This window comes from Scophthalmus maximus, chromosome 3 (assembly GCF_022379125.1).
Source record: "Scophthalmus maximus strain ysfricsl-2021 chromosome 3, ASM2237912v1, whole genome shotgun sequence".
NCBI lineage: Eukaryota > Metazoa > Chordata > Actinopteri > Pleuronectiformes > Scophthalmidae > Scophthalmus > Scophthalmus maximus.
The window spans coordinates 18,059,740-18,348,097 of NC_061517.1; the positions used below are offsets into that span (position 1 = coordinate 18,059,740).

The 288,358-nt window shown below is 44.2% G+C and overlaps 10 protein-coding genes across 21 annotated transcripts in view; 5 read left to right on the forward strand and 5 right to left on the reverse strand.

Moving 5' to 3' along the window:
- Window positions 1-29,349: 29,349 nt before the first annotated feature.
- Window positions 29,350-171,511, reverse strand: nphp4 (nephronophthisis 4). Of its 3 annotated transcripts, none has more exons than XM_047330937.1 (29): window positions 171,495-171,511; window positions 168,710-168,853; window positions 149,515-149,684; window positions 148,817-148,881; window positions 138,870-139,019; window positions 136,064-136,200; window positions 121,293-121,471; window positions 116,768-116,903; window positions 97,654-97,872; window positions 96,979-97,108; window positions 93,033-93,085; window positions 84,846-84,983; window positions 76,970-77,127; window positions 73,896-74,087; window positions 70,714-70,901; window positions 63,874-64,034; window positions 63,054-63,237; window positions 54,159-54,293; window positions 52,119-52,318; window positions 50,731-50,954; window positions 44,398-44,587; window positions 43,613-43,696; window positions 39,666-39,822; window positions 38,999-39,075; window positions 38,606-38,691; window positions 36,567-36,738; window positions 34,313-34,492; window positions 32,742-32,885; window positions 29,350-29,961 (listed from the first exon to the last, which is right to left on the reverse strand). In XM_047330937.1, exons 2-29 carry the CDS (start codon window positions 168,842-168,844, stop codon window positions 29,821-29,823), a joined length of 4,185 nt encoding a protein of 1,394 aa, XP_047186893.1. In that variant the 5' UTR covers window positions 168,845-168,853; window positions 171,495-171,511; the 3' UTR covers window positions 29,350-29,820. The 3 variants fall into 3 exon arrangements, with proteins under 3 accessions (XP_047186893.1, XP_047186891.1, XP_047186892.1); XM_047330935.1 differs by lacking the exon at window positions 171,495-171,511 and adding an exon at window positions 169,619-169,911; XM_047330936.1 differs by lacking the exons at window positions 84,846-84,983; window positions 171,495-171,511 and adding an exon at window positions 169,619-169,911.
- Window positions 169,780-175,336, forward strand: dffb (DNA fragmentation factor, beta polypeptide (caspase-activated DNase)). Of its 2 annotated transcripts, none has more exons than XM_035644990.2 (8): window positions 169,780-169,988; window positions 171,170-171,456; window positions 172,509-172,635; window positions 172,780-172,965; window positions 173,323-173,402; window positions 173,498-173,671; window positions 173,783-173,883; window positions 174,373-175,336. In XM_035644990.2, the coding sequence occupies exons 2-8, from the start codon at window positions 171,334-171,336 to the stop codon at window positions 174,620-174,622; spliced, it is 1,041 nt and encodes a 346-aa protein (XP_035500883.2). In that variant the 5' UTR covers window positions 169,780-169,988; window positions 171,170-171,333; the 3' UTR covers window positions 174,623-175,336. The 2 variants fall into 2 exon arrangements, with proteins under 2 accessions (XP_035500883.2, XP_035500884.2); XM_035644991.2 differs by having other exon boundaries at window positions 169,780-169,975.
- c3h1orf174 (chromosome 3 C1orf174 homolog) lies at window positions 174,794-180,780 on the reverse strand. 3 transcript variants are annotated; one of them, XM_035644993.2, is made up of 4 exons: window positions 180,453-180,780; window positions 177,636-177,707; window positions 177,012-177,386; window positions 174,794-176,074 (listed from the first exon to the last, which is right to left on the reverse strand). In XM_035644993.2, exons 2-4 carry the CDS (start codon window positions 177,705-177,707, stop codon window positions 175,928-175,930), a joined length of 594 nt encoding a protein of 197 aa, XP_035500886.1. In that variant the 5' UTR covers window positions 180,453-180,780; the 3' UTR covers window positions 174,794-175,927. The 3 variants fall into 3 exon arrangements, with proteins under 3 accessions (XP_035500886.1, XP_035500885.1, XP_035500887.1); XM_035644992.2 differs by lacking the exon at window positions 180,453-180,780 and adding an exon at window positions 180,186-180,436; XM_035644994.2 differs by lacking the exon at window positions 180,453-180,780 and adding an exon at window positions 180,056-180,103.
- Window positions 180,781-181,791: 1,011 nt separating this feature from the next.
- b3gnt7l (UDP-GlcNAc:betaGal beta-1,3-N-acetylglucosaminyltransferase 7, like) lies at window positions 181,792-184,075 on the forward strand. Its single transcript, XM_035644989.2, has one exon. The coding sequence runs from the start codon at window positions 182,097-182,099 to the stop codon at window positions 183,375-183,377; it is 1,281 nt and encodes a 426-aa protein (XP_035500882.1). The 5' UTR covers window positions 181,792-182,096; the 3' UTR covers window positions 183,378-184,075.
- A 184-nt stretch (window positions 184,076-184,259) lies between these two features.
- cep104 (centrosomal protein 104) lies at window positions 184,260-215,124 on the reverse strand. Of its 5 annotated transcripts, none has more exons than XM_035644981.2 (22): window positions 214,809-215,119; window positions 213,564-213,690; window positions 213,278-213,451; window positions 212,906-213,044; window positions 211,704-211,766; window positions 208,825-208,901; window positions 207,822-207,990; window positions 204,877-205,032; window positions 204,532-204,759; window positions 203,309-203,518; window positions 202,691-202,858; window positions 201,525-201,698; window positions 199,440-199,616; window positions 195,502-195,702; window positions 194,456-194,551; window positions 194,154-194,241; window positions 193,253-193,325; window positions 192,924-193,032; window positions 192,662-192,800; window positions 190,036-190,103; window positions 188,326-188,413; window positions 184,260-186,327 (listed from the first exon to the last, which is right to left on the reverse strand). In XM_035644981.2, the coding sequence occupies exons 2-22, from the start codon at window positions 213,674-213,676 to the stop codon at window positions 186,194-186,196; spliced, it is 2,844 nt and encodes a 947-aa protein (XP_035500874.2). In that variant the 5' UTR covers window positions 213,677-213,690; window positions 214,809-215,119; the 3' UTR covers window positions 184,260-186,193. The 5 variants fall into 5 exon arrangements, 3 of the variants coding, with proteins under 3 accessions (XP_035500874.2, XP_035500875.2, XP_035500876.2); XM_035644982.2 differs by having other exon boundaries at window positions 195,514-195,702; window positions 214,809-215,118; XR_004795262.2 differs by having other exon boundaries at window positions 186,190-186,327; window positions 189,942-190,103; window positions 214,809-215,123.
- Window positions 215,125-215,532: 408 nt separating this feature from the next.
- lrrc47 (leucine rich repeat containing 47) lies at window positions 215,533-219,982 on the forward strand. The gene is made up of 7 exons (XM_035644986.2): window positions 215,533-216,132; window positions 216,763-217,224; window positions 217,333-217,449; window positions 217,630-217,745; window positions 218,395-218,497; window positions 218,653-218,742; window positions 219,302-219,982. The coding sequence occupies exons 1-7, from the start codon at window positions 215,563-215,565 to the stop codon at window positions 219,524-219,526; spliced, it is 1,683 nt and encodes a 560-aa protein (XP_035500879.2). The 5' UTR covers window positions 215,533-215,562; the 3' UTR covers window positions 219,527-219,982.
- A 513-nt stretch (window positions 219,983-220,495) lies between these two features.
- On the reverse strand, window positions 220,496-223,746 carry LOC118316496 (L-rhamnose-binding lectin SML). The gene is made up of 9 exons (XM_047330938.1): window positions 223,618-223,746; window positions 223,232-223,264; window positions 223,073-223,132; window positions 222,483-222,618; window positions 221,510-221,619; window positions 221,368-221,412; window positions 221,113-221,245; window positions 220,689-220,792; window positions 220,496-220,569 (listed from the first exon to the last, which is right to left on the reverse strand). The coding sequence occupies exons 1-9, from the start codon at window positions 223,646-223,648 to the stop codon at window positions 220,538-220,540; spliced, it is 684 nt and encodes a 227-aa protein (XP_047186894.1). The 5' UTR covers window positions 223,649-223,746; the 3' UTR covers window positions 220,496-220,537.
- A 2,553-nt stretch (window positions 223,747-226,299) lies between these two features.
- Window positions 226,300-229,122, reverse strand: casp9 (caspase 9, apoptosis-related cysteine peptidase). The gene is made up of 10 exons (XM_035644988.2): window positions 228,806-229,122; window positions 228,513-228,723; window positions 228,287-228,370; window positions 228,141-228,202; window positions 227,865-228,041; window positions 227,686-227,775; window positions 227,421-227,568; window positions 227,103-227,291; window positions 226,865-226,974; window positions 226,300-226,781 (listed from the first exon to the last, which is right to left on the reverse strand). The coding sequence occupies exons 1-10, from the start codon at window positions 228,935-228,937 to the stop codon at window positions 226,677-226,679; spliced, it is 1,308 nt and encodes a 435-aa protein (XP_035500881.2). The 5' UTR covers window positions 228,938-229,122; the 3' UTR covers window positions 226,300-226,676.
- A 98-nt stretch (window positions 229,123-229,220) lies between these two features.
- dnajc16 (DnaJ (Hsp40) homolog, subfamily C, member 16) lies at window positions 229,221-236,986 on the forward strand. Of its 2 annotated transcripts, none has more exons than XM_035644985.2 (15): window positions 229,221-229,517; window positions 229,891-230,087; window positions 230,303-230,369; window positions 231,332-231,656; window positions 231,781-231,965; window positions 232,075-232,179; window positions 232,275-232,433; window positions 232,581-232,711; window positions 232,865-233,048; window positions 233,989-234,168; window positions 234,278-234,354; window positions 234,926-235,006; window positions 235,152-235,238; window positions 235,325-235,495; window positions 235,583-236,986. In XM_035644985.2, the coding sequence occupies exons 2-15, from the start codon at window positions 229,900-229,902 to the stop codon at window positions 236,028-236,030; spliced, it is 2,388 nt and encodes a 795-aa protein (XP_035500878.2). In that variant the 5' UTR covers window positions 229,221-229,517; window positions 229,891-229,899; the 3' UTR covers window positions 236,031-236,986. The 2 variants fall into 2 exon arrangements, with proteins under 2 accessions (XP_035500878.2, XP_035500877.2); XM_035644984.2 differs by lacking the exon at window positions 229,221-229,517 and adding an exon at window positions 229,535-229,810.
- Window positions 236,987-246,372: 9,386 nt separating this feature from the next.
- The window catches only part of soga1 (suppressor of glucose, autophagy associated 1), an 80,587-nt gene continuing 38,601 nt past the window's right edge, over window positions 246,373-288,358 (forward strand). For both annotated transcript variants that reach the window (XM_035644548.2, XM_047330912.1), the window contains exons 1-4: window positions 246,373-247,744; window positions 252,388-252,489; window positions 252,828-252,950; window positions 265,510-265,659. In XM_035644548.2, coding sequence (XP_035500441.2) covers window positions 246,779-247,744; window positions 252,388-252,489; window positions 252,828-252,950; window positions 265,510-265,659 — 1,341 coding nt within the window. In that variant the 5' untranslated portion in view covers window positions 246,373-246,778. The remainder of the gene's footprint in view (window positions 247,745-252,387; window positions 252,490-252,827; window positions 252,951-265,509; window positions 265,660-288,358) is intronic.

Here is a 288,358-nt window from a genome sequence, read left to right on the forward strand (position 1 = left end):
AAAAAGCAATTGTTTCCATGCTAACAATAATATCAATATTATGCTAAGATATTATGACATGCAAACTTGCACAATAACACAAAGTACATCTGAGGGCAATGGGAATTCAAAAAAATGATGGGCATGAAAAAGTATTTAACAAATTTTAACATGACAGACTAGATGGAGACTCATGACTAAAATCCATGATGTGGGAAACATGTACTTCTGCAACAGATTTCATTGCCAATCAAGACAGTTATTGTTGATCGGAAGCAAACATTACAGAAACAACTTGCAGTAAATCATAAGTAAGTCAACACTGGGAATGTTATTCTAGTGCATGTGCAAGTACTTTGATGATTAATTACAATCAGTTTTCATGATAATGTTATATTAAAATTGAATTCTGCCATATGGACAACACGGTATGATATTTCCCTGAAAGAAAAGTTGAGAACATTGGTCTAACCTAAGTATGGAGTTATCAGAGGGAAAGTAAAATTGCTTTGTGCCTGTCATTTTGGCAAGACAACGATAATACCTGAGGCTGCCCACAGGCCAGGTCTGCTCCACTGGAGTTTCCCCAAGGCTCCTTCCCACCACCTGCTCTCCCAGCTGTGATAGAGCAACTCCAAAAGGAAGGAAACAGGGAACTTTTGTCTAGCTCCATTTGTTTCTGTGACTCAATAAGTGACATGATTGAAAAGGCACAGAAGACAAAAAGGATTGTCTAGGGAGCCTGGGGGAAATTGGGGCTTATCAGTAGATTATAAAACCTCCTGTATTTTGACAGACGGAGGATTGAGAGCAGATTCCATATCGCCACATCTGGGAGTGGGTTTTTTTTGCTGTTGATGATTTTTGAGGTCTCACTTCATTCCCTGCTACCTGTGGTTATTGCGTCTCTCCAGCCACAGACTCTTCCTCCCATGAGTGTCAGAATAAGCCGTCCGTGGAACTCGTACATAACAAACACGCCTTTTCTCATTTGTTTGTGTCTTCCCATTTGGATGCTTACTGTAGGTGGGACTGTGCCTCCACAGAGAAACACTGACATTTGACTCGACTTGCTCATTACAAGAAGGTACGTAAATATTAAAAAACAGTCACAGCTCAGTGCCGGGTGACTGGCAGTTCCATTTGAAATTTCCTATTCTGTCATGAAGTCGGACAGAGAAGGGGAGCGTGACGAAGATCAATACCCTCTCTCTGTGTGCTGGTTTATTCTCACAAAGAGCCTCTGTGATACATAAAATCAAAAATGCTATTTTCTGTTGGTTGTACTTTAACAGAACATTGATACATGTCTTTGCTCCCTAGTCTGATAAAACTGCAACAGCAAATTGTTGGAACATTTTCAGCACATCTGTCTAGAGCCAATTCAGGTCTCTTCACCTTCCATTGTGTCTTTGTAATTGACAGAAATCTTGCCAACTGTAATATTTGCTGAAGGAGAGAACACCAGGAGAGAACGCACACGTGTCTGTGGCCAATGTAGAAAAACCTTTTGCTATTAGCCTTTGTTGTAGTGAAGTACTGGCTGTTTGCGTGTGTGTGTGTTTACAGAATAATAACTATTCATTGCATGATGTACTTTTACACAACACATTATTAAAGAGAGTTCAAACAAACATCTTCTTCAGTGAGATGATTAGGTAAGGACTTATGTGTCATGTCAGTGAAAGGACAGAATAGACTTGACTGGGCGCTGCTTTACACTGCCATAAAGACTTCCTGGTTATGAGCAACATCTCCAATATTTACAACGTATCATAAAGCTGGTATTCCAACAGCAGGTTGAGGTATAACCAACTTCCCTGCTGACTGTAACCGCTGCAGTATGTTTAACTCATAATGCGAAAAGGCGCAGGGACATCTCCAATGTCTCATTCTCCATCATGATAATGGGAGAGAAATTTCAAAAGCGCTTGTTGGCAGCCAACTCCCAATGGCTGGGGCCATGTCCACCCATGCAAAGGGGAGCGATGAAGTCAGTGTAGTCGGCATGTCGAGCTCTTCTCTCTCTTCCCTTCACGCTTGCTGGTACAAGGTTGGACGGGGCCCAAATGGCAGAGGAGGGACTGAGTGCAAACAAGCAGGGGCGCCATCCCTGTGTTGTCGCACAGAACTCGCTTCTTTCCGCCTTGCACAACGGATCTCAGTGGAGGAAATGGGGGCAAATATTTTGTATGTGTGCTTTAAATGTGTGTTTACCAGGGAAGAAATTGAGCTGTTTTTTGGCCCCTGGTCCAAAGCCAGAAGATGGGTGACACATTAATAAACACACCTGCTGGGTAAATGAGAGTTAAATCACTGGCTGCAAAAAAATAAAAAATGATATGGTGAATCTGTGCAGTTGTTGCAAGTGTTGCAGATGAGGCCCCAATGTACATCGTTCCTCTTGCCTCGGGACACTGAGGAGTCGCTGTGATCGTATACAGCTCAGCTACAAGTTAGACCTCATTAGCATGCAGACATGCACTCATATATCCAAAAACATGTGGAGACTGTGCCTTGTGAAGCTGGAATACTGTCTGCAGGGCAACTCGCACAAAGAGTTTCCAAGAAATACGAGCACAGTAGGTGGCCACCTCCCGTTCCTATCATTATTCTGCACAATGCATAAGTACTGGAAATAATGTACATTTGCAGCAATTCATTGGTATTCCCAACCGCTACACTTTTAGTAGGTGGTAGTCCTCAAATTACAGATCGGATTGATGGACTGATTTCCGGCAGCACAGTGTCAGGAAATAAATCGTTCTTAAGGTATTTTGATCTGTGTATTATGTTACATTAGACCATGCTTCTGTCCACAGGTCACACTTGAATGTAATTTACTAGAAAGAATATTCACTCTCCATTTCTAGGATAGCCATCACCTTGTCACTTAAATACATAGTGATAAAAAAAAAACAGCCAGCGTGTCTGTGTCTCGTGATCAGATCACGCTCTTAGTGGGACAGAGATAATTTGGATCTACAAAGTGCCACGTGAGGACGTTTGGTTCAACACGACCTGCAAAAGGACAGACTCCAGAATTTTTTATGGCATTACACAGTGTTAAGTTGTATTGCTTATCAATCTTCTCCTTGATGCCTCCAGCATCAATAAAACTGCGTCTGCTTAAGACTTGGGTCTCCAAAAGCTTCCAGCGGCTCACTAGATCTTTTTTTCCATCGCACACAGGAATCGGCAGAATGTCAATTCACACACAATTGATGTTCTAGGACACTTGGAGATGGTGCAGCAAGTCAGGTTTGCAGACACTATGACCCACTGTGCAACAGCTGTACTAAGTTGATTCCAGTTTATTATCTCACCTTGTCTTTACATGGGAGACTTCAGCTAATCCAAATTAACGTATCAACTGGCTCTTTACAATATTGTATATATGGTTGTTATTTCTACAACTACAAACAAGGTTGACTGAAAACAAGGTCATAGCTCTTTAATGGGAAGTTTTTATGTTACAAAAAAATATAAATGGTTGACAGAAATTTAAAGGTTATTGTAACAGGGCCTGAATTTACGATTTGCCCACCTGGCCTTGAACTTAAATCCTTTCCCTCATAGGAGATAAACAGATTATAGTGAGTGGGGACTTAACAGAAGATAACACTGTTTACTTTTGAGGAACTTCAGAAAAATATTAACAAATTTCCAGATGTATCCCGGCTGATAGTCCCTATTTTTACCTGCGATTATTTCAACATGTGGTAAAATGTAAAACAAACGAAACACATTATGAGTGTGGCTAATTGACAGTGAGAAATCAATTTGAATTCTAACATTCATATTTTATATAATTAGTTGTACAAATATGTATTTATTTATGAAGAAACTGCTAAACAAAGTGTTAGAGCATATTTTTCCTATTACTCAAGTTAAACGATTAAAATGAACCATGTCTCAAATGTGAACTTGAAACTTCATGAATATGAGTTTTTTCATAATTGAAATTTCATTGTACTGTTCGTGCATGACCACAGATGTTTTTTTATGTCACCCCCTTCTCTTAGCATTTTAATTCTTAAATAAAAATAATGGTAGATTTGTCATAACTGTAAATGGACTGCAGTTACACACTACATTAACAATGCTTCACACACACACACACACACACACACACACACACACACACACACACACACACACACACACACACACACACACACACACACACACACACACACACACACACACACACACACACACACACACACACACACACACACACACACACACACACACACACACACACACACACACAGCAATTGCCCCGATACCACCATGCAACGTGTTGACATGGCTATCAAAAGCAATTAAGGGTTCAACATTTTACTGCATGACATTTCAAAATGTGGCCAGGTGGAAATGGGGATCAAACCAGGCCGGACAAACAAAAAAAACCAGCTCAGAGACTGCTTCGACAATCTGACCGCCAGTCTGTGTTTTGTCTTTGCCTTTATTCAAGATGATAGACAGACAAACATTTAGGAAGTCTTCTCCCCATTCCCCTCACCTCTTTTTCACTGATTGTTTAAGATTGGGATTGAAAGGCTGCAGCAGATGTTGCTGCACACTGGCCTCAATGATAGTCTAAATTCAACCTTTCAAAATAAATGGAGCAATGATTTATTCATGTTAAACTACTCTATGTATAGGATTTGAATTGCTGTACCCAGTTACATCCTTCAGAAAAAGGATAGACATCTAAAAAACTCTCAAAGACAGAAGCAACACTGTGAGCCTGCAGTTAAGTGGCGAAACTGTGCAATGGTAAGATGCACAATGCATCACCCAACATGGCAGAAAGTCTTTACCGTCCAAAGAGTCTCTTACTGCTCTTTAGAACATTGATTCACGCTTATTACAGTCACTGTAGGATTTGATATCCTTTAATTTTAGCCTATAAAAACAATCCAAAACATATTTTCCACCACAAACTAAGAGCTGGTGTAAGGAAGGAAATATTTGATGAACTCTTAACTGAAAACAGCCGACTGCTCAGTTACACCAACACATTGTCATATGTGGGGAAACTGGCTGCTTGGCACTACAGCCCTCTATATATGGATACATTAAATCATTATTCATGTTAGGGACCACAGAGTGAGCTATAGCTGCCTCAAAAAATGCACTCAATGGATTGAATATGCTGCTTTTCTTGAATGTGTCTGCAATTTCAATAGCCCCATTCATAGCAAAAAACGTGTTTAATTTATGCTTACAATCTGAGACGGAAAAATCAATATCTGTGAAAATTAACGCTCATCTCCCAAACACAGAAATAAAATAACATTTAAATTTCTAAAATACTATATTTATATGAAGTTTTTATAACAAAACTCCTTTTTTTCCAATTACCTGTTTTCCAATGAAGCAGCTGAAAACTAATTTCTAAATAATTTCAAAAGAGGTAAAAGTTGGTACAGATGCAGTTATATGGTTGCAAGAAAAGAAAAAAAAACGTGAACCCTGTGGAATTACATGGTTTTCTGAATTAATTGAAAAATGTGAACTGTTATTAAACTAATATCACACAAACAATCGTAATCATTTCCCGTCTTCACTGAATACGTTCCTTAAAACTTTCACACTGCTTGGATTTAATAACTGGTCAAACTCTTTTGGAAACAATATCCTCAAACAACCATTTTTCTTTCTGTGACTGCTGATCAGAAATAAACAATGGACCGTTCCTCCTACACAATTACTTCAGCTCAGCTACATTCTTAGAATGTCTCTAGACGTCATTCCTTGGCATCTCTCCTGGGTTGAGGTCTGGGCTCATTGTTTGCAGTCATTCTATACTAGATTTACTTCTGGGTCATTTAGCAGCCATTACATCATCCTGTATGATACTTGGATAAACTTCGGAATATATTTTACCATTGTTGACGTTGAGCTGTCCAGAGCCAAAGTCAGACCCAAATCATGATGCTCCCTCCCTCACACTTCACCTCGCGATTGACGTTTTCATGTTGGTATGCATTGGCCCCTTTTACTTTCTTCTTAATTTAATTCAACCAGAGTTTCCTCAGTCCACAAAACAATTTCCCCAGTAATGTTGTGTCAAGATGCTCTTTGGCAAACTTCGGTGAGGTTTGTTTTGAAGACCCAACATGAACCACGAGTCGCTTATGATAATAGACTAATGGACGGAGATGTTTCCCAGGCGTCAATGCTCCTGAAGCCTTTAGCTGTTACTCAGGAGTTGTTCGCTCTTCAGAGTCTTACTTTATCTAATCTGGGCGCCCATCTCTAGTGAGAGTAGCCACTGAACTAATACAGCTTTGTTTGGTGTATATTACTGTATATTTGTATACATGTGGACTGGGCCGCTGTGCCTCAGCAGGTAGAGCGGGTCGTAGGTCGATTCCTGACTCCACTTAACATACCAAAGTATCCTTTCGGTGATGACTGATAGACAAAGTGCTTGATGTAGAATCGCTGTGTGTGTGTGTGTGTGTGTGTGTGTGTGTGTGTGTGTGTGTGTGTGTGTACTTTACTGTACTGTAGCGCACTTTGAGTGGGTGATAAGAAGGGGAAGAGTGCTATATAAACGTACAGTATCTACTTGGGGTGTAACGATCTACAGTTTCAGACCATTTGGACCAGTCTTCCTACAGAACTACTTCAGCTCAGTAGACGCACGTCAACAACATCCGCCGTCGCATCATTACATAGTATAGTGTAAGTGGGATTGTCAGTCTCACACATGGTACACGTGCTAATAAACTCTAGAAGAGGACTCAAACATTTGTCATAGGGATGAATTGAGGCATGTTTCCATTCGAGAAGAATGGCTCCTCTAGCCAGAAGAGGAGTCGACGCAAAGACACGCTGTACTGTGAAGGACATATTTGAAGTTGAGGGGAGAACGAATAGCACTGCTTGCAGGGTGAGGCTGAAGGCCTCAGTGTTACACATAAATTAGACCAAAGTAAAGCTACTTTTAGCCAATTTAGCTACTTTTTAGCCAATTTTCACCTGCACTGTCCCTCTATGATTGCTAATACACAATGCCGAAAGTCGTATCGGGAGTCAGTTGAAGCATATGGCGATAGTTAGAGGTTTATAAAAGACAACACAGGATGAAACAAACCTTCCCTTTAGCAGGGCCTCATGCTTAATGTCAATTGCTTAATGTCTATTACAAAATAAGATTAAAGCAGTTTTTCCTAAATCTGTTCGAGCACAGCGCAGCTAATGCATCAGCAAGATCAGCAAAGTAATTTATTTTCCATGGTAGTGAAGATGACATCTTAGGTGGGTATTATCAGTAGTAAGTACCAGTAGTTAAAGCATGAGTCAGGAAAGGTCAACTGACCCCATCATATTAAATGCAGTGGTAACCATTGTTATGATCTCCATTTATGAACACAGGAAGATGAAAAGTAAACAGGATGCCAATACCTCGGAGTGCAGGCGGCAGCATGACAGTGAATGACATCCCTATAATCCAAAAGTGAAAGGAGAACTGCTTCAACACTCCTCCTGCGACGACTCACAGGGCAGCTAATAGAGTTTCTGTACAAAAAGACAAAGCTTTTGTAGCCGTTCACCGATGGCTTTCTACACAATTTTATATTCGGCCATTTTTGTAAATGTGTTTGGTTGACAGCTTTAAGCCTGATGTCCATGACAAGCTTCTTTGGATGACATGAAAATACAAGCAGGACAATAAAGCGAGGTGACAGTCACTTGTTTAAAGCTGCCAGTCGGGATCCTATCTGACATAATTGTAAATGGACAATTTCCAAGTCAGGTCACATTCCACAGGATTTTGAGAAAATATCAGCAATGGGAAGGGAAAAGAAAAAGTGATGCAGAAATCAAGGCAAACAGACAGTAGTTCAGTTCACATTTCAGTTGGTTGTTTGTTGGCACAAGCAAATGCCAAAACCACAAAACAAGAGTGTGCGTGGGGGTGCATGAATTTCACAGCAACAAGTCAACGCGGCAGCGCGAGCAAAACCAAGCCCGAGAATATAGTGTGCGTGTGACAAGTGTGGGCACATGAATGACACTTCAACAGTGCAGTCCAGTCAGTCGAAGTCTTCCACTCAGTCCTCCGCGTGTGTTCCCACACTCCCTTTCAGTGCAATGCAGTTCCGCACAAACTAAAAAGTTCACTGCAGGGTTTTTTCGGTGCAACGAACCGACCGAAAAACAAAAACCAGCCAGGCACAACGAGTGACATAATCTGTTATCACACTTCAGACATACATCAATGAACCATGAGTCAGCAGGCCCGTCATGTCAGGTTATGAAGGACTGGCTACATTTCATCATGTAATAGAGGCAATCATCCCTCGAGTCCATGCCTCTGATGCAGGCTTCTGGTAGACCGGGGTTTGTTGAAGTTTTTTCCGCAAGCTTTTTATGATCAGATTTGTGTAAGTGATGCCTTTTTCCAGTGCTGTGCATGTCCTCACCCAAACGTCCAAACTCATCTTCAGTCGGCCAGCGTTCGCAGTCTCCGATGACCAACGAGTAGCATCCGAAATCTGGCAGCTGTGTAAAAGTTGTTTGAGAAAAGTGGTTCAATTCACAGTGACTTCCAAGTTTTTTCTCTGATCTTTTGATAAAGTTTTCCTGCTGTTCTTTCCAGAGCTGAAAAATAGAAGGCTCCTTTGACATAGCAGATGTGAGCATAGTCCAAATGGGTGATGAGTGCTGGTGTCGTTATGGGACTTGTGAGAGGGTGTTTGGTTTCGTGTGTCGCTGTTTGTGTTCGGGTCCATCTGATTAGCGGAGCGCTGGGTTTATCAGTTTCAGATAACCCACCGGGGAGAAGCATGTCATGTCACCGCAGGGAAGCGGCAGCCTTCCAGGTAGGTCTCCGGTTTCTCCACCACCCAGACCGCAGCGATTGCATTGTAACTTTACGGCAGAATGATTTCCTTCAGCAGGATGTAGTGTGGAGCTGGCTAAAACGTAGACTTTGTTCGTCACAAAACTCTCTTGTTTTCTGGCACCGGGTAACAGGCAACTACAAGGCAACATGCATCCCGAAATCCCAGAGACTAATTCCATCATAGTCACAAAGGGCCTAGTGTCTAAACATTGGCCAAAGAAAGCCTAGACATTGTAGAAATGTTGCTCCCAGGATCGCGTTGTCCATAGGCCCAAAACAGATGACCTGGTTCACTTCTCCGAGGGTTCTTTCCATTTGCCTCAGCGGAGTGTCACGGGAGCATTGCTTAGTCAAAAGGCTGGACAAGACCCAGGTCAGACGACAGCTGTTCTCGTTCTTTTTCAGATGTCGGCGTCTGATGACACCGCCCGGCGCCCACTGTTCGGGCCCGTGGAGGAGAAAACTGCAGCCGAGGACCGTTCAGCGTCTCCTGTGACGCTTTACACACGTCCACGGAATCTAGGTCAGTCCGGACTCCTGGGAGTCATTAGCAGTGGAGAGGCACAAGCACAACAGAAGGGGTTCAATATCATCCTCTTTCAGCATGTCGCCGCGTTGGATCTGTCATCACCCCTGGCTTAGGTGGACCCGCTGAGGTTTCGGTCCCGTGGGTGCTGGGTTTGGCAAGAAAAGAAACTGATGTCTCAGTGTGAGGCCTGCGTGACCCACTTTTGTGAGGGTTTAACGGTCAACTGTCATGGAGGGGCTCTGCCAGGGTGCACTCCGGGGGGCGCAGGATCTCTTTGGACCCTGTAGAAAGGAATGGAGCCCATGAGGCTGGTCACTCCTTTGAGCGAATGTGTTCATCGGCGGTTGGGGATGGTCACTCGCGGAACTGACGTGGACACTTGGCTTTCTTGTCAGGGATAAGATGTTAAGACCACTCGCAATTTTTAGGAACACGGGGCGAGTATGCGTTTTAAAACGAGACACAGTGACATCCCCGCCGTCTTACGTCGCTCCACGTGTTATAATACATCCTGCTGTCATTAATTCCATCTCGTCCCTTTACCGCAGCGTTCATGGTTGATTGGAGGGTGCTGTGCCTGGGTCAACCCTGGCTGGTGAAGGGTCGGGAGCGTCTTGGTCAGGAGAGCCAGCGTGGACAGGTACTGCACGCTGTGGAGGATAGATGTTCTGCGACATGTCAACATTTTATCCTCGTTCCCATACATCCTTATGTAGATGTGAGGTAGTTTATTTGGAATACAACCAATTTTTTTTCCAGTCTTTTACTTAATTGAAAGCAATCACAATATTGCGCCCTTTAATAAAGGATTTTTTTTGGAGCTCCTCCATGTGGTTTATTTGCGTGTGCACAAGTACTTGACGTCTCTCCTCCAAGGACAGACTGACACCGAAAGAGTTCTTGGTAAAAATCCAGCCGCTCGCCCAGAGGACAACAGCTCCGCCCTGTGGTGAGGTGCGCAGGCGAATGAACGGCCGGCCAATCACAAGTTCCAGGATCACTGACCAATTCATGTCCAGTGAGACACAACTTGGCGTCTCTCTCACCATCATTGACTTTAACAGCATTATGTTCACGTGAGAAGACATGCGTACGCTCTCAAACCGACGTCCCACAGTCTTCCTCTGCGGCGAGGGCCGTAACCACATGGTGGTCCAGTTGTTTTGGATGGTGACGAAGATGATTGAGCTCGTGTGCAAGCAAGACGTCCAGTGGAATCCAGCTCGTCACAGGCACATTTGACAAAATAAAATTCGATGGAGCTAAAGTTACAGTTGTCCAAGTCAAGTGGAAAGCAAATTTTTAAAAAAGAACAATGACGGCTAATATATCATCAATGGGACATGCAGCAACACAGCAACCCAGCAATGAAAGCGTAAAACAAACTTTCAAATTCATCTTTCAGCTGGTTGTTATATGCACACAGAGATGTGGTGTGCGAACACATCAATGAGTCCGTTCAACTGTCAAAGGTTCAATGCATCTGGTCAGAAAGTCAGTTCACAATTTATTTTTTTTTCCCTTCAAACATTTCCAGCTCAGTTCAGATCCCATGCTGCAAAAAAAGACAACAACAACGTTCTCTCTCGAAAATCAAACCAAACCAGCGAGACGAGGTCACAGCGAGTACTGGAAGAAACCTTCCAGGAGGACTCACGGTTCTGCGGGCCGTCTGTCAGCCAGGTGGACTCCGCCATCAGCTCCGCCTCGGCCCGGGAACTCGGTGAGTCCAACTGAGGGGGTCGCCGGTCCGTTCCCTCTCCAGACTCCTCACCTGAAGCCGCCTCCGCTGATGACGGGCGTCAATCTGGCTCCGCAAAGACGCGCTGATGACGCGCTGATGACGCGCGCAGGTGATCCTGACGCCCCGCCCCCTCCAGCGCTGGACAGCCGGGCGAGACGAAACGTTCGTTTAAACGGAAACGGCGGTGGTGCGTTCAACGCCCTGTTGATGTGTGGATGTTTTTTTTAAATTCGGCTGATTAGGAAACGGACCACTAAACTCACTTGTCGCCGTTTCAAAGAAACACGTTGCTCGACCCGTTTTCCAGATTAATATGTCTTGATTGGACAGCTGGGTGATTGTGGGGGGGGGGGCGACACACACTAACGTCCGATGATGGACGCATGAAATGAATGAAATAAAAAACGGCAAAGAAGCAGGACAGACATATTTCAGAACGAATGTTTTAATCATCTGTCAAACCAAAAGCAAAAAAAATCATTATTGTATGTCTTATTGTATTTATATATATATATATATATGTATTTATATATATATATATATATATATTTCCCTGTATATTTTAAATGTTTGAAAAGGAGTTAAAACCAACCCACTGGTCTGATTCCCTTAAAAACGAGAGAGAGAAAAAGAACCGACAGTGTGAAAACCCTGATGGGATTTTCAACAACTCGTGACTAGTGGAATCAATCTGTGAGAATCTTCGTGTGAAACGCAGGTCTCTGCCTCAGTACAGTTGAACTTTTTCACAAGTGAGATTTGAAACGACTGAATGTGGTGAGAGTGACACATCGAGCATTTCATTTTAGCAGAGTTCCAGCCTCACTATCTCATGTGTTTGTGTCTTTCACGAGTTCTTCTGTCCTGGATCCAGGCTACTGGCGCTTGTTTCTTGTACACTAATAGAACGAACAACAAGCCTTTACATTTCTCTCTACCATGTCCTGGTTGTTTGCTTTTTTTTACTTCAGTATTGAATGGATTGATTCCCCCTGTGATCCATAAGGTTTACTCTGGGAGCTAATATTGTAACATGAGAAGATTGTATTGGATTCAAAAACTTGATAACACTGCAGCCTCGGGGACTCTAAAGGCTCTTTACCTATTTTGTGAACATTTCCATTTTGACCCTGAGAGAGTGTTAGATGTAAATATATATATATATATATATATATAACAGAGAGGTGCAGCCCAAAATAATCAGCTGATCTTGATAAAGAAAAAAAAAAAAAATATATATATATATATATATATTTCTTTATCAAGATCAGCTGATTATTTTGGGCTGCACCTCTCTGTTGGTCTGAGCTTAGTGTGTAGGTCTGGCCTGGAATGACAGAACTATTCGGAAGCTCGACAAAATTGCTGCAGAACTTCGGCGAGAGAGTTGAAAAAAGTGCAAGGATTTTCACATTACAAGTAACACCACTCATGAGATCAGTCTTGTCGGCAATTTCCCTTTTTACCGCCTCTTCATAACAGCGTCTCTGTTGTAGATTGAGTTTATGGGGCCTCATTGCGCAGGCTTTACATAAACGCTCGAAAATAAATAACTTTACTGGCCACAATAATGTAGTCCCATCAGAAAGGTAGGCAGAAGTAGTGCCATCTCCTATCCCTTATATTTTGTCAGCTACTCGACAATGACCACATTAAACTATTAGGGGAGCTGCGGGAATAATTTGCTGCAGGGCCCCGACTGAAAGGTCCCGTAAATAACTACAACAACAACGCTCTTAAGACAGGGCCACACTATGAAACAGGGACTTTAAAGGGGGCAATAAGCGATTCGGGGGTGGGGGAGGCCGACGCACTAACCACTAGGCCAAAACCCCCGAGTCGTAGCGTCGTTAATGTTAATGCTTAAAAAGTTAATGCTGTTACCGGGATGTTGTGACTGCTGTGCCTGAAAGATATATCTGTTATGAGGCAAAATAAAAATAATAATTATTATTATTATTATTAATGTAATAATAGTTTGGACAGTTACCAGGACCTGAAGACAGAGACGCAGACGCCGTGTATCAATCCTACAGTCGTTCGGTGCTCATACACGACCGCGAGCTGGCACACGCTCCTCCTGATGTTCTGCCACCATCCACCAGCCCGGCTCCCTCCATTATCGGGCCTTACACATTAGTATTAATTATGTCCGCGTGGAGTAAGTAGGCTCATGTACCAAAGTTGTCTTTATAATTGCCGCTCTGACCGTTCCGGGATCAGAGCCACTCACTTTATCATGATGAGAGTGGCCTGAGTGGAAGGATCAAAATTGGCATTGCACCCATTTGGTACTTTGTTTTTGATCATGACCTCCAGTAAACCTGCTTTGCATTCCGGATCGATAAAGATCCCTTCCTGCTGCATCACCCGCAGCTTTGGCTGCGTGAGTCGGACGTTCACACACTTTGTCAAGACGCATCTAACTCCGAAAAGCTGCCGGCGTCTGAGAATCGATGGGGTTTCGGACTCGTTAATTAAAGCTCTGTGTAATTGCACACATGGTACAGGCATACCTCTCACACCGATGAATAAAGCAAGTGTATTCTTGCACATTTAGGCTTAAAAAAAAAAGGAATTTGATGTAATTTGCTTTGAGAACTTCGTGGGCACTAATTGGCTAATTAAAGCGGTAGATGCCAAAACTAACATGAGATAAACATTGTCGTTTTAATTTAGCTGAACTTGACAAAGCTGGTTGATTTTCCCCTTTGTCTTAATCAAAGAGTCGGCGCTGAAAACTGTATAGGAGGGCCTGTAACATTACCACGTCTCTGAGGCAGGTGTCTCACCATATGCTGCATTAATTACAGAAAGAAAAGAAAAAAATCTTTAATGACTTATGACGCTCCTCGTTACTGAGCTGGATGGCAGCACGCCCTCCGTCCCTCTCCCTGTGTCCCCGGCGTTATTTATAGCGCAACATTACAGCCTCAAAAGCAACGGGAGAGACACACGCGAGTGCCTGGTGTAAAGCAGAGAAGTGAAATTCCATGTTCAGGCAGGGCCCCATGGGGGAGCGTATGAGATGTGAGTCAGTCAGATGGGATCATTGTCTCCAGGTAGCAGGCAACCACAGAAGGACACCACGCATTGACCTCACACCAAGGTCCGACCGCTGACCACGCAGCTGTCGGTCGAAGCGTGTAGCCGTCGGCGTGTGCCTGCAGGTCCGCTGCATGAGCAAGTGGGTGCGAGGGACGAGCGCACGCTGCGTTCACAGAGACGCTCCCCTGCCCGCCGCCAGTTGGGGCTCTCAGCACCACGGACAGCGCCACTGCAGGAGGGCGGCCGCCGAGCGAGTCCCGGCAACAACACAGCGGCTCACAACATGTCATCTCGTCTCACCCGTTGTAAAAGCCTGGACGCTCACTTCTGGGGGGGGGGGGGGGGGGTACCACATCCACTCACTTCTGCTGATGAAAGTGGACGATTGGAAGGCCCGGCGTTTGGGTTTTGTCCATAATTTTGGCCATAATTGTAATTTTACATTTGAACATTGGTGTGGAGCTGATTCGGGACCGTGATGACATGAAAGACGTAGCCTGTAGCAGCTTTAGTTCCCTACGTTAGTGCCCTGAAAAGAATTCTAGGAGAAAAAAAAAGAAGTTAGTTGCTTCCAACATACTGCGTATGATATTACTTTGCATGAATATTCGGGCAAGCGCACTTCTATTCAATCAGTTATTTAAAAAAAAACACAATTCAATTCGTCAATTTCTCTATTAAATTCCGACTATTGCCAAATTACCCCTCAGATTTAAAGGGGGCGCGGCCATTGACACACATCTGACAGTAAAGAAGGCACAGCTCGGACACAATACTAGCTTCCCTTGTTAGAAAGACATCGAACGCCATTTTCAGTACAATTTAAATAGCGAAATGTGTCAGATAAACAATTCTCATAAACAATCCCAGGAAATACAAAATAAAAAATAGCCCACAGCCAACGGTGGTCAGAAGGGTCAATACTGTGATAATCAACTCACACTGTCGCTCAAAATATGTACGTCCGTCCGCAAACTTACTACCGTCAGCCGAGTGACCATCGTCTTAGAGAGCAAGGTCCAAGCAGGACGAGCGAATAATAACGGAGTCTTGTTGTCTCCTCAATACAACAGCGTTAGCAGCAGTCGAGCCCGGGGACCACCAGTCTTTGCCAGTTTTTTTCTGAAGACCGAGGTGGGGAGTTTGATAGATGTGTGAATTTAACCGACAGGGAGGATGTGACTGAAAGATGCTGTCGGTTGCACCACGGGCAAACGTGGGCCGCGCTGACCTATCCCGAGATTTTAAATGTCAGGACATCTCAGCTTTTTGCTGCTTCGATTGTGACCCTTCAGTCTTAATCTGTCTCTTGTGAGTCCCCCAACTTAAGTGGCCATGTAAAACTGTGATTTTTTTCCCAAAAAAACACCAGATTCAGCATTTAGCTCATGCAGCATTAAAACTCATGGACATGTTTATGTAATCCTGCGGAATCTGATCAAAATACCTCAGAGACTACAATGTTTCTATACCAAATATGTAACCGATCAATGTGAATACTGAATGTGATTATTATTTTATCTTGAAGTAAAAGTGCAGATCAGCCCATAAAACCACAGCGGCCCCGTCCGAGGGCCAGTGATTCTTTTATTTTACTGCGGGGACGCCCGCTGTTTTTTATGAACTGTGAGCTTGTCCACACACATTGGATCCTTTTTCTGCCCGAAGCGTAGATGAACCCCGACTGACCCCGAGCTCCGGAGGCCGACAGAGGGGCCGTGGATGGTGATGCTTGGCCCTCTGCCCTGAGCCGGGACGCGGAGTCTCTGCGGCGCTGAGGGCAAGGAGACTTGGGCTGACCTCAAGGAACGCGGTGCACTACCAAAGCGGGCGGTGCCGAAGGATCGAACCCTGACTTCCATCTTAATTTAGGACAGCAGAGTGCAAGATCAATGTGCTGTAAGTGTAAGAGGTGCCGGACAGCGAGGGGATGCAGGAAGGAAGAGTGTGAGGTCACGGAAGGGTCCGCGGCTGGCTCGGAGGAAACGGCAGCTTGTCGCCGGGCGGCAGAGAAGAGCCGAACACAAATGGACGAGGACGGCTGACGGCGACGCAGTCAGCAAGGCTAAACTAATTCACATTAGACTATTGCCTGTAAGATCCACAAGGCCTGCTTTTCTTTGTGCTGTAGCATGCCATCTTCATCACTGGTTCAATGGTAGGATTTCCCCCCCCAGTTCTCAGTCCTGGAAGGTGTCACGCAATGCTCCGAATTTGGATGAAATGAAAAACTGAATAAGAAGAAAGTGTTTAGTAATTTTCATGATTGACTTAAAAAACCTGAAAACTAAATGCCACTTGTAACTCGTTCCAAAATCATAAAATTGCAGACAAAGTTGTCCCTTTTCCACTGCCGTGAAGCAAAACTCCAGAGTGGCTTGATGCCTTGAATGCATTTTCGGGCGTCAACCGACTTGTGCCGGCCCGTGGAGGCCCCTGGATTTTCAGCTTGGCATAAAAAACTGGTATTAAACGTCACATTGACATGAACATTAAAAGGAGATCGATAACACTACCCACACCCCTTCTGTCAGTTTGGTCGCCCCCACAACGTCTAACTTCATTTGTCTACTTAACAGCAAATACTAATTCCGCAGCAGGTCCTGCTTTTGTCTTTGTTTTTTAATGGCACGAATCCAAAAAGGAACCACTTTGTAAAATAACGTCAGACAGGCAGGCAGAAGCTGCTGCCAAGGTTCTCGGAAGTTCAGTTTCTGGGAAGTCCAGTCTAAATCGAGAGTCTTGACGGAGCAGTGGGCGGGAGTCCCCAACATGAGCATGTGGCGGTGGCAGAGGCTGTGGCAAAAGAGGCAGGTAGGTGATCCTATGCACAGACAACAGTCAACAGAGGGTTAGTCTCAGGCTGACAGGCCCGAGGAGTAACAAAACTTTTAAAAAGAAACAAAAAAGGCAGAGGCCAAACGTGCTACTATACTGCAAGGGTGGAGGACAATCACTGGAGGCGTCTCGGGGGTGGAACAGGTCCTCACATGCAGCAGGGACCATGTGGTCTTGGTCAGGAGACGGAGTCCAGGCGGGATGGAGAATTGGGCGAGGGATGAGTGAATTGGAAGCCACGCCCCCCCCCCCCCCCCCCCCCCCCCCCCCCGCTGGCAGCACGCACAGTCAGGGGAACGGGGGGTTGGATTCGGAAAGTCCCTCCCATCACCTTTTCCTAACCACTTTTCCTCAATGGGAAACGTCATGAGGTCAAGGAGAGGTGTTAAGGAGGATTCATAAGACTTAAGAAACAGCCAACAGCGGTGCTAGGAGAAGCCGACTCCACTTACATGTGCGACGGCTGATGTCATTGACGTGCGTCTGCCGCGGTGAAACTACACATTCCCCGAAGATGGCCCTGCAGAAAGCGCATCTTATAGGCGACTTCGCCCCGTGCGTTCTCAGAGGATTGATTCAGAAGTCTATATTCATTACCAAGGTGGGAATTGAAATGAAAAGAATAGGCAATGAAACTGAAAGGAAAAGGTTCACAGAAGTTTGTGTTCAGTGGTGCGTCACGTTAAACTGTGGGCGTCTATTTCACCTTTCCTTTCACATACGAAGGTCCAATGTACCCTGTGCTGAAGGCGATTTAAAGAATTCAAACAGCTCTTATCACGGGCAGCCGATAAAATACTTTCACTCAGTCAGGAACCATGCTAAGCAAAATTGACCATTCGACCACGGGGAGGGACAGAACGGGGACAAGAACACGCGGCAGGGGAAACCAGGAATCCCTCACTCCCTGATCATCACTGTACAAAAATGTTATTATAATAATAATAATAAATTTCATTTATAGAGCACTTTTCATTGCTATAAGCAATCTCAGTGCTAATTATACTATTGCTATATAGATATATATTATATAGATATGTATATCTATATATATATATGCTATTATAGATGCCATTAAAAACCTCTATTGTGAAAATAGTTCTCCTGATTCAAACAGTTTTCTTTGTTGCTCAAGAATCATAATCGCAATCCTTGACTAAAGTAGCACAAATGTATAAGTTTGCCATTGTATGGCCTCAACAAGTAAATATGTCTAATTTCTAAGCAAGCAGTTTGTCTATTTACCGTACAGGACACATATTGTAACATTTATTTGGACGTGTGTCTCTGGCACTTTCTCTCCTCTCAGCTGTTTCGTTCGTCACTAACTCCTGAGAATTAGATTTGTGTGTTTTGCTGCAAAAACACTGCTCCTCTATGTTCACCAGGTGGTTGCTCGCTTTGTCTGCCTGCTGTCCAACACTGGGCGGGGAGCATACTGTCCACGTTTTTTTTTATTATCATCGTAACCATGACAGAGCTCCTCAAACCTTAACAAAGGTCTTATTTTGACCTAAAACCCGGATCTGTCCCTGAACCCACTATGTCGTTTTTTGTGTGCCTAAATCCAACTGAACCATAACTGTAGCATAAGCGTATGGTCATTATATTGAGCATCGCAGAGGACGGACCAAAACCTACAGTATATGCGCAAGGACTTTATTCATAATTGTAATCATGGTTGTTTTTAGGACTTGTAACTACCTGCTGATTCTCCACTACCAGTTCATCTTTGTCGACAGACGCAAACAAGATACGATACGTGCATTCATGCGAGTTCACCAGGGGGCCCGAACTGTTTTGAGTTAATGGTTCATCCTTGCTGACTGGAGGAAATATCAGGAACGCCGTTTGATGAGAGTTTTCCACTCTGCGTTGGATTTTTTCTGGAAAGGTTTCTGAACCGCCTGCACTCTGCCGTAGGAAAATTCCCCGAGCCCTGACCCCCTCGCTCGATGAGGCGGGCACGGGGGAGTCATCTCCCACACACCGGCGGCTCACTCATGAATATTTACACGACGTCTGCAGCGGTGCACTCGGGTCAATAGGACTGCACTTGTAATCAATGTCGATGCGGCGGGTTAATAACGGCAGTTTAGTTTCTCTGTCTCTCGGCCCTAATCTGATTAGATTTAAAGGCATTCTCTGGTCACAGTCAATCACAGGGAATGTGCACAGTGTGCCGACAGATGAGATAGTCCGTGTCTCTGATACGGGCCGCTTTGACTTTAAATGCGCTGGGTAAATGTAAAAGGACAAGACAGAGTAGGGAGGCAGCTTCGTAGTGTCTCCGATGCGACTGATAATGTTTCTGTACATCCCCGGCCACTCACTGAGTGGCTGCTCTCTGTGATGTGCAGCAGTAACAAAACAAAAAAAGAAGCCAGGCAGATCTCCAGTCAGTCTCCAAAAGGTCTGGACGTGTGAAGGCAAAAAGGAAGCAAGAAAAAAAAAGCCAAGAGTAGAGCTCTTGGCTTCGAACACAGTGCTCCCTGCTCCCGTTGTGCTGCTTTTCCTAATTATGGCAAAGACATTCTGCTGACAGACAGAAAGTGCTCTGTGACGCCCAATCAGTACTCCATGTTTCATTCCCTCCCCTCCCTCATTCTCTCTCTCTCTCTCTGTCCGTCCTGACGTTGGTCTATTAAACCAGAACTCCGTGCGGCTGATTTTCAAAGAGACTTGATTAAACCCAGGAAATGGGACATGATTTCCCATTTAAAATTCATAACAGGCAAACACTTAAGTCATTTAAATTCCCTTCCACCATCGAGGCCGTTGGTCTCCGCATCAGATTGAATAATTTCCCCGCGCCGCATCAATCCATTTTGGTCTTAGCGCAACGGCGAGCGAAGCTCCGTCCGAAGCGCCCCGGCGAAGGTTTCCTCCAGGGCTTGGCAATCAGCACACAGGCCCCCAGAATGTACCGCTGCTTGTAATTCAATTTGCTTGACCTTCCAGTCGGCTCTAATTGAAATCGGGCTCTGTACGGGAAATGAAGAGGCCTTTGTGCGTATAAATTCTCCACTCACTTACCCTTTCAAATATGTTTCACATTCTTTTTCATCTACCTGGTGCCGAGGAAAACAATAGGGGACCGTGGCCCTGTATCTGGCGGACGTGTTCCCCGGTGAACGTGTTGTTAACGGTGCAGTGGTTACGAAACGGTCCCTCATTTCACTTCTGCGTAGCACTGAGCGTCTCCGGCTTTGGTCACTCAGCTGTTTGACGTTATGAATAAGCCATCGGTGTACTCACCGTGCGCTTGCCTATTGCCATCGTGTTCGGTGTGGAAGCACCGACCTATATTTCCTCACTTTACGACCAGTAGTCGGGCAAGAGCCAGGGCTCCGATAACAGCGGAGGGCATGGTGGAGGCAAACGGATAAAAGGCCCCGAATACAGAAACGGGGTTGACTCCTGGTGCCTGTCAAATCTTTTTTTTTTTGCATGCTATAATGTGCATTTGCACCTCTCTAAATGTATGTATGTATTTGCAACACTTTATTATTCTGGATTACAAAGTATCATCTAAGTGGTCCATGACGCCCGTCCGTCCGTTGTCGCATGAGGTATGCCTGCAAATGTTTCACATCAAAAATCCCCCGTTAAGAAATCGAAGGTTCCTGTTCAAAAGACACGCTGGAGTGCTTTTAATTTGAAATGGTGAATGGTGGAAAACTTGTATTAATAGCATAATGAATTAACTGAACAGGGCAAACGAGAGGGGCTCGAGTTAGGCTTGTGCACAGCATGATCCAAGTTTGGAAGTTACAGAGGACCGTAACTAAGACTTATGACTGTACGTGTGTGTGCCTTTATATGAGCATTCGCCTCCGAAGGGAGGACTCTGTTGTTTCATGAAGTACATTACGAGCGACGAAATACACTTGCAATGCTGCAATGACAGGCAGCGTCAGGTGAAACTGACATTCACAGCTCCCCGACTTTATGGCTCTCCTCTAATTGTGCAATTAAAAAATGCCAAAGACAAATACTTTGGCTTTATTTCGAAAGTGAAGTGACGAGACGAGGCGGAGGGATGGCGAGGGGGGGGACGATGTCGATTGAGAAGAAGTGCTGAAAAATCTATTAAGCTAAGCTAATGGCACGGCTGCCGGGGATTCTGGCTTCTGCGCCGCACTCGCCTTGGCAAGGAGTTTTGCGAAAGCCCCTCCCACATCAAAGTCCACGCAGCCGTCAGCAGTACTGCAGATTTGTGGCAGTCGTTACTGCATTTGGCTGCCGCGGCAGAATTTCCATTACAACTTGCCTCCGCGACAAATCATCGGGGGCTCAGTCTCCTTCGTCACCTTCTCGCTTGGACGCAGCATCCCTGGAACGTTCTTTTAGGATCAGACGCACTGACCGAGACACACACCGGCGTTCATCGGGCCCCTTCAATTGTCAGAGTAGTGTCGATCGGCATCCCCAGTGTGTCACTTCTTACTGTCTTTGATTCAAACACACACACACACACATTAACAATATTAATAAGTATTAAAGGGATTCTTACGGTATCTTCTTTAAATGCTGTTTAATGCCGTTGTGTCACATTGTACAGTCTGATTCATGAAGCAAGATGCAACCCTGTGCGTCTGTGTTTACGCCTGTTGATATTAATCAAGGTAAATGTAATAACTTTTCTTTAGTATGTTCTGAAGAACGGGCCTCTCACGTTCTCTCACACACACACACACACACACTCTGCTCCTCCCTCTGCCTTCTTGTTTGCAGGACGACGCACAGGTTCCGTCCTCTAGTGCCGAAACAAATTCACTCCAATCCACTCGTTCTTATAATTTATAAATGAAGTATAAATGCCATTGTTAGCCTTTGAGTGGAGCCACATTACAGGGCAGTTCCTCTATTGTGAACTAAAGGGCACACAGTTCAAACCATCATTTTTTTTGAAAAAAAAGCCCGAGACGAGAAGTAGACAAATGTATGTGGACAGGGAAGTATCATTTCGTGGTATATTACTTTTTGGACGCAGGACGGCCCGAGCTGGGATTTATTTCCCCCCAACAGTGAGCACGATTGTTTCGGGTGTAGGGGAAGGGCAGCTTTTATCAGATCATCCAGGCGATATTTCATTTTTGACCATCTCTGTTGTCAGAGCAAATTGTGTCAACGATCACCTAAATCAGCCGCACGCACCCTCGCAAGAAGTATCGAGAGAGAAAAATGGGACCCAGACCTCCACCTTTGCGTTGTCTTTGTCCTCCATCTTCTCCCCTTTGTTCTCTCAGAGCCGGCGCCCGCTGCTGGCTCGCCTCCCGCGCGTCCCACCTGGTCTTCCCCCGTCCTCCACCCCTCTTCATCTCATTGTCTTCTTTGGAGTGAGCCATGGTGTGAGCCTGCCCTCATTTCCGTGACTCTTTTTTTTTTTTTTTTTTTTTTTGAGGAGTCTGAGCTCTCCTGGGAACTGGCTCTGCATAAGGAGCAGCTCCATTTGTTCGCCCCCTGCGAATTGGGTCTGGAATCTGTTTGGGACGACCCGCTGATGCGGGCAGTTGCTTTCCAAAAAAACGGACTCCAGCGAAAGACTCGACCGACCCGTACCAGGAGAACACGCCACGAGTGACACCATCACCAGGCGCCTCGCCGAGAAGCCGCTCCAGCCATCAGGTCAGAGAGGTTAGCGTGATACATATGTTCAATAATTCCATACGGCCCCCGAAGGATGTCATAAAAATTGGAATGACCCTTGATAAGAGTTCCACACCCCTGTCTAATATAAAAGATTTTTTTGTTTCAATAAATGACTTGACCTCTTGTGCCGAGAATAACAAGGTACACAACACGGGGTGGGTCTAGAACACTGCTTTTGGAGACTCTGTCTGCGTCAATACAATGCTCAGGGTCAAGAGCTTGTTTGGTTTTAACACGCGAATACTTTGCACATTCCTTTTGTTTTAACTGTATCCAGTCAATACAAGCTTTCACATCAGCGACGGGAATCCGCTGAGCAATATTGCTTCATTCATTTTTCGGGGGGCCGATGTCAATTTTTTCCAAGGTTTCCCAGACTGAATGTTGTTGAATCATAGCCGCAAGAAAAATGTCCGCAGCCCGGGCCAGATGTGGAATTCGCTCTCTTGAACACACGACGTGAATCACTCTCTCCGTAAGTCTGAACAAACCGTTCACAAACAACGGCGGCGCACTGGTACACGTTTGATCAGCTCTCTGAGGACGCGTGTCCCTCGTCTGTTCCGGCACACTAGTTGCCATCATTGTGTTGCTCCAAATCAAACGGCGGCTCCATAACAAAGCAATTTTTCAGAAGCGGAGGAAACGTAGGTCTCTGCGCATTCATGTGGAGACGGAGGACAGAAAGAATGCAGCCGGAAAGTAATCGGGTTAAATCGTTTTGCACTTTTTCTTTTGATCAATACCTGAAAAGGCTTCACTGAAATTTCAATCAGTTTGTGCCTTTCGTTATTCTGACTGAGGTGTTTATACGGGTCAGTTTTATTCTGTTTGGTCTTCTAAACAGATTATACTCAGAACATAGGCTTTTATGTAAACACGTCTACTGCGGTGGTCCCAATCCAAGATGCATAAAAGTACACATACACGTTTAAACCTTTTGCAGGCAGAATATGCAAGAAAACTAGAAAAGTATGATCACACAGTCCTAGATTTGGCATCATCATTCACTTTGTGTAACTGCTTCTATCGTTAAATCTTTAAGGGGTCACCAGCCCTCAATATATCTTTGGTTTACTGTCCGATAAACCCACATGAACTCTCCATTTAATGCCTACAGGAATTACTGCTGCCAACTGCCCCCCCCCCCCAGAAAAAAAAAACAGATGGGGAAAAGTTTTCACAGGAATTTTAGGGCCAAAGTAAAAAACAAGAGAAATGTATTTATTCGGCACAGCTCTCAATCTGCCTCACGACCCACCGCACCAGCGGTTTCCTCTCCCTCCTTTCCTTTCCTGACTTGAGCTTATTTACAGTTAAGGGAGCATGAAGGGTTGACAAACTGTTCAAGGACACTCAGAACGGGTCACTTGCAGGACACCCAACGGCGCAGTGTAGTTTGCTGTAGAGGGTTTGACTTGACGCATGGGTGTACTGGGAAAGAAATGAGGAATTCGGTGTGGGACCTGGCTTCATGCAGCACGCCCTCATGTGCACCCTGAACGGCACTTCCACAGAGAGGGACGGTGAAGAGTCAAAGATGGTAAACCTATTGTTTCTGACATTTAACCAGCCGAACCAATACAGTGGCCCGATGGCCAGTACAAGACCGGGTTCACCTTTTTTCACACAGAACAATACCTCATAACCGCCACCACGCTCACTAACACATACAAATCCATGCAGCCGTGTGTGGTATGGGAGGCCACCTGGCTCCCATACCATTCAAGAGTGTAATTTATGAATGGAAGTGAATGGAGCGCTGCAATACTCAATTTAAGAACGTTGTCAGAAATTAAAATGGAAATTACATTGGTCTGCATCCATATTTTAAGTACGCATATGGGTGTTAAAGGTGACATATTATGGTCATTTACTCTCCATAAACCCCCAGTCTTCTCTGATTGGCCAGTTGGCCCAGTCTGTTGTGATTGGTCCGGACGATTTCAAATTGTGAAGGAAATGTCACGCGCCTTCACCAGAAAGGTGGAGATTCCCAGATTGCAGGCGGGGTTACCCCCAAAAGGGACCAACTGTGACATCACAGAGGGAGAGAAATCTGAACCAGTAGTTCAGAGCAAGGCTGTCGGGTTCAACCAGTTCACAACAAAAAAAAAAAGACAACAGGGTGATCTTTCTTCACAGTTTGTGGACCGGCAAGCTCCACAGATACATTTATGTGCACAAACACCGAAAAAGTGATTTTTGCATATGTCACCTTTAAGTATTTACCTGCACACCATGCAGACTAGACCACTGTGGCCATTTTGTAAGTAGCTGTCACCAATGTGAACCACTGACCTAGTTAACCCAGTTGCACCGACGCCAAAACTTCTTCATTCTTTCCCCCGTGGGACCAGAAGCTGCTGCAGCTGAGAGCTCAGCGGAAAGTAGCACGGCAAAATGCAGAAAGCAAAATGCAAAATGCATGCAGGACTTGCAGGACGTTGATCTACTTTCAACGTCGTTGAAAGTAGATCCAGCCAGGGCCAGAAACAGCGATTTTAAGGTTAAACATAACAAGCCACATTCTCCTTGCATTCTCCAGACCAATAATGACTGGTCGTAGAGGCTGGGTTGGCATCTGTGCCTTGTGATAATGTCAGCTTGCTGGACAAAGTGCACTGGCTCTTTTCACCGACCTCTGTCTTGAGATGAGCAGTGTGAGCTGTGCGTGTGTGTGTGTGTGTGTGTGTGTGTGTGTGAGGCTGCCATCTACTGAGAACTGACTTCGAAAATGGACGTGCGCTTGCCGTGAGAGGAACGGTGAGGTTCGCCCGGTAAAATGCTCTTTGTGCTCGGCAATCGCGGCTGAGGGAAAAGTCCTGCTGAACGAGGTAATTGAATTCCAGTTTGTCAAGGGGCTCCTCCACACACTTCACATCTAGTCTGATCGGATTCAAGCCCCCACCCCCTGCACACACACACACACACACACACACACACACCCTCCTGTACTTCTAACCTTGTTGTTAAAGATACTTGTTTATGTCCCTCCTACTGTTTACATGGATCCCCACAGCACCTCTCAGTTTGAAGGAGTAAGTCGAACCTGCACACGCCTGTTGCTGCTCCAGCCACACCTTTCTCTTTCACTTAATAATACGCGTGTTCCCTGTTTGACGGTGTAAAGCTCGAAGCAGATCGCAATTACACTCTCGGGTTCTCTTCCCTGATCCAGGCCAGCGGTGAACACGACGACGAGGGCTGGTTGCTAGGTTGCATGCTCCTGCAGTTTGAAGAGCTCTTCGATACCCGTGCGCTCTCCCAGACGCACGCCCACTCACATGGCTGAGGCCAGGCACCTCCACACACACACACACACACACACACACACACACACACACACACACACACACACACAGACAAAAAAAGACCTACCACACAGACACGCCAACAAACAGACATGCACCCGCAAGGTAGAAGTGGGTTTCACCAAATCAGGGCAACAACAGGCACCCGTCCACCCGGCAAAAATACCAAGGCGGCGTCTGTCTGCCGGCCAGTTAGACAGGAGCCGTCCCGGCGCACCAACAAGGTGAGCAGACAGTGCGAGCCTTTTGTGGCGGGTGTCTGTGCTCCTTCAGGAGGAACAGACAACAACTGGCCTGGCAGCGCTAATAAGGTGTCAGCGCCGCTCCGCCCCCCTCGCCGAGAGAGAACAACCGCGCAGCTCACAGCGCCGCGCCGACGGGGATTTACAACGGCTACAGGAAAAGATTTTATTGTACACGGAACACAACTGCCCCGTCGGCCTGCGTTGAATCACAAAGTAGAGGGACGACAGAAAGGACAGGCCTCCCGTACATGCCAAAGATGCTGTGGATTATTTTGCCCAAATTGGGGAAGGATTGGGGAAATCGCACAGGTAGTGATGCATGGAAACATGACGTAAAAGCCAGCGTGTGAGAAATTCTCATTCTTCACTCTGTGCAAAAAGCATAGACTGTATACACAAAAAGGACATAGTCACTGGTGCCTAAAGCCTGTATTCTCTCGAATGACCAGCAGAGGGCGACTCCGCTGGCTGTGTAAATAAGTCCGCTTCTATGAAAGTCTTTGGGTAAAATGTCCCTACCTCACACATTGATTTAATAAGTCAGCAAACGTTCTACCGAGGAGTTTATGGTCCCTAGTTTCAAGTCGTCTTGGACGCAGCGTGACGTTCACGCCGTGCCTGAGAGAGAGCGGCTGACATGAGGACGGTGTCAGGCAATTCTGTCCGAGAAAGCCAAATCTAGTGTCTGTCCTATGTGTGGGTGTTTTTTGCCAATAGGTTCATTTATCCTGCGACTTAAAGAGGAAATGTTTGTACTTAAAAAGCTTTAACTTTGGAAGACACCTACTTATTATGGAAAACTGCCAAAGCGTCATTTTTAGCTCCAGAATATGTATTTTGTACAGAATGACGACTGAGGGACAGTATTTTTCTGACACTGTGGCCATCACACCGGGGTCCAGTATGAGCAGGATGAATGATGACAGCAACCAATAACCTTATCGACATTCATGGGTATCATATGTCGACACATGTTGTCGGTGCCCTGCAGGCATCGCTTTCACCATGTTACGCTCTTGAAATTATGACTTACGACGTCACCAAATGGCAGATGGTGGAACAGCCTAAACTAACAGCACAAACTCAATCTCACGAGAGGAAAGAAAAATCCCCCTGACGGAGAAACAAAAGCGGAAGAGGGGGAGAGAGGTGAGCCTCGGACGAGCTTTCGGTCTGTGGCGAGAGCTGTGGGTTTCTCGAGAGCCGTTCCGAGCGAGAGCAGACTGCAGCGTCTTTTACGAAAGCGACCGAACAATACGCGGGGCGCCAAAGTTGTCTCCTGTCCCTTTATCTCTTTAAAAAGATGCCAAACTACCCCAGCGGTCCAAGTAAACCAGAGCATCTTTGATCGCGCAGGACCCAGAATGCCACAGGCTGCGCGCAGCTAATTATTAAATGAACAGACCTTTGATGTGTGTTTGCGCGAGCTGTTAACACATTAACAGGAAAAAGAAGAGAAAGCACCGAGGCTCCTGCTTGTTCCAGGAGGTAGAGCTGCGAGAGCAGCCGCCTCGGTTGCCGTCTTCTTTTTATGAGCCTTTGCTGCTTCGCTTATTTTGCCGCCTTCATTCTAATGAGAGAGAAAGTGCGGAGGGAGGGAGGGAGGGAGGGAGGGGGTTGGGTAGGTGGTGGGGGAGGGGGGGGTATTGTGTAACTCTGTGTTACATAACACAATCTGCATGGCCTCTCTCTCTCTCTGTCTCTGTCTCTCTCTCTCTCTCTCTCTCTGTCTCTCTCTCTCTCTCTCTCTCTCTGTCTGTCTCTCTCTCTCTCTCTCTGTCTCTCTCTCTCTCTCTCTCTGTCTCTCTGTCTCTCTCTCTCTCTCTGTCTCTCTCTCTCTCTGTCTCTCTCTCTCTGTCTCTCTCTCTCTCTCTCTCTCTCTCTCTGTCTCTCTGTCTCTCTCTCTCTCTCTCTCTCTCTCTCTGTCTCTCTGTCTATCTGTCTCTCTCTCTCTCTCTCTCTGTCTCTCTCTCTGTCTCTCTCTCTCTGTGCCTCAGACAGAGCGAGCGCGGAGGAGAGGACGGCGGGTTTTTAAAGGCTGCTGGTGTTAATGAGGGCAACCGGAAGAGAAGTGTGCCTCGCTGGAAAATCACACCTCATTATGGCACCGTTTCTAATAATGCCAGTGATGAGGATTAGTTGTTTAAGGAGGTGAGGGGACAGGGAGAGAGGGGGCCGGTGGGGGGGGGGGGGGCTCAGATTAAAACTCAACCATCAAGTGGCATTCGAGTGGGTTTGCCGGATAATTAAAGTCGATAAAATGTTATTGCTTCCACCCTCGGCACCGCCTTGCTCGGGTCGGGGATGAGCTGTCTGACGTTCGCCGGACATTTTGGAAGAGGGCGATCCCACTGCTGGGATCCAGCCCCGTCGCTGATATTGCTGTTTTTGTGTTCTGCTACGAGTTTGCTTCTACCAGTCATCTTTTCATTGGTTTCTTGCACCAAAATCTGTTCCTTCAATGCATAAAACAGCTTCGAGGTTTCGTTTCTACTTTGCTATAGTCTTGCTAGAATTAAGTCAACCAAATGTGGTATTTGGGGGTGCGGTCGAAGCCTTTCGATTGTTTTGTATTTCACTTACATAATTGACACTTTACTTCAGTGAATCATTGATCCAGCAGAAACAAATTCTCATCCATTCACATTTTTTTTAAAAATCATACAGACTTGAAGAGAGAAAGTATGTGACAAAAATGGTTTATTTCTTAATCTGTACAAATATAAAATTTCACTCACTAAGTAAAAAACAATTACAGCTCATTTGTGTTTATTTCACAATGACAAAGTATAGTATATATAGTATTCAGGGTGTCAGGGTGCGATTTGTGAAAAAAAGTAGAGGGGGGAATGACTCGGCCGTGTGTCACGGAGTGGCTTTGGCCACCCCCAACCACCGGCATGGGAGAGGCACGCGTCACCAAGTGAGCTCAAACGCCAGAGCGCTAACATCACCCACAAGCATGTCTCTTAACGTGTCCGCCAGTGATTTTCTGAAGAAGCCGTGCATTGATCAAGGCTAATGGAACCAGGATTAGGGCCGCAGCTAACGATTATTTTCATAGTTGTTTTGTCCATAAAACGTCATAAAAAGGTGAGGAGCAAAGAAACCATTATATATTCATATTTGAAATCAGAGAATCTTTTTTTTTTTCATAAAAACTACTTGAACCGATTTATCCATTATCAAAATAGTTGCAGATTCATTTACTAATCGATTACTAAGCCATTAATCGATTAACTGTTGCAGCTCTAACCAGGTCCATTAGGTAAATTAGCCGCAATGTCATCCATTGTATCACGAACGCCAGGGGTGGGTGGTCCATTTTGGACATGATCGTTCTATCTCACTATAGACTGTTCATGTTTAGTTTTTTATTAATTTAGGTATTTATGGTCTATTGGTAAAATAGCACTGATCACTTTGAGGGGGAGGGGGGGGAACTTATGTCCCCACCTGGGATAAAAATAATTCAGCTGAGGTGGGGATACGTAGACCAGAAAGGTCCCCCCCTTATTGCCTGAGTATAGTATTAAAGCGAAGCAGTCAACATTTCTAGGGAGCTGTATATAGGCGAACACGAGTCGCGGCGGAGTGGCTCACGAGTAGTTGACCTTCACACAGAACGTCTCCTCCGTCTTCTCCTCCAGGTTGTTCACGTAGACCATGATCTCCACCGAGCCGGGACTCTGGCTGGGGGCAAATCGTAGTCCGATGGTGTAGCTCTCTCCCCCGCTGATCTGAGCACAGTGAACAGTCTTCAGGTTAATCTGCTCTGCCGGCGTGAGGTCACGATTCATTCATTCGTGATCATTGCTTTCTTTTCGGCGAGCAACGCTGAACAGACGTGACCATGTCCACAAACACAGAGTCCCCACGACCTTGATGATAGCCTTCCTCGTTTGAAATGGAATCAGTAAGGATGATGACAAGTTCTTACATGTTATTAGTTCATGTATTTTATGTTGATCTAAGGTTAAATGTTACTTTTGGTTCGGAGATGCATTGTTCCCTCTCAGTCGAGGCTTTCACAAACAAACAAGAGGTAAAAAGGAAAAGAAAAAATATTGAAATCAATAACTAAAAAGAAAAGAAGGGACTTATTGTCATTCATATACTAACAAATAGTCACAGTTATACACCCAAGAAATGTTTAGCTCATAAAATGCACCAAGTTGTAATGTTATCCACGAAGGTGTAGTCAAGTTCCACTTACTCCTGATTGGACATGTGGGAAATACAACTCAGTTCTTCCTCCCTGTTTTCATTAATCTGTGATCAGATGTTCATGCCTCTTGGACAGTATTTCTTTCAGGGAGTGTTTCAGAAACACTCTATAAAGCAACCGATTTAGTGTCCAAAAAAAATTAAAGAAGACATGTTCAAACTTTTCTAAAGTGACATTTTTGGTCCAGTCCCCACTGCTGATGGATATAACAATGTTGAATGACTTGACAACGATGTTAAAATACTGACGTGCACATCGATACTTTGTGTTCTCACTGTCCCCCAATTTCATTAGAGTTATCTGAGAACCAGAAACGTATTACATGAGGAAATCTCAAATGGCTCACATCCTTAATTGCTCCTAACTCCGGACATCACACTCGATGTTTTGGTCTGAAGTGCAGTTCTTTTTTTCTGTGCAGAGTGCAACATTAACTACTCTGTTTACTAGATAACGACACACAACATTAGATTTTTTATTGTTGTTCCTTTCAGGGGTGATAGTGTGCAAAATATTAAAGTTTTGTTGTTGCTGTCACAGTATTATAATCAGTCAGTTTTGGGGATTTATGCTGTAATCTTCCCCCCAAAAAGCAGTATGGATCTCTGCTTCGCTTCCCCTCCTGACAGCTGGTTCTATCATGTAGGTAGTTATGTCAAAAAAAGACAAGTCTCTCCACATTTGCTTAATGCTTCGGGCACAGTAAATTCTTTATAAGACACCAGGAGCCGCGCTGACAAAACGGGAAGAAAAAGCGAAAGAATGGGCTGTTTTTCACTCTTCCCACCTCCTCCTGTCTAATTGATGCAGTGTCTTCTGGACAGCAGCGGCGAGACTCGTTAATAGTTTATGTGGAAATAGACTCCCACTGCATCTCATTCATTTATTTCTTAATTTAAAATGCTGACTTCCCATTTGTTTCGCCGTTTTATCACACCTCAGCAAATGAAAGGCGGCGGCGGCGGCGGCTCCAGCGCTTCGTGTCTGTGTGTGCCAGGGCATCAGCTACTAGAGACGCGGCAGGCTGACAACACGATGACAAAACAACAGCTGTAGTGACTCTGTAATATTCCTCCTGTTTTGTTCTCGGGGCAAACAAGGAAACCATTCACTTGTCTCAGCTGTGGAATGAGCAGTCGTGATGTGAGGGCAGGAATCCCTGATGGGTTTCACTCTGTTCTCCTGATGGGAGTCGGAGATGGCTGCTCTTCTCGTTCCGTCGAGCTCTCCGCAATCAGCAAGGCGTCAAAAAACCTCTTCCTCCAAAAGTTAACCGACGCCATGTCTGCGGTGCGTGAGTATGACGCATAACCGGCGGTGCTGCAGCTTGACTTTAGCCCGGGAGTGCACCAAAACCGATTTTAATGCTGACACCAGGCTAAAATATAATCCAATGTTAAAATATGGAACCCATCAGGTCCGCTGGACGCGGCGTGGTGTCTGTGCTACAGCTTGTCCAAGGCTTGTCCACACAGACCCCGTGCTTCACACGTTTTGCCAGGACAGATATATGCATTATACGAAAAACAGATATACCAATAATGCTGTCCAATTAAAAGCTCCTTTCACTCGCTCCTCATTTGCAACATTAAAAATGACACGAGCATTGCTTTACACCGGAAGTCCCTCTTATGTGAAAAATTGCAAGTTATTGTGTGGAGGGCTCCGAAAGCTGCTGAAACCCAGTGACCTACACTCATTACTGTGCCCCAGTGCATCCTGCGGAGACGCCAACGGAGCACTGACGTACACCTGAACAACCTGCTGTGTGGCAGCTACATTTCCAATCAGGTTTACAGTTGTGTTGCCAAAAGTCTGTACAACAGAAAACACACAGAAAAATGTAGAATTTAATATTGGGGGAAAAAAAATCATCTTTCTTTCCAAATGCATTATATCCCATCAAAAAGAATTGTTTTAAAGGGTGCAATCTTTTTGAAGTTTCAAAGGCTACCACCAATATTTAGCTGTATTTTATGTATCTTTAAAATTCACCGTCATGTTTGGCAAAAGCAATGTGGAGAATTCTTTGTTGTTTCCACTATTTCATTCTTGACTGAATTAAAATAACTATTGGTCAATAGAGCTCCCCATTAATGTCGATTAAATTATTTACAGGGGGGGTAAGGAGACAGATACCTTCAATCCAATGAAACTGGGTGCACCGATCCAAGAGGCAAGCTTTCGACACTGGAGAAAGGTTTGTCTTTTTTTTGTCTCTGTGTTCGTCAGGGTATTGATTTAGCTCCTAATGAGAGTATGGGAGCTGCACAGCTTCCTTCCTTATCTCACCTGGAATTTATCCTGCCTGAACTGGAGCAGGTCTGGATGGTCGGAGCGGAGCAGGAACGTGCGGCCGCTGGTGTAGGGGTTGGTGTAGGTGATTTTACGGGAACTGCCGCGCCCACCACCAACTGGGACCGACACTTCAAATGCCTGCACACACATGAACACACACACACACACACACACACACATACACACACACACACACACACACACACACACACACACACACACACACACACACACACACACACACACACACACACACACACACACACACACACACACACACACACACACACACACATTAAGGCCACATTACTGTGTCACATAACCCATGTCTAAGTGACTGAGATCACAAAAACAACAGGGCTTATTTCTCTGGTTTGGACTGATGGCAACACCATAAAGAAGGGGAATTTAGACTCTTAACTGTAATGTGAACCCATTTAATAATTTGTCAGACGGTCAGATAGACGACTGCTGTGAGCAGTTATCAAAGAGAAAGCCTTGAGTGCTCACATGGGATCAGCTGTACTTAGCCTTTTTCATGACACGTGCCATAAACAGGTCGGGAACGTACGGCTGGGAAAAAACCACCAGGACGGATTTAATAAGGATCGATTGTGACTCAGAGTCACCAGTGGCTTTGCAATTACACACTTCATCATATCGCCGTTCTTGAAGGTGCTAGAAATGCCAGCCGCAGTACGAACTGAATCGAAAATCACGTTTGGCAATTACAGTGTAAACGTACTCATGCCGATTTAGCCCTGCACTCATTAAACATTGATGGACTCACAATGACATTTTCAAAAAAATGAATTTCAGCAGATCCAGAGATATCATCTTGTTTACTTCATACATTCTTCTACCTTGCCAAAACCTGGCGACTACCTTACCCAGAATGTTGCCTGGGTATTTGTCAAACAAGCTAATCGACAACGGCGATGAGCAGGTAGGTGACCATAGTGCTCCACCCTTGGCTCCTGGAGCAGAGGCCTGTTACCAGGTTCACACCATGCATGTAAAAATGGACGTCGTCACTGGGTCCGAAAAATGGAAAAACAATGCGTCATGTGGCTGGAAATTGTATTCTCTTGAATGACCAGCAGATGGCGATGCTAGCGGTGTCGAAAAGAAGTCAGTTTCTAGTCTTAGTCTATGAGAAAAATTATTTATTATTAACTTCTCTCTTGATTTATATGGTGGGGCTCTCAATCTCTAGTTCCATGTCTTCTTCAAAACAGCATGATGCTCATATTTTAAATAATGGTCTCATTCTGTCGAATACATGATATAATAGGTGCAGGTCAAAGGTGAAGGTGAACAAGGCCCTACCCCCCCGCTCCTTCAAGTATGATTACTTCTGGCTTTAAAAAAAAAGACATGGCGCTGGCCAACATGCTAATGTGAGGCTTCGAAACGGCAGCTCACAAACCAATGGGTGACGTCCCTGCGGGTTGCCACTTGGTTTACACATTCATCCTGCGGCTGAACCAGTGATACAGCTGTCAAAGCCTCAACAACTGGTGAACAATGGACCAATGTTGGATCAGGGAGAAGGGGTTGGGTACCTTAGACAACACAGGCTGATGGACGTTGAGACAGAGCAGCCAGGCTGTGATCAGCCGCTGGTTCTCCACGTCCACCGCGTTCACGTACAGGAAGCGGCTGCCGGCCCGCCACGGCTGCACCTTCACCTGGAGCTCCTGCACCGCGGAGGGGGGCAAAACGAACACGCCCTCTGGATCCACCTGCAGAGAAGGTGTGGGAGCGTGGCGGTGAAGGTTGATTTGGTTTGGCAGAAGGGGGTGAAGGGGGATGTCGGGTGATACATTTCTATGTAATAAAGGGGAAGAGAGGCGTTGACCAAGTTACACAAAGTGGTCAGAGATACATTATATAAGAAAAGGTAGCAAAAAAGGGTGAAGAGAAGAACAGACTTAATGGGAAAAGCTGTTTAACAGAGTCAGAGGAAAGTGAAGGAGATGGACAAATTACAGGAGAAAGTGGGTGAGAGAAAAGGGCAAATGAGGTTTGCCGGAAGAGGCAAAGAGAGGCGATAGACGATGAAACGAGCGCAAGCAGAGGCAGGAGAGTGACAGAGAGACAGAAGGATGTGAGAATGACAATCACTGCTGAGCTCCTTCTTAATCTGTTGAGAAAAGCAAAGCAATTCGTCGGCGGTGAGCTTTATCCTGTTTTATAAGACTCCTCCAATGCATTCCGCAGCGAGCGGAAAACCTGCAGAGAGTCAGATCAAAGAGGCTGCCGATGCATACGGTAAAATCTATTAAAAATACATCTGTTTCTTTTTCAGCCAGAACCCCCTTTCTTCAAGACAGACACGTTTGGGTCGTACTAGATGGGACATGATGGATGTGACAGTCCATCACTTACTTCTTTTCTTTTTATGAATATGAGTGAGTACAAGGCAAGGCACTGTCCTTTTACTGCAGCACTGAGTGAGAGGAATTGTCAACCCCCCCCTCCTCTCTTCAATGTAGTTATGAATAAGAAATTATCTATTAAAAATAGAGAGCTATCTGACACTCCTGGAACATATGCTCAAATGGTCAGGGAGCATGCAGACCAGGCAAATTTTACCGATCATGCCAAATTGTATCCCAACACGATGTGACATGATTGCAGGGAGTAATGGGGGAACCGAATAAAACGGAATGGAATGACATGAAAAGACCCATTATGCTGCCAATCCGCGTTTGAACGTTCTCGATAATGACTTGAATCTTAACCTGGAGTTTTTACAAAGGAGGCTGTCGGCGCACCATTGTTTCCTGCTGCTGCTGTAATAGAACAATTTGCAAGAAATCATTTTGCAGTTTGAAAATTGCTAATATTAAAATATATATATATATATATATATATATATATATATATATATATATATCCCAAGAACAAAACTCTCAAACTTTTCAACCAGTACGTTAAGATTCAAGGTTTGAGTCGAGCTATTTGGACTCCACTTTCTCTCGTCTGCCATTTGTGTCAGCGTCGTTTTGTCCAAAGTGAAAAGAAATAAAAAAGTGAAGACGTAGTGGTGAATCGCTCCAACGCTTAGTGTCAAATCAATTCACAGTTTGATCTCTTTTCACATTACAACTCCAAACAAGACGTAGGCAAGCCATCACAGTGTTGGGAATCCTGGGTGTCACACCTGTGTCTCTGGCAGTTACACAGATTCAAATAGAGAATCAATAGCAGAGCTCTTCGTGGGTCTAAAATCCAAAACAGAGCCGTGGACAAATCACATGAGCACTAGTGCAGAGTTTACCGAGCTGGACACCAGGCTGGGTCTCAGCTACCAGACACCGAGTGGACCTGTGAAGAATCCTACTCTTTGTCGGCCACACTGGAGCAAATGGCAAGTCAGAAGCAGTAACAATGTCAAAGTTAAAGGTGACATATTACGCAAAAATCACTTTGTCAGTGTCTGTGCACATGAATGTGTGTATCTGTGGAGCCCGCCAGCCCACAAACTGTGGAAGAAGACGTCTCTGAACAACTGGTTCCGATTTCTCTCCCACTGTGATGTCACAGTTGGACTCTTTTGAGGGTAAGAGGAAGAATGAAAATCGCCACTTTTCTGGTGAAGGAGCGTGGAATTTCCCACAAGTTTTGAAATGGGTTGACCAATCACAACAGACAGGGGCAGCTGGCCAATCAGAGCAGACTGGGGGTTTATCGGGAGGGCGGGGCTAAAAGAAATCCAGGCGTTTTAGACAGAGGGTGAAAAGAGGAGCAGCAGGAAGGAGCAGTAAGAGCAACAAAAGGATTTAGAGATAAGTCGATATCAATGGTATGTACCTGAATCTCCTTGGGGTGTGATGAGAAGCATTTGACCTTCCGAACAGTCTGCTTTCCCCTCAGCACCAGTGATTGACAGGTCCTCTGGCCGGTCACACAGCCGACATCCACCCGCTCCAAGAAGTGCACGTAAACCTGCCAGATCTGCGAAGGCGCTGCCATCCACTTATCACTACGGAGAGAGAGAGAGCAAAAGAAAAAAGACATCATCAGGATCAGTTAAGCTAAAGCCCCCCTGAGACGCCGCAGGAGCAGGTCGGAAGACGAGGTGAGCTGATCTACGCCCTAATGAGCAGAAACATAATCACCATCATCGTCATCTCACTGCGGAGATGAAGGGAATTCAGTCTCTACCTGACTCTGAGAACTGCGAGTGGGAAGCCATGTAGTCACGTACTGAGCCTAGCTCTGTGACAACGGCACTCAAGGAGCATTTGGGGGGGATAGACTTTCAAGTGATGTGGGGGGTTCTTGAGCGCAGACGCAATATCGTTATTGTTGTGCTGAAGCTGCCGCTGTGGGATCTTTTCAGATGATAGTCACCGTTTCTTACACGTTGCAACAAATGTAGAAACTGAATTGAATTAGGTATTCTGGTAATACTTTATTCAACAGGTCCCTGTAGTTTCCCAATTATTTTCTACAAAGCTTTCTTGACACCAGGCTGGATTATCATGTAGGTCAAGCGAGGCTTTGCCCCGGGCCTTCCGCTAATTTGTTTGTGAATATGAGCCATGAAAATAAAATAGAAAACAAGAAGGGCGCTGCATCATAGGCCAGTTTAGTGGCATGTATCATAAACTACATTCAATTAATCTTATACTGTATCTTCTTCAATTCAACAACTCTTATTGCTATTAATAATATTGTAAGATGTTGACATTACTGTGCAAAGCGCCTTGAGATTTGGTGCAACACAAATAAAACTGCTTTGAAATCAAACTGGCTCAACCTTGTTTTGTTTTGATATTCATCATCAACCAAGCTGTTGTTGATTTCTTAATGTACACCACACTCCTACAATATTACCATCATATCTTGTAAGATTACATTGCTGTGTATTATTTAATTGACATATGTATCTCTTATCCTAGACTTGAATCTTATTTTGATTTCAAGAGACCAGTCATCTGAACTTATAATATGGTATATTCCTAATAACATTTTCTAAAAGCACCACAAATTAATTTATCATATTCTTCAGCATACGAGGGAAATTAATGATCTCAGTGTCAAGGTATATAATAACTATATCTTGAGTATGAAGCACCTCCAACACGAGAAAACTGGCGTTGTAGATGCTTCATGAGGGAAACATAGGATACATGTAAAGTGTTTTGCTTAGGAACACTAAATATAGTACAGTAACTGTATAGAGAATACTGTAATTATGCTACTTTATAGGCAAGCCCCATACAGTGCCTTTAAATGTGCTGTATGCATGTTTTCTCTTGCGCTGAACATTGCTTCTTGCCAGGAGCAGTATCAGACACTCGAGAAGATGGGCCTGCTGGGCTGGGGCAAGCTGGTCAGCATGCTAACCCCAGTAGAAATAGCAGCAAAACAAGAGTAAGCCCTGATGATGCTTTCCACCGCAGCTCTCAGTGAGTAAAGGAATGAATTTTGATGCTGAACTCACGGCGTTTCTGCGAGACAAGTGAACAGCTGTTCGTGCAAACGTTGGTTGGCTGTGTTGCGATGGCTAATTGTACTGTAGGCCTTCCAGTAGACAAAACCACACTAACCAATCTGATGCAGATCAACTCTGTGCAGTAAATATGTAACTTAATCCACACTGCATCCTACCCGCAGACGTTGGCCCCTACAAACCCAAAATCAATCCTGACGGCGGAGGGTTCGGTAACTTCAGGCAGTCAGAGCAGAGGATCTGATTAGTTAACGAATTCAAGTCTGCGTGAAAAAACTGAATTAGTCCAAAATGCAATGCTTCTTTAGGCTTAGCTGTGTGTGTGTGTGTGTGTGTGTGTGTGTGTGTGTGTGTGTGTGTACAGTATGCCGGTTCAGTAAATAATACGCACGTGAAAACCATCACAAAGAACTTTTTTACGGTTGGACTGGGACTCCCTGGCACTTTCAAGTACACATCCTGAGGCTCCCCCGGCACCTAGACAGAAACAGAGTAAAATACATAAACATGTTTATGTGGAAGGGTTAAAGAAAAAAAAAGAAAGAAGCCGAAATAAAAGGAACCCTACATTAGCACTTCAAAAGGCGTGTGTGGCATGATGTAAGGGGCGAGCTTTTTGTGTATCGCGGAAGGCTTGCAATTCATGACAGGAGAGGAAGAATAAAGTGCTTTCCCTGCCGAACGGGAGACTGTGTTCACGCTAACAGGTTCGGCCATTAGGCCCCGCTAATATTAGTGTGGATGATTTGGAACAGGAGCTGTGTCACAGTGTTTATTCTCTCACCAGCATCCTCGTCTGGCAGATGATGTTGGGGTCACTGCAGCGCACGGAAATGTGGGTTCTACCATCTGGGGCTTCGACTGGTTAACACATAAACCAGAGAAAGAGAGAGGAGAAAAGAAATATATAGTGACATTAAATATTTCATCTTGATGGTGTATGTGAGCAGTTGTTTTTTCCGACAATGGAATCATTCATGTTCAAACACATACTGTAGCTGAGATGTATTATACATATATTTACAGTATATATATTTATGCATGTGTTCTATACATGTTGTGTCTTTTCAGTATTTCTTGCTTTTCATTTCCTGCTCTATTTCCAGATGCCTCTCTGTTGTTATTAGCCCCTTTTCTGTGGTGATAGAAAATGTATTATATTGTAAGATTGTTTATGCTGATATTTTAGTAAAAAAACCAAACAATAAAAGTGAAAGTAGAATACAGTATTCATTCCCATCTGCCCGCCCATGTCGCCTTTATGTTATTGTATTCCTGTATGTGCACATTTGTTTTTATGGCCCGGTCGGCGAGTAAGTCAGTGAAAGCAATACTGAAAATGCAATTATATGCAAATCAATAAAATGAAATGAAACATAGGAATCTATCCGATCTAGACACAGCCAGGGGTAATGGCTGATGGAGGATAACCGGGGGATAAATTCCAGCACCTGCGGGGTCGTGCCAGGGTGGCAGGCGGAGGGCCTTCTTGAGAAAGCAGAGTTCAGGGTGGTAAAGTCGGAATGTCTGGTCGACGACGTGGGGTGTCGGCTCGACGTTCACCTGGCAGATGGCCATCGGCTTGCCGTCTTCTGCTTTGAAGGCAACCTGTGGAGAGACAGTCAACACTATCAGCGGCATGCCACTTCCCCCGCTTGATATCAGATCTCCGGCGCGAATGAAAGAGAATTTTCATCATCAGCGAGGCAGTAAAACTCTGCAAGGAAAGTCGTAACCCATAAAGCATTCACAGCTGGGGGCTGCGGAGAAGCTCTCCTTGAAGGAGAACAGTTCATAACGACGGGCTCTCGTCACCGCCGTTCATCGCGGAGCCGGTATGAGAGCAGTGCATTGAACCAGTCGTCGAAAACACAAGGTCACTCACGTGAGGAGAGGGTGTACACGGGCCAACAAAGGAGAGGGAAATTAATATTCACGTGTTAATTTAGAGAAAAGTCAGGAAAACCAGAATTACACACACACACACACACACACACTCTCTCTCTCACACACACACACACGTATATACTGTATATATATGGATCCCTTGTGGGGCCCCAATCCACCGAGTGGGAAACATTGTTCCAAACCGCTTTAAACCGCTTTCATTTGGAGGTAAATCTGAAAGTGAGCACACCTCTGAAAGCCAAAGCTACGGGGATTCGTTTGAAACCGCAAGAGTGTCTCCAGTGAGTGCTTGTGCACCGTCCTACTTTCTTATCAGTGATGTTGCAACATTCCCGGCAATGAAAGTGTGGAGTACAATTTGATTTATTCTTACCCACAGGAATAATATGGAAAAGAAGACCCCAAGGTTGCAATCATTGGTAATTTCACATGAGTTAATGTGTTCTTTGTTTTCTGCTTTCTGTGTGTGAGCGAGAGAGAGAGAGAGAGAGAGAGAGAGAGAGAGAGACGCTGATTCTGGTCCGGTGTCATCAGACATTTAGAGAAAACCTACACTCGAATTCTTCGATTCTCTGAAATGTTTTCTTCCCGAGGCGGTTCAAGCTCTAAATAACATATGAAGCTTCTTTTTTTTTCTTCTCCCCCTTTTTTAAACAGTCATTGAAAGGGTTCCTTTAAAAAAAAAAAAAAACCCCACCGGGGTGTAATGATGATGGAGCTGTGCACTGTACACTAGATTATAGAAACTGGCTTCAATCTGACTACTGAACCCCTGCGGACACGCCGAGTGTGCTTTGAAGTGTGTGCTGCATTGAAATTGCCCGTAGGATCCGAGCAAATCCACACAAATGTGTTCCTACACATGTACTGATCACATATGATAACTGGTGTACACACATACACACATACACACACCCCCCCCAACATATGCAAACACATTGGAATTGCTAACCTTCTCAAGTACCATCATACTCTACAGCATCTCCAATCAGTGTTTGCTGGCCTGATTCAACAACAACAAGAATAATAACAAGAATAACAATAATTACAATAAGTCTTCGCCTTTCAGTGGCTCGGGCCCTAATAATAACAAGAATAATAAGAATGTTTACTTAGGTAGCGTAGCATCTTTCACAGAGCGAAGTCACAAAGTGCTTCTCAGAAGCACAATTGTCGAAAATTAAAAAAAAGAATAAAAGAACCAGACAATGAAAAATGATCCTACATCTGGAAAACAAGAGGGTGTCAACAAAAGGCGTCAACAGAGACGCTCATCCCATGTCTATAGGAAGGGAGCGCTACAGTGTCGGAGCCGTGGATTCATGTTTTGTCAGTGTACTGGACAACCAGTAAGCCCTGGTCAGAAGGCCTGCTTGGTATACTGCTATACATTGCTATTAAAGTGGAGTATAGGAATTATAGGTTAAAATACATCTGAATTTGCAGGATATGAAACATTTCAATAATGTTACTTCAGAGATGACAAGATAAGAAAAGAAAACGGCTGGGTTATATATTAAAGTAAATAATTGAAAGCATTCTTTGACGATTTCATATGTCTGGGTCACATGGTTGACTTGGAACGGATGTCAACAACAAGTGGACAGATTGTCATGGTCCCCAGAGAGCGACTGCCACTGAGGCAAGGTTATCGATCAGAGATTAGAGAGAAGGTTAGAGATTTCATGGGCTGATTGACGGGATGAACCGTTTAGAGATTTAACATTCCACCAGCTTTCCTCATCCGTCAATCTTAGGCCAAAAACGTCTAATGTCTCTTAATTTCAATGTCAGATTTCCTTCAAATCCCTATGTGTGTTCTTCTGGTGTCGTAAAATCCGAAGTGCGTGTGCAGTGTCATGATTTTGAATCTGTACAACACCTTTGGAATGAACACTGACAGCTTCTTTGATCCAGGCCTTATGACCCAATGGCCCTATGACGCTCATGCGTCTCAAATAGTTTAGGTATAGTTTATACACTATTGTTTCTTACATTCATTCTTAAAAACAGACAGATTGCAAGTAATTCTATCCAGGGCTACAACACAGGAACGTCCCCAATGATGAGGTGGATCCTCATTACTCCTGCGTAACACAATCAAAGTGCACTTTGTCAACTGTACACACTGTTGGTCATTGATTCAACACACACTCACGCACGCACAGAAGCTGATCCCTGCCAAACGGCAGCTGTCCAAGTCATTGATGTGTCAGATTTGTGGGCCTGGGCTGACCCGCAGCAGAGGCCCATATCTGGCTCGGGTGATGTGTGCTGACTGACAGCGGTGCCAGGGCTGGCATCCTGACAGCTCTGCTGTTGGGGCTTGTCAGTTTTAGCGGGACACAGATTTGATCCAGACCTGACCTCTCTGACCTCTCGACAGGATTTTTGCTCGGAGCAGCAGTGATGACACTGACACACACTAACACTAACACACACACACACACACACACACACTTGGTAGACTGGCAAACATTTCAAATATCACCCCGTGCTACGGGAGAGCTTCAGGGCACTGTAATCTACATGAACAATAATATTATTGTGCGCCACTGGCGAGCAATGTTGGATATCTTGTTTTTAAAAAGTATAAAGCCATGTGCCAATAATAAGCTCACATTTGTAGAAGGCAGAGTGGAAATTTCAATTTGAATAGAGTTGTGAGGAACAGAAGTTAATTTTCGGTGACAGCTGTAGAATAGAGGAGCTGCAGAGCACATTACAGCAAATGTATATATAGAGCACATTGTTTTTAGCTGCAGTAACATTGTTTCTCCTTCCTCTAAACGTCTAACATAACATAAACGGTTGAATAAGCGCTCATAATGGAAAAAAGGACTCCCGAGTAATGCTGCATATGCACAGCTAATTTAAAGGCGATTATGAGACGTGTCAGGCCGTCCTCCAATCGGAGTTAGTTTAAGTCTCCGGCCTGACATCTGCCCGTTGGGGTAGATAAACACTATTCAGAAAGATAAAAGTGATTTGGGGCACATCATTTAGCCTGACAACCTTGTCTGGCGATTGTAACTTTAAGAAAAAGTTGAGACTTCAAAGTGTTCTTTGTGGCTGAGCTGTGACTGCGAGAGAGAGGAGAGGAGAGGAGGGAGGAGGCGGCGCACTGCCACTCCGCAGAGAGTTGTCCGGGAGATGTTTCTACACCTCGGGATGCAGCAGAATAAACTGACTCAACTCCAAATCAAAGCTTTCATACTATACAGTATACACTTTCGTTTTGGCTTTACCTTCTTCTGGTCTCCGGAATCTAACAGTCAATACGCCCCAAGACGCTAAAGACGGTGGACTACATTAAGGCCCTTATCACGGCAGAAAATATTCTGTACATACTGAACGCACCTCAAGTCTAAAGCTTGCTATAATTCCAGCCTGGGGACAAACCAATCAAGGGATTAAGAAGCAGAAGATTTGAGATGGAGATAAGAATGGTCCCGTTCACAGAAGATATTGCATGCAGCACACACTGTACCTTGATAGTTTTGGCAGCAACAATATTGGACAGATTCTTCTTGGCCATCTGAGAACCTTTGCCTGTAGGTAAGTAGCCCGGTCCCTGTGAGGAATACGATAAGAAAACCGGATGTTTATCAAAACTGAGCATCTGCCGCAAAAAGACAACAACAAATGACTGCAAAGAAAAATATAACATCTGTACATTGGACACCAAAAAAACTGTAAATGATCACAAAGAGCAGATTTGAAGCAGAGGGTATAAAACTTCCACAGGCAATAAGGGCGCAGCCTGTGTAAATGACATTTCGTTTGAAATGTCCTCCCGGCCTCCGATTAACTGTCAAGCCGGAGTTGCCGTTACATGTGTACAACTGCCCCTCGGAATAGATCAACTATGCCTAATAATGCTTGAGGTATCGTGACATTTATATCAATGAAACTCAAGCTTTTATCAGCGCCCCAGCTCTTATTCCTATGCTCATGCTGTTCTCGCACCAAAAAAAAAAAAAACCCCGCAACCTTCAGACCACCCGGCCAATCAATTTCAAAAGATTTTCTTGAAACTTCAATCAATGGGTGGACCTTCGAAAGTGCGATATCGTAAAAAAATTAGGAAGATGGGGTTACTTTGATCTCTCCTCCGTGGTCGATGGAACGACGCACTTCTCAAAACCAAACAAACTTTTCTCATCTAACTGCCGAAACTGCTGCATTCTGCAATAATTACCATTCCGAGGACACGGTTTGCTGAAGAAAAATAAATTGAATCCATCAGCATCATCCTTCTGATTTCCGCTGTACCTGAAGGGCCATGGTGTGGTCACAGAGGAAGCTCTGGTACTTCAGGGGAATATGGATGCTCTCCTTGGGCCGGAGGTAAACCCTCGGGCCTGGGGCGCCCTCCTCCCACTGGAACATGTTCTCCTCCAGCGGCGTAGGAGTTTGGGTTAGTGCTTTGAAGTATTGCCACTCCTCGGTGTTGGCGATGACACTGAATGGAAAGATTAAAAGGACACGAGTGAGATCAAAAAGCAGCCCCTTATATCTGTTAGGGAACAGACTTGGACTGGTCCGGACTGTCCGCCCTCACTGTGCAACATGCAGTGTTCATGACATCCTGTGATAAGATGGTGTTCAAAGTCTTTACAGATATTTGGCGAAAGAAAATACGGAGATTAATGCAAACATCGATCAAATCAAATTGGTTTCGTCTCAGGGTGTGTACTGTGAAAAGGGAAGTTCAAATTTGATGGTGGAGTCAGTGAGTACAGAACATTGAGAGTCTTTAAAAGAGGAAGTAGCTTTGCGGAAATGTAGCCGGTAGTTGTTGATATCATTTTTTACTATTTTTACTCCAAATTAACTTCAACACCTCTGATCTAAGTTTGATGAGTGTGACAGGATCATGAGCAACTCTGAAGAAAATAAATTGACAACACGATAAGATAAGAAAGTTTTCCAATCATAAGTAAGTCAACTTTATCAAAACACTTTAATGACAAATGTTACATTACTGCTGCACATCACACCCTGACTCTGTGTTCAGACATAAAATGAGATGAAACTGATACTGATCCATTCATCCCACTGTAGGAAAGGAAGCAAACAAACTCATTTCTCCAAACGATTAACTATTCTTTTGTTGAGCAACACTTATTGTAGGATTGTGTATTGTGAAGGTTCTCAGTCATCCAGGTCGTGGTATCATCAGGAGTTGTACATGTGTACAACTTGGAACTTCCCACTAGTCAGGATGAACTGAGGGAGCCTCTCAGACGAGAGGTGACTCCCGACGATACTGAAGTTAGAGTAAAAAAAATTAATTGAGCTCAACTCCAAGGCCGATCGTTCAAAACCTCCAAACATAATGATTTCTCCTTAATCAAAGACGGCGGTTTTCATAACGATGTTGGTGAAAGTGAAATCCACCCACATACCCCCAAACAAATGGATTTCCAGGGAGAAAGCAACAGGAACCGATAACGCATTTCAACACCGGGGAGGTCTCGTCTCCGCTCCCTCTTCTTCCTTTGAATGTAACAAATTTCACGCGCAAATGCATAAAGGGCAGTGCTGCTTTAAACTTCAAAGGTTCCAACCCGTGGGCATGGACGACAGGGGGAGGGGGCAGAGTTTATGAATTTTTCAGGGCCCCAACTCGCTGACATTAGTGCGAGATGCAACAGTCAGTTCCATTAAATTCATTTGGAGATTCCCACCTGTGCTTTTTGAATAGGACACTTTGCCCGGGGCTTCTCGTGACAACAAAGGCTGACTGCGTACGGTTTCACCTGAGCCTCCGTGAAACACCGCGGGTGGAGGAAGTAGAACAAGGCAGGAGGTGCAGGAGAGAAACAGAATGGGACAAATAAAGGGAAAAAGAGAGCGAGAGAGAGAGAGAGCATACGGGACAATCTGAAGACAAAAGAATACAAGGAGAGAGAAATGGATGAATTTAGAGTCGCAAAGCAGAGAGAGAGAGAGACAGATAATAGGAAGGAGAAATGATAAGAGAGCAAGCGGCAGAATTGGGAAAGCAGCACAGGAGCTGTGCAGTCCCCTATCTCTGGACCTGCCAGCAGCCGCGGCTCACACTGGGCTCTGCGAGGCCAAGTGTAAAAGGTAGCCATGCAAAATGGATGGCAACAGGTGGCAAACGTCTCGTCCACGTCAGGAGCAGCCTCCGGGCTCCAAACCGGAGCACACATCAAAGCTGCAGCTGGCCCATAGGCTCTCTCTCCGAGTACTTCCCCTTCAAAAGTCGGGCGCTGCGATTCCGGGGGGGTTGAGGGTCAGACTCTGTCTCTGTTTGCTCCGGCACCACAAAGAGCTAACCAGAGGCCTGGTTTATGTCTCGGGGATCTCCGAGTTCCTCGTCAAATATTGGTTTTAAATGTTGACGAGGAAGTCCCAGTCGAGTAGGCTCGGTGCACTCGCCCATGTAGTCCAGTACAACGGGGGGTTGTTTGTGTTTGTCTGCCTCTGAAACTGTACAAGTACGGCTGATACATCCTCTACATCAACCCAACAACAGACCAATGGGGGGGTTGATGATCATCGTCCTTTCCACAGAAAGGATTCTTACTGGCAGCGCTGAGAGTTTTAATACCTACGTGCACCTGTGTGTTGGCGCACTGGAGACTAGTACCTGAAGTATGTCAATATCACCGCCATAACTGTCATAGCTGAATGCTGAAGATCGACGTTGAAATGCCTAGTTATTACATCATCCACTATTATGTTTCTGCCCCTGTCCGTTTGCTCGTTTCTCTGCAGGATAACTATAAAAAATGGATTTCCATGAAGCTAGGGACAGGACAGGACATGGGCCAGGAAAGCACCTATTATTTTTTTTGGCAAGGATCCAGACAAGGGGACAGACCCAGGAACTTTTTTATCATTTTCTTTAACATCAAGAGACAGATTTTCCCGAGTAATAATTCTATGGTTCTTAATAAAGGAAAAAAAGAAAGAAAAAAGGACTGATATCTATTTGTGTGTGTGGGGGCTTGTTTGAATTAAAGGGGACTGTTGGGCCTCGGTGGAGGTATGCGCTCTACTGAGTGCCATTCTAGTTGCAGTAATAGAACTATCGATCTTTAGGCTGCAGCCATTTCTAACAACTACTTGTCATCCTAAAATTGGTTTCTTACAGTTCGGCTAAGCGGCAAAACGTTCCTTCAGAAAAAGTGGTGACAAAACAGAGTACAAAATCTGTAAGGGAGTAAAGCAGGTGGACGGATTAATCACACATAACCCAAATCAGAGCAAGAGGCCAGAGGTAGTGAGTAACCTTTTAAATCACAGGAATATTAAAAATATATATTTTTTCTTTTTTCTTCGTCTCCTCTGTGGAGCCCACAATGACATAAGAGCGCTGCAGATCTCAGATAAAATACCACGGTGTCATGAAATCTTAAAGTATTCCAGGCGGTGCCGTGTGCACTCGAGATGCAGACTCCTCCTTGTCCATTTACACAAATCTGGCTCTCGGCAGAGGTGGCAGACGGTTCGGTGTAAAGTGTCACGCTTGCCTCACCGGGAAATAAATAAACAAACTAACGGGGCACTAAGCCGGCGAGAGGACAGATGCAGGGATTGATGACTCTCAATTAGACCTGGTAGGCCCGGTGGCTGGGCTAATGCCGTAATGACTCATCCGCAGCGCGCTCCAGCCTTTGTTGATCAACGTGATATATGTTAATCCGGAGCTCAGGCATGAGCGGAATCCATAACAAAAGACTTAATGCGGAGGAATTAACAACAAACTCAAGCAAACATGGCTCGGGATAACCAGGAAGGGTTGATCCAGGGAGCATCAGCCTTATAGTGGCTGCCATGTGCGGATTAGAGGGGGTCATGAGGCATCCCACTGACATTATGTCTGCATCCGTGTCAAGGACGACTGTTCGTTCTGCTCAAGGAGCCTCATCGTGTGTGCATGTCTTTGTTTGTGTGAAAAAATTGAGTTATGAACTGGTAAGTGAAATGAACGTTTTTTGGAAAAATTCAGAATTGATCTTGTTTTATCATGCAGTCACACATTCTGTCTTCTGAAAATGAGGCTGCTATTTGTGCAGAATCGCAGAAATTATTCATAGCGAAAATATAAATACACACACACAAACACGTGTCAAAAGTCTGAGCAAAATGAAAGCCTGTGAAGCCCGCACATGCACATACAAAATGGATAAATTAATAGAGTAAATCATTCCTCTATCACATACAAGCAAGATGTGTCAAAACAGCAAATAAAATAAAAAAACATTTTCAAAACCTGCAAAAGGTGCACACATTAGTACACACACCTAAACACACACACACACACACAAACACACACACACACACATCATATCAAAGCAGTGAGCAAGCTGTGAATCACGACGCCCACGACCTTCACAGCAAACACAGTCGCACACAGGGCCAACATCTTCTTCATGGAATCTCTTCATCTTGACTTTCTGGTGTGAGGGTGCGGTTGTTGTTTTTTTTGGGGGGTGGGACGCTGGGATTTCTCAATCATATTCGCAGAGCGGTTTGGCTTTCGTCTCTATAAGAGACGTGCTCCGTTGTTGTGACTTCAGCTTTCGACGCGCCGCGTCCTGCAAATTCTTCCAGCGTGAGCCTTTTAGAACCCGTTTGTGTTCTGGTGTCGTTTACCGTTTCAGTTTCCACTGTGGTGCAAGGACTATAAAGAACAGAACACGCCGAATAACACAAGCTTTTTTCGAAATTCATGTCTGTGATTATTTTCCTGACGCTGCTAAAGGTATATTACTATAATCCTATTATAATAATATTTTAGTGTAGCTGAGCTGCTCCCTGGTCTCCATGAAGAAGCTTTTGTTTTGGTAGTAAACTGCTAAGAAAAAATAAAAATCCATCAGAGTTTGAATCCGACCGTATAGGGCTCCCGAAAGGTCGGGGTGGAATTTTATTGGCATTTCCTCGCAAATACAATTCGTGTGTTTCCTCGCAATCTGTTTCCCTTTGGTCCATAGAGAGAGAGGCTGAGTTATGACACACGGTTAGCATTACGTTTCACGGTATAGACTCCAAACAAGTATGTACTAGGTGTCACAGTAACTTCCTGCAACGGTTGTACAGTATGTGTGCAGTGCATTGACATGGTAGAGCTGGCTGAGCGTTCTAGTGTTGGTTACATATCAGAAAGAAGTGCTTCCTGATCAAAATCCAGAGTCATCGCAGCACAGCTACCATGGCCATAGCCACATACATTCATCCACAATTGCAGATGTAGTCCCAATAAATATATATACATATATATATATATATATATATATATATATATATATATATATATATATATATATATATATATGTACACATACACAGCCACTGCAACCACAGCCAGCCAGGCGGAGCAGCGGCAGCTCTGCTCATAGCCAGTGGCTGTGTACTGTCACAGCTTGACCTTTTGAAAGGGGTAATGAGCAATAAACACACAATATAAGGCGTTGCGTCATTTCTCTTCTCTGTTAGTATTTGCACAGGGTGTCCTCAAACTGACTGTACCAACAGACCGCAAGGAAACAAGAAAGAGACAATTCCTCTGTGAACCTTCAGGGAACAGTACAACTGAGATAACTGAGCAGACGCCACCCACAAGAAAAAAACTGTTGTCCACGAACAACATCTTTTAACATGCAAATTTATCGCCGGACAATTTTAATTGTCCGTGGTCTGCCGTCCTTTGACGCCACGTGACATTGTATACATATCGCAGCAGGGAAAATACTGGTTCAAACAATAGAATTAAGGGTAGTGTAGTTTAAATGTAATGTGATAACCCACTGATAGTAATATGAAGGAATAAATTGTACAGACTGACTCCACAGCGAACAACCTCGGAGATTCACGGACCTCAGTGGACCTTGGAGCTGGGAGTCGGTTAGAAGTTGAACTTGGCACAGAATAAGACACGAGTAGATTGATGAGAAGACTGAGGAGGACCATCTTTTTTTTCTTTCTTTCTTTCTCCTTGTGTTAACAATGGGTCATATCCAGTATAATGTTGTTTTACAGCCCTCTGCTTTTCACTGTTGTATTCACAATACGTTATAGGCAACCCTTGACGCGAAGGCTGGGGGTGAAAAACTTGGTGCAAAGGGGTGTTTGTGTGTGTGTGTGTGTGTGTGTGTGTGTGTGTGTGTGTGTGTGTGTGTGTGTGCGTGTGTGTGTGCGTGTGTGTGTGCGTGTGCGTGTGCGTGTCTATGAACTTTGCTCTTCAGGATTGGATTATGTCTCACGTTTGGGAAGCTCAAGTGTGAGGGTGCAGCATCATTTCCTAAAGCATTTCCTGTTCTTAAACCATCTCCAGAGCTACACCATCACCTTTGGAAAACACATTCAGAACGTGCGAAGACAGTTTCACAGTGGGCCACAGCTTGTTAAGGTCTGATAATGGAAAAGAAAACACGCACAGCACAAGAAACGCACGCACAGTTTGCGCGTTAGGCTGGGGGACGCAATTTATGAGCATGTAAGATGCGCCCAATTCTGGAGATGAGAAACATGACTAACAACACATAAAGGCTTTTGTAGAAACAGTTCAAGGTGGGGGTGCCGGACTGACGCCACCTCGCCATCAACTCGCCGTCTGCAGAGTCTTACCTGAGCTCGGGGTCGTCACTGAGGATGGTGACGGTCTGAGGTACGTTGAAGGGGTTCTTGAGGACAAACTCCATGTACTCGGCGGAGCCCAGGCTGGCGAAGAGGAGGTGCTGGGTGGTGATCGCCTGGCTAAGCATGTTGGCGATGCCCTCCACCTTGCTGCGCTCTTCGCGGGGCTCGATCGGGAGACGTTCCCTGGCCAGCTGGGCTTCCCTGGTCTGACCCTAACACCCAGAAACAGTGGCAGAGACTGAAAAACAATGCTCCAGAGTAACACAAAAACTCATACCACCTTGTATGTGTACAGGGTCTATTTTTAATATCTATCACAGCTGATCAAATTAGGATTAGATACTCTGTCTGTTGCTGCAGTCTTCTCAGATGTCAGGTATTTCAAAACCAGGAAAATAAGATCTGGGTTTATAATAAACCACAGATTCCTCCATGACATTTCAGGTACCATTTCAAGGCCAATAACACTTTCTTCGTTACCATTTCATCCATGGCTACATTCTGATCACATGTTGTCATTGGAACATTGCTGGAATCAATGCTTTGCAGGCAGTCAAGCTTAACATTACACACTTTTGCCTCCACAGCGACCATTTCAAAACCTTGTGTGTGGGCGAGGCTAATCCAATGAAATGTGGATCTATGAACATGGTGGAGTGTCGTCCTCTGGACCCATGTCCTCTTAATATTATAGAGTACAATAATCTGCATATTGCCAGGGATTCGGGCCAGTGGGTACACACCCAAATATACCAAAGGAAGGAGGACGGTAAAGGGAAGCGTGTGAGAAAATAAAATATTGAGGTTTTTTCACAGGTCTAGTGCACTGAAATTATGCCGGGGATAAACCTGGTCCAAATTAAGTCATGGCTATCAGCCCAGAAAAAGTCAAATCCAAATTGAATTTCAAAGCGAATCTGAAAAAGTGTGCAAGGCAAACACCGTTATATTCCGCACAGTATTAACATTAGTGTGAGGCAGGGCTTACCTGAGAAAAGTAACGTGTAAAATCTCTGAGACAGACATGCACCGCAGCCAAAATCATATTTAGCATGTGCACCCATGGGTGAAAGTACAAGATGTGCCTTCAGGTAGGAGAACAATTAACACCTTCTTGTACAGTCACTAAAACACAGAGGTGCTGAAGGGCACATCGCTTCATGAATTGTAACAGCGACAGGCTGTCGGGGAGACGCTCCACGCCTCCATGAAGCCTCCCCCGTGACAACAGTGAAAGCTGTTGGTCTTCCTCTCTGTTCCATTTGAGATTGCAGTGTGTGAGACACAAAGCGACAGGCAATTGTGGGTCAGCTTCGGAGAGATAAGGATTTATATTTGTTACCCCCCCTAGGCTCGAGTGCAAAGATTGACCTCACCGTGGCCTTAACTGCCTTAACACCTTCCTTCGCCTCCCGCTGAAGCACGGCGGCCATGCAGTCCAGCTTGCGGCGCCCGCCGTCGGCCTCGTGCCGGTGGTGCTCTCCGGGCAAGATGTCGTCAGGTCTGAGCCCGCGTCGGTGCAGCGGCACGCGGCCCCCGTCTATCTCCGGTCTGTGTGGCTGTGCAGCGATCCTCGCTGTGAAGACAGAGAGAGAGAGAGAGAGAGAGAGGGGGAGATAGGCCGCAATCATGAATATATTAACTGAGCAGAGTGGAATGTCATCTTTTATCCATTTATACCGTATGTTCTAAAATCCCCTCCAAATGTCCCAGGGAGAGAGGGGCTGACGGATTAAAGTACTGTTGGAACACAAGGAACAACAGATTGTAGATAGACAACAGTCCAGTCGAACAACTGGCAGCACTAAAACTGGACCACAGCCGTACTGCTGGGAAAACACAGACTTACGCTCTCCTCCCAAATTATCTTTCAACTCCATGTCTATCCTCTGCAAGCACCAAAACGCCTAATTAAAATACCTTATTCATCTACTCGTCACCAAATAATCCAATCTCATCTGGGCTGGTTATTCATCCATGTACTTTGTGACTGGAGAATTGACCTAATTCATTTACTAACCTGAGCTTACTCTTGTCTGCTGTGTGGCACGGAACCTAAAGACTTTTAGAACTGACCACAGACTGTATATAAAGATGTGAGGACACGGCGGCTCCGCAACAGTGAGGCCAAATCATCTCAACCCCCCCTGGTGGCCAGCTGCAGTACAGGTCGTAAAACCCGCCTCCTGAATGTAAGTGGATGGGATATTACATTTGTTGTCATTGAGGTAATTTACTGTATCTTGATTCTAGACACAGCGAGGGAGTACTATTCTAAATTCTGCCCTCACACACTCCTGGATGTTCACCTCTCTCTCCGTTCCCCCCTCTCCCAGCACCACTCTGAATCCCCGGGTAGTTTCCACCCACGTATCCTTATCAAAGAGGCACTGGGTCGACTGCCAGTCACCTGAGCAGATAGTGTCCAGCTCCACCGCTTGCTTCAGAGTCACGGGCAGAAAGGAGTGGGCCGGGAGTGTGACTGACACACAAACACACAAGCACACGCACGCGCACACACACACACACACACACACACGCGCACACACACACACACACACACACACACCACTGAGATAGGTAAGCAAACAGTGAACTGGCCGTGTTTGCTCAGCAGCATAAGCTGTGAATAAATGATGGTTTGTGGAATTACATATGAACCTATACATTAATGAATTTGCAAACACGTTTGCTACAGTGCATGTCGATTAGGATGTGGTTTTCTGCAAACAAAATGTTAGTGAAACATAAGTACACAGCATTTCTATATGATCTCCTCGGAGACTGATCTGTAATTGCAGACCTGTCGGACCTACTTTATGTCATTATGAGCAATTATCCGCTTGTTTTTTCAACCCCTTTATCTTATCTAATACATCTTGCTGTGTGTGTGTGTGTATGTGTGTACGTGTGTGTGAGTGCGCGGGCGTGCGTGTGTTTCAGTCCACATTTGCGGACAAATTTAGGAACACACACCAGTTGACTGGTGACAGCTTGTCTAATTGAGGAAAAAATTGGTTTCCCAGTGTTTAGGTGCCTCACACGCACACGCGCATGCATGCACATGCGCACACACACACAAACACACAGGCACGCACGCGCACACACACACATGCACGCACTCACGGGGCTGTGGCTTACCACCGGAGATGCCTCTGCAAGCTCAATTAGGCAGAAAATTGAGCAGTGCAGTGGTGCAGCCAAGAGACAGAAAGTGAAATGGATCTGGTTGAGTTGATCATGGAAGAAGCACGGTCAACGCCCAAATGGAGGACGCTAATTACTCCACGGCATGGAATACACACAAGTGCTTAGAAATACAGTGAAAGGAAAGCCTGAAGTGCACGGTGAAGTCGACTTGGTATGTGGCACCATAAACAGACAGGATTCAGTGGGCTGTGGGATAAAGTGCTTGCCATTGAGATGAAGTATGTTTCTGGGGGACAGGCTCCCTCCTCTGAAGCCGCTGGTTACTTTGCGAGGCGTGATGATGTGAGAAGGAGACGGCGTTGCGTCTGCTACCCTCCTCCTGCCAGCATCCACTAGACATCCTGCAGAAGAGAGATACAGTATTCAGTTTGCGTCTCATAACATCTTTATGCCAAGCACTTCACATAAGCTGCTCCTAAGTCATTCATGAACTCAAACTCACGCGGCCGCTCATTCACTTCTGACGAGCTGCGGATTCTCCACAGGATTGAGCTGTTTTGATCCTTGTCAGACCAGTTTTTTTGTACACGCTGACCTAAAACACCTGCAGGCCAGGAGAGCGATAGCGGCTGTAACACCCGCGCCGCCTAGTGCCAGCGACAAAAGTGGCGATTGTTTTATAGTCCCTGTTGTTTTTTGTCCAGGTCTATAATTTGCACCACCTCTTAGTGAGACTAGAACCAACACTAAATTTGAAATCCTTGTATCACACACATCTCCCAGTGGATAACTGCTGCGCAAGGAGAAATATTGCTGTGAGCTTTTAAAAGTTTAATCGTTCATTTCCTGTAAGAGGAATCCTAGAAACCAAGAACCAGACCATTAAACTTTACCAAGGAATGACCCATCGCATTGGAGAAAAATGTTTGGGTTATAAACCGATCTGAAAATGATTTAACGTAACAGCCAAGTTTATCCTTCAATTATTTAGCGCCAAAGATAAAACTTAATCAACCTATGTTGTTGCTGTATTTTTTTAATCCGGGCCTCTGTATTTCATCCGCCTTTTTCTTTTATCTTTTTGGACAAGTTTGTTTTCTTCCCCTATCGAAATCATCTAAGTGAGTAGACCTGCATGACAGAGGAGGACACACACACACATACAGCAGCAGTAAAACAGAATCAAACGCCCGACGCCTGCAGGTGAAGCGCTCTAAGTTATTGCTTCTCTTGCTTCTAACTGTTCCACACTAGTCTGTGAAAGTCCAGGACTGCGGGTCTTCTAATGTGGGGGTTGAGCCACCGCCAGGTAAATGCTGCATGGGGTTGGATTTCAGGTGCTTTTGGTGTGACAACACAGCGTTTTCCAACGAAGAACTTGTTTAACTTTTAGAGGCTCCCCCAGAAGACTGCAACTCAAACTTCTTTTGTTCCCAACAGTCAAAGGGGCTTAAGCCCGTGAACTAGCTCCACAGCAAGAGCTCCAACGGGGGAACATTGGCCTTGCTTGTTGTTCAATCAGCCATTTTGTGCGTGCTCATCTCCGTAACATGTCTTTTCTTCAAACAGTAAATCTGTGCAACCCCAGCAGTGGCCCACGACTTGGACGCTAACCATTTCAAGGAGGACAATAAAAAATCATTTTCGCATGTGAAACTGTACATTTTCATCGGACTCGGTCCAGCCCTGTCCGGCCCCTTAAACCCCTGGCTGAGAACACTTGAAGTAGGATCAATACACGGAGACAAGCCTACAGCAGTTAATTAGCGGCCTTAAATTGCCAAAGAGGTCCGGACACGGAAGGCTGGCAGCGTGATGAGTGTCATGCTGATGGATGGTTAGTGCTGGCCTCTGTCGGGTTCGGCTGACCCGTGGGCGTCAGAGAAGCAGATAAGGCTATTCACCTGCGACCAGCTACCCCTGTTTACGGTGGTTGGGGCGGATCATGTAATCACAGATCGTACTTTTAAAGAATACTTTCTGAAAATGCGTTATCAATTGCCCTTCGCAGTATTAGGCCTGTCATTACAGAGGCTTTGTGTCATCAATTGAATGGCACACTTGGGTTTACGCTGCGAAAAAACCTGCCTCTTAACAACCAGGCTTACATTAAGCCTTAAAACCTTATTTGTTTTCTCTTCCAAAATGGAAGAATCGTCAGTTTTTACGCCTTTTTAAAGGCAAGCGGGTAAGTACAGTCAGCACTCTGGGGTGCACTCGTACTGAGACAGTCGATGATGGTGGACACGTCGATATTAGGCCTCTAACGTGTATTCACCCGGGGCAGAGCCCGTAGAGCAGCTGCGGCCTGCTCACAGTGGAACAGCGTTTTGCACACAAAGCGGCTGCTAATGGACGTGCGACAGATAATTGATCACAAAGTCACGACCACAACAGCAGCCCGCGTCTTCACGAGAGCCTTTTTCAAATACCACGGGTCAAAAGTGCTCTCGTGCGATTTACAGGTACGCTCGGGTCCCCACTTGAAATCCGTTAGATGCGATTTACAACAGTTGACTGAAGAAGCAATTAAAACAAAAGTCTACGGCTCCTCGAATGACAGTGCACTCTGACACAACGCCCCCATTACTCCCGTCGCTTCCCAGCCTGTGGAGCATCACAACAAAACCCGACTGAGGTGTTTAATTGTAGCGTGAGAAGTTTGAGCACTTTTCCGAGAGGCTCCTCATTCAGGATGCTTTCATGTGAAATATGGTGAGTGCAGCAATTAAGTGGCTTTACTCACACCTCGCTGAGCTCGTAGGAGTTTCGGAAGCGGAGCCAAAAGTACACTCCAAGTCTTTTTTCTCGAGGCAAACTCCTTCATCAACAAACTGATAATGGGCGTCAGCTAAATGAGTAATGGGGAGCCGGTGTTGCCATGAAAACAGACACAGACAGCGCACGTCCTGCAGATTAATGGGCGAGGTGTCCGCCGTCCCAGTGCGTTCCCCTCGTCATCCATCACCCTTCCCTGGTCACACATCTCAGCCGAATGCATTTGTTTGAGTTATATTTTCCCAAATATTACCGCGAAGACATTACTCGTGCTGTCACATAAACATCTCTAATCAATAACACGGCCGCGGAGATCTCATTCCCAGCGCCTCATTATGGGCCTTTCAGCCTGCGCTTCTTTTGTGTTTGAGAAATGCTTTGATGGTGGATAGAATTATACAACTAGTCTGCAAGGACGCGATAAGGCGAACACTGCGCTTCGTTCCCACAATAAAACAAGTGGACCGCTGATGATCCCAATCATGACCCTTTGATTTAATCACTCACTCATTCTAATTAATCACCTATCACTGGAACAATCATTAGGCTCATCAGATTTGATCTACTTTGGCGCTAATCCTGGTTGACGGGGACGCCCCGCTCTCGATCACATTATCCGTCACTAAATGCTGAATCACACTGGTGGATCATTAAGACGGAGCCGGTGATACTCATCGCTGAAATGTGAGCTAATACTCCAGGTTTGCGGGGGGGGGGGGGGGGAGAAGCCCGGCACAGCGCCTGCTGCTCCGCGGAGAGTGATCGTGAACAAAGGGCCAGTGGGGCCGAACTCCATCCAATTTATTGACTAACCCCTCCTGTTGTTGCATGACAATAGCGCTGATCGGTCGTCGTCCCCCCCCCCCCCCCACCTGCCCGCCCTCTCTGCTCTGCCGGCAGCTCCCGAGGTTAAGGCCACGGCACGGCAGACCCACTGATTTACTGGCCCCCAGAACAAATGGGAGCGAGCGCCAAGGGGGATTTCAAAGTAGTCCGCAATCTTCGATTTTCCTCTGCCTCCCCGTTCCAGGCCGCTGACCTTTCAGAATAAGCAGATTCTCTCTCTCACCTCGGGGGCTAAAGGCAAGGGTTGATAAAGTCGTGCCTTAATGTGCCCACGGCAAGAGCTTTTAATTAGTGAAACATACTAGGTAAATTTCACTGATATTTTGTTCCACCTGTGGCAGCTTCCAGCGGGGTTCTCTACACCCTCTCTTGCCGCGACAGTGACTCTCTCCAGGGCTTATCAGCCTGCTGCAGATGAAGAGCTCTGTGAGGTCTGGAGATGGTTCTAATCTGTCTTCTCTACGGCGCTGAAGCAGATACATGCTTCTCTGTTTGTTTGTGTCTGTGTGTGTGTGTGTGTGCGTGCACAGAGAAGAAAGGGCGTGCGAGAGAAAGTAACAGTTAGAAAGAACGGACACAGACACAAAATAGTCGGCAAAACGATTCCATGACAATAGGCTTTCCCTCCTGTCACACACAAGCCTTTCTCCAAATTGGCAAATATTACCAGAATGTTTCCAAATTGGAAATCAAAATGCGTTCGCATCAACCTTGTTTCCAGTTGTTGCAAGAAAGTGTTTTTTCGGTGACAAAGGTATGATAGAGCCAATGTAGGCTAACTGTCCAACACCAAACAGCAGACAGACGAGAACAGTGTCTAGCTGGTGGAGCATCTTAGCGCCTCAGAATATGGTGGAGACCAAAATGAAGCTAAAAGAAGAAATTAATAGCTGCAAACTAGAACACTACCTTATATAACTTGATAACGTGTCAATATGTATGACATTTTCTCTGCAGTGCTGCCGCCCCCAAGTAGCCAAAACATAATTTTCATCAGTTTCATAACTAGTCTGAGAACACCAGACCAGCTGAACATGCACATCTCACCTGGTCTGACCTAATGGTGGAACTAGGTGAGTAGGTGAAGAATGTCATTAAGAATCTTTTAGAGTTATCCTGCAGGACCTTGAATATCTGATCAATATGTGTATCATGGACATTTTACCCCAAAAAATGTAAATATGCAGAAACCCAGAGACAGACCAACTAACACAAAAATGGTTAAGTAGACATGTAGACACAAATAAATATGCATAGTATATCGTATGAGTTCAGAATGAGAAAACAGAATCCCACTGAGGGTACCATTAATTTTATGTTCAGTATAAATTCCTTCTTTGCTTCTTCTGTTTTTTAATTTTTAATGAATCTACCCTTTCCTTCCTTTCCATCTGTGATCTATCTATACTTTATTTGCTCGTCTGTTTGTTTCAGAGACACAGTGTACATTAATCATAATCATTCAGTCAACAGTATGAGACCTTGGAGAAAGCTTTGGGCTTTACATCATGGTGACACCACGGATTACAAAGAATATTCTTTGTTTAGCGATTTCTATTTTGGGAGGGGAAAAAACATTAAGCGTCTCTCTTTAATGTATCTCTCTCTCTCTCCCCACCTCAATCTTCATTTTCACCTCAGAGCTCATGCGGATTTTACAGATGAAATCAATGAAGCATCACAGCTTCCCCTCTCCATTCACCAGGTTCAGTTACAAAGGACGAGCGGCAGGTCTTCATGGTTTATACTGTACACCCTTCATCTGCTCCACTCCTCTGTGTGGGAGCGCTGTGTTGCCTCCTCAACACCTGCCACCACCTACCAAACCCCCGAATGTTCCATCAACCATTTCACAGCTCCCTATTTTTTTCCGATTAAGCCACTTCCCTTTTGTCCTTTGCATTGACATTAGTAAGAGCTGCTTTATAGAAGCCTGACAGTGTATATCATTACCATTTAATTAATAACTTGTCAACCCCACCTTGTGATAATTAAAAAAGGATATCATTTGGTGTTTCACTCTCTTTTCATTTGGAAATGACGCTGACATATTCCAACAAAGCCTAATTCTGATGAAATCCCAACGGAGCGACGTAAAGACGTGATTAACAGCACGCATGAGTGGAACACATCGGATTTGAAAATGGAGACAATAGCATGTACTGTAGTCACGACTGTGTTGCTTTTGAATTAAAATGGCGGGGAAATTATGTAGCTGATTCATTTTTGAAATCATATTTTCTTTTAGGGTGACTATTTAAAACCACGGCTCACCTGGTGAATGATATAGAATATTGGACATTTCCAAAGCCCCTTGTTCAATCAGAAGAAAAGAGTCACATCATCGAGTCACATAGAACTGAGCATCACTTTACATTAGACATCGCTGTAAGTGTGCTGTGAAGCTCCTGTCAATGAAACTCGATATTTTCTGTGTGAGTCCATTCGATTCCAAAGCACAGCGGGGATGGGAGGGATTATACCCCGAGTGAGTCACAGGGAACCAAAGAGGGATTTAGGATCAAAGTGACTGTAAATATTTTGTGAATGGAAACAGCATTTCTTTTGGGGGAAGAGAAACTCTTGAATGTTGTATGATTCTGTACTGACACTTAATAGTGGTGTAAAAATATATCATATGCAGAATGTGTCAAAACGGCAGGTAAACATGGAGGAGGAGATTTGAATTTGCACGAACAACATCAAGAACAAATTCAGGAGCGGAGGCGCTTTTCACTGAAGTAGATAAGATATAATTACAAATCAGGTGAACGCAGTCTGCCACCGATCTAATTATAGGCTGCCATTGACGAATCCGTGGCACACATTCAACTAGCCAGCATTATCACATAATAATGCGCGACTAATAATGAATCAGCACTGTGATCTAAATCAACAAAAATCCCCTAGAACAAATAAGGGATAACAAATGTTATCCCCAGTGAAAACAAGCTTCAGCTCCTCTTCCCGTCTTTTTCTCTCACACTCTGCGTCATCGACCTTTGTCAGAGAGCCCTCCTTCACCTCTCGAGCTGAAATCCAGGATCTGCACAGTGTCAACGCAGAAATACACCCTGTGCTTCAACTTGGCCAGTGAGACATTTCTCTGTCCACAGAGAAGCCATGTGATCATTCTTTTTCTTTTTTTTTCATTGGTAAATGGCGACGACGCTCGCTGTGTCACTGTCAGGTGTCAATTTAAAAACGTAGGAACATGGAACGTTCTCCCATTTTTTGAATGGTTTGCCATCAGAAGGCACGTTGAATAAGTGAACAAAGGGAACAATGTTGAAGCAAAGTCTGGACTTCCTTTATCCAGGGAGGCCTCCCCAGGTAGACATTCTGTGATATCCTGTGGTCCCAAAGCTGAGCAAAGTTCGCACTCGGTAATAAGCGCCTTTCGCACATGAAGAACGCAGCAGGAAACTACATCATCACTTCTTCCTCTGTGCGTGATAGACAGTGGATAATTCATCGATCCAGTCTAACTTGCAACCATGAAAGTATGCACGTAGCTTCAAAGAGCATCTTCGATGACGATGTTCCATAAAAACGAACGTCATCTTTTTTTTTGCATTCCTAATCCTACTGACATCAAACTGCACGAGACATATTTATAAGAAAAATATGGTTCTCGTGCGATATCAGTGATATACTCAAACTGTCCGCCTCTCGTTTCTGCTTTTCTTCCTCATCTCAAAACCTGTCCAGGCTCTGCTACACCTGCCTGTCTACAGGTCTGTGTGTGTGTGTGTGTGTGTGTGTGTGTGTGTGTGCGTATGCTTTCTTGGCATGTGTGAGTGATTTGATATGCACATACAATTCTGTGTGTGTGTGTGTGTGTGTGTGTGTGTGTGTGTATCTTTCTTCCCCATCCATCCCATCAGATCTCTGTGAAAAGTCTTCATACAGCATTCCCCCACCGCACAGTTACCATTAATGTGCACGCGTCACATCCTGCACGACCCACCGAATGAGAGTGCTAATCAATTATGCCTTAATGACAGACGCAGAGAAACACAGTGGGCGTAGCGGAGGTGAGGGCGGAAAACCCAAAAAAGTCAGAGGGTGGAAGAGAGCGTGCGGTAAAGAGAGGAGAGCGGGTAAACGGATGAATGAGAGAAAGCGGGAGGACAGGGACGAAGAGAGAAGTATGAGCGGGAGGCAGGCAGCGACAGATGGAAGCCAAAATAAAGAAACGTGGTTGCGAAAACCCTCCCTCCCGAAATTGATTCCGACCGTAGGCCAGGGCGCCTGATGGATATCTGAGCCTTGATTGGAATTTACATGCCAGACAAAACCCTGCCCCTTTTCCCTTCCCACACACGCCCAACAACCGACTGCGCTCTCAACCTGCTCCGAGTGATAAGCGCGTTGAGAAAGTGGCGGCATATTTAGCCCCGACAATGGCACTCTGCAGAGTTTCTGAGGACGGGGACTGATGCATTGTTTATGGGAGGGAGGAACATTTCAAGCGCTGATTAATGGCGAAGACGCTGTCGTCAGCTGCCATCGCGCCACGGGGGCACACCGGGCCCAAATTGGATGAGTGGAAGGGGGAGAGGAGAGGAGACGGGAAGTTGCTAGATGGAGTGGAACCGTCACATTGAGATGTGTTGCTTTGGCTCTGTGTTTTCTAAAGCCTGCACACCTCCAGAAAATCAGGGGCCTTTCTACAGCAGCAGCAGCAGCAGCAGCCCTGGGGATTCAATGTCATTTCCCAACTCGACACTTCAATAAGAGTAAACAGACCACATTACTTCGCAATCCGAGACTCCAAACGGAATATGACCTGAATTTAAAGCGCCCCTGTAAATATTTCAGGGGAGATTTAGCTGATATTGAAACTGGAGCTCCTTTTGAAAGCCATAACAAACACAACTTCTTCTTTCCCCGGCTTTTCTTTGCATTCACCTTCATGTTTTGGGAACAAAACTGCGCGGCTGTAGACAACAGCCCCCGTCTCGTGCATGTGTCCCAACGGTGCAGTGCTAGATTCATCATATCTGATTTGTAAGCAGCAAAAATAAGAAAACTATCTCACTAGTCAGAGGAGTTCTCGACAAATATTTATTTTAATACTCATGCAAGTGCATTAACCTTACAGCATTTTATGCTCATTCATTGGTCCCTCGTATGGTGTTGAGGTTTAAAATATCAAAAATATTCTATATATGTCATCTATATCTATTGACAATCAAGGCATTTTCTTTGCCGTGAGATTAGAATAACTGATGACATGTCATGACACCTGAGCAAGTTTCATCTGCTGGTGAAGACCATGAGATGTGACTGAAAGCGCTGAAAAAAGCTAGCAAGACCAAATGTTTTTGTCAAAACTAAGGATGTTAGTTTGGTCTAGTTACTGTATCTGTCTGGAAAAATTATAATGATGATTCAAAGTAAATCTGCTGTAGATATCCATGGCCCCCTGAGGGTCGCTCTTGGGATTTTCCTCTGATTCCATAGCAGTATTCATAAGAACTGATGCTCTATACCGATGTAATATTGTCAAGATATTCTCTCTGTGTACTCACCGATGTTGCCTGTGCGTACGTGCAGCCGGCCCCTGACGATGGTGTGGACGGTCATGGGGCCGGAGGCCGAGCGCTGGCCCAAACCTGCGCTCGTCAGCAGGGCGTCCTCTCCCACGTAATCGGTGGTAAGCACCTCCACCTCATGGAGAGCCTGCACTGCTGTTTTACCCTGGCGCAACATATACTGGGGATGCGAAATAGGGTGCGTTAGAAAAGGGACAAGAGATGCATTCACTCACCGGGATGCATGAAAATACAAATTACGAAATTTTACAAAAAGAAATCAATTCCATATCCAGATCGGCAACAGAGTTTCTGTCCAATTAACAAATAAAAAGCTGAGCCGAAAAGGCCGAAGATTCAAAAGAGCCTTTAATCTGTGGTATTTTTCTTTAGAAGTTTAAAAAAGGAGGAAGTGTTCCGCGTTCTCTTTGGTCAAATGCACAGGCTACGCGTGGAGCAACGATAAATGGTTTTGTTCGTCCGCCGTGTTTGCATCTCCTCAAAACATGAGACGACATCTGTTCCTAGTACACAGAGAGAAAAAATTGTATTACAACTTCATGAAATATCTGGGTTTTTTTCTGTTATCAAGATACTTGAAGAATAAGAACCCAACTAAAGAATCCGCAAGTGCTGCATTAATCCATGGCAGATGCACTGCGTCGTGACGAAGGTGTTTAAGAGTTACTCTCACTCTTACTCTTATAAAAAAAAGGACTTTTCCGCATGTCGTAGGCTAAACACTATTGTGCACGCATCACTTTCGCCTCCATACACCCGACGCCTAAATTGACCGGAGTCTTTTTTTTTTTTTTACCTTGAGCTCGATGGCAGTCGATCCTATGAGGAGCAGCGATTCGCTGTCCCAGATGTCGATGTGCATGGTGTGAAGCGCCAGGTAGCGAAGGAACCAGCGCTTCTCTCCCGGCCTCAGGAAAGCATCATCTACTCTGAACTGCACCTGCAGACCCGGAGAGCCTGGGCAAGGGGAGAGGCAACGTCCGATTACTCAAAAAATAGACATAGCTATTCAAATTTTAAAGCAATTATGTATCCTACTGTTTAAACGCCCCTCCAAAAATGACTGTCCAAATAATCTACTACAATCCATAAAAAAGGTTGACAATAGAGAAGGGGTTTCCTCCAGGTTTTCTTGAAAAGGAGCATCATTTTAACATAGTGTTTCCCATCAAAACACAAATGAACCTTTAAAAAACATTACTTTCCTGTATAAGCTGATTTTTTAAAAAATATTTAAAACTTTCTATAGTTTTCTATATCCTTGTTTTATAGCTGCCTGTTTTTGCAGGGATCAGACTGCTCACCCATTTGCTTAATGAACTGCATTGATACAAAAACTAAACTAGTGTATATACTGTATGTCTCCGCTCACCAGAGAAGACTTCACAGGACTGATCATTACTTGAATATTTCCTTTCATCCAGATCTAGGTTTAAATTCGGAAGAGTCATAATTTCCGTCAACCATGTGGACAGATCTGAATTCGTACAGAAGCCATCTGCCTCGAGTCGTTGGGTCTAATGACAGTGCCGCTGTCAGTACAATAACCGGGGAGAACGGGGCCCTTTTACAGAATCGGGAGCACATAATTCAGGATGATGATGGCTCCTAACGCACCGCCAGAAGAACCTCAAGAGTGATTTCAACAGCAAGACAAAGTCGTGACTTTAATCAACAGATCTACGAGTAACACTTTAAAGAGCAGCGCATTTCTCTCCTCGTCACTCGGAATAAAAGGGTTCTCAGAGAAGATGATGAACACAAGTTAGTCTGAGGACGAGTGGCTTTTATATAGTCCTCGACGCCAAGGCCATATGCAAAGACACAAAAAAAAAATCAGCCGTTTCATTTTAATTAAATCAGTTTAAAGTAAAAAAAAAAAAAGGCCAGATTCAATTTGAGAACGCAATGCCCTGTGATCGTGCGATGACGGCTCAGCAATGTGCCCTCCTGACTTGAAATTTGACTCCTCCTCTAACTTGAAGCAGTTCAAATGAAGCGGACCCCTCCGGGGATCTGACCCCGCTGGTGGGTGAGCGGGTGCGTGAGGAAAAATGAATTTACAAGCTTCGAATTGATCAGATCTTATGAAGTGGCGATGTTCTGTTGTCTTCTCATTAAGGCAGAAGAGCCTCTGAAACAGCACCGGGGCCACCAGGCGGCCGTAAAACTTTAAACAGGACTAAAGCGAAAATGAAATGTATCCGCGTGGGCTTGCAGTTCCTTGAGAAAAAGGTTACGGTGGAGTCAGGTTACAGTGAAGCTCTCACAGACTGCTAGATAAAATCCAACCACAATGGAAGGTTTTCCCCTCTGATCAGAGGAGGGTTTGTAACAAAAGGACCTTTACTGAGACCAGACTAGATATTTCTGTGCCGCATCATAACTTTCCCTCCTTTCACCTAAGTCAGGCAGACTCCTCAACCGCCCGCCCACTCTGATCCCCCACTTGGACCATTAGTTCTCCCAGCATGCTCTGGGCTCCTGTGCGGTGGATGGGTGGCAAGGAGAGCGCGGAGGGAGAGCGGGAGAGAGAGAGACTGTGCCCGTGTGCTCACTAGTGGCGAGGAGCCGAGGGACCAGGCTCGACCTGGACGGCCTGCCACATGTGCACACAGCAGGCGAGGCAGCCAGAGAACCCTGCTGGGCATCAACAACAACCCTGCGACGCCTGCAGGCAAAGGAAATAATGAGGATGCACAGTGCTCAGATAGATTTAGAGACTGACACAAAACAGAGTATCACAGCGCACTAAAGATACACTTACCAGTACATCTTATGAGGATCTGTCTGTTCTGTTTAAAAAAGAACAACACAAATTGGCCACGTGAGGCGTCTCACTGCAATATCAGGGATACGATGCGCTTTGTCAGATTTGATGCAACACGCTGGTGTTGATTGTTTTCAACAGGAACATTGAGTCATAATTCACTACAGTCTTATATGAATGCATTTCCATTTCTCCCTTATCTAAAGCAAACAGCCCACGTATTTTGATTGACAGTATCTTATCAGGCTTAGATACAAATGTGTGAGTGTGGGAGAGGAACACGATGATAACAACACGATGACAACAACAGCAAGACGGAGAGGGATGTTGCCGTGGAAGCACAGGGAGGAAGCTACAGACTTTTAACCATTCCCTAAACGGAACAAAGTTATTAGTGGAACCATGAACAGAAAGGTCCCCCCCTAACCCCAAAGACTGTACATGAAAATGGAACGGAAAGTGAAGCCGATGCTGGAGTGCCTGAAGCCTGTATTCTCTGGAATGACCTGCAGAGGGCGACTAGAAGTCCGTGTCTATAGACGTCTATAAGAAAATGACCCTGTTTCTGACTTGATTTATAAGGTCAGTAAACATTTTCCCGAGGAGTTTATGGTCTCAATCGCTCGTTTCAATTCGTCTTCAATAAAGCACGATGTTCATTTTGAAGACTTTGTTCCCATTTTGATTAAGTTGACCGAATGCATTTGAGCATGGATTTAGCTAATAAACCATCCAATCGGTGCACGGTTGGAGGTGAAAGTGGGCGCGCAGTGGACCCACCCCCCGCTTTCTACGTCTGGTTAAAAAATAAAAAATTAGATGGCGCCGGTCAAAACCTGTTTATATACCGTCTATGGTCAAAACTTAAGGCTTCAAAACGCCACTTGCCTATCCCTCATAAAATCATAATTTGAATCCACACTGTGTGTGTGTGTGCGCGCGCGCGTGCGTGTTAACCATAACTCTCTTGCGTTGTCAGATCAGAATGATGTGTGGTGGCGATTTGTTGAATAAAAGAGTAAAGTCAACTCTCCGTAAGTTTAATTCTCAACTTTTGGCAGATGGACTCACAACACAGTCCAACACGTGCGATGCGAGAAAGAGCGCAGGGAAGAGAAAGCTTCTGTTTTTTATTTTTAACCTACTGGTGTCGTCAACAACAATGCCGAGTTACTCGCGTCTTCACCTTCAGATATGTTCAGGTGGCGCTGGGGAATGTCAGCTTTCGTACTTTATTCACAGGAAGAAGTGAAAGATTTGTTTGTTCACACAGTCAGTAATTTAGCACATTACGAAGAATCTGGACATTTTCTACCACAATTGTTTGTGTGTTTTTCAAACTGCATTGGAGAGCACCCAGGCAAATGGTGCCGTCTCACAAGTATGGACATCATTTTCAGATGAGATGCTATGGAGTGACTGTAGTAACAATGAATTTCGTCGTTTAACCCGGAGGATTTCTTGCTGTTAGGAAAACATGTCCGGAAATGTACAAATGTGTAAAGCAAACACAGAATGTATGAATCACATTTATGGGTCTCCGGAATTCAGAGAGCAAAAAACCATGAATGAAGAATTTGCTACAAAATTGTGTTTTCTCTTAAATATTGGACAAATGTATTCACTGACCTATTGGCAGATCGATGAGTTTTGTGGAGAAGGACATTTCTGTAGAAAAAAACAGCTTGACAAAATTCCTTGAGGATGAAAGGGCATCTATTTATGCCAAAGGTGCATTGCTGCGAGTTAAATAATTTTCCTTAATTTGATTTGAGAGGCCTTCTGGCACCAAGACAGACATGTCAATCAAGCACAGTGTGTACACGCCCACTCAGTCCTGAGAAGAGTTCGAAACAGGACGCGAGTGTAAACGTTTGCGTGGGCGGACACAGTTCACATACTGATCTGTTCAGCTGCTTGGAACTTTTAGTTTGACCCACTGCTGGTTTTGAGATTGAATTCATCTCTTCAAAAATACACATTATTATCAAACAGGGAGCAAATTCCTTTTGTCACTGATGAATTTTTGTAATCGTTATAAGTCGCGGTTTAACGAGTCACACAAATTGCGTAAGAAAAAACAATCGTTGGGAAGGGACACTTGAATCGCTGCGTGAGCTAACTTGCATGAGGTCATCAGCAGGATGCCAAACTGTCTCATTCCTTTCTCTCTGCTGTTGAGTGTCTGTCCTCTGCCCTGTGCATCAGGAGATCAATGAGAGGAACATACTGTCTCTGGTGGATAAACATACAGAAAGAAAAGCATGCAAATTGACATGTTTGGGACCCCAACTTGCACATTTCTGAAAATGCAGCTTTCACCAGGCCAGAGCACGAAAAGAGTTTTCATATAACGCTTCCTGTGCAGAGAGATGGTTTCCCTGCCAGTGAGACAGACGCGGCATCAGAAATGAAAGAATGAATAAATGACGATGGTTCAGATCTCGGATGTTCCTCTTTCGCCGCCACATTGTGACATCAAATCTGATCAAATGTTGCTGCAAAACTGACTTGATCGCGCGGCTGAAACGAATCCTAATGAGCGCGCGAGGAGACATGAAAGGGTCGTCCGCCCACGGGCCTGGAGCGGGTTTAGGAATTCAACGGGCTTCTCGGGAAACTTCCACCCAGCAGGGCGGAGAATCACAACGCTGAACAACTGCAGCAGCTTTGAAGCTCAAACTCAGATTCCTTATCCTCTCTCAACCTCTATGTCCACGTCTCTCTCTCTCTCTCTCTCTCACACACACACTGATCTTGGACAATACGTCAATCATTCCTGTCTCTATAGATCACTTAAACCCCAGCCCGGTTTTCAATGTTTTACATTGACATTAATTTGTCCAATTAAGGGGAATGTGAGATAAACTATGAAAGTGTTATCGGAATAGGGAAATTAAATGAACTCCCTTAGTCACTGTCTGTAACATGTAGTGGGAGTTTGTCACCGCTGCAATTCCTAATTCCTTCACAGCGGTGCTGTACGTCAGGTAAACGAAGCTATGGATTTGATTTAAAAAGCCGGTTCGAATACCAGGGGTCCTACTACGGTACTAATCTTAAACCATAGACACATAGTGAAGGGAAGTTTAACTGTCAGCTTTCAAGTTGCAAACAACTAAAATGTTTAATGAGCTAAAACTCTATAGCCCTAAGTTTCAAATGTGAACGCACCCAAGACCCTTTTAAGATCCGATCACTCATTTCGAAGGTGGATCGGAGTACTGTTTTTCGTACAGTATACGATTTATTTGTCGTGGCCCATCACAACATCAACATTGACCACCACATATTGATTTTGTATTTCTTTTTATATTTCAATTGGTTAAAAATCGTATTTCATCGAATAGCTGTGGGCAGTGCATTGATTCAGCCAGGCACACACACACACACACACACACACACACACACACACACACGTGAGTCATTTCAGTCGGGGCATTTCAGAGTGGCTTCATGGACATCGTCATGAGGTGACCTGACTAGTTGTTCAAACAAAGCGTTGCCTGTGTTTTGACTGTCATCTTGTCTTTTTGACAGGTAATTGCATAGAAAAAAAATGAGATCAAATCCTTTTCAGTTTTCTTTCATTATATCCCTTGTGTTTGCTTTTCGTCTTATATTGCTCTGATTATATTACTGCTGTCTAAACAATGGTAACATTTAAACAAAATCACCATCCCTTCAATAAAATCAGACAAAGACTGTCTCCAATTGTTTGTTCAGCCTTTGTTTGCAATCTGATTTATTTGACTGATGGAACGTGTAATTTCGGGTGCTGATGAAGATCATTTCTTCAATGCTCATGAGCCTCCCTCATATCTTCTTGTAATGGTTTTACAATAAATAAAAGCTGATTTGATGCCACAGGACACTTGCCACTGAATCAACCCAGTTTAATCAATTTGAGAAGCAATTATGCGACAAACTACAAGAAAAAAAAACACATTTACAAACTTATTTGTGAGTAAACTGTAATTTCTTTCTGGTTCACCAAATAATTTTACTGGACACAGACGAGTCAGGTTTGGAAAGCAGCAGAAACGATAACCTGGGGAAACAATAAGAGAAGCAGTTTATTTACTAAATAAGCTTTTTTAATCCTTCAAAATGAGACGTTCAGCAGTTGTCAGTGAGACAGCGGTCCAGGTCTTAGCCTCAGAGTATATGGAAGGATCCGTCTGAATGTAGGAGGGCTTTGTGGAAGTGCACCCTGGGTGATATAGACGGAGAGAGCCGCGGAGACAGACGGAGAAACATGGACGGAGGTGGACCGGAGTGTGCGCCGAGGGAACGGAGAATATGGGTAGGCGTAGGATCGGGGAGGGGGGGTTGTTTGTGTGTTCAATATCACGCTCTGTCAGAAGCTGTAATATCTCTTCCATTTCATTAGTCGCTACATGAATAGACTTGACATCACTCAGCGCCCGCTCAGCTGATTGAAAGAGAAGTGCCTCGGCGTCACAGAACGTCACGGAGTTTCGCGGGCGCTGATTGTGCGGACGTGAACCTGGGGAGGACCGCTATATAAATCACAGCCCGACTCACATCGGGAATCGGACAACGGACACGCGGCTCTAACACTCAGTTTTGTGGTGTGTGTAAATGCATTTTCCCACCTTCCGAGAGGGTTGTTAATTCTACCGGACAGCATTTGGTTGTCAGTTAATGTTCTCAGCTGTACAGCAAGGCACAGATAACGTACTGCAGCGCGACGTGTGGCTCACTATCTCAAGCAGCTTGCACGTTCACGCCATGCTAATATGACTGGAAGCCAGTGGCCGATGGAGGCGTAGAGGGACGGAGGGCATGCCTCTCCAATCCAAAGAGGTACTGTATAACCGCTTCGCAGCAGTGGGTCCTTACCTGGGTTGACGGTGCCATCTTTGCCGGCGGGGGCGAGGACACAGGGAAGCGGATCGCTGGTCTTGTGTTGAACCCTGTTACTGGTCAGCAGTTTGAGCTGCTGCGATGTGACTGGCGGGAAGCGATAGAACTGGAAGGTGAAGTAGACGTCGCGGGGCCAATCGGGCCCGGCACCCGCTATAGGTATTCTGCCAAAAGATGGAAGCAAAATGATTATTCAGGAAATAAGGATATACTGAAGGGGAACGATAATTCCAAACATAACACAGCAGTCCCGCCTTTAAACGAACGCACAGGCGACTGATTCACGATTTTACTACCCTGGATATCATCAATTAAAGGATAACAGATTTTTTTTTTTGTACAAAATCTATGGGAAGAGTGAAGCAGGGGGCATATTAAAAATTGAATGTTTGACAATGTCATTAAAACCTGGGAGGGTAACTCACAATTCAGTTAATGATTTCTCAGACAATTCCAGGAGAATGAACTTTTTTTTTTTTTTTTGAAATGCATTTCTTTCACGTCCTATCAGAGCTGGTAATTCAACTTTATTGCGACTTGAAAGTGAAAACCTATAAACCTATAATCCAAATGTGCATTAGAAGTTAAAGGGGTAAATCACACCGTGGAAGTGGCTGTAATTTGTGCTGCTTATTGAGAAGGCATAAACTAAGTGGGACAAACACTTGGCTTTTTCGCCAAAACTAAACCAGCATGAAAAGTTGTTATTAGATCTGTTGAAGACAGAAAAACGTGTTTGTTTATGTAAAAAAAGTGTGTGAATATGTTTTTTTTTTCTGGTATCACATTTTTTAGTTTACTCTGACTCCTATGAAGAATAAAAAGTGTCTGGGACAGTGAGATCCTGCTGGTGTTGTGCATTCCTTTTTTGCGCAAACACCATCTGTACTAAGTGTGATATCCCCCACACACACACACGCACACGAGTGAAACTGCGGATGAACCCTCAAAAAAGTCCCAGTGAGCCTGTGAGCACTCAACATCAGCTCTGAACACGTTGGGTGTAGCGAGACTTTTCGGGATTGAGCTCCGTTCTGTTTCCGTCTGACGAATACATAAGCAAATCAGCGAGCAGCGAGTGCCGGGGGGCTCCGCGCGACCACGGGCAGTGGCCCTTCAGAGCTGGAGATTTCAAAGTGCAGTCCACGAAGTGCGGCGTGCGACCTCCCAGTCAATCACACGCTCGGATATTCACTGCTGTTAAAGACGCCGCCGCGCGCCGTCTTCACAGAGGAGCCGGCATTAATATTCATTCTGTAAACAGACAAGATTGATAATTGTGGCACCCGGGTGAGAGGTAGAAATTACGCCGCCTATCCACGGGCTCCCCCGCTTGCTGAGGTGCCACTGCCGCCTGAACCCCTGCCTGCCATATCTGTTTGTCATGATTATGAGGTTTCCTACCGTCGCCACAAGTTAAAAGGTGGAAAAAACCTGTAAACGTTGCGGTATTAAAATATCTGTTTTGTTTCATTGCCTCCAAATGGTAATACGACATTGTTGCGCCTCGACCCAGAGGTTTTTCAATATTTGTTGTCGTAATCTTACAATGCGACTTGTTTTTTACGTATCAAAACTCTTTCAAAACTCGCCCGGAGAAAGGAAGTGATGTAATTGCCGGCCTGTTTGGATGAAGCAGGGGGGGGGGGGGGGGGGGGGGGGAGGTTGTGTGCATTTACGACTGCAGGTTCAAGCTGAATCAGATTTCAGCTCTTCAGATTTACAAGATAAATACAGGTGCAATATTTCATTGAAAACTTTCATAACCTCCCAAATTTAAATGCGTACACACAGGTCAGACAGGGAGCTGTCTGTGCTGGAGGAAATGCAGGAAACAGTTGGCAGACCATACTGGCAGGAGGTAATAGTAATACTGAATGTTTTTGGAGATGGTCTCGACTGCTCTTTCTCTACAGTTTATTTGGGCAATATCGCAGCTCATAGAGACAACTATCTATTCAAAATATTCTTAGCAGCCAGCAAGAAAGCTGTAACATGAAAATGGATTCAGACCAAACCTCCAACAAAGACTGACTGGATAGATATTGTAGCTGATGTTCAAAATATGGAGAGAACGACTTTTTCGCCGAATGTGTATATGTATAGGTGACCAACAGTTTTGTTCCAACATGTTTAACTGTATCTTGAACGAGGAATAATGAGGAATATTAATTACTGTCCTGTTACAGGAAAGTGTAATCGACAAGGAGATTTTCGAGCAGCCTGAGAGTGAATCTATCACCCCACAGGAGGAGGCCCCTCCCCATTTGGATTGACTCATCCTAATTCTAAGTGAAAGCAGATCCATCTATTCACATGTGGCACCGAGAGGTGCACTGTCATCACATGTCCCTGACAGCGAAGCAAATCAGGAGAGTTGAGGTCGGTGCACAGCAAACAGCAGCAGGGCGGCGGGGTCTACGGTGAACAAGACGTATGTGAATTGGGTTTATCAAACTGCTGACAGTGCCGATGACAAGATAGAAGCACACAAAGACTGGTGTGTTGTGTGCCCATCCATCAGGAGCACCGGGACCCTCCCTCCACTGTCAGCCCCTGACAAAGGGGCTGCTGGCTCTGGGGTTTTTTGTGATGGGCCACTGACGGGAAATGTGTGTGAGTAGAGGATGAGTTTACGTCTGGTTTAAATGCATTGGTGCAGTTCAAAGCCACGCACTGCATGGGCGGAGTAGGCGTTGTTACGATTATAGACTTTTGTGTCTTTACGTCATACAAACTTTAAACATTCCCACTGCTGGTGGCAAAGAAAGTAAATGAAGCATGGGATTCAGTAAACTTAATTATTAAAGCTTGTTAAACCATAACCTCAAACGAGTGCTCCCAGCAGCTGCCGATCAGAGCCGCACAACCTTCCGGATGTATTTGGGACAATTTGGAGCTACTACAGTTCAGACATATTCCTAGGATGTCTGGTGTGTGAGCATCTCTCGTAGGGGCAATATACAGTATCTTTTTCTGGAAATACAAATAAATTATATTCACAGAAACACAAATAATCACCTGTAATCAGTCATAGCGCACAGGCCAAATGTATACAGATCAGCACCATGCACTGTGCACCAAATCACAACATGAGCTGCTGCTGCTGCTGCCAGTCAATAATCACAGCGGAGGGCCTCACGTGACGCAGGTCTCACCTGGTGAACGCCAGGAACTGGAACACCGGCAGGTTGCCCTGTAGAAGGTCCGTCTCCTCGCGCTGGGGGTCAAAGTGCACGGGCTCTGTGGGGTCCAGCACGTCCGCCACCTGCCCGCCACAGTCGACGATCTGGGGGAAGCCGGCCGAGTAGAGGTGGGCGAGCGAGCTCCGGGAGCTGACTGAGGAGGAACTGCAGGGGAAGGGTTCAGGTTAGAAAGGAAACGCTTTTTCAGATTTCGTGGGCGAACGTCAATCATCCGCCGAGCTGAAGAGTCCTCGGTGAGACGTGTTCCCGAGGCGAGCAGCGGGGGGTGATGTGTTTAGTCCCCGCTGCACCGGCCTCACGTGGGGGATTTGTGGTTGTAAATGAGGCAGAAAATAAATGTTTGGGATCTAAGCGGAACACCATGCTGTTTTATCATTTGAGACGCAGCGCTTCTTCATCTTGGATCGGCTCCATTCTGACTGGAGATGTTTATCTTTTAGAGGGCGGGGGGAAACTTCACTCCCACTCTCTTCATCCTGCTAAACTGAACCTGAGTTCCAATATCTGGCTGGACTCCACGGAAATATGCGGCGAGACGAGGATAATGCGGCGCGAGGATGAGGATGTCAAGCAGCACTTGCCAGGGAAGAGAGAACCGGCGCCAAACTGTTCCCTCGGGATTTCCGGGTATAATTGGCATTTACCTCTAATCATGGCGGCCACCTGTTTTTCTCCGCATCTGCGGTAACATTCATAACTTAAATTTTTCAACGCTGACACCAAGCACTGCGGTATGATAAACACAGTGCACAGATGGCTGGCCACAGCGCATGCACAGAAAAACAGATATTTCGGCTTATCATAGCCTTTGTCCAGTTGGTAAACAATTGAACCCACAGCACCAGATTCGTGAAAGAGCGGAGCCTAGATCAAGATAATTAAGGCAACAACAGTAAAGAAGGGAGTCGCTTGAGTTTTCCTCTGCGGCTGTTTCAATTTCATGCTTCCCCACTCTTCCCGAATGCTCAGAGTTACAGCTTAATTTAGCCCCAGTAGATTAATATTCAAGCCATCGGTTTTTTTTTTTATTTCAAAAGGGGGCTCAATCAGATATGCACAACAACTTCAATTAAACTTCTTGAGTCTCCATTGTTCTTCTCAAAGGAAGTGGGTCGTTCCACGCCGGAGAAAACTGTCAAAAAGTAGTTTTTTGGCTGCGAGTGGAGAGGCAGAGAGGTTTCAGCCCACTGAACTGAACAGGGCCACGTCCGCATCCAAACTCTCTGGGACTGGCGGGGAAACTGTCCCGGCGCCAGCCGCTTATTGACAGACTCTGTGCTGACGCGATTGCCTTGTTTCCGAGTTACCGTGCCCATAATTTGCGGGGGGTGAACTTTCTCGCCCGCCGATCGCACCTCAGCAGACCTGGCCGCATTGCCGCAGCCATCACGATGGCCCTTCTCCGGTCATTATCATTAGCCGCATGGAAATTGTGAGCCCATTTCATTGCACTCTGCTTCCCTGTGTCAAATCCAAAAACCTGTTCGTGGGGGGGGGGGTCTTACTGCCTGGATTTAATAATGAATTTTCACATGGACAAACAATGCTGAGACCATTACCTAAAGTGGGATGTGAAGGCTGACAAAAGGATTCCTTTAAATTGCTGGCGAGCTGAATTCTCCTACTTACTGACAACACGGCTGTGCTGCCCCGGTGCACACGCGCTGCCAATTAGCGAGCCGATCGATATCCCTCTGTAGATGTAGCAGCGCAGTGCTTCATTACGGCACTATAGTGGTGATGAAGCACCGTACTGCAGCGCGCACGTCAAGATAGCGGACCAGATGTGAGACCATCAAGTCAAAAGGATGTTTGACGTGGCTCCATTCAATAATGGCTCCTGTCAGAAAAGCTCAGGTCAGGCTGAGATGTTAATCAGAACCGACAATTGCACCGAGGTACTGATCACAGAAAATGCAGCTCAAGAGGAAAAGTTGAAAAATGTTTTGGAAAAACTCAAGCACCACACGTATAAATCTGTGGAGGCCAGGTGGCCAAAATTGCAGTGCTTTCACGTGTCGGAGGGGCAAACTAGAACGCCCCCTTTTTACACTTAATGGCGGACCAATAATTCAATTCCACTCAAGTCAGTATTCAAGCTGATGGATTTTCAAGGTTAACCACCGCGAGCATCTATCATCATATCGCCCCGGTGCTTAAGGCCTCACAGCAGCTGGCCTCTTTATTGCAGCTCAAATTACACAGCTGATGCCAACGCCGACATACATGGGTCGGCGTTCCCCTTCCTCCTCGTACGCGATCAGTTTATTTTTGTGTCATTCAGTCGAATGGTCCCAGATACTAGATTTAGTTAACTAACCTCAACATGAGTAATAATCATTCAGAGGCAAAGAGGAGAGCGCAAAAAAAAAGGATGTCACAATATTTCCAACCTAGTTTTTAAAATGTCCAGCATGTTTTAGTGTCCTGAGTGAAAGCGAAGGATGAACGAGCTGTTTGAATCGGTGACCTGCAAGACAACTCCAAAATGGGCCAGTGATATTCGCACACTGTCTTGCACACTTAGTTTCAGGTCCACATATTGCATCAGTACAGGCCCACAGAGTATATAGGGTGAGACAAATACATGATCATGCATTTTGAGTCAACTCTTCCACGCATCCTTTTATCAAGTAGTCTACGGGCCAGTAGTTTACTACATGAAATGCCACTTGGAATTTATTTATTATCTAGTTATTTATTTCCCTGCGTTAGATCATTATTCAATCGCAAGAGGTCGGCCGTTTTTTTTCTTCCCCGCCAAGAAGGCAAACGACTTGCTCCTACTCTGCCTCTGATTGTCCTCATCTATCCGACCAAACGTCAAAGGCAACGAGCACTAGCCAATCAGAGACAGAGTAAGCCGGGTCGTTCTTCCACTATCTTAGGAAAAAATAAGTGGATATACACTATATGCCGATTGAAAAATAAGTGGGCATACCTGCGTAAACTACAATACTGCCGGGGACTACGTCCAATTGTATATACATGCCCATATATGAGGCAGACAATAGGAAAGGACTCACCTGGGCACATTCATCCCCAGAGTGATGACAGGGGCGTGGACAGGGGTGAAGGGCAGCTCCTCAAGTTGGGCTCCTTCATTCTGAGCTGAGGGTGACACATCTCCGTCCCGCTGGAGGTCCATTTCCAGGTGGGCAATGTTGCTGACTGCTGAGAAGGCCTGAAACAGGATGATAGCAGACGAAAGACAACAACAAAAGTTTTGCTTAGAGATAGCAGTCATTTTTTTTTTTATCACATTCTGTTGTTTGTGTCCACCATGAGACTGCCTCACATCCAATGAGCCCACAATCATCAGCATCATACAGAATTAAATATAGCCAATGCCTCTATTACGTTGAAAGCGGACTGCACAGGGCAGCGAGGAATGCAAAACAGGGACTTGGCGAAAGCCGGACGCATGGAAATTACACGGAAAGCAAAACTGCATTACGAAGGCTCGGCTCTAAGCAGTGTGGCAGTAAGGGAGAAAGCTCGCGGTGGCTTTGTCAGAACCGATTCTGGGAACGGCTTAATACTCTGGCTGCTCCAACCCTGTGCTTATCGTACAAAAAAAAAAAATGGTCTTGGAAACAACAGGAGCCATATCCCACAGGAGACATGAAGAGCTTAGCCTGTGTTAGGTTTACTTTTGCCTTAAACCACCAATACTCTCCTCATATTGGTATTGGGACATTATAACAGCAATTTTTTGGGATATGAGTCCGTGTTCCAAGCTGCATGAAGCAACTCCCCTGCATTATACATTTATTTGGAACTAATCACTGTCAACACTACAAAACTAAAATAAACAGGACTCGTGAATGTCAGAAATTGTGCTTTGCTATTCTTATTTAATACGATGAGCGGAACACCAGGAGACGTCTGAGGCAGACGGCGCGGCTTGGTCTTATCAATCACTCGCCGCAAGCTGTCTTGCCAATCATAAAATCTTTAATTACAGCGTGTTTGGTTTGAATTCCACAGATTTGACATCTGTACTCCCGGACGCAAAACTAACTCTCTGCGTGTTCCACTGTGTTATCGCTCGTGATTTACCACACCGGTTTTCTTTCGCTGCTGTTTGTGTCGCTTGTCTTCCGCAGAGACCTCGAACCGTGCGACACGACCATGAGCAGAAAATAAATCCTTTAATAAACTTGACACGGAGACAATACATCAGCAAGAGAGAGTGATGAGGTGTTCCGATGCAATTTCTCCAGCAGAATATCTGGGATGGATTGTAAGGAGATGAATCTGCTCAGATAGGGCAAACTCTGGAACATACGAGTGTGAAACACACGGGTCTCTGTTTGTTTAACTTCTATAAAAGGCTCAGTCATTTCCCAAAAATTGCAGGACACAGTGTTTTTTGGGGAAATTTCACATGAATATCAGGAAATGATTTGTTTGGGAGCATTTTCAACCTGTAAATAACACATATTTCGTCCACGGGTAATTACCCCATCGGAAAGAAGGAACATCAGTTCGTCCAGATCAATGTTGCGGGAACATTGAGGAGACAGTATTAAACAAAAATGGCACTTTATAGCATATATGAATACACTACATCCGTTTTTTGGATACACAGATAGGGCAGGAACAATTGATTTAGTTTTTTTCATGGGTTTTGTTAACAACAACAACAAGAACAAAAATCTATAGCCATTTTAAGTTGGGTTTTTTTGGTGGCGCTTGACTTTACAGATTTAGAAGTTTCCAAGAAGGAACCATGTACTAATTACAGAAAAATCGGAGAAAGTGTTTAACTGGCATCAATAATGATATCATCAATGAAAAGGAGTGTCAATTAACACATGAATATGCTGAATATATATATTTGCTTTTGTTTGAGTTTACCAGAACGTCCAGGGACCCATGAAGTGAAGCGGTGACTTGTTTTCTTGTGCATCTGAAGATGATTCATTTTCTGTCCCTCCAATAATAATAATAATGATGACAGGAGAAAGAACTGTGCTAACTTTTAATTTAAATTTAAATTTTCTACTTTGCATTCAGATAAAAGCAAACACGACTGCATTAACTGCTCCAATCCCAAGTGATGAGTCCCAGCAATTTATTGATTATGTTTTTATATCGAGGCGGCCTTGCAGTTAGTCTGGAATTCAGCTGCTGATATTCTCATGCTTAACAATACAATCTCTTGTTTTTTGCTTTCTACTCCACAATATCAGCTATTCAGAAAAACAAAGCCAAACACTTAATGCCCATGGATCCGTTTGACATTTCTAAACTTTCTGTGGCAAACATTTATCCCCTCTTCATTTCCACAGAAACATAGCTGGAGGGGCATTAGCACAGATGAATAGCTGAGAAGTGCTAATTGTGTCATTTTCCTTTTTTTTCTTTCTCCCTCCTGGCCTTTGACACACGTGAACGGGTCAGCCGGCCTATCAGAGGACACGCATGGCTGTGTATTATTGAGCATTACATCAAGCGCGCTGGTAATAACCTCGACCAGAGTCCCACCGCTACATGGACACAACGTACACATGCATGTTCCTCCTCTGATCACACCGCCTGTGATTTATCTAATAGCCTAAGTGGATGCCAACGCATGGAGTCGAAGCCTCGGCGAGTTTAAAAGCCTCACAGTAATGGCTTCATACAGTAACTGAACCTGCTGCCATCGAGCCTGCGCTGCGTAACGACATATGAATAACTGCCTTTTATAGGTCGGAGTGTTCAGGTCACGGACAAGGACAAATTAAGGTTCCAACAATAAATTCTCTAAACTGATTTAATGGCACGGTGCATGCAAAAGGGAACGTCATCGTCAACTTGTCCACGTCTTTAATGTTGACAGTGTGTGTTTTTTTCAATTAAACAATACGAAGAAGTGCATTCAATTGTATCTTCTGCAGAACAGGAAAATGTCCAAGTCTGTTTGAAAAAAGTCACTATGTGATGTTATATGCAAATGAGCCTGTACACGTACATGACATCGCCGTGGCGTATTTGCATTCTGCCTCGTGTCAGTGGGTGTCAGCCCTTTACCTGTTTGCTCCTCGTCTGCTCTCTGCAGCTACGGCTGAATTCCCAACAAAGCTGCTCTCATCTCCTTCTTTTTCTTTCTATTGTCAGACAGAAAAAGTATGAAATAGTGACCAAAACACAGCATATTTAAGACGACATGTCAACCAGCAGTCACTCTGAAGCCGTTTTTCCCCGGCAGCTGCTCTGCTGCACTGCACAAATCCTGTTTCTACAACCGCAACGTCATCTAACAACATCTGCACACTAAACAGCTGTGCTGTGATTTCAGCTATATTAACATTGCAAACTGAGCATTCAGAGAGAGAGAGAGAGAGAGCTTCAAGCTAATCCATCCTCACTAAAAGACAATTAAATTCTTGTTATGGTTAACAATTCATAATTTTCTCCTCTTGCCCAATAAGTGGGATGAAAAGATAAAGACCTGAATGGCACTTAAAGCTGTGTAGGCAGTAGAGCGCATACCTCCGCCAAGTCAGAATGATTGTCCAGTTCTTATAGTAAAAATACAAAAAGGAAAAAAGAAGTGGTCTGATAACTAAATGATTTATTTTTTCGTAAAAATACATAATCTGCAGCCGCACCTAAATGGGTTCTCCCCCAGACCCAGGCCCCATCCCTCCACCAAGTTTAGTTGAAATCAGTTTGGAAGTTTTTATATAATTCTGTATTCAGTAGTAACCCAGTATTAACTGTAGTATTAACTGTATAAACAGTTAATCTTAAAATCTCTTGAAAGAGTTTGGTTTAATTTACTAGTAATTCAAGGATTGACTGTGAAAGATTAACGAATCTAATGATTAAAAATTGTTTTCAGAGCGAAATAAGGACATTTGCTCATTCAGATTACAATTTCTCTAAATCAGTGGAAAAAAATAATCTCCACTTGAAACCCAAATGACAGACTAGAAATGATATTATGCGTGGAAACAAAACATGAACAATTTAGACATCTATGAAGCAATGCACAAAATATATGTATTGAGTTTAAATAAAACCTTTTCATTTATCTAAAGCTCATATTTCAGGTTTAAGAAAGCATATTAAGTATTACGAAGGATGTTCTTAACTTTGGACTAACAGTGTAGTAATAGATGTATATGCAATAGAAAAGTTGTTCTGACAGTTATTCCATAAAAATTCAGTCAGTCCTTCAAGACCAAATTGAATTGTGTCTTTTTCTTTTAACCATGTTGCATTTCTGACAATTGCTACTGTATCTCCAGTAAGCCTGATCCACAGTTCCTGGATTAATTTTGCAATATGATTCGCAGCCTGAACTATATGGATTATGGGAGAAACCCATTAAAGCTACTGCTGTCTAGTTAGAATACGAACAAAGTCCTGCCTGAGCTGTGCTGAAAGCATAAAGGCAGGTGGACCAGCCAAGGGGAACTCTGAAACCGCACCCACAATCCCCAGGGATAACAAATGGGAATGAATAAAACTTAGAGAGAAGGCCACAATACATATCAATTTAAAAAATAAGCTGACGGCGTGAACGAATGAGAAAGTGGTATTAACGGTATTCACAGATTTTCCCACAACATCCATTTAACTACTGGACAAACTACTTGGACTTAATTACAGTTGCTGCAAGTGAAACTAAATTCAAATAGTCCTAAAGTCCAAGTCCAAACATCCCTGAAGTGCAGACTGTAGGTGACCAGACCAAAGAGAAGCTCTCCATTTACTAGAAGATACGCGTTGCAATCCTTACCTATGGCCATAAGTTTTGGCAAATTACTCAAACAATTTTATTTTGCGGTTACAAGCAACCATAATCACTTGTCATCGCAGCGTGGCCGTGTTCACTCTTAAAAACACGGACAGACATCTGCGCTTTGGAGTAGAACCACTGCTCCTTTGCAGTGAATGGTGAGGTAGTTTGGATTCCATGAATGTCCAACTGGGGTTACAGTGTATACGATTATTGGACCGGGAAGACTCCCAGAAATTAGCCAGAGGGAGTTGATGGAAGGGAGAAAGACATCTTTGGCCCAATCCCATTGCACCCCTTGCCCCTTACCCCGTAGCCCTACCCCTTTGGTATTGGTAGGGGTGGGTAGGGGTGTCTCAATTCCCTCTGGCATGGAGGGGGAGCGCAAAGGCGGAGGGCTACATGGCCCACCAAAAGGACGTTTTCCAGACCCACACTCACACCCACACTGATATATGCCTTACTAATCACCAGCAAGTCGACTGGAAAAAATGTCCAAGGCGTCCAAAGAAACTCACAAATTTGTGTGACAAACTTTGTTCGTCGTTTCAATGTATAACTGCGCTTTTCTTCCTAACAGCCACAAAAAAAAATATCGCTCGTCGCAAAGCAGCGTTGTGCGTTACATTATTACCACATATGTCACGTTATCAACTAACGTGATGGGCTGTTCCGTCGTTATAAGACTACGGGGTATTTTCAGTGTGATTCAACTGTCCTGCCATGCCCAACATACTGTAATTAGCATGTTTGTTATTTGAATATTCAGGGTATGTCACCATAGTAACTGCGACAGCGTCTTTACAATGATATCGCTGTCATTCCAGGGAAGTTGAATCTCCGGTAAAAACGCGCTCGAAGGGGTGTCCCATTTGGTAGGGGTAGATTTTCAATCTTGAATTAAAAATGAGAAAATGGGATTGGGCCTTTGTCTTTGCTAAAATGGAGGAATGGCTGCATAGTTGGACACGTAATAAATACATAAAGCAAGGTAAACACAATACGCAGGCAGGGAGGTAGCTAGACAGAATTCAGAGACACTGCATGGCACCTTAAACGCACCATATTTACAGGAGTTTTCTTGCAAACAAACCGAACCTATGATTATATTGAATGTTCCTCACCAGCAACTCATTGTGCATGTCATTTAACAACAAGCGTGTGAAGTCCATTTGCTTTTAAACAATTGGCTGGACCGTACATCATTTTGTATTCAACATTTTGATTCGTTTGTTAATCAATTTACATTTTGTATTAGATCGACACCTCCAACTGCCTTCCTCATTTCGAGTTTTAAATTCTGATGCCAAAAAACGGCGACCCATTCATAAAAACTTCTCGCGCCATTGTACTGATGTTGCACACACATTGCCATTGTGGAGACCTTCTAAAAATACACTCAGAGATGGATTACACGGCCAGGACCTCTGCATTAGTTATATCCATGGAAACGATTAATGTATTACGTCCATCCTGTCTCCTACTGTATTTTCTCGCCGTGCAGCCAAGTGGCCGCAGAGACCCTGAAGTGATGAGTGATCATTAGATTTAGACAAACAGGCCGAAGATAATTTCAGAAAAAATTACTTTGCGTGAGATGCTGGCATTGAAAACGGCAGCAGACATGTCCTGTACTGTTTTAGCATGTGACCATTTAGAGGCAAGCACACAAATGCATATACTGCTCAAAAACACCAGCGACATGTTTCTGCGCTGATGGTTTTTCTACATCAAAGAGACAGTGCATATCATCTGGGAAGGTGCAAACTGACTTTGATAAGCAGAAAGCGATTCAGGGTTAATCCAGGGATTACGGCATTATGGTTTCCTCTCCATTCTGTGTGATTTTTTTTTTGAACCACTCGTTCTACTGTGCAGCACGCCGGTTCCCAAATATATGCATCTTTGTGGGGGAACATCGTCCAAATTAGAAAAGACAAGGCTGTTTTCACAAAGGCAAAATGACTCTGTCTACTGATTCCCAGCAGCAAACACCTACAGCTGTGTGCGTGTGCGTGTGCGTGTGCGTGTATGTGTGTGTGGTGGGGGCAGTTACCCTCACATCATTTCAGGAAATTATTCAGCAGAGTTATTAAAATCAGAGCAGTATCGCTGACTTTCTCATTCCTGCTATCCCCTGGCAGCAATGAGAGAACTTTGTTCAGATGCATTAGGCTTGTTAGCAAGTGGAGCCAGCCAGATATAATTTCTCACATTTTATTCCCATTACCAATTTCCATGCTAGTTCATTGGGATCTTTTAGATTAAAGAGGCATTTGCGGAATATTGTGTACATTTATTTCGACCTCCTTGGAGTCCTGTGTCGTGGCCCGGTGTCGTAGGTGTCCAAAGAAAACTCCACTATATATTTTTTTATATATTGTTTAAACAATTTCTCCAAAGTCTGGAATTGAAAACATCTAACTGTGACCCCTTCAAAGCCCATGGATTTGATTTCAAAAGGAACATTGATACAGAAATATATGGGAGAAAAAATGAAAATCATTAATAATACTCCTGGACAAGGCAGATTAAACACATTTTCCAAGAGGGGAAAACACAGGTCTTACGCAGGATACTGGGTACCGTGAAAAAAAAATTGAAGTCCCCTTTCTCGCGGAGAGATTTGAAAAAAGTGGAGTCAAAGAATTATGTTTTGTTTGATTATAAAATGAAAAAGAGCAATTCTAGCACCAACAGCAGCCTCAGTAGCTCCAAACACAAAAAAAGTGTGCAGGGGCCAGAGATCGGTTTTGAGCTTTGTCTTTGTGTGTGTGTGTGTGTGTGTGTGTGTGTGTGTGTGTGTGTGTGGGTTTGTGTGGGTGTGTGTGCGTGTTGCTGTATTTGAAGTTGACTGTTGGATGTTCTACCCGTGTCTGCGTGTTTTTTTTTTCTGTGGTAACCCCGGCTTCCTCCCACAGTCCAGAGACATGTAGGTAAGGTCAGTTGGACTCTAAACGCTAAACTGCCCATGGGTGTGAATACTTGGCCCTGTGTCTGACTGACCCCCCCCCCCATGCATCCCTAAGAGGATAAACAGGATAGATAATGGGTAGATGGATGTATTTTAATGTGCACGTTGTGAGAAAAGGCACATATGACTGTGTGAGTGTGTGAGTGTGTGTGTGTGTGTGTTTGTGAGCATGCGTGGGTGGAAGTCTTACAACATGTGACAGCTGGTGGGCTGATGCCAACAGGGAAGGATGGAGCGGAGAGGGAAACGACTGTTGCCACGGCAACGCCGAGCTGGAGTGGCTGATGGTCGGGTAGCGGCATGGCGCTGCCAGCTGAGACAGCGAGAGCTGCGGAGAAACAATACAAATGACTCGCCGTTATTATTATGATTATAAACAACGGGGGCTCAGGAATATACTGCACACCAGAGAGACAAGTGCGCCGTCTCGAATGACGGCAGCAGACCATTACACTGCCGTGGCACTCATAAGCCCTTCTCACCCTCCACCCGCTTCTCCACCCACGAGCTTTCACAACACCCCCCGCCCCCCCTGTTTGACTGCAAACTAAAGAGAATGTTGCAACGATTTTGAGAGTTGCTGTTGCTCTTGTCTTAGGGAGAATGCCAGGGTGGCAACAGGTATATCAATCACAACTGATAGTGAACTTTTAAAAACAGTGATATATAATGTATATACAGCTGAGCAGCATGGCTATCCTCCACTTGGACACTATAGAAAAACCAGGTTGGTTCAGTTCGAAGGGAGAGATGTACCAAAATGCTCACAGGGGAAGTTGCCGAGTTTAACGCAACTGCAGAGAGAGAGAGAGCGACCAGATGTTTGAGAATCTCTTCCGGGAAAAAAAATTACGGCATCAATCATTTGAGCAAGTGCCTTTACTCTGTGTCACTGACTTGACAGTTAGTGTCATTAGTCGTAGCTGACATAGTACAGAAACGTTTCCGCGCAATAGCCGCAATTTTCTAATGTGTCTGCACCTGATGACCGGTATTTTAAAAAACGACACTTTAAAAGAGAAGTTTTCCACGAATCCTTCTCACCTTCCACGTTTTTCTGTCATTTATGGTTTTTTTTCGATTGTTGCAGAGGCAGCAAAGTAAGTGGAGGGGCTTAGATTCCCTTTCCCTGGCACTTCAGCTTTGCCGAGATATATTATTCCTCTGACACGAGCAGTGTGCCGCAAGGTTTCCTCCCAGATGGATGTCCACAGGGCTGCATCCAGGAGGCGTCATGATCGAATGCCAAAACCGCATCTACTGCCATAAAAGAGCTGAGCTTCCTCATGAGGTCTGAGTCTTGCGTCCTATCCCAAAAGTTGAGCCCAGAGAAGACACGTGTTTTTGATCATGAGGAAATCTCATCAGAGTGAACATGGCAAAACCAGATGGCCCCCTGGACTTCCCCTGCTTCGCAGACTATTTTACCTAATTTGAATTGTAGAAACGGTGATACTTTTGGCTCAAGCACTACGGTGACTAAGAGATGGTTCTGGATAAAAATTCTTCCACATCACTTCCCTTTGAGAAAAGTTCCACCAGTAAAACCAGAGGTTTGTTGTTGCAGGGCAGGTAATAATTCAGGCCAATACCGTTAACTACAAGACATAAAACACTCGTCTTCCTCTGCAGGTTTTTAATGCCCAATACAGTGTTAGATGTTGGATCGATCAGCAACAGAATATTAGTTTGATTATTCTAAATCTGCCCTAAACAGAGGTTGGTGTTTTTTGGGGGGGTTACATTATAGAGAAACAAAGCTAGACTGTTAAATAAAAACAATATTATTGGACTAGTGGTGACCAATATTGCTCTATAATCAGATTGTATCTTTCAGTTGGTCTCATCTAATAGTCTGTTTGTTACCATTATTGAATCTGCTTCAGTCGAAAACAAATGGCTCTCTGGGAGACAACAACGATTTTGCATTGAAACATCTTGAGCAGTAAAAGAGGAGATGTTCGCTCACCCATCGATCTACTGGACACACATACCCTCACTGATTCTGCTACGCATGGGAGCACATTACATTGGTTCACATCCATTCCAATCGAGCCGAAAATAAATCAGACAGTGACATCCACTCACCCAAAACTCCCTCTTCCATATAAAGCGATAAAATAGAGATTATGTCAACCTTACCCTTTGTATTAGGATCGGCCCCTTCTTAAAAAAGTGTGAGCATTTGGGGTTTGTCGAGTTCCAACAGGAGCCACTGATTTTGATATACTGCTCACAGGACATATAACGTCATCCTCAACAAGATGTATCTCACAACCAGGACGGCATCTGCGTCTACAAAGGCAGAACGGTTCATCACACAGGGAAAGTTGTGGCAAGAACACACAGCTAACAATGCTGATGAGTGCCATCAACTCTTCCTTCCTCCCTCTGACAATTTCTGTAAGTGGCCTAGTTAGAGCTTTACACTTATTAGCTGCTTGTGACTTGATGAAACTACAGCGGCCTCACAGGAAGGAGGCCCCGGTTCCAGACGCCAATAGGTTTGACAACAGTGTGTGGAGTCTGTGTCCTCTGTGTTCTTTGCGTGGTTTCCTCTGGGGGCGACAGTTTTGTCTCTAACAATATTGTCAGAGCTCGAGAACACTGCGGCTACTGGGCACAAAATTCTGTATTTACTGTATGCTCCACACCATATTAAAGCTGTATTGGGTTACTGCAAACGCAAACAGAGCATCCTTCTGCCGCCGCTCCATATGAAAAGGGTTCAGCTGGTGAAGCACGGGCGTCACCACCGAAACGCTGCCCCGGGGGCTTCCTCCTTCAAACGTTGTCGACAAAACAAGACAACAGCCATTTTCAGCAATTTCTCCCACTGGCTCAGTTTGACATATTGCATGGCGTAATGGAATAAGAAGGAGCGGCGACAGTGAGGTGTTAGATGAAGTTAACTAACTTTACTGGGTCCTGTTGTCGAAGTTGGAAATTACTCAGGCAGAGTGCTGCAGGAAATCAAAAAGTCGAGGTTGCTCGCGACTTAAAAGAACAAGGCAAAATTATTTATCTCTGAAAAAGTAGCGGCTCAACAGGTGTTTGCTGTGGTTTTAAACCAGACAACAGAATCGGAATATCAGGATATATTCTCTTAACTATCGAAGGTCCATCAACTGTAATGGAAGTGAAGTGACAGATTTTAAACTAAAGTGATTGGACTCACTCAGGCACAGTCAGATGGATTGCTTCATTCCACAGTTTGTCCACTCACAAATACTGTTTTAGTCGTACGTGTCACCCTTGAATCAGGTGTTTTGGCAGTTAGGGTGGCTCAGAATGTCCTCAGAAATATTGCTAAGCCCCAACACACATGAACACACAAACACACACACACACACACACACACACACACACATGAGCTCACGTTGAGTCACTACATCCTGCACCCGGAGGGGTGTGAAAGACACCAGAGTCTCTCTGCATGTGAGGACAACACACACACACACACACACACACACACACACACACGCACGCACAATCACACACACACACACACACACACACGAGAGTCACACACACACACACGAGAGACACACGCACACACACACACGAGAGAGACACACACACACACACACACACGAGGGACACAGGCGCACACACGAGGGACACACACACACGCACACACACACGAGGGACACACACACACACACACGGTACGAAAATTCACAGAGCGAGGCAATTAGTAGTGGCATTGCTTTGGCTGCCAATGTTCTAAACTCAGCCTGTTTGCCCTGACAGCCAAGCAGATCATCTGTTCATATTTTCTGGCTTCATGGGACCTTCATGCGACCGTGTGTGTGTGTGTGTGAGAGAGTGAGTGAACAGTATATGCTCACACAACTCACTTCTTTCGTTCCTGTGTTTGAGGTTGCTTTTAATGTCCGTGTGAGACCGTGGCTTGGCGCCAAGCTCACCATGTCTCTCAAATCCAGGTATCTGCATGTTTTAGCAAGTCGAAAGTTGGTGCTACTTGCACCTGATATTGAGTTTAACGAGGAATTAAAAACTCGTTAACGTGCCCGAAGCACACTTGGCGACAGACGAATAGACAAAAATAAAATCAGTTTGAGTAATATATCTGCACCTCAGTTATTTGTTGCAGCTACTGCCTAGTAATTTGATGAAAATATCTCATTTCAATGTTTCCAATAAATATATCAAGATTGCTTGATAAATGACGTCCATCTTCTGTAAATGCATTTGTGGTCACAAACAGCACTGAACAGATGTGTTATGTGGTAAGCATGACATATCTGTTGATCTGTATTTTGAAATGCACTCTGGCCGAGCCTACACAGTACCGACATACAGTACTTACAGTACATGCAGACAGCGTATTGACCAGATGAAACCAGACATTTTCACTTCTTGCCATCTCACAAATGTAACGTTGTGTGATTCCATGTGACTTTGCCTCGGAAAGCCGTCACTGAAATCAACTGCTACCTGCTATAAAAAGTTGTGTAAACTTTTGTGACTTATGATCAAAATCACAGCTCAATGCAAAAATGATTTTGGTTCAAACAACGAATACACATTTTTCAGTATCCCCGTTCTAATAGACTGGTCCTGTCTGTGGAGCCACTATGTGTCGTGAGAAAATAGTCTTTAGAAAACAATAATTTAATATCGGCAGATATAAGATGTATGACTGCTGATGGGTAATAATGTTTCAAGTTGACTGGATAGACTGGTTATCATAAGGAATTGGATATAAGCAGCTGCTAAAGTTACACCACTGACTATGGTACACAAGGTCGGGGTTCGATTCCAGGTAATCCCAGTGTGGGCCCTTAGGCAAGGCCCCTTAATGCTACCTGCTTCGATGATTTTAAGTCGCTTTGGACAAAAAATGCGTCAGCAAAATATGAATGTAATTATATTTTTGCTCTATCAAAAATTGGTGCAATTACACTACATCTTGTGAAAATCCCCCTACTGTTGTGGCAGCCTTTAAATGCAAAAGTGTAGTTTCCATTCACATTTCAGATGTAACTAAGTACCCTTCCCAATTAATCCCTGAGGTAGTAGTAGTAAGTGGTGGAGCTTTAACTTCCAAGGGGAGATTATCATACAACACCAGCATAAGGCCACAGTCATTTCAAAGAAATCAATTTGTGCTATGTAAATAAATCTATTTTTTCACTGCTCCCGTCAATACTTTACGCGGTGGCATGAAAATGAGTTTCAGCTACATAGTGATAATCACATTTACCTCTTCTAGTGTTAATTCAAACACAGCAATTAAGGCTGTAGTGCTAAAACAGCCGAACAACAAACTCAGAGCTCAGAGACCCTGAAATCATATTCTTTTGAAAAGACAAATGATACAAGATTACAAACCACTCTGTGTGAAAGACGGCTGCAAAACATTAGGTCTGACTGAGCCAGGGCCGGCCGCCAAACTCTGCCGGCAACGAAATAAAACATGGCCTAACATCCGGCCCCCGGACAACAAGACCACCCGGGGTCAACGGGACACGGGCACGACCCCGAAACACGAGCACAGCTTCAACGAGAGATGTCATCATCAGCAAACTCAGCTGCTCTCCAAAATCGTTGGCTATGAATAGCACAGGATCCTTTGCATTCCGCGCCGCGGCAAACCCGGGTGTCAAGGATCAATAATTTATGCGAGCGCGAGAAAGAGAGTTGTCGGATCCAACAATGCCTACAGACAGAGCCGGAGCGTGTACAGCTTGTTTACAGAGCCACGTCGGGGAAGGAAGGATGCCGCCGATTAATCAGCTCTTGACAGCCACGTTTAAGACGAGCCAGACGTTCCGTCGAACAGGGGGGGAAATCATCTTTAGGACCGAAACAGGAGTGTTTTGGTAACAATATACCGTTGAAAGAGTGGGAGGACAACACAGAGGCTACGTTTGTGAATTTTGCAGCGACACTGGAGTTGTGATGAATTGAAGGGGGGGGGGGTAGCAGTGGCATGGCTTCACAGTGTTTTCTGTTCCACTTCTTTATGCACAGTCCTGGACGGCCATCAGTTAAATATCGATGTTGTGCTCACCAAGCAGCCAAGGCACTAATAATGACTGCTGCTTTACACACTTATTCATGGCGCGTGTATGCCGCGTTTACTGGAACTATACCCGAAGAAGGCTGATGGTGGCTTGTGTCTCCAAACGTCAGTTCCGTTCCACTCGCTCCAATTCAAGTCTCCGAATGATGATATCCAATTCAAAGTGCTGCTATTCTGTAACTGCCACCGTTTATACAGACTTTAGCTTCAAATAACAGCCGATTAAACTGGCAGTGTTTTATATAATGCAGTTGAACTTTGACCCTTGGTAAGATGATATAAGCATCTACTACATTGCAGAGGAAATACTTGTATGAATATCATGGAAATGTTTGTTTTTTTATTAATGTAGCCTGTTTGCTAGAGCAGATGTTTAGGAAATTGGGAGGTGATGAAATCCTCGTGGTACAGTTATATCCAGTTCAGCACCACACGTCCCATGATCTCGTCCCCTAAGGGCGGCCCACTATGACCAGAGTCGTCTCTTGTTGGCCAATGGGAGCTGCCCGGTTGACCGATTGCCCACCGCCGCCGCCGCTTAATCAAAATGAGGGTCGAATTTGTAGAGTTCACGGGTGCAGCGCTCCCACGGCTCCCGGCCCGTTGGTTCAATTTTAAAAAATGAGTCGGCGGCGCAGACCGACCACGGCTTATTTTGGCCCAGAGAGCTCACACTGCAACGGAGATGATCCGTCTCCTCCTCCGCTCTGTGACTCCATGTTACTCTATGTTACTCAGTGCGTGCGTGTGTGTGTGTGTGTGTGTGTGTGTGTGTGTCCTGAAGCAGCATCCATCACAACACACTGTCTCAGCTGCAGCACTTCCTCTGCCTCATCAGGCAGAGGGATGATGGTTGCACCCCGTAGCTTAGCTCAGCCAGGACGGAGACGCACGCAGCAGCACACACTGTTGGCGTTGTACGTGGTGGATGATGGTGTTTTTTACTAAGAATAGGATACGAGTTAGTCATCCTCTCCCACTGCAAATGTGATAGATGGATGATTTTGGAATTCACGAGATAGCTGAAGAACTCAAAGGTACTATATCGGTTCCCTGTGGGGAAGCCTCGGTCGCATTCGCAATGACTGATGCTAATGTGACATTTCATCTGATTCGATGCAAACAGGAGCGATTATCATCCTCGGGATCTCTGACGAGCGCAGACGTTCTGTTGTCTTTTACCAGGAATAACATTTTCAACACACACACACACACACACACACACACACACCCACACACGTCCATTTTGCCTCTGCCGAGCCAGCAGCAAACATTTTCAGCTGCAAAATATTTTCGTAAGCCCAATTCTTTCAGAAAGCTTCTAAGGGTTTAAAGATTTAAAAAGTGTTTTTGAGAGATCTGGGACAGATAATACATTTTTCCTTGACCTTTTAAAAAGAGTTACAAGTTTCCCTGAGATCTTTGTTGTCAAACCAGACACAGCATGGCCGTGGATGAGTCAAGATTTATGATTTTTTTTTGTTTTTGGTCTGAATGGTTATAGGAGGAGGGGAGGAGAGGGAACTGCTGGAGACGCTTCCTGACCCTGTCATCCCCCCTGGAATCAGTCCAGATTAGCCGTTAACTGGACCGTCCACCGTATTGTTTTCCTTTGACAAGCAGGGACAAGAAGCAGATAACCGTTTGCTTGTTTGTTTTCTTCGCTCAGCTCAGCGCAATTTGTTTTCAATACCTGGTAATGACCGAAGATCCTTTACTCTGTGTGTGCAGACCTCACAGCATGTGTGTTTTCCTCTTTCCGTTATGGATCTGGAAACTGTAAAGTATTTAAATGTTTTGATTTAACCTCAAACGAAAAGGTAGAGACATTTGCAGCTTGACCTTTTAACACATGAGGCCAATCTGATTCTACTCCAAATGCATTTTTAGAGGCCCTTGTACGGAAAGAAAGTAAACGCGGGTGTAATGTTGAAGTGCAACTCTGCGACCACCAGCCTTGTTCACAGATGTAGCGGGGGAAAAAAGTATTTTTCTCAGGAAATGGTGCAGACAGGGGGAATGTATGTATTTACCGAGTTGACAGAAGCACACGATGTGTAAGTGGACAGCTGTTCGTCGGCCGAAGCACCTTCATAGGACGATAAGCCTGAAGTTGTGTTTTCTGCTTTTGTTCTGCTGCTCCCAAGTGTCCAGAATAAGAAGGATAAAATCCATCAGGGCCGCTTTGAATGACAGGTGACTAGAACGGGTGATTGACTATGGATCATTTCATTGACTGACGTAAAAGGGAGCTGAGCCACGAGCCTGTGTGAACGTTCTTATCGCAGGCTTAAAATACGAGTTGTCGGTGACAAAGTGTCTTACCCCGGGGCCTTGTGGAGATTCTGGAGGAGAGGCTGCTGGAAGACGTTTTTGAACTGAAAAAAAAAGAAACGAAGACAAAAGAAGATGAAGACAAAAAATATTAACAGTACATCCACCCTGTTATGTATAAACTTGTAATTCTCTTGCGGAGGTCTTCATCTGCATGCCACTTGGCTTGCGTACAAAGGACTCCAGTTCAACGTTTAACAACCTCTGTTGACAACACTGTAATATCTCCCCCGTGCTCCGCACGCGGCGTCTGCCGGCACTGCTCATTTTATTGTGTTTACTTCGCTTAGACATTTGATGGGATATTAGTCGTGTTGGACGAATGGAAGTTGATGGTACAAATGCCAGCTGGGTGTGGAGTCAATTGGCATCCTGAAATATGAAGAAATAGAGATGCCGCTACTGCAAGCGCTGAATAACTTGCGCGAAGCAAATAACTCCTGACTGAACACTGGGACGCCGAAGGTTGTTTAGAATCAGTGAGAGATCTATCCAATTTCGCACAGATCACGAGGTTGCGTTGGATTCAGACGTCACACTGAGTTTTAAGTCGAACACTGCTTCCCGAGCTCTTGGGCGGTAGCCATGGTGATGCTGAAATGAAAGACTTTCCAGCATCTTTGTCCCCATCTCCCACTCATTCTCGCTCTCGCTCTCTGCGCCGGGCTCGACTGGCCTTTTGGAGATCGCTCCAGTTGCCCGGGGTGTCTTTCTGTAGCCGACCATCTGTTCAGACTACATGCACACGCAGCGGACACAGTGCCGGGCTGTCTGGCTCCGTGCCCACCCCCCCCCCTCGACAGCCATTTTAATTTTTAGGCTCTCCAATCTCACAGCTTTATGTCTTGAGCTGATGGAAAGTGTGTTTCACATCATTAGCCGGACTGTCGTTCAAATTGGCCGTTTATTGGTGATCAATGAGGGAGGACTTGTTGACAGCCCAGCAAACAGATGTACGGGAGGTGGGAAACAGGCACCTACACATGCACAAGATGCCCCGCGGATTGAGAAAGAATATATTTAGTTTTTAAAACTTTAAGATGATGCATCATTATAACTCTTTAATGAGCATCTGTGTCCAAAAATAAAGAGAGAGATGGTTTCTGTTTTCCCTCCTCTCGGCTTCTCCTTATAAACAGAGAGTGATCTGTGATGGTCACGTAAAACAACAGGGGATTCTAGACTGTAGCTTATTAATGATGGATAATAAACGCCTGACCAGGGGAGGCTTTCCACCAGCGTAACTTGAAGTCGTGTCGATGTGCATCATGAGTGACTCTAAGGTTCATTCTGCGAAATGCTCGGAGTGTCCTGATTCTTTCAGAAGTTACCGATTCAGAGGCCTGTGAAATGCGGAGAGCTCTTCCCACGTCGATTAACATGCATGCATCAAAAACATGCGTTACTTAATTCAGACTGGCCTATTTCATCGGTATGCTATCTGCGATGGAAAATAGCACATTTGGAGGCATGTCTACGCACCCAACCACACACGGAATGTCGGAAAAACAAAGTGAAGGATTTGATGCAGAAATCAGAGGATGACATAGATTTACGACATCACTTTCCTCTGAACATTAGCCCAAATTGTTCATTAGCTTCATAGGCGATCCTCAGAGGACACTGGAGCGCTGATTAAAATGTCATTAATAGACTTTGCCAAAAGCCTCCTCTACACATCCACGAAGTAGGCCCCGATCAACACATCCCTCCTCTCTCCCCTCACAGCGTCATTAGGAGGGAAATCACAGGGAGTGTACGACCGGGGGCCCACTCCAGTTCTTTTCGCCGCGACCTCGGATTGAGGGACCTAAGCACGTCACGTCTACTGCACTTTGAATCAATCCGCTCAAAGACGGGGCATATGAGCAGTGTAGGCTTCAGAAAGGAGATGCAGACAGTGGCGCGTCATTGATCTTTGGCTGTGTGTGGGATGTGGAACATCTAATCAGAACTTTGTCTCAGAGGGAAGCCTCCTTTAAAGCTCCGGGGTTCAGGGCTTATTTTTGTTAGGATTTTCCGTGGAACGGTCACGCTTAATTGGGAAGGGATGAATTAAAAAAGCTGTTGAAAGAAATTTGTAAGAATCCGCCGATATGAAAGGAAGAAGGGGCGGACAGGTTCATATCTATTTTTCACAATCCTGATCACCGCACATACAGAGAGCAAAGAAAAGCCAATATATATAATAACCGCTGTTAAACAAAGGAGCCCTCAAGGTTCAAGGTTGAAGGTATCTTTATTATCCCAGAGGGACAATCTGTCGTGAAGCCAGCAGTAAACACATAAGGTCAAACCAAATAATGACAACAAATACATCAACAAATACAATCACAGGGAGTCATTTAAAAAGGCCGATGGCTGCAGGGATGAACGACTTTTTAAATCTGTTGGTTCTGCATCCTGGCAGATTGCATCTGCTGCCAGACAGAAGCAACAATAACTCACTACGCAGGAGTGATTGCGCCGTCTTCAACATCCTGACCTTGTACAAGTGATGAAGGTCAATACAGGCCGCGCCTGCAATTTTTTTATTTTACAATGCCCTGCAGCCGATTCTTATTCTGGAGGGTAAGTGACACAAAAACAAGCGGATATTCTGGCGCATCGACTTGAGAATTGAAGCTCAGCTTGTCACCCATGACAGAGCCAAGAAATTTGTACGTCTGCACCAGCTCACCAACCTGATCATCTGTCGGTACAAGAGGGAGGACCGGAAGATTCTCATCTCTTTAAGTTTCGCCGTACTGATGATGTTGAAGAAGGACGGCTTGCGCCAGTCTTTGAACTCGATCAGGGTCAGCGCTGCTGAGGAGAGACGCATGCTCGCCCGAATCCTCAGCAAACTTAATGATATGATTGATGCCCTACACGTTGGCTTTGGCACTCATTACTGTGTATGTCAAATTTTTCTCTCTTTTTTTTTGCTAATGAAATTTGGTCAAGACTTCTGCAAGGTAATAACACTGACTGAAAATAGAAATACCAAAGTATCGGTTACAGTATTTACCTCTAAAAGCAAATTTTTGTGTCAAAATCAACACACTGTAAATATTGGACGTGTGTTTGTTCTGGGCCAAAGTTCCTTCTGTCTTATGGTGCGTTCACACCGGACGCTACGCAAATTATTCGCGCGAGTACATTACATACAGAGTCAATGCAAAGACGCAACTAGACGCGAATATCGCATCATTGAGTCGCGGCCGAGTTGAACTCTATATGACCTTGAGCGAAATATTCCCATGACGCATTGACGCGATAGCGTTGAGATCCTCCCTCCAACCACTTTGTGTGGCTTTGCCATCGGCACTCCTGTCTGCCTTTTTCTTCCCTTCAACAGTTCATCTTTACGTGTGTGCGTGCGGCTTTCCAATTCATTCCTGTCTGCCCTTTTTGGTACAACAGTTCATGTTTAACTGTGTGTGTGTGTGTGTGTGTGTGTGTGTGTCTGTGTGTGTGTCTTTGTCTGCGTGCGTTTGTTCAGATGATGTTTGTCGGAGAAAGTGGAAGCTTTGTGTGAACGCACCATTAGAGTAGACGTGAGAATGGGGGGCAGCGAGTAAGGTTGTTCAAGATCAAGATGTCCTGATGGACAGCCAAAGTCTTCTCCCTCGCACTTCGAGTTTATCCCTTCGTTCCCCTTAGACCACAATCATAGAGCGAGCTAATCATGCAGGGAGCAGGTGGTGCCATTGAGATAACACTGCAGAGGTGGAGGTGGGGGCTGCATTATATGCAAGAGGACAGGCCGGTTTGATGCATGTTGCTTAGAACTCTGGCTGATGCGCCTCGAGTGCCACACACTCGAGGCGCACCCACAAAACAGTTGCCTGAAACAGACCCACCGCCCCTTCTGGTCCAATAAGCAAACCTTTGTTGGTCGAGCCTCTCATCTAAAAACGAAGGGAAACCTCTTCACATCAGCTTCATGATTTACCTCGTAGGGGCGATGACGGTAATCTCCTCTCATGTTGCACATCTTCCTGCCTCGTCCTCAGGGATGCCTTTGGGCTGGACGCCTTCCTCTCCAGACCGGACGACAGCCGGAAGGTTATCACGTCGTTCACCTTTCGAGGGCCGGTTTCAAACGTTTCAGAAACACAAAAAGAAAAAATGGTACGAGAGCGAAAGGGTTAATGTTCCGCAGAAGAAGGACACGATTGGATTTGAGAAGACAGCAGACACACGGAGACGTGGCGGTGACATGCCGTTGTTTCCAACTATCTGAGCGGCGTGAAAATTCACAGCTGAGGTGCGAAAGGTGAAGTCATCGCAGGATGACGACGTTTGCACCCTTTAAGATATTTTTTAAAAATGACTTGCTAACAATTAATTTGTCTGCAAGTGTGACGCACACTGCACAGAAGATTAACATGGGAGAGCTATAAAGGATGATTTGTCCCTGGTGGGAGGAGCTTGAAAATAAAGACAACTTCAGATATGTTAAGGTACCTAATGAAAACTATTCACATAATGTGAAAGTTTTTGAATTCAGGGAAGTGCGTGTGTAAGTGAATAAATCCTGAAAGGAGCTGAAAAAAACCCAACCCAAACTCCTTTCAGTGTAGTTTTTTTTTTTTCCACATTTAGCTCCTCCGTGCTATTGTGTTACCTGAGTTGTGCCTGGAGCGGAGAGTGGCACGGAGCTCTGAGCCTTGGCAGGCATCTCTGTGCCGTAGACCATGACTCCGTAAGGGTTTGGCTTTGCACCTCCTCGCAGAACAAGCTGTATCTCTTCCCCCTTCCAGTCAGCCGGCTGCTGGAAGGGGCAGAAAATCCCCCAACGCAGGCACTGCAAGAAGGCCGCTCGGGAGGAGGAGGTGGCAGACAGCTGTGCGACGGAAAAAAGACACAAGAAGAGGACATTCAGACACTGACATGATTATTATTGTTGTTAGATTTAAACCAATGACATTCAGCTTGCAATTCTGCTCTGATATTACAAGGATCCTGGTTCAAACACAGTATTAACCAAATGTTTCTTTTGACGCGCAGTCAAAAATATAAAATAAAAAAATGAACCACAATACAACAATGCAACAAATATTTTATGGTCAGAGTGCGGCTCCTGGAGTGTGCCAGGAGAATAATTACACAGATGTGCACCGTGTTTGATTATAAACAATTAATAAGATGAAAATATAATTCCGTTGAAAGAAAATAGTCATGATTCCTTTTCCTTAATCACAAAATGTACTTTGAGAAGCTTTCAGATTTGTCCTCGAACTTGTTCTCTGCAGTATGCAGCAGTGTATGTATATACATGTTGATACAGATGCTGTAATTGTTCAGGGACATTTTCATTCGACGACGGCTTTGTCAGTTTGTCACGTCTGAACGACTGAACGACAGAACAACAGAAAGGGGCCCGACTCTCCACGTAGACTTCGCAGGTGTCATGTGTGGGGGTCAGTGGCACACTCCCAATTCTCATACCGGAAAACCAAATCGTGAATCTTGTTGGATCACGAGGAAAAAGATGGATCGCCGGTGGAAAACTTTGATTATGTCATAGGGTAGGTTGAAAACTTCCTGTGGACGTTTGAGAGTCCGGGTCTTCAGAAGGGAGAGAGTATTTTATATGCAAAAGATAAAAAGTAAATTTAGATTTTCCATGAAGCAATAATTTTTTCCCATATCGTGCCCTTCAGCTGGAAACACTGTAGGTGGCACGCACCAACAGGGATGCTGCTCGCAGCACGACACACCAACAGCCTAGTTTGCAGCCTAATGATAAACCACCATTAGACAGAGGAAAAGTAGCTACTGCATGTCCAGGATTTAGTCACACGTTGCACGGTTAAGAAATAAAGCAGATAGAAATGATATACTATGGGCGTGCAGACAGTGATCAATTACAGGATTTTCCATATTAACTAAACCATTGAGGCGCTCAATAAATCATTTGAATAATTTTAATACCAACAGGAAAATAACTCATGTTTTCAACCACGCTCTGAAGATACTGTACTGCAGTGCCTATTACTGCAGCTGACGATGCCGTACCGTCAAAACATCAGAGGACTATAAATACTTTTTCACACACACACACACACACACACACACACACACACACACACACACACACACACACACACACACACACACACACACACACACACACACACACACACACACACACACACACATACACAGTTTAGAAGCCGTTTTCCTGTGTTTGAACTTCATTTACACTCCGTTTCATCTCAGCCATCGCAGGAACACTGAGAAAGCCTTTTACTTTAAATCATCCACAAGGGACCAGCAGGTTGTTTTTTTTTTCCGCCGAATCGATTAATAAGCTGGTCAGCCTTTTCGACGATGGTAATCAATCACAGGTAGGACACTGCAGAATACACAAGGAGCCTCCCAGTCCATTGTTTGGAGATAAAGTGGAGCACATAATGGTTTTCTCAATGCTTACAACTCCCCTGAGCACACTTCCTTTTCTTTTTTTTTTACACGATACCATAATACAATGCGCCAGGTCGTTATTCACATAGGTATCCTCTTCATTCTAAATGTCACACAGTGACATTCCGTTGCGCGGTACTATGGGAAAGGTATAGCAGAAGCATCCAAGCAGAATAAGCCAGCGAAGATTTTAAATCTTTATGTGCTGCTCAAGCATGACGTCTTCATGATTTGAAATGGCAGCATTTGATCATCCAACCATTCTTAACTGCTCCTAAAGGGGATAGTCACAACTGTAATAATGATAATAATAATAATATATCAGTATCCAGCATTTGTTTCCCCATATTCTGAGTCTGACTAATGTTTGTATACTTGCTTCATATAATCTTGAGATGTGGAAATGTACTTTTTTTTAAACAGTAACAGCAATACTGCTACCATAGACTCTGTACAAAAATGGAACGTAGTCACCGGGTCCAGAAAGTGAAGCCAATGCAGTAGTCCCTAAAGGCATGTATTCTCTCGAATGACCAGCAGAGGGCGACTCCACTGGTTGCAAAAAGAAGTCACTTTCCATAGAAGTCTTTAAAGAAAATGACTCTACTTCTCACTTGATTTGTAACGTCAGTAAACATTTCCCTGAGGAGTTTTATTGGTCTCAAAGTGTTCTTCAACACAACGTGAAGTTCATTTTGTAAATTATGGTCCCATTTAGGGTCAAACAGACGATAAAGCGCGGTATGCGTTGTGGGGGTGGATAACGTGTGATTGACAGCTAGTACCGTCCAATGGGTGCAGGTGGCCGGTAGGTGGACGTGCAGAGGTCGAGCTGTCAGTCAGACCCACCCCCTGCTCCTCCAGATATGGTAACTTCTGGTTTTCAGAAAACCAAGATGGCACTGGTTGAAATACTGAACTCAAAGCTTCAGAATGACAGTCAAGAGGGGTGCAAAGCCTGTTTCCGTCACATTCGCACCAGACTTAAAGCTCTTACAGACGCCAGTGTTCTCAGAACCAGTTGTACTGCAGCTGAAAGGACAGAGGCTAGAAAAAAAACATACAGAATAAGATCAAACATTGTGTGGACAGAAAACCTAGTTCCAGTAAGCTCCACGAGGACTGCACATAATGACAATTATATTGCTTTTTCTTTATCGATTCATTTACTCTCTTCCCCGCGGCCACCGCGGCTCTATTTGTCCACAGACGGACAGCTTATAGTGATGTACAGTAGTTCCCTGGCAGCCCCCCCCCCGGGAGAATGAAAGCAGGAGTCGTCTTTGACATCGCATGAAATAACTGAGAGGAGGGACTGGAGGACAACTGGAGAAACAGCAAGAATCCTGGGCAGGACACTGAATGAGGACCGGAAACCACTGGAGATTTCTCCTCATTGGGCACACACACACACACACACGCAAAAATAAAGTAGACTCACGATGGGAATGGCTTGATAGATTTCTCTCTAAATCAGTGTGTGGATTTATACATTTGCAGACATGAAAGTGTTTCTGTTCTATCTATGAGATGAGAAGAGGGATCAAACGTGTCCTTGCCTTTTAAAATGACCAGATCCAAAGGCCGGCGTTCATCGGACTGTGTTCTGATCTGCCGCAACAGCTGTATCTAGACACGACCTCTGCAAAATTACCCGCAAAATTACGTCGGGACAGTTTGGTGAGTTTTCCTTTACATATGACGCACGAACGCTGTAGGAGATTGTCCCGAGTCCGACGCGTTCACAACAGCAGGAACATATACAGCCCCTCCGGAGAAGCTCAGGAAATGTCCGGACTTCAGTGCACGTCTGAAAGAGGCTTGAGTTGAGTCTCGCACTGGCTAAGAGTGAGGGAATGATCATGTTACGTTTTTGGTTAAGGTGAGGGAAAGTTAGCGGCCGTTGTTAAAAGAAATCCACATTGACAGTTGAAACATGCTGCCGCCTCCGGTGCATCCGTCTGTTGCCTCAAACCATCACTCTACCTCCACCATCGCCCCCGTCGACCAGAGTCATTATCCACAAGAGGTCCTTGTCAGGTAAACAACAACAACAACAAGCTTTTGAAAGAACAACCAAATGCTGTCTTTGTTCTTCTGTTGAAGGAGGGCAGTTTTCAAAATGCCAAATCGTTACGCATTATGCAAAATGACTCCCGACCATCCAGTTCCTTCACTAACAATGCCCAACGTCAAGGGTCCAGATACGTTCATGGGGGGCGACATTCTGAAACACTACAATTAGTAGTGAACCGCGGCGCCGACTAAGAGTGCTGGACGTGTAAAAGGTTGAGGACCACTAATATATTCTAAACTTGCCATGGCTCCCGTTTCCTCTGCCATTATTTGGACATGTCTGTCGTCTCTCGAGTGGCGGTGGCCCTGTCGGGACACAAAAACACTCTGCACATGCAAACTGGTGTGTAATATACAGACACCTACTGTTATTTAACACATGGGCAGAGGGAACCTTGCAGCAGAGTACACAGTCCGAGCATTAAATAACTATTATGTAGATGTGAGAAGACCTTTTCCAAAGCGTCGCACATTTCAAGCGGCCCCAGATGCAGATCAATTTTCCATTCCTCTCGAGAGGGAGTTTGTTTCACACTATAATTCCATCCCCAAGTAGCACAGACATTAACAGCTATTTCTTTCAGTTGTAACTCCAGAAAATATACGGCAGCCATAAAACGGATAGCCGAACATTCCCCCTTGATCCATTGCCTGTTTTCCCATCTCACAGGGCTGGATTAATAAGATGCTTTATATGAAACATTAAATCAAACAAGTCTGTTTTCAAAGTGATCATTTTGTAAAAATGATCCAACGAGAGAAAGATGATTTTATGGCACGGGGAGTAGCCAGCCAAAATTGTGAGGCAATTAATCTGATGTGTCTGTGGGAAGGGAAAGGGCGAAACGAGGATCTAGCTCACGACCCGTCACTCGCTTTTTATATCATTCGGTGAATATGTTCAGTTGCAGCGGGAACGATTCGGTTGCAGGAACGCGGGACGAGCTGTGGGACAGACATGGGGAGAGTCAGGGGCCTTTTTCCACAGGGACACCAACGGCCTCGGAAAAAACGCTTTTATCGGTCCAACGCTCAACGCTTATCACACACTCTCAGTCTTCCGCTCATAAGGAAAACCGAGAACGTTCAAAATTGAGTAACGGCAAGCGAGGATGAAACGGGAAAGAAATTAAAGCTGCGAGGCAAACATCCACGGAGACGCAGCATGTTTCACCACAGCTACGTGTTCTTGACAGACACGTGACATGAAATGTGCGCGACTGAGGTCGAACGACTGTTCACTAGTGTTCACGGACAAAATGGAGGCAAATTCTGCGATCACAACAAATGGCGCTGAGAAAAAAGAGAAAAGAAAAAGAAAAAGCACAACAAAATAAGTATTCCCTTTGAGACGCAAAGCCGTTAAGAACATGAACCGCTGTCACGAATGCGGTGCAGTGGGTTCTTTTTTTTCTGCTTTTCTTTTTTAAGTACTTTGAAACGGTGCGATCTACATATGAACTGCATAAAGAGCTGACAGCTTGGGCTGGCAAACAATGGGATTGAGGGGATACGAAGGAATCTCAAAGAGAGTCTTTCTACTTGTGGCGTGAGTAAACAAACAGGGATGATATTTTCCATTCAAAGCCGGTCGGGAAGAATTCACATTATGCATGTAATCCTTGTACGTAAACAGTCCACGGCGTTTGGAGGCGCGCACGCACACGCACACGCACACACACACACACACACGCACACACAAACACACACACGAGCTTGAGGAGCATAATATGCAGTTCCTTGATTATATGACGGCGGAGATCAGTGTTACATCACCGCGGGGGTGTAGGTGGTTTTGGCGTCGTCGTGCTCGGGGAGGAGCGCTGTACAGCAGGTAGGCAGGTGATGTGTGCACGCGTGAAAAGAAAAAAAAAAGGCCTCCTGTGAGAAGGAGGCTGCCCGGAGGGTCAGACGCATCGACTCACTCCGGTCACCACGGTAACTCAGTGAGTCTTAATCAATCGGAAGGCCTGCAGCTGACGGCGAGAAGACATCACAATCAATGGCATTGTATTACAGTGGAAATAGAGCATGACTGTTCTTGGGCGGGAACTATTTGAATTAAAAGAAGTGGCTTTCAGAAGTGTCTGCTGGCACTGGTGATGGTGTCAGACAAGGCAGAAGGATCAATAGCCAGTTTTTGGGGTGATTATACTGTTGATTCGAGAGTTAAAGGCTATATTTAAAATAAGAGCCACCGAATTTGTCTCAGAGAGCAACCAAGCACTTGTTTCAATAATGCACCAGGGGAGAGAAAAGAACCAGTGGCCTACGGCGAACACAAGGAAGCGGACAACTTTTTCACCGAGTTGTACAGAAAACAATAACGGGAGATGTCAGTGGCAAAGTGTTTTCTTATTGGAGGAATCTGTCAGCCCTATAACGCTGCAGCATTTCAGACAAATAGTTAAGAAGAAAAAAAATGTCTTCTAACATACTACGGCGTGGGGAAAAAAATATCTCATGTCTGTGACCTAGAGCTAGAAAAGAAATCATCAAACATTTGAGGGACACTGAGGAGAGGATGGGGGGAAATTGGGGGAAATTATTAAAAAAGTGCATGACACACGGCGAGAGTTGCACACCAAAGAGAGCTGAAACCGCATTTCCCAGCAGACAAGAGGAACTGGAAGCGAAGAGACAACCAGTCCAATTCACCACCACTAACTAGGCAGATGAAAAAGTATGAAAGGCCTCTTCTTATACATAAAAATAAAAAAAATATTAAAAAAATAACAGTAATTTCAGAAAAAGCTCCCAATGTTTCTGAAAGGTCCAACTTAAGAAGTTTGTGAAAAGCTGAAATAAATCAGTTTGCAGGAACATATCGTTTTTGGGGAAGTTTAAAGGGAATGTCAAGACATTGGGCGACTCAGGGCTTTCTGGAGTACAGCAGGAGTTAATCCTAAATTAGGAGGATGTGAGCATTGATGGGAGACGGAGTCTGGCAGTTATTACTATTACTGCAGTCTGTTGGGCCACTCGTGTCATTATTTCAGCTAAGACCCTGTGACAGGCACCGGCCCACGGCTCCCGCTACTTATGCCCCACGATGAGAAGCCCTGGAGGAAGTGAGGGAAGATGCGCGGAGATCATTAACTTAAGAGCAGTAAACCACTCGTGTTCTCGTCCATCTGCACAAGTGGTGCAAATGAACCCAGCAGGCGACTGTGCTCGATCCAGCTCGCCCGGGCCAGACAGGGCTTTGGAAGAACTGTGCCCGGTCTCAGATCTAACTTTCAATGACGGCACAACTTAAAATGAGATGCTCATGAAAGGCATGTCTGCTGCTCGGGGGCAATTAATGCAAATGTGCTCATATTTTAATCAGTAATTGTTGCTCTTCCAAAAAAAAAACAGATCATTAATACAGACAGTGATGGTTAAACTGCATATGTAATTCCCAAATGACTTTAGTTCAGGACTTATATACTTTTCCTATGGAACATTGTTGAAACAAATTGTACTGGAATATATTAAACCCACAGGTAAATGTGTGATTTGCCTTTTAAAGACATAACCTTTTATTCAAGTAAGGTTTTTTTTGTATCCATTCTCGTAGGTTTTAAAGATGCCTCTCGGTCCGAGCACCGCTTTGGTCCAGGTTGGGAATATCTCAACAAATATTGGAAGTGATTGCAGTGATTTTTTTTGTTTTTTTCAACAAAGGATTCCCAGATGACCCCAGATGATCCTAATTTCTTCGGAGACCCCCCTGACTTTTCCTCTTGTGCCATCAGCCGGTTGACATTTTAGCTACGGAGTAAAAGGGCCATGAAATTTCATGCAGATATCTGTTCCGCGCGGGGTGAATCGTAATGACTTTGGGGACCACTTGACTTTTCCTCTCTAGGGCAATTATCAGGTCAAAATGGAATTCTGCCCAATATTTTTAAGTTATTACCAAATACCCGCGAAAACTATAATGACACCCCCGCATCACAATGAGCCATAGTTTAGATTTAGATGTTGAATATGTTATTTTTTTTATGACAGCGCCATCTTGTTTTTTTGAAACAAGAAGTAACCATATTTGCAGAAGCAGGGGGGTGGGGCCTGTCTGAGAGCTCGTCCACTGCTCGTCCAACTACACCTGTGACCTGCACCCATTGGACGGTACTAGCTGTCAATCACGCTGTATCCACGCCCCATTACATACAGTGCTTTATTGTCCATTTGACTCTCAGTGGGACCACAATTTACGACTTGAAACAAGTGATTGAGACCATAAACTCCACAAGAAAATATTTACTGAGGTTATAAATCAAGTGAGACGTAGGGTCATTTTCTCATAGACTACTTTCAACAACCAGTGGAGTCGCCCTCTGCTGGTCATTCAAGAGAATACAGGCTTTAGGCACTTCCATGTTGACTTTAAGCTGACAACCATGACCACTTTTACGTTCACTTCACCACAACTGATGAGGATCAAAAACAAACTTTGGACCTCAATTATCCACCTAATGAGCTGTTTTCCTTTTACTCAGTGTTACAGTCTCTTTTCTTCACTGATATGGGCCTGTGTCTGAAATAAAGATTAAATCATAAATTACAAATTACAGCCGCTGCCTGGTCGATTGATGTCTCGTTGAAGCAAACTCAATGAAGACAGATTTGACGATAGTGGGAGTGTCAGTAATTTTTTCTCATTTGAAACAATGGAGGCATTTAACCGAGAGCAGCTACATAAAAGTACCTGAGATGATTATCAATCCCTCATCGGAGCGACAATTCAGAAACACCTCTTCAGGCAAAAATGTAAATCACCCGAAGATGGAGACGAAGTTGAAGGTAATGACGATGATGCAAAAGATGAAAAATGGCCGAACATTTCACTGGCAGTGCCCATGCAGCAACTTTTTTCCGTAAAAAAAAAACATGTCAACAAAACCAGTCAACATCATATCTCATCCTCCTGACATTGTCAAATCAATCTTGCGGTGTGCATCTTCGATGCGAGAGATGATTTTACATCAGAGCTCTGTCAAATGTGGAGCGTGCAGGTATCTATCTAGTATGCACATGCAATCGGATCTGCCAATACAGGGAGCGGCGTCTACGAACCGCAACATGTTTGGCAAAACCAATTGAACATGGTAGATGTATTTTGTTGAAGAAGAATAAGACTGTTAAACATATTTGTCAAAATAAATATGCAAAGAATAATAATTCAAAAAAACTATGGTACAGGCCTAAATGCAATGTTTATGTATATCCTTCTGGCAAATCGTTTAAATGCAATAAAGCCGAGGCTGGGGGGCAGAAGGGGCTGCAGCTTTACCAACAGGCGGATGAACAAATACACAAATGTCAAATTCCTTTGCATAAAAAACGCATTATCACTTGGCCTACACAGGGTGCTGACTGAAATTCATCATCATATTACTACTACCAACATTAAAGCAGATTGTGTATCCGTGGTAGTTGCATGTGGAACTCATGAAGGTGTGGAGCTGCTCGGGCCTAAAACAGCCACTGAGGGAAAGCCATTCAAGTCTGAGCTGAGGCTACTTTATATTGAGGCAGGGCCTCGGTCTGAGGTGGCCATCCACATGGCAACCATTAGATGTGCAAACATCATCGCCATCGGCTCCCTGTAGCTGCCGGGGCAATGCATTCGTCTGGAGAAGGATGGCACCGCTGGCAGACTCTGACAGGGTAAGACTCACTCTGGGCTCATCGTAGGGGGAGATGGATGCACATCTCAGCGGGGGGAGAGCTGACATTCATTTTAATTAGGCAAGCGAAATATTGTCTCTGCGGCACGGCAACCTCCCGTGCCTTTTCCCTCAACTTCTCTTCTTGTTGCGAGGAAGGAAAAAGGGGGGCCTCTAGGGAGCGATGACCTCCAGAGTAGGCCACGAATCAGCTAAATATATCACTTCCGAATCCCGGTGACATTACTGCGCTTAGGATGTTTGATTAACATTTAATTAACATTTGTGTGACATTTCAAATCAGAACCAAACAAAAATATAGAAAATATAGAAAGGATTTCTTTGAGCACGAGGTCCACGCCAGCGTGGGGGGGGTCATGTCGTGTAATGTAAGCAGTTCAAGGAAACAAAAGTCAAGGGAGGGGTTCGTACGTTTCGGGAATGGTGTCACTGTAATGAAGGCATTTTAATGAGACGGTGAAGAGCTTTCGCAAGATGCTTTTCATTCAGCAAACATCATTAAAGCCAGCAGAGGCACAACAAGCGCGCGCGCACACACGCACACACACGCACACGCACACACACACACACACACACACACACACACACACACACACACACACACACACACACACACACACACGCGCAATCTCCACACAACCACATTGAAGCAGCCACTTAAGGGAAGTCACAGGAAAAACACACAACAATCCATACGGCATGTACCTGTCAGCGGGCCAATTAAAATCCAAACAAGAGTCTCTTTGGCGCAGAGGAGACGGTGTACACCGGCACCTTTAATAAACCCAGCCTGCTGCACCCATGTCACATGCTTTTTGCGCCACACATTGTTTATCCTCCAGCCCCTGGTGGTGGGGTATGAGACAAAGAAGGTAATAAACACATAATTCAGAGAGCGATATTTGTTATATATCTCTGCGACTAATGGAGAGCTTGTCTAGATGACTGCGTGAGATTCTGAGCCACTGTACCAAACCATTGGTCAAGAGTCGACAAGAGTACATTAGTGTTGATTTGGAAATTTGAATCGAGGAAACACATTGGTTTAGTAGCTTTTATTGCAAACCATTGAAACCGAATACTCTTAAAAGTGATTAAGGGAACAATAAAGATTAAATGTAAAACTCTGTCTCGCATCCATGTAGAAAAATGTTATGTTAGACTGAAAGTCTGATCTTAAATTTATATGTTTCGCTTATTATATTGATAATATGGGGGCGAACAAGCTCCATAGTACAACCCAATAGCACGCAGTTGCTTTCTTTAAAGGTCGTCTGGTGAGGATGCTGACTTTAGTTGCCTCAGACACGGAGCGTTAGTATTTTCAGTATATCAGAACAATATCATGTACGTCACCATCTAGTGCATCAGTTCTAGTTTTAAAAACAACAAACAAATTGGTCCACAAAACATTAAGAAGGGTTGGAATTAGTATGGTGCAGATGATAAACTCAAATTACTCACTGTTGTGGTTTTTTTTTTAGTTCTGGCTCTGTTCTGTTCTGAAGGTGACAAACGCCATCTCTGACCTTTGTTTGCCTCGTACAGTATGACCATGATCTTTGAGCTTTTTTTTACAGCATATGATAAACACGGCTCGCTGCCAAACTCCATACGCCTGCATATATCCGAGTGAGAGCTTAGTAAAAGGGCAAAACATTAAGTATGTTTAAAGGTCGCACATTAACGCACCGCACCTCCTCAGACGCTCGCTAATCGACTGTGCCACTCACCGAGCCCAGTCGGGGTCAAAGGTGACAACAGCACGAAAGCACGATGCAGGGTGGAACATTCATCACCGGTCGTGCGCCGGCTCAGCTACTCACACTACGAGCCCAGTTTCACTACGGGACGTGACACGTATCGAAAATATGTCGACGTCCTTTTTTTCCGCAACACAACTTTGCTGTCGTGTCGCCAATCACTGTTCCGGGGCTGTGATGCGTGTCTGACGGTCTCTCAGAGGCATGGCAGTGGTCGGCACGAGGATGCAACCTAGTTTCATGTGTCTGCTCCGCTATCCCATCCTTCTGAGGCCGAGACCTACGGGAAGTCATTCGTTCCCCCGCGTCAGTGTTTTTGCGGTGACTGCAGCCATCACGCCTCCTGACAAATTGTTTGCCGGCAAAAGGACACTGCATGTGAGCCAGCAGTGCCCTCCCGCCTCCATAAGCGATGGGCGAGTGCTCATCGGCAGTAGTACGGAGACATTAAGACTCATCTTCTTGCATTAACCCGCACGCGACTGTGTCACATGGCTCGATTGATGAGCAGCGCCGAGCGCCCGTTTGAGGAGAGGCAGGGATCGGCAGGCACGAACGGGGCGGCCATGTCTCCGATCGGATTACGGCGGGGCTAAATTGGCGCTGACAGATCACAATTAGGAGCGTCATCGTCGCCTCACATCGGCTGTCAGTGGCCCCCGAGTAGGCTCAGGCGAGTAAATCATGCACTGTGGAAGGTGTCCTCAGTGGATGAGTGAATGGACGATGGTCCATGATGGACACCACTTTTTCCACTCCCTCAAGTCGATGAGTATATATGTCAAGGCGCAGAGAGAGCAGTGATTAAAAAGGTCAAAAATATTTTACAGGCATTTGTGTCGATGCGCCCCCGTGACAGGGCCCATGTCAGCACAGTCGGTAAATGGAAAGGAAGAAAAAAAACATGCTGCCGCAGTTACATTCCATGGTATCGAGCCATGACGGCTGTTGACCTTGACATGATAACGTGGTTGAGTGTGGGCGGGATCGAAACCCCAGTCTCTGATGAAAGACGGTCTCCGGCATTGGATGCGAATGGCCTCTTCTTCTCTGACTCCAGGGACCATGTGCATCATTTTCTATGCAGGTTCAAGGCTTAGGACATTTCTGGCTTCACACAAAGACAGAAATATGCATACAAAACCCGCCAGCCGTAAAAAGTCATGCTCAATGTTTGTTTTATAAATCTCAGTGGCGGAACTAAGTGGACATACACACAAGCCTGTTTTCCACCTTCACAGCAAAGCCCTGAGCGGTTGTAGACGTGCTCTTAGTGACCCGTCTATAGACCAGTAATACTCCCTTTGTTCAATGAAGACAAAGGCCAAAAGAGTGGCACAGCTGCGTCGCCTTGGCAAGGTTCTCCAACTCCAGCAGCTGCAATTATGTACGACCATGACATGCGACTGTGGAGTTTGCGTTGTCATGAAATGGTCACGTGAAAACCATCATTAGCAGCTCGTACATTGTGTTAAGGAGGAGATGCCACTAAAAGGTAAGTCAGGTATATTTTGTGTTTGGTTTTTTGCCTTTTAGTATATGGGAAAAAATCAAAGTTGCATTTAAGTGACACTTTTTTTTATCATATCCAATGTCATACCACAAATCAATACAGTACATAAAGGATTGAACGGTGCAGGTAATCAAAGCCGCCATCATGTTAATATTTTGGGTCGTCATAATTACTGAGCATAGAAAGAGAAACTAATCGCAGCTCTCGGACATGCTTTCACCCTGCCTGTCTTGTCCTTCCGCAGCTTCTTCGGGTTCATTATCTTTTCTACTCTCACCATTCTTCTTCGATAGGCAGCAGAGCCATGCGGAAACGGGGCTGGAGCGGACACGGAAGGACAGAGTTCCCCCCGCGTGCGGCCCATCGAGGCATGAGCACCGAGAGGGGACGACGGGTAATGCGACGGAGCCCTTGATGAGGGAGGGAAAAGAGACTATAGAGAATAAAGGAGCATGAAACAGGAAAAAAAAAATCTATCCTATCAGACAAATTCCCAGTTCCTGTCCTCTCCCCCATCCTCCTTCATTTAAACTGTTATCTCCATCCGTCTGACTTCTGCTAAGGAGTATGAAAAAAGTCAGCTCAAAGGCTCCGAGAGAGAGACCCAATCATAACAAAAAAATCTAATAACACCAACGAGGACAGATGACGACACCGCGTGGTTTTCTTTCTCCATAACCCAGGGCAATCAGGGCATTGGAATTTCACGAAAAAGGAGGCCACGCTCGTTCTTTGTCTTACAAACGAGGAGCAGCCCCAGCTCTCCAGCGCGGCAAGGATGGAGGCGTAGGCCGTCTCCCGGGCGCCGAGGGATTCGCCTCCGTGTTGCAGAGTGGAAATGTTTGGAGAGAGGGAGAAGGGATCTCAACAAAAATTGTTTTACCCTTTTCGTCCACCTCAGCCCCCTCAGATTTCATCAAGAGACGCGGTTCTATTTAATCAGAGTGGAAGAACAACAGTGAGGCAGCCCACGCCCCGTCCAAGACACGGCTCCGTCAAGAGGCACTACACAGCACCATCTAGTGGCGAAGGGCGCACAGTCAGCGCCAGTGCAACGTGGGAAATGACAGAAACAAGCGTTAATGCTCCATTATACAGGAGTCTCAGTGGCCCACTCACGGTTGAATCCACACACACACAATAAGATCACACAATAAGTGCAATAGGCATTTGTTTGTGCCCACTGCTACTATGCTACACAACAAAGCATTTGTGTTATTATTATTCAACCCTGCAAGATTATTCTGCAGAACAATACAGTATATTCTATGTAAACAACAACAACCATAAAGTCATCCTATTGTCATTTATTTTATAATTCATATACGACTCTGTACTTTCTATAATCCCATAGTTCTATAATGTCTTTTGTAATCTATTTTATTCAATATTTTTCCACGTTTCATTTATGTGTATATCCTTAATATACACAACATTACAGCTGAACCTTCTTCGATATCTTCAGGGTCAACTTTGAAGGCCACACACATTCAAAAACTTTAAAATCTCAACACTAAAACAGTTACACAAGCAAACAATTACACAGCATGTAACCTTATTAACCTTTCAAATTTCTGTCCAATTAAAATATCATATATTTCAGTGTATTATATACTATTCAACTACGCACACACACACACACAATCAAATGTACACGACACTCGTGTCACTTTGCGTGCCACTGAATCCCCCCCGAACCGGAGCTGTGACGCGTTGCATTTATCCACATCTATGTGCAGTGGCCTAGGACAATATATAACTCTCTAATTTAAATGTATAGGGTTGTTGTTTTTTCTCCAGTGTATTGTTTATCTCTACTTCTTTTATCTTTGTAATTGTGATTTATGGCACAGTTGTACTTATTTTGCTTTACTCTGCATTAACTTCTCGTGTATCTTTATCTTTTTTCTTTTGTTGCGTTAACACAATTTCTCCCACATGGGGTCGATGACGTGTTATCTTAATACTCACGGCAGCGAATTGCCATATTTTAAGTGTTCACATGTTTTGTTTTGGACTGAATGGCATTAGAAAACAGACCGAGGTCGTAGGCCAAAGGCTCTGGTGCATTTCCAAGAATATAAGTGAGTTTTGAGTTATATAAGCAGCATTTCTTTCCTCCTTCCACGAGATCCACGAGGGCCTGGAAAGTTTTTTTTACAGGGATCAGACATGAACCCTTCACATTTATGGTTCACAGGTGGTGTCAAGCGGTGTGAAGTGCTGCCGACAGTGTACCGCTGCCTGCCCCCGAGGGCACGCACCTCGGCTCATCGCAGCTGTAACACCTCAAAAGCGTCACGTCTGACTGCTGTGACATCATACTCGGATGGTAATCCAGGAGCCTGGCAGCGTGTGAGGCGCAGGGTGTCACGGCTGCTGCACGTCTTCGGCTCGCGTGAAACCCTTATCAGTCAACACCCGCGACGGATCGGGCTCTGGGTTAGAACTCACAGATAACGCGCGCACACACACACACACACACACACACACACGCGATCTCCACTCCCGCAGATGGAAAGACATTACCCTCCATCTGCTGAACATCTCTCACCTCATCAAACTTCCATGGCAGAGAAGGCGAAGGTTGAAAAGTATAGAGTGTGGAAGGAGGTTCTTTTTTTGTCAGTTGTCACCCACACAACAGTTTTTGCCTTTCTATTCTGGGATGATTACAGACATCAGTGTGAAGGCTCTAACAGGTTTATTAGAATTTCTTTTTTTTCAATAAAGGCAAGAATCCCATTGGGAGCACACAGCAATCTGTCTGTCTAACAGGTTTAGAGATGATCTTGCGTGCAACATTTTGGACTGGTGGGTGTAGTAGAAAGAGCTCATGAAGAGTCCAAAATGGAAAGCATTCTTCCTCTGCGGAGAATTTTTAAATGCACATAACTTTATGTAGCATGTTTATTTATCTCTAGTGCCGGCTTCTACTTCAGTTTTATAACTTCCTTCCCCACTATGATAACCAGCCTCTATTTTTTCCCCGACTACAGAAAAAACAACTTTAAAAACTGTACGTCCAACTTTGGACTGAGATGTGTTAGACAGTGTTGATGTATGACCTTGTTCCTTTTGATTATACAGTATATAATCAGCCTATAGAGTGTAAAAAAAACCCAGCCTGTATTGTAGTTTAACTAACAACTGAAGTAAAAACTCTCGATGTGAACGCGCAGTCCTGTGTCACGTGGCCACACTATTGGCACAACTCCGGCGAAGGCAATGCCAGTTGGTCGGTCGGTACAACTTTGGCGACCCCCCTGGCATTTCCTCTTTGCCTCCGTGTCGACATGAGTGAAACGTTTCGACAACGATTCGCTAGATTGCCGTTATTTTGAGGCAGACATTCACATTCCCCTCGGTATCGACTGTAAATCACTTTAGTGGGTCAATTTGTCCGATACTTTAGACGTCAAATAACAGCAAAAAATTAAAGGTGTTCCCATCAGCCTCGGGTGCTCCTAAAGTTATTTTTTATTAATAATTCTTTTTTCTCAAAGTCACAAACTTTCATTATCAACCCTGACCCGTGAATTTTAAGTGCTTAAGCAAAAGAACCCCGAACAAACAAGAGAAGTTAGATCAAGAATCTGAGTGTGTAGGATATTGCTGACATTAGAAAATCCTTGTTAATAATTCTCAATCACAATCTTTGGTGATTATTATTATCTTAAGAAAGAGCTCGCATCAGGACGAAGGAAGGACAGTAAAGCAGAGATACAGAAACAAACCCGGTGATGATGGCGAGCTATCCGTCTCTTTTTTTTTTTCGAGCTCTTGAACGTGCTCTTTTTTCTATATCTGTTGTTTTTCACCAGAAACAATCCATTACGCGGAAGGGAGGGGTGCGACTCTCCATTTTCACCCGACTGAGATAAGAATGAATTCATACATTAGTGAAAATGACCGAGCGGCTGGTTGTTTTCCGCCGCTTTTAATTGGCGATCTTCTGACCCCTGCTTGTAAAAATAAAGGACAACATGCAGTAACACAATGGGAGCCCAGCCTTGGCATGCATTAAGTGTTGAAGGCTCACCCACGCACGTAATTACCAACAGTCATTCTGTGGTGTACCGTGCCATGAGCGGTTGATAAGTGCTGCGCCTTGAATTTGGAAATGACTCCCCTGGGGGATGTGTCGGCCTGCAACAGGTGCTCGCCGCCGGTCGATGTAATTCATCTGGACAGAGGTAAGAGAAGGTGGGGCCTTCAAACTGGGGTTGAGCTAAATGCCCGTGTCTTCGGGAACGTATCAAGCTGATGGAGATTTGCTGCGTTGAAAGCTACCGGCTAGCGTCTCTGAAAAAGACGTCGTCACACGAAACTGAGGCTTCAGAGAAAACGTTGGTACGTTATTTTACGCGTTCATATTGTCAAAACTGGAACACTGCAACTCCCCTCTCTCTGGCATGAATCACATATCACTCTCTCGCCAGAACGCAGCAGCTCGGCTTCTTACTGGTTTGAATAGATGACATCACATCACTGCAACCAAATACACACACACACATATATATATATATGTATACATATATATATATATATATATATATATATATATATATATATATATATATATATATATGTATACATAGTCCAACATTTGGTTTCTGTCACAAATTATGTATGTGATGGTTCAACGAACAAAACACATGGTAACTGTGAGAACTTCTAATTTTATAATCCTAAAAAAAGGAAGTCCTATTCAACTCACAAGAAGCGGCAATAAAAATAATAGCAACGTCATACAGTTTGTGGAGCGTTAACAGTGAGGACAATTGCCAGCCACCTCAGGCTACATATTTAAATTACGACATTTCCCAGACAACCTCTAAACAGTTTGGGAAAAAAACGGCAAAAAGCAGCAATTGCAGAAGTTATGGCACGGTGGACGGGAGACCAATGCAACAGAGTTTTCTAAGGAATTCAGCAGTCATACCCATAAGCTGCAGAGTCAACGATAAGCAGCCATCAGCCAACACCAGGTGACATTTGGAGACCCGTCACCAAGCCAGGTCAAGTTTTGTTATATAATCCAAAATCACAAATTTGCCTCAGGGGAATTTGCACAGCGCTGGGGCACCGTCTTTCCTAAAGGCCTTCACACACCAGGGGCATGAGCAACGCAAATATATATTTGCCTGTGAATATTTCACACTAAGATTTGAATAGATTCGCACAAGCTCATTCTTCAGAGGGAAGGATCGATTCACCTTCATCCAGTGATGAGAATCTGAAGTGAGTTTAGTTAAGCACCTTGACCAGTGCGGAGTCACAGACAGAGTGCTTCAAATTAATGAAAAATCACACAATGAAAGTAGTAATGATACAAAAGCACCAGTTTGAATAAATGGGTATCTGGCTGTCTTTTTCTTTTCTTTTCTTTGTCTTTCTCCTTTCTCGTCCCCTTCGCTCAACGAAAGAAGAGGAGATTTAGGTTACATCCTATTTTGCAATTTAGAGAAACGAGACCCATCTCCGGATACTTTTCAAGGATGTCAGTGGGACAGCTGAGGCCTCGCTTGGGGATGCGAGAGCTGTATCTGAGGAGGCAGTGGACCGTATCGGGATCCTGTTGACCCACAGCAGCGTCTAGCCGTCTGTCTGAGGTAGGATGTGGAGTCTAAACCACTAGGGTGGACAGTTTGGTTGGTGCCTTTAACTTCCGTATGAAAGCTCAGAAAAATCAACATCCTTCTGAAAAAAGGGGCAAAAACAAGACTATAGACATAGACACATATTCCCAAAAAAAGCGCCCCTAGTGTCTAAGGACCTTTAGACCCTGGAGTTTAAGCTTATGCTACTTTGTTACTCAGCAGAGCCATCGAATCTTAACTTACACAACAAGGTGGAGTGAGACAAGCAGTAAAATTAACAGTGACTGCTGTCAGTTAAGACATTATACTGCAGTACAAACCTCTCTGCGTGACGTGGAATATGATGAAAGTGTATTTTCTCAAAAGAACTGAAATTAGTCATTAAAACTACCGATTCCTGTGAAATCTCAACAGGTTGGAGGTCTCAGTGAAAGACCCAAACATTAGAGGAACCTCCACGTGACAAAAAATGGGAAGATAAGAAGAAGACGATGGGTTAGGGCTAAATCTTCACGGTGAGATTCATTCTCGTCTGCTTCCTTTCTTCAGTCTCACACTAAACCAAGGACAAGAGGTGGTGAGAGAAGAAATGCAGGACGACGAGTGTGTGTGTGTGTGTGTGTGTGTGTGTGTGTGTGTGTGTGTGTGTGTTTGTGTGTTTCTTGTGCGTCCCTCTCACCATAGTCTCCCGCCCAATCGGAGCAGAGAAGACGTACTCCAGCTGGAAGACAATGGCCAAAGCCTGATGATTGGTCACCTTGAGCTCCAGGCTGCTGCGAAGGCCCAGGACCTGCGGGAGGGATGATGGCGCAGAGCTGAGGAGAGAGAAAACACACACACACACACACACAAACACACACACACACACACACACACGTGACGGAGGTTTATAAGAAGCTATGATGGTACACATAAATATTATTTGTGTGTGTGACTTAAAGAATATGACAATGTCTCGCTATAAATGCCAAGGGTCTTCTTTTTTTTTTACAGTTGGATTTTTTTTTTTTTTTTATGAAAAGGAAATCGATGTGTTGGAGGATTTACACTCGCTTGTTAAATGTTCCCTGGCAGGCACTGGCCTCCTGTGTGAGCAGTGGAACAGCTCTCTCGGTATTCGTCATCCACAGTTTGCATACACCATAGGCGGGAGCATACTGTGGAGCGCTGGCATGTCACGAGGTAGGGACGAGTGCCTCTTCTTTTTTTTTCTCTCTCGCTTGGCGGACTCCCTGGAGAGTGGAACGGGCGAGCACTTCAGATCTTTTATTCCCATACTCTCTCTCTCTCCCTTTCTCTGCTGTCTGGAGTCACCCGTCGTCGCACAAGCGAGACTGTCAGCTCTCACTGGTCGCATCCAAAAAAAAGAATAAAAACCTAAACATCTTAATTACGGCCTACGCTCGTGTTATTATACAAGACGACTTTTACACGAGCACTTTCTTCTCGTAGGAGAACAGAGGAGTGCAGAATATACGACATGATGTTAGGCATTATTTTGACGGTGAAGATGATTATTGTTATTCATAATATACAATAACTGAGCACAGATTGTTGGTTAGCCTGCGATTGTGTTGATTACGCATTTGCATGTTTGCGCACACTCTGCCATGCTAGTTAGACACCAGCGTAATCATCCGCGTAATCAGCATATCAGCGAGGGTCTCATTTGAAGCAGCAGACACTACAACACATTCTGATTCAGGGAGAGATCCCTCCTTCACCATCTGTCTATCATCTTTTGAGTTTTGCATGGGTAAAACTGATCCTTTGACCCAGTCATATAAATCATTATTCCATGAAACTGTGCACAAGGATCCAACCTGATCATACTGATGGGCAAAACTTCAAGAGGAAAATAGACAACAACAACAACAGTGTAATGAATGTAAACCACCGGGTCGCGTTTTATCACGGTAAAAATAACGACTCGTTTTATTTTAGGAACCAAAGAGTCAAAGGAACTGCGTCACCCATTGCGTGACCAAAACAAGGAGGAGAATATAGCGTTCTCCCGGTCTCTACCCCCCCAGTGATGGAAAAGGCAAATGGTGGAACAGCTGAATTGACAACAACAACAACTCAACCTCGAAAAGACAAAAAGAATCGAAGAAGGGGAGTGATCCGAAAAAGAGATAAAACAAGAGCGAACCTCGGACGGACAAACAAGGCTTCAAACACGACATGCAGTTTGTTTTCTTTCTACTAGATCAGTAAGTAACACAACCAGACCACTTATCAACACTACCGGACGTTTAAGTTGCGGTTATTGGTCGCAATTGGGATTTTTAGGGTTGTGCCCTGCTTTGGACAGTAGAAGGACAGTAGGAGCCAGAAAACGGAGCAGGAGCTTCGGTGTACACATTTCAGTTTCTTCTCCTCCGTTATCTCCAAAGTGGTTTTGACAACTTCTTCAGGAGCTCTGAGGACAAGTACCATTCGGTCTTTGCGACAGCGACCATGACAATAGTACCGTTCGCAACCGTATCCTCTTTAAATAAGCCCTACTTGTCTTGAATAAGGTGTGGTGGAAGAATATCTTCCATCACATCCTGTGTATGCAGAGCCCCCTGCCATCGATGACCACTGACAGCATGTAAACAGTAAAAGGTCTTTTCTAGTTTTAACGTCCACTCAAAATCGCTTTACATTATAATTCACATCAACACACATTCATATGATACTTCAATATCGACGTGCCGACCAGAGGACCCAGGAATCTACTCACAGACCTCCCAGTTAGCCCCAGCCAGCCGACAAATGTGTGTGTGCGCACTCCCATTGAACTTTCAATCCGCCAGGTATCTCGCAGATCCTCCTTCCTTCTGATTTATAGCACAAGGAAAGCATCAAAATTATGACCAGCATTTTATAAAATGCTAAATCTCGTTACATTTGTCACAGCTGCCGAGAGCATCCCCAAATCTCTGACTTCTCTTCACTAGATCACTTCATCATTCTGAAGGTCTGCTGAATGAGAAAACACAATCTGCATTTCAGCATACCTGAATGGTTTTCTTGTGATATACTCCCCTCATCACCGCCCGGGGAGACAAATGCTCGAGTTGGAGGCGTTTCACACCTGCACAATGTCACTGGAACAGACACAAAACATTCTTTTAACCCCAAAGCAGCTCTGCTCAGCGGCTCACAGAGGCACCCCGACAACTCATTAATTGAAATTGCTGGAAGTTGTTTACGTGCGTGGCACACAACGCGGTCCGAGGTTTGCTCGCTCTCTATGTTTATTACGGGAAATGCTCCCGATGACTCAGCCTGGGTGCAATGGCGTATATTTGTGACAGCCGGTACACCCAGAGAGAGAATGGATTGCGAAGTATCCGAAGGGACCACGCTTATTTTACAACCAGTGCAGATCCATTAACAAAATGCGGTGACACCTCTAGATCCCAGAACCTGAACCCAAGGACCTGAATTTGCGGATACTTCAAATTTAACAATATGAAGGAGTATGCCTTAACACTAATTCTACAAAAGATTCTGAAACGTTCTGATGCAAGAGTGAAATTCTCACCCAACATCACCTGGAGCTCATTTCTCCTTGAAGGGCTATGAAGCGCTAGGATGCACGGGAATGTATTGCGAGGGCTGTTTTATGGGGGTGAAAGTGTGTACGGTATATGGGATAGTGTGTAATTTATGAGGCGGGTTAGGACATGGGAGGCCTTATCAGGCACCTAGCAGTTATTCTTGGAGCAAGGTCAGTGGACAACGCACAAAGTCACAAACAAAATACGGACGTAATGTGTTTTCTTCCAACAAGATAAGATTCCAAATGTTATTGTGTGTTAACCTGCTAGCCTGTTATTAAGAGGTTATGTTTTTAGCGTAGCGACGCTGACCTGAGTAAGCGGATCCGGTACAGGCACGACAGAACCATATCGTAACTAAGGCTGTTTTTCACACGCGAAAGTCAGGACCGAGGTCCGAACCAAGATTCATGTCTCGCTTGCGTCGTAAACAATTGGTCGGGCTAGTTTTGGTTTCACGTCGCAATTAAGGGAGCACAACCAAAGACTTTCATGTGACATACGTACCTCGTGTCGTCATCACCTACAGTACGTGGGCTGCGGCATCCTACACTTGACGTTGAGTGGTTTGTAAATGGGCGTGCGTCTAATGAATCGTAATGAACCGGTTCACAATGTTGACGTCGTTGCCACCAAGATATCATGATGGTAATACCACCAGTGTCGCCAACTTCGGGCGCAGCACTCGACACCAGTTTGAATGCGCCGAATGAACGCCCTTATCATTCAGACATTGTATCGTTTGGAGGGAGGCGAAGATCGCAAGCAAACCTTCGAAAATGTGAATTACATATTTTGCGTGGTGGCGTGTTGTGTAGACATGCTCAGGCTACATGGCGGACGGCCTTGAGAAGAGGTTCACTGATCTTTTGCATCGACTCTGCAAAGTCCCTGAACTTCACCAGAGGGATGAACACCACTCATCTCCGATCATGCTGCACCAACAAATTCCCAAATGGTTGTCAAACCGGGTTGATTTGGTCACTGTGAAGGCCAAAGAGTCGACATCTTTTGCATATTCATCAAACCTTTAACTGTCCTGTACGGAACCAATTTGTCCCCCACATGTAGCTCTGCATGTGCGGGTTAAGTATACCTGCAAGAGTGGCGTAACAAAAGCGTGGGGGGGGGGGAGGAAGGACGATTTGTGCCGAGACATCTCTCACACATAGTGCAGTTCTGTTTCAAAGGAAGAATGTATCCAACAATCAGACAGCCAGCCTGGTGGCAGCAGCACGTGGAGTGCTGCCTCATCCAGCAGAAACTGGAGTGCGTTTGTTGACAGCAGAATGTGAAACACACCCAATACTTACACTGCAGGTCTTCTAAAGTGGGAAACTAGGAAGCGAATGGACACCAGGGAAGAATACGAAAAGTTACAATCGTGGATGTTTTGCTTTTTCCAGATATGTGCGAATTAAATATAAAGCAATCCATCTTTTTTTTTCAAATAACGTTTTTTGATGACTTTACTGAATAACTTTCCACAAGCGGAGAGGCTCATGGAACACCACAAAAATAAGAACTTCGGAAAAAAAAATAGTTTTGCACACCTGGGGATTTTGTCTAACAACAGAGTTATGCTCCACCAGCTCGGGTAACGTGCGGTAACAGCTCCGCTGTGGACATGTACACGTGTTTCCCTCTGCTCACCTGTCCGAGGTGCTCCGTTTGGAGGTGCTGTCTGCTCGCCCTCTGGCCCCCGACGCTAGGAGCTCCAGCACCACCACCTGGGGCTTGTCGAGGAAACACCAGCCATTGTGGACCCCGACGTGGAGCCTCCTTTCCTGGATGGCAACTGTGCTCAGTGCCCCCTCCGGTCCAGGCTGCTTCTGGGAATCGGTGAGAAGTAGACGGGAGTTACCACACGTGCAGATATTTACTGTATCTCGCTAGCACTGTCTGGCGTGAACTGGAAGGTGAGCAACGGCATCAGGGTCCAAATTCAGATGGAAAGTCTATTTCCGCCATTGGGCGTATTACTGTGCGGGCATAAAATCCTTGGGTAGCACAGATAGATAAGTGCAGATGTAGCGTTTCAAAGGCTGATATCTTCACATTCTCAAATGACTTGAGAATCATTTCTTCATATTTCAAAACATTGTGAAATTATATGGGTGACGAAGGACTGTAGATTTGGTTTTAGATAATAAAGACCAAGTTAAACGTATTGTATTATAAATGAAGTTCACACTGCTCTTGCGCTTGTGGCCACACTACAGAGGAGGAAACATGTAGACACTCCTCTGTGTGGACAAGACAAAAGAAAAAACTTAAATATTTTGATTGTTAAAAATGTAATTATTTAAAAATGAATACGATCAGCTCAGTGCAAAACCAAAAATATGTCTCAGTCCGCAATACCCACATTTCTTTACCTCATTAAGAAGATGGCAGTTCACTCTGTCCCTCTGACCGAAAACAGATCACAAGTTCAAACACCTGTGGTGTTTACTAGAAAGATTATTGTGTGAACAATAAAAAAAGCAGTATATAAAAGAGATCTGCTACAATTTCGCCATGGAATATTATTAAGATGATTATATACCAATGTTGTGTTTGCAGCTTGTTCAAGAGTCAAAATAAGATGAGTGTACAGATCAAATAAGTTGAACTCTGACCTGCCATGCATCTAGAACACATTAACAAAGATTACATACACATACAGTATTATGTGTATGTAATCTTTGTTAATGTGTTCTAGATTATGAACAACTTTTGGGGTTTTTACTTTTGGTTTCACTCTACTAGGAAAGAGGTTTGGGCAATCTGACAATCTGAAGTGTTCCTCTCCTCGGCGCGATCGTCTAACTGTTTCTTGGCTTCCTGGATCTCAGCAATCACTTAAGCAAGTACAATGTTGTACAAACATTAAATGTAACATTTAAAGTCCCCCTCCACTCAAAAAAGTGTTTTTCTTCAATGACTATAGGGACTAGTATCTGAGCAAATCTTGTCACTGTAGAGGTGCTTTTCGCATTCCTCTCCTGGAGAAGGAGATCTCCGCGCACTTCTCTGAAATATGAAATTCAAACGAATCCTGGGCAAAGCGAGATTTGGTACGTCACGAATACAGAAAACCGATCGCATGCCAAATATGCAAATGTGAGGCAAAGAAAGGAAACTTCGAGCGCACGCAGTGGCAGCGCGTCCACGAGAGGGCGGCAGGTGTGTCAGCAGACTGGAGGGGGTCTTTAAGTTGAAATAAACTGGAATCAATTTTTAATAACTTAGCGTCTCATTATAGTGGAAAACATGATTATTAGACTTTTTTCGCGCAGGTAGAGACTGTGCTGCCAGAGCACAGCTGACTGACTACTGTTCAGTGATTGACTCTAACCCCCCCCCCCCAACGTGAGCTCGCCTCTCGTCCCACTCACTCCCATTTGTTTCACTTCACTTATTTCCCTCTCTCCGTCACATGTCTCACTCCCACTCTCCCACTTTCTTTCCTTCTCTCTCTCTCTCTTTTCTTGTCATTCTCTCTTTCCCTCCCCCCTTGCCGCTTAAAACCTTCTCCATATCCACCCACAACTTCTCAATCAAATTAGCATATCAATGCAGCATTGGGATTTTATTTTATTTTTTTAAACAGCAGGAGCAGCAGCACCATGCTGCCTGGCTACTGTACAGCCCACATACACCACTGCTCACCGCTGCTCTCCTCATATTTCATCTCTGCACCGGCTGCCTCCATCCCCTCCGTCTCCTTGTTTGTCCTCCTCTTGTTATCGCCGCTCACTCTCCCACTTTCGAGAAACGGCTGACGTGTGCCCAGCGATGTATCATATTAATCTTTAGCGATGTGGACGGGAGATTAGGGGGTTCTTCTCTCCTCTCGGCGGCAAACACCAGCAGAGCCTCTCATCTCGTCCCCTGCTGCGCTTTGTGTATCTACTGTCTTGGGCCTTTTCGTGGATGTTGACTTTTTATTTACCTGTAAGAGGACCCGGTGTCTCACATATGCAATGCTCTGTATGTATAGTTCGCTTTTGGAATCGTGTCAGCTCTCATCTGGCTTTGGGAGTGTTACATAACCGTCTTCCAGCTGGATCACTGAGGCTGAGGCTCCATTCAATTAACACTTTGCCGTACGAGTGCCAAGACTAAGATGTACTGTGCCCTCGCAGAGGAGCGCGCATCGCACGTTTGAACGCGGGGGCCCTACCACATGCATGCGCAGTGCAAGCAGCGGCGTGACGAGAGGCATAATCAGCGATGATTACTAAAATGATGAAAAACAAAAAACATGCACAGAATCCCTATATGTGCACCACATGGCTGAGGTGAGGTGAAAAAAAGAAGACAGCACCTCTCCAATCGAAAAACTGTGTAGAGAATAGACACCAACATTGTGTTTTTCCTTGTTTACATATTCACAATAACACATTTACATATTACTGTTGTGCGACTGAACCCTCTCGTTAGGATGTATACAGCACAACTAATTTGCCCTCAGGTCTCTCTTGTGAAAGAGATCTTGAGCCTGCTTGGTGAGTTCATATGTAATCGCTCTTGCAGATGGGTCTGGCCCCCTCCTCCCATTCAGACCATCTCGTCCGTCCTGAAACAGGTCGAGCCCATCGCAGACATTTATCTGAAATGGGGCAGGTTTGACGCGATGACTACTTGGTGTTATGTCCATGGACTGTATATAAAAAATGGACGTAGACTGCGCGTCCGGGATGTGAAGTCAATGCGAAAGTGCCTAAAGCCTGTGTCCTCTTGGATGACCAGTGGAGGGCGACGCCACTTGTTGCAAAAAGGAGTCATTAAAAAAATGACTCTACTTCTCACTTTTCATTTCCAAATGAGTTAATGATCTCAATCTCTACTTTTAAGTCTTCTTGGATACAGCATGACGTCCATTTTGTAAATTATGGTTCCATTTAGAGTAAAATAGGGGGCGCATTGGGGGCGTGGATATCGTGTGATTGACAGCTAGTACCGTCCAATGGGTGAAGGTTGCAGGGGGACGTGCTGCGTCCTTGAGCTCTGAGTCAGGCAAAACCCCGGTGGGTTGCCACTTGATTATGACACACACTTTAAACAGTTTATTAAATTCATATTCCTGTTCTTGAAATCAGTTTTAGTTGTAACACTGCAACGTGGACGCCTTCTGTGAAGGTTAGTGTTAACATAAAATACTGGCGCTTTCTTTTCTTTTTTTTTTACTTTGGCCCATGATGCATTAAGCTCTGTTACTTTACCCTATCTTCCCTAACATTAGATGATTTTGTGCAAGCAATTTACACCAGTTGTTGATACAACCGAATGGCGTAAATTAGCTGTTGTCAGCTTTCCTTGCGAATCATTGCATCGTCTCAACTTGACCTAAATGCAAAAAAGTTATCCCTTTCAGCGAGTGGCAGCAAGCAGCACGAGCATGACAGGATGTCTGTAAATAACTGCTTTCACGACAGCCATATTATAATTATGACCGTGTCCTACACAATCTATCTATTTCCTCGCCCGCCGCAGTCAGCGCCGGGGAAGATGACAAAGGCGTGGCTTTGTCTTTTGTTGGACAGGTCTGCTGTGAAGTGCTTCAGACGGAAAATAAAAAGAAAGACGGGGAGAGAGTTGTTTATGGGAGAACATCAGTTAAAGGGTTGCTCTCTGTTCTCTGCATCCCTCTCCTCACTCTCCCTTCCTCTGAGTTTCTCTTTCATTTAACTTCATGGCTCTTGTTTCTTCACCCCGTCAGTTTCCCTTCCTCTCCGCCTCTCTCGCTCACGGTGCTTTTTCGTCTCCCTCTCGCCTCTGTCTGCTGCCGTCACAGATTTCTTCCTCCCTCGCCTGAAATATGAATATTTTAGAGCTAAGAAGCTTAAAGGGAACAATGAAATGGCCCCCAAGTTAAATTATACGCCATTTTCCAGAGTCACAGAAGAGGGGCTTCTCTGAGTGGTGAGTGCGCCGGTGCCACAAGGGTGAGTCTTTTCCCTTTGTCACACTCACGTGAGCTTCTTTTCTCCTGCTCTAGTGTCATATTTGGGATATTTCCCCAGATACAGCCTCCTAAAAATCACTAAGCCGGGCATCGGCAGCGCAAGCAATCAACGCGGCCCCCACAGTAATCACAATGTGCACGCACCTAGGTTAGAAAGAGTGGAATTCCTCCGAAAGCTAACACGCCTAAATGTTGTTTGTATCATTACAGGAAAAGGGAAGGGGGAGGCAGGATGAAAGCAATTTACATGCTTTTGGAGGCGGTTTGTTTAAGAGCTTTGTTGACACAGTAAACAAAACCAGAGCATTGTAAGAGACGAGTTGTTCGCGGGGTTTTTTGTCTCTCAATTAGACGAGTCACCCCAGCGTGGGCAATGTAAAAGGGAAAGAAAACCAAAAAACTAATTATGAATTGAGGAAAAAAATGTATCGAAGCCAGTGCATCACTATTATCCACGATGGTTACTCTCAGGGCCGTTAGTCCGCAGCGCATCAAGGGCAAGCCACAGCTGACGTTACACCCAACACGGTATTGAAGGCTCAACACAAAGGTTCTTAAACCCATGGCAACCCACTGCAAAAACCCATATTTCTAATGTGTCTGCAATCTCCAGGAAAAATGACTAGATTCCTTTGAAACCTGTGTTGGGGATAGTGCTCGCCAGCAATCCAAAGATAACTCTGGTGGAGGGGGGGGGGAAACAACATCTCTTATCTTGGAAAATAAAATAAACCCTACCGGAAAATACAAGGAATACATTTCTGTGAAGGACTCTAGTGCACGATATCTGCTGAAGAGGTTTGTGTTTGGGTCCATTCAACATGAATGGTATTAACTTTTGGCTTCTTTCTTTTTTTATTTCAAAGGGTGTCTTTTTCCCCCTCTGCATATTTGAATTTCAATCCAAAGTAAAATGACAAAGTACAGAGGTGGGAGATTATTTCCCTATTTCTCCAGGATTCACACCTGAAAACAGCATTATCGTTGTCAAATATTAACAACAGAGATTCTTTTAGATTCAATTTACCGGTCCGACAGCTGGGGGGGAGGCGGCGGGAGACGGAGGGGGGAGCGCGAAATATTAGTAAGCAAGATTGATTTGGTTGGGGACGCTGTCATTTGAATAAAATGGAACTGCTGGAAAAGAAAGAAAGTAATTTGGAGCGAATTCTGAAATAATAGCAGTCGGGTGAGAAATGGAAGGCAGGCGACAGCTGCCTCATTGTGCGAATTTTGAGGAAAATGGTTGGAGATTTTCAGAGGAGTATAAATTCGTCTCTGAAGGTTATTTCAAAGGACGGAAGTGAGAGAGCGAACGCTCTCTAATGGATCCAACTCGGACATATGGAGCTCGAGACGGCAAATGGGTCTTGACCGTGTAATCGCTGCGTCGGTATTTCAGAAAGAGTCGCGACGAGGTTTAGTGGCACTGATCAATTACTGGGACAGAAGTCCAAATATGATGTTCTGAAACCTTGCATCTACACTAATACTGTAACTGTCATGATTCCTTCCCATGAACTCATGGACTCTTGTTTCTAGTGGACTTTTAATTTGATTGCTATTCCTTGTGTATCCGTCGTGTTGGTTTCTTGGTCCCTTGTTGTCGTTTCCTGTTTTGTATAGACTTTCCTTGTGTCTAGGTTTGAGTTAAGTTTTTTGAGTTAAAAAATCACCACCCCGACTTCCAGGGTCCGAGTTCCGAGGTATAATGGAACGCAGCATTAGTCTCTGCGCTCCCCTTTGTCTTGGTCAGTTTGTCCTGTTGAGTTCGTCCTGTTGAGTCCGTCCTGTTGAGTCCGTCCTGTTAAGTTCCCATTGTTATATTCCAGCTGTGTTATGTTCTGTGGCGTTGCAGTCTGTATGTCCCGGTCAGTTCTCAACTCGGTCCCGTTTTCTCTTGATTCGGATTTTATGATTCCCAGCTTTTCATTTGCCTCTGCCAGAACTGCAGAGACCGTTAGCTTGTCCTTTTGTTTAATTCAATTCCGTTGGACTCTGCATTTGAGTCCTGCCTCGTATCAATCCAAGATAGTAATATAAGTGTCACAGGAGACAGTGGTTATAATATTTTTAGGTTTCGGACCATTGGTCTGACAAAACAATTCATTAAAATATAAAATACTTATCCAGTATTTTTATGTGGTATACACATACAACAAAAACGGAACCTTGGATTTATTGATCAAAACTACATTACAATGATTAGACCATAACATAACCATAACAGTCTCACGCCAAGCCCCCACAAAATGTTCTGTTTTCCAATTCAGTTCAAAAACTTCTCAATCAGCGTTAAGTCTCCAAAGATCTTAGAAGATATTCAGCCTTGCACTCGCTTGTACACAAAACGCAATTTTGTTAAAAAAGAAAAAAAAAAGAGAAGGCAAGCTTCATGTGTAAAATGTGCACGCACAAAAAACAAGTTCAACAAAAACAGCAGAAAGTGTGGGGCGTTTAGGAGCCTTATGGCTCATGGGACGAAGGCGTTGCGCAACCTGGTTGATTTTGATTTGACCGAGCGGCGTCTCCTGCCAGATGGTAGGAGATCAAACAGTCCAGGAGACGAGTGGGCGGAGCGTTTCACAATGCGGAGGGCGTCCTTTCTGCATCTGTCCTGAGAAATGTGCTGAATGGATGGGGAAAGAGGCCCCAATTAGCTTCTCAGCCATCCTCGCCGCGCGCTTCAAAGACTTCCTGTCCAACGCACGACTACTGCCGCGCCAGGAAGTGATGCAGATGAGGATGCATGGGGTTTGGGCTACTTCGGCCTCCTGAGAAAGTGCATCCTCTGTTTGGCTCTCTTGACCCAGGTTCTTGGCGACACAAACTCCCTCCGTGATTTTTACCCCTAAAGAAGATTGTCCTCTAGTGCGTGATGCAACGCGATTTTCAAAATCAGGACTTGAAATCTTTAGTCTTCCTGAAGTCCACAGTTATCTCCTATAGTCTTATTCGTATTCAGTGACAGGTTACTGTCCTCACACCAACCCACCAGCTGTGCCACCTCCTCCCTGTAAGCGGCTTCATCATCACTACTGATGAGTCACACTAGTGTAGTGTCGTGCACAAATTTGGATGAACTGGTTTCCGCTGGATGTGGCAGAAAAAAATTATACAGAGTGAGCAGGGTGAAGAGCAGGCACACAGCAGTGGGGGGGAAGGGGGCGCTGTGCTCAGTGTGATGGTGCATGAGGCCTCGCTGCCAGCACAGACTGTCTGTGGTCTTTTCTGACAGGAAATCCAAAATCCAGTTATGCAGAGTGAGTCGTTGAGGCCGAGCGGAGACGAGCTTCCGGCTTAGCTGCTGTGGGATCATGGTGAGCCAAAGTCAGAAAAACGAGTATCCGTCGTGTCTTAGTTGAACCCGAATAACACACCTCTAATGAGTCATTGCCATCTCACCGAGAGGAAAAGCATCCGTGCGAAAGAGAAGGCCGAGCTAATATACTATCTATATACTAACGCCAAAATAATTTACACAGTCCTAATCACATCTTTTCTTTTCATTATCTTGACAGTGCAGATGATGATGTCCCCTCTCAGTTCTGATTGTCCATATTATCTCACATAACATTTTGATTATCGGTGCGATTTGTTGGCCCAGACGTGTGTAGCTCCGTGTTGGTGTGTGGGTGCAAACACATGAGGGGGTCTGGCATCGTAGGAGTCTCACAACAACCACAATCATACCTAAAGTAATTAGAAAAGTAATCTTGCCACTGAATGCGGACGCTCTAAGCAGAGGTGAGATTTATTTGTCTAAATATTAGGGTTTTATTACACACAGTTTTGCTGGGGAGAACCACAGGCAACAATTAGAAGGGGCACAAACTATGGCAGTAAAATCCAGGCATAATTTTCTTGTTTATCTCAAAATGAATCATTTTCTGACCAGGGTCCTGGAGACTCGGGGCGCCTCCATTAGAGTTCTAACAACATTCAGTTCATAATGTTTTGCTATAGCAATAAATATATGCTCATTTGGTCTACCTATTGTTTCATGGGAATTCACTTACTTTTCCTCCAATATGCATGGCCAATTGGCAGCAAAGGCTACAGGGTCCCAGTATGATTGGAATTTACCATGTTACTATGTTTTTAGAAAATTTAGGAGTGACTTTTTTGTCACCAAAAAATACGGAAGTCAAGGCAATGTTGGAAAAACACGAGGGTTAAACTGAAAGAGTCAGACTTAATCAGAGATAATCTTTACTATTTTTTCAGTCCCCGAAAGAAAAACAGATGTAGCTCTAATAGCTATTTCTTTTTAAAAGCTACAAAACACCTGGGTTTGGTGCTTCACAACTTCAACAAAGTAGACCTTTTGGTTAGCAAGTTGCATTAGTTATGTCAGAGCTTTTTGAAATCAGTGTGTGTAGGCTGTTGTATAAGGTAATAATAACTACAGATGGCAACTGTCATCTCAAGGGGTGTCTGTGCGTGAGCGAGTGCGCGAGAGAGAAAGAGCAAGAGAGTGTGAGCAAAGGGAAAGCAGGTGAAATGATGTCCCACATGAGTTTGAATAAGCCAATTACCAAGCGAGTTACACAACTCTGGCATATATTTCTCGTCCCCTTTGAAAAGCGGCAAACAAAAGGAAACGTGCTTCATCTGTGGTTGTCCTGTCTCTCGCATGGAGAAGATGCAAGTTGGCTATTAGCGTTCTGTGATTTCGGTCAACAAATACTGACCCACGGTACACCACGAACTTGTGTTAGAGCAGAGTGTGACGCACAATACATTCTGGCTGGCTGAATCCACTTTTCACTGACTTCACTGTTATCTACATTCCGGATTTTTGTACATTTGCAAATCTGTCAGGACTGTGTGTGTGTGTGTGTGTGTGTGTGTGTGTGTGTGTGTGTGTGTGTGTGTGTGTGTGTGTGTGTGTGTGTGTGTGTGTGCGTGTGCGTGCGTGCGTGCATGTGTGCTCCTACCCACACAGTGGATGTTAAATCCCCCATATTGAGGGTGAGTCATCCATGGCAAGAAACACTGCCAGCATCATTAGCATGCCACTCTCATCCTCCCACTCCCCTACTCCTTAACAGATTTTAACTGGCACAGCGCTTCCACCGATAAGTCACTGTTGCCCTGCTGCTGAAACACTCCCATAATTCACCACCAAAAATATTAAGTCAAACGTATACTCACACTGCTCCCATCTCGAATCCCTTCCTATCTCGCGCACCGCCCTATAAGTAGGAGAACACGTCCATCGGCCATTTCTACGGCACCATGAGAAAGCCGTACGTTTTTGGCACATCCTGGGCGCAGTCCAGCGATGAATACCAACAGGCATGTAATATTAAACACCTTAACGGGTAAGGCTGGTGTTGTTATATTTTATTATTATACTGTCAACAAATTCTATGAAAAGACCAAAAGCAACAACGCGTTGGCCTGTTTCTCAGCCCAATCATTTCTGATTCCACGCTTTTTCATGCTCTTTCATGGGATTTGTTGACAATAATATGAAAAAGCGTGAGATCACCAGCAGTGTCCTTTAACATCAGTCAAAGGAAAGTTGGAGGTAATAAATGTTGAGTCGAACCAATATCAGCCTCAGCTGTGCTCGTCTTTCATTATGAGTTCCTCATAAAACCACAAATTAAAGATGATTAGAGATCAACAAGGATTAGAGATCATCTTTGATATAGATGATGAGAATGATAATTAATGGAAGTATTACTCGTTTGTTCTGCTGTCCAAGCTTTTGCGCTATGTTCTCCATTTTAATGGAGCGCTATTTTAACACTGCTTAACTATAGGCAAATGAACCATCATAGCATTAATGTCACAATCATTAATGTTAGATTATGATCTCTATCTGACACTGGGTTTATAAGGAACAGGTTAGTTCTGTACATACTAGGTACTTATTAAGGTAATCACTGGAATTTACTCAGTTCATTTCGTAAGCATATTAATGTACATATCATGATTATCATATCTGCACATATTAGGCCTCCAGAAAATATTAATCCCATGCGAGCAATGATTTGATTCTGGAATAAAGTTTACCTGATGATAAAACCAGACGGGGGGAAAAGCAACGTTTGTTAGACTTCTAAAGATGTTGGACGGATCTGTCTTATCCTCATTCAACCACTGTGCATTCTCCATCTTGTCTGACATACACAGTCTATAACCAGTCAATGGATCATCAGTCATTACGTCAAGACGTGCATTTCATGAATATCTGATGTGAGCCGAGTGCAATGAACCCCATTCCTCTACTCCTGCGGCGCTTAGAGCACTTACAGGCCTAATTATGACAAGGAGAAGGCTCTCGACCGGCCAATTCAATGGTGCAGCCAAACTCGGTCTCTTTAGTGAACAATGTGCGTGTTGCCTGCTATTTTTTGCAAAAACGTTCAACCTCCTTTTGTCTTCTTTGTAGTACCACGTCCACTGGGCAAGCTCCACTTTTCTTCTTTTAGGACAAACGAAAAACTTCCTGGAGCTTAGTTGCCACAGTCTTTCTCCATTCATTAAATCCGCCCGAGGCGTTTTGTTCTGCCTGCGGCGTGGCATCGGTCCTCGCCTGCTCCTCTCCTCCTCTTCATCGTCTTCTGTTCTCCTCTGTCTTTTGATCGCGAGCCAAGGCGTTGCATAATTTCAGACAGGATCCCGGCCCTCGTATCAAGAGCAATAGATTTTATTCGGCGGCGTATAGGCCGGACGGCTGTTACGGGTCATTTGAGGTGCAGTCGACTCCGGCTTCACTCAAACTCGGGGAAGGCAAACTGGAGGTCAGAGTGTGTGTCGAGAGGTGAAAAACCTGAGTCGCAATTAGCCTGGTGCTGATTGAAGTACACCATGAAACTCCTCCAGTAGTTCCCATGAAAAGCACATCAAATAGGTCCACTGGCTTCATAACATATGCGCGAGTGGACTGTGAGAAGAAGCCTCATTCTGTGATAGTTTGTTGGACTAAAAATAGGAATACTTAAGGGGAGATTATGTGAAGACTGTACATCAGACTAGCAGCTAGCATAAAGGATTCGTCTCATGCTGCACTGTACATTGATCCGACGCCCCGCTCCTCCTCATCTTTGTCACTCCATTTCTGCCTCCATACCAATTAAGGCACTGACACACTGGGATGGAGTCAAACACACACACACACACACACACACACACACACACACACACACACACACACACACACACACACACACACACACACACACACACACACACACACACACACACACACACACACACACACACACACACACACACACACACAGAGAGAGACACAGACAAACCTGCGCAAACACACACACACACACACACACACAGAGAGACACACAGAGAGACACACAGACAAACCTGCGCATACACACACACACACACACACACACACACACACACACACACACACACACACACACACACACACACACACACACACACACACACACACACACACACACACACACACACACACACACACACACACACACATAGACACGCACACATTAATTCGCACAATGGCAAAACCGAGTTGGCGTGTGAGGTGTCGGCATCACTTCAGAGACAGCTTGATGACAATCCAGCTGGAGTCACACTTTTAAAGGTCACACACGGATCACACACACTTCTTTCTCTGTCTGTCTCTCTCTCACTCACTCGCACGCACGCACGCACACACACACACACCCCAAATACACACACACACACACACACACACACACTTTAATTAAAAGCTGCAATCAAGCTGGCTCCTGCATACATTAACACCTCTCCGGGACGTGACGCTGTCGTCATACCACCGAAGTTATAAAAGTCTGGAACATTGAACTGCTCTGCACAAACTTGGGCTGGTTGTGAAAAGCTTCAAAGCACATTTCACAATTGGGGGGGGGGGGATGGGGCTGTGAACACCAAAATGAGAAAATGATTCATGCTAACATGTCACTTACCTCACCGCGGAAGAGGAAGACAAACTTGTAGTCTGCTCCACTGTTTGTATTTAATTAGGTAAAGAGACGTGCATGCAAACCTGCTGCTGCCACATATTTACCCAAGTGTTGCTGTGGTGAAACTTAGACCTTGAATTTCAGAGGATCAAAGACTGATAAAGAGTGGTTTATGTGTTCCTTGATGTTTTACACTTTTTGTATGTCAGGGGAACTGGACTCATTTTGATATCACATTTATTTACCCTTTTCACAAAAAGCTGAAATGAACAAACAGACTGTGCTGCTGGGAAAGAGCTGCATTCGTGGAGCACAGTGGTCCTTTATTAGTCATTTTAATACAATTTTTCTGTTTCACTACAATTGATAATTGCCGGCGAGGGCTTCGTCCATTTGCCAAAATGTCAAAAGCCTTGTGAAATAACAATTAGTCAACAGTAACATAACTGAGCCCCTCCCTCCATTAGCAGCTCCCTTGGGGCTTTTTTTTTTACAGTCACTGTTCTGAGGATGGCACTGACAGAGGGGCTTATTTCTTTAGAAGAACAACATGTGCCTCAGCAGATCTGCTTATTAAATGATGATTTTTCTCCTGTGCCCATTCACAAATGAATGCAGTCTTTCATCGCCCTCCTCTCCCCTTTTTTTGGCCACATAATCTGCACTGGGCACTTCCATAGACTAGTTCTATTGCTGCTTCTTTGCCGTGGTGGCCGTTTGAGAGTCCCTGCATACCGACGCGCGCCCAGGCAGGACAGCATGACAAGTGAGGGAGGGACAATTCTCTATGCAGCCTCCCTTTAAATATCTTATCTTATATAGGCCTGCGAACCCCCGAAGAACTGGCTCCCTCCCGTAGGTCTGGGGCCAGTTCTGAAAAGGAAGCAAAGTCAGACCCATGAAAGGACAGCGCCCTCCCATTTGGGTCTGAGGATGCCCTAAGGTGGGGTCAACATTACATTTAAAAGCTGAGTCTGCAAACCTATAACTTGACACTAACTTGAGCACCCTTACCTCTGTCCTATTTTTTTTATTCTATTCTCTTATGTACTGTAGTTGTGTAGGCACTTTTATTTAGCTTTTGCACACAAATGCAGCTAAAATCCTAACTTTCAGCTGAAATGAGTTTTTTGACAAAATGTATGTAAGTTTGTGGCTGCATGCAACACAGACCGCCATAAAAGAGTATGGGGGAGCCCTTACACCAACGCTGTTTTTTCGAATCGGCTCAGACTATTTGCCAAAATGCAAAATCTGGTAGAATTAGACAACGTCCTTAAACCCACGAGCTGCTCCCACAGGCTTTGATTGTTGTTGTCCTTAGACGTGGCGCTGGTTGGGGCGTTTTGTAGCCTTGCATTCTACCAGGGGTAGATAAAAAGAAGACTGAAAATATTGTATAAATATTGTAAGATAGTTCCAATTATGTCTTATGGCTTTTCAAATTAATTTGTTGCAGCATTACTATAGTTGTTTGACTCACCTAGGGTCATTTGGTTGTATTTTTGCTTAGTCTGTGAAATTCTCTTTCACATTTGTTGTAAAACACTATATACTCTTTTATAAAAATATTGCAGTAAAAGAGTGACCTATTTCATATTTTTTGTTATTTCTGTTTTTAAAAAGCAGGCACTGTGGATTCTAAAAGGCAGTAATCAGTTTTTTTAGGATAATTCAATATAACAACCCCTTTTTTTATTCATGTTGATATTTTGCAAGGATGTGAAGAAGAGAATAGTCTTTGTAGTTTTCAAAATGACTGGGTACTAAAATACGGGGGAAGTGAAGAGGCTTTTCCATGTAGATTCTTCCCCTATCCATCACAACAAGCACCCTAAGCCCACTTCCAAAAAACAAATGTTTGGCAGTTGTTCCACTGACGGCACAAACAAGTTAGAGACAATAGTGACCGTCACTTTCTCCCCTTATAACAAACTGTTATCTGTGTTTGAGTTTGAAGAACCAGCCCAGCAGTGTCAAAGCCTAATGTGGAGGAGATACGGCGTGACAGCATTGTCATGTCAATTATCATCCCCACCAAAGACACATCTCACTTAGGCCGGACTGAACAGATAGGCCCTGTGCAAAGTCTCTGTAAAAGTAATTGCTAGTCCGTAGTTGAAACTGTCAAAGTAGAGTTACCCACGTGGGCTTTCCGTAGACAGGAAAAATGAGGAGAGAACAGATGAGCTCCATGTAGTTTGGGTGGTGAGGTGCCGTGGCAGCGGAGAGGCTGGAGAGAATAATCTTGGCAGCGTTGTGAGAAAAGTCACCGAAGCCATCTTTAATTTGAGGAGAAATGTTACCAGGATGAACTGCTATTAGGATTGTGTATGTGCCTTTATATCAGAATACTAGAAGGTGATTTGTGTGTGTGTGTGTATGTGTGTGAGAAGGAGAGAGAGAGAGAATTGCCTGACTCTCACGACAAACTCTGTCACTGTCCCTGATGTGTCACGTGCATCGGACGATCAGGGCCGCGTGTGTGTGTGTGTGTGTGTGTGTGTGTGTGTGTGTGTGTGATGGAAGGCCGGTCTTACTGTGTTATGGCAGTCAGCATTGATCAGCTGCAGCAGCTGGCTCTCGAACGTCTCCAGGGACGGCTGGAGGGAGATGGTCAGTCTGTTCAGGGTGAACGGCAGCATCTTGAGCAGCTGAGGCCGCAGCAGAGCATCTCCTGGTGACAGTACGAACATAGGCATCAAACCGTCAAAACACGCCATGGAAATTTACACAATTATTCCTCCTCCTCTTGGTTTGCTAGTTTTGTTTACAGCCCAGCAAAATTCTGGGGAAAAGCTGTGGAGGAAAAACAACTGAAACCATCTAAATGTGTGAAACTCTGTGTGACCCATTTGTAAATGTCCCTGACATTCCCCATCATCCCCGGAAAATTTATAATGGTATCCCGGAAAGCAGTCAAGTGGAAAACACATGGTGTGGTACAGGGTTATAGCCATGATGATTCTACTTATGTGTGTGCGTTAACTTACAAAGTGAGCTAAACTCTCCCCCTCAGTGCCAGACTGGCTGGTTCATGGCAGGTTTCACTTGATATGTCTGCGTCAACCTGGACTCCAGAGACACGCCGCTTCAAATGTCCTACGCCTGGTGAATTTTATCTTCAACGCTGAACGTTTACCGTCGTCGTTTGTCATTTCAACCGGACTAGAAGCTGCCTGCGTGGATGGCAATCTGTCGGCCCGTTGGTCAGTCCACCACTTTGGTCCAGACTGAAATACCTTAACAGCTATTGGACGGATTGCTCATGAAATATGCCAGAGATATGATGCCCAGAGAATGAGTCGTAAAGCAATCGGGGATCATTCGACTTTTGTTCCACAGCTTCAAAAACCGTTGTAACGATTATGATGTCGTCTGGTGTACTCGGGCGATCCACTGACTTTGTTTGGCAAAGATTTATTCATTTGTCCAATACTTTGGTTTGCCGAACGCGGTTTGGTTTTCTTTGTAATGAGCATTAGCTGTAGACACTGAAGCCTGATGTAAATTATCATCAGGGGCACAACATTTTGCATCACAGGCAACTTTAGTAGTGCCACTAAATGTTCAACTAAATAAGACCTACCGATGGGTTGTCTGGACGGTGGTTGTGCAATTTCTGAAGAGCGATGGAGGAAAAGGTTTTCTGCTGACTTAATCGTAAGAGAGAAGGACGATTGGTGACTAGCCTGAGGTTGTCATCTTAACAAAAAGAGCAGTGGTTACAGATATCGCATATAATTTAACGGCTTGTTCTGCTGAGCATAGAGCTCTGATCTTCCCCACCTCTTTACACATCTGGCAGCGGTTCAAAACGTATATACAGAATTGTAGTAACAGATTTAAGTTTTGGTTGAATATTTGTACCGGCTGCATAACTGCTAGCGAATCCCTCATGGTTGTATCTTAGATCTGCGGCAGTCAGACGGCAGCTCTGAGGTGCACCTCTTTGAACTATGGCTCAACAAAGCCTCAGCCGATGCAGCACGGGCAGTGGAGAGGGATGTGAGAGAGTGGTAGGGGGGATGTCAATTTGCACTGTAACTCTGAATACACAAAATGCATTCGGTCGAGCGTCATTTATTATTATATTTCATACTCCTTCATGGCGATACCCATCCAGCGCGGCCCTCTTTTTGGCAGCAAACCGGCAGCGCCATTGATTTGTGGTAAACTGCCTAATGTCAATCACTGGCATATCAATTCCATGCAGAGGGATAGCAGTGCTCGTGTCAAACACTGCAACAAAAATTGTTTCCATTTGGACCGAGTAAATTGAAATAGAATAGTTTGAAGAAAGCATCTCAAGCCAGTGGACGAAGTGGGGAAGGCCGTGAAGTCCACAACGAGCCCTTTCAGAAACAACAAAGCGAAAGTAGCCGATGTGATTATAATCTCTTCAAGAGTAATGTAGCCATCAAGCGTTTCATTGCAGCCCCACGTCTCCGGAGCGCAGAATGCAGCATGAATATCAAGCCGGTGGCTGTGGTCTTAAAAGCCAGCTTAGGTCTCCGCTGCTCACAGCCCCAGAACATGAAGAGGATTAGCCTGCTACCATACCTCCCACTGACTCCCAATGACTATGGCTCTGCACTGTCAGACTTCATTACATTCCCCCTTAGAAACTTACTTCCCAAGTACTGCAGACTTCTCAACTTCAGATGGAGCCAAGTTCTCCGAAAAGGCCACTTCCACTTTCCAAATAAAGGTGGAGTTGGTTCTCGTTAGTTGTTAGTTGCAATTAGAGGTATCCTGAAAAAGGTCTATTTGTAAAGCTTTTTTCTATTGGGCAGTAAAAAAAAAATAAACATGGCTGATTCCCATTCGTTCAACCAGATCTTCTCCAACTGCCTGATTTAATTGAACATGTAAATTTTGATTGAAGTTATGGTAAAATAAAGAATCTTAAATTATTCTCCCTCTAATGTTTAAAAGGTATTGTTTTATGAATGATGGGTTGTCTTCATTTTATAAATATCTAAGTTCTGACTTTCACTTTGGCTTGATAGTGTATATTTGATGATAAAAAAAACAACTGACCCAGACCTCTTCCACATTTTTCTGTTTTTGAGGGTTTTTATCTTTTCCTGACCAATTAACCAATTAAAAATGTTTAAATGAATAAAGAGAACATGAATGAACATCCCTGTTCTTTTCCGTTCACATACTGCTTCACATTCCTACACTTCCAATCACTGATACCTAGAAGTAGCACAGTGTCATAACATGACATGTCTTCTACATGAGGCCTTCCGATGAAGAAACTGGGATTCATAAATCCCCAAATCTAAAGTGAGTTCTTTATTCTTTGACCCAACACTTTTCCAGCGATGTGACGTTTACCTGTTGGAGACGCTGCGAGCCCAGGAATGTTCTCGTCTCCGGACACGAGGACGTTCTCAGGAAGGAGGTGCATCATGGGAACCATCGCGGGATGACTTTTTACCACACAGTCCAAATGTGCCCCATCAATAGTCTTCAGGAGACTGCTGTCTGTAAAAGGAGACATATAATGTGTGACATACGCGTGTAGAATAGTTCACATGCATTTTGAATACAAAAGGGATAGATCTGATATCCCGCCGCACCACCTTTCCCTCCCCAGACAAAGAACTGTCATCCATCTCTTCGGAGCATCAAAGTCTAATATTTCCGCAGAAACAGTGAGTCACCTGACAACATGAACGCCTAACAGGCAAAAGCTTCAATTTTTCAATATTCCATTTGGCTGTTTTTGACCTAGGTGCAATGTTCCATTAAACTGCGACAGTCATTTTCCAGGGCTCGACTGAAATGACGACCATTCAACTCGGAAAACGCGCTGCCGCCTAGATGAGGCAAAAGGCATGTGCAATGAGGTAGACATTTTCATCTTTCACGCAGGTCATCTGGTGACAGGTGACAACCCACAATTCCTACCATCAACACAAAGCACTCACCACTTGGAGATTGAGCAATGTGGATGTTTGGTGCGCCGCGTATGTTGGCTTCCTTCAAGCCCGTACAGCGTCGCAATCTTTCAGCATGACAGGGTTAATGATTGCACCTTCAATGACATCGCTGACAATCAATACAGGAAGCTCCCGTTCACTCCCATAGGGTGTTTCAAGAAGCTGACAGTGGACAATCTGAAGACAAGTCATTATAGATAGTGAAATGGAGGTGGTGCCTGAGAGCGGTAAGTGATGGGTTCAATAATTATCACAGTAAACAATGGTATAATGATGACAGCTCTACTCTCTCACACACACACACACACGCACGCACGCACGCACGCACGGACACACGCATCATTGACTGTATCATATGACTTTGTATTCTTGCTGTTACACTATCCGAAATTATAAAAAGATTATTTAAAAAAGAAAAGAATAATAATGATCATAAAATCATTCCCTTGCCTCAGCCAATAGTTTTTTGTTGAAGTAATTGGCAAAAACTCAACTATAGTGGTGGAAAAACCAACAAATGATAGATTTTTTTAAAACTGTAATTTGCTGTGACAGTTGTTAACAGTTTTGACAGGTGGTGAAACATAATGTTTGACCATCTGTGTGTCAGTCGTCAATGCAGTTTGTCTAAAAAGATTGATTGCTGAAGATTTCAGCAAATTCATTGGTGAAAGTTGAGGAAATTCATATATACATATTGTACACATTCCTCCAATGCATAGAAGTGATGGTAGCTGTTCGCAATAGTCTGTAGTATCAGTTCACGTCATACAAAGTGCGTTGAACAGAACAGGCCTGCACCAGACCAACAATTATTGCGAACATCCTTTGCCGTTAAAACATCACCAACACTTGTGTACTGGTGTTTTTTAAAGGTAGTAAGGTTGTTACAATTATTTCTGAGGGCTTGCCAGCGTTCTCCTGTGGATTTAGCCTTTCTCAGTGTTTTCTGTCTCTTCATGTGATCCCACACTGACTCAGTGATTTTGAGATCTGGGCTCTGTGGGGGCCAGAGCATCTGTGGGGCCAGGACTCTTGTGTTCTTCTTGTGTCTGTACACAGTTCTTCATGACCCTGGCTGTGTGTCTGTTCATGCTGCAGAATGAATTTGGGACCATTCAGACGCCTCGCTGTTACCTTGTGATGGTTAAGAACTTAAAGAGACTGAACTTTTGCACGTAGAACATTCAGAAACAAAAGACTCATTCTAAGCTTTCTGGCTACCACTAGACACATATGATGGAAATGTTCAGATGTGGAATTATAATATGACACACCATCCCTCGGACTTTGTGGTCTACGGAGAAAATGAGACACATGCTCTGGTCATCTGGTGGTAAAGTTGCAAATCTCAACCAACTAAGCACCCGACAGGGGACACTTTATGGTGGCGCACCGCTAATTCCATTTCCGGCAGCGCTGAAAATTCAACGCGAATGCAATGTATTCTGGACCGTTTTGTGCAACCGTATTCAACACGACGTAGCAAACATGCCCGCATGTGTCCAAGAGGGTCCACATATCTCTGAATTTCATTATGCGCTTATAATTTATGACTGCAGGAACATGCACATGAATGACACCCACAAATAGCATGTGCATTACTGTCCATGTTCAATGGAGTATATCTGGCTATTAATGTACAGCAGAAGACCCAATTATTCCTAGACATTGACATGACAACACAGCATCACAGCTCTCGGGGAAAAATAAAAAATACCCAACATGCCACAACCTGCTGAATGTAATCCAAGAGGTTTTTCATTCACTAAACTGTAAATATCAGCTTTTGTAATATCAATCGATCTAGTGCTGACAGTCTTCCTTGGGAGGAAGAAGCCAATATTTGTTTTTTTTAGCAAATGGATCAACATGTGATCCACAGTATGACGGAAAAGAAAATCAATTTTGTGATAAATCTATTAGTAATAAAATTGTACGGGGTTAGGCATGTTCTGTTAATACAGTTACTATTTCCCAATCATATACAATAATAAATTAAGGGAAGGCCAATGGGTTCACAAGAAAGATAGGTAGAATGTCCATTTCTGCTGTAGAAAACCTTTCATCCATTTTCAGGCCTTTCAGTGCCTCGATCTTTAAAGTCAACAAAAGGGACTAAGGATGAAAGAAGATGAGTTTATCACTGTCGCTCCCCATCCTCTCCATGACTCATCCCAGTCAAACCCTTTAAATCTCTCTAACAGTTAACTTACTACAAAAATATGGCTTACGTCTAAACTCAAAAAAGGAAAATGGTTTTGGAAATCTCTGAGGTGGAAGCACAGCTTCAACTCTGTTCTGCAAACATTTTCAGAGGTGACAGCAGCTTTCTATGAAAAAAAACTTACTTGCCGTGAAATACTTTAAGAAGAAAAAAGGTAGGATGGGTGTGAAGGGAAGGAAAAAGAGAGAAAAATCAAACAGAACTTTCTTGACACAGATGGTGCCCAGGTGTCTGCAACTTTTTCATCATTTATTTCTTGTTATTCATTATGCATCAAGCTTGGGTTTGAGTCAGATGCTGTGCATAGATTAGAAAACTACCCCAAAATGTCCTTACAGCGGTGGTGTGGTACCTCAGAGTCAGTTGGCAAGAGATGAACCAAGGAAACTGAGAAAGTAGAAGAGAGGGGAAAAAACAACACAAAAACATGGCTCAGCATCAGACAAACAGAGGCAGAGGTACCGGGAGATGGTTGAAAGAAGGAAAAAAATAAAAAGACGAGAGGGTTTTACTGCCAATTTGGGTATGAGTGTAGGTGACTTGCAAGATTCGTCTGTTTGTTTCTATGTTTGGTACGAGGCAGCTGGGGGCCCTACAAATCAGACTTCAACTTACAGTGTGTAATATTTAAAGAACATATTCACAGGAATATGAATATATTGTCCATAATTGTGTATTCATATATGTATAATCACCTACAACAAAGAACCAATGTTTTGTCGTCAACTTTGAATGAGTTAAATATAGTAACATTAGGGGGACCCCGACCTCCGTGAACGTTTGCTATGTTGTGTTGTGCTGCATTCCGGTTCCACTGCGACTCGGGAGGTCGGAAAAAAATCGAGGTCCGAGTTCCGAGGTATAATGGAAAGCAGCATTAAATACATGCAGGAAACAGTCCACAATACGCACATTCGCCTTGAATTTCCAGCGCTGCAGGAAACCGGCAATAGAATTAGCGGTGCGCCACCATAAAGTGTCCCCTGTCGGGTTCACAGTTGGTTGCGGTTTGCATCTTTACCACCAGATGCTGCCAGAGAAGTACAAAGTTCCCACCGGGGCTTTAAATGCATTGTGTGCACTTTCAGCACCATGGACAGCTCAACATAGGAACAATCCAAACAATACACTCAGTTTTGCTTTGGAATAAGGAAACGCCTCAAAACAGCTCGTGCCAGACTCATGTTTCGTGCCTCATCCAACTTCTTTTTAGTGATGACGCCATGAAGGAATAGAGGATAGAAATGTTGCCCAAAACTATACAAAAATAAGATCCGAGTTGAAATAGACCAAGGGTACAGTCGAATCGTCCTTCCTATTTACTATTCCTTGACCTCAGTGGAAAACATCATGAGGTCAAGGAAAGGTGTGAAGGAGGACAGCGCTGCTCAGAGAATCCGCCCCGACTTTCACTATACTACCTCATCACGCGACGGCGGATGTTATTGATGCGTCTGCCGTGGTGAAACTACAAATCTTCCGAAGATGGGCTACAAAAAACGCAGCGGTTGCATCAGCATGTTTCAGTGTGTTTTGCCACCGTTTGACATCCGATGTAGAGGATTCATATGTAACAGTAACTGACACGTTGACGTGCGTCTCTTCTGGGTCAGATTCATACTTCCCTACTTCTTCTCCTTCTACTTCGGATTGAATGGTTCATTCTGAATCTGTGCTAAAGGAGATATGAAAGGAAGCATTGAGACTCCTTTCCTATGCGTCTAGAGAATCCGAACAGCTCTTATCATGGCTGCCGATCAAATACCTCCGGGTCACGTCAAGATTTAGGAAACTTCCCAAGACGATTTGACAATTCGACCTCGCCCCGGGCATTTTAGACAGCGGGTGAAAAGAGGAGCTGCAGGAATGGGCAGTGGTAGAACACTGGTGCCTTTTCTGAACATTAGAGCATGTAAACCTTTGCAAGTGGTCACCCAAATTAAAAGCATGAACCTGAATAAGAGCATTATATGTCTCCTTTAAGAACACAATTCAAAACATACTTCAACTGAACTGCAGTGTGACTCTGCTCGGTTTCTGTCCCACATCTTTGTCTCTCCTCCTCTGGAAGATCTCCCCTGCGTCACAGACTCCTTAACAAATTAACCTCCGTCAATGTGGATCTCTTCCTTGTTCATATGTAGGGCTATTTGCTGGTACCGACCCACTATTTCATCGATCTCGTTCTCTTTCAAATAAAATCGTATTGCAGGCGGCCGAAATGTTAGCTAAAATCAATAGTGTGCTGTAGCAGAAATAGCGAAGCCGATTGTTTCCACAATTACTCGTTGATGAAGTCGTAAAAGCCGAGTTCACCCTGGCTCAATATGAGCCTGAAGTGGTACAAGTGTACAAGTTGAGGAGCCACAACGGGGAAACGCGTTGTTTCACTTCATTATGTTTGTTGGAAGTTCAGAATTCACCCGAACGGCAATAAAGCTCGGCGTAGGTGGTAAAAAACAAACTCTTATGTGAGGTGGGAGGCCTCGGACACAGCTATGATTTGGAAAACCCCGCATATACACACTGAAAAGATTATAACCTTAGCCACGGAGAGGCTTTTGACAAAAGTAGAAGTAAATTGCTTGTACTGCCTTTCCTGTCCTTAACAAAGGGATGACCATGATGAAGGCCACGACCAAAACACGTCGGCCTTACAATAAAATTCTGTCCAGTATGCTGCGACTGTTGTTGCTGGAGTTTTGACCTCCTCGGGCTTTTTCTCCCTTCTCCATGCACCTTGGAGGAAGGAATCTCTGGCCCCCACACGAGCATAAACAATACATTAATGCAACATGGTGTTGAATGATAATGTGAACACAAGTCACCATCTGTTTGTCCTCTAATCACACTCAAAAGAGTGCCACAGAGGATCCCTCCATCCTTCTCATCTCATTTATGTCTTCTCTCCATCCCTTCCCTCTTTTCTCCCAGTTGGTTGAGAGGAGGAGCTCCGACTCCTGCTCCCCCTCCGCGCTCGTTTCCTCCTCTCACATTTGCCTCCCGTCCTTTAAGACTTTCAAAAGCCTCAGGGCGACTTCCTCTCCCATCTTTCCTCCTATTCCCATTTCCTGCCTCTTGACCCGGTGTGTGTGTGTGTGTGTGTGTGTGTGTGTGTGTGTGTGTGTGTGTACAGATATCTTTGTGAGAACCATTCTGAGTCCTGATCTAATGGAGCGATGTCTAATGGAGTCATGTTTTTTTTATAATGTTGCATCAATTATTTCTTATAATTCTCTGTCAACTAATCAATGAACACCAATGATTGATGCAAGCAAGTGACACTGCCAGCTTGAATCCACTGACATCTGAGCTCCAACTCCCACAAACGAAGGAAAGGCTTAAGGAGGAGTACGAGTTTTATTTCCAGCTACGCCACTAACATTTATCTGTCTTTATTTCTAGTGTGAAAGGAACCCAGTGGACATATTTTCCATGCGTAAATGTAGCATAAAAACGACCTTCCGTGTGCCGGCAAAGCATGAAGGCCCCTCCCTGACCTTCTTTTCATTTTATCAGCTTTTGCTGCATGTTGCGATGCGGCGAAAACAATTCTCAGCGGCGTGCAAAGACAAAGACCACATTCTGCACGGCAAACAGAGGACAGAATATGGACCTACCTGGGTATTACTGGGGGCCGAGTACAATTGCTGGCCTTGGAATGGAAAATAAGCTCCCTTGTGTAAATGACAGGACAAATGTTTGCACAGTGCGTGCACAGTCTGCACAGTGCTAAAGACGTAAAGTATAGTTAGAAGTGGTTGAAGGTTAGAGGCATCAGGGACACAAAGGGACAGGTACAAGCTTATGCCATAACCTGCTAGTCAATATTAGTTTTCAACAAGGGTTTTGTAATTTACAAAGTCAACAAAATTATTAAAAGTTATTAAAAGTTTCTCATAACACCAAAACAAAAAGCAGAGCTTTTCTGCCATGGCATTCTTCCAGAGTTAAAAAAAAACTGTCTTAGAGCATTTTGGTAAATGGTAAATGGAATGTATTTATATAATGCTTATCTAGTTTTTAACAACCACTTAAAGCACTTTTATAGTACATTTAACCATTCATAGACACATTTATATAGTCGTGCTATTTAACGTGCTTCTTCTGTCACATTCATACACTGCCAGAAGAGCCCTCAGAGACAATTGTGGGTCAAGTGTCTTGCACAAGGACACTGGGGGAAGCGGGGATTGAACCACCGACCTTCTGGTCAGTGGATGTTATTGGTTAGTGGAGGCATCTGTGAAGCCAGGGATGTATTACTCAGGGCGGCTCTCTCCTTCACGTTTTGTGTTCTTTTTCACAACATGCCAGCAACATCAGGTGGGTAATAATACATAACATGAGGCTGGACACCAAAGAAGGGAAGGGGTGTGGGAGAGATCTGGATGCAGGAGAGTGGCGTGCTGCACATGAATGCAGAAAGAGAAAGATTGTTGTTGTGAGGGGTCAAGACTGGAAACCTTTATCCTCAAGTTACTCGGTTTAGTTTCTGTCTACTGTCTATTTGTGAACCTAAATGAACCGAGGCCGACACAGTCATGCAGTCAGAGAAATGCAGCGGGGAGTGAGTGGAGCGAAGTCGGAAAAGCTGGTCGAGTTCACAGGGGTTCAAGTACGGCCCGCTTCCCTTTCTTGTTGATTGGCAACCCAAGGCACTCAGGTTATGTAAGTAGCCTTTAAAACCTTCCACAGACCTACAAAATAAGTCATTTTGCCAGTCCTGCCAGAGCCATGACAGCCTGAACAGCTGCTCAATCTGGTTGTAAAAAGAAGTCCGTTTCTGTAGAAGCCTGTGAGAAAAAGATTCTACTTCTCACTCCTTTTCCTGGGGAGTTTATGGTCTCAATTACTAGTTACTAGATATTCATTTTGTAAATTATGTCTAGCATGGATACAGAGTGATTTACAGCTAGTGTCGTCCAATAGCTGGACGGTGGACGGTGGACGTGCAGTGGAAGAGCTCTCAGTCAGCCCCACCCTCCACTTCTCCAAATGTGGTTACTTATTGGTTTCAAAAAACCAAGATGGCGCCGACAAAATGCCCAACTCAAGGCTTAAAAACGGCAGTACACAAACCAATTGGTGACGTCACGGTGGGTTGCCACTTGCTTAAACCCACATAAAACAAATTCTGCCATGTGACTAATAACCCATTTTCTACTTATGATCACCACGAGGCTCATGCAACAACAAAAAAATGTTTACGCATAGGACCATACATGCTGATAAAACATGTTTGAACACATCCATGTATGCAGACACCCAGCGTAGTATAAACAGAAGCACACGTGTGTTTGCTGTCTGTGCCTGTTTTTTATGTATCTGCGCCTGTGCTGTGCAGCATGTATTGTGAGGATGAAGAAGCACATTCCATTGTAATGACGCTGGTGTGCGATGTTTGCTATCACTTCAATATAATGTGCATGTTAAAATGCAGCTATATACTTTTATTTAATTCAACTTTTAACCCAGACGTCATTTGCAACACATCAGGAAATGATAAAGGGGATAATTCTCAGCTGGAGCCACAGTGTGATTAAAAACAAAGTCGGGAAACTGAATAATGTGGAACTTGAAATGAATGGAGAATTTAAAAAGGAACAAAAAAAGCCTGGCTCCGGGGCATGTTTTCTCATTACAATTTCTTTCACACAATCAGATGTGAATGACCACTACAAGGAAATGTTCCTATTTCACTGTGGCACAAAACAGCTTTGGATACTGGTTTCACTGCACAAATTCACTCTGAAATTGTTCCACATCAAGCAGCATAGGGTCACATCCACTGTGTCCCTGTCACAGTGGATGTGAATAAGAGTGATAAAAAGAAATGAAAAAGCGCCCCCTGACCATAAAAGAGCAACAGCAAGAGTGACAGCAATATGGCCTCTCAAACAGAAAAGCAACGTTCCTCTAAACAACAGGCACGTCGTTAATAATTCAGCGAGCATAAGAGTCCGTTTGAGAGAAGGTTTTCTAATATTCATGTGACATGATAGCCAAGACAGGAACTCTTGCTCTCACTGGGCACAGCGTTATTCATACTGTGAGGCTCTACAGTGTTTTGTAATTCATAGCCTTGGTTTTAGGCCAAGCGACGACATATCTAGACCAACCCCGAGCATCAGTAGCAAAATATATAATTCAAGAGGATTTGTTCAAAAATTCTGAACTGATGTTTGACAAATACTCAGAAATATTTCAAGCAATAGTTGTGAATTCACCCCCCAAAACAACTCTCACACAAAAAGAAGCCAACCTTTTTTGTTGTCAACCGTCAACGGAGAGACACACAGTTGTGTCTGTTCAATCAATCATGAGTGATAACTGACTTTATTACCCACTGTACGTGGATTTGTTGGGAATCCAAAAAGAGAGCTTTGTACTGAACTTGCAGATAAGTCTCTCTGGCCTGAAAAGAAGACGCAGAGAACTTTATGGTCATTAGTACGTGAAGTGAATACTTTTGTTTCAAGCCACCTGTGAGCAGGAAGCTCTTGTCCGCTTCAAATGTGAGGCCCATCCTCACTTCTGTATGGTGCATGGTTATTTGCCTTTCCCCTCTTTTGGACATATGACCAAACTCATATTAATTGTTTTTCCCTTTAATTTTTTTAACAGCACTGTGTATACTATGTTTGATGACTTTGACGTTTCATTTTCATGACCGCTTGTTGATTAGATACAGCTTCAGATTCTCGTGTCAACAAAGCTAAATCGACACGACACAGGTCCACCTTCTATGGATTACTGTCTCCACAGGAGATAACGGATGCCATAATCCCTTCAGGCTGTGTGAAATGTCAGTGAGTCTCTGGTGTGATGTGGTGTTTTGGAACAGCTCAATTTGTTGTAACGTGGCAAAGAACATAAAGGCACACTTTGTTATCAGTTTTGTTACGTGCAGCTACAGATGTTCACGGGTGTGGTTGTCACGGTTCTCACCTGGGAAAACATGCATAGCCATATTGGCCAGGAAATGAATAATTCTCACCAACACATGTACCGAGGACCTGAGCTTTTTCCACTGCCTTATTTCAGAAGTCATTCAAACAACTGGACTTAATATATACATGCAAGCACAGTAAATAAAAAAGGCTCCTTACAATCAACTGAGTCCTTCAGCAGTGGGTGGAGGAGGCTTCTTGGTGATCCATGGTGTAGATCCAGCCTAGGAGATGAAGTGAAATCAACATAAGTTAATGAATGAATTATTGAAGATGCTATACGTCTCCACATAACAAAAGCATGTCTACAGTTCTCATACACACATTTAGTTCTCTCTTAACCAAACTACCCTCTGACCATCCTCTCTAAATCGTGATTGCTCACGGTAGAGCAAGGTCCTCCTGATGTTTCCAAGTGGCTGCTGTCCTGAGACCAGGGTCAGGGTTAGAGGTCAGGGTAAGGGTTAGGGTCGCCCCTCTGTGATTCTATCACAAACGCTGATTGGCTGAGGCAGTCGTCGTCCCAGGAACCTCATACAAAATTGTTAGTCTCATTAACAACAGCAACTTGGCAAAATCAGGCCGCGTTTAGAGCAATCCCTGGTCTAGCCAAACACCTTACACACACAATAGTATTACCACATTCATATAGTAAAGTGTTGGACAATTAAAATAATGCCATCATTGCAAAAGCCTAACAGGTGTAACTGGACTGCATAGGACAAAAAACGACAGCAGTCACTTGATGATATTAATAGAACAATCCCTTCACGAGAACCGCACCTGTCTACAAACCAACTCCTCACGCAAAAACATCATGAATCCCCGACTGGTGTAATTATGAATGGACTAATCACCTTCTGTCCCCATCAGCAGCCTGAGCCTCTGGCCGGCTGGTAAAAAGCTCCAGGACAGTGAAGCCTCTGCCCAGGGCCTGCTGGGAACCGTCTGGTCTGGGCGACAACAACACCAGCTCCAGGACCACCACCGTGCTGGGCAACCGCACAGACGTATGGAAGTATAGGACCTAGGGAAACATGAACATGGTGTGAAGATATATCAACAAACCCCCCCCCCCCCAAAAAAAACTGGATCAGAATTGTCAGAGTCTCTGCAGAAGAGTTTCACGGTCTGTGATATCACCCACACAATTGACTTTAACTTGTAATTTAATAAAATGTCAAACTGTGTCATTGGCAGGTGAAAAACAAATATTTAAAGTAAGTTAGAAGTATGTTAGTGATGCCCAAGCCATCTGCCCAAGCCATAGTAATGGCCAGTTATAATATCCGGATTTCCCCCCATGAGGATCAATAAAGGATAATCTTATTTTATCTTGATGAAAATTTTCCAAATTCACTAATGATACGACTTGGTCCATAGCTTTCTGTAAATATATCATAATCATAAGTATTATTGGGCATGTATTCTTTTCATTAACTACAAAGTAAGAGTGAAAGTGTGGACGTGTAAGACGCAACAGAACTGGTGGAAACTCAAACTAACTTGATTTAAGATCCTTAAATTTGAATATTTTCTGGGGGGGGTTTTGGCTCCTCTATGACAGGAAAAGAAATATGTTGGTGCTTGGGAAACACTATCTGTATTTTTCCCTGTTTTATGATATTTTGTGGACCAAACAACCGATCGATTAATCGAGAAAATAATCGACAGATGAATTATAATCTCTCAATTGAGCAAAACAGGCAGTTTCATCCAGCTGTTGTGCTGCTTTTGATCTCTAACAAAGAATGAGTCAAACAATACAAGACAAGAATACCAAACTGGTGAGGATGTGACATCGAGAGGTTGGCATGTTCCCCTGGTGAGGAGACGCTTTAGGATTACGTGGGGGGGGGGGGTGGTCTGACCTCACCTAGTTCACAGGAAGCCTGTTTGTAGTCCATGCCGGGTGCTATTGTTTACATCCTCTGATCTGCCATTCAAACTGAACATTACAGCCTGCCTACAGCGGAGCCAATACTCATTTACATGCACAGAGGCCTGACCCACAAATTCTGGATTCTCAGTGATCCATTGGTCCCGGAGCACACTAAAGCCTGTTATTTTTTCAAAACCGTAAAACAGAACATGACAGTGTCGACAGAAAGGAAAATGACACGAGTTGACGCGAGCTACCTTGAAAAAACAGAGTCAATCCCTACCGGCATAGCCTGTGTGTATCCTAAGACCGAGCTATCAGCCAAAACAGAGCCATACATTCAAATTCAGAACCTCGGAGGCTTTCCTATTTGGGCCACATCAGTCTTTTTACTTTTGGGCATGGTGAGTTTAAATTACTACTTTTCCAAACACAAACACTGCTGAATACAAATGGAAAATGTGGGAGGCAAAGATAGTCGTCAAGCCACGGTTTGATTCAGTTATTTGTCTGGCCCGCTTGTTTTTGTGTCCGTTGGAATCTGCCTTGGTGACAAGGAGGAGATTCACGAAAACACTATGGCTCACAAACTGGTGTGTCTGCTCGAATTAAAGTGTCCTGCTGAAAGTGATTCGGCCGCAACACATTTCTGTTCAAGGCTTTGTCAACATAGGCCAATGAGACAGAATGGGATGAATAACAATGACTGGGAGCTGGACACAGAGGCACCGAGTGTATGTGGAAATGTTTTCGTCACTGAGCTGTCAATGGAAACCGTTTATGAAATCTTGGTGGCATTTACCTGTCCTAATCTGACATCTGGCCCATTTTCTCAATAAAAGGTAATTCAGATTTACTCAGGTATTGTTGAGCATGTACTGAGCTGGAATTCAGACTGATATTCCAGTAGCACCAAACGCCGTCTGAGCTGAGAAAGTAAAAATATCCCTCGTCCCAAGATGCAAGTCATTCAGTATTCATAGACCGAAAACTTTACTTTCACTCCGTTCCTTCATTTATTTATTTGCATCCAACCAAATCAAAGCCTCATCTTTGAATGAACTTCTCTCGAAACTATCCCAAGCTATATGAACAGGAGCGTGGGAGGACGGGGTCCATGTTGTCTTTGTATTTTCTATATCGTGTTCACCCAAGTTCTTATCCCACGTAATAATGCAGAGTTTCCATTGTGGTCAAAGACGGCACCCTAGTCTCGGAACAATTCAAATGTGGACACCGTTCTCGATGGATTTCCAATTCAAAGGTAGAATTCCTATTTCATCTGCCTCGCAGCTTTGATACACATCCAAATTGATTCTGGTCCAATCTCCTGCAAAGAAAAAAAACCCACAACAATCCCCATGGACCAAATGTGTATCTCCCTTCTGCGATTTGCAATAATCGAGATTTCCACAAGGATGTGGTCAATGCTCAAGAAAACAACAACCACTGGTATGAATATTTTGAGACTTAAAATTGTGTCAAGCATCCAGAAATAGATATTTTTAACCAACAGTTTATCTCTGTTAACTAGCCGATTGGTTGCATCTTGTCACACCTTAGAGACTTTTTCATTTCTTTTTCCAACCTGGTGATGCGTGTTGTTTAGATCCTGCTTCACAGCAGGGACAAAGCACGATGGGGCCAGACCCAGGAACATAGTGTTTAATGGTCCCCTAAGCCACTAAATGTCACTAAAAAGTAGAAACAGTCATGACATTATACTATCAAAGTATTTAGCTTGAAATCCAGTGTACACGCTTTGCCCTTTTCCAAAGAAAATGAAGTAATTATATAATCTAGACTTTTAAAAAAAAAGGATATGTGACTCAACATCCCCACCTACAAGGCAATGGGGCAGATTTTTCAGAGATCTATTGGAATGGCTGGCTTCTCCTTGGGTTGTTTGATTTTTATTATGTAAACTTGGCACATTTGTAAGAGGGTTTCTTGTTCCTCGATACATTATTTCTGATTGTATTAAAAAACATGCATGAATCCTGATAACGGCATCATACGCAGGAGCTGTGGGGAATTCTCTGCGGCCGCACCTCTTGTATCATGTCTTTCTTCAGGCTTGGTTAGATTCCATTTCACTTCAGCACTTAATTTTGTGTAGGCGATAACAGAGGAAAATGTGCATGTGCACTATAATTCAAAAAAATAAAGATGTAGCCACAAGCAACTCGTGATTAAGATACGCAAAAGCATTTACAGTGATGTTTCTGCCCCCTAGAAACACACAGTTTTTCAATAAAACACTCTATAACAGAATTGCTGTACTGCAAATTAAAAGAAATGAAAGCACTGTAGTGTTTTGAACTAACAATAAATGCTGCGACGCATGTGCCAACAGACGTCAGCTCAGTTCTTGTTAGTTTTTAAATAACTTATTGATGCAAGTATTTGAGTGGGAGTTGTCATTGCCAATGCATCCTGCATTGGCCCTGTGTACCGTAGTGTACGTCAGACCTAATGAGAGGTTATACTGCGCAACGACTGTCAACAGAGCAGTTATCGATTCTAAATATCCACAACTTCAATCATATTGGGGGACGGACAGAAGTGGTCTGGAATTATATAGGCATATAGGTTGAAGTCACTACTGTTTACAGCTTCTGGGGATTTAGCTCTATCCCCTTTGTGGGTTTGGGATATTTGTATATAGTATATTTCAAAGGTGATAACAAAAAAATGAAACAAAAAAAAGAGAATCAATCAAGAATCAGTGGTTTGTAAATGTGTACATGGAACTTCCTTTTGGAAAAAATGAACAAACGCATTGTGCAATGGGTTCATGGAGCCCCGTTACTGGCAGTTGGTGCTAAACAGACAATAATGAACCTCTCACAGTACCATCAGAGTGTGAAAGCTGAAGCTAATTCTTCCTGCCCTCTCGAGGTGGTCACTGAAAAGCTCAACATGTGAGCACCGGGGCAAGCACCGGAGGGGGAATCACGGGCTCTGCACAAAACAAAGAGGCTGCAAATGAGCATTGGTTATGCACAGAGCGATCTAGAGCACCAGGAGTGTAATTGACTGGGCCCCGGTTTGGGACCCCGGAGGCTTCCCAAAAGAAAAGCGAATAGGGCATTTCCATTTAGCCGGCGTGCTTGCTGGGAAGCTGGAAGCGCTCATGTCAGCTACCTGGGACTCGGATAATAGACCCACTCGACGTGTCTACATGGATATTTTGGTTATTCACATATTATACGTGAACCTGTATGTACCTAAGGTGGACAAAAGGCTGTGAGCATATAGGGGAAAAAGTAGATGAATTCATAATCAGGGTTTTATGAATTATATCTACATAAAGCCACAACAATTAATAATAGGTTAGTAATCGAATACTAAATCAACCACCAACTATTTTGAGAGTCCATTAATCAGTTTAAGTAGTATTTGTGAGGGGAAAAAAAGTCAAATATGTCTGATTTCAGCGTCTTATGATGGTTTTATGACGGCTGACAGAATATCTTTGGTTTGTGAACAAAACAAAACATCATCTCTAGGTTTGAGAAACACGATCAAAAATGTTCACAATTTTATGTCATAAAATTCAAAAAGAATCGCTTATTGCAGCCCCCCCCCCCACACACACACACACACACATATATATGGTACCGACAACTAATCAAATTAATTGTGAGTATAATCTAATATATATAGTCTGAAACTAAGGATTATTTTATGTTATAAAATGGGTTGCTCAAATCAAGCGATCTGATTGGTTCATAGCCATGGTACATTGAGCGTATACCACGGCTCTGACGTCGAATCAGTTTGCACGGGTCCTTATCACTCCAGGACTGAGGAAGTAACGACATAAGTAGACGTGAGTAGCGGCCATGGATAACGGCGTGAAATTGATTCAACTTACGAGCGCTCAAACGTCACGGTCAGCTTGAATTCGCGTTTTTGGCGTGGGCCGAACCCAGCTGCCATCTCGTAGCCTTCTTACTGAGGAAAGCTACAGTGTGTTGCAGCCAGGAGGGGGGAAATGCTTTTTGTGTCTGTTTGTTGTATATGGTGCACAACAAAAATAATGATACATAGTCAAAGAACTCAGAGCCACAGCTGAGCTCATGAAGTCACACGATGCCAAGTACGGAAGCGGGAAGATTCTTGGCTGTAATGTTTTGATACTAGTTTTTGGCAGCATAGCCAAATGCCTTGAGGGGGAGGGAAAGAGAGAGAGAAAGAGATACAGTAAGTCATTTGACAGTCACAGAATCAGCGGGTATCAGCATCACAGATCCTCTCGGTGTGAAACTCTACGACTGTCACCAGCATAGGAGAGATGAGAGGTGTCGCGTGGATGATAGAGTGGCAGAGAAAATTGACAGGGATGGAGGACTCGGGCGTCCTCGTGGCCATGTAACGTCAGTGGATCGCAGCTGGGGCAGATAAGATGTGTTTCTGAGCATGAGCGTGTGTGTGACAGTTGAAATTAATAGACTTTAATCAAGCAGGTACCTCACAGGCCAACATCAAACCAACCTATGGAAAAACAACCCAAAAGAGACCAAACCGCAAAAAAAGACCCCTGGACAGTCAGAAGCAGTATGAATTAGATGATTAGACCCAAAGTCATTGAAAATTTGAAACTATTGAACCCCTCCCCCAGGTTTGCAGTGTGGCTGAATTTTATAAAAAGTGGTTTGATATAAAAAATTGTTATAACGACAAAACAGGGAGGGGAAAAAAATAGAACAGAACAGGTGGAGGACAGGGGAAAGCTGATCTATCAGCCAAAATGAGAGGACAGCAGCAATTACCGGAGAAAACGGCCCAATTATGTGGTATCCCCTCCAAGGAATGTGGTTGACAGTGATGTGATTTTTATCCGGCAACGACTTTCACAGAGCAGTAATTCCCATTTTTCAAAAAAAGCGTCATCTGAGGCCATTTTAACACTACAGACAATTTGAAGCATCTAGCGGACCTTTTTATTTCCATTGTGGATCAGGAGGCCTGGCCTGCATGCATGCAACTGAACCTCAATAATTTTCTTGAACCAACCACGGGCTGTATAAAAATGGACGTAGTCACCAGGTGAAGCCAACGCGGAAGTGCCCGAAGCCTGCGGTCAGTTTCTATAGACGTCTATGAGAAACTGATTGTACTTCTAACGTCTCAATCGCTAGTTTCAATTTTTCTTTAATAAAGCATTGGTGCGCCGATACGGTGTGACTGAGAGCCAGTCCCGTCCAATCGGTACATGGCTTGCAGGCTAAGGTGGACGTGCACTGGGTGAGCTCTCAGTCAGGCCCCACCTCCTGCTCCTCCAACTGGTTCCAAAAAAAGCCAAGATGGCGCTGGTCGAAATGCAAAACATCGAGGCTTCAAAACAGCGGTTCGCAAAACCAATGGGTGACGTGACAGCGGGTTGCCACGGAAAACTCTCATTATACGGCGATTTGTTATCATGTTTACTTGTGGTTGACTGTCCTCCAAATCACACAGCCAGACAGGTCGTTGTTGAAGCAGCGCAATACGCCATACTGTATGTGGTGGTTTTAAAGAGCGCGGACCTCGAGCCGTAGTTATGAACACAGCCGCTAGAGGTCAGCCGCTGGTCAAACATCGCGTACAGGTGAAACCGTACGCAGTTGTTCGTCTATGGACTGAATGCATTCAGCGAAAACATTTTACACATTCATTTCAAACATTTTTGGCCTTTTAACAAGTTACAAGAGATTTTACCTTGAAGAAATTGAGATGTCATGAGATTTGCACGAATGCAACTCCAGCAGATTAAAAGCGTTCCCCGTTCAGGTTGTTGATATGCTGTAGTAATTGTTAATAAAGGGGACAAAGAAAGTGCCTGAAAACGTTTGTGGAGTTTTTCAACCAGATTCTTTTATTTCTTGAAGGGAAAAAAAGTAAACCCTCTCCAAATCATGTCACCGTCCAGGTTTCCCAGGTGCATGGCCACGTGTTTGGCGTACAACACAAAAGTCCTCCTCATTTCTAATGGCCACTGATTCTGCCTGAATGAAGTCGGAGGTTGATCTTGCCGCAGCGGCTCCGCGGCTGGTATCGGGGCCAGCCATCTTTGCTTCATGCAGCGGCATCAATCTCACATTGGTGCACAGCACCATGCAGCAGCACCATGCAGTTCATTTGCCTTTTTGCTCTCATTTTGAAGAGCAAAATCTACTGAATCAAAGGCCAATCTGTGCCTTTGTCTCTTGCATTACTTGGGCTGTGTTCAATGCCATGCTAAAAGATCAGAAGAAATAGGTCAAGCAGGAAAAATGTGTCCCTTTTGAGTTATTGATCAACGAAAAGCTTGAAAAGTGGGTATTTTAATCAGAACGCTACTCATTTGAAAACACGCTGAGTTTGCGTGAAGGAAACAAGCAAACTCTTTCTTCTCTAGATACTATATGGAGAAGACGGACATTGATGAAGATGGAAACTGGCTCCAAACTGACTTGGAGCGGGAGAAACTTAGTGATGTGCTGACAACTGAGGGAGAGTTGGCTCTGAGTTGCATGTGTCCCGACTGGCTATACGCTCTGGATCACAGCCGAGAAATTAAAAAGATGAAAGAGCGATGCCGGCCTCTGACATAACCCCTAAAACCAACTTGCTTCGGTGACAGTTCCAGCCCACAGTCAGCACCAGCACTGACTCCGGTCTCCATAAAACACGCCTGCACGTAGAGAAAAACCTCCTAATCAGCACAACTCACCGTAACCTTTTCCCCGAGTCCCCTTCTCTTTTTTTTTGCTTCAGTGCCTCTGGTGTTCACTGCCTTGTCCCCGACTCCGGCGAAATCCAGAGATTCTGCATTTTACATCATACCCGGCTTTGCCAACGACAGATCTCAGTGCTCGTTGGGTAAAAGTCTTAGTTTGTCACCCAGGTTTCGCTCTCCTGACATTTTGCAAATCCTTTCTGAAAATGCCTCACAGACAAATCGCGGGCACTGACTGTGAATGCGCCACAATGCGGGAGCAATGCGGGAGATACACAACCATGAAAGGATTGGAGGAACACTGCCAGGACCGCCAGATTCCAAAAAAGGTAAAGTTGGAATTGACATGTCAAAGCCTGGAACGACAAAGTACAAGGCAGACGGAATAACTTTCTGTCTGTCTGTCTGTCTGTCTCAGTGTCTCCCCATCCCTCGCACACACACACACACACACCAAGCGCCGACCCCAGAGAGAGCTGATAGTAAAAGTACAGGGACAATGTGTGTGTGTGGGGGGGGGGGGGGGTGATGGAAAAGAGAAATGAAATATGTGGGTATGGAGGAAGAAGAGTCAGGAATCAAGTCAACACACACACCACACACATCTAACACCTCCTCGAGGCTCTCATCGCTCCCTACTGTCACCTCAGCAGTGGCTCTTGTGGCCCTTGAATTCCCTCGGTCTCTCACACACACACACACACACACACACACACACACACACACACACACACACACACACACACACACACACACACACACACACACACACACACACACACACACACACACACACACACACACACACACACACACACACACACACACACACACACACACACACACACACACACACACACACACACCTTCAGTACATAGCTGAGCATTACGAGGTGCACCACTCCAGCGTGTTAAGCTGTTAGGGCGCCAGCTGCTCCGCTAGATGTTTGGTCTCCTTGGAGCTGAAATATTGATCGGCTCCCGGGCGCCGTCCCGCCGCCGCGGCCGTCCCCATGTATAATTGAAGCGTATATCTCTTAGCGCGGCGTGCCGGTTAGGAGAAAAGGAATTAAGCACCAAGGTAAGCTGAAGGCCCGTCTGTGCCGCCGTGGCGGCTCCTCTGTCCATCAATCATATACGCTTTTATCAAGCGGACAGGTTTCACATAGGCTTGCTGCTGCATTTACCGCAGGAAGTGCCAAACCTTGTACAAGGTAAAATTGAGACTGTTAGACAGAACATAGAAGGACTCAATTTAGGTTCATGTTTTACTGCTGGCCATTTATCCGCCGGGGTGCAGGGGCCTTTAAGGCTACTTTGAGGTAAGTAAGCAATAATGTCTTGATGCTGTTAGTCTACATTTCTCTACCAATCTCATGAAAAGGTCTTAGTCCTTTGTGAACACTCCGACTCCCGTACGCCGTCCGGGGCACTCGAGCTACAAGCCTTTTTTATTTCTTCGGGAGGTGTAAATCTTTAGAAACTGCTCATGGAAATATAGCTTTGTTTTTGAAGGCTGCCTCATTTCACGCAGTGGGTTTTTTAATCGTTTTTGGACAACAATGGCGGTCTGGGGCATTAAGCTCGACACGTTTTGAATGCTGACTGAATGCGTGTCTGTAGAACATTTCATTGTCAACGTCGAGGGAAAAATGGATCTAGTCTAACTGTGATGACAAAAAGTGTTTTTTCCTATTGTTACATTTGCCACGGTGATGGTTATGTTTACAGTTTCCTGTAAAGATGTACTGAAAAAATGACTGACAAATAGCACACGTACACTGCAAGTAGCTTTTTATACAAGCATGCCACGAACACAGGTCCCCAAAGAGCGCTGAAAGAAGCTGAATACTGAATAGACTGAATAGACTGACTCTACACAGCTGATCGAACACGTACGAGACAAACAATAACACCACAGCGAATACATACATATTTGCTGTGTATGACACATGCAAGACACCTGACAGTCGTCCAACAGAAGCGTGAATTCAGATTTATATGAACTCTTCCATGATCTGTTTCGTACACACACCCTCTGAAATAGTTTACCTGAGGAATTCAGACTTGAAACGTCACTATCTGTATTGAAATCATCTCTCAAAACTTGCTTTTAATCGATTGAGGTATTCATTTTGTTTCTTTATTCATTACTTTTAACTGTTAAAGTTTAGACAATGTTGTTTTTCTTTTTGCATTTATGTTTACTGTTGGCATGTTATATTATTTTGTTCAGCTCTTGTATTATTTGGTGGCGGTTAAATGCACAGGAAGGGGTTTATATGGGTAGAGGGAGCGCACACCGTTCTCACCAGACCGGGAAAAGACCAACAAGCTAGTTCAGCCGCAGTAATGAAATCCTCCGGTATGTTCCTCTGCACAAACAACGTCAATAAATAACAAAATAAATTGCAATAAGCGGTGGAGTGGAAAATCTTTCGTACTGGGTCTGCGTAAGATCACTTCTATCTACCTGTGTAACAATGGCAGTTAGGGCAAAGGGACATCGATGGACCATGGGAAATTTGCCACTATACTTTTATTTGTTGTCTTTGATCTTAAATGGGTTTGGGTTTTTTTGCCTATCATCTTTGATATTTGGTATTGCTTGTTTTTATCCAGCCTCTTTGCAAAGCACTTTGCGACGGCTGTTCTGAAAGGTGCTGTATAAATTCTTATTATGACTGAATGCAAAAACACTCTAAGTTACAAGAGCACACGATCACAGTGAGGCGGCAACGCAGATGGCTTTCAATAATCTCTGTGGTGTTTTATTTATGTGATGAACTCTGCCTATGTATGATCTACAGTGCACTGATTATTCAAACACATAAAAGACATTACTCTGTCACGCCTTCCACATGCAAAGAACTGGCAGGGGTGAGCCTGGAATTAAGTAATTTATAAAGAAAACTTGATTAATTTAATGAAGAAACTTGATCAGTACATTTCCCTAACATAATTTTTTTTCATAGGGAATACTGTCACTTTTTTCCCCATCGTTGAAGAGGTCTGGTGGTAATAGGGATGGATGCAAAAGTAGCTGCTAATTTGTCTGAAAGGAAATACAGCAACCGCAAAATGCAGTGCCTCCATCGATACTTCAACACCATTCAGTTTTTCATTTAGCAGAAGGGTTTTTCAACTTGCCCACGATGAAACTATTGACCTCCATGTAGACGTCTTGTAACTACACTGTGATCCTGTTTACATTCTGAAGACTGTAGTCACAGCAAACTGGTTAAAACTGTGGGCTCAAAAAAACAAAACAAAAAACAGCAAACACTCAATGAAATACATTAATGACATATCTTAAGCAAGACTACAGAAAAATGTCATTCACTCGGATGTCATTAGTACAATATTATGCAGGACTGACAGCTTTTCCACAGGGCGAATCAAAGAAGCAGCATCACTCACGAACCGGCTAAACTAAAGGTCACAGGTTGGATCAGCCTGCTCCTTCCATCGCGGCTTGCTTGTATTTAGCTCAAGACGCCGACGAAACTCAGAGGGAGGAACAAAATGTTTTTCCCAATTCTGTTGAATGAGCGCTGTTGACACGAGCGCTACGGGATTTCACCTTTTCCCTAAACACTGGCGTAAGGGGCAGAGCTTCCTCCTGCGTGATAGCCGAACGGACACGCTCGAATAGATGTGAATCACGCGCGCCGTGCCCTCCTACGTGGTAGACTGCGAGACACTGCACAGCACAACAAACATACCCGACTCCGAAAGAGTGCTTTTCTTCAGCTGAGCCGGCCTTTCTGGAGTGTGTGTGTGTGTGTGTGTGTGTGTGTGTATCTCCTGGGGAGACTCAGAGATTCAACGGTGGCTTGGTTTTTTTGCACTGACAGCTTCATTTTGGCAACCTATTCCGCGCTTTAAGGACAAACATTTTACAGGACGTGACTACTGTCATGCAGTCCTCCGAGCCGTATGGGATTCTTTACTTTGAAACCGGCGCGCGCTTCAGAGAAAACAGCGACTCAAGAAACAAAAGGCGAGGAGTGGCGCGGCTGATGTTCAAATGTTTCCCCCTCGGCGAGGCACAGTCCTCTTCTGCTTTTCAACGCTTTTGAAGTCATGTAATAAGGCTGGCGGTGTGTGTGTGTGTGTGTGTGTGTGTGTGTGTGTGTGTGTGTGTGTGTTCGTGTTGGTGAGTGATTTTTTAACACATTATGTGGATCTAAGACATGGCAGTCCACAATTTAGGGGTTAAAGGGTTTGCGTAAGAGCTGGGTGGTTGAGGTCAGGAGAGGGGGGGGGGGAAGAGAATCGAGATCGAAAAAATGAATTAAAACATCCACGTGTCCATGTTGCTCCCACTTTCTCTCATGCAGTGCTACCAGCGTCGTGCCAAACAACATTCGGAGGGTCTAGGAAAGCAGAGGATGCACGGACACGGACCAAACTTTGCCTTGGCCTTTACCGAAGCCCAGCTGTCGGCCTCATAAGTGATCACAGCGAGAGACAATGCAGAGAGGTGCACATTTCTCTCTTGCCCCCCCCCCACCTCCGCTCGCTCCGCTCCTCCGCCGGCACCGCGAGTAGCGCAACATTGCCCTCTGCTGCCCGCAGCGCTCACTGAGACTGACGCTAGAAAACATTCGAACAACTGTCAGACAATCTGACAAAAAACCAGCAACACCAGAAGGTGTACGCGTAGCCCGGGTGATTGAGACCCTGTTCTGGGGTTAGAAAGGGACAAAAACTCGACATCAGTCACTTTGCTTTGAGGTCTACACAAACACAAAGATGGACAGACAAAGTGGCCTTGTGTGACCACGGCATCAGTAGCCAATCAAAGAGAGGGCACAGCACCCTACATTTCCCTTTGTGCATCCAAACGAACGGGACACGTTCAGGCCAACATTTTCACAGCGGATTTGTCAGCGATGGGCCATGCTCGCTGCATCGCATACATTAGAGTTTGTCTGAAGCCCTGACAAACAAGTCAAATTGTCAAACCCCCCCCCCCCCCCCCCCCCCCCCCCAAAAAAACTGTGCCCCACTTTCAAAAATACAAGTTTAGAGAGGCAGCCTTGACAAATCATAAACAACGCCGTAGAGCGCCAGACACACAAAAAAGGAAAAAACAAGCGACAGACATCGTCACTGTCAAGAAGAGCGGAGACAAAGCGAGAAAATGGATTCAGCGAGAGCTCTCTCTCTCTCGCTCTCTTTTTAATCACGGCACATCTTTGCTTTTCACCAGATATTAAACCCAATCAATCATGGCTGAGTGGGGTGGGAGGGGTGAGGGGGGCCTTGCAATTTTCACTGCACGCCTGTAACTCAGGAGAGTAACCCGTCCCCCCGCACCCCCTCCCCTGACATTATTTGGATATCAAACAGCAATTTGCCACTCATAAACACCAGCATAAATGTGAGTGCATCAGGCCAAATCCAATAAAAAAAAAGAAAAAAAGCTGGTGCGACACAGAGAGGGCCAGGCCCACTTTATCATCCTGATAGGATATGATGTGGTTCATATTATTACCCTGTATGGATAATGGGATTTGGATGCTTATTGGGATGCCAAGTGGGTTTGAATACAGGCTGTGACTGTAATGGCGGATCAAAGTGGGGCGAGAGATTGTTCGATCAAAATAACATCAAGCGGAGGAAACGGGGGAGAAAAAGCAGATGGTGACAGAAGTGGAAATTTAGAAATGTGCCATGGCTGTGACTCATTGGTGTCGCTGTGAGAAAAAAAGAGAGAAAAAGACTTATTCAACACTCTGCCTTTTAACAGCAGGCTACAGCTCAGGGTTTTTCTTTCCATTAGAAAGTGTTTCTGAAAAACATCTTGTGCAACCGGCGACACCGTGAGCGGATCAGGCTCCTCCCCGACGTCGGGAGCTACAGAGGAGTTCGGCGGCGCTCTGATGCGATCGGGGGGGGGGCCGGTGGGTGACTGGCCTCCGCCCCACCGCGCGCAGAGACCTTCAGATGTCTGATTGAGGGGGAACACAGACATCCAGCTGTTCCCGCTTATCCGTCCCAAAAAAGAACAGGAAGAGTTGGAAGGCGACGGCAAACATGCTGCTGGGAGACGAGTTTCCGAGTGATAAGACTACATTGGGGTACATTTTGTAGTTCGCAACCGTTCAAAAGAAGCCTCTCTGGCAGGCACTGTGCCGAGGCTGCGTCTGTCAACCGCGGGATCGATGTTTAATGTCGTGTAATAGCAGGAAGGGCCTGCTGACGTGTTGTGTCGCTGAGCGAACTGTTGCCAGGGCCCTGCCATCGGAGTGCTGCCTTTCTGTTTGTTGCCATTTGATCCTGGATTATCCTAGAGGGAGTTAATGCACATGAACAAAGGGCAGTGAAATCCTTGCTCTTACAGAAGAAAAACTCCATGCCTAACTCCAAGGAAAGGGCGACATGTTAACACATCGGTTTATCGCTCGTGTGAACTATTTGGTTGCGACCTCAGTTGACTCCTTTCCCTTGCTTCCCGTTTCCCGAGGGGCAAAAAAAGGGGCCTCGTTGTTTCACACAGTACAGTATCATTCATCACCGACAGGGTTTATTGCGCTGGGTATCCAGTCTTTTGGGGGATTTTTCTTTTCCACAGTGTTTATCCTAAAGCCATCACCACACTGAACTGCGAACTGAAAGCGCACCCCCCAAATACATGTCAGCATTAATGTGCAATAATTTATTTATCGTACGCAATGCACTTTACTGTCATAGGCAATATGGACGTCGGCAATGAGTGCTTAGGGTAAATATGCTGGCATGATTGTGAGTATGAGTGAGTATGGATGAATGATGAATGATATATATTTATATATATTTATATTGAGCCCAGTACTTGAGTGCACCTGAATTTTGTTGTATTTTCCTTTAAATTAACAATAAAGTCTCTATCTATCTATCTATCTAGTTTCTGGTCAGGCTCATAATTGTGCTTGGACAGTTTTAGGGCAAAATCATAAAATGCATGCTTGTGTTTAGACAATATTCAACATCTGAGAGTTTTCGGGATCTTTTTTTAATAGAAACGATGAGTTTTGTGGGGGAAGAAACACATAATAAAGGATTGTTTTGGAATCAGTACCAAAACTCAGACATTGCAGTAGCACTTACGTTGAAATATTATCCCCAAATAATCCCCAGCAGGTTCACCTATAGAGACTAATCGTATGGAATAACAATATAATTAAATCAAGCAAACGCGCCCCGGATTGTGGAATTAACAGCTGAAACCAAATTTAGACTACAAGTCAAATGAATTATAGCTCAAGTGTCGTGCTGTGTTTTAACATACTAGTGTGGTGCCATCATTTGGCCCAGTTAGATCTCATCTCCGCACATCTGACTAGAAAAGCTCTGGACTGCACCGTGTGGCGTCGAGCGCTGTTTGAACTTCAGCTTTACTTACTGTACAAGAAACACCACGGGGCGCCCAGCTAGACAAAAGAAAATCCTTGTTCAAGATGAACGGATACCGTGAGGATAATCTGATCTGTGGCACAGTTCAATATCAGTGTTGTATATTTTGTCTTTTGTGTCACAAGTCCTCTGTTGCTGCGACGTCGTCCTTTGAATTTCCAGAAGTAATAGGAAGTTTCGTCATCAAAGCACATCTTTCAAAGAGTACATCACATATTTTGACTTGTTTCTTTGTTCCCTGTGTCTAATGATGATTGCAGAGGAGAAAAGAAAGAGAGAACAATGGCCGGGAAAACTAAAGAAACGGAAAGAAAGAGTACAGCAAAGTGCGACTGGAGACGTCTGCGAAACAAGAACCCCAACGTTTAACTGCGGGGCGACATCATCCACACCACAAAGCACATTCTAATTCAAATCCCAAATCAAGCAACCAGTAACCAATAACATGGAGCGAAAAGGGACGAGGTGTGTAAACAAATTCTGAAATGATCGCCTCTCCATATGAGGAGCTGCTGCGCTTCAGGCCCTCAACAAGCTGACTTTCCACAAAGATGAATTTACAGCCACAAATAACAATTTTCTTGCCACACCCTAATTTGTCAATTACTTCTTTAATGTCATTGATCAACAGTTGAGGCTACGACGTGTTAAACTAATAATGAGCGGTGCCTATTGCGAGCAAGGCCAACATGTTGTCTCCAAATGAACAAAAACCAATCAAATAAAAAAAAATTAAAAATCAAAAAGCTCAATTTAAACCGATGTGACATTTAAAATGAGATGAAAATTCACAGTTCAGATGCTGTCGCAGGTCATGTTTGGGTTTAGTACTTATTTTACCCACGTGACTTGAAATTATGAATCAGTTATCTATATAGTTGTTAATCAATCAATATCCTGACTGTTCAAGACTGGTTGATCATGCTACAGCAACACGGGGGTAATACATATTAAAAACCTATTATAGAAAAACATGCTTTAGTCACATTCTTATGTATAGTCAAAGAGACTACATAGAATTGTGTTGAATGTGTGTATCTGTCTTGTGGTTGTGGTTTTGTGTGTGTGTGTGTGTGTGTGCGTTTAAATGCAGCGATTATTACTGAGACTGACCAATATTCCACCAGTGTGTCTTGTAAAAAGAATAAGTGATAACTTTTGGTTGGGATGCCTGGCAGCCTGCCTGGGTGTGAACTTCAGTCCAAAGCAGAATGCGGCTGTGGCCAAAGGCTCCACACAAACTTAGTCGTGATGTTTCAGGTGATTGATTGATGCGGTTAGGCCAAACGGTCCATTTCAAATTTCACTGGTCTTCTCACGGGTTTTGTGTATCTGCTGCTAACAAGCTGCCTGCGGGTCACAGCAGGGGCTGCTGAACCTGTTGAGAGTTAGACCTGTAACGAAGGTGGCAGAGAACTGTTTTAGTGCTACATGAGTTACAACACGTTAAAGGAGCCGGAATTACAATAGTGGGAACCATCGGATGTTGGATTCCTGTACCGAGTTCATGCCGGCTGGCGGAAAATCAATTTCATCTTTGTGTGAAAACTGAGACAGTCGAGATCAAATCAAAAAATACACTAGGGTCTCCACAATGGCAGACCGCCAGCATATTATGACTGACTGGTGGTGCACATAAAACAACTGGGATCCATGAACAAGATGCCGTCAAGGTTTTATCTGCTTCAAGAATTACAGAAATTCAAAGCCAAGCCCAGCAGCTCCAGGGACACTGACTTTGTCAATAGCAATTTACCTGTACAGTTACAGAGGGACACATTATCAACTCAATTATCAATGACCGGTCACAACCGTGGTCCAGTCGCACAGCGGGTTCTCATTTTACACCAGACCTAATGGTTCCATCAGACCAAACAATTTGCTTCCGTTTCATTTCTATACGGAACCACAGGAGACACGTTCTCTCATGCAGAGTTCACTCTGTTTTGATATGCAGAATTAAACAAGCGCCAGAGAAGTTAGGATGTGCTGATTGGCTACAGTGAATGCAAGGGCAGTGACAAAAGTTATTGATAAGAAATGTCTGATAAAAACACAAGGTCAATGCTCCCGCCACCAAGTTTACGTTCGCTTTTCGACAGACCACGAGTAAAAACATTTGGCCAGGGCAGTCTTTGGTCTGACGTGCCACAGTGACCATGTGAGCTAGTGTGACATGTCTGGACCTCCTATTAGTTTTGTCGCACCACGTAGGGTTACACCCAAGTGGCAACCCACCCCGACATCACCCGTGGGTTTGTGAACTGCCGCTTTAAAGCCTCGAGTTTAGCATTTTGACCAGCGCCATCTTGGTTTTTTGGAACCAGTTGTAACCACATTTGGAGGAGCGAGGGGTGGGTCTGACCGCTCGTCCACCGCGCGTCCACCTACACCTGCAACCATGCTCTGATTGGACGGCACTAGCTGTCAATCACGCTGTATCCACGTCCCAATGCACAATGCGCTTTATCGTCTATTTTACTTTTTAAATGGGACCACTATTTACTAAACGAACTTCACGCTGTATTGGAGAAGACTTGAAGGTACAGATTGAGACCACAAACTCAGGAAAATGTTTGCTGACGGATATAAATCATGCGGGAAGTGAAATCTTTTTCTCATCATTTTCTCATTCTTCTTTTTGTAACCGTTGGAGTCGCCCACTGCTGGTGATTCCAAAGAATACAGGCTTCAGGCCCTTCCCGCACTGGCTTCACTTCCCCGTGGTCAATTGTTGCAGCTCTATATACAGCCTATGGTTTCACCTGACTAGTTAAAAAAGTTTGGTGGCACAACATAATTCTGGGTGTGCAGAGCCTCGAGCAAATCAGTTTTTTACTATTAGTTTCATACTATGAACAATCACTTAATTACAGCCCATTCATGTCGAACAGCCACAACTTCTTTCATTTGATTCCAGACGGGGACCTTTGCCGTTGGTCATTTCCTTGTTGTGTTTGACCATTCATAGGTTGATGTTTTTTTTTTATTTGCCACTGTCAGAGGTTTTGCTTTATCATTCTGGAATCTGTTAGTTTCATTACAAGCGATGTTGCAAATCAGTGAGCAGGACTGCTTTATGGCTGTCTGGTTATTTTATACATTATTAAGATTTTCTATTTTAAATCCTCCAGAAAATTTTGTACATCGTGTTACACACTGATATTTCAGTATGAACATAGATATATCATAATAGAGGGTATATTGCCACTGCCCCAGTGGAGCTGTTTACTTATGATGATAGATCGCTGTCAACCAAATCTGATAAAAGCGTACAAACACACAGTCCAGATAAAAGGAGATAAGACGAGGCGGAGTGTTAAACTCAAAATAAATGATATGGATGCTGTATTTCTGAACTTTGATTCTATTAAACTTTGCTATTGCTGCCTGTTTAAAAGGTACACAGATATACTTGAGATTTAAAAAACAAAGTTTTCCAGGGGTCGTAAGAACAGTTTAACCACAGAGGTCTTCAACTGACACATTCATTATCACCTCTCAACCCTGAGAAACAAACTGAGCATTTGTCGTTCTTGGCGACTGCCTGATTTCTAACTGATCTACAATTGTCCGTGTCAGCAGCTGATTTCACATTTGGACTGTAGCCATCGTGCTTTTCTCTTGAAAAAATCCTACGTAAAAACTTCCTAAGTTGTTGCTGCACATAAGAAAATATGCTGTTTGCTTGCACAGTGCAAAAATGGACTGAAACACTAATGAAATGGGACTTTTTCTTTGGGTGCAAATGGAATGAATTACTGGCAATGGGGGCATTGTGTGACCAGCTGTTTGTGCTGGATCATTCGAGAGAGTTGAAGCATAACACATCCCGATCACCGCTGTTCATTTAGCTGTGAGTGGTGGAGCTTTTGAGATGGTCTTAATTAAATAATGACTATACAAATGTGATATTTGCTTGAACGGACACTGAGCTCACTATGTAAACGCCAATGCTTATAAAAACCGACATTAGGGGGAGTTTAATTCAGAATCTACAAACCCGACACTTAAAATCACAGCAGTGTGTCACCTAAAATCCCTTTCATAATAAAGTTACCTCATTGAAGCATATCTTGTTGTTGGTCATCCTGTGCGCTGGGCTCTTCCACGTCTTCCCGAAGAAGTGCCGGTGATTTTGATCAAACAGGGTCACTCGCAGCTGGTGGGTCAAGTCCCGTTCCACCTCTGGCATCTCTGGCGACTAAAAAGAGGGGGGAGATATGAATATTAGATATAAATTACATATCATCAGCCTCCTGGTGAGTTTACATCAAGATCTTTAAACAACATCCAAACACTGGACTCTGTGTGCACACATTCAGGGGTGTAGCACCAAATTCTGGGCCCTATCCATAAGCAGTCTCTGTGGGCCCCCCATTTTTGATTTTTTTTTTTAATACATAGTTCAATAATACATAGTTTTTTAATACCGACGTATTCATCCCATTTTTAATTTATGTTATAACACTAATTACTTAGAAAACACTAACAAAATATGTTTAATTCCAGGGCGTCCAGGGGCCCTGGGTAGTCTGCCCCCCCCCCCCCCCAGTGGTACGCCCATGCACACAGTACAGCAATCGACACTAATTCCACATTGGATCTGTGTCAACTATGTGTTTATTTAGACAATCGGCCACGTTGAGATGATCTGTGGTGGATGATCCCTCAGCCGAATTTAAAAGAGCAGCCGTAACATGCTGACGCTGGTGTTTTGTGCGAGTCAACTTCATCGTGCTACTGATCAAATGTGACGGTCCCCTTCGATTGCCGAACTTTTCGAATGGAGTTCCGCGTGATCTCTGCAAACGCCCCCATGACGCGTCATAAACTATGGGGGCAAGATAGTTGTTGTTGTTGTTGTTGTTGTTGTTGTTGTCGACTCGCCTCACGCTACTTCAAAGTCACACACACTTGCACCGTTAACATGTACATCGCGTTCGGCGCCGCCCGGCGAGCGTGTCACCTGCGGGAGGGGAGCCGCGGCGAGCCGGCCGAGGCGCAGCTGGAAGCCCTGGGAGCCCGCGAGGTGGCTCTCCGCCGCCCGGCGGACGGCGGGGCTCGGGGCGGGAACCAGCCGGCTCCCGTCGAACGCCTCCCTCCAGCCGTCCGCCGCCGTGGACACGTCGCCCGCTCGCACCATGCCCTGCAGTCAATCGGAGAAAATGAGCACAACGTCGCCAATCCAATGGAATCAAATCACGGATATGCGTTCAGATTTTCAAACACGCGGCCGCCATATTGGATTCGGATTCTACCATTCGAAGCGGAGGGGCCGCTCGAGGAGAGCGGTCGATTCGTCGGGAGTATTCAAGACTGGCAGGTTGTTTTTGTTGGTACTTATCGAGTATTCTAGTGTCATATTCACACGAATGATCCTTTTCTATCGCGAAACAGAACATGTAAACGTAATTTGGCAACGGTCGCCTTCAACCCTCTAAACCTCCCACGTGGTATTTCCCGCTGTGCTGCATCAGTTGCTATGGTAATGTTGCCACGCAGGTCTAGAGTCTGCAGTTAGCGTGACAGCTTACAAAAACAGTGCAAGATTATTAGTTGGGGGTAGAAAATATTATACACTATAAATGTACACGTTGTGTAAATATCATTAGTGTTGTGGAATAAGATATTAGAATCTAAGGGGTACAACATGACGACACTATATCATCCTACATGATCCTCCAGAGGGATCAGCCACTGATTCTCCTGCCAAGGACAAGCTCTTTTGTTGGCTAACCCTAACCCATTGCATATATCAACAGCTGGATGGCAATCGAATTCAATGCAGACATATCCGACATTATTGTCACAGCTCATGAGGTCAAGACTCATCTCCGAATGACATTTCCTCCCATCTCGGTTCACTTTCACACAACACCCCTTACCCCTGCGGAAACCTCGGCATTGTTTGATCTCAATTTCCGATTAAACATATCAATTCTGTCATCCAACCATGTATTATTCAACTCACATTTCAATTTACAAAATAATTTTTATCTCCCAAAGAAAAACCTAAAAACAGGGACTCATGCATTCTTTTCATCCTGGTTAGATTACTGCCGAACTCAACAAAACATCACATCACTATAACTTTTAAGGCACGTATAGGGGGCTAGCTCCAGAATTCTTAGCTGACCTCCTGACCCCCCCTGTGAGCCTGTATGCAACCTGAGACCCTCTGTTTGGTTATTTTCTGGCCATTCCTCCATCTAACCTTTAAACCAAAGTAGTCCATTTTCATTTGTTTACATTTTTTGGCCTTTCATACACATGCACATTTGGACACACGTTTACCTGCCGTCGGTTCGAACACCAGAGGAGTCGCTGACAGTTGGAGAGGGTGTACACACATTTTAAGTATTGTAGATGGATTTATTTTATGTGGGCTTTCTAGTGGCTCAACATTTTGTTGGATATATAAACATCAAGCAGTGGAGGTAACTCAGGGGTGGACCTGGGGATTTTTTTTGTTGTGTCCTCTAACCAGCTGTGTTCTTTTCATTACTTTTATTAAAAGGAAATCATATCTGAGCCCGGAGGAAATCAAACGCAATAGCAGATGGGAGCCACTAGGGGGCAGCGACACTCCACCGCCGCGTGTGTTCAGCCTCAAGAGGAAGAGGAAGAGGAAGAGGAAGCGGTAGATACAAACAAACAAACAAACCGGGACGGTGCGATGCGATGTCTGGGCTCTGCGGGAAAACTGTACCGGTGAAAATTCGGAGTTGTGATGGAAACAGAAAGTACGGAGTGGCGGCCAAAGACCTGAAGGAGCTGCTCCAAAAAGGCTGCAAGTTATTACAGGTGAGATCGCTGTGGGGGTGTTATTTCAGCGACTGTACCTCCAGTTCCGGTTTGTGCTCAGCGGGGATGTGAAAAGGGTGATGGAGACAAGTCAACACAGTTCAGCCACAGAGCGACCAGCTGAAGTCGCTGTGAATACATTTTCAGCGTTGGATACACGTAGCCTCATCTGGTCTGCTCCGGTTCAAGGTCATCGTCACCACCCAGGGGACAAGATATGATGAATGTTCGATGAAATGATCTACAGTCGCGTTATCTGTCATGCACAGACGCCCTGGTTCCACTGGAGACGTGCCCACATGTTCCCGACATGTCCCGCTCCCTGCACGCCCGATAAGAAGACCGAACTGAAGTTAACAACACAGGAGGGGAACCGCTGAGCATTACAGCAGCACAAGGACAGGTCAAAGGTCAAAGAGGCAGACAGATGCAGTATACAAAAGAGCAGGAAGACATAAATATATGTACTTTGAGATTGCTTTTAGCAATGAAAAGTGCTCTATAAATAAAAATTCTTACAAATGATCTGACTTTTTGTCAGCAGTAGCCATGATACTTGAATAAACTCACTGTACGGATAAGAGGGACTGTGTCATAGTGACTTTGTCCAATAGGTCCTGGAGGACGGGCGCCATCTCTTTCAGAAGATTATAAGATTAACACGTCTGTGTAATCAGAGAAGACTTGCATCACAGGCAACATTGAATCTAACAAAAAAAATAAAACAAGATACGCAGATCATCCCTCTTTTCTGTCGTCACGTCTCCAGACTGTCTGCTGACTAATGGCACAAATAGTAAAAACATTAACCACGAGACAGATGTGCGAGTTCCTCCCCAGTTCTAGACAGGCTTGAGTTGAGCACTTTTTTAAAAGAAAACACATGGGTATCACAGTATTTCAAAGTGTATGAAAATATGTATCATTTATAATTTGAGACTTATACTTTTAAATTGTCCAGGAAATCAATCCCCTTGACGGGGGGGGGGGGGGGGGTATGAATTGAAATAACATCCGTCGTTGTTATTATTTTTATGTCTTCTGTGTTCCAGGTGCCACTGGCCGGTGCACACGTGTGTTTGTATTCTGATGGGACAAAAGTGACGGAGGAGTTTTTCCCGACGCTGCCTGACCACGCTGAACTTGTTCTCCTCTCCAGAGAGCAGACGTGGAGCGGGGGTGGGTGAAACTACACTCTCAAATAAATAAATAATTAAATAAATAAAGACAAACGCTTCAACTCTGCTCTCTTGACCAGGCAAACTGTACGTTTAGAGCCAGGGTGAAAACCTTTACAACCCCCTGTGCTTCTTCTAATTGCAGTTGTGTGCGACATCGGCCGTTTGCTGAACACTGACCGGCACGCCGAGGGGCTCGTCCGAGCAGCGAAGGGGCTCCTGTCTGAGGAGCAGTCTCCGAGGACACGCAAGATCCTGACGGACCTGCTGCTGAACCTGGAGGACAGATCCGAGCTGGAGAGCAGGGCGGACGATGAAGAGTGGTTCAAAGGTACGGCGGCCACCGCTGCTCCGCTGACTGGGCGGGTGCTACGGCAGCACGTTGAGGACAGACTTTACATTTCTGGCTGTATTACCACACCTGCATCCAACACTATTTCAATAACCTGCCTGTATTGAAGAGATTTCTGGGGGTGAGTAACTGATGACTAAAGAGATGTGAGCAGAAGTAATTTATAATGTAGATATGGCCTCAAAATAATTTTCAAATATGAAGGAAGGTGACTAAAGAAACAATGGAAATAGTTAAGTATAACCGTGAGTGTGTCATGTTCAACACTTAAAAAAACAACACTGGCGCTAAATTCATCTGCAGTGAAGCTTGTTGATGAACTGGGTTTCATTTCAGGCGTGGACGCTCGATTCAAGACAAAGTCGTCCTACATGAAGTTCAACTGTGAGAGCAGGATCCGAGGTTACATGAAGGAGGTCAGTCTGCCAAGTCAGACTCTCAGCTCCTCGGGGCGAATAATGAAATCTCCTCTATCATAGTATCTAACGGCTTGTTTTTTCTATTTTCTCAGGTGGATGACGCCGCCAAAACTATAGAGAAAGTGAAATTCCGGGCGGAGTTGTTGAAAACAGCGAAGCGCCTGGCGGAAATGCTGAAAGCAGCAAAGTACAACGGCGGCTACTTTGACAGGACTGAGAAGGAGCCCGACCGCCTCTGCACTCGGGACGGATGGTTTACCTGCCAGGTAGGAGGGGAGTGAAAACGAACACTGTATAGACCTCCTGTGTCGGCGTAAACACAACACGTGAGGGAGCTTGACCAGCTCTCTGAACATATCTATATCTGCACGTCTCAGGGACCGTTTGACCAGAACGCGTGCCGGTCCCTCCACTCCATCAACCCCTACGGCAGCCGAGAGAGCAGGGTCGTCTTCAGCACGTGGAATCTGGACCACAGGTGAAACACTTGGAGCTGAGTCAAGGAAAAAAGAAATATGGCAGCTTTATTTTAAAAACATTTTGGACCTTTTGACCCCAATTCCACCCGTTTTTAAACTTTCAGCTTAACCAACTTAATCACGTTCTCTCGGGTATGAAATGTGAGCTGCAGACGTCCCCAAAGTGATGGACAGCTGGAAAACGAAAAATCAGTTATGATTCAGTCACGTTGACACCGTCACAATAAATTCATTTGTAGTTTTTACCCCTCATCAGGCAGTTCTGTATATGTAACAAATAATGGTAGAACTCAAATTTCAATTTCATTTCAAACTGACTAGATTTCACTTTCATGCATTTTACATTATTCTCATTTTCCTTCTGATGAGACGAATCACTATTCTATTGAGTAATAAACCATCCGTGCAGAATCCCCGCTTCCCGTCATGAAGCGACCTAGTTTATGAATAAAACTTCTCCTTCGTCGTCGTTGTCGTCCTGTGTCCAGGATCGAGAAAAAGAGGGCGATCATCCCCGCCCTGCTGGAGGCCCTGCGGAATCGCAAGGCCGACGAGGTCAACCTGACCTACTTCTACCGCCTGCTGTTCACCAGGGAGAACCTGAAGCTGGTTCACATCGTGTGCCACAAGAAGGGAGCTCACGACCTGCGGTGCGACTCCAGGAGGATTTACAGACGAGCCGGAAACGCAGGCGGGGGCAACCAGAGGGCCAGAGGGAAGAAGAGGCGCTTGATGTGAATATTTAGAGCTGATTTTTGATTAATGTGTATGAGCTGTGACAAAAAATTCTGTGAATAATTATCTCAGGTCCGTGTAGCAAGATCACAACAACAATTTTTTTTTACCTCACTATTAAGCTGTGCAGAGCTGTGATACAGTCCGACAGGAGTATTCACACTGACTTGGAAATCGTGGGACACATTTATTTGTTTGTCGTGTTGGCAGGGCAATGTCAAACGCGTGAGCTGATTACAATGTACAGGCCTGTCGCTCCGTCAACGAGTTGCATAGAAGAATATAAAAAGCTTTTTTTGTTTTTGTATAAATACGGCAGTAAAAATATATATATACATTTGCTTAAGTGGTCAGAACAATCAGCTATGTACAAAAATTTTATAACAGACAAATCTTTTGCAATCGCTTTACACCTCTTGTTGAAATTAGTGCTACGTTTACTTACAAACGTTTTATATTTATTTTCATAATTTTCATATGTAAATTTTTATCATATCTTCTCTAACAGAAACCATGTCAGTGTAGATTATTAGCTGCATCCATATGTTCATGTACAGACAAAAGGTGTTTGTGTTAATCGGAGCACACAGAGATGCATCAAGGACGATTATTAGACACTTGGTGAGTTAATGAATCTCGTAATGAAAACTACTGACGTCACATTCATCTTCGACAAGGAATTTTGTGATATTAAATGATCTCTTTCTGAAGCGGTTATTTTCGTGTGTGTTTCCTCCTTCCTCGTCGAGTTTATAGTCTGAACCCAGGACAGGAAACATATCTTGTGCTGCTTTCTTACATCTTGTAATTTGCAGATTTTTGCGAGAATTTTTCCCCCTGAACTTTAAACCAGTGCTGTATTCGATAAGGCTAAATGTTAACTTAAATGTTTCATGGACTGATTTGTTTTAAGTGCTGTCGACACACCCTCCAAAGAACCAGGGCTGGTAAGAGCCTAAATAAAAGTACTACTGTAATGTATTTTACTGAAAATTAAATCAAAATAATAAGGTATCAGCCCAAATATTATTGGTAGAAAACAATTTGACACTTCTTGTGCGAGTCAACGTTGGACGTTTCAAATGTTACTGCCAGAAGCAACTCTTTGGAGCTGCTGTAAATCACTTCAGCGCGCTGTGACAGACGCAGGTTCAGGGCGAATCTCCCCGTGTGATGTGACGAGGATCGGATTGGCTGCAGCGTCTGAACAGATCAGTGTCATTTGGCGGCTTTTTCCCCTAAGTGCAGAGAGGTTTAACGTCCTTCCTCAGACAACTCTTTTGAGTCCACCACCAGTCGTCGGTGCAGTTACTCATTACTAAGCGCCGCCTCCTCTGGCGTCCCGCCGAAGCCCACCTCCTCCTCGTCGCTGTCGTCCCGTGCGTAGTAATGTCGCCTCCTGTTCTCCCTGTGGACAGGGCCGGAAGTGGCCAATGACGATCCTTGAGGAAAGTCCTTTCATATAAAAGAAAAAAAGTCAATTTTGGGAGTTATTTCAGCAGGTCATGTTCAACCTCAAAACACAAATCAAACTTGATGTAATGCATTGGGGACCGTCCACTTAAAAAGTCCTTGTGATGTTTAAAATGTACATAGTTAAATTTACAAGTAGAGGTATAAAGTACACTTGGTCGTGTTGGTTACATTACTGATGCAGTCCCCGTTGAAATGAGGTCATCATCTCCTTACAGTTTGATTCTGTCCTTGATTTAGAGAATCTCTTTAATATCACTGCTATCGACACAGCTAAGGTTAGCTCATACATACATACATTTTTACAAGACGTGTTTTGCTTTAGAATCGCTTATTGCCCCTTTATGTGAAGTATATGATAAGATTGTGCATACATGTCCGTTAAGTTGAAAAGATTCTGCCAAAGTAGGCCTTCATTTCGAACACCAATGGTATTGGGGTTGTGTTCATTCATTCATATATCTCATTACCTTTAATTCTTAATGAAATGAGTCACTTTGATTGAATTTATTCTAATGTGTACCAAGTGTAGAAAAATAAACTGAAAAATGCCCTGTTAATGATGAAACACATCATCGTCTCCCGTTCTGCACTTTGACCGCATGTTGTCATTTTTTGCAGTAAAAGATTTCAACTTGTGTCGACATGTAAAGTGCATGTTAAAATGTGCCTTTGTGTGTTAGTGTTAAAAGCGCAAATTCAGCAGTTGACAAAACAACCTTGAGCTCAGCTTACGCACTCGTTCTGGAGCTTTTGGACATATCGCACGTATCTCATCAGCTGATCGAGCGTACTCAGCGGTCTGAAGGTCAGCAAAGCATGTGTGGTGACGATACTGAATCAAACAGGAGAACCTTTGGAAGCGCTCTCTTTTTGAAACTCCTCCACTGGCCGACAGCGGGGAAGGGGTTTCCCTCACCTGTACAACGTCCAGGTTTCCAAAGAACTGCTCTACGGGCAGGATCTGGTTGCTGTCGTCGTCGGGGTAGACGTCTTTTCCCGTTTCTTCACAATCCATCTCCTCGCTCTCCCGTTTGTCCAGGAGGCCGTTTGCTCGGCAGCCATCCGCGTCCGGCCCCGCCCTCAGCTCGTTCTCTTTGCCCTCCTGCCCGCGAAGCTCCGGCGACGCCGAGCATCTCCGCCCGCCCGCAGACTGCTGGTGGCACTCGCAGCTGATGCGAGAGTGTCTCTTCGGGGGGCCGGCTGCTCTGCTGTGACCGCCGACCAATGAGCTGCTCTCTGTTGCCGAGGGCGTCTTTGGACTTTTCAGACATCTCCTCCTGGCAGCAGGAGCCTGTCACAAAGTTTAAGAACAGGGTTGAGATGATGCTGTATGTGCTCACCTATCGTACCATACATGTCTATGAACTCAATCATTTTAATTGAGCTCAATAACAGCCATCGTGTCTACATGTGTGTTTGTTGACAAGAATGAATGTCAATAACAGTTCAAATGCAGTTGTGAAAGTCTAGCCATTTAAAATAATAACGGTTTAGGAAAATACATCAAATATTCTCTCTCGTTTACACAGGTAACACAAACCTTTCTGGAGCTTTTGACATCAGAGCTGCTCTTCCTCTTTCTGGTCTTCGAGCTGTCGAGTTGACCCGGCATCTGCAAGGCAGCATAATGTAGTTAGTTTAATAATCCAAGGTGGGAATAATACTCAATCGTAGCGACCAGTTCATGAAAACAACTGTTTGAATCTGAAGGGAGGCGGCCATCGCGATGACAGAAGCTGGGAGGCTCCTGCTCTGCAGCTATTTAGCTGAATGTAAAAGATTAAGAAACTTTAATTTATTGCACATTTTGTTTCTGTGATCTGGCTTCAAGAGCATCAGGATGTTGGGAGTATTTTCCAGCAGTGCACCAACTCCAGCGAACAAACAAACGTGGCCCGTCCACACTTGGCAAGTCGACGTGAGAACTTTGAATGGCTGCCTCAGATAATCACCATTGTGTAGTTTGAGTTTAGTATATTAATGAGGTCACGCATGGCTTCGGCCGCAACGCTCCCAGGGAAAAACTAAAACCAGGTGACGAGATGACGGGACACATAAATCTTCACTTTATCAAAAAGCGGTGGGGAAATATATGTGGGCCAGGTTTGGATGAAATCAGTGATTTATTGCTGCAGGAAAAAGGTTGACAGAAAAGCAGCCGGCAGGGCGACGTGCTGCTGCTTGCGATGGCTGAACAGATGGACGTGTGCGGTGAAATCCCTGACAGATAAAATTCCAACATTGAGGATTGTTCTGGACGATACGGCTGCCCCCGTCAGCAAGGCGGCGACGTTGATTCTGACGACAAGCCTTAGCTTCTGTTAAGGTTTTTTTTTCTTCTAAAAATCGGAGAATGTGTTTGAAATGTCCAATTTTCTTATTCCTCTGACACAAATATCTATGGCTGGGTAGAAATCTTGATAGATTGTTCAGGAGGTAAGATCAGATGTGGGACTCAACATGGCCTCTTTTTTGGGTGCCAATTGATTGAGCCATGGGTAAGTGATATTAATTCCGCAGCCAGAAACCTTGCAACTAAATTCCGAAGCTCACGTCAATTATAACCTCACTCAATCTTATCGGTTCCAACTCCCGAGACGTCTCCAAATTAAATTGGCTCCGTCTTTTCCTGACCAAGAAAAGCTTATTCGCGCTTTTGTCTTTTCACGCTTAGACTACGGCAATGCACCGTGTTCAGATGCGTCAGTGAATCCCTCAGTGTCTCGGCTGCAGCTCGCGTCGCCACCAACTCCCAGTGCCGGGCCAACGTCTCCCCCAGTTCTTGCCTCCCCTCATTGTTGGCTGCCTTTTTTAACTTTTGGATTACTTTTAAGAATATTAGAATAACTTTTTAAAGCTCAGCCTGGTCTGACCCCCAGACATACCATGTAGCTACTAACTCCTCATGCTCCACGCCCTAACCGATGACCCACTGACCAACTCTCACTAGTAGTTGCCAAGTCGGGGCTGGTAACTAAGGGTGACCGGGCCTTTCACCATCAGGACCCAGAGGCTCTGGAATGGACTACATGCACTAGGCTTCGCCATGTACTTCCGTTTCAAACTAATGCTGCTCGTCTTTTTCACGGTCTGTTTACCTTTACTATGTTTATCCACTACTTCAATCAGAGTTTTGTCCCAAGCGTTACGCACAAGAGGTGCTCCGTCACCTCTCACACGAAGGCTCTGCAGCAGACACTTCGTTACCGATCAAGCTTACGGACCGGTGAAACAGTTGAGCAGTACTAAGTAGAACTTAAAATCACTGCCTAAAACATATTTTCATAGGGAACGCCTCTTAAAGGGATAGTTCAGTGGTTTTGAAGAGGGGTTGTTCGAGTTACTTATGCATAGTTAATACGTCACCTTACGGCGTTTGTAGGGGAAGTGGAAGTAGTCTAAGTCACAGTCCCACTGTTTCAGAGGGGACCACCGAAAAAACCTATTTTTCGATTTAAACGTTACCTAAAAAGGAGAAAGACGGCGGGAAAAGAGGTTTTTCGGTGGTCCCCTCTGCAACAGTGGGACTGGGACTTGCGCTACTTCCACTTCTCCTCCACACTCCGTTAAATGACATCGCCGATCGCCACCTGCTGAAGGTGACATCTGAACTGTGCACGAGTGACTCGTACAACCCCGCTTCAAAATCACCGAACTGTCCCTTTAATGCTCGATTTCTCCACCGGTGTCGACCGATCTCTGCTTCTGATTATTTTCTTTCGGCTTTCTCATTTGTGTTTGCTCTTGTTTTGCTCAGGCATGTCTTCTCCCCGCGTGTTTTTGTTAGGCACCCTGTAACCTCGTTGAAATAAGCGCAACAGCAGTTGCATTCCTAGTAGTATTATGACTGCGGCCACCGCGGCGCCGTTCGGCCCCCTGACCCGTCCAGACTCTCCGCGACGCCCCTGTGTCCGCCGCAGGCCGAACGACAAGTTGGCCATTTGACGCCGCCCAACTCACCAGCTCCGGGTGACCCCCAGGGTGTCAACGGGGCTCCTGGCTACACGGTGTCCGGTAATCGACCCCGGCGGGCGGGGTCAACGGCGTAGAAGCTAACAAGGCTAACGAGAGAGCTAGCTAAACTACTCACCCTGCGCGTCGGTTGCCAGCGTCGCGCGTCGGTTTTTTTTCTCGACTCTCCGGCTCCTTATCAGCTTTAATAATAATACAATAATAATCCAGCAGCCTTCAGCTAGCTCAACAGTGTCGTGGGCATCTGTCAACGTGTGGCGGAGCTACGCCTGGTGTGTCCGCCGGGCCCCGCAGCCGCCTCGGTGCGTTTCCTGCCTCTGAGGTTCAGTCGGGGGTCAGAGAGTGTTGACCGTCGGTCGGTCGTCCCCCTCCTCCTCCTCCTCACCTTAAAGCGAACTGGACTGATGCTGTGACCGACTGGACTCGTGATGTTTCATTTGGTCTGCTTCTCTTCGCCTCCCGCAGATGCACCGTGCAGGAACAAGGCTGATGGGCTTGAATTACCCTGTCGAATAATTAGAATACAACTGTCAGATACAAGCTCCCTGACAATTCTAACAAAATAGCCTCGGCTATAGCACATATAGACGACCAGGAAAACGTTGGACGTTGTATTTTGTCCTGTTAATTATGATTTTTTTTTTTTTAATTTATAGAGAATGACAGGTTTAAATGTGTGTCGGTGTTGGTTCAGTTTCAGTTGGCGTTTTGGTTTAACCCGGTTTGTTCGAGGTGACCGACAGGGGGCGGAAGAGGGCGGTAAACCAAGTGTAATTACTAGAATTGTCCGCAAGAGGTAGCTATTCTCTCAGGGTATGCGGGGAGGTTATTGGGAAAAATGTTATGTTATGTTATTCCATAGCAGTAGGTAATTTGTTAACAGGTGGAGTGGGGCTCACGCAGTTAACAAACACTGCTCAATTTAAATACCCATCTTACTTTTACACCAACTTCAAAAACCTGTTCAGAAGCTGACACCCTCTTGTCCATACGTCTCTCTTCTGTATCCACACTGGGACGTTTTGAGCTTCGTTCACACCACTTGCATATATTTTTCATTAAGATTTGAATTGCTCCATTTGCTCTGCACTGTAGTGCATTTGTCTACAGTCCATTCTTTCACTTGCAATGCGTTTATAATTATAATAATTAATTATAACAATAATACACTTTATTTCTGTAGCACAAAGGGCTTTCCCGAAAAAAAGAGGCAGAAAAACCAAGAACAACACAACCAACGACAATGAAGTAAAATACAAAAAACAGGTAAACTATAAAACACTTGAGAAAAATATATAAATACTTATATAAATATAATATATATACGTACACGCATGCCTATATATCTATATACACGTACATCTACATACGTACATACGTTCATCTACGCACCTACACACACATGTACGTGCATATATACATATACACAGAATATATTATTTATAGTATTTTACATATTTTAGTCGTATAATGTGTAATGTTTCCTTTAACTTTTCCTATAAATGTTCATCAATAAATTGTCAGTAGGCTATTTCTAAATCATGGGTGTGAAATTCTGTTGGGGGGCCTCTCTGATCATAATCTTCTTCAATCGTTTGGTCAAGGCTTAAAGAAAGAAAGAAAGTGAAGTTGGTTATGGAAACCTGTAGGTCTCCGATCAGGGCGAGCCAGCAGGGGGAGGAGATAGATTCGGGGGGGGGTTCTGGGGGTTGTTCTGGGTGAGAAACACCTCGGCCTCTGCCCTGCAGCACATCTCCAGTCACTCTCTAAAGAAACAGCCCGGGGGGAGACGCTGCCTGTCACCGCGTTCCTTTCCAGCACCGAGGGGCAATGAGTGACTTCACGGCGCGCCGTCATGGGAGAAAGGGGCCCCGGGGCCACAACAGCGTCTGCGCGCTCGCGTTGTGGAGGACGCCAACCCAAGTGTCCAAATGAAAGAGGGACGGCGGTGGTGGAGGACTCCCCCTGGACTCGCTGCTGTGAAACACTATGAAGGCAAAGGGTCTCCCGGCGCAGCACTGAGAGAGCCATGGATCACCTTTTCCGGAGGAAGCGGGTCGGTCTGCTCAAACCGCTGCTCAGCCTGTCGCTGGTGTGCGCGTCGTTTTTGATGATCCACAAGTTGCGGCTGGCAGAGAAGGACGGGCTGGGGCTGAAACGCGCCAGGGACGCCGACTGGTGCGGCTCCGAGTGCTTCTCGTTCAAGAAGAGAGTCGTGAAGAGCGGCGCGGGCAGCTCGGACCCCCCGCTGGTCAGGCAGTCGGACGCGCAGCGCGTCTCCAACGGGACCCCGGCGTCCTGGGACGCGCAGGTTCTCAACTGCAGCGAGGACGCGTCGGTGAGGACCCAGGACTGGTTCCGGCGCCTGGACCCGAGGTTCCACCAGTTCGTGCTGCACAGACACTGCCGGTACTTCCCCATGCTCATCAACCACCCGGAGAAGTGCACCGACGGCGACGTGCACCTCCTCATGGTGGTCAAGTCCGTCATCGAGCAGCACGACCGGCGCGAGGCGGTGCGTAAAACCTGGGGCAACGAGGAGACGGTCGATGGGAAGAAGATCAAAACTTTGTTTCTTCTGGGGAGCCCGGCGACGGGCAAGGACACCAAGAACCTGCAGAAGCTGATCGAGTACGAGGACCGGATCTACGGGGACATCCTGCAGTGGGACTTCATGGACACCTTCTTCAACCTGACCCTGAAGGAGGTCAACTTCCTCAAGTGGTTCGGCATCTACTGCTCCGGCGTCCGGTTCATATTCAAGGGGGACGACGACGTGTTCGTGAACACGCGCAACCTGCTGGAGCTGATCGACTTCACGGTGGAGGAGCGCAGGGAGGCCGACGCGTTCGTGGGCGACACCATCTCCAAGGCGATCCCCATCCGCAACCGGCAGAGCAAGTACTACATCCCCAAGGAGCTGTACGACAAGCCGTACCCCCCGTACGTGGGCGGAGGGGGCTTCCTCATGTCCTCCGCGCTGGCGAGGAGACTCTTCGTGGTGTCGCAGGGCCAGGAGCTGTACCCCATCGACGACGTGTTCCTGGGCATGTGCCTGCAGAAGCTTCGCCTGGCGCCGCAGACGCACCCGGGCTTCAGGACCTTCGGCATCACGCGGCGCAGGGTGAGCCCCATGAACAACGAGCCCTGCTTCTACAAGAGCCTCATCGTGGTGCACAAGCTGAGCGCGCCGGAGCTGCTCCGCATGTGGAGCGTGGTGCACAACGGGGCGCTGGTTTGTGCGCAACGGACCTCCGTGTGGTCGCCGGGGTCGAATCAACTCGAGCGACCCAAAGGGCACACGAATTGACCAACGCTGAGCTGATTTGCATCGTGTATCGTCCATACGTGGTGAATTTGGGTGGGGGGGGGGGGCTTCGTCTCCCAGCAACAAACAAAAAACTACACACATCTTACATAAATCAAGTGTTTGCACACTTCTGCGGTAAACTGAGCAGGCTGGATTGTCCTGTCCACCACTGTACGTTTGCTACTGTAACCCCCCCCCCCCCAATTTTTTGAAACCACTACCACGCAGTCCAAACACTAAAGGAAGGTTTCTGGATTTCTGATCCATGATTCTCGGTGCCAATTTCAGTTGCAGTCTGGTGGTTCCAGTGCCCTCACAGAGAGAAAGACCTGAAGTGTGAGGAGCAGTTGGTTTTAATCGTCATTTTAAGGATTTTAAGGATTTCAAAGTGACTGTCAAAAGGGAAAAATCCATGGACTCGGAGCACGTTCAGAGGCCAGTGATGATTTTGTAGGGTACTGAAGTTGTAAAAAAAAAAAAAGAATATATATATATATAACAATAATAATTAAAGAAAAAGCAAATGATAAGATTTTAAGTTAATATATTACATAATTGTGTTAATTTGTTTGATTTTCACAGACAGGCCAAACAACAACAACAACAACCAACCAAAGACACTTAAAGGTCTGTGCAACTGTAGATTTATGTATGATAGTGTAAATAAAACTGGATCTCTTTATAACTGCAGAATGGATGCTGAAGCATATGATTCATACTGGTGTGTCATTTGAGGCGGACAGCTGGGGAACAACATCTTACTTGGGGGGGACCCTGTCGGGGAATGACATCTCTGTGGGTGCACCTATCGCTTCGATAGACGTAGAATAGAGGGCTGACGGAGCCACAGGTGGCTTTAAATCTTCAAACTGAAACCTTTTGTCACGTGAAATCACATCTGCGACGCTTTATTTAAGCAAAATACAGATACATTTGCTGAGAAAAAAAAATAGCCAGTTATATGCACTTAAAAAGACAAAAACACATATCCATTGTTGCACTACACCTCAATACGGAAGCACATTAAAGCCAATATGATTGATTGGGAGAGTGGAAAACCATTTTTTTTACTCTTTTATGTATCAGCTGTTTGAAAATGTCTCTTTGTCCAGCAATGCGACATTCGCCGCTATCGTGTATGATAAAAACGTCATTATAATTTGTGCATTCAAAGAAATCAGACACCGCCTCCAATTGTTTCGCCTCCAGGACGCTTCTGTTAGTTCAGAGACTCACATGTATGTTCTTTCTGTCCATGGACCATGGATATATAACAATCGACACTGTCATAACACTGTGTAGTACATTAGTAGTGAAATTATAGTGATCAACCTGAACTCTTACATGTTAACCGTCTTCTTTCTTAAACTGGAAATTGGGGATAAAAGTCTGTTTAAAGCCACTGAAGCGCTTGAGATTTTGGGGGGTCGGCCAATGTCACATCCACACTGTCACATATCGTACATTCATGTCCATCCAATTTGTGCAGTTAAAATAGTGAAACAGCTTAGAAAACTGCCATCTTGCTCAAGATTGTCAGTAGGCATTAAGAGGAAGAATAAATTAGGGTCTAAACTGTTTTTGAACTCAGCAATGAAGCATTATTCACTTTGGCAAAGTGCGACGATTCCTGATAGAAACAGAAAAAAAAGAAAGAAAAGAAAAATGCGAACTGTTGTCAAAAGTGTGAAGCCGACAGTAAAGCCACACCGGGTCGATGATTGCTTTAGGACCGAGGCATTGTGCACAGGAATGTGGCAGAGGGAAGAAAATCTTGTGCCTGAAACTAAACCTCAGCCTCTTCCCTCCTCTCATTACTGCCTTAACAAGGAGATGAGTGTTTCTAGGTATCAAGCAGTGTCGTCGTCTCTGGCTGAGACTCGGTGATCGATTACCTTTTCACTGAAGAATTGATTGATGCCGCACTGGTTGTCTGTGTTGGGAGCTCTCAACCTACAACCTTGACAAAGATTCTACAAAGTACGGTGGCACTGAAGTGCAAATCACAACGACGAATTGGAAAAACACAGTTTTCTTATTTGTTGTTGTGTTTTTTAAATTTGTCACTGTTCTTTTATTTGCAATTGCGGTTTTCCCATTCGTCGTTGGTCTTTGTACTACAGGGCCACTGTAAAACAGTGATCATGAGTATATATTTTAGTTTTATTTAAACCCCTGGACTGCAACGGAGAGTTCACTAGCCTGCAGTACACTTGTCATCATGCCTCGTGTGGCTGTGGAGGTGCTCTGTCAAGTCTGAGAAAATAACCCTGATGATGTCATGGTGATGTCATCAACTTGGGCCTGGGAGACCGCGCATTAATAACCGAAAAGCCTGTGCTGGAAACTGAGGGTGTGGAGTTTGTAAGAAGTGTATATTCAAAAGACAAACGGGACCAGGACAAGGAGATGCTGTTGGTTGCACCCAGACGTTCACTAGATGCCACAGTCTTGACGCAGAGACAAGAGAGTCCAGCTGTCTCTTCTCTGTCACCGTACTTTACATGACAGGAGTTTAATTTGTGCTAATAAGGTAAATCTAAGTAAGTGAATACAATACCATGTTATAATGTCAGTCTCTACATAAGTGAATAAGACTGGTGTATTCCTTCTTTTTAGCATATTGATGACTTCAAACTTAAATTGGTACTGGCCTCCAAAGTCCTGTTGCATTTGTCAGCGAACGCATCTGAAGCCTAGCCCACGGCTTTTCTAAAAGTGCCTGTATGCGGGAACATGGGAACGGGGAAATGTGGGAGCGGGGGTGGAGTTACTACAGTGATGCTGGGACGTCCCCAAGGTGCTTTGAAGCAGCTTCACCGCTTCCCTGGCGAATGTCCTCTGGCCAGCGGTGCCAGGGCTGGGATACGGCTGCCTCTGCCAATAGCCGGTCTGCCTCTGGCCCCGACCGACCAGGCCTGCGTCAGCTTAGCACTGCCGACAGCCCTGCCTGGAGACACACACACACACACACACACACACACACACACACACACACACACACACACACACACACACACACACACACACACACACACACACACACACACACACACACACACACACACACACACACACACACACACACACACACACACACACACAATGTTAACCTCTACAACATAGCGACCTGTATTACCTGTGGTGACTATAAACAGTTTCATGAGTCAGAGTATTGTGGTGACTGTGGCTGTGGCCACATCCCAAGGCTCACTTTGAAAAAAATAAACAGTGAACAGGTCGAGATGCCACTCTGTCCAACACAGTGTAAATACAAAAGAATCATCACCTTGACAAACAGGGTTTCATAGCAGAGGCGAGCCACGATCCTCACTAAGGACATAATACATTCTTATGGAACAAGACACAAACGTTTCAGAAAAAAGGGACCGCGGGACCATTTCCCACTGAAAATACAACACATGTAACGATTGTGGCTCTTGTTTACGCTGTCATCCATTTACTCGATGGATCCTGTGACAGGATGTGTGAGGGCTACCTGGCCCAGACATGGCGGGCGGGAGACACATGGCTGTCTCCCCCGTGTCGAGTCATGCGTTTGTTTAGTGGTTGTTTAGTTAGTAACTAGTTTAACTCACAACTAATTTGTGCATTTCTGAGCCCTATACAACCCCCGGGTCTTCTGGGAGTGGCCTTTTAATTATTCCTAAAGTTAGAACTAAAAACCCTCGGTGAGGCGTCTTTTTATGGCGATAGCCAACGTGTGGGACAGCCTTCCTGAAGACCTGAGGGCAGCACAGTGTGTTGCCATTTTCAAAAGCAAACTCAAGACGACCTTTTTGGTCTAGCTCTTAATTTTATTAAATTGTATTTATTTTGACTTGTCATTTCATTTATATTTTTGCCTGTTTTACTTTTTGACATTTTATTTGTATGTGAAATGCTATATAAATAAACTCTGATTGATTGTGGGGGCCTCGTCGACAGTGTGGATTTGAAAGGTTGGATCGTTTCCTTTTTTTTTCACTCTTGCTTACAGTTATAATCCTTAAATGGTGACTGGACTGTATTAATTTGGCGCTTTTGTAGTTTTATCGAGAACAAGGGCCTGACAGAACAAGTCAAATTCACCTAATCACACACATTCGCTCAGTACTTCTATATACAGCGCTTTTTCTATCACACATCGTTCATGCACTGCCTTCAGGGGCAATTCTTTAGGGCTAAGTGTATAGCCCAAGGACACGTCTGCATGTGGACTGGAGGAGCCGGGGAACGATCAATCGACCTTCTGAATAGAGGACAACCCGCTCTATCTCCTGACCCAAAGCAGCCCAGATTTAGACAAGGATTTCAGTCTTGTTTTCAGTCCTGTAGTCACTGGTGGTAACAGCAGGTAAGTTTTAATAATACAAATTCTACACTTCCACTTGAATAAAAATTACCTTTGTGCAGAATGAGAGTAACTAACTGGTGTATCTGTTTACAGTGCGGACAAACTATGTAGAGGCCGTTGCATCATGTGGATACACTGAACAGCTGTTGATAAAAAACAGTAAAAAGTGTCATATTATGAAAACCTTAGAATAATTCACTTTCAGCATTGGTCTCCAAGTGTGATTATATTGAACAAAAACCACAGTCACTCTGGCATCAAAATGGTTATTACAGTCGTGTCACGTCCTTTACCAAAATGGCCACCATCTGGCTCAATAAAACCCTGCTTAGAAAAAGCAATGTTATGGTAATGTGACGTGTTAACGCGCCTGTGAAACATCACTAAAAGTGGATACACAACACCCACTACATTCGCCTCCAAATTATATCTGGCACTATTATTACATGCCTCCTTCTGCGCTCTGATGCAGGAAACCAGAGTGGAAAAGCAGCAACCTAAAATCTAAGCAACAGGCATAGGGACTTTCTATAGCTCTCGCGCTCAGCGCTGGGGAGGTAGGTGTAAGCAGGGAGTGTATGAATGCTTTACCTTGTGCTGGCTGGGTTCTCTGGGACACCGCAGTCCGGCGTGAGTTTTGTTTACAGCCCTCCCTGCCCATGAGGTGAGCCTTCCAGGCCTGGAACAGGGACAAAGTAGCTCAGTGAGTCCACTCCTCTCGCTGGTGCCCCTTCGACTGGGACAACCACGGGTGACTATAGGCCCAGTCAATGCCCGAATGGCTGCCCTCCCTCCCACCAACACTGCAGCCTTTCATCGGGTCTACGCTCAGAGCTATGGCAGCAGGAGTGTGACATTTCTGTCGGTTTCTTCTTCACTACAACTTTACGGATGTGTGAGGCGACAGACTGCAGACGAGCTACCACTAACAAAGTATATATCTTGATATAATCTCTTCATCTCTCATCTACACATAAGCAGTGAAAGGCTGAAAGGCAAAATCACAAAAAAATGTTTTCTATGATTGGTCGCACACTCATGACGAACACAGTAACAGGGTGGGATGAAAGGATTCTCACAAGAAACATTAGGTCATGTGAGGAACAACATGTGCATGATTAGTATCATTAGTTGACGCTGCATCACAGATGGATTTACTGCTTCCAGCGTGCTTTTACTGCTGTGAGTCAAAATGTCTGACTGTGTGGCTCTAGACTTTGAATATGATGCACATCTGACCGCAGCCTAATCTCGGATGCCGCCGCAGGTCTTTTTTGCATCGCATGCCTGAAAGGAAAGCGCCTGCTAGACATCACCGATTGGTTGTTCGATGTCTTCATTAGACTCCACAACAACAGGGACAGAAGAGAAGAGACGAATGAAAGGCGGCACTGCAGTCACATCTTTCAGTGGGGCAGAGAATCTCGTGCACATCCATTTTCAGATTTCTCCACCACACAAAAGTGGACAGACACTAAGGTTTAGTGATGGGTGATTAGCTTCAGGAGTGCTGAAATTCGAGCAAGTATGTGAGATAGGATAGATAGTCTACTCTAGGAACTACTCTCCCCGTGGATTGATTGTATATTCTGTACATGTAATGTAAAACATGGGATTACAGTAAGTGAAAGCTCATATTTTGAAGTAACCCGTTTGATGACCAACTGCAACAAATCTTAAACTGCAACCTTTTCCTTTTACAGGTCTGAGGAAAACTGTCACTACTGCTCAAAACACAGTGAAACAGTTTTTCCTAGCTTTGAATCAGAACATTTGTCCTTACTTCTTTTTAAACTAAGAGGAATGTGAGGAACGCGATGGCATCGACTTCATCTTGAGACAAATGAAACCCATTATGAACAAAGGCTTCTCCCTCTTTTGAAGTCTTTAAAAGGCCAACAATGGTGGTGTTTTACCTCAACACCTGTTTTCTCCCCAAGCCCCAATAGTAGAGGCTTTCTAGTTTCTGTGTTGATATAAAAGCGATAAAAATGGTAAAGCACACTTAGGGAAGTTCGGGGATACAGTCTGTGCTAACGCTTCGAGCTGTGTGTCACCAGATCCTGCTTCTCTTTCTCAAGACATTGACTATTTATTTATCTGGGAACGCAACTACACGGTTTCACACAAGTCTAAGGAAGTTCTGCTTAAAACCACAGACAATATATCAGTTTAGGGTTACGGTTAGGTAAGCCTAACTAACTTACATCCAGCCTTAGTTTCAAAAGGAATTTCAGTCATTAGAGATGAGGGTGACCCAACTGGTACAGCTGGATCTCCTGCACGTATGTTGACCCTTACCTCCTCTCCGGGCATGAAGTTGTTGTGACACAAAGGACAGTGGTTGGAGCCTTTACCGGAGATGAGGGCTGAAACAGAAACAGACACACGACACCTTTAAGCCGCCTGTTATACAATTACAGGAAAGGTCCCCTAAACACAATGAACAGAAAATTATGAAATTACACCACTGAAGGAGAACAGCTTTAAATATACCTTGGAGGAATGGGAACATGGTAAACTATCTATCTCAACTTACAACTTAAAATCCCTCCTGTCTGTATACCAATAATATAACTTGGAATAATGAGAGACTTGCAGTTTATGTAAATACAAAAGGCTCACTGGTGTCAATTATTGATGGACACATATGGCTGATGATAGAGATGTAGTGTACAGATTGCACTATCTGGATTTATTTTGTATATATAGTATATATTTTGGGCTTTCATCTGGAATAAAACAAACAGCAGGTGCTCTAAGAAAAGCTGACCTCAGCTTTCAGGAAGTAAATATGTGGTAACAGGGCTTGGTAGTTTACCAAAAGTTTGCTGAAACCAACACTATGGAAAATTACTTTGTAAAAGGCTCTGTGAACATAGAGTATATTTTCTGGGCATGTTTTTCATGATTTGTAAAGGGCGTTCATTGCAGCCCAAAAAAATGTTTGACTGTATTATATACATTTTAAAGGGTATTTACATTTACATAATAAAACAACTACTGGAGATATTAAAAACCATGAATCATGGAATCTTATTGTTGAATGACTTATGCATCCAGGTGTGAATGATAAAATAATAAATTATGTCTAAATTCCATTTAGCTGCTTCACTTTCAGGGTGATGGTATATTTCATGCTGACTAACTGTCACATGGACAGTTGGTCTAACCGGGACACTTGACCTGAGCCAAGCCTCAGAAGACGAAACTGTAAACTTTAAAGTGCCTCCGTAAAACACACCTTTACAAGATGGTCCACACTTAACAATGTCTCTTCTCTATAATTATATATTACTGTTTTCATTTAACAGGGTTTCTTTTAGGATATTTTTGTATTTATATGGGCTTTTATATAATCTGTTTTCTTACCTAATTTGAATTCAAGAGTTAGGTCTTTTTATCGACATGCCAACTTTATATGAACGCAGTATATGTTCACTTCTCATGACACTGTCTTTCTTATTTGCATTGTGTTTTGCTATTGTCGTACTTCAAATTTCAACCAGGGCACACTGGGAAATTAATTTTCTTGTGTGCGCTATGACAGAAGGAAGGAAAGCTTTGGTGAAGAGGAGAAAATAAGAAAACTCTCAATTAGTCTCCATATTCATCAAATGGACAATATAAAGTACAGTACACAGCTAGAACCCAGACACCATGTAAGTATTATTGATCTTTTTGGGCTGGTACTGACATCAGTGAGGTGGAAAATAGGGCAAATTATTACGGCAGCTTTATTTGATCAATTTTTGTTGAACATGCAGTTGATGAACTGAGCACAATTTTGACAGTGTTGGTGAACTTTTAAGGAATGAAGAGTCAGTGTGTCAGAAATGGAGGAAGCCATTATATTATCTGTGCTGTGCAACTTATACGACTCTGCACAGAGAATAAACGGCTCCGCGAGAGGGGCAAAGAGGGGTTTGCAGTCAGACCTGAGGAGTTGATGCTTTAAAGATCTCCCTTGAGTAAACAATATTTAGCAACTGAGCTAACTTCAGTTTCCAATCCAGCAAGTTTGACAGGCTGTTGTAGCAGGGTAAAACTTTCAAGTTACATTGTGACGTTTAGGACAATACAGCAGGACCAGAATACTGACGGACAAAAACATTGGAATTGGAACAACAGTGGCATCTTTCTGAAAAATCAAGTCAGTCAAATGACCTCAGTAAAACATGGTGACTTTATATTCATTCATGTTGCATTGTTCAATGAATTTATGTCCCTTGAATTTGGGGAACAATGGCTACATCAATGCCTCTACGTTTTAATTCTAAAACTACATTTTAAAAGCGTTTGAGCGTATCAGATTTAATCCCCGTCCATACCAACACACAAGAAAACTGATATCATGTGACCATTCACGTACACTGGGCATGTGTGTACCGTAGTACTGTAAACAGGAAGCAGATGTACTATGAACAACAAACATCAGTGCTGAAAAGTAAGAGCAGGGATTTCTTCTCTGATGAAGAGGTGTAACTAGTACTTAAAGTAAGTATTTAAAACGTATCAACTTCACAGCTGGTAGTTGAGTCATGACTTGAGTCATGGAGCGATTGCGTTTCCAAACTTCTCTGTCTTTGCCTGTCCACACTACAATGCAGCCCCGGAGTTTTCAAAATGAAACAGGGACGAGCTGTGTTATAAACCTTCTCATTTTCACGTGCTCGGAAACTCCGCCGTAGTTTGGAGTGCAGGCGTAAATGTAGCAGCAGTGATGCATTTTAAAACCAAAACGTAGTAATGTGGATGTAGCCAATGTGCTGTGTAACGATGATGAAAAAAACAGGACTGCTGCCCTTTGCCCCAGAAGGTGCAACAGTACAGGAACTTTTGTGAAAATGTGTGCCCTTCAAAAGACAATGTAAGAAGGAGAAAAAACTACTCAAATATTCATCAATGGGAGTGAGACAGGACTCACGGTTGCAGGAGGGACCCTGGACATGGCGAGTCAGGTCTTCAGTGGCCACTGCCTCTGAGCAGCGCGGACACTGGCCGAACTTGGAATGGCTTTCACACTCTCCCAGGAGGTGCTCTGTGAGGCTGGCTATCTCCACGACCTGTGAAACACACAGCAGAGCTGAAAACAAGAGTCTTCACGCTGTATTATTCAGGTGGTGGCTAAACAGCCAGACAGATGTCTACAAAAAAGTAATAAACATTCAGCAAATGCAACAGTCTACCTGTCTACATTCATCGCAGCATCGCAGCATCGGACAGTGTTTCCAGTAATGAAGGTCTAATCCATCTTCTGTAAATGACTCGTCCTTTTTACCGCAGAATACGCACAAGCTGAAACAGAGAGTATGAATGCTGTCAGATTAGATCAGATCTTATCAAAGCATTGGCTTTAGCACAGGAAAAACAATGACATGACAATATATAATACGGTAAATAAAATTAACATTGGAAAGAGAATAGACAGTGTGAAAACTACACAAAAAACTAAGACTAGGCTAATGTAAGAATTACATATTTTTCACATCACATCTTGGTTTGATGAGTTTCTTACTTGTCCAGATGGTTGACAGATTGGTGGACGTCTACTTTGTCTGTTATCTTGTTCTGGGCCACTTTTGTGGCACCTGGAAATTAAAAAAAACAAAACAGTATTGCCACCATTTCAAGTACCGACGAGGGAGAGCCAGACATTATTCAGAACTAAGAAATGATTTAAACATGGATAAGACTGAAGCCCTTATTTGTAATCGGTCAAGCTTTGAAAGATACAAGCAAAGGTATTAATAAATCATGTTTACTAAAGTAGATACAAATCAAAACTCTGTAGTTGGATTTGATCAAATTGTCAATTACAGTTGAAATCAGCAAACTGTTTCTACTGTTATGTTTGCTGTTGTATAGTCAATGATTGTGGTGAACCTGCCCTCTGTTTATATACAGTAGGCTCAAGGTAGTAAGGGGTGGTTGCCTCATTGCCATGCTTTAGATATTATCAAATTGCCTTCAAAGGGAGGTGTGTTGTTTCTGTTATTGACATGCTAATAGACACGCAACAAGTAAAGTCCTATGGCAACTGGCAACTGAAGCAGATGCTGCAGGCTTCCTGTCTCTTTTTGGAAAAAAATGTTGCATTGATGAAACAAAAAAAACTGGACAAAGTGACTAGCTACCATGGCCTTTCCCATTAAAGTTCCCATTAAAATTTCACTTGCAAAATTGTGACAAGAGCCTGCAACAGTGTGGATCCTTCATAAGAACAGGCCACATTTGAAGGCATTTGTGCTCATAATTGCATGTATCAAAATAAAAAATCTGCACCATGAAGCAATATCCCTCTGTGCTTTAACACAATCCAGATCAGAGTGGTGTACATGCTACTGTATGAGTATGTTTCACTGTACTTAAAGGTTATAGTACTTCTTTCTACTTGTTTTAAACGATTCAACACATACTTGCTGTGAGAGCTTTTCGGGCTTCTTTCTCGACTTTAGGGGCGTCGCTCTTGGCCACTTGTCCTTTGCTGCTCTCATCGCCTCTCTCCTTCACATGCAGAAAGACGTTATAAGAACTAAGTGATGCTATCACACCAGGAAACCTCGACAAAAAAGCATTTTTAACAGTGACTTCAGACATTTCAGACAGTTTTGATGGATGGTGAAACTCCCAGGACTCAAGTCCGTGCGGAGTCATAAATCCAAATTGGTAGCCGTTACGTGAGGTGATGTAATTGCAGTCTGATGACGACTCCACCTACTGTGATCTCTTTCAAGGCAGCCAGCTGCTCCTGAAGAGAGTGGATCTCCTCCTTCTCCTTTTGCCCCTCCTGCTGACCACCTCCCGTATTCAAAGTCTAAAGTGAAAAGTGACATGCCATCAGCCGCTTAGTCAGAGTCGTTTCACTATTACTCTCAAACTTCTCACTTCATCGCACAACACACAAGTGTTCATTTGATTATTTCATTATTTTAAAGCTGCACGTCTTCACACTCTGCAGACTCTTGGAGCGGCAGCAGTGTGGTGTTGTTCTGTTGGCAACAACTTTCGCAGATGAGTGCTACTTGGCAAGCGCGGTCATTACGTCTCTCTAATAATGCCAACAAGTTTTTTTGTTGGCATTATTAGATTTGGCTCAGTCACAACGGTAAAACAATATTGCACCATGCCAGCTTTGGACCACAAGCTCTCTTGATTACTGGTTGCATTGCGATTACACTAACAGTGCACAACAACAGATGCTAGACATTTTCTGCTTTTGATATACATTTGATGATGGCATGATGGTTTTGAAAGAAATGCAACTGCATCTTTAATAACATGTAGTAAGTGCATCCTGCTTGGGTAATTAGTTCAACCTTATGAGTAAAAAGACTGCCTGTGCTGGCTTTGGCAAAGGGAGGCAGCGGAGAGAATTAGCAGTCTGTGCAACATGAAACCCCGCCTCTTCTTACTTGTTACAGTCAGTTTAGAAAAAGAAAAAAAAGAAGGACATGATGTCATGTGCTCTCCTCCTAAAAGCTGAACTCTTTTCAGCAACAGAGTGCTCCCATCTGCCATGTCCAACGGTCTCTCTGTCCACCTACCAGCTGCTCCCCCCTTGACTACAAACGGTTTGAATAACATTAACTGTGTAAACACAACCTCGGCCCCCGGCAGTTTGACGCGCATAACTTTAAAACATCGAACATAGACAATGATATGCAGGTCAGAAATTAGATAGAAATAAGGGGTTTTAGTTATTTTTAATCTTTAAGCGTGTCAGATTCATTTGTAGTAGAGGGGGAGGGGGGAAACACTTCACACCTGAGTCCCTACCAGCTTTCCATCAATCTTAGCGAAGCCGTCAAAGAGGGTTTTGTAGAGGAAGTTCTTCCGTGCAGCGGCGTCGTTGGGTGGAAGGTAGCTGAGGGCAGCAGCTCTGTGCTGCCGGTACATGGATAGTATGATGCGCACGGCCGGCTCTCGGACCGTCGATGCACTGTGCTCCAACGCCGCTGTACAGAACTAAAGGAGGAGAGCGTGTTTTCTATGAACATGTGAACATTGAGCCAGGATCAATGCAATTTCACCTTCTGACCCAAGTGGCAACCCACCGTAACGGCACCCATTGGTTTGTGAACTGCCGTTTTGAAGCCTCAGGTTTATAATTTTGCATACGGTGCCCTATCGTCTTTTTTTACTACTCTGAATGGCATCATTTATAAAGTTTTAAACATATAAAGCAGGGTCATTTGCTAATTGAACCAGTGGAGTCTCCCTCTACTGGTCATTCCACAGAATACAGGTTTTAGGGCACTTCGGTATAGGCTTCACAACAGTTGGGTGGTTTGCACGTAAATATTAGATCCCTGCTGGGAACCGGAGGAGGGCAATGGACACTGTGGATGGTGGTGACAACATCGACTCGGCGGACAAGTGCTCTACAGACAGTTAATTTTTATTAATATAGTCTATGGTCTGACCTGTGAAACAGAGACATCCAAAGATTAACAACAGAAAAACCTCTTCCATAATTCCACTCTCCACTGTGAACTCTACCTTTGCCTTTGATTACTTTGATTTGACTACTTCTTCTGATCGGGACAACTTGTCAGACCACTATTACTGCAATGAGGCTTTTTCTATCTGTTGATTCATCTGAGATTTTCATCTTTATTGTGTTTACAGATGTTGCACTCATGCGATTCTTTGCCTTGTATTGTTTAAATTGCCTTACACGGCTGCCATATAATTAAACTACAGTATGCTGGGGACACAGGGCAGTGCCGAAGAACATTTTCAGGGCATGCTTTTTAAAAAACACATCCACAAGTCAAAGTTCAATGAAGCAATATTTGCCATATCTGCAGTCTAACTTCACATGCACAACAGCAATGTGGTTGAGGAAGTCCTTCAAGGGGAAATGCATGTAGTGACGTGAAAAAGAGCCCTTTATCCAACATAATCTCTGTGCAGACTGTCACAACACAATGGCAATCCCGCCCGTGGAGGGCATTGACATCCAGAGGTCGACCGTGTACATAGGCCGCCCATCCCTCATTTAACCGTCGCAGAGACAGTTTCCTATTATTCTCCATTGTTTGCTGAGCACTTCTCGTTTTAATTACGAGAAATTCAATCTGCCCTTTTTTTCTTCTTCTTTTTTTTTCACTCTGGCTCCCGCCTCTGAGCAGATCACCCAGGTAACTCACTGCACCACTGTAGGGCTAAGACTATAGAGCTGTCGAAAGGGCCGGTCGCATCCAAAGAGCAGGAAGCAGGAAGGGTTAAAACTTGTACTGGTAGAGAGTTTAGCTGTGATTTAAGTTTTTTTTGAGTTTATTAAATCAATTAAAAGATAACTTCTTTGTGTTTGACCACCAGATGAATGAATGAGTGATGACAAATAATATAAACAAAACACATTTACCTCCATGTTTGAAGGAATTCTTTGATGTGATGTGACGGCACCACCCCCACCCCGCCTTCACCTTCAGTGGCACACACTGACGCCTTCTGTACATGTTCTGCCTGAGAGGAACCTATTTCTCTCTCTACTCTACTCTGCACACACAGTTTCAACTGTCCTACTGAAGGTTGCCTGGCCACAACACACTCTCCCTTAATCTTTGATACCTGGCAAACCACTGTGCTGATCAGATTTGGTTCTAGCTTGCCGACCACTTTAATAGAGGTAATATGACTCGGGTAACTCCAGGCACTTCGTAATGCTTTTTATCGGCCATCACACTACGGACAAATATCCCCAAGGTTGTAAAAATGTTTTGGATCCTTGACTTTTCTCGCTCTAGCGGCCGAAGTCCCCGTGTCATGGGCTTCACTTACCTTTGACTGGTTAGTATTAAGGGGTCCAGTGTGCGAGGAAAACCTTCACCACACGATTGCACCACAACTAACGATCAGGGCTGTTGACACAAAGCAGGTCGGGTCCACGGATTTTTTGCTGTCAATGGAAATTTCTGACCGTTGCATCTGCAGCCTCAGCAGAACTCCAGGCCCATCAGACCGAACTCTGTCAGTTTTGGTGAGCCCGTGTCCAGTTTAGCCTCAGATTTCTTCTTTTCTTTTTGGTTGACAGGATAGGAACCTGCATGGTCCTCTACGGTTTTAGCCGGTCCGCCTCACCACAGTCATAAAGATAGACAGATGAACTTTATTGAATCCAAACTGGGAAATTCTGGAAGAGTGGTTATCTGAGTTACTCACTGTCAGCTCCAACCAGTCTGGCCACTCTCTTCTGATCTTTCTCATATCAACATGGCGTTTCCATCCACAAAACTGCTGCTCACTGCATGTTTTCTTTTGTTATGGCACCATTCTGAGTAAAATTCCGCAGACCATTGTGCATTAAAATCCCAGGAAATCATCAGTTTCAAAGATACTGTAAACCAGTTTGTCTGGTATCAACAATCGAGCTGCTTGAGAACACATTGTTTCCCCATGCTGACCTTTTTTTATATGATTTTTGTGTATTGTACTGCTGCCACATGATTGGCTGATTTGGCTGATAAATATATGAATAAGAAGGTTTACAGCTGTTCCTAGTAAAAATGTATTTCACAACTTATTTCAAAAGTTCTTCTTGCATGTTTCTCATCAAATTGTTTCACGTGACAGTCGGGACGGGGGAGACGGCAAGCTATGACCTTTTAGCACAGTGCCCCTGTCACATCTCCATCTAGACTCTATGTTTCCCAAGCAAACATGGGAGGCAGCAGCACAAAAGGTGGGGGGGGACAGGCGCAGTGCGAGCGAGCACAAACAGGACTCCCGGTGCCACCTGTGTTGCTTTGGCCTCAGAAGGTGGAGAAACTCAAGAGGATAAACCTAACAATTTGCTCTCACTGAGAAAAACCATGCAGAACGGAGATGAGGGCTCAGTGGAGGGGGATGGGTGGAGGGCGGGGTTTGTAGTGGGTGGAGGGGGCCGCTTGTTGTCCTGCCCAGCGAGGTCAACAGTTGTATAGTTTGCATGTAAATATTAGATCACTGCTGGGAACCAGAGGAGGCCAGGGGACACTATGGATGCCAATGGTGACAACATTGACTCAGCGGACAAGTGCCTTAGCTGAGCGGTCACTGTATGTCAGGGACGGACTGCTCTCCTTCAGCCAAATGTACTGGAAAATCAGCCTGACGGATGTCTGCTTCTGAAGTGAGATAATACAGGCGTTGTACTGTATGTATCTAATGCCCTACGTGTGCTATCACGTTGCAGAGGGTACTTTGGATTTGTTATTTCCAGATGGGAAAGAGTATGACTGAGGAGTGGACAGGCTGCCATAAGACAACTGTAGTGTTTCAGAGCCTTGGAAGACAACCTGTTAAATTGTGACCATCAGTACCTGCAGTGGCTGCTAAATTCATTTTTGAGATTTTACAGCCTGAAAATTCCCTATATGCCCTAAAATGTTCAGTGTCTATATTTCTGATATGACAGAAAAGACAATGAAAGACGATGTGGAAGTCTCAGAGAATGAAAGCAGAGGGCCGCTGGTGTTGTTGTTGTTTTTTTAGGTTATGGAAAAACTATCTTACCATCTCAAACTAAAAGCAATAGAAGTGTCTGAAGAAAAAGACTGATAATGGACTTGCGCTAACATACGTAAAAAGATAATTGTGACCACAGCTATTTGCCTTTGAATATCAAATACTTACATAACTCAAATGAACAACATCACCGGCAAAAAAGAATGGTTCCATGAATATAAAGTTGATTAATGTTTTTTTTGAGCTGTTACCGTCATGACGTTGTCCAGGGTGAAGCCAGAGTTCTCTGTGCCCAGTTCAGTGAGAAGTTTCTCCAGCAGCTCGGTGCGACTCTGAGCCAGGCGAGAGGGGAAGTTGGATTTGAGGGGCTGCACAAGCTCGGCGGGGACGACCTGCAGGGCCCGAACGTCCTTTAAAACGGCAATTTCCTAAAAGGGGGAACACGAGGGAGAGGTGACTGACTTAAAAAAAATCGCCAAACCTTATCTGTTTAAAGAATTTAATACCGAGTTTGATGCCCATGGGCAGATGAAAATAATCAATAAAACACAGAGCAAAACCTATTTTCTCCACCACAAACAGACCAACAATCAACACCCTGATCTACAATGTTAAGAATAATGGCGGATATATCGAAATTGGAATTTTTCTACTCCTACTGCAATATCGGTATCGGCCCTAGTCCAAAAAACTTCAGTATCATTCGGGCTCTACCACACAGTTACACACACACACACACACTCACACAACATATCATTTATACTTTAAAATACACAGATGCCTTCAGTCGTTGCTCTAATCGAGGTCTGAACAGGTTCCTAAAGGCCGAGCGATGATTTCAGAGGATCCAGACTCTCGGTAACAGCCGGCACGGTGGTGACCGAAATGTGACTCAATCAACCTTTAAACATGTTTACAGAGTCGGACATTTACTTCACTTACAATACATACTGTACGTCATCACCCACCCCACGCCGCCGCCCCCCCCCCCCCCCCCAAACACACACACACACACACACACACACACACACACACACAAAGTAAAGTGTACAAATGGTAAAAAAGGGCAAACAACATTGGGGCTTGTTTGGATTCTTGGGCACATCATGTAGAAGAATGTACAGTATAGCACAATGCAGGCAGTGAGGCCAATGTAATCCATTTTAAGTTAGGAAAAACACCATAGGCCAAAGAAAAAGTCAAGTTACTTTAAAAAAGAAATACATTCAATAACTTTCAAACACTTGTCAAACACATAAAAAAGCACACACTGTTTAATTAGTTATGCAATTAGTGCCAAAATGTAAACATGACGCAATTTGCTTTTGTATTTGCATGTAACGTCTCTGCAAACCAGTTCTGTGTGAATATGCATATAGCCGATGACAATCTCGTACATAACCGCTTCGCGTAAGTTTGCTCAAATTTGCAACACAGGGGTTGTCTAATTGTTTAAAGTAATTCGGTCAATTCTTTTCCAGTGTTTATCCTTTAACCCAAAAATCATCTTTTTCCTTTATTTGCACGTCTGTCAAGCTGGTGACTTTTAACCCATGTCAGTCTTGGGGCTTATGGGAAATGGTGTTCTTTATGGGTAGCTAAAATGCTGAAATACTGTAATAACAATGATATCTTCTTTTCTTTTTTTATTCTGAAACAGCAGTGAGCTGGTATTGAAGGCTGGTTTTGAAGGCTGGTTTTTGTGCATTAGTACTAGTACTAGTAGTAGTAGTAGTAGTAGTAGTAGTAGTAGTAGTAGTACTCTGTAAGGGTAATATTATTATTCTGAGGAAATCTTCTGATGTAGGTACATAAAGGAAACGTCAGACTTACCTTTTTATTATTTTAAATACTGTATTGTATGTGTTCATGTGTCGTTTACGATCACATTCTTTGTTTTATCGGTGCATTGCTGTCTTCTTCGTAAAATTTTCTATGTGTTTGGCTTTGCTGTGATGACATCTTGGTAATTCTTCCTCCCTTGTATAGGCCTGCCTCATGGTATAGGGAGGTTTCTCAAAGGTGTTTTTTTATTTGGTACAAGATGACAGGTGTCCCACCCTGGTATGAGTATAAATGTTATATGAAGAAACCACCAGCACTTCAAATTAGAGATGTAATAACCATAAAGAAATTAAGATTATCAGAGGCTTCTTCTGTATTATGTATTTTACATGCCATCAAGCCGAAGAAAGAAAGAAAGTGCGGATTTTTCAAGACTGTCAGACAACAGCTTTTACAGAGCTCTATAGTAGAGGAGATGGTGGATGGATGGAAACTTGGCAAGATGCAAATACTGGTGCCAAATAAACAAGTCAGCCCACGGTTTACAATACCTGTATGAAGGCAGTGACCGTGGCCCGAGGGCGGCCGGCCGAGTCTCCAGTCCTGGCAAGCAGGTTGGGCCAGGTCTGCTCGAAGCAGTGGATCGCCTCAGGGCGGCCCAAGCCCAGATCTGGGATCAGCTGGCTCAGCATTAGCCGCAGCAGCGTCAAGGAGGCCTGGAAAACCTGAGGAGGGAACCAATGGAAATTCTTAGGAAACCGCTAGCACCAGGGTGATGTCAATTAGCAGAGAGGCTGGACCTGCCAATGTTTAGTTTGAGTTGGTTCGAGTATGCAGACGGAGAGTGGCAGTCAGAAGTTGACAATGGAGTCCGGAGTTTTTTGTTTTTTTTGTACTTGCTTACTAGCCAACCAGACATACTGTACACACGTGACAGTGGAAACCAAAGGTTTCTTAGAAGTAAATTGAATAACTAGTGCATTATCATATCAAGGTCAAAACCAGGACGAAAGTATGCAGCAGCTTTCAGACATGAACCCCAGAAAATGTGCAGAAAATTGGGTCCAGCAACTTTCCGGAGTTTGCCGTTCACATATTAAGAACAGGAACATTTCTGGAACAGGTTTTTCCTGCTGTATTCTCACATGGGCCCCCGAAAAACGTATTAACGGGGCTAGCATGAAAAGTTCAGGAACAGCAGTTTATGATCCGCAGCGTGGACCACTGAGTTGCCAGAGAAGAGTGCTTTAAACGTGAAACTCGAACTGAAGCACTTTTGTTGAGCGGCAAATTAAAAACCGGTTAACATCTTAATGGAGCATTCTGTTTGTCAGTGTGGCTGAGAAAATAAATCACGAAAATTATTGCGGCAATAACCGTTTCATACAAGCCGTAGGCGATGTCCAGGGGGGTTACAAGGACATCCTTGTCGAAATTGTTTGTTTAAGGAAGCCGGCTCCGCAAGGGAACTGGGGCTGCATGTGGCACAGGGGAAACACTGTGAAGTGTTTGCATGTGCGATTGTGTGCTCATGTTTTAACAACATGAACGTCAGTTCTGTTTGTGAGGGGAGCCCTGAGAACATGATTTATGGAAAACTTTGACAGTAGCAAACTAAACATATCCACAACTCTTTTAAATGGGGCTGCTTCTTTTTTCTGTTCAATTAACCGGAGCATTCTCAGCTTTTGCCACAAGACAATTTTCTTTGGCTCACCGATGATACTTTATCCTGGAGGGCCTTCTTAACCAGGAAGACTGCAGCTCTTAACATGTTTCTCAGCTCCTCCTTGGGGGCGGTGGGAGATGCCTCCAGAAGCCTCTTGTGCACAGCCAGCAGAGCATCCTCTCTGTGGGACCAGGATTTGGAATATGCCCCAGCCACCTGGAACAAAGTAAGAACGCAATGCAGTAAAATATATAACACATATCTTTATCTGCATATAAGCAGAGTCATGTACCGCTTATTTGCAGATTCATAGGTCATATACTACAAGCCCATGTATCTGCTGATACTAAGGATCAATATTTTCAATATAATCAGCAAAACAAATGACCATGTGCAGTTTGAAAATGCTGCTCATAGGGGCAAACTCTCTATTATCATCCGACTCTGTAGGTCCCCTCAGCTCTACTGAACATTTTATCCTTTGATTGTTTATCCTTTGCTCTCAGCAAAGAACCTCAGATAAAACCAAAAGAAGGCTACACATTAAATAACACAGTGCACAGCAAATGGGTATTTTTACAAAGAGACAGAAAAGTATTATATCTTGAAGGAAAACCTTAGTTAGCGTAGCTAGCCAAGGTTTATTCCCCACTTTCTTTTTCTTACCAGGCTTTCTCCATAAACATCTACGGCAAGGCCAGCCTCTCTCTGGGCTCTCTCTGTGAGGGGCTCAGGCTCTCCGCTCATCTCGGGGCCTGGTGGACTCCTGTGAGCTTCGGCGGGTTGCTGCTCTGCAGGGCTCCGGGTGGCCTCCATTGGCTGGTCTCTCTTCTGAAGGGCTGGCAGAGGCCTCTCATCATAAGGCATACTGGTAAACTGTCATAAGGAGACAACACCAGTGGCCATTTTGAAATGTTTCCATTTCTTTTCTTTCCTAGGGTTACTTGGAGAGGATCTGTGTCTGAACCCTGCAACCTCACTACTGGGGTCCCTCAGGGCTCTGTTCTGGGCCCCATATTATTTAAAAATTCTAAAAGGAGCACTTCAAGCTGTTTTTACCTATTTGATAAATGTTTTTGTACTCGCTGTGGACAAAAGCATCTGCTTAATGTATTAAAAAATGTAATGTAATGTTTATTGGCAGGTACTGCGCTTCTATTTCTCAGCGCACACACAACAACAAAACTTTTTGGAGACACGTCAGTTCAAGGCCTCAGAGAAACCTGATGTGCACTTTCAAGCGTGTTAAGTATGTCCACCCTCTTGAAAAACGTATCACCTTTATCCCTGTTCTTTTCACCGACTCTCACTAGCATGTGATCAGTGAATAGGCCGATCATGCAATGGTGAATCCCCCTCAGCGCAAAGCCCAGCTCCATCCAGCCAGCACTGTCTCTTTTGCCCCCTTGGCCAACTGGCACCCTCCCTGTTGCCTCGTAGAGGGGTCTCAAAGCCCTGCCTTGAAGCCTGGTTGGCAGCCGCTGGAGTCAGCCAACTGTTGCACGGTTTTAATTAAATAGTGAAACCTAAACCTGGAGTAGGGCCGGTCTCAGTAGGTGGTGAGTTAAGCATAAAAGCCCCCCCACTGGTGTGGTCACCGTCTCCCTGTGTGCTCTGCGTTCCAACTCTACACTGGCTTTAGGCTGGACATGTGTTCCCAAAGTGCTACAGTGGGTTAGATTATGATCCTCTATACAATATGTTCAATCAAGCACAACAAGCTACAGGAAACAACTGTCAACAAGTAGATCCTTCACTCGGAAAAGAATGGGTCTGTCATCGCTGAGTGAGTATTGGACACGTGTCTTCTGGTGTCGGACACGTTTCATGCAGCGCAAAGATGTGGTGATGTGTTGCATCGTCAACACACTGGATGAAGTTACACTTACATCTAACTTGGGTACAGCAGCAGGGGTGCAGGGGGTGTCAGGTTGGCTGCTTAGTTTGGGCATGACCGTTTTTGTGGCAGACTGTTGATCCTGAGGCGTGTTTGTTTTTTTGTCCTTCCTGAATGTGTCTGTGGACTCAAGGGGCTTGGCGGGGACTAAGCGGTGACCGGGAGAAGGCAGAGCGGGGGGAGGATCCTGGAGTGGGGATGAATGTGTTGACCCCATGATCTGGTGACACAGTGGAAAAGACAGAAAACATCATTATTAGATCAGTATTTAAGTGTATAGCATCAAAATGCAATCCAACAGATTCTTCCCACATATGACCATATTTCTTTAACGGACCATTGTCATGTCCAGCAGGTTGTGGACCTCCAGCTGCTGGTAGACGCTCCTCCTGTACTCTTCCATCAGCTCCTTCTTCTTCTTGGCAAGGTCATAGTCTTCCTTTTCTATGGCACATCGCTTCTCCACGTCATATCGAGCCAAACGCTCCCCTACCTGGAACAGGAAGTAGAGGTAAAGGCAGCCCTGAGGTGACCCTATGAGCTGACACTGCATGTTTGGACGGGTAAAACTTGGAGCGGAACTGAATTTATGTCAATTTGCACCTTCCCTGACTAAAACCATTGGATGTACACTGTTTTTTTGCAGCGGGGCTGCTGACATCTGAAGGGGTTATTTTCCACCACCTGTAATTATCTTGGAGCACAGCTCCTGCTTGTAGATCAACTGCATTCAGGACCATAAATCATCTTTGTCACAATTGTAAAAAAAAAACATACAGTATGAACACTGTTCATTAGGCTGTTTGGTCCTGCCCTTAACTACAGTTTAATGTGATCTGGTCTTTTTCTTAACATGTTTCGTTAAAAATTGACTCCAGTTATTTCATATTTTATCCTTTTTTTAGGCATTATGGTAAGAATAACATCGCAGATAGCAAATACATTTCTGAGATGAGTGAATGTGCTGATATTGCTGAAACAAAGTTTCAGCAATATCAGCTAACAGTTCATACTGTATGGGGCAAGAGGCATAGGCAGTGAAACAGTTAGAAAAGCTGTAAACAAACCCTTAGGTTAGTCAATCTTTTCTAGAGAGAAACCAGAGGTATAAATCTATCACCCAGACTTGTGTAAAGATATCAAAAGTCATCACATATTACAGGCTGTCACCCTTGTCATATTTTGACCTACCATACTGTGTATAGTGTACCGTCTTGCTATGCAATGAGAAATTAGCACCAACATTTCAGATGCGCTCACTTTCATATTTTTTTTAACTTCAAAATAAAGATGCCAGGATAATTAGTCAGTTTACAACCTGATCGTCTGGATACTTTTTCAGCTTTGGCTTGTCACTGTGTTCCCCAATCTCAGCCATGACTTTGGTGATCACAATCTTATCTTAAGCAATGCAACAATGGCCAAAACTAAAAAACAAAGTTGAACAAAGTTGAAATAAACCAGACTTAACATGGAGCTGGATTTTTGGCAATTTGGGCTTTTCTGCCGCACACAATTATATATCCCTGGAGAGAAATAACAGTGAGTGTGCCACAAGGTGAATCACTGAGCAGGGTGGAAATTTGACAACAACTTCCAGTAAGTCAAACTTGTAATTTTTTGTGAGGAAATTCCATTTAGCTGAATTGAGTTGCTAACCAAGTGCCAAGCGACACAGGCTCATTACAACGCCTTGTGATTCTGCTTCTTTTGGACAAAATGGTTGGTGCAATGTACACCGCAGCTGGATTTCCAGCATGGACCTCTTTATGAATCTGAATGCTTCCTTCATGCTCAGAAAAATAGGAATGTGTATGGTGGAAGAACTACAGCCGGCCAATACCTGGCCGTCTGTCCCGTCTCTCTCTGTTGTGTGTTTACAGGAATCATGTATCACCACAAACCCCTCCCCTGACATCCTGAGGCGCCGATGACAAGGGATTTTCAGGATGACCACCTTGACAACTGCTTTGTCCACAAGGCTCCCATGCCATGCTAACAGGGTGCCGGTGTGTGTTTGTGTGTGTTTGTGTGTGTGTGTGAGTGAGTGTGTGTGTGTGTGTGTGTGTGTGTGTGTGTGTGTGTGTGTGTGTGTGTGTGTGTGTGTGTGTGTGTGTGTGTGTGTGTGTGTGTGTGTGTGTGTGTGTGTGTGTGTGTGTGTGTGTGTGTGTGTGTGTGTGTGTGTGTGTGTGTGTGTGTGTGTGTGTGTGTTATCTGGTTACAGAAAGGCCCGTGGTTGGGCGTGGGAGAGACACTACCCGAGGACCATCAGCTGTCGGGCTTATTAAGAATTCATGGTCACCGTGGTAACACTGTATACAAAGAGGGTCAGTGACGGGAATGTGGACAATGTTTAACAACTACTGTTACAAACAGTGGCTTTAGAAATGGAAAAAAAAGGATACAAGCTGAACAAATTGAGATTCGCATAACAGGAAATAATTACCGGCAGCAGGGGCAGGATGACGATATCAGGACCTGAATTATTTCCTTACCACAATTAAACATTTCTCACAGCTTTTATAGCGATTGTTGAATGTGCATGCGGATAAAAATCTAATTTAAAACTGCCGTTTCTCCAATTTTAAAATACATTTCTCTAAATTAAATGTATTGTAAAAGTAGAAAAAAAAAAAGACTAACGATGACTGACTAAGGGGTCCATGACTGTTGGCAACAGTGATAGGACAATCAAAAAAAAAAAAAACCTGAAGTCCCAGCATATGTAGAAAAACCTACATATACATTGCTTTTAATGCTTCTTTTTTTTAATCATGATTTTTATGCATTTAAATGTAAATTCTTTGTTTACAGTCATGGCAATATGAGTCCAGAGTCCGGAACGAGGTTGAATGGCGGGAATATCCTAGTATTATCCTGCGATTTCTTACTTATTACCTCGCCTTTTTCCAAGAAAAGTACCTCAAATAATTAAACATAATAGTGTGTGTGTGTGTGTGTATGTGTGTGTGTTTGTGTGTGTGTGTATTTTGTGTTTTAAGCTGCTCTCTCTGTCCACCCATTTGTTCACCCAAAACAGGCGAACAGCTAACATGGCTCTGTCAAATGTTCAAAAATCCACGTAACAAACCTCTTTGATATGACAGGCAGTATATTTGTTTGGTGTAATTCATTCAAAAACATAAATCTAAAGTACTTTAGTGATTCACAAAGACGTGAAAAATGCCCTCAAGGGAGGACACATCCTTGTGTTTGTGGGTTATTTTTGCTCAGCCATGTGAGCAAATATTGGGTGTCGGCGTCGTCTGGCCGCAACAATACCTTTTGCAGGTCAGCGATGGCTTGCTTCAGATTCTTGGCCTGCTCGTATTTCTCCTGCTGGACCATGTCCTGCTTCTGTTGGTCCATGAGGCGGATGATGTGAGCGACCTCGGGGTCCTGGTACATTTCGAAGGCGAGGTCATCGAAGGGGGAGAAGGACTCACATGATCTGGGTGCAAGACGGGACACGATGATAGCAAACATTAAATCAGCTGGAATATTACAGCGTTTCCGTCTACACAAGGACACTGTTCTGTCAGAGTTTATTACACTTGTGAAACATGTTGAATATAGAAACGGAGGAGCTGACTTAGTGTCAAAATTCATTGGAGACAATTAGAGCTGCAACAGTTAATTGATTAATCACTTAGTCATCGATTACTTAATGAATCGCCAATTATTTTGATAATCAAATGATGGGTACAAGTAGTTTTTATGGAGAAAAAGGTCAAATATTCTATGATTTCAGGCTTTTAAATGTGAATATTTTCTGGTTTCTTGGCTCCTCTATGATAAAGAGATAAATACCTTCGGTGTGTGAAAAATAAACCATCATCGTGGGGTTTGGGGAAAAACGATCAACATTTTTCACCATTTAATGACATGTTATGGACCAAACAACTAATTCATTAAACGAGAAAATAATCGAAAGATTAATCGATTATGAAAAATAACCATTAGTTGCAGCCCTAGAGACAATGCCAGCCTCAAACAAATCTTTCATTATGTTGTGCAATTCCTGATCAAAGGAGAAAAACATGGACGGACGCCCCCCGGGGGAGGGAGACCCCGAGGTGAAATGTCCCATGGGGGGGTTGATATATTAAAGAAAAAAACATTTATTTCGAAATGTGTTTTCCTCTTTGCACCGGCCACGCCACCTGCATTGTCTTCAAATGCGAATGACCTTGGATGCCTCGGTTGGCTTCCAGACTAAATGGCCTTGTTGAACAATGTTATTGTCACAAGACAAAGAAACCAGGGTTCAACGGCCTGGCCTCACCCCATGAAGGTTGTGTCCAAGGCGGCTTCCAGCTGAGTGCTATTGAGGTAGTGTTCGATCAGCTGCTCTCGGCTTGGCTGGGGGTAAACAGATGGACAAATTACTCACACACGTGCACATACACTCTTGCATCACCGCGCTCAGACGGACCTGTCCGCTGCTATCTAATCTCAATCGTTTTAGGTTACCCTCAACTCTGGCTGTCACCTTCGTCCTAAACCAACCATGACACAGTCCTGGTCCTTTTGGCTGATCCTCCAAAAGTGAGGTGAGTCATCCAAAATGACTTTATAAGGGCAGGAAGGCAAGTACACCCACTCACTCAAACTCTACTAACACTTAATAAGTAGGGACGAGAGCAATACTGTATGCTTATCTTATCATACAGGATGTAGTTATCATATATATATATATATATATATATATATATATATATATATATAGAGAGAGAGAGAGAGAGAGAGAGAGAGAACGAGAGAAATGGCAAAAATCTGGTTTATACAAACCCCCCAAAAATGTCTGACTGAAGGGAGGGGGTGGGGTTCAGGTTGGTTCGTGCGAGATGATTACTGTACATGTTGATTACACTGCTTTTCTACTGTTTTACATTAGTCTAGAAATAGTCAACTAGTATTAACTTGGTCGTGATTGGCCACTGAGTTCATTCCTGTACCACGCACTCCAACTGAAGGGCACACGCAGAGTGGGCCGCCACAGAGACCGACGGGGACGCGGTCATGCGTTGCGTCACCTCCCGCAGGTCTTTCGCACACAGAATATTTACATTTGTATCATTAACTGTTCTTCCGTCTTTACTTTTCAAATAGTCTACATTCCAAACCTATTTTTTTTTTCTTTAATTCAGATCTACAAGGATCTCAATCGTGGTCCCACTCCAGAATCAAACTGATGGAAATTCGCCATAGCGAAGGAGAACTTAAATGCCAGCAAATATGTTTTATATGTGTGAATAGTGTCACTCTTGCAGACACGTTTCTATGAAGGAAACATAAAAAGATGGGATTGATAGCTCCCTCGTTCATAGGCTTAAGATCATCCTGTCGATGAAATAATTAATTAATCACTTCTTAAATGACAGACGGAGAGTGAGCGTGAGACAAAAAACGGAGAGATTTAATTGGTTTAAACTATTTCGACAGTAAGGTTCGGGCCTTTCTCCTGGAAGAAGTTTTTGAAATGCGACAGGCAAAAAAGCACTGGCGTAAATAATAAAATCAGTTATGGCTGAATTCCATTTGGCTGATGTGTTTTTCTGTTTCACCACCGCCACTGTCCAGAAGTACACGGACACTTGAACAGAACTGAGCCCTTGTGTATGTTATTATTGGCACTTGTGCTTTTTTCCCAACTACGTCAAGTCAAACCATCTGCTGTGACAAAAGCTTATTACGATGCCATGTTAGAGCAGTAACACGTTAACACGTGGAGTTTTGACCCCCACAGATCTGATTTACAGTTTGATGGAGGGTTTATGGAGGCCTTGAAGATGGCTGTGGCATCTTTGTGACGGCTAAAAAGTTTCCTGCTTTGCTGCTTTGATGCGGGAGGAGTCTAACAGGCAGATATCTAAAAACCTGGACAAATTCAACCAAAAGTATCTGATGGCCAGAAAGACCCCTAGAGGTAAGTGGATATGGACATGGAACATTTTCTCTCCTTTTTTTCATAATTTGGGTAAAGTAACCAATTGAGGAAGAAACTTATTAAGTGCTATCCCTTTTCTCTGTATCCACACAACAGTGTCCCTCCCCTGGATGAACACAACTTCCATCCCTGGAGCAGATATAAGAGGTCTAGCCAAACGTCCAAGCAAGATCACTGGTGGTGGTGGTGCTCAGACTCGGATTAGTGGGGCAACAATGCACAGCTTGTTCAAAGGAATCTGTGCAAGTGTGTGTCCCTGTCTTCCCGTATCTCTGTTTGTGCGTGCGTGTGTGTGTGTGTGTGTGTGTGTGTGTACGTGTGTGTGTGTGTGTGTGTGTGTGTGTGTGTGTGTGTGTGTGTGTGTTTGTGTTTTAAGGTGCTCTCTCTCTCCTCCAGGAGCTGTCCATCTGCAGGACTATCTGATTACGCTGGCTAACTAAAGGCCTCCTGTGTGATTACATACTGCTCTCCCTTTGTGTCTCATTACTACATTCCTGACACATATACACAAACACACCTACTCTCTCTGTGTCACACACACACACACACACACACACACACACACACACACACACACACACACACACACACACACACACACACACACACACACACACACACACACACACACACACACACACACACACACACACACACACACACACACACACCATTCAGGTAAACATGTGTTCATATACAGTATGGATGTTGATACCTCTATTGTATCTGTGTCTCCAAAGACATCTAAACAATGAGGCCTTATCAGATACCTCCTCTCAGTCGTAATCTTCACTGGATGAACAACTCCCTTACAAATTTTTAAGTTTCACATTATTTGCAGCTATTCTAATGAATTCACATTAAACTGATAAGAAATTTAGGTAAGAATTTTTATGATTTGATGATAACCAGCAGTATTGATATTTGTATTGAAACCAAAAATACACAGAGCGAATCATTTTAGAGCAGAAAAAAAACAGATGCCAAAGTTTTTATAAAGAATAACAGAATGATAGAGAATATGTGAAAAAACTGTGAGAGTGACTCTGGTGTCAGTAAAAGAATGATAAATCCTCAGTGGAGCAGTCTCTGACCTATGACAGAGAAATGTTTTGCAATAATAGCGATGCAACAGCGCCACCTACTGACACTGTGCAGATGTGCATTCAGTGGTGGGTGACAGGTGAAGAAGAGGAGAGTGTTTGCTCACTTACAGTTGTGTTAAAAGCATTGCCATCCCAAGAATCTCCCAGGACATTAATGGCAACCAAAGCAACCTGAAATAATAAACAGATGTCGGTGAGGTGGCTGAACGGTAAACAAAATCAAAAGTCGATGCGTGTGAAGAATGGGTTAGTACTGGGCGGTTCGCCACGGAGCGATTTCACTAAGAATGGATCTACATTTTTCTTATTTAAAAAAAAAAAATCCTGACATTGAAGTTGTATGTAAGTCTGAAAACCGTCAATGAATTGATCCAAGTAACACGTGTTTTCTAAGTGGTCAGAGCCTGAAGTTACTATTATCGCAATAGACCTGCTATGAAAACCCTTTCCTGAAACACACTGTTGCAATGTTCACTCACTACAGCGATCATGGATACTGTAGTTTAATTTGAGTAATTTCAACAAAACTGTCCTGTTACAGACTAAAGAACCAAACGTGCATTGATCTGCAGTTGAAAATAGTCCCCGACAAAGGCACTTTTTCACTCAAGTTCGCGTAATCAATTCTTAAAACCAACACTCAGTACCCATTTAATATATTGTTGGTTTTGGTCTTTCATGGAATTTGATTACAGTGAAAAAAAATATTGATTATGATCCTGCAATTACAAATTTTTTATTCTTTTGATTTAAAGTTTAGTCTCTAAAAAACAACTAACACAGTAAAACAAAGAGCAACGGTATTCAGTTTACAAGGAATATAAAATGGAGAAAAGGGGAAATGCTGTATAAAGCTGCACCGATAATCTATGGAATTAGTATTTGACTTATAATGTTAGCACTATTGGAAATGCGATTGAAACTTATGAAGTTGAAGGTAAATTTGGCTAAATGTTGTAAGGAAACTAATTCTAAGGAGCGTCTGATAAAGCGCCCATTAAATACACGACGCTGCAAAGAAAGCGACACAGTTTGACATGTGAAGACATTACATTACACTACCAACAGAACACAAACTGTCAGCGGGTATTTTATAAAATATCTCATAGCACCACAGCATATCTAACTAGAAATGGAGGAATCTTTCTGATTCTATCTATTATTACAACCAAATAAGTTCTGGCAGGCAACGCCAAAACACATGAAATACTTTATACGACCCACAATCAGAACAGAAAAACGTCACTGAAGTTCAGCCTTTAGTTGTAGGGGGTGAACTGGTGCTGTAGGTGCATTGGTTGACAGAGTACCTGATTGTGGTGGTTGTAACCGTTGACATGGTTTGTATGAAAGGTTATTCTCAGGTACGTTCCGACGGCGTCTACGTGGACCGACTTCAGCTCGCGAGCTTTGAAGCCTGTCTTCTCGTTGTCTGACAGAGACACGTACCTGTGGTGAGAGTGCAGTGTTGCTTTCAGTTCATATACAACGAAAAAGCATTGCTACATTTTCATGCATGTTAAGTCTTCAGCAGCAGGTGGACCGCAGACCACACAGGTCATTTAATTAGTTGAACTAAAATGTTTGTTTATGCTTTAACATCCCAATCCCCCTAAACCATCTAGTAGTAACTTGGCATTTTTTAGTTAAAAACTGAGCTGGGCCCGGTCTGCAGTCCGTACCCGAGTCTACGAAGCTGCCCTGGGAACCCGGCAGTGCTGGCTTCAGGCAGGGTGTCTCCAATGTGGAACTCCACCTTGGCTGGGATCAGGTACTGGTGGGCGAGCAGCTGCAGCTTCCTCACCCTACTTCTCTCCACCAGCTGGAGGGTGACGTGTTGAGGGTACGAGCACAGCCTGCAGAACGTTTGATTCGCACAACGTGGAGGTTTTTGAATGGGCAAAGGGACACTTTATTATTATTACTATTACCATTTACTTTTGAAAGTAAAGCACTGTGTTTGTGTACCTGCTGGATCTCCAGCCATTGGCTGCGGGTGCATGGACCATCAGCTCCTTGGCAGTGAAGTTGTCCTCGTGACTTGAAGAGTTGACCACAACGAAACCTATCTTCCTGGGCATCCCTCTAATAGACACTGATGGAACACAAACAAACAGAGACACTGGATGTTTATATATATACACTATTTTTTATTTCACTTAATAAAACTTCAGGGAACTATTTTATTTGTTTGTTCATTTGTTCAACTTCATAATCATGCTGCTGATAGTTCCCTGCACTTTTTGTGTTGAGGTCAGGTTGAAAGGTTCTGTGAAATGAACATGTGCTTTAAGGCATTTCAAAAAGGTTTTGTGTTAAGAGTGTGTGTCTACTGCAGCCAAAAGTCAGTTTCAAATATCGGTTATCTGCCTCTTGGATTAGTAATGATCTGTATCAGAAGCGGTCCACCCCTACAAACAATACATTTTATTATTTTTAGATCTGATATGTAATATCTGAACAGGCAAAGAAAGTCAATCAGCCACAAGGATGGATGCTGAGATGCCATTCTACTATTTTTCCGGTGCAAAGAAAGTCCTCGTTTTAACGAATGTCTGCAGATTGAGCCGTCTTGTAGAAACAGATGCGTGTGTTTCTCATAGTGAAGTCATGAAAAAATCTGTATCAGTAACCAAAACTCAGGCACTGTGGCAAAACCACGTCCCTGGACCCATCTACACCACTTACAAGTAAAGGCAATATGGAATATTTAGCAACACAGTAGACACCAAAAATAGCTAGCGACTCGTTTTTAAAGGAAAATAACACAGGAGCTTTTCCTCCACCCATTCATTCGATTAAAAAAAACAACGACATGAACATTTTTCAACAAACTTCAGTTCGCCAGCAGTGCACGTGAGTCGTCATGTGTGTCTAACTGGGTGTTTGCCGAATGGCAGGCACATCGAACAGAAAGTATTGAACCGGCCAGTTGACTTTCTTCTTCAGGTGACACACGAGCCCCTTTGATGGAGCAGAGATTTATTTGTTTTTCCCTCCTTGCTGAAATGAGCATGTTGGGCGTGGGGCATTAGCTAACTGTTTAACTGCTCTATCTGCCGAACGCAGCTCGTCCTACAGTCGCCGCGCTCCGAAATCACCCTGAGGCGACATAAAACCAATTAAATGCAATGTTTACTGTCACGTAGTCAGTCTGTAAAAGGTTTGGACAAAACAGAAGCCTCCCCGTGCGGCATTTCGAAGATATCTTACCGCGAACACCACCGTGGAGCTGTCAGCTCGCATTGCCATTTCATCTCCATAACCACCGCTGACAACAACCACCGCGCGCATGCGCAGTAGGGGAATGTCCGCATGTCGCAATGGCCTGTGGTCGGTGTAGTCTTTAAGGCAGTTTTCGACATGAGCGGTTATTTGCTCGCAGCCGCGACTAATCTCTGGTTCCCTGCGTATCTTAAGTACACCGTACAACAGTGACAATGTCGATAAACATAAAAATACGACGTGTAATCATAGATTTGCTAATAATACCGCGTGTAATACGTTTTTCACAACTTCCGGATCAAGCAGACCCAAACGAATCAAGTGACAACCGCACAGGAAGTGAAAGCTGGTCTCCAAAATAAAACAACAACGTTCAGCGGTGTTTTGAAAACTCTTAAGTTTACTGTTTCATATCCATATCAATAATTTCTCTCGAAATCCAGTAATAATATAATCACTTTTAACACAAAGATATAGAATATGGATTAGTCTATATTATGATATATGATAACAGGCTCAAACTATAGTTACACAGGGCTTTACAATAAGAGTCCACAATGCTATAGCTGAAGTTTTCTCTGGGTAATTAATAGTCATATTTCAAAGTTGTGGAGTCACGTTTTTCATAATAAATATTTTTGAGAAATCCGCGTAGGCGAAGGAGTGACTCTTTATTTTGAAAACGGAAAGCGGAAGTCAAGTTGCTCGTTGTCGTCACGACGACTGGTGTGAGTGAGGCAGCATGGATGACATGGAGAACTGGCCAGAAGTAGAGAAAGCTGCGGCCGAGAAGAGGCGTGAGCTGGTCCTACAGGGTCCCGGCGTCGACAAGAGGGTGTCCTCCCACGGGGGGCTCGTCTCGTCCATCTTCTCCCTCACGCTGCTGAATTACCTGGAGGTCAGCCAGTGCCCGAGTTTGACAGAGATCCACGAGGACATCCGGCGCCTGACCACCCTCCAGAGCCTCATCCTGTGCAGGAACAAACTGGCCTCCGTCCCGAGTGCCATCGGCGACCTCCGGTCCCTGAGGGTCCTGGACCTGTCGGTCAACGACCTGACGGTTCTGCCGGACGGCCTCGTCCAGCTGAGGGAGCTGAACACGCTGAACGTGAGCTGCAACCGGCTGGAGGCGCTGCCCGAGGGGCTGGGCCAGTGCACCAAGCTGTCCACCATCAACGTCTCCAAGAACCGCATCACCGGCTTCCCCGCGGACTTCTACTCCGAGCGGCTGGATCTGCTCAGCAGCCTGGTGGCCTCCGACAACTGCATCCGGGAGCTGAGCGGGGACGTCCACAAGCTCGCCGCCCTGAAGGTTTGGCCGAACCTCGCCCACAGACCCTCGGACAGGCTATGAACGACACAGATGTAGCTTGAATCGAAAAGTGCGACTATGTTATCAGAGGAAGCATAGACTTCCTTTGTCCTGGCTGGATTAAAACTCACGCCGAATTTAAGAGCAACCGTCCCCCGTCGTGGTGAATAGGTTTCATTTTAGCTGGCGAAGGTTAACGTTCTGTTAAAATGCGATGTGTCGCTAAACTGTCAGATCTTTGAACGGAGTTTGGCGAGTAATGTGTCTGGGCCAGTTTAAAATGCAGTACAGTCTGGTCTGTAGTTGTTGTTGTTGTTGTTGTTGTTGTTGTTGTGACTACACATTAATACGGAAGAGTATTAGGGGCCAGGCTTAAAAATGAAAATGAACTTGAAATGTCAAGATTAAAGTTAAGGAATACATGAAACTGCTAACATATTGAGCATGCATATGTTTGATGAACCAGAGGCGTTGCCTGCATTCTCTACATTTCCACTTTTTTTTCTCGACATATCTACTTTTTGCTTGAAATGCAAAAGGGGTAAAAGAAAAAAAATCTTCCACTAATTTTTCCCTCATAAATTAAATCTCACAAAGGTGCTAAACTTGTCTTGTCCTCCTCCACCCCAGGTTCTGGATCTTTCTCAAAACAAGCTGAGCGAGATCCCGTCCGAGCTGAGCGACTGCCCCAAGCTGAAGGAGATCAACTTCAAGGGCAACAAGCTGAGCGACAAACGCCTCGAGAAGATGGTCAACGGCTGCCAGACCAAGTCCATCCTCGAGTACCTCAGGGGAAAGGGGAAAGGGCGACAGGGAGAGGACGGGGGCGACGCGGACGGCGGACGCAACGCCGACAAGAGGAAACGGCAGCAGCAGAGGAAGAAGAAGGACAAGGGGGCGGAGGAGCCGGACGAGGTGGAGGAGCTGAACAAGATGGTGCTGAGGGTCCTCCACGTTTCGGACGCGTCCGCGGCGCTCGAGGTCAAAGTGACCGCCGAGGTCAAGGACGTCCGGCCGTACTTGGTGTGCTGCGTGGTCCGGGGCATGAACCTCAAGCCTGGCAACTCTCTCAAACGGTTCCTCGTGGCTCAGGTAAGGTGGAAACCGTGGCATTACGTCAGACTGTGTTAAGTGTAAAGTAATAATAATCCACGTGGGCAGTGTGCTTACCAGAAAGAGTCCCCTGCTGTTTTTTTCTAGACAAAGCTCCACGATGACCTGTGTGGCAAAAGGACCACCGCGACCATTGCGACTCATGACGTGCAGCTTCTCAAGGGTCCACTGACATACGACGTCAAACCGCCGACCCAGCTCAAGGTATGATTGCTCCATTCTCTTCAGTATTATATGTAGTTTTGATTCCTGCCAGGCAGTAAAAGTCTCTCTTTTTGCTGCGATCAAACCAACAAAGAATTTTATTGACAGTCAGAAAAGTCCTCTGGTTTCTCCCCAACCCTAACCCTGTTTCAAAAAACAACAACATTTCATTTCGGTTAGATTGTTGCGCTGGGCCGGAAGGAGATGACGGCAGTCGAGCTGATCCGACTCCTCCACCTGGAGGCGGAGGACCTGAGGAAGCAGAAGAAAAGGCAGAACGTTACTGGCCTCCACAAGTGAGTACGACGTACGGTGTAACTCTGCTGTACGGAGCCTTTTGCCTCTTATCAGGGTCAAAAAGGTTAACGGTGAACTGCAGCCTGGAGTCAAGGGAGGATACTTAGTGAAATCCCTTTGTGTTGAAGACACATTAGCTGATTTTCAGAATAAAACTTTACGGCGATGCATGAGGCACCTGTGTAACTTGCTCACTATATTTATTTTATTCATAAGTATGCTGGACCCCAGTTTTAGTCTTGATTCAGTTCCACCTCAGTGTGTCATAAGCAGTAGGAGGTATTAACCCAAAGGAATCATGAGCTTATTGATCCCACATTTATTCTACAGGTATATCTGATCAGTGTGTGCTTAAAAAGAAAAGCAGGAAAAATTGAGATTTAGAAACAATATTTATCTGTGTCAGTGGTATAGAAATGGCTGCTTATAATTAATGACGTGACTGACTTATAAAATCATCTTTTCTCAGTCTGTGGTTCATTCAGACGGTAGCAGCCTGCTTCAAAACTACATACACAAAACAAATCCTGACTGTGCGTGACAGCTTACAACCCTGTCAGAGCTGAATCTTTCATCATTTTTCAAGTCGATCATCTCAAGAATATTACGTCTTATGCATTCTATTTTTTGCGTCTATTTTTTTTACAGATACCTGCAGCTTTTACAAGGAAAAGCGTTCTATCCCTGCCTAGTCGATGCGGAAGGGCATGTGATCTCATTCCCGCCTATTACCAACAGTGAGAACACCAAGGTGTGTATGTCAAGTATATAAGTCAATAACACGTCTGACTTATGTCGGCTTGTTTGATGTGCCACACAGTTTTTAACTGTGACCTCCAGCCTGTGTCAGTGTCTTGTCGTGATGTAAGAGGAATATTAACACGATCAGTTGACTGTGCGTCACAGATCAAGAAGACGACCAGAGAGTTGTTTTTGGAGGTGACGAGTGCAACCAGCCTGCAGACCTGTAAAGACATTATGGACGCTCTGATTGTGGTAAGCGTCTCCTTCTGTCATTAGAATAATCATGCTCATTTTGGTTTGTTACAACTTGGACCAAGGGAGGCTCAGGCTCCACCTTTTGACAGTAACAGTGCATAGCGTGGAAGTGAAATTTGATTGTCGGATATTTTATCACACAAGTCAACAGAGGGTGGCGCCAGAGGAAAGCTTGTGGAAAGTTTAGTGTGTGCGTGAAGGTAAAGATACCTTTTGTTTAAACAAGAGGACATTTTTGCACTCATCTGAGCCTCTACAGGAACGGCGGCAAAAAAATATGATGATGAATACACATTTGCAAATGCCTGTACACATTTGCAAAGCATTTGCAGATTCTTTTAGTTGCTTTGTGGTTTTTAACGCCACTGCCTCCCTCCTCCACTGGCATTTGTTTGACCCCCTGTGTTTACTTTTTCATCTGGGAGATATTTGTGAATGAAATGCATCCAAGAAACAAAGAAATTAAATGTTTGAAGTATATCTCATTGAGGCGGAAAAGGAAGAAACAACAAAATTACAAACAGGTATCTAAAGGCAAATTCCCTTTTCTCTCCAGAAAATGGCAGAGTTGAACAAGTTCACAGCGGAGCATCGCGAGGAGGCGGGGTCAGACGGGGAGGGAGACGGTCCCCCCGAACCGGCGACCGGCGGCAGCGAGATCTCCAGCGAGCTGATCGTCCAGCAGGTCCGAACTGTCGACCAAGACGGGAACCTGAAGGTCGTCTACCCGTCCAAGACCGACTTCTCCAAAGACATCAGCAATCTGACCATCATTTGGTAGTCGTGCCGTGAATAACCTGCTTACACTTTCATATGCTACACAAAGTCATTTAATGTTTGGGCATTTACAACACACAAATCTGATCCTGTAGGATTTTCATAACGGCGTCCTTTAAGCGTCACCTGTTGATGAATTTAAATATATAAGATTGCACAGCTTTACAAACCCCATCGAATTATACTTAAATAAGTCATTTTGCCACATCCTTAAAGCATGACCCACATGACATACTGTATGTCCAAATATTCGTATTTTTGTATTATTTACGGACTGAAGACAACTTGTCCGTCGGTGAAATTCATTTTGTTCAGCTGACATTGGCTTTAAGTCGGACTGCTCACTGATCTGTGCCACTGGAAAGTTTGTATTTATATTTATCAACGACTGGAACTTTCCCTTTAAGCAGCAGCAAATGACATCTACACAAGACTGAATAAACGTCTCTTTTTGTTTTCATACATTGTACAGTAGTTTCATGCGCCACACACAATGTTTGCTGTTCCACTTGAGTTTCTGTAGGTTATTATTTTCTTCGCCGTGGCACCGAACATGGAATCCATTTGATTTTTGGTGTGGATCGAGGAATTGCGAGAGTATTTTTAGTCAATTTCTCAGGACATAATGTATGGCTCTTCATTTTGGGCCTTGGTATAAACTTTACTGAGTTCCATTCTAGTTTTCTATGTTTAACAATTGAAAAGAAAAATGTCCAATAGACTGACAGGTCAACCTGCCCACAAATGTTTACCATTACCTTTTTGCATCTCACTTTAAGGAAGACTTGTTCTGATTGTATCTTGTCCAGGGCTTCACGCAGTGTTGGTGATAATTAACATTGATTTGAAATTTGAGTTCCCAAAAGCCTGCGTGGGCCTAACTGTCCCTTGTGTCTGGAACTGGACGCTGCTTTTAGGTTGTTTTTTTTACATTTCTCTAGCCAATGGACAAAATCACAAACTGGCACGTGTATTTCATTCAATGCATGTTTATTGTGATCAGACTTAAGCATGTCTACACAAGGGGCAGTGAATTCCCAACAGGATCTGCAATAGAAAAAAAAAAGATTCAATTGAGTTCAGATAATTAAAACCAGTGAACATCTCTCTATCTTTTTTCCCCCGACCACATAGTGATATATATATTCAGACAGACAGCTACTTACATTCACACACGTATGCCACCTCCAGGTACTTGTAGGTGCCAGCACAGGGGTCTCCAAACACCGAGTTGCTTGCTCTGATGGTGCAGCTGTTTTTCCCATTACAGCTGTGGATGCGGCATAACATGAGTGAACACAGGTTTGTGATGGAGGTGATGATTAGTTTTAAAATATCTGTAATAAAAGCCTTTTCATCTGCTAAATGATTGCAGGGTAAATATCCAAACACACACTCTGCAGATTACAGTTTCTTCTTGGCGTAATACACACTGAAATGAACTGTGCCCCTTACTTTGAAAGTGGTTTTGTACATAATGTGAAAAGAGAAACGTTTTTATGAATTCAAATTCAGTCGTGTACCCATGACAAAAGTGTTGAGGTCTTCATTTTCTCGTGTCACTATTCAGCAAAGACTGAGTAACTGTACCTCTGAGCCACTTTGCTGGTGGGGTGGGGGCAGTCGACATTTATAATCTGAGACTCAGGCCGCTTATAGGAGCAGGTCGTTCGGTCACGGCGTCCGTAGTGGGCTCCGTACACAAATATGACCTGCCCTTCATCTAAAAGACAAAAAGAAGACAAAAGCGGCAAAGTGGGAATGAAAGGTGCATTGAAAATGTCAATCTGCTTGTCTGATATTAATCCACCCTAAATGCAAAAAAAGGAAAATATTTAATCTCACCACAGAACAAATGTGCCAGAGACCCCTCACACGTGAAGAAGTGAACTGTCAAAAGTAACACAGATATGATTAGAAAAACGCATTATCACACCGTCTTTGAGGGTTGAAGTCGCTGTAGGTTTTGCGCAGACGTGTGACTGACTTGCTGGAGTACAAGTGTAGTTGGTCTCCAGATATTTGAAGATTCCTTGACAGGGATCAGAGGAACGGACGATGTTGGTGTTTATCTCGCACGCCCGCTTGCCATCGCACCTTTAGGAATGACAGTGAGAGCATGATCTCGCATGATCATAAAAGGTGTGAATCAGATCAGATACCACATATTTCGAGACATAGAAGATTTGTCTTTGTCTTTTGAGACCTGTACAAGACGTTCACTGCACATTTTTGATCAGGTCTCTAGGGATTGCAATTCTAGTCCCTAAACACCTTGGTTCCCAGAGAAATATTGATAACTCAATAAGTAGGAGGTTTAACCACGGCATATGGAGAGAGAAAAAAAACGTCCATAGTCCCCAGAGGATGAATCCTACTCACTCAATGTGGGTGAGTTTTAGTTTATGAGCCCGCAACGGGTCAGAATTACTCTTTTACTAATACCTCAGTCCGTGCGAGGATGCTCCCAAATAAAACAAGGCATTCACATTAGCAGATTATTTAATATGACACCTTTCAAAGAGCAAGTTCCAAAGAGCTTCACAAAAGTAAAGTACTATATACCTTTACTAAACGTACTGAGACAATTAGCGTGGCAGACCGCTGCATTGCTACGCAATTACAAGTTTGACAAGGAATGTCTGCAGCAAAAAAAGGAGGCCAGGTACATTGGCACAACGATAGACACCTTAAAAATGAATTATCAGGTCTCAATTGTGCATTCATTGTTATTATCAGCACTAAGAGTCAATACACTAATCCTATAGTTTCTACTTAACACTTGGTCATACTATTAGGTCGTTCGGGTACATCAACATCAAAAACAAATAAAATTAATCATTAACTGAACTTGATCGTTAATATAAATTGTTTAAACTTCATAATGTACAAGTAAATAAGGATAAACAAGTCATCACATTTTCCAGCGTGGTAGTAGATGTAAGGAGGAGTAGGCCTACCTGTTCCTGATGACATTCACGGTGTTGTTTTGAGAGCACTTTGTGTTGGCGAGCTGGGCCTGTGGTCTGCCTTCGCTGCATATCTTGCTATCAGTACGTCCGTACAGCGCTGCATGCACACGGATCACTCCGGGATCTGCTCACACACAAGGGGGGAATCAATAAAAAAAGAGACAGGACCAGAGGGAAAGTGTTTTCATAAAGAAATCAATGTGTTGTTAATTGTACGCAGACTCGGCTGATTCATACCTCTTTTGTTGTTCTTAAAAATATTAATTTCTACCATAAACATAAAAATAGTTGCTCAAAAACATGCAAAACACCCAAGCCCCCTATATTTATAATTTGATGATCTTATGTTTGAAACTATGTTGGCATATACATTCAAGTGTAAAGAAAAATTGGAGTTGGAGTCAGTGCCATTTGTGATAGACACTGGAACTTTGCAGATACAAATGGCTAATAATGTTTATTTGTACCATCCAAAATCTTTAAATGCCTCATCACTGGCTGAGCAATTTTATTAAGGTCTCCAAGAATTGGTGCACGATTCATTGCGGTCACAAAGATTTAGAAAAGTTCGGTCATACCACAGCCCAGGCGTTGGACATTGCTGCCGTTGTCGCAGGTGACAGCTCTCTCTGTGGAAACTATTAGAATAGAAAATATGAAAGTTCAGATTGAAGTGCGAAAATGTTGTATTGAGGAAATAAGTTCAAGCATTCTCATATACCACAGTCACAGTTTACCTGTTGTCTGGAGCAAACACGTTGTCGCCAGCACTGGAAGAAAAGAAAAAAACATCAGTGTGAAAATGTCCCAGCGAAAACACACAGCACGAGTCACAGAGTAACTTACTTAAAATCGAAAAGGTTTCCATGTTTGAATAATACAAATAAAAATACAATAGTGAATACTGAATACAACAGTTTGGGGTTTTCAGTGTTGAATATTTCAGAAAGTATGTGAAACAAACACTGAGGGCAGTCTTGTGTGTGGCGACCGTTCCTTCAGAAGAAAAGAAGAGACCCCCAAACTCCAATCAGATATGATAACAGTCCCCATCCTGCTCAAGACAGCAGAAGAAAAAACCACATCATTGTTTTCCTAGTTGTCAGGGCACTTGTGTACTCACACAGTGTGGCGCTGAGGCCGAAGTGGAGCATGGTCTCAGAGGATCCCGTCTTCGGTGAACTGTGGGACTGATGGTGTCCTGGGACTGGCACCTGTATTTATTGTGTCTCGGCCCGGCCTGCAGAACAAAGGCCTCACCTTAAGCAACCGGCTCGTTGTTTTGCAATGGTTCATGGTTCACTTAGGTGTTTTCCCGCATGACAACACCCCTTTGTCACATCTTCTTCCTTGAAGGAGTTCCGCTTCTCTTTGGGGTGTAGGCAGACCGGAGAGTCCTGTCTCGAGGAGTGTCCACCATCGTTTCAGTCCATGTGGTTGTGTGACTATTTCTTATTGGCTCAGTTTGCAATTTTAAAAATATAGTCTCATGAATTCACGAGTGTCTCGCATTTCAGAGGACCAGCAGGAGTGTCTTTGAGACTGCGAAGTGTGCCCTTGTTTTCCAATAACACACTCTGGGTACCAGGAAGCTGACACAGAAAACCCTAAAGTTCCTATTGTCCTTTTTTTTTGTCTCTCAACTTCCTGGAAGATCAACAAATTCCAAACACCGACAGTCACCGCAGGAGGGGGAATTAACCCGGGCTGCTTAGAAAGTTCTGAAGCCAGTCGAGTGGGGAATTCCTCGGCCATGTGTTTGATAACACTTTTTTCGGTTGATTTATTCTCCACTTTAAAGTGAATTGGTTTTATTTTGGTGCGATGTTTTTTTTGTTTGATTTGACCTATTCAAGCTCAAGTTGGAGCTGAACCCTGTAATTGCAGGTTCAGCAACAAGTGTATGGTCTCGGCCAGTTTGAAGAGATGGGAGCTAAATGTGAATCTGAGTGCGACGCACAGTGGAAATATTCAGTCGGTTGGTAAAGTTGACTGCGTGGTACAATTAACAACCCCATCATGATCCGTGGCATGTGCAGTTTGAACATGCTTAGCGGGCCCTGATCAACATGATTTTGTCACAAGATGGCAAGAAGAAAAGATCTGGACTGGAGTGCGGTTGGCAGTGAAGTGATGCGAAGCATTAAGAAAAAATTGGAAAGACGGAAAGAGAGCGGTTCAGGCCCTGACAACTTGACCCCTACAATGAGGGGGTCCGGTGACTCTGTTGTGCTGTGGGGGCATTTTGCTGGCATGGTTCTTTCTCTACTTGTCTCTTCGGGGGGGGTCTTATCTAGAGACTAGTGGGATCCATGCCAAGGTGTACTACAGTTCTTCTGTTTACACCGGTGGTGGCCCAGCAAGTTACGCTTTTCCTTTGTTATCCGTCTTTACATGGAAATGCACTCAAACATCCTCATTCCACACACATGCAAACATCCTCATTCCACACACACAAGCACATACAGATAGATAGATAGATATCTGCCATCACTAAAACAGAAACAGCACTGTCAGTCTGTCATGCAGACAAAGAAGAGTAGCAAACACCTTTAACAAATTCTAAATGGGCAATATATTTTCACACTGAAAAATCATTACGAGGTACTAAGGAACACTTTGGCAAGAAAGTTGAAATTTGACAAAATCACAATTTGATTTTAATGTGTGTGTGTGTAGTGGTGATGGATACAGGCTAAAATAGCAAATTGTCACAAGCTGCAACTTACCCCACATCATATATAAGGAGCGCTTCTTGAAGCTGTTTTTGCCTATTTTACAAATGTTTATGTACTGATTCTTGCACTTTTGGGTAATATCGTCATGGTTGAATGCACTTGTTGTAAGTTTCTTTGGACAAAAGCGTCTGCTAAATTAATTTTATGTAAATCAACCACCTTCCCCACCCTTAGCTACCACCTGTCAGGCCCCTCAGAGAAATCAAATTGTAGTTTTTTTCTTTTGCTTTCATAAGGCTTGTTCATACTGACAATATGTAACACTAATGATGCTAGATCCTGCGTGCCATGATCTTTGTGTGTTGTTGTGCAGACTGGACCTGATGGCCATCGACTGCGAGAAGAAACTATGATTGAAAAACTAAAATTGGAAATTGAAAAACTGGTATTGCTATACATTCCCCATGGTTTGATCAATATATCTCTTCCATCTTTAACTTCATTCTTTTCTTTTGTTTTTTAGGTAAGAGAATGCAAATTAAGAAATAGGTAAAAGGAATTTCTTGAGTGATGGCTCTTCCTGAAGGGTGGGCCAGTGTCACACCAGCAGATGGTGTTTTGAGTCACAAACTCCATGTATTGGAGTTTAGGTTCGAGTGAATGAGTCAGTCTAGCTTCAGGAACGGTCTTTACATACTGTAACTCAGAGGTAGCACATGCAGCAACACCAGTGAGCTTGTATAGAATGACAACATCATCTATAATCGCACCAACAACATAATGGAATACATCAAAAATGTCCCTCTGGTTGTAAGTGCTAAAACTGCTGGTGCTTTAAGATCAACGTTGGGAGGGAGAGTTTAATATCATCAGACTGGGACGGGCCAACATAGTGGTTGTCAATGAGAAAAATAAATCTCATTTATATCCCGATTTCGTTTTGTTTGCTTTCTGTATATATTACTGGATTCAGACCGTAGCCACAGTTGTGACAATGTCAGGTGACTCATTCTGTCACCAGGCGTATGTACTATATCTGAGTAAATGTTGCATGGTGTTTATAGGATTGTGGACTATGCAACTGTAGAAAATGTGTTGATGAGCAACATATCAGACAGAAATCCCACTTTGTAAACAAGATCAGTTTATAAAAGCGACTAAAAAACAAAAGTCAATTTGCTGAGCACAAACTGAAAATTAGGTTGATTGTCTGCTCTTGAAAATGTGTCGCTAGGACACCAATATAAGAGAAACTAACTTTCTTTTAACTAACTACTTTAACTTTAACCACAAGTACATAAAGGTTTTCTTTCCAAGATTACATACACCCAGTTTCATTTAGCAAAGTTGCAAAAGACTAAAAATGGAGGCATGCCAATCCATACAATTGTACTGTGAAGCATTAGCATTTCTGATACGTAATCCAAAGAAATTACAATCATGATTCATGACACTGAAATTGATAAACATTAAACCTGGTCCCGAAAGTTGAGCTGAAATTGAACTATGCTTGGGTTTGAAAGTAGAGAAGTTTGCGGAGGAAGTTAAAGGAACCAGGCATTTGCTTGTAGAGCCCTTTTGCAGAGTTTTGGGAGACCTCATTGTTAACCTGGAAATAAGCACAGTTAATAATCACATGAGTCTGTGTTCAAATTAAAAAGGAGATGGATGGTCGATGGGGGGGGGGCTCACCATCATCAACATTGTAACCAAGTCATCAGTAGCAGCATTTTCCTCAAGAATACGGTCCATTGTCTTAACATACCAGGATCCTGACTCAGTGTCTCTCCAAGAAACGTAGCCTGTATAGGTCACACGGTCAAAAGTCATTAGGAAGACGTATAGGTCAAGTCAATTCATAGCTTTGACTTGCATCTGCAAGACTGCGCCAGTAATCTAAATAAACGCAGACATTCAGACACAAACCCACCTGGAAAAGTGGAGTAGGACACCAGAATGTCACTTGGCGTGGGCAGAGTGGCTCTGGCGTCAGGTTCGTCTGACGTGCTCAGGGAGTCGCTGCTGGACGACGTCGGAATGGCGTCCGTCTGGTCATCTGCTCCGAGTACGGGTGGTTCGACTTCATCGGGGGACACCTCAAAGCCGGTGTCTCTTTCACCTCCGAGACAAAAGCATTCATCCCCTGAGACCCCTTACAGTGCGTGTGCATGCTCTAGATGCTGTAGGTAGGACTCGGCATATTACACATGACTTTGTTTCATTCGACGGTGTGTTCAACGTGAGCTACCTCCTCCACACGCCTGGATGAAGAAAAGTTTGGGTTTGCCCTGTAACGAAGGGCAATGCTGGCCGTTGAGGTAGTTTGTGATGTGCTGAACTGAGACGTACTGTCCGTCCACACCGTACACTGCACCGGGGAAACGGTTGTGACTCACCTGTAAGCATAAATATGAGCACATGTCAAACTTGTATATCTAGATCTGAGCATGTGTAGAACAAAGAACGATGCAAGAACTTTTATCATAAAATAAAAAATGCCGGACAGGTCAAACCTCAGCCCCATGAGACAGCATGATAACCACACAGCAGTCATACTGGGAGTGGTCCTTCTTAGACAAAGCCGACAGTTCGTGCTTCATTTGCTGAAATGAGAAGAGGACTGTTAGCGACCAGCGTGTGTTCACACGCGTTTTCAGACATGCGGGCAGAACAAAAAAAATACAATTCTCACTCTTTGTTTCAGGTTTGTCCTGACTTCCACGAGGAAGTTGAGAGACTCGAATCTCCTCTCCAGCTTGTGGCAGTCGACGTTGGAGCCTTTGCGATTGCTCAGCTCGCTCCGAGGCTCAAACTCCACGTTGTTTATGATGAGGCAGTGTCCCCGGGGGCTGGCGTCCATTTTATAGCTCTGTGACAGGGCGAGCACGAGGAACAGGAGGAAGCAGGGGATTGAACCGATTCAGCTTTGTGTGGGTTGTTAAGTGCCTAGTTGATAAATGGTGCTTACCTGGATGCTGTCCCGTCGTACTCTGCCCGGAGGCCTGGGTCTCATGCTCTCCCTTTCAGGTGCTGTGACATGAACACCAATGTGTGTTTAAACACAAATCAATTTACTTGATTATTACTAATATGTGGATTAACTACATATCTTACATGGAGTGGGAGTAGTGCCGGGTCTCTGTATTGGATGGACAGGGACGTTGTCTTTTCTCTGCTTATCAACATCCATCGGGGAGGCTGGTAAAGAAACAGAGAGCACACGTATGAAACGGCACCACACAAGTGTTCACGTGACAATAATTACTGAGAGCATTTTCCTACAAAGAGGACAGCTACGATATGAATGATGATGGGACGTCCTGTGGGATCACACACTTACTGACTGGGAGAGGCTTGACAACCGGGCGATCGACCTGAGTGGGTGCTGCGGGCTGCAGGTGAACCGTCGGAATGCCATTCCGCAGGAGCTCGGCCAGACTCTGCTGACCCGCCTCCTGGAGACACTGCAGGAACAATGGGAAGGCTCGACTGCCGCGGGTCTCCAAGTCCCGGACCAGCTGCCTGGCCTGGTCACGTCTGGTCCCCGAGCCCTGAGGGGAGGACACGTACTCTGCGTCATGCCAGCGACAGGCCCACAGCCACGAACCAAACTGTGACCCACGCGTGTCCTACCTTGATCTCGTCGATCATGTCCTGGGTGAAAACTCCCTTTTCGAGGAGGCCGTCATAGAGGTCTGATGGCTCCAGGTCCCTCACCAGACTGGTCCTGTTGCACTGAAGAATCTTCTTGTGCTTTTCATCCATTCTCCATCCGACAAGGTAACTAACAGACGATGTCAAAGCGAGCGCATTGATTCAACTCGCTTCCAAAAGTGGGAGATGACACTTTATCCGTCCACAAATGCAGGAAGTCCTTTATTCAAATTCGGTTTGTCTTTAACGGGGCTCGGTTGCACTCGCCACTTCCTTGTTTACATCACCACTGGCCTGTGATTGGTCCACTGGGGGAGTAAAGAAGAAGAAAAAAATTGAGTGCGCTTGATTTTGTACACCGCGCGGCGCTGCCACACGGTCCGCGTGCCACAGTGCATTCACGGGAGAAAACCGCGGCGCGACGGACGTCAAAACCGAAATCACACACAAACGAAGGGGGCGAAAAAGGGGGGTTGTTTCGAGAAATACTCACTCTCCCCAAATTACTTTCGTCGCTGGGTACCTCCCCTCCCCACCCCGCTTCTGCAGGTTGTCAGCCTGCCGCGGAGGGAACCGTGGGATGCCGCTGAACACACCCCGCGCCGTGCGCGTCGTCTTCCGTGAAGCCGAGGAGCATCGGAGCGTTTGACCGAATATGTGGCGCAGCACCGGTTGACCGCGTCTGCTTCAGGTGACCGGGGGGCTGTGGAGGGTGTTGCGCTGAGCCAAGCAACGCAACTAACCCTAATGAAAGAATAAATAAATAAAGAAATGAACGCAGTTTTTTTTTTCTCCTTTCCCATCGAAGAATAACGTTGACGTCACAGCCCAGCACCAGCACTGATGTCTGATGCGGTTGTCTGTGGCCGTGTTAGTTAGCCGACATGTATCACCTAGCCTGCCTAGCTTGTGGTTAGCATGCTACACTCGACATGTCAGCATCCTTGGCTGGTCTTCGTGATTTTGCGTCACGACAGGGCTAACGTCAGTTCGGTTCAAAGGGAGTCAACTTTTATTTTCACTTCGGCTCTCCGATCGGGTTCTGACGCCCCGATGTGTTGCAGGTAACCGTGATGGCGGGGTCCAAGATGTCCCTGCTGCCGCTGGCTGCGGTGCTGCTGCTGCTGCTGCCCCCGGTGCTGCTGGCGGGGGGAGCAGCCGACGCCGGGCCCGAGATGGACCCGTACAAGATCCTGGGAGTGACGAGGAGCGCGAGCCAGGCGGAGATCAAGAAGGTTTACAAGCGTCTCGCGAAAGAATGGTAACAAATATACATACATACATACATACATACATACATATATATATATATATACATACACACACACACACACACACACACACACACACACACATATATATATATGTGTGTGTGTGTGTGTGTGTGTGTGTGTGTGTGCTCATTCGAAGGCAGACCCTGTTGTGACAAACCCCACCCGGCTCCTCACTAACTTAACGAGCATCCTTCCTCTCCAGGCATCCCGACAAAAACAAGGACCCGGGTGCCGAGGACATGTTCATCAAGATTACAAAATCCTATGAGGTCAGTCACAGTTTGAATAAGTGACCCGTCAACTGACAAGTGCATGTGTCTGTTGAAAGCGATGATGCTGGAAGCCCCACATTACATATCTGTGCACTAAGATGGCAAGGAGCATTGGACTACTGAGTAAAATCAGATACATCTTGAACCAGAAAACCCCACATACTCTGTACTGCTCGCTTGTTTTACCATATATGTTCTATTGTGTGGAAGCACCTTTCAAAAGATTTGTACATTGCGAAAAAAAAGAGCAATCGGGATGATAAATCAAGCAGGGTTATCATGAGAACATAGCTCATCTGTTCTTGAATTCAGAATCATTGACATTTATGGACATTGTCACATTTAAAATGGCACAATTTATGTTTAAAATTAAACAAAATGATTTACAAGACAATATACAAAAAGGTTTCAGGTGAGAGAGGCGGAACACCAACCAAGGGTTAGGTATATTCATGTTAAAAAACACATAATAACTACTCTCTAGAGCATGTGTATTTCATTTTGTGGGGTGACTTTGTGGAATGGACTAAACAATGAAATCAAACAAAGCCATAATATTATACAGTTCAAAAATAGATACAATATTTGACCAATAAAGAAATAAAATAACAGTATGTTGTGGTGTGACCCTCAGTTCTGTATTGTATTGTTTTATGTTGTGGTATGACCTGCATTTTTGTTTGCAGTATATATACATATATTTGTTTTTATTCTGTAATAATATGATATTGTAAAGTTGGGGCAGGACTATATAAGCATTATGCTTCTGCCTGCTCCTTTCTTGAACGCATCCTTGTTTTGTTCTTTGATGGAAACAGAGTGATTTATCTGTTTGTTTAATTTTTGTATTTTTATCAAATCAAATCAAATCAAATGATGAAATCCAGTAACATAGTGTACTGTTTGTATGACTGCAAGATGATGTGTCATATTGATTTTTGTTCCACCCCAACGTTCAGATCTTGTCCAGCGAAGACAAGCGGGCAAACTACGACCGCTACGGACAGACTGACGACACGCAGCCATATGGAGGCGGCCGCTACGGTCCCCGCCACGACAGCTTTCACTTCGACGAGTCCTTCTTCAACTTCCCCTTCAACGGCAAGAACCACAGAGACTTCGCCGACAGCAAGTACACGCTCCATTTCAACCAGTACGTAAACGACGTGGTGCCCGACAGCTACAAGAGGCCATACCTGATCAAGATCACGTCCGACTGGTGCTTCAGCTGCATCCACATCGAGCCCGTCTGGAAGGAGGTGGTGCAAGAGATGGAGACTTTAGGTTTGGCTTTGACATTATACATTGTCCAAAAATGACCCAGATGCCCTGCTCTCTGTTAAAAATGGCACAGAGCGAGGTTGAAAAGCTTGACGTGCGCTTGTTTGTGGATATCCTGTCCTTGCAGGTGTTGGAATAGGTGTGGTGGACGTTGGCTACGAGAGACGGTTAGCCAATCACCTCGGTGCTCACCGCACCCCATCAATACTCGGAGTCATCAATGGCAAGGTGACGTTTTTCCATTATGCCGTTGCCAAGGAGCATCTGAGGCAGTTTGTGGAAGACCTGCTTCCTCAGAGACTTGTAGAGCGGGTAAATATCTGACCGCATATTACTTCATTTAAAATCTATACAGAAGAATGGGATTGCTCGCATATATATTAAAATGACTGAGACCATTTTCAATCTTATCAAATTTCAGGTCACTGACAAGAATGACCTGCAGTTCTTGAACAGCTGGCACGATCTCAACAAGCCTCACGTGCTTCTGTTTGACCAAGTGTCTGTAGTTCCTCTGCTATACCAAGTAGGCCCTTGTCTTGCAGTTTCTCTTTTTGATTATTGAGAAATGTACCTTTACCAAAACCAACATGTCTTTCATTTATCCCTGCGCCTCCACAGCTGACAGCTTTTGCTTACAAGGACTACTTGCAGTTTGGCTACGTGGACCAGGGCCTCTCCGAGACTGTCGCCCTGCAGAAACAGTTCAACATCAACACTTACGCTCCGACCATGCTCGTCTTCAAAGAGAACACCGACAAGCCCGCTGACATTATACAGGTGAATCAGTGAGGACGTAAAAGCAATTCCACCTTTTTTTTCCTCTTGATTTGATCGTTTTGCAGTTTTTACATTTGACTTGTGTTCGGTGAAACGCCTACCTCACTGCTCCTTTTCCTTTTTGTGATGGGTGTTTGTTCTCTGCAGGCCAAAGGAATGAAAAAGCAAATTATTGACGAGTTCATGTCAAACAACAAATTCCTCCTGGCGCCACGGTTGGTCAATCAGAAGCTCTTCGACGAGCTCTGTCCTGTCAAACAGTTCCATAGACGCAGGAAGTAAGAGAACCCTGACATTGTCAGAGAAAAAATTAAATACCAACCCAAACTGAAATTTTTGTTGTTGTTGTTGTTGTAAACATGTTGTTTTTAGTTATTTTCAGGTATGTTTTTTTATGTTTACCATCGGGCTGTAATGTCTGTCCTCCTCAGATACTGTGTCCTGCTGATCACACGTGACGAAGAGACCCTTTCCTTTGGGAACCAGGCTTTCCTCTCGTTTGCCTCCACCAACTCCAAGGAAGTTTTGAGATATGCTTATGTGTACCAACAGCTACAGCAGCCACTGTGTGACATCCTCATGCAGAACAAGGACAGTGCACAGTCACCACCACAGGTACACACACACACACACACACACACACACACACACACACACACACACACACACACACACACACACACGCACATGCACACACACGCACGTCCAAAACACTACAACTTCCACTATGAATCTAAAGAGTTGACATTGCTTTAGGATATAGAATGTATGATATTAATTAGTTTAAATGTGCAGCAGAATATCCATCTCTGCCGAACACAAGCAGCTGCTGGTTCCCTATTGGACAACATCAAACCAGTTGCAAAAAAATCATGGGGAGTCTGTTTGACGGTGATTTAAGTTTTGATCAGCAAATCAATCATGTTTTTATAATCTTCGAAACATTTACAAAAATACAATATTTGTTAAGTTTTAAGGACACAGATCATTTTACATCAAGCCTAGATTTCTGCAACAGGCTTTTTTTTCTCACTCAAAACTAAAAATCCATGAACCAACTCCAGATCGTGCAGAACTCAGCTGCCAGGCTTCTAACCAGGAACAAGAGACGTGATCACAGGCCTGTGTTAGCCTCTTCATGCTGGCTCCCAACTGTGTTTTAGAATTGATTTTTAAGATTTTACTGATAACTTTTAAGGCCCTCCATGGCTGCTCTCCCTGCTATATCTGTACACGCCGGCACGTACTCTGAGATCCTCGGGCAGACGTCTTTTATTTGCTCCAGAGGCCTCGGCTGAAAACTAAAGGGGACGGAGCGTTTGCAGTGAGGGCCCCCGAGGCTCTGGGACGAGTCGGTGTTTCTAATTCCTTCTTAAAAACTTTTAATCGACTTGTGTGTGTGTGTGTGTGTGTGTGTGTGTGTGTGTGTGTGTGTGTGTGTGTGTGTGTGTGTGTGTGTGTGTGTGTGTGTGTGTGTGTGTGTGTGTGTGTGTGTGTGTGTGTGTGTGTGTGTGTGTGTGTGTGTGTGTGTGTGTGTGTGTGTGTGTGTGTGTAGGTGGTGATCCTGGAGAGACGTAATGCAGCAGGGAAGGCCCTGTTCAAGCCGGTGACTGCCTGGAACGGCAGTGAAGAAGACAAGCAATGTCTTGTTGATGAGCTGGAGCGGCTGCAGAAGGACCCGTCCATTCTCGTCCACGACGCCGTGCTGCCGGAGCTCAACAACGAGTTTGCCTCTGTACGTTCTTTTTGAGTTGAAACAGTGGGACTTTGAAACGCCGCTTGGGTGCGCAACAAGCTTGTGTAAACCAAGCACTGTTTCTTAACCTAATTCTCTCACTTTATAGATGTTCGTAATCAGATGGATCTACGCATCGTATGATTACCTCGCTGAGGTCATCGATGATATTCTGCATAACAACTGGTAGGTGGAAAACTTTCTATCTTAGTTTTTATGGGATGCACCAATACCAGTATCGGGTCCGATGCTGTGCTCATGTACCCGTACTTGTACTCCTAAAACTACTACAGCACCAGATACCACGACAGCAACATAGTATCCTCTAGACAGTTGAGCAGGCCGGTGGCATTAAGCAGAGTAGGAGCAACGTCAGCAACTTGTAGCAAAAACACGCAAACTACAAAAAACTAAACAGATGGCACTGATGATCATAATATTTCATGCTACCAGCACAAGCTATACAGCTCATTAAAAAGCAGTGACTTCACAAATTCCAAAGGTATATTTCTTCTTTTCAAGCAGGGGCAAGCACTCATGTCGGTACTAGGTATTGGCAAGTAGCTAAATGTATGTACTTGTACGTGGTATCGGTGCATCCCTATGAGTTTTCATTAACTTCAGCGAGCACATTTGTACAATCTAAAAGAATTGAATGCGATAGAGTAAATTTGTCTGAAGTTTTTAATCGCACAGTACTGAATTTTCAAGCAAGCTTTCCCTGTTGACACTTTGACACTTCTTGGATGACTTGCAGGCGTGAGATGATGCCTCTGCTGTCCCTCATCTTCTCTGCCTTGTTCATCTTGTTTGGAACTGTGGTCATCCAGGCCTTCAGGTTGGTTCATTCACCATTCACACGTTTCACTAGGCCGCCAAAACAGCCAAGACAAAGAAATAATAATAATATTGCCTTCAATTGTCCTTTGCTACGCCCTACGCATACCCTTCAGGCAGAACACTTTTTTTGTCTTTGTTTTCAGTGACTCCAGTGAGGATAAGCAGACAAAACCAAAGGCAAAAGATGGAACAAAGGCAGAAAATGGCTCACCAGGGACCGCTGCTTCAAGGCAAGAATTCAATTACAGTGTTCATACTTTTTGCAGGATTTATCATTGTGTTTTTAAGCTTTTGGATTTCTTACTGTTGATTCCAGTCGGCCTCCAAAGAAGAGTTTTGTGGAGGTGACGGAGCTGACGGACATCACTTACATAAGCAACCTGGTGAAGTTGAGGCCCGGACACATGAACATAGTGCTGGTGCTCACCGACGCCTCTAAGAACATCCTCCTTAGCAAGTTTGCCAAAGAGGTTTACTCCTTCACAGGGTAAGTTGACGTATTTTCACATCGATTATTAGTCATCATTTGTGTGTATTAACCTCCAGATGCTCCATCACCTTCACTCTCTCCTAGGAGCCTGACACTGCATTTCTCCTTCCTGAACATTGACAAGCACGGCGAGTGGATGAACACGCTGCTGGGGTACGCCCACGACGCCATGCAGATTGACGGCGACGAGGGCGACGGCGGGAGCCGCAAGATGGACTACACTGGCCACGTGCTGGCACTCAACGGCCACAAGAAGTACCTCTGTCTGTTCAAGCCCGTCTACACCGGGGAGGACCTCGACAGCAAGTCATCCGAGGACGAAGGGGTCACCTCGGGGGGGAGGTCGAGGTCCAGCTCCCGCGACGACCACCTGCCGCGCAAGTCCAAACGGTCCCGCAGCATGTCCACACTGCAGATCCACCACAAACTGGACCGCCTGGGCTTGTGGATGGAGCGGCTCATGGAGGGCACTTTGCCTCGATACTACGTACCCGCCTGGCCTCGTCTGGACAAGATCACCCCCTGTAAATAGAGGGAGGCGACTCCACAATGACTTGGTGTTTATCTACTGTCACTCAGAAATGGGTTTTCCATGTGTTCTGCTGAAGTGAGGCGAGAGCGGCCTTTTCTTGCACTCGACTTATTTATGGTTAAATTAGTCTTTAAAGTTGGTGTTAACTAATACAAACATGGCTTTAGTGCAAAACACTGTTGGACAGATCCTTAAGCTCGTACGTCCACCGCATGCTGTTTTTTCGTCTGTTTCCTTCAGGCAGATGCTGCTGCCACAGCCCTGTGAACTGAAAAACTAAATCACTGTGGTCACACGTTCTCTTCTGCCTTCATATGACCCTCAGTCATATGAAGGCAGGAGGCGGGCCAACTACCTTAGTCTTCATTGATGAAAACTGTGAAAAGAGATGCATGTCTCTAACCCGAATAAATCCCCCCCCCCACCGAGATTTTTTCCTGAATGCTGATTTGCCTGTGCAATATAGCATCCTGCTGTAATGACCATGCCTTTTATCGGGACCTCATAGGGTTCCTCCGCGTTCTTCCTGATCCTGTGACGGCAGAAAGAGCAAATACTTGTTTGGTTAAACGGTAATTGTTGAGACTGTGGTATCAAATGTTCTTCGCTAAAGACGAGAATCATTTAACGGCATCAGTTAGCCAGTAGCTGTATGTAGCAAACAGTTTGTCCATTTCATGTTCTGAATGTTTTCCGAATGGCCATGATTTGACTGATACATTATCACCACATCAGACACATGAAAGTGAGGTCAAACTTCGTGTGCGCTTGCTCGGTCTATTCATTTCTTTTGTCAAAGTGTCAAAATGTCAGTAATATAATTTTGTTGGTTCGATGTAAATATTATACAAACTCATGTTATCTATAGGACCTGTATTTTAAAAGAGTATGTGACTTGAAAGACAAAGTTAATGTTTTACATGGATTTATAAAAACTAAGAAAATCGCCCTTCTTATTGGTTCTCATTTTGATTTTCTTTTACAAGCTAGTATGGAAAATGTCTGCAACTGTCAGGACTGTTTCAGTTGGTCTTCAGTAGTGTAGTAGTAAAAAAAAAAAAGAGTAATTCAAGGCTTTATGTTTATTTATTAAAATATGAAATTATATAAATTGTTATCTTCCTTATCAGTTCATTCAGCATTTAATGAGAAACAACATGTTCCAATGGGGTGTCAAAAGGAGTGGACGCCTCCACCAGCTCACACCCAACAACATTGAGACCACAGCCCTGCATAGTCTCACTTCCATAAATCAAATGGGGCCAGGGATTTTGCACAGTGCCTCTACAAAATCAAAGGATTTGCAGAAACAGTTAAAAAAAAAAAAAAAAGAATGGTCAGAATCAAAGCAGCAGAGGTCGAAATATCACGACTTCAAGTCGCTCGTGTGGCAAAGCTCCAAATACGCTGAATCCTACATTTGCCATAATGCCTCTTGTTTAAAACGCCCAGGTGACCACACATCCACTGTGAGGGAGGAAACCAGGGGGTGGGGTTTTTATGAATAAACATGTATTTGTGCCACAGTAGACAGAAATACTCTGTGAGATATATATCTCACAGAGTATATATATAAATATATATTAAATGTAATAACTGTTTGTATTATGACCCTACCTGTCTGACTGTAGTGCATCTCTCCGGAGCAGTCAAGCCCATTGAAACTGAGAGGGGGCACATTTTTTTCCAGCAGACCTTGATATCGGCACCCCTTTATTTCATCTTACCCCTTTAACACATTTTTATTGTATTACTGTTCGTTTTCATATTATCCGTTTGTATTACGAGTCCAACTTATTCTTCCAGTTATGTCATAGATTATAGGTCAGAAAGCCCCCCCCCCCCCGTCCCTGTGGTGTTGGTATGGTCCAAAGGGCCCAGAGGAGATGTGGACCACAGCTGGTCGGCGAGTCTGTTGATTGGCGGCTGAGCGTCGACCGCTTTTTAATTTTTTTTCAAACGTGTGAAAGTTAAACGATATTAGTTCTGCACAATATTCTACAGACTTTAATGTGAGAATAAACACAGGCTTCGCTTTCTTCGAGAGGGAGTTGGCGTAGTAGCAGCTAAAGTAAGTGGCAAACCTCTGTGTAACCCTCTCGTCTGGCTGCTAGCTAGTGGTGATGCTGTGTGAGCGTGGTGGCGCTAAGATGATAGTCACAGGCTATATTAAAAAACAACAACAACAAAAAAACAATAACACTGAATTTCATGTGATATGATCTCCAGGTCGAGATGCAGAGGGGAAGTCTGGCCAGGAAGTGTCAGTCCTGTCCTCAACAGGTGACAACGACAGGTAGGATGTTTCAGGACAGGTGACAACGACAGGTAGGATGTTTCAGGACAGGTGACAACGACAGGTAGGATGTTTCAGGACAGGTGACAACAAGAGGTAGGATGTTTCAGGACAGGTGACAACGACAGGTAGGATGTTTCAGGACAGGTGACAACAAGAGGTAGGATGTTTCAGGACAGGTGACAACAAGAGGTAGGATGTTTCAGGACAGGTGACAACAAGAGGTAGGATGTTTCAGGACAGGTGACAACAACAGGTAGGATGTTTCAGGACAGGTGACAACAACAGGTAGGATGTTTCAGGACAGGTGACAACGACAGGTAGGATGTTTCAGGACAGGTGACAACAACAGGTAGGATGTTTCAGGACAGGTCATAACAACAGGTAGGATGTTTCAGGACAGGTGACAACAAGAGGTAGGATGTTTCAGGACAGGTGACAACAACAGGTAGGATGTTTCAGGACAGGTGACAACAAGAGGTAGGATGTTTCAGGACAGGTCATAACAACAGGTAGGATGTTTCAGGACAGGTGACAACAACAGGTAGGATGTTTCAGGACAGGTGACAACAAGAGGTAGGATGTTTCAGGACAGGTCATAACAACAGGTAGGATGTTTCAGGACAGGTGACAACAAGAGGTAGGATGTTTCAGGACAGGTGACAACGACAGGTAGGATGTTTCAGGACAGGTGACAACAAGAGGTAGGATGTTTCAGGACAGGTGACAACAAGAGGTAGGATGTTTCAGGACAGGTAGGATGTTTCAGGACAGGTGACAACAACAGGTAGGATGTTTCAGGACAGGTGACAACAACAGGTAGGATGTTTCAGGACAGGTGACAACAAGAGGTAGGATGTTTCAGGACAGGTCATAACAACAGGTAGGATGTTTCAGGACAGGTGACAACAACAAGCAGGTTATTGTTTCAGGTCAGATTGTTGTATATTGATTGGACAATATTCACATCATGCAGGTGTCACAGGTTGTAACTGCTGTGTGTTGTCAGCTCAGTCCCACCTCTGCTCATGCTGGTTTGTGTTGGAAAAAACAGCTGTTACCATGTTGGCAGGACACATTTACTCGTCTCCGTTGTCTTCAAAGTCATGAAGTTACATTGCGGATAAACAATGCGAGTTAATGCCCCTTCAAATATTGTAGGCGTAACATATTCAGCCCCTGTTCAAGAAAAGTGGCAGCAGTGTACGAGCTGCACACATGACTGACATGACACGATCTCTAAATAAATATGCATATAATACATAAACTAATCTAATACCAAAGTCTTTTGATATTTATAGCAAATTGCATAAAACTGCATCATTATTTTAACTTTTTTGCCCCCCCCCTTTTGCCTCGCATGACGCCCCTGCTCTCGACTTCTATCTTTGCACAAGGATAAATAGTTTACTTCCCTATTCACTTTGGCAAATTGCCTCTTTTTCTGATCAATCCAATATTTTGATCCTTATGGCACAAATGCACCAGCAAACAGACCTTTTGCTTCCTCCCGTGTTGTTGTTGTTACACCATTTCAGCCAGTTTGTCACTGACTGCAGGTTCCACTGCTCAACACTTGATGGAGGCAGAGGAAAGACAAAATTTGTTCCCACTTGTGGTTTAGTCACTTGTGTCCCACTGCAATGAGGAACTGAATCTGTATAACTGATCATTTATTTGTTAGTCTTCTAATAGCTGAGTATTCATAGTACTTCCTGATGACAACTAGTTGTGGTGCAATGATGATACAAAATGCCACACTTACAATGTGTATAGTGTGCAGTTATTTAAACATACATAATGGAATATGGATAAAAAAATAGTGTGTACACTACACAACTGTGAAGTATGTGACGTTAACTTAAATGAAGTATTTAATCATAATCAGATTTCATGATACCAGTAGTGGAAGAACTATCTAGATCTTTTATGTACTTTGAAGTAGCAGCACCACAGTGTAGAAATACTTCATTACAAGAATAATTTTTGTATTACAAATATTTGCCTGAAAGGTGACTTGAAAAGCCAGACTGTAGAAGGTCTCATTATGGACAATGGCCCATTTTAGAATAATGTATATTGTTGGATTATAATTATTGCCCATACGGCAGTAAGCCGTCTGAGAGATAAGCATATCTGGAGTAATTAATACAACATTTCCCTATGTTGTGAAGTAGAAGTGTGAAGTGGTGTCTAATGGGAATATTCCTAGAGCACTTAGCTCGAAATTGACCTTGTTTGTGTCTCTTTTTGAAATTGCGGTGAACTTGCAGTGAATACTTTTCTGAGAGGGTATTTCGAATAGTTGTGATGGAGTCTGCAACCAGGAAACATAACTGCTGAATGTCAATTGAATAATGAAGCAGTTTTAAACTGACATCCTTATAGTAGTAACACCACTCATCTTGTGGTCTTACACAATGATAGGAACCACTCATGCACATAAAAACTGTACACTTTAGTGAAGCTCCGGGCGAGATCCAGCAGTGTCAGCAGCAGGTCTGGGATCTGGTATCATTTTATGTAGGCCATCTACTGTACCCAGCAGGGAGGGAGAGCTCGGGAGGAAAAGTTGTTATTCCAGATAAGGCAGGCCACATGAGACTCATTTCACTTGCAGGAGACAAATCAGTTGAGGCTGACAACACTGATGATAAATCCCCAGTTTCAGTCCTCGACGGAAAAATAATCTACAGGGGATTCGGTCTGCACTCGGATAAAACACGTGGAAGTGATTAAAAAGACGCAGTGACAACGAACGCAGCAGAGGAAATGTTTTGGTTTTAGATGCTGGAAAAGTGACAGTGTGTGTGCTCGCGCGTATGTGCATGCATGCGTGTGTGTGTGTGATTTATCAAAGACACACCTAAAGGGAGAGTATGACGTTTTGGCAAATAAGCTTATTCTCCATCATGCTTCGATTCTACTCTCTAGTCTGTGCACTACATATAGAGCTGCACCACAGGCACCTGATTGGCTTAACCTAACATGAAGGCTGGAAAACACTCTGACTGTGTTCTAATGTAAAAAGATATTGTCCAAAATGTTGAGCTATTCCTTTAAGAAATCTCCTGACAGCGTTGTTGGAGGAAGTTGTGGAAACCAAAAGAAATAGACACCAAACGTACAAGTTCATTTTATAGACATTTAATCATCTGCTTAGCAACCCCTATTTTTAGCAAGTAGGTGGAATGTTTTCATTACTTATTCATTTATTTTCCTTAATTGGGTGTCGATTGCAAACTCCAACATTCAAAAACTTAAATAGAATGATAGAAAACGTTCCTACAAGAAATGTAAAACAACACAGAGTAGCATTAAAGGAGAGCAGATGTAGAGGAATATGTCTGGCTCCTGGTGTCGGCGTGCAGAGGAGTGGAGTTGGCACTAGTATGGATGCAGCTCGCCTTCACAACCACCAACACACACCGCCGCCTTTCCAATTACTGGACTGAGGAAAAACTTGCAAGGACAGCAAGTTTCTATACTCATCCTCTTTCCTCCCGGCAAAGCAGACGTGGAAGTCGTGCACTCTTATGATCCGGACTGGACAGCGATGAAAGGCACATCCGGGTGTTTTTTCTTTTTCTTTTTCCCCCCGCAGATAATTAGTAAAATATGCTCATTGTTATCGGGTAATTTGCTGGTTGGTCAGCTAGGTTTCCTCCCTCCGGTCATCCATTGAGGCCCGGACCATAGTGGGGTGATGTGAGGTGCCGTGGGGCCGGGTTGTGTGGGCGTCCTCACCTCATTTATGCTCACATTCCTGATGAGAGGTTGGATGGATGATCCTTTCAATGACTGGCATCAGTGGAGCAAGAACTGGACCAAAATTAAGATCTCAGTCCCGAAAAACACTCTTGTTAGGAAACTCATTCAAGTCAGTCAGGTTAGATTAATATCTGGATGGCGGGCTCAGCAAACCGCTTTTTGCAGATTCACCGATTGTGTCAGCAAAGCTATAACATTAGCTGACAGCACGCTTGGTTTGGACCTGTGAACCTAATATTTTCTTACCAGTAAAATCATTCCTGGTTTGCTTTTTTGCAGTGTGCGTGCACATGTTGTTTACACAGTGATACTGCAATAAACATATAGAGGGACTGGGAGACCTCAGACTATATTGTGTGTTTTGAATGTTTTCATTCAAACCAGAAATAGACAATTTTTGGCTGAAACTTGTCATTATGGTGCTAGAACTGATTGCACAGTGTAGTGGCAATAGAAAAATGACACGTCCACGCTTACATTGGTCCCGTATAAGCGTTGCTTTCACCATGTTATTCTCTTCGCGGTTTTCAAGGAGAGATTACAACTGGATTAACGGCACAAAGGAACAGAGTTACGTGACCAAGGAATAGAACAGCGCTTTCCCCAGCGATGAAAAGGTCTGACCGAGGAACACAGGCAATTTGGCAAAACAAAACAACCTCTTAAGAGAAAAAGAATCCTGTTGACGGAGGAACAAAAGCAGGTGAAGTAGGAGAGTGATAGAAAGACATAAAACAAGAGTGAACCTGTATTCTGGTTATCTGGATGTAGCGTGGCCACAAGGCCAAAGCCAAGCCTACAGTATAACCTTTAGTTAGCAGTCGCAGTAAATCTAAAAAACTGACTCTTAATATCATAATTTCCCCAATAACCAGTCATAACTCACATGTATTAATTTTACTGAGAGGCTGCTTCAATAAGGGAAAAACGCACCCACACTAACAATGCTGAGAGCGACCGGCGAGGACGGTTGTAATACTGCTGATCTCACTGGATTATAAAGTGATTGAACACATCTGTTTTTTTTCTTCTTTTCTTTGGGTTTTATGGGGGGGCAGCAATACTGCTGGTGCTATTTATGTAGCGCTTGCAACAATGGCTGGGCCTGTTCATTAATGATTAAAGGATCCAAACCGCCGTCTCCATGTTGAATAGGATCCTTATTAAGTGTGTAATCAGAGCGTAGAGTTACAATGTACAGAGCAGCTACAAAAGGCTCTGGCTTGCAGGAGGCTGACATTTTGTATGGTGAAAGTCATAATGATATTTAATAACGGTTGCATTCCATTTAGCTTTGTGAGTTTTAGGGTCCAGGCATCGTGGTAAAATCCAGTGCTTTTTCTACTGTAGCAAGTCAAAATGTCTCCTGTGAAAAAGGCCTATTGTCATGGACATTTCACATGCAGGGTTCAAGAGCTGATTAACTCGAGTCCCCTAGTGTTGTCGTTTTTGTTTCTTGCAGCAATTTGTCTACAAAAGTTATGGTCAGCGCAGACCGCTGCCGAGTCATCCGTCACTTTGATTTTTTTGTTGTTCTTTCCTGTCTTTTCCGTCAGTTTGACTCACCGTTCAGCCAAGCAGCTTACTCACTACACAAAGCCTCTTATTCTTTAAAAAAAAAAAATGTATTGCCAAAACAGAGCATACATATAGAATGCATCACTTCCTCCACAAGAGGATTTTCCTCATGAAAAGAGCTCTGAGACGCTGAGCTTTGATGTATAAAAAACTCAAATTAGGACAGTGAATCAGTGGTGATTGAGGTAATGGGGATAAAAAAAAGATGAAACACACTGAGAACTCTGTGGCAGACATTAGACAGGATCGTTGGACATGAAAGATTAAAAGACTGCAGGATTTCAAATGCACGGCCCCTCCTGCACACAGGAGTTACCTCTCAGTAGATGTAATGTCATTGCCAGAGAATTTTAAAAAAATGTCTCAGAAGTGAGGAAGTACAAGAATTTTTTTTTTAAATACATGTTATTTTCTAGGACAGTTTAGTGTGATATGGTAACTAGGGTCGGGGCCTGTGTGTTATTATAGACTACATTATTCACTTTAGAGAGCCGTAGTTTTGTCTCTGACAAGAAGCTCTCTTAAAGGGGCTATACAACCCACAAAAGGTGACTTTTCACCTGCCAAAAAGTGATTACAGCTCCTATGTGTGACTAAAAGATTGTTTCTGCCTGAAAGTGGATTGATTTCACTCTTGATGGTTAAGTTAGACGGATCATAACCCATCAAGCACTTTTTACCTGTTGAAATACCTAAGTTTAAGCCAAAAGGTTGTCTATTTCCGCTACAACTATAGTTGTAGTTGCCCTTACTCTTTAACTAAATTTATTAAAACTTTATTTATGTAGCACCTTTTGAAACAAAGCTACAAAGTGCTTCACGTGATACAGATACAAAATAAGATGCATCCTCTCAAGTTGAAACCAACAGTGAAACCTGCTCGTCATGGTCCAAGAGCACAATGACACCGTAGTAGGTTTTATCTTATTTTATCTGGCTTTTTAGCAAGAGGCAGTCACATTATTAGCAATGCACGTGTTAGCATGCATGGCCACTATTAAACAATCCCTCTATGACTTGAGAAACGCACGGATCCCTTTATGGTAAAATCTATTCTAAATGTTTTTGCTGTTCTAGAGTTCTGCTCATAAATCTTTCACAGTGTGCGATTCTGCCACTGCAGAATGAATCGACATCTTGCATCAGTTCTCCGATGAGACCTGGTCACAGTTTCACAAAAAACCCACGGCAGACACGTAAAGGCCAAGTAAGATCAGAGAGTAGAAATCCTGCGGCATGAACATCGCAAGTTATAAAGGAACATAATCATGCGTATGCGAGCGCACACACAGCTGTTGAGGAGAGACAGCACATGAAGTTAGTGAAAGGTTAATATGGTTATTATTAGAGATAGGAATTATGTGGGAGCAGAAGAGGAGGTACCGCTCCACATTTTAGCGTTAATAATGAAAGAAATCTTCAGTTAATGGCTGGAGATGACAAAACCTCCCAGTCCCTTATGGAAAATACATTAGAAGCACTTCCCCTTTTTACCCGTGAGCTTCATGGAACTTGCTGGGTAAGGGGATGTGGTAACATTTTGCGGCAGTATGCTCAGCAATTTATTTACATACATTAAGTCTCTCAACAGCTGGTGAAGCATTGCCATTATGTTTTTATGCAGACATGCAGCTGCGGCTCAGCAGGTAGAGTCATTCGTCCATCAACCCGGGGGTTGGCGGTTCGATCCTAGCTTCTACAAGTCCACATGCTGATGTGTCCTTGGGCAAGACACTTAACTGTCATGCCCGGGTAGTAGACTGTAGTTCTGTTTTCAAAATGCACAACACTGCGTCTATTATAGCAGACAGTGTTTAACTATGAATAATAATCAATCATTGTTTTTTTTTCAATTTACGTCTTTTCTTCTCTGTTCAGTCTGTAGCAAAACGTAGTCACACTCTGCTTATATTAACACTCATTTAGTAGTAATTTAATTTCAAGGCGCTACAGACAAAGTTTCCCTGACATTTAATTGTCAGGATGCAAATTGTTTGACCTTTTTTTAAAATTATAATTGTTACTTTTGATTGCCAATCCCATATAGATAGATATTTTTTTCAGCATAAAGCCTTGTGTTGTTTGTGGCTTTGTTATTGTTTGTGTGTGTTGTCCTGAACCTCTGGAAGAGCCCTTGTGAGGATGCGGGTTGCAAATGAGTGAATGCCGTGATATACGTGCAAAAGCTGTAAATATCTATACAGGAAAAAATAAACATGAATAATAAATGCTGACGGTGTGTGCAGCGGGTTCCATTAGCACAATCAAGTAAATGGAGTGATGGGGGAGAGGCTGTGTGTGTGTGTGTGTGTGTGTGTGTGTGTGTGTGTGTGTGTGTGTGTGTGTGTGTGTGTGTGTGTGTGTGTGTGTGTGTGTGTGTGTGTGTGTGTGTGTGTGTGTGTGCATGGTCCACATGAAATACTTAGATAGTGTAGTGCAGCTGTTTCATGTTATCATTACACATAAAGCCACGATGAATCATGCTCTCATAACATCCATGCACATTATTATTTTCTTCTGCCTGGTCCGAGTGTCTCTTTCTAATGAACTGCAGTGGTGGCGACAGAGAGCTGCAGACATGACTCTCTCTCTCTCTCTCTCTCTCTCTCTCTCTCTCTCTCTCTCTCTCTCTCTCCCCCTCTCTCTCTCTCTCTCTCCTCCAGAACTGCATCCCGTTATCTGGGCGGAGAGAGAGAGAGAGAGAGAGAGAGAGAGAGAGGGGGAGAGAGAGCACATCCACCCCCCTGCCTCTGTGTTCTCACCCACACCTCCCTGAGCAGGAGCCGGCCGGTGAACGGCATCGACGCGGAGACTGAAGAGCAGAGAGAGGACGACACCGCGGAACAAAAACATACACATATAGATCCACCACGCACCGCGGAGAAGGGGATCATATCTTTTCTTTTCTTCCTGCTTCCGAGTCTGTTCCCTCGCTTCCTGCCTCCTCGCCCGGCTGGGCTCCGGGGGCTCCGGTCGAGGCTGGAGCGAGGATCGCCTCCTTTTGTGTCGCTCCGCAGTCGTTGACTCGCGACTGGTGCCGCCGCTTGGCCCCGACTCGGGAGGATTCGTTTCTGCTCCTCTGGTTTCGGCCCGAACGGAATGAATGACAAAAACAAGGGAGGTTGATGTCCATAACTCCCCGACTCACCTCGTCTTCGCCTCGCCCAAGGAACGGAGACTCCATCTCCGGCAGAAGATGGACAGCGGAGGCGGGACGGAGGGCTCGGACGGCGGGCAGCAGCAGCGGCACGACCCCCCGACGGAAGCGGCGGAGCTCTCCGCGGCGCTGTCCGCTCAGCCGCGCGGCAAGAAGAAGGTGAACCGGGCCCCGTCGCCGGCCAGACCGAAGGACGTACCCGGGTGGTCGCTCACCAAGATCCGCGGCGGCATTGGAACGCCGACCCTGAGCGTCAAGCCCGGAGCCATCCACCTGGGCAGCCGCGTTTCCAGGCGCAGCCCCGCGGGAGGTCTGGCCGTAAAGGACGGCAGGGCGGAGAGGAGCGGCGGTGGCAAACCGGCGGGCAAACCCTCCTCCTCCGCCGCGTTGTCCAAGTCCCCGGCGGCCAAAGGCACCGGCGGCCGGAGGAAGGTGTCGGACGCCAGCATAGGATCCGACGATTTGTCCAAGGACTCGGGCTGCGCCGCGGGGAAGCTCTCCCCGACCGACAGCAGCTCCGAGCTGTCGGACTGCGCCTCTGAGGAAAACAAGCACTCCACGGACGCGGCGAGCAGCGACGCGGAGTCGAGGAGCAGCCGCGGCGGCGGCGGCGGCGGGCCGGACGGAGACAGGCCGCTGCGGAACGGCGCGTTGCCGGACAGAGTTGGCCAACACGCCGCCGCCAAGACCGCCTGGTCCTCCGCGGAGAAGGACCGGCTCTCCCTGGGCGCGGAGACCGGGGAAGGGAGCATATCCCCCGGCGAGGAGCGCTCGGTCACCTCGTTTGACAGCAGGGTGCCGGCGAGCACCTCTCTGGCTTTCTCCGACCTCACGGAGGAGTTCGTGGACGGGATGCACGAGGAGTTTGTGAGGGAAATAGAGGAGCTGAGGTCCGAGAACGATTACCTCAAAGTAAGTCCAAATATGAATGTCGTGATTTTAACTTTCTTGCAAGTGCTTCCCCGGATCAATTCAAATAGACTATAGGATTCTGCACCAGGGACATGTGTTTGATGCCTGACAGCATCTATATATATATATAATGATCAATACCCCTATCACTGTTTTTTTCATCTCTATTATGCAAAGCCAGATAGTTGTATGCACCAGTTCACTCCGTCTCGTCTGCCAGTGCGTGAAGAGTCCTTTGGACGCCGTCCAAGCCCTACACTCACTACAGGGAAGATGTCATGAATAGAGAGAGTCTGCTCCCCCAGTAGCCACAGAATGACGCTGCTTCATGCTGAGTATCAGCAGACAAAGTGTGAAACGCTGTAAAGACCTGGATATAATGCGGACGTGGTCATTTATGGTCAGACGCTGTTTGGCTCTCCGGCATCATTTGCCAGTCGTCTTTTGTTGTTGTCGTTTTTCCATCTGCTCACATGATGGAGCAGAGGATGTCATATCATTCAGCAGCCTGAGGGGTTGTCTGCATCTGGAGAATGCAGTGAAATCTGCCCTTGCCGCTAATTCGGCCCGAGTGATTTGACTGGCAGTGGGTTAGTGGAGATCTGCTGCAGTGTCCTGGGTGTTGAGTCTTCTCCACCTCGACGAGGGCAAAATACTCAAGGAAACGTGGGTCCTGACTTTCTGCTTCTACTGAAATTTCGCTTCTGATGTACCACTGGCAACGGCGGCACCGAAACAATAGACTGTCATCGCTGCATCGCCACGGTGGGATTGTGTGTCAGTAGACTCTTGCTACCGAAGGCATCTTCTCAGCGGCCTCGTGTCTGCAGGCGGCGAAAGGGGATACGCGCCGATCCACCGGTCAGGCATATCCATGCTGCCTGCAAGAGTGATTGATTAGGAGCGATCAATTACATTAGCATGTACCTAAGCACTAACCGGCAGCGGCCAGACAAGCCAATAATTGTCAGAGATTGATTGCGGAAGGTGATTGATCCACAGCACTCACCCCTACAGGAGGGCCACCCGCTCTTTTCCCACGGAGCTCTGCAACTGTGTTGGAGAGTTTTGACTTTTGTTTTACTGTTGGTTGTTGGTCATGGTCACCACCTTTTTTTTCCATTGTGTATTTGAAACAATTCCTCAGCACAGCCGCCGCCGACCTGCTGCTCCTATAAACACAAAACATGATGCATATGGACATACTGTAAACGAATTGCGCACATAGTTTAATATTTATTTGCGAGGGACCATGTGAGAAAAGCATTTAATCCCGTTTACCTACCTTCTCTCTCCGGGTTTCAAAAGTAATTTAGATGATTATGTCATCATTTTTGTCATGTTTTTCATGCTGAAATTCAAAACAAATCAACAATTTATATCACAGGAAGTCGAATAGCTCTGACTTTGGACAGCTTGATCAAACAAAATGTGCAATTTGAAGAACCACATTTGATGGTTCCGGGCTCCTAAATGTGTGAATTCTCTTGTGTTATACATGTCCCTAGTTCAAATGAAGTGATTCATTTTCAGTATTGATCTGCTGGTCAGACAAATAAGACATTTGAAGATTTTACCTTGGGCTGGAGGAAACTGTGATGGTAATTTCTTCACAGTTTTCTGGTGTTTTTACAGAGCCAACTATTGATTGAATGCGAAAATTCATTAATTGGTTAATGAAAGAATCATTCAGATCCCTAATCTTGAGTGCATGTGGTGTCGCCATAAAACCGAGCAGTATCTTCTCCCTCTTTATTTTAACTATGGCCAGAAAGATCTTCCTGTTGTGTTTTGTTCATGCGAATCCTCTTTGGTGCACATTTGCCATCGCGTGCTGTTGACTCAAAATAAAGGCGGGCATGCAACAGAGCTGCGGTGCTCATTAGACCACCCCAAAGCCTTATGGGAGGCCCCTGCCGTGAAGTGTGGTTGTTGCAGCTGTGAGGTCGAACACCTGGTTTGTAATCAGCAACACGCTGCTCGGGCGTCAGACTCTCTCTCAATCTCTTTTTCTAAATTCCCAATGTAATTCTCACTTTCCAATTTCCATCTCAGTTTCTGCCCTCAGTGCTCCTCCTCCTTGTCTTTCGGTGGATACCGTAATCCCCCCGGCCCGTCCGTCTTCCCCTATAGGCTCACGCACTGCGTATTTATGTGTGTACTCTTTGCCGCTGCAGCTGTTCACAACCAGCAGCTCTTCAAATCTCATTAATTATGTCTTTAGGTCTCAGTACACGTAGGCCTCGACCGCAGAGCTGCGTTAGAGCTGAACCAGATCGAGTTTTGTGGACCTGATTTGTCTGGAATGTCTGTCCTGTGACTGCAATTTAAGATAACCGCCCAGCATCTGCGCAGCCTTGTATAGATACATAGACGACTGTTACTGCCTGCTTACTCTTCTACCTTAATATTCAGATGAATTTTACACTGCAAAGAATTGCTTTGGTCATAGAATTTTAGCAATCTACAGTACAACATTTAAAGGTGAATGTACTGAGGTATTTCTGTGATCTCTATAAATGATGTTACAGTACCCATTTAATAAACTCACCTTAAAAAAATACTTTGAAATTCTGATGCTAAAATAGAGGAAACAGAGGGGAAACAGCCAGGCTGGTTCTGTCCAGTGCTCAAAATTATTTCGTGCAGTAGCTATTATTATAACTGACTACTATTGAGATTTAGACGTTGTAGGTAGCTGTATATTGTTATTTTTGGACAGAGCCGGGTCGGCTCGTACCCTCTGCTTCCACTCTTTGCGTTAAGCTAAGCTAACAGTCTCTGGCTTATTGGCTGAAGAATGAGTCTTCATGGTCCTAACTCTAATGGCGAAAACAAGCATATTTGTGTCATCGAACGTTGTTAATATTCTCAATAATTTCTGAGATACGGTATCATCAGAAGTTAATCTTGGCGTCAAAATAAGCAGGCGTTTGGCTAAAAGAGCTGCGCAAGCGCTGCAAACATCCTGTACAGCAAGTGTCCAATGATGACGTCATCAAAGCAAGTTTCCAACGGTCCAATCACAGCAATGAACACATCTGGGAAGTTTGTGTGTCCTTGTTGCATGTTAAGAGCACGCCTCGTCATTTTGTCCTTCCTTTCACTCATTAACAGCAAAACACATTGGAAGAAAAAGAAAAAACACAGCAGATGTGCATGAGCTCTTATTTCCAACATTATCTCATCTGGCTCACTGAATTCTGACATCTGGCGGATTCTTTCTCCCGACCTGACCGGCTGGTGGTTCACATGATACGAACCTTCTTTTCCTCTTCTACTTTAGTTAGCTGTGAAAAGAAGGTCAGCTGAGCGCCTGCGTGTCTTGCAGTCTCTCGCCACATTAACTTGTGATTCCCTCGCTTTGTGTCCTCACAGTCACATCTCTCTGTTGTCAGAGAGATGTGACTGTGAGGATACAATGTATTTTATGCTCTGTTTTTCCCATGTCCCCCTGTTTTTCTTTCTTTGTGTTGCAGATGTGTAACACAGTAGTCAGTGTTGTGCTGCAGGCTTGTCTGCTTGATCAACAAATGTCTTTCTCAATATTACACACACACACACAGACACTGTACCTTAATCGTTTACATGTTCATCATCCACACTCCTACACAAACTGTTTATTCTGAGGGAGACATGGACACACCCTAAACCATTGTTGTTCCCTGTCTCACTTTCTTTCTTATGACACACACACACACACACACGCACACATTGTTGTTGCTACAGTCCGAGCTCTGCAGAGGCTGACCCACATTTTCCACTAAAGTAAATTATGACGGCACTACTACTGCAGCCAGTTGTACTCCTTTTACTATCCCCATACAACACACACGCACATGCACACACACATCCACACACACACACACACACACACAAAGGCACGCCACTGTGTAACACGTCTCTCACTGTCCCACAAGGCCCCGTGACCCAGACTTCTTCCGAAGGGGGAATCTTAATTTCCTTGCTGACACACGCAAAGGAAAGAGCTGCACCTTTAAAAGGATCCAGAGGGATGATGCAATTCATGCCCTCAAGCTGAAATGAATTACTTATCTCCATTATGTCTAATTGAGAGGTAGATAACCTCTCTAAAAAAATTAAATTTGTGTAAATTAATCATACGGATTCATTGGCATATTTTGAGTGGTATTTTAAATGTCAACTTCAGTATAGGAATTTCCTTTTCTCTAAAAAGACTGCATTTCCCTACATTGACTGTTATCTTCCTTCAAGGTAATATTATCTGTTCTAACTGCCTGACCCTGACCTTTGACCTCATTTGTGCTACCTCCTGGGTACGAGAGAGAAAGGTGAATCAATACAGTGTCATATCATATTACTCGGTACTCCTTACCACATGTAGATGTCCATTTCTGATGACGCCTGTATGTGACTTGAGAGAATATTACATAGCACTTCGAGGACACTAATTGTTGTAATGGTTATCCTGGTGACGCGGATGATAAAGATGTGGAAATGTTAATGGCAGTGAGCCAGTGATCGATGGGATGGATTGACCTGCAAGAATGACTGCTATCAAACATTAAAGGACCTGTTTTTTGGCTCTTGTATATCTGTGCCGTCAGCATTTATTGTATATGACGTCCTCATGCACTCTCTTTTGTCGTGACTGTGTCCAGGACGAGATGGAGGAGCTGAGGTCTGAGATGCTGGAGATGAGGGACATGTACATGGAAGACGACGTCTACCAGCTGCAGGAGCTACGGCAACAGCTGGAGCAGGTTCGTGACCACAATCTTTTTTATTGAATCTGGGATTACATTTTTTTTTTTTTGATCTGTGTAGCACCTCATGATTTCATGCAGGAGGTGCTACACGTAAAGCCAGGTACGCTTTGGATCTTCAAGGTGACTTTAAAGGAAGAATTTCAGTTTTTCATTCACAACACATAGGGCTCAAGCTGCTCCGAACAAAAATCTTGCTCTACTGTTTTATTTGTTTGTTTACTACATGTCTTCTCGTGTATTTTAATGGCTGCTGCAAGGCAAACGATAACGTAAAATGAAGCAACAAAGATAGTTTAATAAGATCCCCGAGCCTTACGATGTTTGATTTTCAGGCAAACAAGACCTGCCGCATCCTGCAATACCGGCTCAGGAAGGCAGAGCGGCGCTCTCTCCGCGTGGCTCAGACAGGGCAGGTGGACGGAGAACTAATACGAACGCTGGAGCAAGACGTCAAAGTGAGTGTCCTCTGTGTGAAATATTTACGTGTGTCACAGCTGGAGACAAACTGTCTTCATATAAAAGTTTATTACACGTAACAGGCAGCAAAGTGAGGTTCATGCAATAAGATGTTATGGTGTGGCTGCTAGCTAGACCACTGGTGTTGGTCTGAAGTTGATTTATTTTCTAAATGGAGCCATGACATAGTAAGTTATCTTGTTTTTGCCTCTAGTCTCTAAATGAACAACAAACACACTATAACAATAAAAACACAAACATCAAAACGAAAAACCCAACTGTTCTCAAAGGTGAGTAGACAGCAAGCTAGTTCAGCTTCTGCTAAAAAAATATTTGTCCTTCTGGAATCATAGAAATGTTCAAATATAGATATTTGTTCTTCATCTTTCCAAAAGGAGACAGGAGCTTTTTTTTAACATTGAGTTATGCGTTTATAAAGATCTGCTTGTGTAAAAGCTTCCTATTACACCTCATTTTATATTTTCATCCCAATTGTGTTTAAAAAAGATTGAAACAACAAACCCTGAATTTGTGTTCCTACCTGGGGGGCTTAGTGCATTATTACTTCTCTAGTTGGTTAACTAGCAAGCCTGACAGCTAGCGGAAATGAACTGGATGGTAAAAAAAATCTTATGTGTCAGTAGTGACACGACCAGACTTAAGTCAGACGCAGCAGGGGGAAAAAAAAGACAACCAATGTTGTCCAAATAGTTGCTTCTACTTGCTCTTTTGATTTTGTTTATGTATTTTGTCACAAGACAGTGGAGAGGTCGGGCTTCCTCTAATTTCTCTAAGGAATTTCCCTGTTTAAAATATACAGTAGGCTAAATGTGGGCCAATTGTCACAGTAACTTGGAAACACTGAACGCCACATTAATGGAGCATCGGTCGAAGATCGATCATTCGCTCACTCAAGAAACCCCCACAAAAGATTAGCTTCACATATACACAGCAAGCAAATGTTTCTTGAACAAACACACACACACTTAATGTCCCTCACAGTCTACATACACACCAGTCCTCGCAGTCCCCTCGGAATCCTTGATGAAGGCCATTTTCATACAAACGCACTGAGTTCAGAGTAAAGCTTCTGTGTGTGTGTGTGCATGTGTGTTTCTTTTTGTCTTTTGTCACACTGACCCTACACTGTGGAAACACTGTCAAATTCGCGGAGTTCCTCCAACGTTTTCCATGTGATGGAGGATACAATGAGGCCTTTATACGCTCTAAGAGAGTGTGTGTGCGAGAGAGGGCTCTTCGCCTGCTGTCGCTGTCTGTCTCTCTTTACCGCTGTCTCACCATCTGGTTGTTTTGGAAGGAAGGGGTGGACGGATGGAAGGATGGAAGGAGGGAGGAGAAACGGATGAGCGTGCATCCTGTGTCTGAGAGAGTGTGTCGAGACTGAAAGGGGGAGAAAAAAAAGAGGGTGTGGTCACCGTTTGAAAATTCAAAAAAAGCCAATCAACAGTGGGATGATGTGACTGGAGGAAAACAGAAAACAAAAAGACTTGACGAGAGAAGTACAAAAAGGGTACAAAAATCAAGGAAAACAGAAAGAAACGGCTTGAGAAAAAACAAGTCTGCATCTGCCAGCTGCATTAGCAAAAGAGAGATCATTTCAGGAAACTGAAAAAACAAAACAACACACTGCAAGGAGACAAACCTGACCCTCACTGTCTCCCTCCACACATGGCTTATTGTGTCTTCTTGCCGACAGGGTCAAACCCTCAGATGGCGGTTCGAGTTACAGAATGCCGCGTGTGTGTGTGTGTGTGCGCGTGTGTGTGTGTGTGTGTGTGTGTGTGTGTGTGTGTGTGTGTGTGTGTGTGCGTGCGTGTGTGTGCGCGTGCGTGTTTGTGTGTGCGCGTGCGTGTTTGTGTGTGTGCGTGCGTGTTTGTGCATGTGTGTGTTAAGCTCATGCTAAGCTTCTCTTTTGCCAGCCTCCCACAGTCACTCCTCTGTTTATCCTGGTAGCTTTATCATTTAGCCTTATAAAAACAGACCCTCACTCCTGCCTCTGTGACTCAACACTGATTCAGCTCTACTGGAAAATCACTATAACAGCAGTTAAAAAAAAAAAGCACAGAATATAAAAAGTTGAGCAGCCTGACCGTCTGTAAACTCAAGTACTAATACTCGAGCGTAGCAGCTGTCAAAGCGTCTGATTTCTAAAGTACGTGAGAGAAGCTACATTTCAAGAACACACCAGGAAAACTGTCCAACTTAGCTATTTAGTCACAGAAAAACAAAATCATCCGTTAGTTCACAAGATACCATTTGCTGTGGTGTTAAACGCTAGTGCTGTAGCTCATAACAGTCTTAAAGATGCAAATTTGCATAAGGTTCACTCAAAATACGGATTAAAAGACTTATTTGTTCTTAAATATCTACATAACCGTTGATCCGGTGATGTAACTGCAGGCAATAATTAAGAAATAATAGTTGATTGCTATAATGCTCACCCTGATCATCACCACAGCTTCACGCTAAAGTCTTAGCATGAAACATTTGATAGATACATTTGTATCTATCAGAAGAGTGTATTATGTTGGTGTCAATGTTTTGATCATTTAATATGTGATATGTCCAGCAGGTCAGACTGTTTAAAGCTCAGTGTATTCCTCCTGTATCTATAACACAGTCACATAAAGAGAATTATGATTGATCAAACTGTGTATTGCACCATTAAACAGCACTAAGCTATTTAAATTGAATGTAAACATTAATTCAATGTCCCTCTGCCTCAACTTACCAACTGTTAACATTTAACAGATGATGCTCTCTCAGCTTCTTAAGCTTGTTATGTCCTACCTGTGAGTCATGAGATCATTCTTTGGTTAAAATCAAACAATACAAAAAAAGGAAATCACTGCCATCACCAGAGCCAAAGTAGCACATCGGCAAATCGGCTTAAAAAATGGCTGATACCCATCATCGGTCGACCCCTTAATTTTATGTCGTCACACACACACACAAAGGTTGCATTTTAACTGCTGCTTGATGACACTGACTGTCAGACTTTATAATAAATCCACTCCTTTTGCAATCAGCACGAATAAGACAATGTTTCATGTCACAGTTGGGGCGAGTTGGTTACAGTCAGTTTGTCTTGATTTGAAGTGTCACTCTTGGACATTCCCAGTGTGTGTGTGAGTCCAACTTGACCTTGACTTGCTGAACTTGTCTCTGAGCTGAGAAGCTTTACAACAGTAACTGGCTTAACTGCTGTTGATACTTTTAAGGGCATAATTTGATGACTCACTCACATGCAAACGCACACAAATGTGCACACACACTTGCGCGTATGGGTGTGTCCTCTCCACCTCCTGTCTCTCTGTCACACTGTTCTCGTGGCCTTGGGTGCTCCTTTAGCGAGAGTTATATATATATATTTACACACAGATGAAGAAAAGACAGAATGAGACATGAAGTAAAGGGTGAAACAGAAAAAAGTGTCTCTGTAATTGTGTTTGTCTGTGAAAATTTTTTGTCACATGCTCTTGTCCGCGACATCTTGTGAGTTTCATCTTGCATGTGACTGTGCGAGTGTGTGTGTATGTGTGTGTTTGGAGGAGTTCATGGGGTGTATATCCATCAGAATGTCCATGAGAATCACTGATGTCATTTCCTGTCCCACTCACACACTGCTCTCATTCCCACAGGCCATAGACATCTGGACACACACACACACACACACTCATGCACAGAGGAAATAGTTGTTAGGATTCTCATGATGTCAACACCGCAGTCCTGCGTTTTCCATAAGGGGCCGACTATATAAACTGTCTGACACTTCTGAACTGTAGGTCTTTTCATCTGGATTTTCATCTGTAAATATCAGGACAATAACACTTAATATATTCAGCATGTTGAGGATTTCTTTTTACTAATTAGTAAAGGAAACTTAAGGAAATTTTTTTTTCTATTTAAGCTGGTTTCCAGCCATGTTGATAGACATAGTCTCCAAAAAAACTGAAAGTGAGGAAAGAGAAAGCTGTGTTGCTCTCTTGGATTTAATGTGTATATACTACACTAAAATATTTTCAGTGGAAAGTGTCACAAAATATTGGCATACAAAACCAAAAGCATCTAGATGACAAGTGAGAAAATATGTTTAATTGTTATTTGACTGAACTGAACTTTTTAAAGGCACGCTCGAACAATTTGGAGAATATGTGTCGCTGTTAATCAGGTGTCAGATCAGAAGTATCTTTTCCTTCAGCACAGAGTTGACTCAAGAGGTGTTTAGCATAGCACAGCTCAGAATGCAAAACAGTAGGGGAGTCTTCACTCTGGTTCCTGGTTGTCCAAATAAGGAGAGACCACTGACTACTGTTGACATCTTTACAGTGCTATGTATAATATTTACACAGCATATGTCTCTACACTCTTTGCTTCACTCTAGAACCGTCCTCCTGTCTTGCTCCCTCACAGACTCATAGTTGCCAGGAGCCTAACTGAGATAATACTTGACTCAATAATACTGTATAAAACCATGAGAACTACGTGTTAACACTCAAAGGGCAATGAGTGTCCTGACTCTGAAGGTCTTATCCTCGCGTGCGCATACACACACACACACACACACACACACACACCCACACACACACTCATTTGATCAGAGCAGTATCTGGTATACACTCATCGAGGCCAGTACCCAGCCTCATCCCACATCTCCATATGTTAAGTAACCCCCACACCTCACGCGTGCGCGCACACACACACACACACACAGATCCAAGCCCCCACTTATGGACCATGTGTCATGCATGCTGTTGGAAGAACTGACTCCATGCGAGTTTACCCCCCTGCTGACAGTAGGAACTGTGGTTTCCGTGTGTGTGTGTGTGTGTGTGTGTGTGTGTGTGTGTGTGTGTGTGTGTGTGTGTGTGTGTGTGTGTGTGTGTGTGTGTGTGTGTGTGTGTGTGTGTGTGTGTGTGTGTGTGTGTGTGTGTGTGTGTGTGTGTGTGTGTGTGTGTGTGTGTGGCAAAGATGATGATGCATTTTCTCTGCGAGCTCTGGCAAAGGATTATCTATTTTCTGTCAGTACAAAACAAAGTTGTAGACGTATAACAATGTTTGTGTGGATGATTTATATCATTATTTCTATGTTTTTATTTCTTAAATATAATTAGAATGTTATATGTGCAAAACATAAGCCTGAGAAAAACACTCCGACTCAGTGGTTTGATTAATGCACTATTATTATACACAAGTTTTACTGGAGTTTTGAGAGTGTGAACTTCCCCAAACTAAATACAGAGTGGGAAAGAGCTGCTGCTGTCTCTCTGAACATCTTGGCTCCCACAGGGAAGACGTTTCAGTCCCGAACAGCCATTTTTGTAAGATAACTTGTAACTTCCACAAAATAATGTAGTTGGACAATAACGCACCCTTTGGCTTTGGGCATCACTCTTATTAGATCGCAAGTGAACACAATTTCAGTTTGAAGGGAACTTCAGAACTTGACCTTGACTAGCCCAGACAGTCATTGAATCCTTTGAGTCATAAGTCAATCAAAAAGGCAAAACATTTACCATTTCCAGCTCCTCTGATGAGACCATTTGCTGCTTTTGTCAGTTTTATATAAATGGATATTGAATATGTTTTGTTCAGGACTGCAGGCCGACAAAATAAGTATTCTGAAGTTCTCACTGGAAGTTATGGCATTGTTTCCACAACCATCTTACGTTTTATTGTTTTCTCTCATTGAGAGAGTAATTGGTACTGTCAAGTAATACAGCAATTGCAAATACTGCAACTATCATATAAAGTATTGTATTACACCACTGGATAGATGTCTTTATATATGTATGCATGAATAGATGGATGGATCGACAATGGTTGATGATAGTGGAAGGGAGATCACACTTTTCCAACTGCCAGACAACATGCCAAGGATTGTGGAAATGCATCACATTCCATCACTCGCTGTCACTTACCTCCTTCCCGCCCTCCCTCCCTCTCTCTCTCTCTCTCCAAAGATAGATGGATCTCATCCCGTACTGGAACAGCTGTCACGCCACTAGCTCTCTCTCTGTCTCTCTCTCTCTTTTTCCCACATAATGGCTTTATATATAGACACGAAGCAGATTACTTGTGATGTAACGTTCTCTAAGCGCCCGTTGAGACGCCTTTTGAACGAATGTCAAAAAGGTTGACCGCATTAACACTAAACATGCACACCAGGACGACTGCCGATTTGGAATGCTGTAATGATGTTCTTTCTGTTCTTATTCTTTTAAAATTTTTAAATCGCAAATCTTAAATTACGATATGGAGATTCAATGGATGCTGATACGCATTTGACACATTGTAATTGAGTTAGTAAAGTGATTCGTTTGGGCTGCAGCGATGACAGCGCTTATACAAAATACAGAGCTGTGATGAACTGATGCAATTTGAGGCTTCTGCAGGGCAAACACAATGCAGATGCACATTGAAAGAGATGAGAATTCAAAATGTGTTTGCCTTCTAAGGTGTCATTAATTATTGTATACATGGGTTAAATGTGTTTGTCTGCATAATCATCGTATCTCTTCAGCAAAACTACCACTTTATGCTTTAGGTCAGAATAATCACCCATAAGGAAATACAAATATTGATCATTTGAAGATGATAAATAGACAATGATAAGTTAGCATTGGTTTGTTCAATGTATCAAAAAAAGAATAAAATGAGAAAAACATCCTCAATGAAAAAAAAAGAATCCTTGGGACTATTTACAAGTTCTGTACAGGGATGGAGAGTAGTCTTCCTTCTCCACAAAGATCAGGAGCTAATGATTCCCAGGAATTTAAAACCCTCCGATATATAGAACCATGGAGGATGTTACAGTAGAAAAGGTTTGAAATATGTTACTACAGACAGTTATTTTAGTACATTTGAGTGATATTTTTTTTACTACTACTTGAGTAAAAAATACAAAGAATTACTTCACTGTACATAAACAGCTGGTCCTTTATCTTGTTAAGTATGGCTGTCTGATTGGTTAATTCGTTATTGATCGAAAAGAATGTGTTGCAACAGAAAAGTAAACATGTCGTGAAACATGTCGGATTAGTAATGAAACCAGATGGAGACAAAGCAGCAGCCTGCGTGTGTTTGTCAGCTGCTTAAGGATCACCCTTGTGACTGTGGAAAAAAAGGGTTCACGTTTTTCAATGACACTTAATATCTCTCGGAGCAGCTACCAGCTGATTCTGCAATATTATTTTCTATGATAAACTGACGATGGCTTCAACTAATCACTATCCAGTCGATAATTCTGCACAGAGACTAAATTTGTAGGCACATTTTCATTAAAAAAATAAATATATACATGTATATTGTCACCTCCAAGGTTGAGGCCTGTAACACCTCAGATGTTTCAGTTTCAGTGGAATCAATGTTCCCCAACATGAAACCACAGTAATTTGTGATTTGATAGACGACAGGCTTAACTCCTCTAGCTGCATCTTCCGCTGAGGAACTGCAGATTGAATTAGTGATTTTGTCAGATTTTGCACAATTATGAATAGTTGTCTATTTTATATTACAACAGAATGACTAAACCCCTGCAGGAAGCTTAAATACTCAACAAAAAGCAAAGTGAAAGCGCTCCCATAAATAAGGTTGTGGTTCCAAGATTAAAAGGTTTCTGTTCTTCGTTAATCAAAAAATACTGCCATGGTGCAATCGCCAGAAATGCTTTCAGACACAAACTGTGTTAAAAAAAAAGGGTAAAAAAGGAAGGACTTGCTGCTGTGCGTTGAAGTGGTAGCAGCATAATAACTTAATTTCAAGCGAAGTGACTCTGTTTGGTGCTTTTGCCTCACAGCAAGAAGGTCCCTCAGCAGGGCAGACCAAGGCCCTTCTCAGGTTGCCATGTTTCCTCCCACACCGAAGGACATGAATGTTTCAGTAGAATGTTAGGAGTATACTTCTGTCACCGCTCAGGGGCAAGACCGGAGGTGTCCCCCAGGCGCGTACTGTTGCCACCCACTGCTCCTGAACAGGACAGACTCACCGCACGTGAGGGGATGTGGGCCGACGACTCATCTGTGGGCCGCTCAAGATTATCTATCTATATAGATAGATAATCTATATAGAGGATATCTTCCATTATGGAAATTACTTTCAGACATATACACTTGGTTTCATGACACCAATCGCTCACACACACACACACACACGTGCACACACACACACACACACACACTCACACATACACACACACACACACACACACACACACACTGCTTTGTGTTTCCATAACGGTCATCTCTCTAACAACATCTCTTCCAGTAGATTTTATCAGAGAGATTTAACATTCAGCCAGCAGAGTGTGTGTGTGTGTGCAAGTGTGCGTGTGCGTGTGTGCGCGTGCGTGTGTGTTGAGTTGAAGAGCAGACAGACTGGATAACAGGAGGAACAAGGCTCTGTTTGTCGAATGCAGTCAAACCCACAACCACATGCCGTGTAAATGCAAAACTCCTTTTGATAACAAACTGCCAGTTCCTGAATGATATTGCTGTTTGCCCTGTGGCTAGTGTGTGTGTGTGTTTTTGTTTTGCATTGTGTGAGTAAAGGGACTCCCTGTGTTGCACACAAGTACACACACACTCTCTCACCAAGCACCCTGAGAGAATCCTAATTACATCCTATAGATCTGTTGCCTGGGTAAAACACTACAGCTTCAATGGCGTCAAATTCCTTCACGTTTCCCTTCAACATAGAACAACAACGCTGCATTTTTCAAGAGTCAAAGGCTGAAGAGGAGAACATTATAGAATTGAGTAGAGGGGGTCGAAAAGAGATGAAGAGGAGGAGAAGAGGAAGATAAATGAGGAGAAACAGAAGCCAATAAAACAGCAGGGGTGAAAACACCCTTTATTAAAAGCTGTTTTCTTTTTACAGTATTGATGCAGCGAACAAAATTGAGCACACAGTGTTAATCAATCACAGTTTCTGTCCGATTCAATCCACATACAGCTCCCGGAGCTTTCAGCCCACACATTAAGGCTGTGTACTGTACCTCTGAGGTGTAAACTCCTCTGCGATGATTGTGTGAGTGTTGCATCAACCACATACACTCCAGGTCTTCACTCTTCAGTATGTAAATTGGTGGCTGGTGATTCAGGCGGGACGCTGATCCTGCAGTTGGATTTGACTGCTAGTGCCGTTAGGAGGGTTGGTCAATATTTTCATGTATACACCTTTTAACCTAAGCTATGTTTTATACATTTTGGATTGTTATACGTAACTATTAGAGGTAAACATTTATTAGAGAGTGAGTGGGAGGAGAGATAAAAGAGATGGAGGACAGTAATAGAATAGAAATAGAATACAAGGGGAACTATTAGGAACGTAAACAAGAGGGAATCTGACAGAGATCAGTACAGGAGGTGTACAGAGACACACACACACACCCCCAACATATTAAAACATGAATTGGAGCGTGGTGGAGCTCAGGGAGAGATTGAATAGAATGAGAGTGGGCAGTACAGAGAGGCATTGTGGAACTCAGCTGCACAGTGGCAGAGGTTCAAACACACAGACACACACACACACACACACACATACATGGGCACACAATAAATACACAGAATTACAAATTGTGTTTGGAGAGATTTGGCAGATGAATAGTGAAACACAAATTGTGCTATTGTGAATCAAACAGACACCAGACAAATGCAGCACAACCGCTCACATATAATTACGAGTTGTGAAAGTATTAATTATGGTGATTACGCCAGAGCTGCAGTTACTATTCAGCTGTCCCTTTTAAACTGTGAAGAAAATATACGATATGATATGCAGCGACCCAAATTAACATTGTTAACATTAACATTTTTTCATTATTAAATAACTCAAGTCGGACTTGAATGGACCCATGTGTCCAATGCCACAACTGTTTGTGCGTATAGATCTAACACATTTTAGATTGAAAAAATTACAAAATCCATAGTTCTTATCTCAGAAAATGCTGGTGAATAACAAAGCCTACACTCTCTAATTAAAAAAAACCTATCAACGCAAGTCTTAAATCATCAGATACCAAACACCCCTACCATCCCACTAGATAAAATCATTAGAGGCACTAAGTACCTTCATGAGAAACTGAGTGATTTAATATAAGGGTTATTTCTCTGAAAGCGGATGTAGCCATATAGAATCATTAAAGCTAATACAGCCTTTTTAGAATGAAAACACACAGTTCATAGTTTCAATTGAACCAGGCAATCATTCATTCATCGTCTACCGCTTTATCCATTTAAGGGTCGCGGGGGGGGGGTCGCTGGAGCCAATCCCAGCTAACATTGGGCGAGAGGCGGGGTACACCCTGGACAGGACGCCAGCCTATCACAGGGCAACATACAGAGACGGATAACATTCACTCTCACATTCACACCTATGGTCAATTTAGAGTCTCCAATGAACCTAACCCCATTCTGCATGTCTTTGGACTGTGGGAGGAAGCCGGAGAACCCAGAGAGAACCCACGCATACACGGGGAGAACATGCAAACTCCACACAGAAAGGCCCTGGTTGAACCGGGATTCGAACCCAGAACCTTCTTGCTGTGAGGCGAAGGTGCTACACCACCGTGCAGTACCAGGCAATCAGTTTGAGTTCAAATGGACAAATCTATTTCAGCAAATTAGCTCTTAAATTAACAATTTCTTTTCAATAGAATGCACTGATGCTGCGGTTTTTCATAACCACAAAGTTGAATACATCATGTTGTTGCATGCCAACATTGAGATATATATATATATATATATATATATATATATATATATATATATATATATATATATATATATATATATATATATATACTTTGTCACATGGAGTCACATTAAACATACCAAAGTCGTTTTTAATGAAACTGCCAAAGAAAATTACGATTGCCATAAAGAGCTGAAACTGTAAAATGAATGGAGCTGATTAATTGTTTAATTGATTGATTGGACATTAATCTCCTGCTACTTTCAAATTCACTTGTCAAGTAAAATGCTCGCAATCACCCGGTTTCAACTTCTCAAATGTTATAATTTGTTGCTTTTCTTTGTCGTCATCATTGTAAAATGATGAACGTTATTGTTGTTGTTTTTTTTCTGGCACTTTGGGGATCACATAATCCATCAGTTATATAGAAAATAATCCAAATTTTAGGTCAAATACAGTGTTTGTGAAAACTTCAATGCATTATTTGAATATTTGTGAGTCTTTCATCCTCAATTTAAGTCGTACAATGTTGAACTGTATTTGCATTGCAAATATGAAAAGAGGCTGCAGCCACGGAACAGGAACAATTGATGCCTCATGTATTGCAGCATAAAAAGCAACTTTACCAGGTGCCGAAGTTACCATACAGGTACTAAAATGGACCAAACACTTATACATATTATGAATAATAAAGTAAACAACTGTAACAAACAAGCTTTGGAGCATTCTAACAACAAATCAAATGATCATTCTCTTTTACTGCTGCTTTTTTTGGCTGCAGTTTTCATATCAGTTATCGCGAGGCTTGACTTTAGTTTGACTTCTGACATTAGAAACTTTTAATGAATAAATGCCCCCGGGGGTGGGGGTGGGTGGCGAGGTAATCACACACTTTCATAAGATCATATTATGTATGAAAGATCAGCCAGAGTGGTATTAATTATCTTCTTGGCTTTATTAGATGAAAATATCTCCCCCATGCACACAGGTGTGTACATGCAGAAAGTTCCCGCTGACTCACACACACGCACGCATACACACACACACACACACACACACACACACACACGCACACACACACACACACACACACACACTTCACAGACTCAGCTAAAATAAAAGGTCTTTTAACTGAGGCTGTATGCTCTGGCGGGAGTCCTAGAACATTTCCCGATGCCTCAAAGTGAAACGAAAAACCGAGCCTGCCTTTAACCCAAACAGCGATTAGCATCATAAAAAGTAATCTCTCGAGAAGTATCCCCCGATGACTGTTTAACAGCGATTGTGGTCGGCACTGTGGAATTTCAGATCTGTTTACCGCAGGAGTTACTCACAGCAACACCGTTTGTACTTCAGTTGAGAGAAAAATCATGAGTCATGCACATGCGTCACCTGGAATATAAACTCACTGCATCGTGTGCTTGTTTATCCCGGGTTGATCCCAGGCATCGATGTCTGCGACTGTGAGGTAGAATTAAAAAGTCGAAGAATGGTACTGGCGACTCAGAATACATGAGCCACAACAGTTTTCATTTGTACGAATTAAGGGGGTCATGTTAACATAGAACAACCAAAATGAAGTCAGCACGTATCTTTGTCGGATTAGCAGATTATTATAAAACCGGAGGTAATCTGAAAATATCCCCACATTTATGAAGCTTTGGAACTGATGCAAACAGTATAAAGGAAATCAATTAACAGTGTGTGTAATTATTAATTATGCCCCCCCCCCCCCCCTAATGTCTGCGTTCTCTTAAAATGGACAATAAAAGCAATTGCTTTTCAAAATGTACTGATGCACTGAGCTAAACTCTTCCCTCGCACTCTCTCCTCACCCTCCTCCAGGTGGCGAAGGACGTGTCCATCCGTCTCCACAACCAGCTGGACAGCGTGGAGAAGAAGAGGAGTCGTCTGGAGAAGGAGAACGAGGAGCTGAGGGGCCGACTGCAGGACCTTGAGGTCGCCAAGCAGGTCCTGCAGCAGGAGATAGACAAGGTAGGATCCAATCGCCCCAAACTGTGTCCCGTGTGTCTGCTCCCCCACAGGAGGAGGTCACCCACTGCGAGGCTCTCGAGTTCACCTAGTACAAGTTGAGTTGTCAGTGTGTCACTCTTGAGTTTAGGACCTAAGTGGAAAATTTCCAGCCAAACACTGAGGTCTCTGAGGTTTGGCCTGTCGTCCTTTTGGCCCTTTGAAGGAAACAGTGTTTACTGTGCTCACTTGGCGTGGGAGCCCCCGGGGAGACCGTCTCTGTTCTCATCTCGTGCTGACTCCGTTTCTGCCACTCCGCCGCCACTCCAGGGACCGGAGAAGGAAGTGTGGAGCCAGTGAAGCGATGCAATGAGAGACCGAATCTTGATGTTAGTGCCGGCTGAAGTGAAAACAAACACAACAGGGCTTGTGTTGCATTCTTTTTTGAAACCGGCGAATGAATCAAAACAAATTGATTTTGCCCCCTTCGCTCTGAGCAAAAGCTAGACTGACCTCTCCCCTGTGTCCTAAAATCAGAACACGAGGCTCTATCTTTCAATCCTTCCTTCCTCTCTCTCTCTCTTTCTCTTTCGCTTCTGCTCATTGTGTCTTTTCCCAAATGTCTGATGGTCTCATGGTCACGGCCTTGGCCCAGGACCAGGACCAGGACCAGGCCCCTGATGTGGGGGCCTTCTTGGATGGCTGGCCGGGTGTCTGGCAGGGCAGCTGGGTCTGTCTGCTCCAGTCTGGCTGGACTGCGAGTTGCCGTGATACAATTTCAAGTTTGCCGTTTGTTGGATGTCAGTGTTTCCCGATGCTGACTTGTCTGGGATGAGTGGACGAGTGAAGAGGTGACAAATAATTGCTTTGTTACCTCTCTTGTGTGTGAGTGTGACCTGGGTGTGTGGCGGGTTGGTGCTTCGTCCGCAGCGACCCAGGTCCCGTACATGACCGCCTCGGTGAAGTTCTGGAGAATGTCCGAACTTTAGTGCCTGTCTGAAAGCAGCGTCTGTTTGCTGACAGCCTGAGTAATGTGGTTGCATAAGCTGTGTTTGGGTCTGTTGTGTTGAGTTACGCTAAACCTGCAGAGAGGGGAATTCTTCACATAGCTGATATGTTTCAGGGAACTGTGTGTGTGTGTGTGTGTGTGTGTGTGTGTGTGTGTGTGTGTGTGTGTGTGTGTGTGTGTGTGTGTGTGTGTGTGTGTGTGTGTGTGTGTGTGTGTGTGTGTGTGTGTGTGTGTGTGTGTGTGTGTGTGTGTGTGTGTGTGTGTGTTTGCACGGTCCATCCACACAGGAATGTCTCCCTCGTCTGTTTTCATACCTTTGTATATACAGTAAAAACAGCAGAATTCAAGTACGAGTGAGAAACTGAAACAAAAACAAAAATGAAGGTGTTATTAGAAACACAGGAAAGTGACATTTTGCAGAGAGAGAGTTCAAACTACAAAATGAAATATGTGCAATAAAGCAAACAGTGAGTGTGAAGCAGATCAACGGACTGGACAGAAAGGCCTTTAACCACATAGACAATGAAGCCTTTGGTGATTCACATATGCGAAGGAGCTTTGTGAATTATTGATTGTGAGGCTGTGGCTGCAGCCTCCAGTCTGTACGGGTATCGACCTTCTTTAAAAAGCTGGCTAAAACCTTCACTGTGCTGCTGCTGCAGGCTTTCAATATTTCACTACGAGCTGCAGAGAGAGAGATCAGTCTACTCTGTGCAAAGCGAACCAAGTCTTAATTCTTTATTTGCAGAAAGAGAAACTGCTTCAATAATCTCAATAAGAAACGCCACACATGAAAGACGGTACATTTTAACTAGAAATGTAAAAAAAAAAAAAAAAAAAAAACTTTGACAGAGCTAATTCTGTCGATAGAAATATAGGCTAGCTTAGGTAATGAGTGGGCTTAGGGTCACATGATACGATGGGTAAATTATTATTATTGTAACAAAACAAATTCCAATTTATTGGGAATTTTATATAAAAAGATACAATAAAAAAAAAAAGTATATTTAAGGAAACAAAATTGTTCCCTTACCTGTGAGGAATGTGATTTGTGGGTGAGGGTCACACCACTTCCTTTATAATGGTGTGATTTTACCCACATTTAAAACCTGCTCCTGTGGTTTTGATATTGCACTTAGCCATATTTAGATTAATTGCCCCGCCCCACAGTCACTGTTGTGGATAATTGTTCCCTTTGAAGCCATATGCTAGTATTTTGTGAACTGTTATATCTACACGTTGCCTTTGAGAATGTGCATATGAGAGCGTCTATATTGAGCGCAGTCTTACACCGACGCACACACCACTCCGTTGTACCGCGCTGCGAGTAAAGACCATGAGAAGGAAGGGAGAGGTACCCTCACCTCTTTATTCTTTCTGTCCCTTTCTCCCATCCCTCCCTGACAGACTAACACCACCTCTCCCACCTCCCTCGTTCCCTCCGCCTCTTTCTCCCCATTTATTATCACCTACCATTCTCCCTCTACCACTCTCCTCCCCTGCTGCTCCCATAGAGACCCCTAGGCATGCTGATGCAGGATTTTCTAAATCTCAGCTCCCTCCTCTTTCACAATCTCTTTCTCTCGCCTGTCCATCGCCTCCTCCTCCCTTCTCCTTTCCTCCCCCTCTCGCACCGCCCTCTCCCTCCTCCATGCCAAAGCCTTTACTCCCTCTCTCACTCACGCCTCTCCATTTTTGTCTCTTTCCCCCCTCTTCTTCCTCCTCCTCCTCCTTCTCCTCTCATCTGTCCCTCTCCTCTCCTCTGCTGCCATCCTCCCTTCCCCTTTCCACAACCATTTGCTACGTTCCAGCTGTTTGACCTTTGAAGGAGGCAAGGTCGAGTTTGATGAAGGCAGGGACGGATTACAGTCACTGAAGGATGTATGTTAGGAAGTGTAGATGGAGGGAGAGGGAAAGAGTGTCTCTGGAGGTTTATGAGACATCGAGGGGAGGATAGATAGGGTGTGTCCTCTCCAGGTGTTTTGTCATCCGAAGGTGAGGGCTAGAGGAAAGGATTGATCACAGTGACAGAGGAAGAAAGAATGGTGTAGGGCAGATAATGGAACGGGAGGTTGAAGACATTCCATTTCATGTCTTTATGATATGGGGTCGACCGATAAGGCTTTTTGCGGGCTGATGCCGAGTATTACTTATCTAAGAGAATGATAACCGATATTTGAAAAAAAAGTGTCAAAACTCTTAATTTTGTTGAAATGCCTTAAAGCATATGTTTAATTCACTGAAATTTTCAACTCGCAAAAGGGCAGGGAGCTATCAGCAGCGATATTATGAAGATGAACTAACAAACATGGATGGGACATTGCTGAATTAATAATTGCATCAGAGCCAAAGTAGGACATTTTATAGTGAAATTATCTTATCTGCAAATCAGCTTAAAAAATATTTAATATCTTTTTTTATATCAAGAAAAAAATATTAGATTATTATTATATATATATATATATTATATTTTCAAATTGTATACATTTGAAATAGAGAGTAGTTGTAGTAGTGAATAGAGTATTCTTTTACATCTGCTTGTCAAGCTGCACAATTAATCATCTGTCTTTTAGATTTTTGCCAACCTAAACAATATTACTTTTATTTTTTTTAGCAGGTTATTGACTCCTGTCACTTTTCCTCAAATCGCAATTGTCTTCATGTTAGAGAAAAATGCTTCACATCTCAACTTTCTGCTGCTCTAACTGTGACAAGCCGGAGAGATCCATTGTTTGCCTCTGCTGGGCCACCAGCTTGAACACCGGTGGTCCTTTTGTTTCCGCGGACTGCCGGAGAAGTTGCCCAGAAAAAAAAGCTTGTATTCCAGCTGAGGCCACACTGCCTCCAGGTGACTAAACACAAAGGGAGGGATGGAGAGAGATGGAGAGGTGAAAAGAAAAAGGAAAGGTAGACAGATGGAGGGTTAGGGGGAAAACGGAGGGATACAAGGGATGGCTGGTCGGCCGAGCTTGAATAATTCCCCCGGAGAAAGACAGAGGTAAAGACACGGGGGGAAACAAAGAAATTTAACAAAGGAGAACAAAGGGGGGAGAGGACAGGGGAGTTATGCCTTGTTGGACCAAGGGAGAGAGATAGAGAGAGAAAAGAGAGAGAAAAGGGGCACTGTACCATGTGGGGTCTTGGTAGGAGGAGGAAAAAAAGGCTTTAATTGAAAAAAAATATATATATACTATGTATATCTTTGAGTAACTGCAGGCTGAAGAGAAAAATGCTGCATGTTGTTATTCACTGCTGCTTTCTCCCATTCGGTTTGTCATTTTCTTTTTCTTTTCTCTGGCTGTTCTTTTCAGTCTCTGTTCTTCTTCCTTAGGTAGATCATGTCTCTCTCTCCTCTCTGTATGTGTTTTAATCCCATGTTTCCCTTGAAGGTCATTCGAGAAGTTTCTCTCTCTCTCTCTCTCTCTCTCTCTCTCTCTCTCTCTGTCTCTCTCTGTGTGTGATGATAAGGTCACTCTGCCTCCTCGAGCACACATACATAATATGAAATTGACACCTTCATGCTCTCTTTCTCCCTCTTCCATGCCGCCTTCCCGTCCTCTGTGAACGACACACTTGACTCTGCTGGCTGATGCCCTCGTCTTTCTGTGCAGTATACTGTACAGTGTGTGCACGTGGCGACGGCATGGTTAGGCGTGGCACCGTCAGACAAAGCAAAGCCCGGCACTTTGGTTCCAGCGCCTGCGACAGTGTTACTTAGCTAATCTGCACATGAATTACTGTTTTGCGGTGATCTGAAAACTCTGGCGTCCACCACTCCAAACCTCGCCCCTCATGAATCCTTAAACCATAAACGTCAGACATTCGAAAAACCTTTATCGAAAGCAATTTCATTTCGACCAAAGCTCGCATAAAGAGACACTTATTTACATGTTACCGCTGTCCACAGAAATCATTTTTATTGTTTTAGATAAACTCGAAGATTAACTGTTGCTTTTTATCAGGTGCGAGAACTCTTCCAATTCTTGAGTTACACACCTGTAAAATTTCACGACTGTGTGTCGCAGAGTCATGAAGCATAGTGCAGTGACACACACGCACACACGTGCACACGCACACTCTTTAGACTCACAAGGGTGAAAATAATACCAACCCGGCTGGTAACCAGGAGTAGTGATCATTTTGGCGTCGACTCACGTCGAGTCCTGTATTAAGTTTTTGTAATACATCCAGTGTCTACATGAGATGATGAGTGAGTGATTTGTGATACACATCATCTGTCTGCCTGTCGTGGGTCAGTGGACTTTTAAATTCACCCCCCTCCTTATACCTATTACCCCAGTGGCTGCTGAAGGAAACTGTTCCCTGTTATTTCTGACTTTCAGGAAGTGCTGCCCATTGTTTGGACTGAGTCGAGGGATGTGAGCAAAGGGTAGCTGGAGACTGTGTAGTGTGTATTTGAGCGTGTTTGTGTGTTAAAAGCAAAGACAGGGCGTTGGCCCACAGTTCTGTTGTTCATGTTCATGGCTACATTGACCTTTTAATCTGGCTTGCATGTGTTGCAAAGTTTGCAGCAAGTTAATGATTAATTTTATATTCAAATATGCACATGCAAATTTGGCGTCCCGCAACCCATCAGAGTAGAGTAGAGGAGAGAGAGAGAGAGAGAGAGAGAGAGAGATTCAGGGTTAATGGAAGGTCAATTAAGCTGTAGAGATAGTTTGACAATTTGAGGGTAAAACCAGCATTTTAATATTTAAGGCCTCAATCAACCCTTTGAACATGCGGCAGTTTTGGCTTGGTTTTCCCTTCCATCATTTACAAGCTTGTGTCATAGTCGCCTAATGTCTAAGCTGGTAATGCTATATATTGTTCGTGTCCGGATAGGTTTGGCTTAAACCGGCATCATTTGGCTTTTTGCTTTAAAAAAATCACTGAATGAATTCATCGATTATCAGAATAGTTGCAGACTAGTCGCCCGTAGATCGACCATTGGATTCAGGCTGCTAAATGAGTTCCTGGTGTCCCAGATTTCATGAGCAAGTGTGTTTCAGAAAAAAAGATTCCTAAAAACAGATTCATGCTGCACTTTTCCTTTGCAGTACAAATAACCCTGAAACATGGAAAGGTATTGTGGGATTGTTGCAGCATCTCTCAGGAGTGCGACGGTGCAAAAGCAGATTAGTGCCCCAAATGCCGCCGCCTGCTCCTTCGCAGTCAAAAGCTCCGGTTTGGGATGAAGGGAAGAGTTCTATCACCTTTGTTTGGTGTTACCTGGTTTATCTCAGCGATGTAATTCAGCCCAACAGCAGAGTATCAATCATTCACTGGCCAGTCCCCCCCCCCCCCTCCATATCTACTGCTCTGCAGCATGCAGGTCATGACACTTGTGTTGTTTCCCCCTGGTCCATCTGAGGCCTGACAGGACACGAAGGAAGCTGTAAGTTGTCTGCGGGGACACGGGGGCCGTTAAATGGGTCAGAGCATCAAAAGCAGCTCGGGTTTAATCTTTGCTGGGTCAGAGTGATTGATTAGAGCGAAGATGGTCTTAGAAGAACACAGAGGGAAAACCAGGCCTCATAACAACCCCAGCCTCCCCACTCCACAGCAGAAACCAGATGATGTGCGGATCAGAGAAGACGGTCGGATGAAGAACGGTTATTTATGTTCTGTGGTTGGAGAAGAAGAAGAAGCAGGAGCAGGGTGGAAAAGAGTGAGATGATGAACTGGTTCACTGTGCTTCCACCAGAGCTGCATAATCAGATCACTGCATGTTGTAAGGGAGTATTATACATTGGAAGTCAAAGGAGGGTGAAATGATAACAGGGGGAGATATTTAAACGGTGGATGAGCTAATGTGGAAATGGAATAAGAGAGAGAACGGGAAGTGAGGATGAACAGAGAGAAAACAGGAGGAATACAAAGACTGACCAACGAATGGAAAAGGATACAGACAACAAAAGAGGGAATGTATATTTAGAATGAGAGTGACAAACGAGGCCTCTGGTTAAAAAAGAAAAGAGAGAGAAGAAGAGAAAGACTGACAGAAGTGATGGAAAACATAAGAAACATAAAGTCTGACACAGGAAAAAAAAAGTGAAGGGGCTATTCCAAAATGAAAAGGGCTCAGGGAAAGATACATAATGTCGGGAGGGAAATGAAAAGGGAAAGAAAAAGAAAGACACACAATTGAAGGATGGAAACATTTTACATTTTCCTATTGTGGCAAACTTGGGAGTTGCAATAAAATGTTTCCGGTATATACAGATATTAATAAGTTAACATAGATGGTAGAGAGTATTTCTGGACTGTGGTAGCTTGTATAAATGGTGAGGTCTGGTAACTGACGGATAACTGGAAGATCATTTTCTACACTTCTGCTTGAGATGGAAAGGTTTATACAACTCAAAGCTGGTGGTTAAGGATATGGAAACATCACCACCGAAATAAACTGCGGATACAAATTCACACACTTTGTATTCCCATCCAGCACTCTGACCCCCGTGCCCTTTGTGTTTATTACCGTGTCACACAGTTTTCTGCTACACTCTCTGATTTATACAGACTTTTTTTTTATACACACAGCCGCTCACATCATTTCCCCCCCACCGTCGAATCTGTGAAGGTTTCAACAGTCTCTCATTAGCTCAGTGGCAAAACAGAGCCAACGCAACAACACGATGATGCCGTTACACGCAGACGATTGGCGCTGTGTTTGCCTCCGCCTCACCGCAACAGTCAAACATCTTTTAGGGAGCCGTAGAGGGGTTGCAGAGGTAATTTCATGCCTCAGCAGAGGTAACACGAGTCTGTCGGAGATGCCCCGCGTACACTGAAGGGCAGAGCCGCTGGTGGAGACGCTGGGAGGTGACTGGGGAGTAATAACGCTGTTAAAACGCAAGGGAGAAGGTCAAGAGCTGAGGTTTAGGGAGGGAGGGAGGGAGGACGAGGAGAGAGAGACACCATTTAGTGATAGAGACCCTGCTGCAGGGAGGAGAACAACACACCGCTCACTGGGTCTGACGTTCAAAGGAGGATTCATTTAGACATGGTTGCTTACTGTAAGCCGTCATGGTCACATCGCTCATTTTGTCCAATAGACCACCCAGAACTTAAATATATTAAATATGCTGTGATAAAAGAAGCACCTCTTCACGTCAGAGGAGCTGCAACCGGATTTTTCCTTGACACATGGTTTAAAAATGATTTAGCGAGTGTCAAGCTTGTAATGAGAATGGAGAAATCATGGTGGATGAAATAAAAAAAGATGTGTTTTTTTTTAGTTGCTGTTTTCTCACATGTGCCCGATTTAAAATATCTGATAGCCGCTCACATTTGACCGCAGAACACTTTATCTGAATGCTAATGCATTTACAAGAAAAGAAAAAGGCGCCCACAGTCGCTGCACAGCTCTTGAGAGGTGCACACCTCACTTTTCTGAAATGTCACGTCGCTCCGAGCCGGGGAAATCTGCGTGTACATCAACCTTGTTTTGAACATGGATAAAACTGGAGAATTTTGTCAAGCTTTTCTCTCCGACTTGTTGCACTACATGTCAAGTAGGATTATGCGCAGACTGTTGTCAGCTTCAGCCTGGTGATGACTGTGACATTTTGTCTGCAGCAGGTGGATTATTGAGAATTTCTCTGCTTTTATAACAGCTACATGCTGCTTTGAGTGGCAAACGGGTGCGAATGTGCATTTCAATCATTTCAGTTTATAGAAATCATACATCTGCATCTGTCCAGTCTAGTGGAACACGTAACTTGCATCTGAAGCTTTAGACATGTGTGCATCTGGACGTCCACGCAGGGCGGGGGGGGCGACTGAGCAGATGGTTGATGGATGCTGTCTCTCTCCGGCTCTCACAGATATAAAAGGTTTACAGCTGTTAAAAGCTGAGTGGAGAGCAGATTATCTCACCTGTGGGGTCTGCTGCAGAGGATCCGTGGGGGTCTCTGTGGGACCATTGTGTCTGGAGATAAAACATACACACACGCACACGCACACATACACACACGAGCACTCTTGAACGCAGAAAGTGTGATCATCTATAGACCTATAGGGGGATCTATAGATCCACATTAGTTCCCTTTCAATTGCATAATGTGCTTTCCCTGCTTGTGTTGTTGTGTGCATGTGCATGTGTGTTTGTGTGTTTGTGCGTGTTATCCCACTGAATGTGTTTTGCGTCAGCCTGTGATTCAGAGCAGCTCCCAGCTCATGAATAACACATGAATCAAGTGTCAGTGGAAATCTGCTCATCAGACCGTTGCACTGCTACTGTACACCAGCTTCTTTGTCTGAGAAGAGTTACTACACTAATGTTACAGGAGGTGTGTGTGTGTGTGTGGGGGGGGGGCTTTAAAAAAAGATTTTCATTAAATGCTCTGTGTTAATAAAAGGAAAGCAGTTGCAGATGAATCACAGTTTTCACACAATAGTTTCTTTTTTTTCTTAGAAAACATTTCGACGTGTCTCAGTCGGGAGAGAGCGCAGGCGAAAATTAGAGATGCTGCGCTTGAGTTTCAGGATCCTGTCATTTTTTATGGAAAAGGAAACTCCAAAATCACGACTGTGTGCCATGTCACTCCATCCAGCAGCTGTCGAGTTATTATATCATGGTGAATTGTTCAATATTTTTTTTGAAGATAACAAATGTGGCACTCCGACAGACAGTCTGTCAGTGTATCACACAACAATCTCTACAGACACAAATCTGCTGCTTTAGTGTGACGGTGATAAAACAATAACAACACTTATCGCAATATAATTTTTTATCAACAGCAAAGTAACAAAAGTTCAATATATCGATATATCCATTACACATTGTGCAAACATGGTGAGGAGGAGGTAGGATGTATGATTGGTTTGTAAAATGTTTTTGTTATTAACTTCTATCTTGACTACACGTCAAGTGTTTGTCACTTGAATTATTTCTGTCAATTATAATTATTGATTTTGACTGATGATGATTCGGCCATATCGCGCAGCCCCACTGCTCTCATTCATGTTCTCATTCACGGCCTGTAGAAAAGCAGCCTGACTGTTCATTATTCTAATTGACTATTTACGCCAATAATCGAATCGGAGCGCATACATTGAGTCCCTTCACATTGACAGTTATTAATTTCCACAGTGTAACACGTATGAAAACTCTGCGGATATTTGTTCATCTGCTCAGCAGCTTCAGCTCGACTGCGGTCGCTCTGCGGAAGGATGGAGGCGGCTTGAGGCGGCCGAGCTCGCCCGGGGCCAAATCAATAAAGCCATTTGATTTTTTTTTTTAAAAGTAGATAGAGTGCCTTTGAATTTAATGGCTTCACACTCTGCAAAGTGAAAAGTTCACAATTGAGCTGTGGGAACAAAAGCCGCAAATCGCCAGTCGGCACATTTTTTTTAAAATTGCTTCTTTTGGAAGTTACGCTGCTCTATGTATAAAATATGAGTAAAGTTTCGTTCACAGCTTCATCATGTCAAATTTCTTCAATCTATTATAATCGGTCAAATCCCCGGTGTGTGTCGCTTCTTTTCAGTGCTTCTCTTTCTGAAACAGGTGAACAGTTTCACACTCACAGTATGTTCTCACATTCTGGTTGAAAAGTTCAGCAGGTCATGTTTTTTTTCTTTCTTTTTTTTCGCTTTTATTTCATAGTTTTAATCGCTTCAGCCGAACTCGTCTCGGTAATTAAATGAGTCAAAAGGCAGATAATGCATTGATTCATGGTGCACAGACTTTAACACTGTGTGGATGATTGATTGAGCGGACTGGACACGGTCGCTCATTGGTATTCCCTCGCAGCACTAACTTCATTACAGGTGTAAGGTATAAAACACGAGCAGTCCTTAGGGAGGATTTTCATTTAATAACTCCAAACGAGGGAGAGACTGAAATCTCCTGGTTCGGTGAAACACCCTCAGAAAAACAACTGGAGAAACTCTGGACCGCGAAACAAAACATAGATTTGTCTTTTGATGAAAGAGCGAGGACTCCTATTCCACAAAATGCTCAAGTGAGAGGTTTTAGTATTCTGGGTAGTCTTTGTTTGTTTTCTGGGGGTGAAGAAAATGCTCGCTGATAATGCTACATACTACACACGCTCCCCCGAAGTTTCCAAAATAAAACGGGGTGGGCAGCGTTCCCAATGTAATGTGGATGTAGCCTTACACTCCATCCTCAGGAAGTCAGGGAGCAGGACTTCACAGCCCCGCCCACACACATTGACAGGTGGCAAATGCGGCACATATAAGTAACGAATGATGGAAACACGACGACTTAAAGCAAACTTCTTCCACAATAAGATTTGATAAGAACAGGCTCTCTGTCCCGAGCAGACCTGACCGACCCTGCGAGTGTTAACCGTCAGTGGACGAGACGTACACATGCCAACGGTGGATGACGGATGTGGAGGTTCACGGCTGATGGGTGATGAATGTGTGCTCTGCTGTGTCTCGACGTTGCTCTGCAGCGGCAGGAGATTTAACGTATAGGTCATTTGTAAAACACACATGTAGGTAGGGTCACAACAGTGTGTTTCTATGTGTGTGCGTGTCTTTTCTGTTTCAAATATCCCTCACACCCTCTCTACCCTTTTCCCCCACCTCTCCTCTCCTTTCTCCTCGCCTCTCTTTCTTTCCACTCCCCTCTTTCCCTCCACTCCTCCTCCACTCGGTCGCCCCCCTCCCCCTGGATGCAGAGCGAGGCTGCGTGACATCATCACCACGCTGCCGGCTCTTATTGTGATGTGGAAGCGGAGACGTGGAAAACGAGTAGCTGGCAAGATGCTAGTCTGGCTGCACCGCGGTCGCCATGGCTACATCAACGGGGTGTCGTGTGTTGCTATGGTTACACTGCTACTGTGATACTCCACAGCAGCTGTAGGCCTGACAGAGAGAGAGAGAGAGAGAGAGAGAGAGTCAAGTTCGGCACGGTTTAATGGAGAAATATTTTTCTTTTCAAAGTGATTGGAGAACATGTTTTTTTTCTTTTCTTTTTTAGCGGGACGTCGATGATTTATGACCTTTAATATCAAATGGTGACAGTTTTAGTTAGACCTTTCTTGGCCCAAGATAAACTCGAGGTTTACTTATTTGCTTCTTCTGGAGTTATTGACCACATCAGATGCTTTTGGTCACTTCTTCACAACGGACGCTATTTCTGGCTCGGAATAAATGAACAAAAATCGAGGATGGACTAATATTTGTATGGTTAAAACAGCCCTATTAATGCACTGCATTATATTATATTATTACCTAACTGCGTCTCTGGCTTCACAGTTCCCCAGATCTCTCTGCAGCCAGTGCCTCAGGCCTGTTGTGAAGGGAAGAGTTACACGACGGTCTCCTCACATGCCTGTTCGTAGTATTTCATTGTCACCGTTTCTCTGCTGTAGCTCCGTGTTGCATAATTCACAGTCCCGTACTCCCATTGTGCCGAGCTCATTAGGACAGATCGTTTCTCGCTGGTGTTTTGACAGGACAGTCGGCACGTCCTTCCTGTCTGTCCTCTCCGTGTCTGTCACTGTTTCCTCTTTCACTCTCTGTCCGTTTCTCGGTTCCCTTCCTTTCACCTTTCTTCTTTTTCTCCTCTCCACCTTGGTCCCCGTGTGGTTTTGACTCATTTGTATGGGTGGAGAGATGTGTCTGTGCCTGCTTCAAGACCGCAGTAGGGACGCATGTTTCAACTTCAGTCTAAACCCAGACGAGGTTCAGAATCATTTCATGGTTCGCTCGTTTTCTATTTTTTGACCACATATCTGAAAAAGATATTCAGGTCATAGTTTCATCAGTGCAGGCAGTAGCCACAGATGTCGTAGAATGCTGTACTTAATGAGGTTACTGTTAAATAATGTTTATTTTACTTTTTTTAAAGTAGCTTTAAAGTTGGTATTATAAAATATTCCACCCTCATCCAATACAGAAGACATGCTGGAAACGTTTGACTGTGTTTTATTACTCACAACAGAATCACAGTTCACAGGATGTCAAAAGCTCATTAAAACAGTTCAACTTGAATGCAGCCTACTTGTAGTCTGAGTGAGTGGAAACATCTATTCTTAGTTTTATTTTTTTACTGCATGTACTGTATATCTGACTGTGTCTCTTTACCTAACTGGTGAATTATGTAACTGGGATGGATGGACAGGAACAAAAAGAGCGTCACCTCTCTCGCTCCTATCACTCTCATGGCCAGGTTATGTAAAAGATGCCGAGGGGTTGTGACAGTCTCAGGATCAGGCGAACAATTTTATGTGTTCAAGCCGAGACTTTGCTGAACATTTGCGAGGTTTGGTTGGATAAATCAGTTTAAATCTGATTCTGTCTGTGTGTGTGTGTGTGTGTGTGCGTGCGTGTGCGTGTGTGTGTGTGCCAGGCCCTCCGTCCCAGGACTCTGATCAATACCGATTGAATCAAGCGACCTTTATCACCATTTAAAACCTTTTCCTAGGCTTCTGATCGATTGTGGCAGAAGCTGAACAGGATCTGATATAAAATCTGAATCCTGAAACGCTTTTGAGAACAGATATAACATTTGAATGCTTGATTCTATTCTATATTCTGTTGATCGTTATTATGCCCAGATTTTTACATTCACTATCTCCATCTCTCTCAAAGAACGAAGCAAATAGGCATTTAGTTGAAGTAATTTAATTAGAATCTTTCTGTGACTGTGCTGTGAATAGAGAACTGCTGCAGTAAACAGAACCCGTTTTTACTTCAGCTTTTTTAAACATTGGCATTTCTCTCCAAACAGATTAAGGAATAATGGCAGTGGCTTTTCCAAATGGTCTCTCGAAGAGTAGCCCAGAGAATCCATCAAAGCTCACGGAGCCTCCAACAGATTTTTGTTATCAGCTCACCTGTTTCCCACAGTATATTAGCGTCCTTCATTAGACACTTTTCCCTCACAGTCAGAGCAAGAAACTGATTCCTCACCAGCACGTCACCCTGTAAACACTGTTATCAAGACCAGGCAGTTTGTTTTTTAACCTGTGAGGCTGGCTTGAATTGGTGTTTTTCAAATATTAACGTAGCTGGTAAATGTAAAGCACTAAACAGTAACGATGCGCTAAAAAGCAACTGGAGGAAATGATAAGAGTGTAGACGACACTGAGGTTCATTCTTTTTTTTAATAACTCAAAGAAAAGTCTATCTCTCTCAGTAAAATACCTTGAGTTGATAATGAATAAATAATCTCTGTATTTGCCCGAATTTCAACCAATACGTCAAAAATTACATGATGTGGAGTAATTATGGTAAAGTGGTGCTTCAGTGAAACAGTCGTAGCTTATATGCAAAATGTGGCTAGAGACATACAGCAATTGGATAAAGTTACTTAGTGCAGATTTGAAATTCCCATTATTATTACTTATTTAATATGTTTACTTGATTTCAAAACATTAAACGGTGAGTTTATCCCTCTCCTGTTACTATCTTTCTGGCGTTACGGTCACAAGTGGTGATGATGCACTTTGTAGCACAGCAGCGAGCCGTACCCAGTCATCCAGGGCCGAAGCCATTTCTGGCTGGTTAATGGGTCAGAATGGAGCTGTGGGTATCTAGAGCTTGGCTGAGCGAAGAGAAGAGAGGCTCTAATGTAATCACACACTGACTGACTGACTGAAAGAGGGGGATTATTATGTGATGTCCCCGGAGGGACTGATTGTGCAACGGCCTCAAGAGAAAACTGGCTTCAAGGGTCCCTGTGTTAACAGCTGTGGGGGAGAGGAGAGGGGAGGGGGGAGAGCAGAGGAGCAAGAAAATCAGCTTTGTTCACATTAAAGGTGAAGTTTGAGGTTATGGACAGTTCTGATTCTACTTTCAGCAGCACTATCAAAATATTTATGGCGTTGTTAAATGTCCGTGTGAAGGTGTGATAGTAAAAAGATTCAGGAGGTTCAGGGCAGTGCGCTGGCATGTGGTCAAGCCTGCACAGCTGTAGGATAGACTATTAGAATATCAGCACATTGACTCTGAAACATCATCAAAAATCATTTAAAAAAACAGGAGTTCGGGCAGGAAGACTGGCAACTTTTGAACTTTCGACTGTTTTGTGCATTTCAAATTTCACGAGTTACTGGGTTGGAGACGATGGGACATCGGCTGCGTTGTGCAAACGGACTGAATTGAAAATGTATGTGCTGTTCTCTCAGAATAATGAGGCAAAACATTCAGAACAACTGGAAATGGGGGGTGGATGTTTGTTATTTCTTCAAAGTATATTTTCATATATAAGTATACTGCTCTAAGGCCCCAAAAATCCGCAGAACCAAGTGTTGTTAATACATCATGAAGGTTAATTTGTGCTCAATGTCAGATACATACAGGATACGCAGAGGGACGAATCCTCCTGTCCGCACTCCGTCTTCGTGCACTTCTGAACGCTTTCGTATAGGTCGAAACAGAGCCGTACCACTGCTCAACGTGGGGGGTGGGCAGGGTAGGAAATAGCTCAAGCAAGACAACTGCAGGACACAAGTAGGAAATTTCAACAATGGTGGAACTTTCGTAGGATAAACTACAAACATCTGTCACCACTGCCGTTTACAACGTGGCCGCTTTTTGCCTCTTTCTTAGGATGTACATTATCAGAACCTCTTCCACGGAGGTGTTGTTATCGTCTGAAACTCTTGACTACGCATGGATCCTCTATTGGATTTTTTTTTTGCCTAACAACCATACCAATGTAAAGGACATGGGAGTATTTGGGCAGTGACGGTTACATCATTGGAAATGCACATAAGCATTATGAGCCTTTACAATAGCAGCTGGCACGGGACAGAGTTGTGATGTTGTCTTATCACAGACTGATAATACAGCTACAACAATGATCCCCCAGCAGCAGTAATTCCTTTCCATTTATACCTATTATGAAGAGTCAGATGAGGTACTTTCTTTTCCTCGTGCCAATATATGAACGGAATTAAACACAATGAAAGACCGGGCAAAGCAGAATGAAGACGTAGAGAGAAAATAAAGTGAGACAAGGTGGAACATGGGAAGGAGGTGTTGGGGGATTGACACACTCGGCGGACTAGAAGACTCTGTAATCCTACAGTGAGGGAGATTTATCTCTGTCCTTTTGTATGAAGGCAGAGGACACCAGTGGACCATTACAGGGAGCACAGCTTCATCAGGAGACACAAGACCACCATGTGGGTTTTAGCTGATAGAAGAATCCATTAACAGTTAAAGAGGCTTTGTGATATTAATAACAGGAGAATGTTGGCGGTTTGGATTCTTTTCTCAAGGACAAAGTATAGACGTACATTGGTCATGCACGTTTTGCCATCATCAAGCCTGCCACATCTAAATATGGGATGATTTCTTTCAACATTAAATGTTTTTGGGTTTCTATAAATGGATTCGCCACATCAGTCGTTACCTCTCAATGAATTCAAAGAGACGCGCCAAGCTTAAGCGATTCAGTTCTCGTCATGGCCAGATTATGTCCTCACACGTCAGTGTCCTGTTTGTCTGAGTGGAGAGCGCTGAGCTCTGCCTTAAAATTAAAAAAAAGTGCATTGGAAGCTGCAAGAAAATCAAAGCTAGTGGACCAAAAAAAGTATAGGAACATGAAGTTGGTTATTTCTGGTTGTGGAGGAGGAGCTGACTCTTTCTGGAAGCAGGACCAACCAGGACAACTTAACGCTGACTCAAGAGTTGAACATATATTATAGGATTTTGTAGCAGTAAAGCGCAGACTTTACTTAAAGCCAATGAGAAACCTGTGCCAAAGTTACACCATCTGCTTCTTTTAAGCGCAGAACATCAAACCATTATAGAGCGGCACTGCTTGGCAAACGTGAACTCAATGGAAGCGCTTTACTAATGCCACCTCATAAGATTTGTGGCCTTGACTTCAACAAAAAAAAAGAAGTTTCAAACAGTTTCCCCTTCAGAGAGAAATACAGTTTGTCAGCAGGCGAAACCGCCTACAGCGGCTTTTGAACGTGAAAAGAAACCTTTGAGCACGTGTCCTGCCGTCAAGGTCTTTTCTTGTCCTCGACGAAAACAGGACAGTACATCTGTCCTTCACGTATACCGTGGATTCAGCAGCTGTTAACTACAGTGCGCTGTACACTCAGGGCAATGTCATCGCGGTGAGCCGTTAGGACGGACAATGGAGGGAATTCTAACGTGGCTACAGTGCACAAGGCCACACCACCACTGGTTAGATGGTCAATATCCACACAGACACACATCATTAATCTGAGCTGCTGCACTGAAGTGCTCCCACTCTCTGAGATGCTGCATTTATATCTACGTTTATAATAGTCTGAGGGGGCAGCTGTGTCTACATGCATTTCCTACAAAACCAGACTTAAACATATTGGGAAATTAATAAGTCACCCATTTATTATTCGTCTCAGACTGCCAGTGTGTTGTCCTGATGGTCTAGTAGTTCCAAAATAAGCACAGGATGCTCCTTTTAATAATCCATATTGAATCCGTAATTAGCACAAACATCCCCCTAATGGCAGCAAGGCAAGCCTGGACTCAAACCATATGTGATCATAATTAGGAACATAAAAACACCCGTCTACTAAACACCCACTATCGTAGCTTCCTCACAGAGATAACTACTGCCTCACTGCCTCAGTGCCTCTGTGGGGAATTTCAGCTGCCTGACGTAGCAGCAGCAGCAGCAACAGAAGCACATGTGTCTCAGTAAAATAGAACATGAATACAAAAAGAGAAATAATAAGAAAATGGCCTTACAGTCTAAACATTTTTTAAACTAGTTTAAATTTAGGCAAAGTCAATTGTGTGAACTAATTTTCAGTGTTGCCAACTGCTTTTAACAAAATGTCATTTTTGACCATCGTGCGCTAATTCCCACATTTGGGATGTCATTGTGTTGCACTGCATTCTGCCTAGTGTCAGGTGGTTTAATCCATTTCTCTCTTTGCGTCTCTCCTACACTGTACTGTATCATAATACAATAAAGCTGAAATAGTGACAAGGCCCATTAACCCGACACGTTAACCAGAAGTCAATCCCATGCTGTTGTTCTAACCTGCTGAAATCATGACGTCGCCTGGCAAAATGATCTCATGCCGATAAATGAAAGACAACGACTGTGCTATGATATCAGCTTAATTTATTATATCGAATAGTCTCTCAGATGGAAAAAGTTAGAAGCAAATGACACATGCACAAATCGTGGCGTTAATGACGGCGTGTGCTGAATGTGCTGCTTCGCCCTCTATGGAGCACCTGACTTTAGCGCTGTTGCTTTGTTTAAAAACATTTTTTTATATAATGTGGCTCAATACTATCAATAGGAGTAAAGGAAAGAAACTCTGCGATCGACAGTGTGATGTGGTGTTGAATCCCAAAACCTTTCATACACATTCACATTTGTACGAGCCCACAGAGGTTTGTTGAACAGAGCAGGATGTCAGACTGACAGTTGGCTGCCTGTTAAAATGGCTGTTGAGTGCGGACAAGTCAGCTGCAGTCAGGACTTACAAGCATTTTGTGGTAATTTCCCTCCCTGAGTTTTGTCCGTGTCCTGGAAGCGGGCCGGTGATTCTCTCCCCAGTTCCCCGGAGGGGGTCAGTAAAGCAAGTTCGTGTTGCTCCGTCAAACTGAGGTCAAAAATTAATGGCCGTCTCCTAGTTGGTCCCAACACTGATTTGATCAGCGCAGCGGAGCAGCGCGAAAGGGGTCTGTGTGTGTGTGTGTGTGTGTGTGTGCGTGTGCGTGTGCGTGCGTGCGTGCGTGCGTGCGTGCGTGCGTGCGTGCGTGCGTGCGTGCGTGTCTGAATCTGTGCCAGAGGCTTCACAGAGTAATTTATTGCAACAGAGACTGAGAGAGACACACTGGCCTTTAAGTATAACAAGTGAATGGAGGGTTCGAGTGTTATCACTGCTGCAAGATTGAATGTGAATTAAAGCTACAAAAATATCCTGATGTCTTTCTCTTCGCATTATTATAAACATTGTGATTCCCCTACTCATCTACCAGTGTTAGAGGACCACACTGGTTACTGTATGTCGCGTGACAATAGTCCTGTGTTTGTGTTTCATGTGCTCTTCTGATTGGTTTGAGGGATCTGCTGGAACGAAAAGTGTGATCACTGTAAGCACAGTTTAATGTAAGAATCATAATCTGATGGCATTTCATTCTAGGGGTTTATTATTTTGCCACCCCAAAGTTGCATCAGCCACGTGGTGTCTTATTACTTGCTCTTAAAAGCACTGATTGAGTTTCTTTGTTTTTGAATCCAGGAAAGGGGCAATCATCATCACACACAAAAATGTGACATGTTGCGGGGAACTGGTGTACCTCCATAGTCCCGGTGTAGCTGGTCAGTTTAGAGTTGAAACATATTGCTGATGTATAATTTAAGCTGCAACTAATCAATATTTCCTTTTCTTAAAAATTGATTGTCACGATTGCCCTTTGTTAAACATAACAATTGGGTCTCAGTGTTAGGCAGCCTCTCGCGGCCGTAGTAATTATATGACGGGGCGAAGGAGGAAGTCAGGCGATGTTAGAAGGAGGGAGGGCTAGACAAAACACAGGACACGGTTCACTGCTGAACCTGACCAGCTTAACCGTGTGTCCATGATTTTAATGATTCCCATAGGTCATACAAATAACTTTTCAGGTTGTTAATCTATAAATGAATCTCTTACTGCTCGAGGCTCGCTCCCAGTCTGTCTTTTTTTTACCTTCCTTCTCCCCATCTTTCCTTCTCCCCTCCCATCTCATGACTACTCTCCTTGCAATTTATGCAGCTCTAATCTTTGCTGTCCCGTGGGAAGAATCTGCTGTGCAGACAGCAGCAGCCACACAATAAAAACACAAGAAGCGCGGCATGATCTCCTCGTTCATTAGGGCTGTTTATCTCTGATCAGGGGTGTTGTCTGTTCTCAGCCCGCTCCCCCCGTAATAACTTTCAGCCAGGCAGCAGGTCGATGAACTAGCCTGTTAAAAGCACATTAGGCGCATCCCCTAACTCAGAGCTAATATACGCGCAGGCGGTCGCGCTCATTTGTGTGCGGCTGCATTAGCATCTGTGTCGGTCCCTGCAGCCACATAATCAGGCCACAGCCGCCCGTAAGTGGGTCGGATCAGGTCAGGCTGTGCCATGTGGAGATAAGATGTTTTGCTCAGTTTCCACTCCTGTTTGTGATTTAATTAATCAGCGCCACGTCAAAAAATAATGGCCGGACAAAAACAGGTACGTCTGGAAACGTTGATGAACTCCCCAGCATTCGCTTCCTGATTGGTTCTTATCAGTTACGACTCGACTGCCAGTGACAAATGGAAAACCACTTCCACCTCTTCATCGGCCGAAGAGAAGAAATCCCTGCTCTTGCTTTTCACCATTGCTTTTTCTCATTCGTAGTATTTTGTGTAGCTAAGTAAGCAACTGCAGGGTAGACAATCTGCTTCCTGTTTACACCGCTACGCACGTGCTTCAGTGTGGACGGAGATTATTGCTGATGTGGAGTGAAGATGCCTGTGTGGACGGGGATTGTTTCAGTTTTAAAATGAAAACTGTTAAGAGTAGTATGGATGTATTCTAAAAGTAATACATGTATGCAAATGTAGGTGTAATATGGCAACACTTTAACACTGAAAATGTATTTTTTGATTGTGCATGACTTTAAAATGAATGCAGTCAAGGCAAAACATGTTCTTGTTCCAAAGTCCTGCAGAGGTGTCGAGTATATAGACCAAGAAGAGCACTTTCTTTCCCACGTGACGACGGATGATTGGTGGACAAGACAAGGTCACAACATCTCTGTCACTTCGGAGAGCGAGTGTAAAGGTCTAATTAGTGTGTCGCATCCGGTTTGATTTCCTGTCAGAGTGGCTGATGGCCGGGATCACGGGACTCTAGGTGGAAGGATGCGGGGGGGGGGGGGGATGGAGGGATTAAAAAGTCACGCTGAGAGACACACGTGGGAAATGATTTGTCGTCACACGTCAATATACATCGCACATACATTTGTGGAATACAGTGAAGAAATGTATTAAACAGTGATTATTATATTTACAACAAAAACATTTTTGCCTCGTTGCCTGGAGTTAGATGGGGCAGTCGCATCCTGGAATCTCCCTAGAGATAAGTGTGTTAATAGTGAGCTTCGTGTTAAGACACAACCAGGCCAGCTAGACTTCATGCTAAGCAAAACTAACCGACCCCAGTCTGTAGCTTTGCGTCGCCCGCACACAGACACGATGGTGCGATCAGTCCACTCACATTCCGCTCGACAAGAATGCGGATTCTCCCAAAATGTCAAACTATTCCTTTGGAAATGTGTAAAACTCAGACCAAACCATGAACCGTTAAAACACAGAGGACTTCATGTCACCTTTGTGTGTGTGTGTGTGTGTGTGTGTGTGTGTGTGTGTGTGTGTGTGTGTGTGTGTGTGTGTGTGTGTGTGTGTGTGTGTGTGTGTGTGTGTGTGTGTGTGTGTGTGTGTGTGTGTGTGTGTGTGTGTGTGTGTGTGTGTGTGTGTGTGTGTGTTTAATCCGCGTCAGTGTGTTGAACTGTCAGACACACCTAAAGGTCACCAGAGCCCTGACATGTCCATCAGAAACGAGCTTTGTTCTCCTGACAGTCAGATCAAACCGTCCATTATTATTCAAAGCACAAAGGTCCATGTTCCATTTTTGGATGTTGACTTTATGTGGCTGTCTGTGGGCTCCTACTGTGGCACTGGAATTAATACACATGGGATCCACTGCTACGTAGACCTATTAAAACTATAATTGTTTTTCAAATGTCTACCTCACCCATATAGTAGAAAATATATATAAATACATATGATGAATATTTTTACTTTAAATGAATACCATGTTGTCACACATGCTGTATTGGGCACACTTGTGACACTTAAAGGAAATAATTATCGTTGTTTTTTTAAAGGCAAAATCTGCAGCAGTGATTTTTCCTTTCCAAATACACATACACACACTTGACATATGTGAGTTGCCAATTACTGAAAAAAAACGAGTCAACCCGTCATACACGCTCCACTTCACTGTCTCCCTCACACACACGCACGCACACACGCTCGCAATCTGTCAGCGATCACTGCTGACTTGTGCATATGTTCCAGGTGTGAAACCACATATGACAAGATATCCAGACTAATTAAATATGAAGCATGTTTATCAAGAAGCCACCAGCCACACAGAGGTCATATGGAAATGTGGACATGTGCAGGACCCGGAGCGGTAAAGAGATGAAAACAAATATCAGAATGTAATTTTCACCAAATGTTTAACAAAGGTTTGATATATATAGCGATATATTGCTTAAGTATTGTGCGAGCAGGGCGAGGGGGTATGAAAAATAATTGGTTTTAATTTTCTACCTCAGATTTGTGAAACCTTATGATGTTTGGTACGCGTTTGTCATTCTGTGCAGAAAAAGAAGAATTAAAAACCACAACCTTCACTTGGGAGCAAAAATCACTCTAAACATTTGAGCGCAGTTAATATAATATTTATCATGATAATTATTGATATCGACTTTTATGAAAATGTATACTTGATAATGTAGAGGTGTGAGCTTCTGAGTTGAGAGGTCGAGGGTTTTTTCATAAATAATAAAAATGTTGACTGTACATCACTTACGATAGTTATTAGGTTTTATTCATTTACAATATTATTTTTTGTTAGAGAATCTCTGCTCGCCTCAAAATCCTGTAGAACGTGTGTACTCGTGGTGGTAATGTCAAAGCAAAATTTGTTTAATCTTGCTTTTTTTCCACTTCAGCTCTGAC

Coding starts and splice junctions, on each gene's coding strand:
- nphp4 (XM_047330935.1), bottom strand. CDS start 169,795: ATGGTGCGAGCGGGCGACGTGTCCACGGCGGCGGACGGCTGGAGGGAG. Junction 149,685..168,709: donor ACAAGATATGCTTCAATGAG/GTAACTTTATTA, acceptor ATGTTTCCCTAG/GTCCTATACTTCCATACGTC. Junction 97,873..116,767: donor CGATTGGGCGGGAGACTATG/GTGAGAGGGACG, acceptor TCCGTCGCACAG/CTGTCTGCCACCTCCTCCTC.
- dffb (XM_035644990.2), top strand. CDS start 171,334: ATGTCTGGGCTCTGCGGGAAAACTGTACCGGTGAAAATTCGGAGTTGT. Junction 173,403..173,497: donor TCCGAGGTTACATGAAGGAG/GTCAGTCTGCCA, acceptor CTATTTTCTCAG/GTGGATGACGCCGCCAAAAC. Junction 173,672..173,782: donor ACGGATGGTTTACCTGCCAG/GTAGGAGGGGAG, acceptor TGCACGTCTCAG/GGACCGTTTGACCAGAACGC.
- c3h1orf174 (XM_035644993.2), bottom strand. CDS start 177,707: ATGCCGGGTCAACTCGACAGCTCGAAGACCAGAAAGAGGAAGAGCAGC. Junction 177,387..177,635: donor ATGTCAAAAGCTCCAGAAAG/GTTTGTGTTACC, acceptor ACTTTGTGACAG/GCTCCTGCTGCCAGGAGGAG. Junction 176,075..177,011: donor GAAACCTGGACGTTGTACAG/GTGAGGGAAACC, acceptor TTTATATGAAAG/GACTTTCCTCAAGGATCGTC.
- b3gnt7l (XM_035644989.2), top strand. CDS start 182,097: ATGGATCACCTTTTCCGGAGGAAGCGGGTCGGTCTGCTCAAACCGCTG.
- cep104 (XM_035644981.2), bottom strand. CDS start 213,676: ATGCCCAGGAAGATAGGTTTCGTTGTGGTCAACTCTTCAAGTCACGAG. Junction 211,767..212,905: donor GTTACAACCACCACAATCAG/GTACTCTGTCAA, acceptor TTATTATTTCAG/GTTGCTTTGGTTGCCATTAA. Junction 207,991..208,824: donor TTGGACACAACCTTCATGGG/GTGAGGCCAGGC, acceptor TCTTGCACCCAG/ATCATGTGAGTCCTTCTCCC.
- lrrc47 (XM_035644986.2), top strand. CDS start 215,563: ATGGATGACATGGAGAACTGGCCAGAAGTAGAGAAAGCTGCGGCCGAG. Junction 217,225..217,332: donor AACGGTTCCTCGTGGCTCAG/GTAAGGTGGAAA, acceptor GTTTTTTTCTAG/ACAAAGCTCCACGATGACCT. Junction 217,746..218,394: donor AACGTTACTGGCCTCCACAA/GTGAGTACGACG, acceptor TTTTTTTTACAG/ATACCTGCAGCTTTTACAAG.
- LOC118316496 (XM_047330938.1), bottom strand. CDS start 223,648: ATGCTCCACTTCGGCCTCAGCGCCACACTGT. Junction 222,619..223,072: donor TGTCCAACGCCTGGGCTGTG/GTATGACCGAAC, acceptor GTGTGTGAGCAG/ATCCCGGAGTGATCCGTGTG. Junction 221,246..221,367: donor TCTGGCACATTTGTTCTGTG/GTGAGATTAAAT, acceptor TTTGTCTTTTAG/ATGAAGGGCAGGTCATATTT.
- casp9 (XM_035644988.2), bottom strand. CDS start 228,937: ATGGATGAAAAGCACAAGAAGATTCTTCAGTGCAACAGGACCAGTCTG. Junction 228,203..228,286: donor CGGCACTACTCCCACTCCAT/GTAAGATATGTA, acceptor TTCATGTCACAG/CACCTGAAAGGGAGAGCATG. Junction 228,042..228,140: donor TACGACGGGACAGCATCCAG/GTAAGCACCATT, acceptor GCCCTGTCACAG/AGCTATAAAATGGACGCCAG.
- dnajc16 (XM_035644984.2), top strand. CDS start 229,745: ATGCTACACTCGACATGTCAGCATCCTTGGCTGGTCTTCGTGATTTTG. Junction 232,434..232,580: donor AGCCCGCTGACATTATACAG/GTGAATCAGTGA, acceptor TGTTCTCTGCAG/GCCAAAGGAATGAAAAAGCA. Junction 232,712..232,864: donor CAGTTCCATAGACGCAGGAA/GTAAGAGAACCC, acceptor TGTCCTCCTCAG/ATACTGTGTCCTGCTGATCA.